General features: G+C 45.7%; 1 protein-coding gene and 1 long non-coding RNA gene across 10 annotated transcripts; one reads left to right on the top strand and one right to left on the bottom strand.

The window, feature by feature from the left end:
* Positions 1 to 16,430: 16,430 nt before the first annotated feature.
* PAK5 (p21 (RAC1) activated kinase 5) lies at positions 16,431 to 246,428 on the bottom strand. Of its 9 annotated transcripts, none has more exons than XM_075925680.1 (11): positions 246,202 to 246,428; positions 181,778 to 181,900; positions 110,873 to 110,954; positions 93,161 to 93,375; positions 53,254 to 54,051; positions 40,959 to 41,450; positions 39,589 to 39,722; positions 32,436 to 32,562; positions 24,240 to 24,365; positions 19,724 to 19,858; positions 16,431 to 19,120 (listed from the first exon to the last, which is right to left on the bottom strand). In XM_075925680.1, exons 3-11 carry the CDS (start codon positions 110,943 to 110,945, stop codon positions 18,965 to 18,967), a joined length of 2,256 nt encoding a protein of 751 aa, XP_075781795.1. In that variant the 5' UTR covers positions 110,946 to 110,954; positions 181,778 to 181,900; positions 246,202 to 246,428; the 3' UTR covers positions 16,431 to 18,964. The 9 variants fall into 9 exon arrangements, with proteins under 9 accessions (XP_075781795.1, XP_075781793.1, XP_075781794.1 ...); XM_075925678.1 differs by lacking the exon at positions 246,202 to 246,428 and adding an exon at positions 226,677 to 226,872; XM_075925679.1 differs by lacking the exon at positions 246,202 to 246,428 and adding an exon at positions 226,496 to 226,651.
* On the top strand, positions 95,658 to 101,291 carry LOC142828079 (uncharacterized). The gene is made up of 3 exons (XR_012903034.1): positions 95,658 to 95,948; positions 100,637 to 100,832; positions 101,108 to 101,291. It is a non-coding gene; the product is annotated as an uncharacterized LOC142828079 (long non-coding RNA).
* Positions 246,429 to 253,574: the final 7,146 nt, after the last annotated feature.

Raw genomic sequence — 253,574 nt, 5'->3', positions numbered from 1 at the left:
ATTCTGTTCATTTTTCTGAAGCACCTGCCTTTAGCCACTGTTGGAAGACAGGCTCCTGGCCTTGATGGACCACAGTTTTGACCCAGTATGACCTAGTATACCTCTCTGGAAGTATAAAGGGGCTTTGGAAGAGTGTTAATTATATTTATAAAATACATCCATATTCAGGAGTTGCCGGTCCTTTTTTTTTTTTTAATGTCAGTTTAGTTATTTATATTCAGGTCTAGCTTCTGCCTCTCGCACATTGACTAGCGCCTTACTCCATTCCCGCTTCACTGAGAGGGATGAGGCTAGTCATGAAGAGGCTGCTCCGTGGAAGGACTGCCGATTCTGGTCCTTTCGTAAGTGATCCCACTTCCCTGTCCTGGGATTCCTATACGGCAGTGGGCACCCACCGGTCGATCGGGATCTACAGATAGATCTTGGAGCCTCTGACAGGTGATCCTGACTGATTTGGCAGGGAGGCTATCAAGTGTCGGCACTTCAGCTGCCCCTCCCCACTGCCCTGCTGCTGTTGCCCAGAGCCTCAGAGCTGCCCCCGGGAGCCTCCTGTTTGTTGTGCAGGGTGGGGGAGACAGAGGCAGGGGGTCACTGAAGTCACTCTGTGAAGATGGGGGACAGGACGGGGGACTGAATGAGGAGGGCGGGGCCTCAGTGAAGGGGCGGGGCAGGGCCTTGAAGAAGGGGGGGCAGGGGTATTTATGTTTGAAGTAGATCCTGGACTGACACATTCAAAAAGTGATTTGCTGCTTAAAAAGGTTGGAGACCTCTGCTCAGCGGCATTTAAATAGCCCAGGACCGGTCTTTCCAGGGCCCTGTATGCTGCATAGGCACTCGCTGATGCCACTGCACAATCCGACTCTTTTCTGCCCACTCTGCAGCCCTGTTAAGGCCTTGCACAGAGCGCTGGAGAACCAGGCTTGTTACATGTACAGAAACAGGCACATCTGAAACCGAAACCAACCCACTGGCCCTCCCTGTAGACAAAACCCTGAGAAGAGAGACAGACCTTAGACTGTACCCTAAAGGGGAAAAATAAAAAACCAGAGGCTACGTCTACACTGGCATGATTTTCCGGAAATGCTTTTAACGGAAAAGTTTTCCGTTAAAAGCATTTTCGGAAAAGCATGTCTAGATTGGCAGGATGCTTTTCCGCAAAAGAATCTAGACGTGGTTTTCTGCAAAAAAGCCCCGGTCGCCATTTTCGCGATCGGGGCTTTTTTGCGGAAAACAGCACTATGCTGTCTACACTGGCCCTTTTGCGCAAAAGTCTTTCGGAAAAAGACTTTTGCCTGAACGGGAGCAGAATAGTATTTCCGGAAAAGCACTGATGATTTTACATGAGATCGTCAGTGCTTTTCTGGAAATTCAAGCAGCCAGTGTAGACAGCTGGCAAGTTTTTCCGCAAAATCACATGATTTTGCGGAAAAACTTGCCAGTCTAGACACAGCCAGACTGTCTAGGATTAGACTTACAGACTTGAGGTACCCCATGGAAAGCTCCCTAGCCCATACGACCCACACAAACCAATCTCTGGATTCAAGCTTGAATGCTCCAGCTAAAGCTAAACTGCAAAAGCATTGTGGGGAAGGCACACTCATACGTAGCCTGGGAACCACATCATTTAAGGCTCCAAAGACGAAATTGGCACCTTGCAAATAAGGAGTCAGTGCTGTTGGGGGTTAATAAGCACCTATTCCTTCATAACACGTGGGTAGCCACAGTTGGATGCTACAGGTGGTGCAGCACGAGATTGTCCTAGTCGCAGTCTGGTGCTGGGAAAGTGAAGAGCGCAAGTTGTCTAGGTCTGACGAAACAGCCATCATCTAGCCTCTGACGGCACCACCACCTACGGCCACTGGTCCCTATGGCGCTGCACAATCTTACAGGTACTGGTATGTTGAGCAGATCAGGGAGAAGAGCAGGGAAATGCAGCGTCCTATGCAAGAGATCATGTGAAGCCGACAAACCACTGTCCAAATGTGTTTTGGGATCTCTTGGAAAGAAAATCTAGATTTACTCAAGACTACCACATACCCCAAATGTTTCATTCCACAGTAGTGTGTTAACCACAGTGAGTACCTGGACTGCAACGCTGTCCTGGCAGCATTACTGACATTAGCTGTACTCACATCTTATTTCTTTTATGTAACTGCAGGAAGAGACATTACAGTTCTTATTGTGCTGGCAACTTTGGTCTTTGGCTTTTCAAATTCAAGAGCAGAAGCTCTGTATTGTGCCACCATTATTTACTTTGTAGAGGCAGGCTCTGACTTAGCATCTGTGGTGTGTTCTCTAAGTCATCAGAATTTTCCTTGGGCCATTCTTGTAGCACACACTATGCACTGAGTCCAGGTCTGCACTAGAACCGGTAGCTTGGCTTAAGGTACGCAACTCCGGCTGAACTTGGCAGTGTCCCCACAGTGGGAGTCAGATGGGAGTAAATGCTCCCGTCAGCTTCCCTTAGTCCTTGCAAAGCCAGGAATACCAGACACTGGCAGACACACCCTCTGAGTTTGATTTAGCGAGTCTCAGCTAGACTCGCTAAATAGAACTCCGGAAGATCAATTGCAGCAGCGGCAATCTTCTTTTTAGTATATACAAGGCGTATGACATCAAAATTTTCCATAGGACATTCTTGTAGCACAGCCATATACACCACTGTCTGAGAGTCGAAAGATGAAGAGCCTAGACTGCCGCTGTGTATAAGCAGAATGGGAAAGACCTTTTTTCTAATCAGCATCCGGCATGACCTGGAAGCCCTCGAGCATTTGCCTCTGCTCTGCCCTTCTTTTACATGAACAGAGCCTTTTCCTGATGCTGAGCTGCACTCCTGCTCGCGGTGCTTTTCATCACATGTTACCTCTTTCTTTTCCTTGGCGCTCTCTCAGCCAGGAATGGGTGTCAAGCTGAAAACATCTGCTCAGTAATTTTGCATCTAAGTTTGAAAAGAAAACACATCGACAAAGTGCAGATGCCAAACGAGCCTTAGAGCTGTCGTTTGTCTTCTGTACAGGCCATTTCAGCAGAGATGGCTTCAGGCACCCAGCGGCTGTGAGGGCAGCTGAGGCCCTAGAACCCCCTGCCAGAGCTATGACAGCGGCAAACTATTCTTTCTGTGCCTTTGCTTTCTAGTCCTAGCCTAACGCTAGACAGCACTTCCCCCCAGATGCAGCAGCTGCAGTGTAAACCTGATTCCAGTCATGCGTCCACACTGCAGCCAGGGCTGAGACACAAATGTACAGGCATAGCACTGCAAGCAAGCGCCTTCCTCCCGGGGGGTATCACTTCAGATTTTGGTGTGTGTGTATGTGTGTGTGTGTGTGTATGTGTGTGTGGGGGGGTGTTATTCTGTGCATGGTATGATGTGTGTGGGGGGGGGAGAGTGAGAGCAGGGGGGAAAGATTGAAGGAGGCATGGGGAGGCAGACGGGCATGGGGGAGGGCAGACATATCGCCTCTTTCCAGGGGCTACCAAGACACTGGAAAACGAGTCTTTGTGGCAGATAACTTAGAAATGAGCTGACAGGAGCACTGTACCTAATTCCTATATAAAAGAAAGAAAATTAAATACATATTAGACCCACTCAACTCTAGCACTAACATATTCTGACATCTTGTGGCAAGTGACTTATGGGACAAGGGTCAGCCTTAACATTTTAATGTATAGTCTTACTTTGTTACTAACTCTGTGGAGAGCGGGAGAGCGAGAGACTTTTTGGGCTCTATCTCAGCTCTGGAAGGGGAGTCGGGGCTAGTGGATTAGAGCAGGGAGCAGATACCTTTCGACTCTATATAACAACATCAGAATGGCCATACTGGTCCAATGGTCCATCTAGCCCAGTATCCTGTCTTCCAACCGTGCTGCCAGGTGCTTCAAAAGGAATAAACAGAAAAGGAATTTATCAAATAATCCATCCTGTCACTCAGTCTCAGCTTCTGATAAACAGAAACTAGGGACATCATCGCTGCCCATTCTGGTTAGTAGCCATTGATGGACCTATCTTCCTTGAGCTTTGGTGTTGTACTTAAAAAACTACATGGGATCTTTTTCAGGGGGATAAGGCAAAACAGCACATCTATCTATCTATCTGTCTGTCTGTCTATCTATCTAAATCAATATTGTATCATATGCATACGATATACTACACTCATATACACACACACAAACACACTCCGTCTTGTTGGTGTTTAGTTGCCAACTTGTTGCTCCACTTAACGTCACTGGCCAGCTGAGTTAGATGGGGGAGGAGAAGAAGGAGCCAGGCTTCTGTCGATCTGGCTCGATGCTCCGATGTCGACAAAACCCAAGGTCCCATGCAAGACACCCCAGATTTATAGGAGCTTCCCTCTCATGCAAATCTCTGCACTTTGTTATTTCGAAATAAGCGTGCAGTGTGCAGTGTAGACAGAGCCTAACTGACATAGCCAGAGTGCAAGTCTACACAGCAAGCCTGTTATTTTGAAATAATTTTGAAATAACGGGCTCCTTACTCTGACTTCTGTAACCCTCATTTCATGAGGCGTAAGGGAAGGCAGAAGAAGAGTGTTCCTCCTCCGACTTCCTGCTGTGTGGACAGCCCCAAAAGCTGAGCTAAGCTACTTGGACTTCAGCTACGCAATTAACATAACTGATGGTGTGTAGCTTATTTCGTCTTTAGACCTGCCATATAGACGTGCCCCCAGTTCTTAATTAGCTCTGTGGCGCCTTCTTCTGGGTGTTATCCCCAATGCTGCCACATTCAGATTTAACAAGGGGGGGGGGGGTTACAGGGCGTCCAACTGTTGCAGTTATTAATCCTCAGAGGTGCTTGCCTGCCATGCCTAATCCTTTCACACCTCATTCATCAAGGACAGAACCACTTTCACGTTCAAAGGGGAGAGAGCTCTATTCTACTTCTAGTTCAAAGACATTTGCTTTACCTTAATTATTCCTAAGGATGATGACATTATAAAAAGTCTTAATACCAAGTTTCTATATTATGAAACGACATAATACAAAGACTTCATACAATGACTAATAGAAAGATTTATGTACATTGGAACTCTGTTATAGTTTGGGCCTTTCCAACATCTCCTGGCAAAGCGTTCCACAGGTTGACTGTGAAAAAGAATCATTTATTTTGTTTGTTTTAAAGCTGCTGCCTATAAATGTAATTGGGTGAGTTTCTTGTGTTTTTTGAGTTCCCGTATTCTATTTTTCCACACCAGTCGTAATTTTCTAGATCTCAAACATATCCTCCCCGCCCCGACTTTAGTCATTTCGTTTCCAAGCTGAAAAGTCCCAGTCTGTTTCATCTCTCCTTCTATGGCAGCTGTTCCTTACCCCTAATAATTTCTGTTGCCCTTTCTGTGCCTTTTCCAAATACAATTTAGCTTTTTTTTGATGGGAATGACCAGATCTGCATACAGTATTCAAGATGGTGGAATATCATGACTTTATATGAGGCAATATGATATTTTCTATCTTATTTTCTATGCCTTTCCAAATGAGTCCAATACTCTGTTACAGGTTGAAACGCTCTTAACTGGGATTCTCTGGTCCAGCATGGCTGTTGCAGGACCAAAGGTTCCTGGTGGAGGACCAGCGGTAAGGATCCCTGTGGGTCCAGCAGGGCAATGAGCTGCCTGCAGTGAGCTGACAGCGGGGGCTGCTCAGCATGTGGCAGTGGGGCTGCCTACCGGGGTTGGGAGACCCAGTGTGTGGCTGTCCAGTGGGGCTAGGCGCCGTGGTAGCTCGGTAGGGCACAGAGCCATGGCGCACGGCTGCTTGGCGGGTCCCGGAGCCCCAGTGCAGTGCGTGCAGCTGCCCAGTGGGTCCCAACACCCCAGCTTGGGACTGCCTGATGGGTGTAGAGCCACAAAAGTGATGACTTACCAGTGGGGTCGGCAGGGCAGCAAGGCCAGCAGGAAGTGGGGAGACAGCTGGAAGGCCAGAAGCCGGGTCAGGGGGGCTGGCAGCAGGTGTCCAAAAATGACCGCCATTGGTCTGGCAAAATCTATCATCCGGGACTGGTCAGGTCCCCAGGGTGCCAGACAAGGGTGGTCCAACCCAGGGTGTTTTAGCTTGCCACTGCACAGTGAGCAGATGTTTGCAGGGAACTAGCCCCAATGATTCCAAGATGGTTTTCTTGCATGGTAACAGCTATTTTAGACCCCCATCATTTTGCATGCATAGTTAGGATTATGTTTTTCCATGTGCATTGCTTTGCCCTTGTGTTACCCAATCACCCAGTTTTGTGAAATCCCTTTGCAACTCTTAGCAATCAGCTTTGGACTTAACTATTCTGAGTAATTTTGTAGCAGCTGCAAATGTTGCCACCTCACTGTTTACCCCTTTTCCAAGAACACTATAGGACATTTAACAGCAGGGGGTCCAAATGCAAATCCCTTGAGTACCCAGTTCATTCCTACTCTTTTTCCTCCAGCTCTTTTAAGTGTAGGACCCAGCAATGATTTCATGATAGCTTAACACTCCTTTCATTACTTGAATGACAAGTCTTTTGTTATTCTTAATTACCCTGCCTCCCTCTGTTTATAAACAAAAGGCCTGTGCAAGCAGCTCAAAAGCTGTTGCAGTTAAGAACTGCCACTAGCCAGGGCATGGGCTGTTCCTTAAACGTAAAATCCAAGGCTATGTCTACACTTGCAGCTTCTTGCGCTAGTATGGCTGTTCTTGCGCAAGAATCCGCAGAGCGTCTACACTGCCCGCCCGCTCTTGCGCAAGGAAATTGACAGTACGGCGTGGTAAGAGCGGGCGTCTTGCGCAAGAGCTGCGCTCTTTTTTAACAGGTGTAAGCCTCTTGCACAGGAGCTCTTGCGCAAGAGGGCACTGTGGACATGCGGCAGGGATTTCTTGCGCAAGAAAGCCCTATGGTTAAAATGGCCATCGGAGCTTTCTTGCACAAGCGAGCGTCCACACTGTCATGGGAAGCTCTTGGGCAAAAGCACAGCGCGCACATGGCAGTGTGGACGTTTTCTTGCGCAAGACTTCGTGCATAAGAACCTGTGAGCAAGATGTTCTTGCACAAGAAGCTGCGAGTGTAGACACAGCCCAAGGGTTTAAACTTTGCGGCGGGGGGGGGGGGGGGGGGGGAGGGACTACTGCCTCCCCTGCCCCATAATGGTCCCTATGCCTTGTACCACAGTGCTCTGGTCGCCTCTCATCTGAGCCTAATGCTGAGAATGGAGGCAAGGAAAGCAAAGGGGGAAAGTGTCAGATTGTGTGTGTGTGTGAGAGCGAGAGAAACAGAGAGAAAACAGGGGTGACAGCTAAAGCCGAAGAAGAAGAGGAGATGCACTAACCCTTTGGGTCCCAAACTGGGGGGGTGGCGTCCCCTCCTGGGGGGCGGGGGGGGCATGAAGAAATTCAAGGGGGGGCATGCAGTGACCCAGCCTCCCCTCCCTCATCAAGTTTTGTTGCCCTGGTCAGTTCCTTTTTTTCTCAGCAAGTTTTGCTGCTATTTTCTGGGGGGGGGCATGAAGGTTTTTCAAAAATCAAAAAGGGGGCGTAATGCCGAAAAGTGTGGGACCCACTGCACTAACCAATGAAAACTGATAGAAATGTAGCCGTGTTAGTCTGGGGTAGTTGAAGCAAAATGCAGGACAATGTAGCACTTTAAAGACTAACAAGATGGTTTATTAGATGATGAGCTTTCGTGGGCCAGACCCACTTCCTCAGATCAAATAGTGGAAGAAAGTAGTCACAACCGTATATATGGTTGTGACTACTTTCTTCCACTATTTGATCTGAGGAAGTGGGTCTGGCCCACGAAAGCTCATCATCTAATAAACCATCTTGTTAGTCTTTAAAGTGCTACATTGTCCTGCATTTTGCTTCAATGAAAACTGTGACTCTGTAGCCCTCTTTTCCGCCGGGGTTATGAGTTGCTGAGGTAAAAGGAGTATGTGTCATATGTCTGTGTCAGGGGGGCTGACAGACTTACTGGGGGCCTGGGCAAGAGGGGGGGGGGGCCTCTGTGCTCCTGGAATGGAATGGCCGTGGGATCCCCCGCCAGCCAGGCCTCAGCACTGCCTACAGCGCGGGTTGGCAACCTATGAGTGGCACGTGAGCCAATTTTCACTGGCACATGAGCCAGGAGCCCTTCATACGTGCGTCTGTGCGGCAGCGCACAAAAAATTCTTTCCCCACCCACCTCCTCTGGAGAGTCGCAGCAGCGACTCGTGTGGCAGGTGGCAGCTCCGACGGGCGCGTGGTGAGGGGACCGCTGGGGTGGGGGGGGCTGGGTCTTGTTGTGGCCATGTGGAGGATGGGAGGAGGCCTGCTTTAGTGACCAGGGATGCCATGTGCTGGGGGGGGGGGGAGGCCTGTTCTGGTGGCTGGGGCTGGGAACGGGACATGCCGCATGGCCGGCAGGGGGTGGGGATGGGGGTCTGCTCCAGCAGCTGAGAAAAGGACCTGCCACATGGCAGTGGGGGAGGAGTTTTCTCTGGCAGCTGGGCACGTGTGTGTGTTAATAAACTGGTGGCACACATCCAAACCAGCACAGGTCACAATATTCGTGCACAAGCCAAAACTCACCCCGCTCCTGGTAGGAAAATCTGAGCAGGAACACGGCTCCTCAGCAGCCCTCACGTTTCACCTGCTCCTGGAAGGTGCGTGTCATGGCTGCTCCCACTGGTGGGGCTGGGGACGGAGACAGCCTGGGGCTGCATTGGCAGGTGGCTGCTCAGGCTCAACTGCCGCTGGGGCTGAGGCCGCATTGTGGGGCGGCTGCTGCCGGCATTTCGGGCCTAGAGCATGTAGCCGGCAGGTTGCTGCCACCGCGTGTTGAAGCCACAGGCGGCTGGGTGCTGCCAGGGAGATGTTGAAGCCACGGCTGGGTGGGTTGGGGACTGTGACAGGACCGGGCGTGGCTGCTCAGGTGGCCACTCTGGCAGCCAGGGCCTGTTGGGGGGACCAGCTGGGGCTGAGGCTGCCTTGTGGAGCAGCTGCCTCTGGTGTTTTGGGCCTAGCACCCGGGGCAGGTGGGAGGGTTGCTGCCGCCGAATTTTGACGCTGTGGCTGGGTGGATTGGGAACCGGGGGGCATTGACACTGAGGGCAGGCAGGTTAGGAAATGCGGGATGGTGATGCCACGGGTGGGTGGGTTGAGGTTGGGCTGAGCCTAGGGCCGCATTGGGGGATGGCTGCTCAGGTGGCCACTCTGGCTGCCTCTGGGGCTGAGGCCGCACTGTGGGGCAGCGGCTGCTGGCATTTCAGGCCTGGCCCATGTGGTGGGGTGGGAGGGGTGCTGCCATGGCAGGTTGAAGCTGTGGTTGGGTGGGCTGCTGCCGGAGGGCGGGGGTTGCTGCCCAGGGTGTCGAAGCCGTGGGCCGGCGGGTTGCTGTTCTGGACACTGGCGCTGTCTCTGCCTGTCAGGCCCCCGGATTCTCCAGAGACAGGGGCTGCTCTGGACAAGAGCAACCACGCTTACAGTGAGCCCTCTGCAAGGCTGGGGCAGCTCCCTACCCGCAGCAGGTGGAGAGCTCCTCCAGCCCCCTCTGATTACCAGTGAAGTGGAACCAGTAAGCATCACCCAGTAAGAGGACTAAGGAAGCTGCCCCATGAAATTGTGGGATAGTTCTGGATGATTCCCAGGCCCTGAGTCAAATGGGGCTGCATCTACATCTTGATTTGAGGTTGGACCCCCTAGCACTGCAGTGTCATGGGACCCTAGCTCTGGGGCCTGGGTTAATGCAAGTGCAGTATAGCTGCATGGGGTGGGGGGGGGGCTCCAATAGTGCCCCAACCCATCCCTATTGGCAGAGGACAGTGGTAGGAGTTCTTTCAGGGGTCACATGACACCCTTTCCTTCTGTTCATGTGTCCATCTTGACCCCAGAATTACTGCCCCAGGGGTTGGATTTCCTGTGGTAGGCGGGTGGGGCCTAAGAGGGCAGGGGCATGGCTACCAGTGTCCAGGGGCGTGGCTAATGCGTCCCTATTTTTGTTTTAGAAAATACAATCACTGTAGGCATAGGCAGTCTGGCCTAGCAGGCACAGCTGGCCAGGGCTCTGCACAGCAGGAATGGCAAATGGCTAACTGGGAGGGAGAGGCATCACAAGAGCCAGAGCCGGTGAAGCAAGTGAGCAGAGATAGCACCATGCTGGAGTCACGAGGCAAGAGGCAGGGGGAGGCTGAGCTCACAGGCCAGCAGACGACATGACGTCTGCAGTCACAACAGGCCATGGTGCAACATCCTGGGGCAACCCCTGGGGTTAAATAGGGTGCTTGGCCAGTCAGTGGGCTACTGGGTATGCCGGACTCCTGGGATGGTACTTTCTGCGGCACTTACTCTCCTTAGGTGTGGCCCTGCATCGCTTCCCACTGGCAGTCGGGGAACATTGGCCAGTTGGGGGCGAGGCCACCAGCCTTACATGGAGACCCCCAACCAACAGTCCAGAGGGGGTTAAAAGTGTGAACATGAAGTAAGAAAAGGGGAGGAGTAACAGACTGGAAATGGTGGGGAGGAAACTTTTGACTACCCACCGCCTAGGAACACAAGCTAGCTGCAAAGTCCTATCCTGGCACCTATCTGCTAGAGGTCCAGCCCTATCAGTAACACCCTGCTCATGGACCTTCTCCACATGGGCTGTGGGTGAATCCAGGGCTGGGGGAGGCAAGCCTCCGGCTCCGCCCCTTCTGCCCCAGGCCCCACCCCTTCCACTCGGAACCCTATGGGAGCCCAGCCCCCACCACTGCAGGAGCAGGCTACCCTCCCCCCCACCCAAGCAGGAGGCACATGGCCCCAGCTTCCCCCCCACATACCTAGTATTGTGGTGGCACACAGGTGGCCCCCCCCCCCCAGCCTTGGAGGGTAAGTGGCACATGGTGGGCAGCCCCACCCCATCCCTGGTACCAGGTGGTACCAGGCCCCAACCTACTCAGCCCCAGAAGGGTAGGCAACATGGACCCAAGCCTCGGTGGGTCTGAAGCACTGAATAGGGGAGGGGAGGAGCTGGGGCCAGCTAGGCAGTCTGGGAAGGTGAAGGCATTGCCTTCCTGGCCTCTGATACCCACTGCCCATGCTTCTCCCCTCCTTCTGTTCTCTGACTCCTCAGCCTTGGCCCTTTTCTTAGCGCACATAGGAATGGCCTTTTCTACAGCAGAGTAACTCTCGGAGAGGCAGAGACAGGAATGCCACACTTTTCTAGGCATTACAAAGGTGTCCTATGGCTCCTACCTGGACGAATTTGCTGTCCAGTGTCTGTTACTCCTGTTGCATGGACCCTTGGACAGCTCTACGTTGCCTCTGTTTATTTTTTAGGCTCCCCAGTCCTATAAATACATGTCCTGGAAGTAATAATGGTGTACCTGAAATGAGTGTCTCGGCAGACGTGTCTCAGGCGTGTTAGGGAGATTTGTAAAATTATTTTTAAATGCTGTCCATGGAAAATCTGAACAAACTCACCTCTGTACTGTGGGCACAGAATTAAAGACTCTTGCCATTTATGAGATCTATGTCTACACTACAGTCAAACACCCAATGCAGCCCCATTTGACAGGGCCTGGGAATCATCCAGAACTATCCCACAATTTCACAGTGGTTCATAGTAGCTGACTCAGCTTGTGGGGCTATAAAATTCCAGTGTAGATTAAGGAAGTAATAGTCCAGTGTCTCTCAAACTTTTTAAGACCGAGGACCACAAAACAATATATTTTTTTTATGAGGCACACCAAGGATTTTTTTTGTTGAGCCAAAAAAAAAAAATGTCGGGGGAAAAAGGGTTGGGGGGAAAGTATCTTAAAAACATCTTTAAGGGCGGCCATTTTGAATTCTGTTGTTCTCCGCGGCACGCGAGACTGGTGGCCGAGCAAAGCCAACATCTAGGAGCTTTGACGTCCCCTTGTCCAGCATACGCCGTGTTTTTGTCCCAAGTACGCCAGACCAGGGAGGGCCCACCTATACATGCTGAGGAATTAAAGGTTATTTTTATTTATTTCCAAAAGTGTAGGGCTGCTCAAGACAATTACACAAGGCCTACATTCATAGTCAGGGCCTAAACGGCAGGGCATGTTGTGTTGAAAGATTTATTCCACAAGACTGTGTCATTGTCAGGGAGAGGCAAGTCCTTGGACTGGATAATCAAACCTCTGAGTCTCTTCTGTGGCAAGCTCATTTGATGCTGGGATATGAAAGGAGAGGACATGCGGTCCATACATCCATTTGGGAACACTTGCCTGTGATCAGCTTGCTCACCAGAATCCTCCCTAGCTGCACAGCCAAGGAAGGGCTAGTCGCAATTCTAGGCTGAGGTGCCTGGGTGTGTTGTGGCCCCATGTGTATGGGTGGGAGCTCTGAGGAAGAGGCAGGGCCATGATAAAGCATATTACAGACTGAGGATCAGTCCCTCGACGAAGTCTCCCTGTGCCACCTCCAATGTTAGACTGTACCTGGAGGAAACAAATCTATCCCTCTGCTAATCAGGGATGTCACTGATTAGCATCCCTATTACCAGGTGACGCTTACCTGTAACTGGTTAACTGGCAGCCCAACCTGGCCGAAACAGTCCTCGGCTTGTGTAGCGGGCCTGGACGGAGCAGCTCCTGAGTGCGGGGCAGCTACTTGCCCAGTGAGGCCCACCATGCATCTGGGGCCACTCCAGCCCAGCTGCCCCACCCCCCCTGCCCACAGGATGCATTTTAAGTGGTTAACCAGTTAACTGATTAAATGGGATTTTACATCTCGCCTGCTAATCCACTCACGTTTGTTTCCTCCTTTGTGACTCAATAGTATCAATTCTACGGACACACCTAGGGGAATAGAATGTGCTCGCTATGCCATATCCTCTCTGCCAGGCCTGCATCCACAGCACCACGCTGGCTCCCGTCATCTCTCTGGAGTAAAGTGACCCCAAAAGTACCATACAGTTCCCAAGGCTGTCTCTGTTTCCATCTGCCAGGCAAGGATACGGCCCTGGTGAGATGGAGGAAGGCTTCCTTCACACTGCCGTGACATACTTCACTCATTTCTGCTTAACTGCAATCAGGGCCGGCCCGACACCTTTTGGCGCCGTGGGCCTGGATGTGTGGTGCCGCCCCCAGGTGGAGGGCACATGCGCAGGCCCACCCGTGGGGCACGGGCCCGCCCCCTCAGGGAGCACAGGCCCGCCCCCAGGGCACACGTTGCATGCGTGTGCCAGCCAAGGCCGCTGGCGCACAGCCCAAGGCCTGTCCCTGGGGTGCACGGCCCATGCGCTGCCCAGCCCGGCCTGGCCAGCACTGCTAGAGCACATGCCGGGCTGTGCAGGGCCCCGCAGCAGTAGGGGCAAGGGCGCTTCTGTCCGGCGCCGGAGGGCCGGCACTGCGGGAGCCGGGCGTGCGGCTCCTGATGGCAGCTGTAAGGGATGCCATGAGTCCCTTACAGCTGCCATCAGGCGCCCCCCATGGGTTGGCGCCCTGCCCAGCTCGCCCAGGCCTCCGTCCGGCCCTGACTGCAATCATAAACATATCCCTTCACCTTGGCTACGTCTACACTGCAGGCTTCTTGCACAAGAACTGTTTTGCGCAAGAGTTCTTGTGCAAAAGATCTTGCGCAAGAGCATGTCCAGACTGCCATGTACTTTTGCATAAGAGATGTGCTTTTGGGCAAGAGCATCCATGGCAGTGTGACGCTCGCTTGCGCAAGAAAGCTCTGATGGCCATTTTAGACTGTTGCCCGTCCACACTGCCTTCTTGCGCAAGAGCTCTTGCTCAAGAGAGCTTATTCCTCATGGGGAGAGGAATAATTCTTGTGCAAGAAGCCCTCTCTTCTGATGCTTTACTGTAAATTTACTTCTGCAAGAACACGCCTGCAGTGTAGACGTTTCTCAAGTTTTTGCACAAGAACAACCGTTCTTGTGCAAAAAGCCTGCAGTGTAGATGTAGCCCTCAGGTTTTAGTCTCATCCCTTCATTTTCGTCCATGGACCACTGAGGAAGTATTCTTTCATAATTTGCAGTCCACTTTATACTGTCTGCGCTTTGGTGTATGTAATAGTTAGCAGCATAAACTTCTGAACTTTTATTGGTTAAGCAGATTCAGTTTGATTTTTTTTTAGTCTTCCAAAAGTGCTTGATCTAATATTTATTCTTTCCTCGCTTGGCAGGTAAGATTTGCATGTATCAGCTGAGTCATGTAGCATAACTATTAATTCTACCTCAGGAAAAAGTTTTATTATTTTTCTTCCCAATTTGCACTGAACATTATTGTGATGTCCCTTATATTCAGACTTCATTCATTTCCTTTCTTGTTTGTTTCCCTTAATTCATTCAAGATCTGTAGGTGCTCAGGCAAAGACTACAGTGACATCAGCCAATGAAGTAACTCCCCAACAATCAGAGGCACAGAGGTCTTTCACACTATCTTTCTTGTAATTTTGGTATGTTACTACTGGAATGTTGCAGCACCTGCTCATTCTTGAACTATCATGTGCACAGCCTAGTAAAGCGAAGCACAAGGAACTGTATTTATCTAGGCAGACAGAGTAGCACTGTAGGTTGATCTTCTGGTGACAGAGCAGTGGTGAATGGGGTAATCTGTAATCCAACAGCCTATCAGACCAGTGGTGAAATTCTGACCCCATTGAAATCAGTGGCAAAACTCCCATGAATTTCAGTCACAGGTAGAATTTCACTTAAGGTTATTAAAGAGGAGTCCAATATGGGAGCTGCTTGGGTTCACAGCACTATGGGAAAAATGTTATTTCAAAATTGCTCCCACACCAGCTGTGCAGGGTCAAAACTCATCCTCTTTCTGGGGTTTGGTTTTATTAACAAGCTAATATGACAGACAACAGATTGCAATGTGAGCCTTCTCCCCAGACTCATGCTTCCTCCCCAGGGACGATTCAGACTCTGAGTTAGATTCCTTTGTCAAAAAGGCTTCTCCAATCACTCTTCTGTCCAGGGTGGAGTTCACAAACTACATCTGCCACAGTGAGTCAGCAGGGATCTATGAAATTTTCCTTGCAGGCTTTCAGATGACCAGATACATAGGAGGCCCACAGGAGAATTCTAGTACAGCCTTTAAAAAAAAGTCAGACTAATAAGTACAGATACTAGGGATCATGAGCTTTTGAGGGCAAAACCCACTTCTTCAGATGAGTTGGAAGCTGAAGAACTGGGTTTTGCCCATGAAAGCTCATGATTCTACGTATATATATTTGTTAATCTCTAAGGGCATGTCTACACTGGGGAGTTATTTCAAAATAACTGATTTTAAAATAAGAAGGCGAGCGTCCATATTGTCGATCCTCTTATTTTGAAATAATGGGCTTGTTCTTCCAAAACAACAGCTCCTGCTTGTGAAGAGGAATAAGCTTATTTTGAAATAGATATTTCGGGAGCTATTATTTCGCAATAACTTGGTAGAGCAGACATCATGGTTTTTAAAGTTACAGACTAACACGGATAGCCTGCTGAGATACTCGGGATGTTAGAGTTTAACTGATTAACTGAGAAGCTGATGCTTATCGGTTAATGTTATCGGTTAAACTCTGCCTTGCTCCTGGGGAGAGCGCTTCACTGTGGCAACGAAGACTCCTCCCTGGGAGCAGGGCCGGCAGACTTTGCCCACCTGCCTCTCCAAGAGTGGGACAGGCAGCCCCATTCCCCGGAAAGGCTTCACTGCAGGCTCTGCAGTATGAAGCTTATTTTTAGCGGTCAAACAGTTACCATATTAAACGCCCTAACCCCTCTAACACACACATATTGCAACTGAGTGGAAATTTCCAAGAAAAACTAATGCTCACATTTAGGCTGTGTCTAGACTACTTGGCTCCATCGACGGAGCCAAGTAGATTAGGGTTGTAGGCAAAGGGAAATGAAGCGGCGATTTAAATAATCAACGCTTCATTTAAATTTAAATGGCTGCCGCGCTGAGCCGACAAACAGCTTATCAGCTGTTTGTCGGCTCAGCATGCTAGTCTGGACGCTCCGCGGTCGACATCAAAGCCCTTTGTCGACTGCCCCGTTATTCCTCGTGGGATGAGGTTTACCGGGGCGGTCAACAAAGGGCTTTGATGTCAACCGTGGAGCTTCCAGACTAGTGCACTGAGCCAACAAACAACTGATCAGCTGTTTGTCGGCTCAGCGTGGCAGCCATTTAAATTTAAATGAAGCGGCGATTATTTAAATCGCTGCTTCATTTCCCTTTGTCCAATAAACAAATCTACATGGCTCCGTCGATGAAGCCATGTAGTCTAGACATACCCTTATTTACCGTGGTATTAAGATCTTTTCTTTCTATTCTGTTTTTTCATCGGAACTCCATAGAGACTGTGCACATTCTCCATTCTAATCCTTCAGCATCCTACTTTCACTAGCTTCCCAGGTTGAAAGAAACTGGACACGTCCATTGATATATACTTTTTTTTATTCGTGTCCCTCCCCTTATACCAATAGCTCTTGGAAATTACTAAAGGATGAAGTCAACAGAACTTTAAAATAGACTCACTCTCTCACACAAAGGAAACACTGCTCAGATTTTTGAACTCAGGAGAACACAGAAGAGGCACACAAAAACACAAGGAAAATGCAAACATTTAGTTTTTATTTGCACGTGTATTTTTTCTCACCAATAGCTGGTGTTCACAAAACCTTTTCAGCTGACAGTATCTTTTAGTAAACTCCATGAATACTGTTTAAAAATAGCTTGAGATTAGAAAATTACACAAAATTCTCCACTTGTCCTGTTAAAGCGTGCTGAATCTCAGATCCACTATTTTATTCAAAAGTTATTAAAAGTTTGATTTTTGTGGCTAATAGAATGCTTTTAATTGTACGTTATTGTCTTTACTGATGTGGTATTTTTCCTGAGTTGTCAAGACCACAGAATATGTGCATTTTCTCTTTTTGTAGACTTATTTTCATAGGCTCTTAGACACAAAGATTCTGTGGGTGAGATTCAGGGAAAACTGCCATTGCAAATGGCAGGGGAATGCGGTAAACGGTAATCTTTACCCTCATAGTATTTAAGAAATGTTGGGAATAAAACTAGAGCTCCCCAGTCAAGGAAGGCTGTTATTGGCTAACAGTTGCTTGGCAACACCAGGGTTGTGGCATGTTCTCTTTAGATACAGTCCAGCAATCTGAGCCCGCCTCATAGGAGATCCTCTTCACTGTAATAAAGAGTGCACATCTAGGTCCCAGGAGTTTCTTTGAGGTGTCAGCTGTCCTCAGTTCCCACCAACTTCAAAGAGAACTATAGAACGCAGGACTGCACAGGACCGGGTATATTTTGCAAAGTTACAGTATGCGAACTTAATGGTAAGGTAAGAAAGTAACAGGTCATAGGATATGCAAATTTAAGTGAATTCACTAAACATTTGACATTCTTGTTTGATTTAGTTTTTGTTTGTTTGTTTGCTCTAACTTCTTTATGGTAGAAAATGAAGGCTCTTTTTTGCCATTGGCAAAATCTCTTTCCGAGAAGAAAACTCAGAAAGTTCAGAACAGCAAGTTCAGAACAGCATCATGCCAGTGCTGTATGTTTTGTTTATATTTTACTGCAATAAATAATGAACAACTTATTCACAACAAAAATCACATACAAAATAAACTAATTGGCAGGTTTTCACAAAACTGGATTATTTGTGTTCATCGTATTGCAAAGTGAGGTCAGCAAGAAAAAATTATTTGGAAAAGACATCGCTTTTGCATTAGGCATAATTATAATGAACTAATAATTAATCAATAAAATGTATTTGTGATGGAAATAATCATGACACACCTAAAATTTTTGAAGGCAAATCTACTTAGGCCTACAATTAACATGCAAGTTCATCCAACAAGCAACACAAAATTTATTGTAGTAGTCAACTGTTCTATCAACATTCAAAAAGGTCTAGACAGCAGCACAACTTTTTCTATATAGAAAACACACCATAACATTAATACAACAGTCTGTTTGAAATCTGGAAAATACCCGCTTGGTAACTAGACCTCTATCGTCAATTTTGACTTCTGACACATGATATAAATACTGGGGATTATTTTGTGACAATGAGGTCAATACAGGCTAAATGAAAAATCTGCCGTATTGCTAGTAAATGATTCTCTCTCGTTAATCATTTCTTAAAGAAATGCATGTGAGCTTAGTGTGCTAAAATGCATGGCTTTGAAAACAATAATATGAAGAAAAACCTCAATTTATAACATTCAACATAAGCACTTATTTCTATTGTGCGACTGCAATTGTCGCATCAGATCTAGGAAGAGTGCAGAAAAGGTCAAATTTTAAAACTACAACCTCAGTGGTACGATGGGAAAAGTATCAGTATTGTCTGCACCCATCTCTGTGTCTGCTATTTAAACTCCTGGAAAATCTGCCAACATTCTAAGTTCCTAAATATTTTTTTCCTTTCTTCAAAAGGGTTAAAAAAGTAGGAAAGATTTTGTTCAAACTCTTGCTAAGTTACTCTTATTACTTCAGCTAGCACGATGGGTACATGACATCCAAGTACTGTAAATTATCAAAAAGTACTGTACAGAAAATTACAAATTCATTTCAAAATACATTACACTGCTAAGATTGAGATAAAAAGTGCTTTTTGCCAGAAAAGGAGTCTTCTCAAATAGAAGTGTCACATAGTTTACTTTTTTCAATAAAATTCTGGTGTTTCAGCCTCATTGTGCTATAATCTATTATTTTTTCCCTCACCACAAGCAAATCTGTAATTAAGTCCTTCTGCTTTCGTGGCTGAAACGTTAAGTGATGACTACCAGTGGAAAATGTGCTCCATGTGACAGTGCTAGTAGCCATCTGACTGTTCGATTTAGTGGCAAAGAACAGGCGCAAATCCTTCACAACCCAGGAGAGTGCCTCACTATTTTGTACACTGTATTATTTCCAGAGAGCTGTTCTGAGACTCTGATGAATTTATGTAGTGTTGTACTTTCCCATGGGTTCCACACAATCTCTGGATGCCTTGGCAAGTCTTTATCCAACGTTTGTTCAAGCCTTCCCCTGAAAAGTCACTGAATTCAGCGGTGCCTGTATTGCCTCATGAGTGGGACAATACAAGATGGCGGGCCTGCCAGTTTCAGAAATGGATGCCTTAATAGTTCTTGTGCTGTTGCTCTCTCAGAGGGCTCCCTCACCAACATCAGATCTAAGAACCCACGGAGCACTGAGGAAACCTGCAACATCACACTGAGGTTATGGAACGCAGATAAAGCAAGATAAACGCTAGCATGGCTTTTCAAACCAGCTTTGCTGGAAAGTCAATTAAAATATATGTTAAGAGCATGCAAAATTGTGATAGGAATTACAGCTAGCATATATAAGAAGACTGAAAGGACACTCATCTTCCGTATATGAGAAAATTAAGAAATATGGTGGCACGAGCGGGCAAAGAGCTGAGGTGGCATTTAAAATGGCTTGGTATAAAATGTTTTAGCACAGCAGGATACGTTTTTCTTATTACCGAGGGCAACATTCTGTCTATCAAGCCCAGCGAAGGAGTAGGACTCCCCTTCATAGGTCACTTGGAACCTGGATACTAGCCCATCCTCCTCCAGGTTCGGTGGCCAATGTCATTAAGCCAGCCCAGGATGGAGCGGGTAGTACTTACAGCTGGCATGGCCCCACAGCTTACTATTACACCCAGCTTATGGACCATCCAGTGCTCTGGGATGTGCCTCAATCCACAATCTAGTCTTTAGAGTTTACACCATCATCAGGTCATGCATTTGGCTCACGTTAAGATCTGAGTGGGTCCATATAAGTGTAAGCATTCTCACCTTATGCATGTCCTTCACTCGTGGAGGTAAGTTATCTCGGATTCTGCGCATTGCTTGGAGTGGTGGCTCATTGAAATAAGGCGGTTCTCCATCTATCATTTCTATTACCATGATGCCCAGTGACCAGATATCCACCTGCAATAGATAGGTCATTACTAAGCTGTGCAACTAGAATATGAACACGTACAGGATGAGCATTTTGAGATGGTCAGTCCTCACGGCCCTATCCCATTGCTTTGCACGCAGCATGTTCTGTTTGTGCCAATGGGGATTTCCGCTTAAAAACTGATGGTCCATTGAGATGATGACTCTCTTTCTACAAATTGTTAATACATTTTGCTATGAGAAAAACAGCGTACGCTGAAAGGGATTTACAATACATTATGGTCCAGATTCTCAGTTGGTGTAAATCAGCAAAGTTTATCGAGGCCAATTAACCAGGATGGGCCCAATTTAATCTAGTATGGATCAGATCCAAGTGAAGGTGTGGTATGTATGGGGGACCCGACTCCTACTGCTCCCTACACCAGACCCCCTAGTAATCCCAGATGCTGCAACCCTCAGGGGACTTTGGGAAAGATGCAGTGGGGGAGAGGGGTGGAGAAGGCAGGGGAGGGAAGAAGTGGGATTTGGGGGAAGGGTACAGAAACACACATACACCATGGGCTGCAGAGACTCTGGGGGCCAGATTGTGAAATTGCTCAGGCTGTAGATTGCCCATGGGCCGTGAGTTTGAGATCCCTGCCTTATGCTCATTTTAAAGTGCTTTGACACTGGTGAAAGGTGTAAGGGGTCTAAGAATATGTCTACACATGGTTGTAAGGGGCCTAAGAATATGTCTATACGTGGTCCTGGAGTGTGATTGCACAGACGTCTTTGCACTAGCTCTCATTGAGCTAATGTGCTAAAAACAGTAGTGTAGCCACCGCAGCACAGGCAGAGGTGAGTGGTGACCTAGACTAGTCATGCTGAGTACACCCCCTCACACACCGAAGCCTGCGGGTATGGACTTGGGGTAGCTAACCTGTGCTGCTGCTCACCACTGCCGGTGGCTACATGACTCTTTAACATGCTAGCTGAATGAGAACTAGCACGGGTATGTCTAGGCGCACTGTGGAATCAGACCCACAGCTCCAAGTACAGCCATACTCTTGCTGTCAATGACCATGGGCCCCAAGGTTATGTGTGTATTGAGCACCACACACACTGGGCCAGAATTGGCTCTTACTTACAGGCTGTCCATGCAGAGTAACAGAAAGGGCAGGGGAATTCTGGTTTTACACTGCTCTGACTTGGAACAGGATTTGTCCCACTCTGCATGATGCGTAGATACAGCCTCTTCCTTACAACTTTAAAACATGACTCATCTCCCTGGGTGTGTGCACATCAGGCATTTGCTCATCTCAGCTGTTATCATAGGTAATATAAAATCAAATACAAATATGCCAAGTCCTACTACCATGTGGAGTAAAAAAGGGAGAGTTAAAAGTCACTTCTTTGGATAGGAAACTGTGAGTCACTGCCATGACTAAGAGAAAGGAGGAATTTTTTATAAACCCGCAGCAATCTTCAGTTGTAAAATACGGTGACTCAGTACTGGGTGACAAATGGGTTATAACATAACATAATATCTGTGAGTCCATAAAGGCAGCTCCTTGCTGTTCTCATCTGAAGGTCCTCAGTAAAAGCTCTGACTAGTCTATTCTCCTTACAGTTTGGCAGTTCTCAAAATAGTTCCCTGAATCGTAGAAATTGGTACAGCTACTTACCCTAATGAGTGAGTTGATCATACTTTGAAATGCATTGCAGCCTCTTTAAAAGTAAAATAACCCATGCTGCTGTGCTTAACTTGACAGAGCAATGCAACACAAAGGGTATGTCTACACTTCCACCCTAGTTCGAACTAGGGTGGCTAATGTAGGCATTCGAACTTGCAAATGAAGCCCGGGATTTAAATATCCCAGGCTTCATTTGCATGTTCCCAGGCGCCGCCATTTTTAAATACCCCGTAGTTCGAACTACCTGCCCGTGGCTACATGCGGCACGGACTAGGTAGTTCGAATTAAAGCTCCTAATTCGAACTACCATTACTCCTCATTGATATTTAAATCCTGGGCTTCATTTGCAAGTTCGAATGCCTACATTAGCCACCTAGTTCGAACTAGGGTGGCAGTGTAGGCATACCCAAACACTTAGGGTGAAGCAGAAATCTTCTAAAATTCTTGAATATTTCTCCATCAGCATCCTAATGGGAAACCACCACACAGGTTATTTTCTTTCATACATTGGAACAGAAATGATAATACGAGTGTATAATGATTTGAGAGGTCTGCACGAGATTCTAACACTCTCCCCCATGCCCAATCTGAAGCCCTCTCAATGCAATGAGGTGTTTTTTCATCAGTTGTTTAGAAATACTGATCGGCTGTAACAACAACAGCTGTCCCAGTGCGCACTTTCACTTTCGAAACAGCTGTTGATCGGAGTAACGCGCTGGCGAGATCATGCTAATGAAGCATGGGATATTTAAATCCCTGCTTCATTGACTATTTCAAGTGCCTGCATTTGGATCCCTAGTTCGAACTAGGGTGCAAGTGTAGACATACCCTAGGAATTTATCACTATCTAAGGGTGTGTCTAAACTACACCCCTCTGCCGACAAAGGGATGTAGATTAGGCACTTCGAAAGTGCAAATGAGGCCAGGATTTAAATATTCTGGGCTTCATTTGCATACTCACATTTGGGTGCTGTGCCGATCACGCGTCCTTTCGAAAGTGAAAGTAAAGTCTAGCCATGGCTCTGCTGACAGCGAGGAGCTTTTTCGGCAGATCAAAAAATGAGGAGTACAGGATCTGCCGAAAAAGCTCCCCACTGTCGGCAGAGCCGCGGCTGGACTTTACTTTCACTTTCGAAAGGGCGCGAGATCGGCACAGCTCCCGAATGTGAGTATGCAAATGAAGCCCGGGATATTTAAATCCCGGGCTCATTTGCACTTTTGAAGTGCTTGATTTGAATCCCTCTACTGACAGAGGGATGCAGTCTGGAGGTAGCCTAAGTGTTAACGCGGCATTTTCTTCAGACATGAGTCTGCAGAAACAGCACTGTGTCAAGTTTCTGCACACTTCAGTTTGCAGTTTTCTGACTTTTGACAGACAGCTGGACAGTTAAGGATCATGACCAGCCAGAAAGCATCTATGAACTCACCTAGATTGTCTACAGGAGGGCTGGGCATTAAATGGACTGTGGGCCAGACGCGTTCACCAGGGTTAACTCCTGGAAGGTTCTGGACACTTGATTTACCTGCATGTTTGCAAGTACAACCCTGTTCGGGCCACAGGTTGCTTATTGCCCACCTCTGGTCTACAGCTCGGTATAATGGGCCCTTATGAAGAATCATCCAGGTTCAACACAAGAGCGTGGAAAAATCAGCCCTTGGCACCCGATGTTTACAGGAGGAAATCGTGTGAGTGGATGCAAGTGCTTGCACTGCATGGGGAATGGGAGTGGGATTTTTCCAAACCTCTCAGCCAGTGATTAATCAGCCCCGCCCAGTCAGAGGCTCTGGGCTCCCTGTGAAGCTGTACTGCCGCCCAGCTTAGTGGGAACACTGCTCTCAGCCCTGGCTTAGCTCATTATCTGAACCTGCACTCATTGTTCAACTTGGAGTCAGGGACCGTCTTTTCTGTGTGAGTTTGTAACATGCAGAGCACAGTGGGGTTGTGGACCATGCCTGGGGCTCACATTGTATCACAATACAGATAACAAGAAAACCAAAACAATGACACAAATGTTACATGTGCACCTGGCTGTTCATATATGCAAATGCTTGATTCCCATGTGCAACAGTGGTAACTTGGTAACGACACATACCTCCTGCAGGCACAGTTAGGCTGGCATTTTTATACACAAAATTGCACATGCCTAAGTGTGAAAATCAGTCCCTGGTGTTGTTATAAAGAGTATTAACATACATTCAGTAATGAGAAAATTATGGCAATTCCTTTTAATTATATAACACCTAAGTTAAAAATACACATAGAAGCTCCATTATATGAATGTTCAATAAGAAAGTTCTATTTAATACTGTCTGATCACATCCCCATGTTTTATGTATAATGCTACTGTATACTGTTACTCTGTATTGTCACTGTATAACGTTATCGCGTTGAGGTATCATCTATTGCTACGTTATTGCACATGCAGTGATTACAGTTTAGTGCATTTTTTTTTTTTAGAGACAAATGTATTTGGGCATAAGCTTTCATGGGCTGTAACCCACGTTGTCAGATGCATCTCTCATGAAAGCTTATAAGTGCCACAGGACTCCTTGTTGTTTTTCCTGAAACAGACTAACATGGCTACCTCTCGGATACCTTCTTCCTGTATTAAACATATTCTAAACTATGCATCGCTACAGAGCGAGCCACAACCTCGCTTTACAATTGTACTTGTTTGTGAGGAAGTGGTTGCGTCAACGAATACTGAAGCAGGGAACAATGCCCTGGCGATGCTCACCTCGGTTCCATACGGCAATCTGGAGATCACTTCTGGTGCCATCCAGTATGGCGTTCCAACGAGAGATTTCCTTTTTGGAACTTCCTTGGAAACTTGGGCACAGAACCCGAAATCTGATAATTTTATCTAACAATAAATAATGAAATCAAAGAACATGATAGGTGAATGGGCACTGATATGGTATTACTGCAAGCCTTCTGTTAATACCAACAGTAGATATAAACTGATTAAAATAAAGAAGGTAGCACCGCCGTTAAGGTTGTCTGACATGTATATTATATTGTATATACAGAACTGCCTAGGTGCAAAGGTGATAATTGCTTTGAAGGGTTGATCAAATATCACTCTAAGGGAAACATACAGTAACATTGGATTGTATTTCCTTAGTGTTGGTCAAATCATCCTTATATATATAGCAGCTACCATCCTGACTTGAAACACAGACATGATGGGACTATCAGAAATGTGTAGAATAGCTCTTGGAATATCTTATTACCAAACTGCTCAAGATAGTTAAGACCAAAGCATTTGGGGCATCTGATATTGACCACTGTCGGCAGATAGGATACTGGGCTGGATGGACCATTGGTCTGACCAAGTATGGCTGAACTTACGTTCTTATGTGTTTTCTCATATTTACTTGCTGAGTTACATACAACTCTGCTTCTCAATGTTGCCAATGTATGAAACTCTCTTGTATTTATATTGATGAAGCAACTAGTGAAGAACATAGAACCTTCCTTACCAACATCACGACAAGGATGTAGCCTTGTTTTACCGTGCTAAAGAAGGGTGGTATGTTGCAGTCGAAATATACCTCTCAGTGAGCATTCAAAATCCAAAGCTGAGGTCACTATAAACCAGCAGTTCTCAAACTATGGGCTGGGCCTCCTCAGGGAGGCATGGGAATGTGCCAAGTGAGATGCCAACTGTGTGCTTGTTTGTTTTTTGAAGAGCTATGGCTGTCAGCCCTGGGTGGGTGGGGCTTGTGCAGAAGGGGTGGGAAGCAGGGAAAAAGGGGACAGCCAGAGCCCTGCCACCCTGGGACTGACAGCAGGAGCCAGGCCACTTAGGAATGATGCCTCCTCCTCTCCCAGTTGCTCACCTGGAGGCAGTGGTGGGGCTCTGGCTGTCTCTGCCAGGTGGAAGCAGCAACACAGAAGTATGGGAGGCCATGGGGTGCTAAGTTTGCTGTGAAAAGTGATATTCATCAATGTCACATTTCACATTGGCATCCTTACTTCTGCGCTGCTGTAGATATAGTGCTGCCCTCCAAGAAGGGTGCCTGGCCAGCAGCTGCTGCTCTCCGCTCTGCCTTCCGAGCCGGGCGCCTGGCCAGCAGCCGCTGCTCTCCGCTCCGCCTTCCGAGCCGGGCGCCTGGCCAGCACAGCATGGGCAAGGCAAGATTACCATTACTGTATGCAGCACAATAGTATTAGCTGATGTTACCCAAGCTGCTAGTAATTCGAAGCAGGAATTTAAGTCTTCCAAATATTTTGAGTATATTCATCTGGAGTGTGAGCCTGATGAACAGCTTAATGTTTTTTCAACCCTTTGAACTGAGAACATTCAGAGGCTTTCATTTTGGCGATCTAAAGTCACGTGATGGCAGTTTACAGAGGTCAGCTACTTTGGTGCCTCTCTGGGTATAATAGTTTGCCCTTTGATTGACAGACAAGGAGGCCTATAATTCAGCTAGCAATGAGTATCATTCTTCAGAAGACGTTCAGAGATAGTGCCTCTCAAATGCAGAATTCCAAAATTATCACATCACTGCATGTAAATCTTCTTCTTAGTTACACCATAAGTTTGAGTCTCACAAGTTAATTGGCATACACTACATCTTTATGGAGTCTGCCTCGGCATGGGGGGTGGGTATTAGACAGGGGAAGGCAATGCCTTCCCAAACTGCCCAGCTGGTCCTGCCCACACTCTGCCCCCTGCCCTCCCCTATTCAGCATGGCTCCCCCAGTGTCCTGGGGCTGTCTGGGCTTCAGACTCATTGAAGCCGGAGCCATGCTGCCTGCCCTCTGGGGCTGGGTAGGTTGGGGCCTGATACCAGCGGGGCTCCAGGATCAGTGGGGCTGCCCACCTACGGGGTGGGGCTGCCTGTCCTCCCTGTGTTCCTGGAGCTGGGGAAGGCTGGGGCCACCCGTGCACCACCTGCTCTCTCTGTGCTCAGTATGTGTGTGGAAAGATTGGGGCTATGTGCCTCCTGGTAGGGGTGTTGGTGGTGACCTGCCTCTGTAGTGGTGGGAGGTTGGCTCCCACGAGGCTCTGAATGGAAGGGGTGGGGTCTTGGGCATTAGTTATCAGCAGCTGAGGTAACTCAAGGCTAGTGCTGCAAAAACGGCAGTAGAAAGACTCCAGGGAGCTGCGCACATTCCCAAAGGCTGTAGAACTTCATGCTGGTGGGAAGCTCATCCAAAAGGAGACAATATAGACGTCAGTGCCGAGGCCACTGATGGAAAGAATTCCTTTCATTTGCTGGCTACAGTGGTATTTGAAGAACAGTCTGCAGATGCTCCAGCATCACAAGAAATATCACCGAAGCACAGGAAAGAAAAGTCGCTTATATGTGCTCTATGCGCCAATATGGCTTTTTGGATCTCTTGGTGTCAAAGAACGAGCATAATTAGGTCACCTGATACAGATGTTTTGATCGTGGCTGTTCACGACTTTCCATAAATGAAACATATAGATAGCAGGTGGGTTGATCCGCCTCGCTTCATACCTGTGCACACAGTTTGTGAAGCCTGTTACATACCTACAGCTGTACACACACTAATGGGATGTGACTCTATCAACTCTATTTGATATTGGGAAAAACTCTGGGTTTAAAGTTTCAAAACAATGGGAGCTTACACTTAAGAGATCTTGCCAAACTGGGACAGAGTGACAGAAAGCTGCAATTTCCCCCGCAGGGAAGTTAGTAGCAACGTTGCATAACAACAACGAGAAAGAAGAGGAGACAAAATAAACCTGAATTGCTTACACCTCAGTCTAGCTGTCAAAGTGGATAAGCCGCTAGCCAAACTCTCACCATGTCAGGGCAGTAAGGAAGAGCAACGTGGCAAAGAAAATGTTGGATCTCTTTGCACATCGGTAAACCAGATCTTGGATCACCATTGCAACATGGATGGAAAAATGTGGATAAACTATTTCCAGTATTCTTCATGGGCCCAATGGCATCTGCACTTCCAGAAAACCTTATTTGTGCCTGCCTCTATAGGTATTACTGCACAATCAAACGCATCTGTAGTCAGAGCAATTTCCCTACACGTAATTGTGTACATATCATGGCACTAAAGACCGTGGTAATCCATGTACTCTTGACAGAGACCACAATGAACAAGATGATGCTAATGATGTTGACTAGAAACATCACCGGCGCTATTACTTTTCAATGATACCTGTGTGTGTTTAATATTAGTTTTTGTTTTAGATTGTTGCTGGTGTCATAAAACAGAAATGAATGAACATATTTCAGTGTGGTCATTTTAACGTGTTGATGGAATCGTTTATTCCCATTTCTAGGATAACAGTGCTACTTGACAACTCTACATCACACCTTCTTTTAAAGTAGACATAATACACTTTCAAATGACGCATGATGTGTGTATGTGTGTTGAGAGGAAACATTAAATCAGGGTGTATGGGATTCACCTACCATGTCACTCTGCAGTTTGTGGATAAGGAATGAACCTGACAGCTATATGAGGCATTAAAGAGGAAGCACAATAAATTGATGCATGGTGTAGACTAACATTTTATTATCAGTGTTGATTTGGTTTTTTTTGGTCTCAACACAGATGCTATTTTTTTCTTGAGGGCAGTTGGTTTTTTTAAAAACCAGACTGTAGAAATAATTGTAGGTATTTTTAAAAGAAAGCCAATAATATCCACATTGCCCGAGCCAAACATATTTTTCGGTTTACAGCGAGGAGAAGAGATGAAATAATGCATGGCTTCGAGGCTCATTTGTAGGAGTGCAACAGTTTTTGCATATCTATTGCTCACCCGAGTACATAAAAAGACAATTTTCTAAAAAAAGATAATTGCACAACAAAGCCTTGAAGAAATCTGCATTGCAGAGAATAAGTACTAGAGTAATGAGCTTAACGAGGCATTGTATGCAGATCCCAAAAGCAGATCAGATGCTATTTCAGCAACTCTACTGTAGACCAGCCTGACTGACTTTCATATGTATGGAATTTTCTTCCCCCGATGTCGGTATGTTTAGTTCCAATGGGAGGAACCTGTACTAGAAAGGGAAGAGCATACCTCTTGGTAGGTGAAGACAATAAAAGGAAGCAAATCAGGAGGAATGGTCTTGTGATTAAAGTGCCATGCTAGGGGTGAAATCCTGGCTCCACTGAAGTCAATGGGAGTTCTGCTTCGCTTCCAATGAGGCCAGGAGTTTACCTTTGGACTCCAAGGACTCAAGTTCAAATCCTTGCTCTGCCCCAGGCTTCCTCTATGAACATGGGCATCTGTAAAATGGGGATGCAATATTACAGTTCCCACATCCCTTGTTTGTCTTGTCTATTTAGACTGGAAGGTCTGTGGGGCAGAGGCTGTCTCTTATAAGAGCATAAGAATGGCCATACTGGATCAAAGGTTTATCTAGCCCAGTATCCTGTCTGCCGATAGTGGTCAATACCAGGTGCCCCAGAGGGAGTGAACAGAAACAGGAAATCATCACTTGATCCCTCTCTTGTCACCCATTTCCTGCTTCTGAAACTTCAGAGACTGCTTCAGAAACTAGGGACACCATTCCTACCCATCCTGGCTAATAGCCATTGATGGATCTAATCTCCATGAATCTATCTAGCTCTTTTTTGAAACTTGTTTAAGTTCTGGCCTTCACCACATCCTCTGGCAAGGAGTTCCACACTGTGGAACAGACTGTGCACTAAGTGAAGAAAAATTTCCTTTTGTTTGTTTTAAACCTGCTGCCTCTTAATTTCATTTGGTGACCCCTAGTTCTTGTATTGTGGGGATAAGTAAATAACTTTTCCTTATTCACTTTTCTCACACTGGTCATGATTTTATAGACCTCTATCACCCCCACCCCTTTAGTCTCCTCTTTTCTAAGCTAAAAAGTCCAAGTCTTTTTCATCTCTCCTCATATGTGACCCATTCCAAACCCCTAATCATTTTTGTTGCCCTTTTCGGAACCTTTAAATTATGTGCATGTCCAGCACCCAGCACAATGCGGATGAGACCCCTAAGCTCTCTGCTGGAATACAAAGTCACATATATTGTTCTGCCTAGAATTTGTAGCTCTGTGCCAGTAGTATGGTAGAATACCAATATTTTTCATTTTATCATGAAGAATCCTTCATATTTTATATGGACTGAATAAGTCCATCTCTGAGGCAAATTTTTAAAAAAAGAAACCCTCTGATATTAGGTAACAGTGACATGGAGGAACCATCTGAAGGGGTTGTGAGGAAGGTTTCCAATCCTAGAGCTACTCCTTCCACCAAATAGAGTATCAGTCAGTCTGCATGGAAAAGAATAGGAAAGGGGTAGCCAGTTAGGAAGGGAAAGGGGCAGGCAGAAACCATTCTGTGAGACCCACTGCCCCCTCCAAATAGACACCAGTACAGCGGAGAAACAGAGCAGCATTAAATCCTTCTCTTGGCTCAGTGATGCCTGCCACTGGCCTTGTCTAGACCAGTGTTTCTCAACCTTTTTTTTCTAAAGTACCCCTTTAAAAAATTATAAGTACCCCCAAGTACCTACAATTTTCAGACACACACATTTTTTTTTCTACCATTGCAATACATTCGTTTAAACAACTTAATCGTAGCCGGGCGAGCGATGAAATTTTTATTTTTTGATGTAAAAAGGACAAAAACAATAAAGTGCTGTAAAACGTAAAATAAAAATTCAGTTTTCCTCCCAATTCCAAGTTGTGTTGATGGACCTTTCTAGACTTCTCTCGAGTACAGCTGCTCCCCGAGTTGCGAACGGTCGAGTTACGACCGTTCGCACTTACGACCAAAGCTCCCATGGAGCGGTTGTAAAGGCGGTCTCTGAATTACGAATGTGACCACGCTTACGAACAGCGCGGTCGCATGTAACTCAATGGGGTCCGAGTTACCAACGGATCGAGTTGTGGCCAAGTGTTTGGTCTGTAACTCATTCATAACTCGGAGAGAGGCTGTACCCCTAAGGGTACTTGTACCACTGGTTGAGAAACACTGGTCTAGACTAGCAAAGTTGCCTGTTATTGACAGCGGAGGTTAGTTACAGGCACAGCTACAAGTGCAGCCACAAACATACAGGTTGGACCTCCCAAAACTGGGACTCCCTCATCCAGCAATATCTGTGGTCTGGCAGGAGTGTTCCTGGACCAGGGAGTCCTGGCTGGGAACCCTTGTGGCAAAAGGGCTGGTGGCTTAGAGCCCGGAGGAGTTGGGGCTGGGACCGGCACCGTAACCCCAGTAGCACAGCAGGGGCTGCAGCAGCCCTAGAAACATGGCCGGGGACATGGCAGTCGCAGCAGGGAGCTTGGGGTTAGAGATGTGGCAGCTGTGGCAGCCCCGATAGTGGGCCGGGGCGGGAGATGCAGCAGCCCCAATAACGGGGCTGGGGCCAGGGCAGTCTGGGTTGCCAGTGCTGCAGCAGCACAGCAGCTAGGCAGGAGGGTGGCTGGGGCTGGCAGTAGGGAGGGAAGGTGGTCTGGGGAGCTGGTAGCAGGGGACCTCCTCTGCGCCAGAAACTTCCCTCTCGTTCAGGAACAGTCAGGTCTCATGGGTGCTGGAACAGAGAGGTCCAATCTGTATTGTTTTGAGCTCCACCGATTTCTGAAATGGTGCTGTACACAGTTTGTGCTTGGCTATACTTTTGTTATAACTGTGTATCAGATTGTCTTATTTGCAAGGTCTTTATTAAATAAAAGAACTACTAACATCTATGATCTGGCTTCCACAGAGTTTGAGTTCCAGCTTTGTCACCCATGTTTACGATGTTTACTCTTCCTGGAACGCACTACACTGCACAGACATTGAGCAGCTTAATCATATATTGCAAGTAAATAAATACATTCACTTACAGGTATTACTAGGACCTACTTTTTGAAGTGGAAGGACATCGATAATTCTGTAGACAACTGCTTTTTAAGAAGGTTTTATAAAAATAAAAGTGACTGTAAAATGAATGATCCACATACTGACACCAACATGCTACTCCAGCCTGTGCATCGGTGTACTCTAGTGGGGGGTTTCACCCACCAGGGAAGTGAATCAGATTCTATCTGCAGTTCCTTTTTATGGCCTTTTCCTCAGGGATGTTTTTATTGTTCGTAAATAATGGTCACAAATAAACAAGTAAACTGAAAATGCCGGTAAGAATCTTTTACAGCAGGGGTGGGCAAAATGCACTTAGCGGGCTGGATCCGGCCCACCTAGGGCTTTGATTAGGCCCATCCGGCTGCTCCACGCCCCGCCCCCTAGCGCGTTGCCTGGGAGCTGGAGCCACGCGAGCCCTTTCAACTGCTTCTATGTAAAGCGCTCGCGCCTTCCCCGCCTCTGTCAGGCAACGCAGTTGAAAGGGCTCGCAGGTCCCTGGCTCCCAGGCAACCGGCAAGCATGGGGCCGGAGCTGCGAGCCTTTTCAATAGCAGGAATTGAAAGGGCTCACAGCTCTCGCCTCCAGCTAATGTGATGCCTGGGAGCTGCAGGGGAGGCGCGAGCCCTTTCAACTTGTGCTATTTAAAGGCCCTGCCCCTTCCGTCCAAGCCCCGCCCCTTCTAAGGTGGACCACGACCACTTCAAACATTTTTTAAGTGGCCCCCGCTCAAAAATTGTTGCCCACCCCTGTCCTCTTCCCTGCCTCAGCCAGCTAGGAGAAAGAGGACTTCCCCGTAGGACTTCCCCTTCTCAAGTTAGGTCTTTCACTGTTTCCTCTTCCCTATGCATTCCACCCCTGAGTAGCCACATGATGGAAAATAATTCTATTAACTCTTTCTAGATGCAGTGCCTTACATCGTCTCAGTCTGGTATTGGCTACCGTTGGAGACAGGATCCTAGGCTAGAAGAACTCTTGTTCTGATATGGTCTCGATTCCAGCTGATGTCTGCAACACTCCATAGGGTTTTTGTTAAATTGGCGACAGGACAGTTTTATCGATCATGCGCATTGTCACAGTTAAAGAGATAGTAGGAGGGAAAATGTTAAATGCTCACCCTTCCGTCGCTGGTCAGAAGTATAGAGTCACTTTTTATATCGCGGTGAATAACCCCTTGAGTGTGCAGGTAGGACAATGCTCTCAGGACAGACAGACAAACTGTAGCTATCTGCTCTTCATTCATTCTAAAAGGCAAGAAGGCAAGGCATGAGCACACATGTAGAAAGAGAGGAAGAATAAACTATGGAAGAAATGGGTCAGGACAATGGGTCAGATGGGAATAGGTTGGCACAGTCCTTGGCTAGTCAATATGCAGTAGTGATAGACAGCAGCCAAGTCTCTCAAAGGAACTGATCAAGCCCATATTTGCCTGACCATCGCCTTCTCTTTCTAAGAGGTCCTTCCTTCCTCAGGGCTGTTAATCACTTGCCAAGGCTGAAGTCACATACTCTGTCCAGCTAGACAGCCATGTATAGAAGCTAGGCTCACTGGAATTACAGAAGGGAAATCACACTCAACACATTCCAGTGAGCCCCAGCCAATGTGACACAGTGGCATGGATTGGACATTTTTTCCTCTGGATCAGCTTCCCCACCTCTAATATCTTTAACTCACAGACATTTACCTTCCTCCATCCCCCTGCATTCCCATTCTGTTCTGAAATGTGATTTGTCCTTTTCATGTGTTCACTTTTTTTTAATTGTATCCTTTGGTATATATGGTTGTGACTATTTTCTTCCACTATTTGATCTGAGGAAGTGGGTCTGGCCCACGAAAGCTCATCACCTATTAAACCATCTTGTTAGTCTTTAAAGTGCTACACAGTCCTGTTTTTTGTTTCAGCTACACCAGACTAACACGGCTACATTTCTATCACTCTTCTAAATGAGGACGTTAGTTTTGGACAAAAGGAGGGGTTATTATGAGGCCTGACAAACAATCTCACACTCTGTCCCTCAAGAGCCATTGGTCACTTTGTGTTGGTCCTCACCTGCACAGGACTTTATGCAGTTAACGATCACTGGATCAAAATCTTTGTTTTCATGTTGTTACATTAACAACGTACCTGACACAAAAAAATCACACCAGCACAGAGATGAAAAGCTAAGGCACCTAACAGTACGTACCCACTGTTCCTTCAGCCACAGGCCTGCATCTTACCAACACTCCTGTATGCTGCAGACCACATACAACAACCTTAACTCTGCCCTCGATGTCCTAGAGCCACTAGGACCTCTGAAAGCTGGAGGAGTTTCAGCATGTCCAGGTGACCGCAAAGGCAGTAGGTGGCACTGCAGCCATAGCTGTCTAAAGAAGCTCCAGTACCTCTCCTGACAGTAGGTGGTATTTCACTCTATAAACATCTCATATACAGTCTGACAGAGTGGGTTATTATAGGTGGGGTTATCCACCACTAGTCCCTACTGACCAGGAACCCCTGCCTGGCAACAATTAAAACACTGAAACAGCGACATAATCCTGAGAAGAGCCTTCATTGTGCCTCTACAGCGTGCTTCTGCTCTGAAATATGGTGGCGCAAAAATGACAGCACCTTCCGTAACAGAGCTGCTCCCTGTCCAAATCCTCTCTCTTGACTTGCATAACAAAAGTAAAATTTGATCTTTTGTTTGTTTGTTTGTTTGCAGCTTTTAGCTCTGCAGGATCAACACAGAGAAGAAAGTCAACCGGGTTGCCTTCTTTCCTGGGAGCTCTCAACTTCTCCTACGTCTGCTACATCTGTGCAAATCCATTTACACCAAGAAGGCTGCACGAGGTGTCACTGCAAGCATGCTGGAGGGCATGAACGGCACAAGTGTAAATGAGGCCACATCTTTACTTATCGCACTGGAGATTGATTTTCTGGTGTTCGATTTAGCGGGTCTAGTGAAGATGGGGTGGGCAATAATTTTTGAATGGGGGCCACTTGAAAATTTTTTGAAGTGATCATGGGCCGCCCTGGAAGAGGTGGAAGGGGCGGAGCCTTTAAATAGCAGGAGTTGAAAGGGCTCGCACCTCCCTTGCAGCTCCCAGGCATCATGTTAGCTGGAGGCGGGAGCTGCGAGCCCTTTCAATTCCTGCTATTTAAAGGGTTTGCAGCTCCCGGCCTCGCTGCTAGTGTGTTGCCTGGGAGCTGGGGACATGCAACCCTTTTCAATTGCTTCTATTTAAAGGGTTTGCACCTGCCAGGTGGCTGCCAGGCAACAGCCCCAGTGAAGGCGCAAGCCTTTTACATAGAAGCAATTGGAAGGGTTTGCTGCTCCGGCCCCATGCTAGCCTGTTGCCTGGGAGCCTGGGATATGCCAGCCCTTTCAACTGCTTCTATTTAAAGGGTTCCCACCTTCCCAGGCAATGCATTGAATGGCTTTTGCCTACCCCTGAGTTAAGACCCACTAAATCGAACGCTGAGGGTGACTCCAGTTGGCACTGGTACTGCTAACAGTTGCGAGGAGTGAGAGAAGCCCATGGGAGAGTTTGCTCCCATCAATCTCTCTCTGTGAAGCTCAGCTTAAGGTAAGCTGATTCCAGCTATGTGTTTTATGTAGCTGGAGTTGCATACCTTAACCCGATCTTCCAAGTACAGTGTAGACCTGGCCTGAAGTCCTAATTTGATCAACAGGCTTTTTGTTAGTGGTGATTATGTGTGAGAAGGACGTAGTTTTACTCTTAGATCACGCACTGAGTTAGCAGGGCTGGGAGTCGCCTTAATTTTAAATAGAGTAAATGTTACCTGCCAATCACTGACAGATAACAAATGGAGAACACTAAGGTGTCACTTTGGTAGTCACTTACCAGAGCAGAACTGCAGGCCTTTAAAAAATGGAGCAAGTATATTTTTTGGAAGCTTGAGTATGAGGAAAAGTTTTGAAAATGAAGTAGGTATGTGGCGTTGAACACACACAATGTACAGTCAATGTAATGTTTTTAGTGAGTCAGTTTCCTGCTCTGACAAAACTGAAGTTCTTCCATTTACAGACAGCCCACGACTTGTCAGGAAGGAGCAATCACTACTGAGATGGAATCATGAAAGAGAATGAGGAAGGGAAACAACACTTAGGGCTCGTCTAGACTATATCCCTATTTCGAAAGCGGGATGTAAATGAGCCCGATCGAAAGTGCAAATGAAGCGCATATTTAAATATCCCACGCTTCATTTGCATATTTGCATCCGATCGCAGTTTCGAAAAAGGTTATTTTGAAAGTGAAACTGCAGTCTAGATGTGGTTCTTTCGAAAAAAGCCCACCCGTTCTCATAAGATCCTGTACTCCTCATTTTTTCAGGAGTGCGGGATCTTTCAGAAAAGGGTTTTTTTTTCCAAAGAACCGCGTCTAAACTGCAGTTTCACTTTCGAAATACCCTTTTTCGAAACTGTGATCAGATGCAAATATGCAAATGAAGCACAGGATATTTAAATCCACGCTTCATTTGCACTTTTGATTGGGCTCATTTAGTCTAGTCGAGCCCTTAGATTTCAGAGCAAATATGTGGATTCACATTCTGTGGGCAATCATTTAGGATTACTTCGTTTGCTCTTCTGTCCATTACAAACAAACATTTAAAAATGATATTTCAGGAAGCATCTCATAAATTATATGAGAGGACATAGTTATCCAGTCATCATTTACAAAAAAATATTCATGGAAAATGAAGCCCGTCACATTGCTGTACCATGGTTATCACAAGGAAATTGAAGAGAGTTAATGAGCTGTAAGCCTTTCTATCGTGTGCTCTATCACCTTAGCCTTCATCCATAGAACTTCCTGTAGCGGTCATTGAGTGAGAGATACAGAAACATTCCATATTTCAGTTGTGACTTACCACTTGACTTGCATTCTAGATGAGCCAGTAAAGGACATTATTCCTGTCTTGCTGGCCAGTTTCCTGTATTACATTAATATAAAAAATGCCCACCAAAGAGACTTTTGCTTCCACTCTACTATGTAAAAGTTACAAAATTTCAGTAACATTGTTGAGGGGAGGTCATAAAAAGTTAGAAAAGTTTCAGGAATGACGTCAGAACTTAAGAATGGCCATACTGGATCAGACCAAAGGTCCATCTAGCCTAGTATCCTGTCTTCTGACAATGGCCAATGCCAGTGAACAGAAAAAAAGGTAATCAAGTGATCCCTCTCCTGTCACCCATTCCCAGCCTCTGACAAACAGAGGCTAGGGACACCATTCCTACCAATTCTGGCTAATAAGTATTGATGGACCTAACCTCCATGAATTTATCTAGTTTTTTTCTGAACCCTACTAAAGTCCTGGTCTTCACTACATACTCTGGCAAGGAGTTCCACAAGTTGACTGTGTGCTGCATGAAGAAAAACTTCCATTTGTTTGTTTAAAACCTGCTACCTATTCATTTCATTTGGTGACCCCTAGTTCTTATGTTATGGGAACAAGTAAATCACTTTTCCCTATTCACTTTCTCCACACTTGTTTAAAGATGTTATTTTTAAACACTTCTGGTTGCAAAAAACTATGAGATCTCTTAAGTAGCAGTTTTCTATAAACATCTGTTTGCTGTTAAATTCCTGTCAAAGATATTTGGCAGAGTGATTCAGGCGTGCGGGTAGAGGGGGGGAAAGGGCGGCAGTGTAATTAACAAATGCTTTACAATGATTTTTTTTGCGTGTCAGTTTATGCAGCACTTAAAAGATAAGTATGAATTTTACTTTAGTAGTGATCCGAGCATGATGCTATGTTGTTAGATAACGTTTGTGACTGAATTACTATTTGTTACTAAACCAGGAGTCTTCTTATTCATGCCTGGTTAAATTTCCTCCATGCAGACGTGCTAGTTGTGTGCTTTTGATTCAAGGAGAAAGGCATTTTACTCATTACATGTAAAACCCTTTTTTCTTGCCTACCTCCTTCCTGAATGTTGGGAAAAAGATGGGTGGTAAACGAAGGGCATGTGTTACACAAAATCTAATCTCTCCAGATGGCAAGATGGAAGACAGACAAAGTCAGGAACTCCCTGTAACCTTTGGTACCCAATGAATTGCATTGATTAGGGATATGTTTTCTTTTTTACTGAAATAAGCATACCTGTACAATCCCTAATGCTGGTGCAGTTACACTGGTCTGAAGGTTCTTACAGCAATATATCTTATTTCCATTTGTGTGTGGGAAAAGCTATACCAGCATATATATACACAGGAGCATCCCGAGGCCGGCTGCAGCAGCTGGCGCCCTAGGCAGGGTGGCACAATCGGCGCCCCTACCTGCACGGTCATCAATGGCTGTGACATCATCACGGGGCGCCCCGGCACCCTGTGACATCATCATCGGGCACCTGGGCCAGTGGCACCCTTTGCAGCTGCCTAGCTCGCCTAGGCTCACGGGCTACCCCTGTTTATACAGTGGGGAATATTGTGGCACCTTAGCTATACTAGCATGATTAACATGGTACAGGTTGGACTCCCCTGGTCTGGTACCCTCAGGACCGGAAGGGTCCCAAACCAAGGAGTTTACCGAACCAGGGAGGTCAAGGCTTCCCTCCCCAGCCAGCTGCCCTGCTCCCAGGTGCCAATCCCAGCCATTGGGCTCTGCTCCTAGCCCCAACTGGGGCTACACTCCCACCTTGCTGCTGCTGGCCTGACCAGGGCTGCGCTCCTGACCCTGGATGGCCGGGGTGCTTTGGTTCAGCAATGTCTGTCACCCTGCTGTACCAGAAAGTCCCAGATTCCAGAGGTTCAACCCATACAACTTTTGTGTTTAGGCAAGGCCCTAAGTTGCTGCAGTGGGCGGTGAAAGAATTCCCAACACGAAGGGACCTATGTTGCCATTGGTTTAGTTTTCTCTTAACAGGCAACTGCCTGCAACCAAGTTTCCTGTATCTTCCTCAGATACGGCGAGTAATAAATACTAGAGAGAGGATTCTGGGCCGGATGGAACACTGCTCTGATCCCATTGCTCTTTCTCCACCATAGCTGAATTAACAGAGTTATAGTCTATATCTGATGGGCCAAAATGTGGCTGCACCAACTGAGGTGCATTGTGGGTCAGAGGGCTCAGGAAACCCCTTTCCTCCCAGGGCTCTCATGAAGAATGGGAGCCCTAAAGCAGCAGCCTGCCATGCAGAGCGAAGGGGAACAGGACATCTGTGTTGATGGAAATGTAGAGCAAGTGTGAGGGAACATGGCTGTGAGGATAGGGGAGGAAGGCCGGGCCAGGAAGGCGCTCATTGTCACCTTTGGCAATAATGGAACAGTGACTGCCAATCGTGTGCACTTGTCCAGCATCTCTGGAGGCATTTTGCTTACTGTGACACCACACAGACATCATGGCTCCTGTCAACACCATTCAGATGTAAGTCTGACACTATCTCCCCTTCCTGACATAGCACTGGCTCTGGGGTGACCGTCTGGCCCCATGTAAGTCCGGGGAAGTGTTATCATGAGCTCCAAGGCAGCTAGAAGTGGCAATTTAGCCCTAAAGTTTTGAATTGGATGGGGGCAAGAAAAAACAGGAGGAAGGGGGACCAGGCTGGATTTCACTCTACCAGAATGTGTACATGGACATTCTCTCCATCACCTTTGTGTTGAGACCTGAGTTAGGATTTCCATATTTCCCTAGTGAGCAACCCCTCAGTCTTACCACCGCACTGTAAGGTATGGGGTTCCCTGCACTGGGTTGAGTGTTTAAGCTACACAGTTTTTGTATGAGACACCCAGGACCCCAAACTCAGATTTTAGCAATAAAAAAGGACTCTCTCTTCATTCTTAAAGAGAAATGATCAGTATAAAGGGTAGAACAATGGACCTGTTGCAAATTGAATAAAGCTGGGTATTTTCAGGCGTTTTAACTGGCTTCACGAATCATCTGACAGAGATTTTTTTTTTGGTTAAGATTAAATGCACAGTAAAGTTCTCAGAATTTTTGCCTTTTGTTATGAGTATTTATTCCATTACAGACTTGCCTGCTTTTAGACAGATGCTGATAATACCAAACCATGTTTAAATCACTCAACAATTTGCATCGAGGCACCAAGAGCTGACGGTGGGACAAAGCAGGCATGGACTGCACTTAGTCCCACTTTTGCTAACATTTCCCCCCTTCTGTAAACTGGCAGTGGCAGTAAACATGGGCAGGACCACAGCCAGATATTTCTTCTTGCCCTAGTAGAAGACAAGGTTTTATCACACCTCTGAAAGAATGGGTGCATTCAACACTAAAACAGTGTACAGATGATGCAAACCAAACATACCTCGTATGAGTCACGATGTCTGTCAAAGCACCACCTTCCAGAAACTCCATAACAACCCACAGTTCATCGCCCACGAGATAACTATTGTACATGTCAACCACGTTTTCATGGTGGTAATCCCTCATTATTACAACCTAAGCAAAAGAGGAAACACTCCTGTAACTCATGCAAACATTCGACACTTAACCATTTTTCTTTTACCTTGGCATTGAAGAAATGTTTTGCGGTAACACCCTGGCTAAACCCACATCCCTAATGACACCCGCCAACTATAGTTACACGTCAAAAACAGTCATTTCTGAAAGACAAAGTGCTATTTTTAAATTACATTGGGTGGGTAACAACTTTCTTTTGGATATAAAACCAGGAATGGTTATTACATTTGTTTTTGTCTGTTGCTTCTCTTTTTAGCACAGCAGAGATTGCATCAAGTTTGTCAAGCAAAGCCTTCTCTCTGGTGCCACTAAATTCAATATGCAGAAAATTAAAAACCCAAGCACTCTAATAATATACAGCTCAATTGTGACCCGGCAAAAGCAGCAGTAGGGGCCATAAGGCATTCGTTCCCTACTACCCACATCTCAGGCAAGAGGGCCAACAGGCTCACTGATGAGGGTGGGAAGAGGGCAAAGAGGACAGTTGCCCCGGATCCCGGTGATTCAAAGGAGTTTGGGGCTCCCAGCTGCTGCTACTGTGGCAATAGGGGCCCCTGGTCCTTGAAATTGACTCCAGAAGACCACTCCAAGTGTTCCATGCGGCTGTGAGGGCTGACTAGCCACAGCCCTGCCCTTTCTGCTTGAGGTCCTGACCCTTCCAGGCTCACAGAGCCAGGCCCCTCCCCATTTTGCCCAGGGACCTGCAGAGGCTGCCGGTTCCCCTGAGGGCCGATCCATTATATCGTTACTTGTGCCGCTGAGCAGACATGGCACAATAAGGCAGAGAATGGGCAAAACTGGGAGTGCCAAGGAACACGTGCTGAGAAAGGAACGGATCTGACCTCCTTTCCCAGAGCAGTAGGGAACTGGGAGACTGTATCTCATAGCATGTCCAAGTTCAGGGCAACATTGCTGGGCTCCCAGCAAAGCTATGACTGAGCCGGAAGGAGAGGCAGAATATCAAAGACAATGACATTTTACATTTGATTACAAAAGTGACAACTATTTTACTTGGCGCTCAGTTTGTGACCTGCTTACAGGAAGGGAACCTCCTCAACATGGAAACTGCAACTCAGGGAGTTACAACAGAACGCACCCTCCCTACTTGAGGTGGACGAAGACTTATCTACTGGGCACCTGGGCGGGAGGGTGGTTTCTGTTTTGCTCCTCTGATCAGTCATCTGCCAAATGGTTCCCTCATCCAACATGGCTTACCTCATTGAAGAGCAGCTCTCTTCTCTGTTGTTTCCTGAGATCCATTTTCTTCACTGCGACTTGCTTTCCGGTGTGCTTCTCAGAGGCAATGCAAACGATCCCGGTGGAGCCTTCTCCTATTTTGATAAAGTTGTCCAAGTATTCCCGAGGGTCGCCGGGGCTGACGACGAGTTGGAGAGCAGCTCTGAACTGTTCATGTGACACCCTGGAAGGCTGCTGATCTGAGGACGAACCCCAGCTAGGTGGGGGATAAGCACTTGATGTGACACTTGGGGAACTTGGGTAAGAAGCCGTGGAAATGTAATGGGAGCTTGGCTGGAGGGCAGGCTGGTGATAATGAGAAGCTTTGTGATAGATGGAAGGATACTGGAAGCTACTACCTGAACAGCTAACTTTGCTTTGACTTTGAGGTAGCTTTGTCGGGCCTCTGGGATAGGTATCAGATCCAGACAGTGGTGGGCTAACTACCATCTGTGCTCGATCATAATCCACCTGCAAAAAATGAAAACAAGGCAAAGTTAAAGTGTTGTATTCAGCCTTGATCAATGGCTGAAAATAACTTCAGGTATTATGACCATTCTAAACCTTATGTTATCAATGAGTCATAGAATACTAGAACTGGAAGACGAAGAATACTAGAACTGGTCTGAGGTAAACAGGATGAAGTTTAATAAGGACAAACGCAAAGTACTCCACGTAGGTACGAACAATCTGTGTCACACATACAGAATGGGAAGCAACTGTCAGGAAGGAGTCCTGCAGAAAGGAATCTAGGGGTCATAGTGGACCGCACGCTAAATATGAGTTGACACTGTTGCAGAAAAAGCAAACATGATTCTGGGATACATTAACAAGAATGTTGTAAGCGAGACAGGAGAAGTCATTTTTCTGCTCTACTCTGCACTGAATAGGCCTCACTTGGAGTATTGTGTCCAGTTCTGGGCACCACATTTCAAGAAAGATGTGGAGAAATTGGAGACAGTCCAGAGAAGAGCAACAAAAATGATTAAAGACCTAGAAAACATGAGCTATGAGGGAAAGCTTAAGGAATTGGGCTTGTTTAGTTTGGAAAGGAGAAGACTGAGAGGGGACGTGATAGCGGTTTTCAGGTATCTAAAAGGGTGTCACAGGAAGGAGGGGGGAAATTGTTCTCCTTGGTCTCTGAAGTTAGGACAAGAAGCAATGGGCTTAAATTGCAGCAAGGGAGGTTTAGGCTGGACATTAGGAAAAACTTTGTAACTGTCAGGGTGATTAAACATTGGAATAAATTGCCCAAGGAGGTTGTGGAATCTCCATCACTGGAGATATTTAAGAGCAGGTTAGACAGACATCTGTCAGGGATGATCTAGATGGTGCTTGGTCCTGCCATGCGGGCAGGGGACTGGACTTGATATCTCTCTATGATTCTATGGAAGGGACCTTGAGGGATCATCAAGTCCAATCTTCTGCACTCACAGCAGGACCAAGCACCGTCTAGATCATTCTTGACAGGTGTTTGACTAACCTGCTCTTAAATAATATTTCCAATGATGGAGATTCCACAACCTTCCTGGGCAATTTTTTCCAGTGCTTAACCACCATGACCGTTAGAAAGTTTTTCCTAATGTTCAACCTAAACATCCATCACTGCAATTTAAGCCCATGATTCCTCTGATATCAGAGCCACACTGCCATTCATACTGCCATGCCAACAACAACATGTCTGTGTAACAAGCGATTAAGAGTTGAAGTAAGGAGACGCACAGGGGAAGCCATTTGCAGTGCACAACTTATTTTTTAAGTCCTGCAAAACCCAGGAGCCATGCTACACACTCTTGACCACTATCTCCTGGTACTTAGACTATTAACTCTTCATGCATATAGAGACACAGGCTGCATCCTAGAATGAAACTAGGACTGGCTGGGAATTGGAATTTTTTTCCCATTCCAACGGTCTGGGTGGAAGATTCTCTTAGCATTGGTTATGTTCTAAAGCCATGTGACATGGTGACGGCCATTCTTGAAGAGAGTTGGGGCTGGCAGCATAGACAGACGTATTCTGATTGGGTAGATCCCCATCACATGCAGATTGGACAATCCCATTTCTTCCACTGACAGCCCATCTTTCACCCCCTCTAGTTAACCTGCTCTTTCCTACTGATGGTGAAGCAGGCACTGCTCTGTATAAATACAGCATTGCTCAGGAAGTCCTAGCAGTGCTGAATAAGACATTTAAGCTCAAATGACAGTAGTGTGTTCATTACTAATGCTTAACTTACAGGAGTCGCAAACCATTATGCTTCAGGGGCTTTCTTACTATTCTCCACACTGGGGTTGTGCTTATTGTTCTTCCCAACAACGTGAGCATATACTGGGCAAATGCTATATTAGATTAAAAAAACATAAGCAGAAACCATGTAAGTTCAAACTAAGATTTTGCCCCGGGGTGAAGGAGAGGATTGATTATGTGAGCCTGTAACATGGGTGTTCGGTCTTCATAGTTTTCAAAGTGGGCTTCCTTCAAGCAAGACATAATGAGCAGCAAGGATTCTCATTTAATGTATCATTTCTTAAATGATTTTCCAGGATGACAAACTACTTAGCTGCAGTTTCACACAGCCCCTAGTTTTCCTTTGAAATCAGGGACAATCTGGGAAGAAATTATCTCAATGGGAGACTTAAAAAAACCCAAAACACCCCAACTGCAAGCATTATTCCTTTGATGGAAAAACAACTAATAACACATGTCCTGTTTCTACTTAAATGTTCCTTTGCTTTAAAGTTTTCCCAAGCTTCTGCTATGTAAATGAACTTTTTACATTCTCAGACAAGATGGTTGCTTATCCATGTCTCTATTCAAGCCCAAAAGGCACAGGCAAAAATGCATCTAAGCAATTTTTGGAACTGAATCTTAGCTTGCAACAGAACAAAAATAGCCCATGACAATGTGTGTAACATCTCTCAGAAGAGTAGGGGGTACTTAGACATAGGCTCATAGTGTAGCACAATTACAAATAATTATACCTATGAATTCATTTAATCAATCAATTCCTCTGGCAGTGCACAGAGGTGGACAGGGCATAAAACTCTACACAGCTCTCAGTTGCTACTATTACTGCTGGCTGTCAGCCAGGAGTCCCCTGATCCATGTTAGTTAAGTGCACATTAATCTGAATTTGGCAGCGTAATCAAGGACCCAACTGAACTGTGAAATTGAATTCTGCAGTGGAACATCATTTGACCATTTTATGCTAAGACTGAAAAAAAAATCTGCCGCAGCATCAATTTATCACTGTAGCCTGCTGCACAGAGAGAAGGCGTTTGCAGCTGAAATCTACTCAGTGGGGGAGGGGGGAAACCCCTCAAATTAAAAAATTATATCAGTGTTTTGCAACATTATGTGTAGAACACTTGCCCATCTTTTCATTTCACACACAACTTTGTATGGGAGGGCTTGCATGCTCTCAAAGGGCTGCTTAAAACTGTCCTTTTTGAATTGTGAAACTGGATCCTTCTTTAAACATGGCTCTTTTGACTCACTGCAGCACATAATAAGTCGCATGCACAAAAACACCAGACAGCATCTTACTTAAAGTAACAATTTCCCAATAGAAAATTTTTATACAAAGTAAGGATACAAATAATTATAGGAATGGATTCATTTGATCGACCGTGTTTACTATACACTGCAAAAGGGCCATTAGGAACTCTGCTATTACCAATCTAGTTAATGCGTAAAATGCCTAGGTACTCCAGTGTTTGGGGCACTTTACACATTTAGATCAATGGTTACACATAAGTGAATTTTATTAAATTTAAACTTAGGGATGGTATTTATGTTCAGAATTTTAAAATGAAAATGATCAAGTTCAGAAAGACTTCTGCAAAGCATGGTGTACTTGCTAATATATTTTAAGCTCTTGAAAGCTAGAATTCGATAACACAGCTTACAATGAAACTCAGTACTATTCATTTCTTGAATACAATGAAATATAACAAAAATACATAGGAAAAAAGCCATTAAATCACCTGACTTTTCATTATTAGCTATGTTGTAATTCTTGGCATCACTGCAAAATCAAATACAGGCAGTCCCCGGGTTACGTACAAGATAGGGACTGTAGGTTTGTTCTTAAGTTGAATCTGTATGTAAGTCGGAACTGGCGTCCAGATTCAGACACTGCTGAAACTGACCGCCAGTTCTGACTTACATAGAGAATCAACTTAAGAACCCCAGGCGTCCCCAAGTCAGCTGCTGCTGAAACTGATCAGCAGCTGATTCCAGGAAGCCCGGGGCAGAGCAACTCTGCCTCGGGCTTCCTGTAGTCAGCGCTGGTCAGTTTCAGCAGAAGCTGACTTGGGGACGCCTGGGGCAGAGCAGCTGGGGTGCTACTGGACCAACCCAGCAGCACCCCATCTGCTCTGCCCCAGACGTCCTGATTCAGCCGCTGCTGAAACTCACCAGCAGCGGCTGAATCAGGACCTGGGGCAGAGCAGCTGGGGTGCTGCCGGGTTGGTCCAGTAGTGCCCACGGGCGCTGCAGGACCAATCGGCAGCGCCCCAGCTGCTCTGCCCCAGAGTCCAAAACAAAAGCCTGGTCTGCAGGGGGGGGGGGCACACTAGCTGCGCCCCCCCCCAGCAGACCAGGGACACGGGGAGCAGAGCCGCAGCGGCAGCGGGGTGCCGCGCCTCTGAGGCTTTGCTCTGGCAAAGCCTCAGAGGCGAGGGACCCCGCCACGGCTGCGGCTTCAGTCTGGGTGCCTGTGGTCTGCTGGGGACGGCCCCCAGCAGACCACAGGCACCCTGACTGAAGCCACAGCCGCGGGGGTCCCGCGCCTCTGAGGCTTTGCCAGAGCAAAGCCTCAGAGGCGCGGGGAACCGCCGCTGCTGCCGCTCCAGTCTGGGTGCCTGCGGTCCCCAGCAGACCACAGGCACCCTGACTGAAGCCGCAGCCGCGGGGGGGTCCCGCGCCTCTGAGGCTTTGCCAGAGCAAAGCCTCAGAAGCGCGGGAACCTGCCCGCTGCTGCCGCTTGGGTCCCGGTGCCTGTGGTCTGCTGGGGACGGTCCCCAGCAGACCACAGGCACCGGCACCCAAGTGGCAGCAGCAGCGGTTCCCGCGCTTCCGAGGCTTTGCTCTGGCAAAGCCTCAGAAGCGCGGGAACCCGCCCGGTGCCCCTGGTCTGCTGGAGACGGTCTCCAGCAGACCAGGGGCACCGGAGCAGCTTACGAACGGGGCTTTCTCGCCCCGACTTCCGGGGCGAGAAAGCTCCGTTCGTAAGTGCGGATCCGACGTAAGTCGGATCCGCGTAAGTCGGGGACTGCCTGTAGATACTATTTAATTAATGCTTTTATTTATATTACTGTATTCAATTAGCCTCCCAAAGGAAACCCCGTAAAAGACTATTTAAAAAAAAAACCGACGCAGGCCTCATTCAAGATCAGGTCAATAGGGTGGATTAGGTTTTGACATGAAATCCATCAAAGCACTGCAGTGTAATGGAATACACTTCTGCTGCCGTGTGGGTTGGTTCACTGACTCATAAAATTACTCAAGTGTGTACCTGCTCATTTTAGCACGGAGGCCCTCAGTTGTTAAGAAGGGGGTATCACAAGATATTTAACGTCATTTTACCTTTCGGGCGGATGGCAGTAATGCATATTTTGTAACACCAGAAATTATAGCTATTTAATATGCTATTAGGAGGAAACACCTGCTTATTCAGATGAAAACTAAGACCTTGATTCTGTAGCATGCTCTGTGTGGGCAGACCTTTCACCCATGTGGGATGCCACTAAATTAGTCATAGAACTAGCCAGCAGGAGAACTATAGAAATGACCCATGCCAGAAATGGCTGTCCTAGTCCCACCGCTGAAGTATTTGGTATCCTATGGGAGGGAACCACAGTGGAAAAACAAACATCTTAAAAGGGAACACTCCCCACTCCTCTCCACCTTTCCATACACACATTTGCCATGAATCCAGTCTAGCCAGGAGATGGAGAAGCCACCGAAGTGTGCAAAGAGGCTGTGGTGCAGAGGCATAGCGAGGGTGAAATGCGCCCAGGGGCAAAGGCAAAATTTGCTCCACCCCACGCTACTGCCATGCGGCGGGGCCCCAAATCTGGCGCACGGCTGAGCCCGACCCTGGGAGTTGGGGGGGGGGAAGCTTGTATCATGTCTTCCCTCACCCCCTCCAATTTGGGCCTGGGTCCCCGCATGTACTAACCCGCTGGCAGAGGTGGAGGAGGGTCAGGCTGGAGGCGGGAAGGAGGCTCAAGCCAACAGCAGAGGGTGGAAGAGGAGCGGGCGAGCCGAGGGAGGACAGGGGGAGCGGAGGGGGACTAAATTGGCGCCTCCCTAATGTGTCACCCAGGGGCAACTGGCCCTCCCACCCTCCCTTGCTACGCCACTATGGTGAGAGGGGATTTCATAACTATAACTAGTTATGTGGTGACCAAGAATTGCTGGGTGTCTTGCCTGACAGAGGCAAAATGGTGGGTCGCATGCCTACTATGGGGCTCGGAGCCCTCCCACATCCCAACCCTCTGCCCCAGTCTGGAGCCCCCTCCCACATGCTGAACCCCTTGGCTCCACTTCCCAATGTGGAGCCCCAGTCTGCACCCCGATCTGCTCATCCTCAGCCCCACCCCAGAGCCCATACCCCCAGCCAGAGCCCTCAAACCCTCCCGCACCCCAACCCTCTGCCCCAGCCCAGTGAAAATGAGCAAGCAAGTGAGGGTGAGGAAGAGTGAGCGCCAGAGGGAAGGGGGATGGAGTGAGCAAAGGCGGGGCCAGGAGAAGGGGTGGGGCCTCAAGGAAGGGCAGGAGGCGGGGCAAAGTTGTTCAGTTCTCTGCAATTTGAAAATTGCACGCACGTATTTCTAAGGAGTACTGGGATGGAGTTTGTGATCACACTGCGTATCAGTACCAGGGACATAAGGCTATACAGGAGAAAGGGCCTCTACAATACGTTGAAATTACTAGAACAAGACTAACATCTAGGACGTCTCCAGTGGAGATAACTGAAATGCTTCCTTTGCCACCGGACAGACTTCCAATATGTGAATGAGAAGATGCCACACAAAAAGCCAGGGTTCCATTCATTAACCATTTTGAAAAGGAAGGGAGAGCATACATTTAAGGAAGGGCTCCACTTTAACTAAATGGCAATTAACCTGCAGGCATAGACTGACCTACAAGAAATGGGGGGAATAATTTAAACCAGTATCTGGGAAAAGGAGCCAGGTGCTATGGGGCGCTCCAATTAGACAAAGACTTCTGACAGAGATGGCAATAATACAAAAGTAACCCTATGCTGGGTAGGGATGGATAGGGCAGGAATTATAACCACCCAGGAGAAGGGCAGGGATGGAATCACACAGCTGGATTCCAGAAAAAATAGCCAAGTGTCTCCATAAAGGAATTAAAAGCCAGGAACAAGAAACCTATAAAGGACTGTGTATCAACAGGAGGTACTTAGACAAGGTGAAGTAGAGTATCTGACAATTGAAGAAGGCTTTCCCCAATAAGCATTTCTGGAACAAAGTGGAACGACAAATATTGACCGGTCACTGTGATACCGGAATATCAGCCATGCAGGAAGGATCTATTAAGTCATGGAGGTATGGGAGTACCTAAAAGATTCTGCTGTACCTAATGAGATACAATTTCCAAAGCGAAAGGGCATTTGTGTCCATACAGATCCTACTGTAAGGCCAAGTCATAGGAATACCACACTTGTTACAAGGGTCATACTGCTGATCACCAGATCAGGAAAATGAGAACAAGTGCATAATGTTGAAGGAGATCAAAGTAGCAACTAAATCTAACAATGGCCAACTTCCACTACTTGCAATATAAAATGACCATATGCCAAGATATGGTTTAAGGAGCAATTTTTTGATACCATATATAATTGCACCTTGAAACAGCTACTTTTAGAGCACACAGAAGCTACTCTCAGTAGAGTTCCTAAATCTGACCCAGGAATCAATTCAAGAAGTAATTATAGCTGATCCATTGTAGTTGAGGCCTGGCCTGACAAGTGATTATCACATAGGGGGAGGCCTTATTTTTTAGATGACAGGATTAGGGAGGTGAATGAATTATTAGGCTGAAAACAGGATGTTTGGCCTGAATAAGATAAGTACATAGGCCAGTAGGCCAAAAAGACCCAATGTCTGAGCCAGCTAAGATAAGAGAAAGGACAACCAGTGAATTGTTTACTATGAACTAGATAGCAAAGGACAAAATAAGTTAGGAATGAAGAGATAAAATAAAGAGGAAGTTGAAATAGGGAGAACGCATGGACATAGCATGTGGTACAGGGCTCCTGCACCAAGAAACCAAGCCAATCCAATATAAGGCAATGTGTAGTAAATATAATGAGAGAGAGTTTTTGTGTTACTTTGGGGCTACAACGTACCCTGCATCCATCCCCCTGCATTTGAGTCTGATCAACTCAGCAGAGTGCTGCTGCCTGCCAAAAAAAGGCACCTAAGTGACAAATTCTGGAATCTAAAGAGGTCTCAAAGGGACTCCCAAAATCCATTAAATACTTGTGGCCACAGTATAATTAAGTTCAACAGCCTCATGAGAGGAGTGATATCATACACTAGCACTATGACTTTAAAAGGGGACTTTTTTAAAAAAGGGAAGAGGCTAGTCCAGAAAAAGACCTTACAAGTGAGTAAATTAAAATCCTCACATTCTGCATGGAGGCTGCTATATCATAGTCTCTAGAAGTATGTTTACTCCCTAAATTGAAAGGAAGCTAGAAGTTATTACAAAACAGCAGAGATTAAATCATCACTTGATGATTATCTGTTCTGCTAATTCCCTCTGAAGCATCTGGGATTGGCTGCTGTTGGAAGACAGGCTATTGGGCTAGATGGACCTTTGGCATGGCCATTCTTATGTTTCAATGGAAAGATTCAAGAGATTTGATCCTTCAAAAATGGAAATCCAGCCCAAGTGAAGTTAAAGGAATAAACTCTGGTAGCAATAATGTAAAATGGAATCTAGAAGGGGATTTGAAGAGCAAACAGGCAAAGGCAAAACAAGCAAAAAGAAATAAATATACCAGAAGCAGGGAACCCTTGAGAGAACGGGTAAGTCTTTGAGGCAGCCAGGGAACAAAGGAAAATATTTAAGGTGGACAGCAATATTGCAAAGAAATATATTTTGGGGAGATCAGCCTTCAACACAGAAGGAGATACCAAACCCACACCCACACTTTTCAGCTAGTAAAGCTGCAGCACTGAGAGAGATTGGTGTCCTATTTACGCTCTTGTGACTCAAGAATAAGGGAACAGGTAGAGAAATTGTAAGGTGATGTATTTAAACCTGGTAAAAGTACAACACACGTTTAATCGTTGGAACTCATTGCCACAAGATATCATAAAGGCCAAGAAATTAGTGTGCTTAAAAATAAGTATTACATGTTTACATAAACATTCAAAGCTATATCAGCTGGGAAACAAAATGTATACAGGACATAAACCCTCCTGGTTCAGGGCAAGTTTGACTCAGTGGGGCAAGTTTGACTCAAATCCAAAGGGCAGAAACCAACCTCTCAGTGAAGGAGGTGAGGAAGAAACTTGTCCTACCTTCCTAGGAAGCTGATGGTATGTTCCACTGTTGGAGACATGACACTTTTTAATTGGACCACCTAACTTATTTGGTGAATTAAAGAGGCAGCATGTATGTGTAAACATTCATGGATCCCATTGTAAAGTTGGAGTTAAACACATATGGCCAAATACATCCCTGGGGTAACACTACTGAATTCACTTCATTTACATGAAGTACATGGTATATCAGATGACACAGCTGCAAATTAATACTAAACTAAATCTACCTTTCAAACTGATTAGCAATAATGATGATCTTTCCTGAACATATTTTTAAGGCCATGCATTTTTTCAAAACTTATTTTCCCCCTTTTCCTTTAAAGTCAGTTTCAGTGGTAAGATAGCTGATTGAAGATGTGAGCGTCATTTAGAAAACTCATTCAAATACACCATTGTCTTGCTAATGCCTCTCTGAAGAGGAAACTCTCTAGCAATCGTCTGTAAACAAAAACCTGGAGTTGCTGATGGGGTTGGAAATTGTAACTGCTGCATAGAATCGTGAATCATCAAGTATCAGTGCACCAAGGTTGTAAGTGTGCTTTCAGTGTTCTAAGGAATGCAGAGCTAGCAATGAATCTTGCAGGGAGACACTGTCCCAAAGAGCCTATAGTATACTCATCCTTTTAAAATAGATGTCTTCCTACAGTCCCATTTAAGGGAACAATCCTGAGGCATCTGAATAGGGACTTAGATGACTCAATTTTGCCCCCCCCCCCCCCAAGCTTGTATATTTTGGCCTTTTTCTCTGTGTAACACAGAGAAAAGAGCTACATGTGATGCCGGCAGGCCAAATGACTCTGGTTATGTCTACACTGGGAATGTTTGGCAAGAAAAGTGCTGTTGACATGCAAAAGTGAAAACCAGTCAAAGTGGTTTTTCTGCCTCCCATTGTCAACAGTTCATGGCCATGCGGCTAGCGCGCCTGTCAACAGATAGAGCAGAGCAATGTGGGCAAGTATCCCTCAGTGGAGTGTTGTGGGAAGGCAGAGCTGACCCCTGCACTTTTTGGGATTCCCTCTGAGCTCTGTGAATTCTCCGTGCTGAGGAATGTCAAAGCAGCACAGCTGTCTATCCAGCCTCCCCCTGTGTTCCCAGCAGGGCAGAACAGGCGCATTGCGATGATTTGCTCTGTGTTCCCCAAATGGAGCAGCTCATTCAGCTGTCAGATACTTCCTGGGCATTTGAAAGGGATGGGGCACATGCCTGCAGGTCAGCAGAGATCATAAAACACTGAGCACAGCCATCAGGGCAGGCATTCTGGGACACTGGACGAAGCCAGTTCTCTCAACAAAAACAACAGAGTCCACAGTGGCTTTTTGTCAACTACCAAGCGAGGGGAAAAGACAAAAGTCTCTCACTGGGCTGGAAGGTTTGTGTCACCAAAATTGTGCTTTTTTGCACCAAAAATGGCATTGTAGTGCAAACGCTCTCACTGTTTAGTTGCCAAAAGGCAGTTTTTGGCAACAAAACATGCCAGTGTAGACAAATGAAGGGATTTCAAGGGTTAACAGTTAAAAGGCAGAGAATTCAACCCTTTTGAAAATCCATTACTGTGCAGTTCTTTCCTCAATGCTGTAGAGGAAAAATTAAAAAAAGAAAATGGCCAAAATATACAAACTGAGGCACCTAAGTCCCGATTCAGACGCCTAATGAAAAGCAGCTTTGTTTTCAAAGTCAAATGGGAAGGTAAAAGTGTTAAAAGTCTCAGAGGAGTAGCCTTGTTAGTCTGTAACGAAAGAACGAGTAGTCCTGTAGCACCTTAGAGACTAACAAAAAATATAGAGAGTATCATGAGCTTTCATAGGCAAAACCAACTTCCTCTGATGACTGGAGAAAGAGATTGGAGAAAAAAGGAGGAATGTTCAAATTTAGAAAACAGAAGAAGAAGGGAGAGGGGGAGAACCCCCCCCCATCAATAGTAGTGCCCATGCTAATGAAGCTAATTGAGTAGGCTATACGTGTCCCATATTTAGCTTTTGATGTCATTTGGGTGAGCCAAGTGTGGGACACTTACAGCCTATTAGTTTCATTAGCAATGGCACTACTATTGACAGGATCCCTCCCCCCCATTCTTCTGTTATAAATTCGGAGGTTCCCCCTTTTTTCTCCAATCATCTGAGGAAGTGGGTGCACAGCTTTTTACAACCAAATTTAGAATAGGGATTTGCATATGCTTATTGGGTAGTTGAGTAGTGGCTCGACTAGTCACTTACCCTTCCACCCTTTGGTACCTCAATCAGAGAGAGGCAGCAGGGGAGGGGAGCAGAAGCTAGTGGTGGGGGGAAGCCAGCTTACAAGCTGATTCCCCTTAGCACCATCTTCGCGGAGGGGGAGAGGACAGAGGAGACAGAGGCATAGTGGGAGGACTGGCACAAGCCAGGAATCAGCTGATTCCTGGTCCTAGATACTGTGCCTCTACTTTTTAAATGTATTAAGAGCCTGGTGGCTCGTAATACATTTTAAAGACAGAGCCGCAGCACGGTTAGCTCCTGGGCTGGGAGCTAACCCCTCCGCGGCTCTGCAGTTTCCCACTTTATCGACTAATCGAGTAGTTGATGGAAATTCCATCGACTACTCGATTAGCTCATTAAATGCAATTTAACATCCCTACTTTGGAAACTTGTTGGCCACGACTGTGAAAGTGTTGGCCTGAACCGATAACACCGACAGGTGTCAACTTTACCTTTGGAATGCCTGCTGCAGTTTCTGACAAGCGAGGGTAGGTGTAGGAACTATATGAATGTCCTTGCTGATTTGCTTTAAAAACACTTGCTCCGTATGGAACAACTGGTTCCTGAAGACCCGAGCCTGATCTGGATCTCTGTCTCATGGTTGGCTGAGGACTTGTCTGATTTACATATGACGACTTTGGTCTTTTGTCATAGTCATCTTTGTCTGGTCCATTTCCCCAGTCGCTGTCACTGTATTCCAGTCTCTCTTTTGAGCATTCACTGGGCACTGAAGTTCTAGACAGAGAGTAGTGAAAGGGCTCTCTGTAGTCTAGAAAGGATCCACTAGGAATCCTCTGATATTCCAACACGAGTCCACTGTATTCAATTGGTTTGCTTTGTGTGTCCATATGTGTATGATAATCTGGAAGGAACCTTGAAATGTCTGACTTCAGGGGTTTAAAATCTGAATAATAGGCATCTCTAGGTTTTGTTTTCATTGTGTGTCCATTTTGTTTTGGAGTGAAGCTACCTTGGCAGTATCTGTCCAACTCGTCCTCGTAAAGGCTCTTGTCTCTGTATTTCTCAGTGACGTAGTCTGTCGTGGTGTCCGACTCACTGGAATACTGAGAATATGTGATATAACCATTTTCTTCCTGGTGGCTTTGTACATGGTTTGAGTTTCCTTGGTGTGGTGTGGGAGGACTTTCCTTCCGTAGGGAATTGGAGCGTGTCACTGAGATATTGTCAAATTCTTCTAGCAGGCCATTGATTGAAGTATCCTTTGGAGGTTTATTTCCTCTAACGATAGTCTGGGAACAGAAAATTGCTTTGATTAAATATAGTCTTCAATTTAATATTTGACTGATAAAACCTCTGAACAAAAGGATCTCAGTGATCTAGGAGGCAATATATTCTGAGGTTTTGTTCTATTCTTCTATGAGGTATCTCATTTGAAGGGAAAATGTATTTTTTCCAATAGCTACTTTACTGCAGAATCATGTGGCGACAGAGGCCCACTTATGGCCTAAGATCACCCAAAGAAATAAATGATTCTGGATGTCTCAATTTTGGGTGCCTAATTTACCACACTTTAAAAAAAAAAAAAGGGTTAAAGTTTCAGAGGCAAGATACTCAGCTCTCAACAAATGGAGACAACCCAAATGAGTAGTCGCTTTTGAAACTGTTGGGATTATCATCTTCACTGTTATTTGCTGCTAGTCTGTATCCAGCAAGGCTAATAGTCTGAAGCTAGTGAAGAGTATGTGGAGAAGCTAAAAGAAAACCATTCCACCATTGGCATTCACTTGCACACTTGACAGTGGAAAAACGTCAGAATGGAAAGCAGAGAGCAATTGATTGGGCACTTTATTCTCTTCCAAAATAACATCTGAGAGCGTAACAGAACCACCCCCGGGTGATTACACTGGAGCTCATAAAACATTAGAGACACCGAGGGAAATACAAATAAAGAGTAAACCCTAAATATTTCTCTCTCATGGGATGGGGACAGTCACAGCTTTCAGCAGCACACCTGGGTACAATAATATCTTTAATTAACCAAGTATCTTTTGATGGGATAATGATGGCCCTGGGACAGCCACAGCGTGGGAGCTGGGTGGCTGAACAAGCCTTTCCTATATCCTATATGCGGCATAGTCCTCCCTCCTCTCTCCCTTTTGTCCCCAGCAACGTTTCTGCCACCCTCAGGCTAGCGTGACCTCCACAGCCCTTTCTAGAATGCATGAGCCTCCTCTCCCCCTAACTGCATCACCTGCTCCCTACTGACTCCAACCCAAGGCCTCAAGACTGGGACTTCAGGGCACCCATGAAATCAGCAACACTTGGTTTCTGCACTCAGCGACGGGACTGTTTTCTGACTCATTACAGTTGTCACAGTCGCGTACAATTATAGCCAGGATATCCATATTGATTAGGCATCAACTCCTATGGCGAGGGCCCGAAAGAACCACCGTGATGTGCGTAAGCTTCCTGTGAGAATGGGATGGATTCACGACGGGCCAGCTGGTGTGAGTCACTGGTTCTCTATGCCACGTCAAATTTGCTTTGTGGATTCATACTAATTGAGGAGATAGGCCTGGATTTTTTAACTCTGTTGAGTCTGTAAACAGAACTTAAGCCAGCCCAGGGAGACATCCTGGAGCCGCAGTTCTGTGTTATCGTTCGGCATCTTTACAATCCCCATCTAGTTTGTGCCACGACCGTGGCTTCAAGGTGCCTTTCAGTGCTTCCCACAGGGGAGGAGCTACTGGATCCCTGACTACATGGATCATCCCTACAGAGAGGTGGCCCGTAGGAGGGCCACGTCACTGCAACTCTGAGATTGCAACAGCTGCTCTGGAGCCTTAGGGTACGTCTAGACTACATGCCTCTGGCGACAGAGGCATGTAGATTAGGCTACCAGACATAGGAAAATGAAGCGGTGATTTAAATAATCGCCGCTTCATTTAAATTTACATGGCTGCCGCGCTGAGCCGATCAGCTGTTTGTCAGCACAGCATGGTAGTCTGGACGCGCGGGGGTCGACATCAAAGGCATTTGTCGACCTCCCAGGTAAACCTCATCCCAGGAGGTTGGAGTGTGTGTGTGTGGGGAGGCTATGTCTGGTAGCCTAATCTACATGCCTCTGGCGACACAGGCATGTAGTCTAGACGTACCCTTAGTGGGAGTGTTTCCTTCCCATGGTCTGATCCCCACTGACTTCTCTGTGCACTGCCTGGCTCCTGAGGGGGGAGAAGGGCAGAGCGGAGAAGGCTTTGGGCGCTTCCCCCGCCCCAGGCTATAATTGGCTTCGGGGCGGGGGGGGGGGGGAGTGGCAGGGTCTCCACGGGCTGGATCCACCTGCTTGGCGGGCCGAATCCGGCCCACGGAGGCCCTTTTGCCCACCCCTGCTGTAGCCAGTCGTTACCTCCAAAGAGCTTATAATCTAAATAGACAGCCAACAAAAGGGTTCTTAGAAACATCTCCCCTATCACCTTGCATCCCAGCTCTTCTCACACACACAATGTCAACCCATCTCTTCTTCCCCAACCCCAGAACCTTTTCTGTTCCCTTGCCTGCTGTGCTACTTGCTGCACCCTTCTTTTCTCTAACCTCTCTCTCAACCTCTTGGGTTTTCACTGAATCCTGAAATCAGCTGCAGTGAATCAGCTTAAGATGAGATGACCACAATCCTGCAGTGTCTAAGGACAAAAGAGCCAATCAGATGATATCCCGGACTGGAAGGTGAACCAGGGTCCAAGCAATAGGTGTGGTGGTTCACCTCCCAGCCACATCATCCTTTCACAACTAACCAGCTGTCCCTTGTTATCAGAACAGCAACCAACGCCTTAGGTCCTCATCTCTTCTCCACTTTGTATATGCCTGTGTGTTAAAAACAGAAGGGAATACTGCTCAGACATCGGGACTGGCAGTAACATTAACCCGCACCTTTTCATTAAAGAAAAGTTGATAAGGAAAATAAGAGACCCTGATATTTGCTTCCAAAAGCTTTAATAGGTTTCGATTAAGTTTGTTTGGCGCACTCAGTTCCATTTTCATTATAAATGCTTTGTTTTAGTTCCTTGTTCTTTCTTGTGCTTGATCAATACACTTTCAGCTTTAGAATGAATGTTCTTGGGTGTTTGCCAAGAAACAGAGTACACTGTAAAAACAGAATCCCAAAGCAAAGTATCACTTTTTTATTGTTGGAAAGTTTATAAACACCTTCCATTTCTTTGGCTCTGGAGATCACTGCAACAGGCACCACACCACAGAGCAGGCCAGTGATAGTGTTTCTCCCAGGGAGACTGTGCTTTGAATACATTCTGCTGCACCCGACCTAGAGCTACATTTTGCCTGATCCATGCACAGGTGTGCATAGGCGCTGTTCCAACCCCTGCTTGAATTAGTAAGAAAACCCCAAGTACAGAACACGCTTTGTTATCCGGCACAGGTTGCTGGTTAATTGAATCTTCTGGATACTCGAGCTTATTGCTCTGCCCCTGTCCCTGTTTGGAGGAAACCACAGCAACCAATACCTGCCCCTGGTGATCCTTCCCTCCAAGCCACAGAGCCATCCTATGGCAAGCAGATGTACAGGGCAACTGCCCAGGAGTCCTCCAGAAAATCTGGCTCCTGGCAGCTCAAGGCAGGTTGAGGGGGAAAGGGGGCACCTGATGATGATGGTAGCTGGAAGCCAGCCAACTGTACAGACAGGAGTCAGGCACGCACGCCTGAAGACGTGGGTGTATAGTGGCTGGGGGCAATGCCAGTTAATCACGTTTTCCAGACATTCAAGTGCTGGCTGACAAAGCTTTTACTGCACCTGTTTCCATCTTCAGTGCCCCCCTACAAAAACTCATCCGGGGTTGCCGTCTGTGTGAGGGGCTCTTGCTGCTCCTTGCAGAGTTGGCGTGGTGACCAGGCAGAGTTGCAGTACATGTGCTTAGGGGATTCACAGAGACTGCTCTGTCCCTACTTCCCCAGGAGTGCATGCTGTCTCACAGGGAGCAGGTGGGGGCATGGCCCCATCTCCCACCCTGCACTGTCCCCCCGCCCCCGAGTGCAATCAGCATAAAGGGCCCCATGCTCCCTGTGTGCAGGGAGTTCAGAGAGGACTCTCTCTGCCTGGGCCTCACAAGCTTGACCAAGTCCTCACTACAGGTTGAAACTCTCTTAACTGGGATTCTCCGGTCCAGCAACATCCATGGTCTGGCACAGATGTTGCAGGACCGGAGAGTCCTGGTGGCGGGCCAGCGGCAAGGATCCCTGTGAGCTGGCAGGGCAGTGGGTGGCCCACAGTGAGCTGACAGTGGGGGCAGGGTTGGGAGACACAGTGCGTGGAACTGGGAGCCAAAGTAGCTTGGAGGGGCAGAGAGCCACGGCATGCCCGGCGGGTCCCAGAGCTCCAGCGCAGCAAGTGCAGCTGCACATCAGGGTCAGCAGGGCAGAGGGGCCAGCAGAAGGTGGGGAGCCATCTGGAAGGCCAACAGCTAGGCCTGGGGGGCTGGTGGCAGGGGTCCAAAATGACCTTCCTTGGTCTGGCAAAATCCCTCATTCGGGACCACTCAGATCCCGAGGGTGCCGGGCGAGGAAGGTCCAACCTGTAGTTTCTCAGGGTGGGGCCAACTGTGCCGTCTTTAACCATGATGAGCAATACCTGATTCCATGGGGCAACATCCAGCCCATTGTACATAGCAATCGGTCAGAGGTAAGGGAGGGAGAAGATAACTTCTGGGCCCTTTCATCTCTAAGGGCCTGATTTTGTTACCCTTGCTCACATCTTACACTGTTAGCAGCCCCACTGACTTGAGGGGCGCAGAAGCAGATACTGCAATTTTCTGTCTCCCCAGATTAGTCTCCTAGCTGCAAAGTTGGGTGATTCTCAGTAGGAGTGTGGATGGCAAAATTTGGACCTAAGATGTATTGCACACAATGGAAAGCACCTTACTAATTAAGCAGTGCCACTAAGATCAATAGGGCGGCAAGAGAATGCTCAATGATGTTCAACCCACAGTCAACCTGTGGAACTCATTGCCAGGGGACACTGTGAAGTATAAAAGTGTAACTGGGTTCAAAAAATAATTAGGTAAGTTCATGGTGGACAGATCTCCAAAGAGCTATTAGCCAAGATTGTCATGGAGGCAACCCCATGCTCTGGGTGTCCCCAAGTCTCTAACTGCGAGATGTTGGGTTTGGATGACAGGGTATGTATTACTTTGTAATTCCTTTTGAAGCACCTGGCATTGGTTGCTGCTGAAAGACAGGATCTAGGGCTAGATGGAGGATTGGTCTGGCCCAGCATGGTCATTCTTATCTTTTTAAGTAAGGACACTGACAGGTGGCATATTCAAAGAGACAAAAAGGAATATTTTTTTACACAATATATAATGTAACAGTGGAACTCATTGCCACAGGATGTTGAGGCTAAGAAGTCGAAGGGAAATTGAACACATATAGGGATAACAAGAATAGCTAGAATTCTAAGACTAGTGCTAACAAAAATGTTTGGAAGGGATATAAAACCTCATGCTTTAAGCCAGTCTAACTACAAAGGGTTAGGATGAGACATTTATAGGGAGTAGATTATTGCACCTTAATCTACTGTGTGTGTGTGTGTGAGATAAATTGTTTTTGAAGAGCTAGTCACTGAGTGAGGATACTAGATTAGATGAACCTTAGGTCTGATCCAATTTCTATGTTCCTATGATTAGATGAGGAATATGGTACTTTTCAATAGGAGGGAGGTGTAAGGGTGGCAAGAGCTGGTCTTATTTATTATGCTGTCAAATCCATGCTCAAAATCCATTCTGTAAAGCTGACTGATGCAATACTGGAATAGCAAGGTAAGCAGCTATGACTGTGCCTATGCTGGGAATATGGAACAATAGCCATTTCTACTGCATTGGGCAACACTGAGAACAGTGGAGACCTTCAGAAAAATGTTTTGGGATGAGAAAAAAGGCTGCAAGAGAAACATGATAGCAATGTGTTGATTAAAAACGGGCTAGAGTGTCAGCAAATTATCTGGGACAACTGTGAATTGTAATATCTGTTGGTGTCTAGTTAAACTCTGTACTGATTACTCTGCTTCAAGTTTTCCAATATATATAGTTTGGATCAGACATTATTTAGAGAAGGAGCTAATTATCAGAATAAGAGCTTAAAGGGCAAATTAAATTGAGTCTTATGTGTTTAGTGCTATGTATCAGTTGGTAGTTTGATCAGCTTTAACATGAAATAAGGTATAACCTGGACACTAATTTTTCTGGCAAAACAAATCAGAACTAGTCACAATATAACTCCTAATATATCATTTACCTCATTGGCAGATGACTCTTAATTCTGAATTTTCTATTGAGCATTCAAAGTAAAGATCTATGTGTGCCCTTGTTTATAATGCTGATAACTTGCAGATGTTACAGCTTAAATGAGGTTCAGAAATCTAGCCATTTTTATATATGTGTATATTTTTAAGTAGAGAGCATATCTAGGGATCTTGTCATGTCTTAAAAGTGTGTACATGTAGTTATGACGTGGTTATAATACATAGACATGTTAAAAAGCGGGTAATTATGTAACCGCTGAAAATGTCATTGGTTATACTGTAACATGCACCTGCAGTGCAGGGCGACAGCCAGCTTTCCAGGAGCCAGTGTGCACCGGAGCCGGCTTTTCAGTTGGCTCCTGGCACACACCGGCTTCCGCCCCACACTGCTCCATCTGTATCAGAGGCAGCAGCGCATAGTGGCAGCTGGCTCCTGCCTGCTGGCCCCGCTCCCAGAGAGCTGGCTGCCACTCCGTGCTGTGGGCTCTGATATAGAGACAACAGCATGGAGTCCCTGGGAATGGGCTGGGCGCCTGCATGTAACCATTCACTATAACCGATAAGCCCAGGTTTATTGGTTAACAATGCAAACAGTTATCCTATTACAAACCTAATTAAAGATGACAGTACCATATAAAAATTATATTAAAAGAATATTAAGGTTGCGAGGTTAAGTGCTTAAAAGTTTGGAAATGTCAGAATTAAGGTTGCTTATGAATGTGTGAGTCTGTGCAATACCCATGTGCACTCTTCTATTATTATACAAGTCCTGAAGTCTTTGCTCATGTTTTCCTCAAGCAAAACTCCTGGGGTAGTAAGGGGCAGTTGTGACCATGTAAGAAGCTTCTTACCTTTACGTAGTGTCTGCCTTTCTTCCTTTCTTTGCTTCAGCTGCCTTTTTGTTGAATCTCTACAAAATCATCAGCAATATGCTTCTATGTTAGTCAGAAAAGGCCAGCTCAGGAAAGCTGGGCTAAATGCAAAGGTATCCTGACCTTGCATTGACCCCTGCTCTGATTTATGCCCACAATTATGTGTTGAGATTGCTATTTTGAAGCAAGTGACATTGAAACAAAAACAAAAGTAGTAAATAGCTGCCTCTTTTGAATTTGTTGCAATTCAATGACATGAAAGGAATCACTTCATTCAACTAGATCCTCTCTTTGGCAGGGGGACTTTACGATCGCTCATATTTATTTATCACATCGTCAGACAGCACATTCTACAATGAAAGGCTTATAACCAAATACAAGATTGAAATCCCTAAGTGCCATGCAACTTCTGTGTCAGGATAGAAGTGCTGACTTAATAATCTCCCTGGGGCTACTCTTCAAAAAGGGGAGGTATCCTCAAAGTAGGCTGGACCGTCCATTCACCCTGCCTTCTCTGAGCCTGCAATGAGCAGGAAACTTCTGTGAGTAAAACTGTCATGATCATGAGAGATAGCCAGCAGCCTGGGGACTAAGGGGTTAACTATACCTACCCCAGGTAGAGTTAGCCAATAGGAATATAGGTAGGAATTTCAAACTGGGACAAAGGAATGTTTGGTTTTACCCTCCTTTGTCTCTGGGCAGTTTCTCTCCAGCTACTGAGGGAGACAGACAGAATGTCTCTCTCCAAGATAAGAATTCACTATTTGAAAGTGGGGTAAAGTTTAGATAAATCCATTAGGTTTTATTGTTTTATGGTTTGGGAAATGGGATCTGATGTCTGTGCATTTAAAAAATGGGTTTTGCTCTCCTTTGTAACTAAGCTCCTGGCCCATGATGGGTTTCTCCTCCATGAGTGTATTACTTTGTTACTTTCCCATCTAGTCATTATGCTTGCAACAGGAATCTTGTGGTGATAATAAAGTTCTTTCTCTTTTCTTTTTATTAACCTGGTATTGGTTAATTTTTGTGTCCTGGTTTGTACTTTAGGAGTGAGATTTCCAAGTGATCGCTCCCCTGATTTTCTTATCATTACTTGGCTGGTGGCAGCGGAGTTTTTACCCCCAAAATCTAGGTTGTTAAGATTTTGGGGGGAAGTTTTCTACCGAAGCCTGGAAAGAGAAGGGTTTGGGGTACTTTTTCAGGCCCCCACTTCTGCATTTATTGTGCCAGAGTAGGGAAGGAGCCTTGACAAAAACTCTCCCCACCGGGTGGAAGGTTTAGGATTTCTTCCCTTTCTTTGCAATCCAAAGGTAACTCAATGCTGTGGCTCCCAAGAAATAATCCCACTGGGCTTTGGCAGTGGAGGGCACACCTGTAGCTATTGGAAGGTAAATAATTCTGTTTGAAGCAGAATTAAAATGCTTTCCTTTGAACAGCTATACTGGGACCCAGACAATGCCAGCATGGATTGTTCACGGGGGGTTTAGATGTTGCCCATTTGATCAGCTCCTACTAGAGCTGTCTGGAAAATGGAAATTCCTTCCCATGAAAAACGTTTGATGGAAAAAAAATTAATCCTGAATCGGGACAAAAAGTGAATGTTTTCCTGGGAAGAGAGCTCAAGAAAAAAAATCAATTTTAGTAGAACCAATATGGAGTTTTGCAGCTTGCTGCCTGTCCCCCAAAAGGCTCTTCCCCCACTGGATTGGGCAATGGGGTGGATCACTTGATGATCTCTTGTTTGGATCATTCCCTCTGGGCCACTGGTCACTGTGGGAAGACAGGACTCTGAGCTAGATGGACCATTAGTCTGGCCCAGTGCAGTCATTCCTATGTCAGTTTCACTTCCTGCTGACAAGCGGCTTCTAGCTGGACTGCCAGATGTTGAGCAACCCTGCTCTTTGCCTCTCCCCAGTCCAGCTGTCTCTCCAATAGCTGGGCTGAGTGGGAGGTGGGGAGGCTGAGTACCCTGCCTCCAGCCTTTCCTCTCTGGCAGCTGGGTTTGGGTGGAAAGAGGGGGAGTTTGGAGCAGTGAAGTTCAGCCTCCCGCAGCCTGAACTAACTTTTGTCAATTTCATTTTCAGTCTGGTGGCAAAAAATGAAATTGATGAGAGCCATCCATCCGGGAGGCCAGATGTCCAGTTGTCAATTTGAGTTTCTCAATGGAAAAATGTAAACATTTCCACCTATGTTGAATTTTTTCCTTGGGGAAATTTTGATTTTGCAAAAAGAGCATTTTCCATTGGAAAAATCATTTGGACAGAGAATTCCCAACCAGTGTTAGCTCCTAATTCTGTGGATTAAACAGATTTGGTGGCATCAAGTCCAGCAAACTCTTCCACTCATCTTCCTACCCATCCAACACCTCCTATTTAGTTAGCATCTCTTGGAAAGGGATCACGTATTTACCTATCACTGAGCAAAAAGTAGAACCTCATAGCTACAAGCCACTTGGGAATGGAGGCTATTCATAACTCTGAAATGTTCTGAACTCTGAACAAAACATTATGATTGTTCTTTTAAAAGTTTGTAACCAAACACTCACTTAATACAAATTTGAAACTTTACTATGCAGAAGAAAAATGCTGATTTTAAGCATCTTAATTTAAAGAAAACAAGAACAGAAACAGTTCCCTTGTCAATTTTTTAAAAACTTTTGCTTTTTTTTTAGTAATTTATGATTAACATAGTACCGTATTTGCTTCCCCCCCCCCGTCTCTGCTTCTGCCTGATTGTATACTTCTGGTTCCAAACGAGGTGTTTGCTTGATTGTTCAGTTCGTAATTCTGAGGTTCATAATTCTGAGTCTCTGCAGCATTGTATACAATGAGGAAGGGCAGTCTTCCAGCTACAGCACAGACATACACATCAGGAAATTTAGGTTCTATTCCTCACTCTGCCACATACTTGTATGTGTACTGTGTCAAGTTACTCACAGTGGTCACCATTAAAATGACAAAATTTGTCAACAGATAGTTATGGCTGAGATACTGCAGGCATTTCCTCTTCTAAATATAGGTGAAAAGCTGTTGCCTCTAGAGAGGACCATTAGCAAACACTGCTTTTTGATGAGCATGCACTTTAATTTCTAGTTACATCAGCTTCATTATGCATCAAATGGGGATAACTCTTACCTACCAAGTAGGAATGTTCCGAACTTAGATTAATTTAAGTGCTTTGAGAAACTTGCCTGGAAGCTGCCATGGAAGTGCAAAGTGTTGTTGTTGATATGCTCAAAAACATGCCACTAAATTAGTACAGGTTGAACCTCTCTAGTCTGGCACCCCTGGGACCTCACCGGTGCTGAACCAGAGAATTTGCCAAACCACAGGAAGTCAATATTGTCTAGCAGCATTACCAACACTTCCACTGCTTCTTGGGCTCTTAAAAGAAATTTAGAGGTTAATCAGAGCTAAATAACAGCACAGAGAATCAGGACCAGTGGCTATAAACAAATTTTATGGGACCACAGGAAACTTGTCCACACCCTGATAAGTGGACATCCAGCTAACTAACATCATACTGGACAACAGATGTTGCTGGATGATAGAGTGTGGGACTAGAGTAATTCAACCTGTGTATAAATATAGTTTCCTAAAAAAGAAAAAGATGTGATCTTCGGACAGTTCAGGAGCAAGTATTATGCCAAGAAAAATTCTCATTATTATGCCTATTGAATTAAAGTTGACAACAGTGAGGAAAATAATATATAAGAATATTTCTGGGAGGTCCAATAGCAGATAATTCCAAAATGAAGCATTAAACCTTCATCTAATATTTGCTCTGTGAAGAGTAACCAACAATAACTAAAATACTGTAGTGAGTCCCACAGGAAGATTAAAAAACATCATTCATAATTATGTATTAGGTCTAAAAATAAACAAGGATCCACCATTTAGGAATTCTACCATAATGAATAAAGAAGAAACAGAATCTTTGCTTCAAAAGTTAAATAAGAAGTTTGTACAGAATGGAACTAATGTCAGAGCACAAGGGGTTGTATGCCTGCATGATGCCCTGTAGGTTTGTTATGAAGCAGGAATTTTTGCACTAAATGGAAATGAGCCACTAATAGGATAAAAACCATGGCCCAAATTTTCAAACTTAAGAGCCTAAAATGAGGTGTCAAAGGCCTGACCCAGAGCCTGTTAAAATTGATAGAAAAAGTCTCATTGGACTTCAAGGGATATTAGATGAAGCACCTAAAACCCTATGAACCTTAATAAGAGCACAATGAGCATTCACAAAATCAACTGATGGAGCTGTAGGAGCTCAGCACTTGTGAAAATCAAGCTGCTTTCATTTCCATGCCTAAATAGGAATTCTGGTGCTAAACCTTAAAGATTCCCAAATTTGATAATGTTGGCTCCGGTTATTGCCACACGAATATTCCCTATTCGCAATACTGTCGTGTTGATATTCGTTAAGCAGAGAATCTCACTAAATGTACATATGATGGCAGAAATTACAAAACATTGAAAATGTAGCTTTTTTAGAGGGGAAAAAATGACTATGCCAAAAGTGGTGATACTACAAATATGTTTTTTGATATAATGCTAAGAGTTTTGCAATTTCTAATTGTGTCACATTGGAAATAAAAAAAACAACAACCCCAAACAAAACTAGGTTTATCTCATTCCTTAAAAAATTACCCACAATATTTCCAGATAAAGAGTACATATTATTCCCGATCTGCATAACTATTTTACACGTACAAAAAAATCTTTTAAGTCCGATTAATCTTGTAAGCTATTTTTAGACCAATGTAGCAAGTAAAGAAATGCTGATACTTCTATAGTTAAAAATGCACTGTTTAAGGTGGATTCAACCAAGGTTTAGGTTACATTTGTTCTTCTCTTTTGCTGAGTTCATGTAACAGAATCTTGAACAATAACTAGTCAAACATGAATAATGAAAACCAAAAGATACAGTGTTGTACTATGTGGCTTAAGTAAATTTCACAAAAGATGGTTGCAGTTTGCGACTGTCCATTTCCAATGTATTAAAGAACATTTATCAATGCAAAACATTGTGCCATTTTAGATAGGTCAATATTACAATAGATTAAGGAGCACTAGTGAAATTTATGCCACTGTAGCTGTCATACAATAAAATCGATGCTACCCAATTGAATAGAATTAAAGTACGCTACATTGAAACAGTAGCTTTCATTTAATTTTCACTGGTTCCTGAATAGTTTTGGTGTTTGTTCCGGCTGCCAGTGACAGTAGCCATATTTCATGGTGTTCCTTTACGGGTCTGTCCTCTAGCGATAAGGTATAATGGATCTGTCCGTAAGAACAGCTGTCTCACCTTGTTTCAAAGAGCAGATGAAAAACAGCTCCTGCTCTCAAATACTGTATTAACCTTGACAATAAAGAAGTGGGTAATTAACAGTTTTGGCCTAATATGACCTTGCATTTTTTGTTTTTAAACTACTATACTTTATATACTCACTAAGTATATATAATCTTTTCTTCTTCTAGATCATTAAAAAAAGTCTGAGGATTTAAATTTTCTGACACACATATAGCAAATAAATGTCCTTATACACTGCCAAACAAAATTCATATTTTGTTCCCAGCTACTAACTTCCCTTGTTTTAACATATCACATTTGAAATAAAAGCATGATCTGTGTATACCTGAAAAATCAATTTTTCCTAGGAAAGGGAAGCGATGGCAAATCTAGAATCACATGCGATTCAAAGTCAGTCAAGTGGAAACAACTAAATAGTTGACAATTTCTTTCCTCATACGGCAACGTATCGAGTCTTTGAAGCTCTGTTCATGATACTAAATTGCATTCATAGGTGTAAGAATTTGATAGGATAGGCACCTTGAGAATAGGAAATAGTTGCTTGTCACATCACAAAAACAATATTGGTGTCTCATTGTTATTAACTGTGTAATTTATATTATCGGTTGGAGTGTGTGTGTGGGGGGGGGGATTTCATAGCGCACAGTTAATTCAATATCTTCTGAGTAGGATGTGTGGGGTCATCACATAAGATAGTAAAGAGCAGGCATATGAATCATAGCAAACCTGGCATGTGAGGACGGTACACTGAAGCCTCCTAGAAGACAGTGATAGAAATGTAACCGTGTTAGTCTGCTGTAGCTGGAACAAAAAACAGGACTATGTAGCACTTTAAAGACTAACAATAAACCATCTTGTTAGTCTTTAAAGTGCTACATAGTCCTGTTTTTTGTTCCTAGAGGACAGACTGTTTTGAGTCAATGCTCTCATTAGACAACTCTGGGCCACCCATTTTTCAACAATATTGTAATTGATCTCAGGGTCCAGTGTTAACCAGTGTAATGTAATCAGCAGCACCACTCGTCCGTGACATATGGACTATCTCACATTCCTTACTCAAGCCTAATGCTGTTTGCACCAAATTCTGCCACCCATCACTCCCGTAAATGTGGAAACTCTCTCCTGCACCTCTGCCTCAGGTCACATTCTCTTCCCACACTGCACTCCCTCTTCTAGGTCAGAATCCTCTCCTGTATTCATATCCCCTCCCAGACTCTGCACCCCCCCCTCACATCTCAATCTCCTGCCCCAGGTCACAACCCCCTCCTGACCTAGGTCACAACCCAAACCCTCCTGCACCTCTGCCACTGGTGACAACCACCTTCTGTACTCTGCATCCCCTCCTGCACCCCAATCTTTGGTGCCAAGTCACCACCTCTTCCTTCACCCAAACTCCCTCCCAGACCCCTTGGCTCCTCCTGCAACCCAGTCCTCTACCCCGAATTCCCTTCTGCACCCAACCTCCATTAAGATCATAGAAAAGTGTGGCCCTCGAGCACTTACCACATTCTTGGAGTGGCCCCCTATTCAAAATTATTGCCCTCCCTGATGTAGCCTCTGAACCAGCAGCCTGAGGGGGTTCAACACACTTCCCCTCCCCTGATCTGTCCAGTAAGACCCAATGTTGCCTCTCAGGAAGCAAAGCAGTGAGACGGGAGAATCCAACAGGACTGTCCGATGTGGCTCCTTGCAGTGGTAAGGGGCAGTGAACTAGTTTCCCCTCTTTTTTCTGATGTACTGATATGGCCTTACTGTACTACCTGAACACTGCAGTGACTTGCCCACAGTTGCGCAGGAAAAGATGGAAAGCCAGGTCTCCTAGCCCTAACCTCTCTTCCATGCACCTCCCAGCTCCCTTCCTCCTTTGCTGGCACACTGCGAGCCCTTCCTCCTCTTTCAATCTACTTGAATCACGGGTCCAGCGCAGGTTTTAACCTCAGAATTCCTCCTACAGAGCCTGAACCATCCCACCTATTAATCAATGGAGACCCCGTCCTCCATGCACTAACTGCACCACAAGGGTCTCTCCCTCTTTGGCAGTGATCTGATGGATGGATTCCTACTCCACAGCTAGTCCTCTGCTTGGTAACCAGGTTATACCTGCTTTAAATTGGCCTCCATGTAATCAAATGTGTGCAAGAAGTGTAATTGTTGGGTGCAGTTTGAAAACCCTGCTAGTCTGGGTATGGGACCCAGGTGAAGGCCAGAAAATAATAGACCTTGGGACCTGTCTAGACCAGTGTTTCTCAACCAGTGGTACAAGTACCCTCAGGGGTACTCAAGAGAAGTCTGGGGGGTACGTCAATACAACTGAAATTTGGAGAAAACTGAGTTTTTGTTTTAAGTTTTACAGTGCTTTAATATTTTTGTACTTTTTACACCCAAAAATTTCATCGCCCACCCAGCTTCCATTAAGTTGTTTAAACAAAGGTGTTGCAATAGTAGAAAAAACATTGTGTGTCTGAAAACGGTAGGTACTGGGGGTACTTATAATTTTTTTTAAAAGAGGTACTTTATTAAAAAAGGTAGAGAAACATTGGTCTACACTATCATACTGGGGTTAGTCCACGCTAGGTCCCCCAAATGCTACAATACTGCCACTAAATAATAATGTTCACAGTACTAGATTCTCAGAACCGACACATTCTCCAGAAAGGAAACAAGTGATACCACTGGAAAAGCTGGTTCCCTAGCCAGCTAGATTACCCACCAATGACCTAGTACATCTGTTCAGTTAATCTAGCAGATTGCAAGCTGCAAGATATTTTGCTGGCGTTGACGGTCAGCAGGCACTGCCCCCTGCTGGTCCTAGTGCTCGCCATTCTTTGTTCCCGGCCAAAGTTGAACCAACACAACCCAGCTGTTTTATTTATATAAAAATACCAGTGAAAACCAGTAGGATGGCTTTATAACAGCGATGGGCAACCTGGGCTAGTGAGCGGGCCACATGAGTGGCCCTTCATCTCAGTGGGCCACAAGCCTATTGTACCCAAGTCGGCCTTCCAAGATAGGGGAGGTTTCCTAACTGTGCTTGCTACTTAGAATTTGCAGGGTGTGCCAATTCAACCGAGGCAGCGCTCTGATTGGACGCAGAGGGAACGCACAGCCCTCACAGTCCACATTGTGTGCAATCAGCATGCACCTCATTTCATGTGCTCTTGCTTTACACATGTGTTACTTCAGTAATGATGGTAAGACAAAAAGATACAACTGTGCAGATTGAAACCAGAAGAATCTGGCCACCTTGCATGTAAGCCACGGTAGACAAAATGTCTTGCGGGCCATGCATACATCAGGGAGCCCACCACTGCTTTATAAGCATCTTCTGTGTCTCACTCCCAAAGGAAATAAGATGCATTGTGTGAAGAAGAGAAACTACATCTTTCTTCACAAAAAACTTTTTTTCTTTTCCTCCTTCATCTCCTCACCCCAATGCACTGCAATTTTACTTGCCCCTCTCATCAGATTTAGCTAATTCCATTCCGGGACAGCAGCTGTTGAGGAATTTCCATGCCAAATGGACACACAGTAATACTAGATAATCAGCTCCTTGGCTGGCAGGTGAGAAGCAACCAAACACAGACAATCATTCCCCGTCCTCCACCCCCCAGACTATGTAGTACTTGTCATCTCAGGAATGGGTACATTACCAGCCCTGACTCACTGTCACTGGTACAAGAAACATCTTTTACTCTGTCCACCCACTATCGTTTGCCACATTATTTAAATGATGACAGATGCTAATAACAATGTAGCACACTGTTTCCTTATTGTATTGTGACAGAAGAGGAAATGGATACCTACATCAATAACTCTTTGTGGAAAACACAATACACTTTTAGCTTCTACTGTATGATAGACCAGAATACATAATATTTCCAATGGTGTTGCAGCAGTATTGGCTCCAGGATATTAGAGAGATGATGGTGGGAGAAGTCATAACTTTTTTTTGGACCAACTTCAGCTGCTGAAAGAGACAAGCTTTTTAAACTGCACAGAATTCTTCCCAGACTTAAAGAGGACCTTGAAAACTTGCCTCCCTCACTCAACTTGTTCCCAGAACAAATACTATCAGTTAAGAAAATCCCTAGCAGGCTGGAATGCTTTGTAATGCTTGGCTATGGGTCAACATAGTTTCATTACCATCATGCTCCAGGTTCTGAACTTGGATCGTCTTTACTAGGGGTTTCACTTGTGCTAGCCATTTGTGCTGGAGATGAAAAGATAGGATATGACAGAAGTTTATAAAACCATGGCTGGCGTAGCAAAAGTAAAATAATAAGGAAGTGTTGTTTACTCCTTTTCGTAACACAAGAACTAGGGGTCATCAAATGAAAGCAATGGGCATCAGGTTTAAAACAAACAGAAGGAACTGTTCACACAATGCACTGTCAAACTATAGAACTTTTTTGCCAAGGGATGTTGTGAAGACCAAAACTATAACGAGGTTCACAAAATAACTAGGTGAGTAATAGCAACTAGATAAGTCAACGCAAATCCTCATCTTGCATCTGTAATCTGGCATACTGACAAGGAGTCCTGTGGCACCTTATAGACTAACAGAGGGTCTTTGCCCATGAAAGCTTATGCTCCAATACATCTGTTAGTCTATAAGGTGCCACAGGACTCCTTGTCGCTTTTGCAGATTCAGACTAACACGGCTACCCCTCTGATACCTGGCACACTGAGATCCCTACTGCCACTAAATTAAGTGACTCCAATGGATGCAGAGTTAGGACCTCGCTGTGTATTTTTTTAAAACATCCTCCTACAAGTGTGTAACCTGGATACAGCCACACTGGATTAAACTGGCATTGGCTACAATGTAAGATAGTTGAGCAACTAAAAAAATGATGGAACAGCCTCCCTTTAATTATGGAAAGTGAATAATGTAGAACTGAAGTTATATAGTCTGAAAAGGTAACTGATATTTGATGCACAGAAATAAATGAACATATAAACATCTAAGACAATATACGTTCTCCATGGCTTACCTTCAGTGCAAACTGTTTAACATTCTTTAAAAATAAAAGTGATGGGAGACTATAAAAAAGATGAACCAAAACTGCACTGTATAATTTGTCAACCTTTTTACAGCAGTTTTCTAAGGCAGTTGCCATAACAACAAGAGCAACATTTCATTATAATCACCTTCACTGATGATTCTTTTGACACTTTAAAACATAGTAACTTTGACAAAATGTTTAGTTTTAAACTTCCAGTCAAGTATCTACAGTTTAATCACTTTTCTTTTCCTCTTTTCTTTCTTTAAAAATACACAAATACAGTCATTAAATGCCACTTGAAATATTCCCAAGTAAATATTAAATGTTAATATTTTTGGTTGAATCCAGGCTATAAACTAACATCTTACCGATCTACCTATCTCATCTATCCAGCCATTCACATACACACTTCTCTCTCAAACACAGAATACATGAGGGTGTGGTGTGATGGTGATCTATTGTTATGAGCAAGTTATGAAAGTATTTCCAAATGAGCAGAGCTGGTCAAATTTCTGAGTTTCTTTTTCATGGGAAATTCGGACAGTTTGAAATTTCTGTTCATCCTGAATCAGAATAAAGAGTCGAAATGGGGAAAAAATCTGCAAAATTTTAAAATCTCTGGGAAAAAATATGTTAAAAGAATATTAAAAAGCTGAAGGAGCAGACACAGCGGTAATAATTACTCAGTGGGCCTGAATCTGAAAGTATTGGTTTGGATATGGTTCTTATCAAAGCATGTAATTTCAAAGAAGGCCAAAGTTCTAAGTTTAAACTTTATCATTTCTATTATTATATCACATAACATAATAGTTGAAACAATAAAGTCAAAATGAAATGTTTTGGCTACATTGGCACAAAAAATTTATGTTCAAGTATTTGACACAATCACTACATTACTGCATAAGTAGTGATTTAATTGAATTAACATGTTTCAGTGGAAAACTGTTCCACTGGAAAGCTTTTTATCAGCTCTACATGAGTAACACCACACCTGTACTGTACCACCCCACATGGCTATGTGCTCTGTAAATGGCACATATCTGTATGCCACTGAAAAAAAAGTTGTTTTTAAGAATAATGTAGACAGTTCCAAAAAGATTTATTGAGGCGTTTCCTCCCTTGTCTGCCCAACCCCCATGCATCTAGGCCCCCATCCTGATCTTCCTCTCAGCCTTACCCCCCCCAGAAGGCCAAGAACCTAAACCCCTATCCCTCCCAATCCTGCCCCCTGCACCTGGACCTCCCTGTTGAGACCCACACCCCACATCTGGACCCCTGCCAAGCTCCCCTCCCCTGCACCAACCTCAGATCCCCCCCATACCTGAACCCCTCAGGGTATGTCTACACTACCACCCTAGTTCGAACTAGGGTGGTAATGTAGGCAACTGGAGTTGCAAATGAAGCCCGGGATTTGAATTTCCCGGGCTTCATTTGCATCTCGCCGGGCGCCGCCATTTTTAAATGTCCGCTAGTGCGGACTCCGTGCCGCGCAGCTACACGTGGCACGGACTAGGTAGTTCGGACTAGGCTTCCTATTCCGAACTACCGTTACTTCTCGTTTCACGGGAAGCCTAGTCCGAGCTACCTAGTCCGTGCCGCGCAGTCCGCACTAGCGGACATTTAAAAATGGCGGCGCCCGGCGAGATGCAAATGAAGCCCGGGAAATTCAAATCCCGGGCTTCATTTGCAACTCCGGTTGCCTACATTACCATCCTAGTTCGAACTAGGGTGGTAGTGTAGACATACCCTCCCATAGTGAACCCTACCCCCTATGCTTCTGAACTACCCTGATGAGTCCCAACAAGCTTCACCTGGACCCCCACCTGGCCAAACCCCCCGGGATTCCCCTGCTGAGGTCACCCCATCCAGAACTTGTCTGCGGAGCTCCAACCACCTTCACTTGGACCCCCCTCCCTCCCCGAGTCCTATTGCTCCTGCACCCGGAACCCCTTGAAAAAGGGCTGATCTGGGTTTGTAAATGGTGCGTAAGCCTTGTGCAGGGCTTTTACAGAGGGGTGCACTTCACCCCCAGTGCACGTTGCTTGCAAGCTGCATACTGTATTTATTTTCCTTCCCATTTCCCCTCTCTGCACCACCTCATTCTGTAGCTGTGATGGTGTGGAACACACTGCCATTAGCAATGTGCTTCTGGGAAACAGATGCTCCACACCAGTGAGCTCATCAGGAGAAATGTTTTACGACTTGGAAATAGAAATGAAAAATGGAGAAGCCTTCCATAAGGAAAGGAAATCATTGTTTTTAACTTTACCCTTTTCTTTGGTGTGTTTCATTGAAGTCCTTGTAGGGCACCAGATCACAGCCCTTACTCATCCAAATCTCGCTTTAACAGGGATGGGATTTTGTCTGAGGAAGGAATTGGGACTAGAGAATCAGCCACCAGAACTGGAGCTGGTGTAAATCGGTTTAGCTCTATTGTCTTTAGGAATTTACTCCAGTTCACACCAAGGCTACGTCTAGACTACAAGCCTCTTTCGAAAGAGCGTCTAGACTGCAACCAGTACTTTCGAAAAAGCAAGCCACTTTTTTGAAAGAGAGCACCCAGGCATTTCATAGCGCCTTTTTTCGAAAGCACACTTTTGAAAAAAGGCATTCTTCCTCATAAAATGAGGTTTTCCGCCATTGAAAAAACTGCCATGTTCTTTCGATTTACTTTCGAAAGACCACGGCAGCAGTCTAGATGCAGAGGAAGTTTTTTTGAAAAAAGACTACTTTTTTCAAAAACACCCTGTAGTCTAGACACACCACAATTAAGAATCTTGGTCCAGGAATTTATTCTTGCTTCATATTGTTAATGCGCTAACAATGGGATTTGCGAGTACTAACATACTTCATTATAGTTATTTTGTAACTAAACTACCACTGCAGGTCGAGGAGAAGGAAATTAATCAAATAATTACAATTTTGGTATTAGTTGTAATCCTTGATTAGTGTCCTAACCCAAGTCACCGGTGCATTGTCATTTATAATCTCTCTCCTATTGCATGTGTTCAGATTCAGAAGTTGCGTACACCTATGCAAGAGAGAAACCATTAAAAGGAGGTGGATCAGAGAGCAAATAAACATGGAGCCTGCTTCTGAATTGCCCATTCTTTTCAGCCAATGACCAATTTCTGGCATGATCCTGCAGCCCTTTGGCACACACATTCCTCCTGGATTTCTGTGGGCTTGATTCAATGAAGATGCACTGACATCAAACTGGAGTAGAATCATAGAATCCTAGAGCTGGAGGAGACCTCAGGGGGTTATCGAGGCCAGCCCCCCGCCCAAAGCAGGACCAATCCCGACTAAATCAACCCAGCCCGGTCTTTGTCCAGCCAGGACTTAAACACCTCTAGGGATGGAGATTCCACCACCTCCCTAGGGAACCCATCTCAGTGCTTCACCACCCTCCTAGTGACATAGTTTTTCCTAATATCCAACCTAGACCTCCCCTGCTGTAACTTGAGACCATTGCTCCTTGTTCTGCCAACTGTCACTACTGGGAACAGCCTCTCTCCATCCTCTTTGGAACCTCCCTTCAGGAAGTTGAAGGCTGCTATCAAATCCCCCCTCACTCTTCTGCAGACTAAATAAGCCCGAATCCCTCAGCTTCTCCTCATAGGTCATGTGCTCCAATCCCCTAATCATTTTGGTCGCCCTCCTCTGGACCCTCTCCAATGTGTCCACATCCTTTCTATAGTGGGGGGCCCAGAACTGGACACAGTACTCCAGATGTGGCCTCACCAAAGCCGAATAAAGGGGAATAATGACATCTCTGGATCTGCTGGCAATGCTCCTCTTAATGCAACCTAATATGCCATTCGCCTTCTTGGCTACAAGGGCACACTGTTGACTCATATCCAGCTTCTCATCCACTGTAATCCCCAGGTCCTTTTCTGCTGAACTGCTACTTAGTCATTTGGTCCCTAGCCTGTAACAATGCTTGGGATTCTTCCATCCTAAGTGCAGGACTCCATACTTGTCCTCGTTGAACCTCATCAGATTTCCTTTGGCCCAGCCCTCTCATGTGTCTAGGTCACTCTGGACCCTATCCCTGCCCTCTAATGTATCTACTTCTCCCTCTAGCTTAAGTGTCATCCGCAAACTTGTGGAGGGTGCAATCCATCCCCTCATCCAGGTCATTAATAGAGATGTTGAACAAAACCAGCTCTAGAACTGATCCTTGGGGCACTCCGCTAGAAACCGATTGCCAACCTGACATTGAGCTATTGATCACTACCCGCTGGGCCTGACAGTCTAGCCAGCTTTCTATCCATCTTACCGTCCATTTATCCAATCCATATTCCCTCAACTTGCTGGCAAGAATATTGTGGGAGACCATATCAAAAGCTTTGCTAAAAACAAGGTATATCACGTGCACCGATTTTCCCATATCCCCAGAGCCAGTTATTACATCATAGAAGCTAATCAGATTGGTCAGGAATGACTTGTCCTTAGTGAATGCATGTTGACTATTCCTGATCACTTTCCCCTCTTCCAAGTGCTTCAAAATGGATTTCTTGAGGAACCCCTCCATGATTTTTCCAGGGACTGAGGTAAGGCTGACTGGTCTGTAGTTTCCTGGATTGTCCTTCTTCCCTTTTTTAAAGATAAGCACTACATTTGCCTTTTCTGAATCATCCGGGATCTCTTCCGATCTCCACAAGTTTTCAAAGATAATGGCCAAAGGCTCTGCAATGACATTTGCCAACTCCCTCCGTACCCTCGGATGCATTAAATCTGGACCCATGGATTTGTGTATGTTTTGCTTTTCTAAATAGTTCTTAACCTGTTCATTCTCCACTAAGGGCTGCCTACCTCCTTCCCATACTGCGTTGTCTAGTGCAGTAGTCTGGGAGCTGACCTTGTCTGTGAAGACTGAGGCAAAGAAAGCAATGAGTACTTCAGCTTTTCCCACATCATCTGTTACTAGGTTACCTCCATCACCCAGTAAGAGCCCCACACCCTCTCTGATCACCCTCTTATTGCTAACATGCCTGTAGAAACCTTTCTTGTTACCCTTCACATCCCTTGCTAGCTGCAATTCAAATTGCACTTTCGCCTTCCTGATAACTCCCCTGTATTCTCGAACAATATATTTATACTCCTCCCTAGTCATCTGAACAAGTTTCCACTTCTTGTAAGCTTCCATTTTGTGTTTAAGCTCACCAAGGATTTCCCCGGTAAGCCAATCTGGTCGTCTACTTTATTTGCTTTTCTTACTGTGCATTAGGATGGTTTCTTCCTGTGCCTTTAATAAGGCTTCTTTAAAATACTGCCAGCTGTCCTGGACGCCTTCCCCCTTCATATTAGCATCCCAGGGAATCCTGCCCATCAGTTCTCTGAGGGTATGTCTACACTACCCCGCTAGTTCGAACTAGCGGGGTAATGTAGGCATACCTCACTTGCAAATGAAGCCCGGGATTTGAATTTCCCGGGCTTCATTTGCATAAGCGGGGAGCCGCCATTTTTAAATCCCCGCTGGTTCGAACCCCGTGTAGCGCGGCTACACGGGGCTCGAACTAGGTAGTTCGGAATAGGAATCCTAGACCGAACTACCTAGTTCGAGCCCCGTGTAGCCGCGCTACACGGGGTTCAAACCAGCGGGGATTTAAAAATGGCGGCTCCCCGCTTATGCAAATGAAGCCCGGGAAATTCAAATCCCGGGCTTCATTTGCAAGTGCGGTATGCCTACATTACCCTCCTAGTTCGAACTAGGAGGGTAGTGTAGACATACCCTGAGGGAGTAGTGCAGTGGTCAATCAGAACATCTATTGCCTTATCTGCCCTGGAAAATTACACCTTAGAACAGAGACATCCTTACCCATAGGCAGAATATGTAGTTGCATAGGGCATCTGAAAACTTGGGGCACCCCTGGGTCTTAATGTCTACCACTTGCCGCTCCCTATCCCTGGTCTGTGGCTCTGCTTCCTCCAAAGGAGATCTAGTTCACTTAAAACTGAAAGAGTCTGCCAGAGCTATTAGGAGAAGGCTGAACCTGTGAAAGTACAATTCAAATAGCAATGACGCCATTGCATGGGCATTTGCTAACCTCAGGTATCTAATGTCGGTTTCTGAATTTACTGCATTAGTCTACAGGACCTTAGTTTAAAATTTGCTTTAAAAACATTTCATTCGTGTGTTGCTGAAGATGATAAAATCTCATCTCTAAAAAATCATCTTCCTCTCCCACCGCTGCTGTTAGGCAGAGGAGCACCAGTTTAATAGTACTGCGCAGGGCCCCATAAATCCTAAGGACACCCCTGCCTTAAAACACGTGTTAGCTGATATAATGCTAAACAACGAGGACTCCCCATATGCGGTAGGGATGTAAGCGACTAGTCAACTATCCAATAAGCAAAAGTCAACTATCCAATAAGCTTTCCCCATCCCCAGCAGGGACTGCACCAGACTGGCCAGAGCAGCCTGTTACGGTTGTGGCTTACCGGTTAAACATTCACATCCCTACTTTTCACTGCTGGAAGTGACTACACAAATTGCAGGGCTACAGAAAACCTGGCCCTTTGAGTAGAGAGGGACAATCCTGTTTAACAATGTGTCAGAAGCTCCTTGTCAATGAGATCTGGTTTAAAATAAGCAAAAACTGTTTTTCAGTTGAAAGTTGGTTTTCTGACTGAAATGAAATTGTTCAGGAAAAGTGTCAGCTTTCCACAGAAAGTTTAGATTTTGGTCACACATTGAACGCCCCAAACCAGCAATAGTTTAGTTAAAAAAATATCACAGAATATCAAGAGAGTTGTAGTTCAGATAAGTCACATTCACATTCTCCTCTACTGACAGGAGTCCCTCAGCCAGACTTCATTTCCCTCAGAACACACTGCCTCCCCTCCTTAAGAGAGGAGATTGCGGGAGATTGTGGGGAGATGTAGACTGGCCAGGAAATCCAACTGTAAGAGGAGAACAAGAGCAATCTGTAAATCCAATGAAGTGCTACAGTAGCATTTAGGAATACAAATATTTTGCCAAAAAATCAATTTTTTCTATGGGGAGAAATACCCAATTCCTAACCAGCTCTATGATTAACTGTGACCTACTGATAACAAATGTTAATTTTAAGTCGTGTTTAACAACCTGTTAGTTAGCATGTGCTTTAACATGATGCATTTCAGCAGTGTACACAAGCACAGAGTTCAGATGGGGAAATTACAGGGTGAATTGCTACAGTCTGAGACGTCAGAGTAGACCAGTGGTGGGCAACCCATGGCCTGCGGGCTGCATGCAACCCAACAGGGGAAACGGATGGCAGGCCGGGAGACATTTTGCTGATGTTAACTGTCCGCAGGCATGGCCCTCTTCAGCTCCCAGTGGCTGTGGTTCACTGTTCTCCTCCAATAGAAGCTGTGGGAAGTGGCGACTAGCGTGTCCGTTTGCCTGCAGGCACTGCCCCCATTGTTTCCATTGGCTAGCAACAGCGAACCTCACAGCCAATGGGAGCTGTGGGGGCGGTGCCTGTGGATGGTCAACATTAGCAAAATGCCTTGTGGTGCTCAATCAGAGTATCCTGCTGGGCTTCAGACATGGGTCACAAGTTGCCCACCACTGAACTAGATGACGACAGCAGGACCTTCTGTTTTAATAATCTGTGACTCAAGAGAATAAGAGGATGTCAGATCGGCACCTAGCAGTTGTGAAGTCCTAAAGCAAAGAAATCATTTAAATAGGACAAAGTAAATATTTTACATTTGCTCATGATGGGTTTTGGGCATATGACAATGTGCTATACAGTATTAGCTTTTCTGGAGAGCACATATTAAACAGGCAGCAGGAGTGCAATCTTTAAAAAGTAAGTTTAATTAGCACCTACACTGTAAGCCGCCTTACTGTTTCATATGACATTTTTCAAAATGAAGTTTAAACCATGCCAAAAACGTGCATATTAATATCTTTAAGCCTGTTAACCTGACTAAGGAATCCTGTTCTCTTCTTAAACTAATAAAAGATTTTAGACGACTGTTTGATTGAATTTTCTGAAACAACTTAAATCACAGCTCTAGCATTTTCCATTTATGCTGCAAAAATAATTACTTTTCGGGGATAGCTGTGGTGATGGGGAATTTCTTCAGGAAGACTCATGCATGTCTTACTGTTTATGTTGTCCTCACCAGGGTCATTTCTGTTTTTAATTAAAATAAAAATTGACACTATGATAACATTCAAGTGTTTAAACTGTTTCTTTTCTTTATAAAACGTACTGTCGGGCTTTTATATCTGCACCAGCTGACATGTAACTTCATAGCCCCAAACCAACATTTTTGGTTTACTCCCCTGCTCCCACACACAGTTCTCATGCATCTGATTAAGTGCTTTTTGCCCACAAAAGCTTATGCCCAAATAAATAAAGTGCCAAAGGACTCCTCATTGCTTTTGCAGATGTAGACTAACATGGCTCCCCTTCGGAGACCAGACACAGTTCCCAAAGATTCTTTTGCTCTTAAAACTATAAAACAGCTCTGAGTGTCACAGTGACATTTTAACTTGCCCAGGCGCCCACTAATGGATCTAAAAGTGACTATGCTATTACAAAGCAATTTCAAAAACCAGCTAGAGAGAGAAGCTGCAGAACTTGATTTCATTTACAAGTATGACACCTGTAAGCAAGGTTTGAACAAAGACCTGACCTGGATGAGCTAGGGATATAAGCGACTAGGCGACTAAGCATAAATCCCATGACTAGTTGCTTCTCCCCCAACTTGCTACCTCTATCAGAGGCAGCAAGGTGGGTAGCGCAGGAGCTGGTGCTGGGAGGAGCCGGCTTAAAAGCCAGTTCCCCCCAGCACTGTCTCTGCAGGGGGCAGGGAAGGCAGAGGAGTAGTGGGGACCGGGTGTGAGCTGGGAATTAGCTGGCAAGCTCTTAATACATTTTAAAGACAGAACCGCAGCAGGATTAGCTCCTGGGGCCGGGACCTAATCCTGCTGTGGCTCCCTCACTTATCGACTAGTTGATGGAAATTCCATCTACTAGTTGATTAAATTAAATGTAACATGCTTAGGTTGGCCCACTGCATTCCACACCCTAATGACATAAAAAGCTAAGCACCGGGTACTGAGAGCCTACTCTATTAGCCTCATTTAGTATGGACACTAACTGACAATATTTTTTTCCCTATTTTTTTCCTTCTCTTTCCCTCCCTAACCCCTCTCTTTCTCTGCTATCCTGGACCCCTTACTCCATTCATCTGAAGAAGTGGGTTGTGCCCAAGAAAGCTCATGATACCGGCTACATTTTTTGTTAGTCTCTAAGGTGCTGCAGGGCCATTTGTTGTTTAAGATTTTGCAGAGCATTAGTCAAATTCAGCAGATGGAATCCTGGCCCTTCTGATGTCCAGGGAAGTTTTGCTCCTCAAATAAATTCCCCCAAACCACAGAACAGGACAGGACAACCCTATTACTGGGTTGTAATAGCAAGTATTAAATTCAGATGTGTGGTCTCTTTATACAACAGGAAAAAATGTGAAAAAAAACCACAGGGGCACAATTGGGTCCATGTTAATTATGTAATATCTAGGGATGTTAAAATGCATTTAAGTAATTGTGTAACTGCTGACATTTCAACGGTTACATGTGGGGGCAGGCAGCAGTGCAGGGGGCAGGCAGCTTAAATGCTTACACATGGGGGCAGTTACATGGTTACATGTGGGAGCAGGCAGTCCCTTGTGCTGCTGTCTCTGATACTGGGGGCTGCGTGTACCCATGCATGTTAACCAATAGTTAACCAATAGCCTAGGCTCATTGGTTAACTGTGTACATGGTTACACTTTCACATCCCTAGTAATAACCGTGTTTACTAATTATACATGAACGTGCTATTCCTAGCTACACACCTACTGCTACTCTGGCTGGTTTCTGTCCAATTCTAGAACATAAAACAAAGAGAGCACAGTGAGTCGTCCCCCTCCCCCCACCCCCCCAGGATCCAACCAGAGGAAAAAGTTCCTCAATTCTAATTCTGGATCTGACTCACAGCCAAACCTACAGGGTCAGATTCAGATCTGGATGGATTTACCTCTAGATTCCAGGATCTGGTTTTGGCCTCTCTTTCATGATGTTCCTATTATGTTAAAAGACAGAACTTTAGAGGGCGGTTCAGTGGCCACACACTTTGAACTGTCCAATCTCACATTGCAAAGCAGACCCATTTTTCTATATCAGTGACAGCCAGACACTTTTATTCTTTTTACATCTGTAAATCCGTAAGATGCCAGACACAGCAAGAAGTTAAACTCAGCAACTTTCTACTTAGACATCACCCTACTAATTTACTACTTCCCCTGACATATGCCCCATGAAGGTGCATGCACGTCGGTCAGAGAGCAAGTAGGATATGCATTAGACACCCAAAAGAGAAGTGTGCAAGAAATGGCAGAAAATATATGAAAGGAGAAAGCAGATAGGAGGATACAGGTTATTCAGTATAATGGGATTCACACTGATGGATACAAAAGATGTATTACTGAGCTGTTGAAAATGCCTCTCACAATTTTAATTTGACTACCAGTGTCTTTTGTTGTTGCCTTCGCTGTCAAAGAGTGGTTGATTTTTATTCATATTACTTGCCTTCTTCCAGGTCTTTCACATGGAGCACTTGAAAACACCTTTCCTGTCAGCCCAGACAGAGAGAGAGGTGAACTGACACTGAAGTCACCTGTGTCAAGTTGGCACATCATTTCTCTTCAATGCTCTCTCTGCATCACTTTGATCTTAGCTGAATCGCAGTCGGGCTGTTTTCTTTTCCAGTTATAGTTTCACTGGCTGCACAAGTTTAAGAAGTGCACTTGTCTATACTAGGGTATGTCTACACTACCCTCCTAGTTCGAACTAGGAGGGTAATGTAGGCATACCGCACTTGCAAATGAAGCCCGGGATTTGAATTTCCTGGGCTTCATTTGCATAAACTGGGTGCCGCCATTTTTAAATCCCTACTCGTTCGAACCCCGTGCCGCGCGGCTACACGCGGCACGAACTAGGTAGTTCGGACTAGGCTTCCTAGTCCGAACTACCGTTACTCCTCGTGGAATGAGGAGTAACGGTAGTTCGGAGTAGGAAGCCTAGTCCGAACTACCTAGTTCGTGCCGCGTGTAGCCGCGCGGCACGGGGTTCGAACGAGCAGGGATTTAAAAATGGCAGCGCCCAGTTTATGCAAATGAAGCCCGGGAAATTCAAATCCCGGGCTTCATTTGCAAGTGCGGTATGCCTACATTACCCCGCTAGTTCGAACTAGCGGGGTAGTGTAGACATACCCCTAGAAAGTTGTGTCAATAACTATACTGTTATATTAAACGGTCACAACCCCATGAGTTAATTCCGTAACAGAGTGCGGATACCAGTATAGTGTCTTGCAGTTTGGGAAGCAAAATAAAGGCTTGTCTCCACCTACCAGGAGATTGATGCCGTGGAGATCAATCTCTCGGGGTTCGATTTCGCAGGTCTAGTAAGGACCTGCTAAAATACCACTGATTATGCTCCCATTGACCCCAGTACTCTTACTCCTCACAACCTGGGGGAGAAGTCAGTGGGAGAGTTTGCAGTGGGGGCTGCTGTGGAAATTTGACTAAGATATGTCCAGTCCAGCTATGCTATTCACGTAGCTGGAGTTGCGAATCTTAGGTCGATTTTCTCCCATTGAGTAGACCTGGCTTAAGTAAAAGGCACATTTATACTGGCGTTACTGTGTTCACACTATGGCTTGGTGTACCAGTAAAGCACTTACTGTACCAGAGAAACATCACACTTTAAAACAACATAGTTACAGATAAATTTACTGCATAACGCTTTAGCGTAGACCAGCGCAAAACAACTTAGAATAGGCACAGAGATTGAATGCATGCATAAACAGATTAAAAAACCTAATGGGCCAGGTTCCATATTCAGATCTTCTCCTTCCTCAGCCTCCCCTCCCCCAAGTGCCAAACAAGATCTTTTGTTCAGGTTATAAAAGGGGTGCAAATCTTGGATGGGAGACAGGTGTCTGTTAATGAAGTGAATAAAAATACTATGGTCAGAGTCACTGGTGGACAGTAATAGGGAGCTGGTTAAAAACACACAAAAAGCACAATCATCTTGTGGAACTTTTTGCCAGGGCTGCCAGCTGGCTTGCCAGGCATTGGGGCAAAGTGAGGGATGGAGGGAGTTGGCTCCAGGCTTCCAGAAGGAAGGAGCAGGGCTGAGGGGCTTGCCTCTCCCAGGCATCCCTTCAGTGCTTCCCAGTCCGTACCTCCGGATCTCTGGCTGCTGCTGAGATGACAGCTAGGAGCTCTTGGCCTTTTTAAATCACCAGACCCTGAGGTAGCTGCTCTTCTCCCCCTTCCCCATGGGTGGCCCGGCTTGTTGCCCTGGATGTTGAAAGCCAAAAGCATAACTGGGTTCAAAAAGCAATTGGAAAAGTTGACGGAGGACAGGTTCAGCTTTGGCTATGAGCCAACATGGTCAGGGACGCAACCTCGTCCCTAAATCTTCAGCTGCCAGAAGCTGGGACTGGATGGCAGAGAATGGATCCCTGAACAACAATCCTGCTCTGTTCATTCCCTCAGAAGCATCTGTCTTGAGCCACCACCAGAGACAGGAAACTGGTATAGCTGGACCCCTGGTCTGACCCTGGTCCTTGGACCCTGTCCTTATAGAATGGGAGTGTTTAAAACCCAAAATTCTAATGTTGGAAAAAAAATCGGGGAAAATAGAGTAAATGACCCTTCCAAATACTTCACGAAAATTATGTGCGTGTGCACATACCCACGCCACAAGCTATTTATAGGTTGAACCTCTCTAGTCCAGCACCTTCAGGACCTGACTGGTACCAAACCCGAGAATTTGCCAGATCACAGGATCAGGCATTGCCAACACTTTCACTGCTTACTGGGCTGTGAGAGGACATTTAGGGATAAATTAGAGCTGAATAACAGCACAGAACACTGAGCCAGAACTGGTGGCTGTAAACAAAACTTTATGGGACCCGGGGAAGCTTATCATAGGGTGTGGCTAAGTGGACATCTGGCTAACTAAAATCAGTCACGGATGTTGCCAGACCAGAGTTCTGGACTAGAAAGGTTCAACCTGAAGTGTTTTTTTAGTGGAACGTGATACTATTTATCATTTGTTAGTCTCTAAGATGCCACAGGACTATTCATTGCTTTTAAATTTACACACAACATGGCTACCCCTTTGAGACTTTTGAAAATATTATGGTAGTCTTACATTTCTCCTGTAACAGTTTTTTTTTTTACTTCATAGAATTTAGAGATTTTTACTAGCAAAATAGATGCCTGACGTAAATTCATCAGACCAGTAAATCTAGTAGTGGGGTTTTGTTTTCTTATTCCTGGGAGACACATTGCTCTTTCTTTTCTGAAGATGGTCATCATAAAAGACAGAAAACATCATCAGTGGCAATGCCACTGCCACAGCTAAATAGTTCTGAACTTCTAAAACGGATTTCCCATTTCAATTTTGGAAAAGGTGGTAAGAAATATAAGGCAGAAATCTAAATAGGTAAGTTAAATTTACAAATCAGGTGATACTATAGACCTGAAGATTCACCTGCATTTGTTTACTTCTTTTATATAAAACCAAAACAGAGCCTTTGTTTTGGCGAGCAATGTATAAGGAAACAAAAAGGCAGAGTTTCAGAGAAATGTTGTCCATGTAACTTGTAGAAAGAGGACACTGAGGACAATAATATAATCTAATTTACCTGAAACTGTTGAAACACTTCTGGCATAATTTAGAGTTGATTTGATTTGCTGGCCTGAACCATTTTTCAGTGGCATTCCATTATCAGCAGTAGATTGGCCCTGACACCCTTAATAAATTAATCTGTCGGTCTGACAAGGTATCACCCAAAGTGCTGCTCCTACTCCTTCCTGCGCCACTTAGGACTGCAAAGGGAGTAGCAAGACAGACAGTGGCGTTAACAGGTATTGCTGCACAAAACACACAACAGAAGTGTGCATCATTGCATATGCTATGATGTTATTATCTATGATTTCCACAGTAGCTTCCAGACAAAATCTAATCCTATTGTGCTAGGTGAGCACTTCTTTAAAACCATTATACTGAAGCTTTTTGGACCATGAACATTTCACTACAGCTTTTACTAGAAAATTTAGACTTTACACCCAGGGAATTAAACATAAATTAGCAAAGAGATAGCAATTATTGTGTGGTCTGTACTAAAAAGCTATTTATTTCAGTAAAATCCATAAGCTTCTGCAATTCTTTTAGCTGTGCAATCCAGATAGTGAATTAAAGTCCATAAGATGTGATCTTTGTGATTAAAAACTCAAAAAACCCCCTCAAACTGAACACTTTTCCTTTGCTTATTTCTCCCTCTTCCAGGACCTTTACCCAGAGATGACTTAAGTCAGACTTATAGTGTTCATCCTATGGAAAGCTTGATTCTACTAGGGTATGTCAACACTTGCACCCCAGTTCGAACTAGGGATGCAAATGCAGGTATTCGAAATAGTCAATGAAGCGGGGATTTAAATATCTCATGCTTCATTAGCATGATCTCGCCAGCATGCTAGTTCTAATCACAGCCGATTCGAACCAGGAAGTACGTGCCGGAACGCATTAGTTCAAACCAAACCCCTTGGTTCGAACTAAAGTTACTCCTCATTTCTTGAGGAATAACGTTAGTTTGAACCAAGGGGTTTGGTTCGACCTAACGCATCCCGGTGTGCGCTTCCTGGTTTGAATCAGCTGTGATTTGAACTAGCACGCTGGCGAGATCATGCTAATGAAGCATGAGATATTTAAATCCCCGCTTCATTGACTATTTCGAATACCTGCATTTGCATCCCTAGTTCGAACTGGGGTGCAAGTATAGACATACCTATAGAGAATTTATTCAATGGCCTCCACGATACACAGGTCCTGCCACAGCTCTTATGGCTAGAACTTGTGTTAGCAGGAGGACAATAAGAAAAATGAACAAACAAGGATGTATCAAATTTCTAGAGCGCACCAAAGCTCAAGCCTAATCAAGAGCGGCAAGGAGTCCTGTGGCACCTTATAGACTAACTGAAGTGTAGGAGCATAAGCTTTCGTGGGCAAAGACCCACTTTGTCAGATGCATGTAGTGCATCTGACAAAGTGGGTCTTTGCCCACGAAAGCTTATGCTCCTACACTTCAGATAGTCTATAAGGTGCCACAGGACTCCTCGCCGCTTTTGCAGATTCAGACTAACACGGCTACCCCTCTGATACTTGAAGCCTAATCAAGTTAGCCTAAAAAGCTAGAATAAATACACACACTTTAAATGGTAGGCTGTTGCTCCCGGACGTCAAAAAGCTTTACAATAACTTTATTCTGTACCTGATCCTGCTAGTCTTTGTATGCAGAGCTCTCATGGACTACAGCAAGTTGGGACTGTGCGGCAATAGGATTAGAAGTGAAATTGTTTGCTACCCTTAACTATAGCAGGCTCTATCAAGTCTTGCCTGTAATTAGCAATAGTAGGAACAAATAAGGAGCCTCACAAAGAAATGTGTACGAATGTTGATACAGAATCAAGTGCTTTTTGTTATAGTTTCAATGCAAAATGGATGCACTAAAAGTGGCAGTCTACTATAAAATCACCCATTACAGAGCCTAAATGCAATACAAGTAGTTTGATATGGAAATTTTTTCATAGCTCTCTGTAAAAAGAGACTTTTTATCCTCACTCATAATCCATACCATAAATAATCACTGACAAATTCCCTCTGCAATGTTCAAGCAGATTTCTCACTAGCAGTGTATGTACGGGTTTTAAGGCACTCCCCCCCCACCCCCAGCCCCGTACATGCATTTCTAAAGATTTCTTGCTGCCACCTAGTGTTTGGCACTGATAAACCTGCAATAAAGAGAAGACTGAGAACTAAATTGTGCAACCTTTACTCAATACATGACTATTTCTCACCCAAATAAGCTCAGTTTAGCCCTTCAGTAATGTTACTTAAAAATCCTAATGAAGAAAAAGCCATATATTTTGGGCTATGCTAGTGACATTTATTGTATTACAGTCAATATTTGCAACCAAAGGCTGTAATCGGTATTATCTTGTTTATGTTATTATATCACAGTAGGGGTCTAATCCATCAACTCCTTACCTATATGAATAGTCCCATTCAAATCAGTGGTACTGTGTGTGTGAGCTGTGTTTATTCACATGAATCTGCATGATCGAATCCTTATTCCTTAAGCCAGAACCCATTTAAGTGTATCTATAGTCTCATGAATAGTCCCATTGGCTTCAGTGGTGCTACTCATGCATAAAGTCTGTGCACTAGTATTTTCAGGATTGAAGCTTTAAAGTCCAAGATCCTCAAGGGACCTCATTTCTCTTCACATGAGAAGAGCCCAGTACAGGCAGTCGTTACACAATTAGAATATCTGACTGAGGGGTTAAAAGGCAAAATGCACGGTTTAAAACAGTGTTTCTTAAACTGTGTTCTGCGGCACACTGGTGCGCTGTGAGGCAGTTGGAGGTGTGCCACAGAGAACAACAGAATTCAAAATGGCTGCCCTTAAAGGGGCAGGCGACTTTTTTTTTTTTGCTCAATAACTTTTCCCCGACCCTTTTTCCCCTCCCGACCTTTTTTTTTTTTTGGCCTAACAAAAAATCCTTGGTGTTTCTCAGTAAAAAAAAATTATTGTTTGGTGTTCCTTGGTCTTAAAAAGTTTAAGAAACACTGGTTTAAAACATTTGCAGCAAGGATGTTGTGAGATATTTAAGATACTATAAAATATCGCCATTTAAAACAAAATCAATCACACTGGACATTCACACACCTATATGTCAATTCACAGGAATAAATTTATGGCCCTGTATATTCACATAATTGGGTCCTAGAGGCATAGTATGAGAAATTATGGTATTAGAGAAGTGCAAAGGAATTGTGATCCGGTCCCTTATTCTTTAGGGTTTGTAACCCTTCTGTATTTATCTTCCACTCTTTAATAACTAATATAATTCGTCAACATCAGCAACACAGATCTGACTGTTATTACCGGGCCCCTGCCAAATAGGGACGCTCATAAGTCTTGGATGAAATACCAGCCCCGTTGAAGCCAACAGGAGTTTTATCATAGATTTCTATAGGGCCAGGTGTTCACTCCTTGCATGGAATTTTACTACAGTCTGCATAGGTTGAATGGGCCAGAAAAGGAAACATTCCTAGGAATTCAACAGCCCTGGGACCACTCTTCCTATTTTGGTATGTTCTTTTTGAGTTACAAATACAGGAGGAACTTAAAAGCCACTTTTCTGATTCAACACTTTGTACCTAAAGTTGTGACAATCCCCACCTAAAACAATGTGGTCAGGTCTACACCACAGCAGAAAGTCGAATTAAGATATATCGACTCCAGCTACATAATTAACACAGCTGAAGTTGCGTATCTTAAATTGCGTTTCTACGTCATCCACAAAGTGGGAGAGTGATGGGGGGAAATGCTCCCGTCTACTTTCCTTACTCCTTGTGAGGAGCAGGAGTACCAGCACCGACGGAGGCGCGCTCTGAGTTCAGTTTAGCGAGTCTATACTAGACCCACTAAATCAAACCCTGGAAGATCGACCCTGGTAACGTTGATCTCCCACAGAGTAGATGGGTCAGGGGGAGGGGGGCATTTTTCTTTTCCTAGGGCCCTCATCGATTTATTGTCTTGGTACGTTTGAGAGCATTTTTTAAAATAGGGTGAGTTTCACTCTTTCTTCTGTATGGTCAATTCAGCCCTGATGATACTGTCAGGGACTCTAACCCAGACGGCTCGGTTCGTTGTCTGACCGCAAAGAGACAGGCAACACCAGCAAAGTCCAATCACAAGCTCTTTATTGAAGAGTGCACACAACAATAGAGAGCGGCCCGTCTCCAAAGAGAACCAGCCCCGATTTTAGTAACAGGTAGGCTTATAAAGACAGTTCCGTCGCGTCATAAGCTCTTCGCCCAAGCCACTTACCCCCCTTTCTAGAAACTTTTAATATCTATGCATATCTTAGCCAACTGTACATTGTGGCCAAAAGCGCTTCATAATGCATCAGTAACTTTCTTATCAATCACAAAAGGCAGGTACCAGGAACAAGGAGACAAAAGAGTCGGGTACAAACAAAGGGCAAAAATAGGGAGGTAAGATTAGCGAAGAGGAACAAAAACAGGGAGTTACTGACCAGTTCCCAGAGCAAACCATTCTACTTACAGTAGGTACAAATATATAATTTATCACTATCTTACTTTATAACCTAAGCCAGCATGGAGGTGCGCCTCTGATTGAACCACATTCCTGGTTCTGGTCAAGAATACCCAGAGGCCTACGTAATTAGCCTTTGTTAACTTTCCTTAGCATAACGTTGACCAGGCCTTGTTTTCCTGGTCCCAACAATACTCAGAGAACCACTCATTTCGATTCTGGTCTCTGTGTGTTATTCCACTGACTTCAGCTGGAATCTCCACACATATGCCACTGAAACCTAGTGGATCATAATGCAGGGCAGGTATCTTAGGCAGTTTCTCCCCCTGCTGTATATAAACTAACATCAGAATTATTTAAAAGGAACTAAAGAGCACCGATATAGATTTAAAGGGCACTTAATATTAAAATGGAATTTGCCAAAGAGTCAATTAAAAACGACAATGTCCTATTAACATTTCCCCCACTACATTCACACTAATTCCATTCTAATTCAAACCAACCTTCTGGATCAACACCCTTGTTTATAAGTGCGCTCATATGGATTACAGTAGATGTAAAAAAAAAAAGAGAAGCCAATCCAATAATGCAAAAATATACTGGTCTTTGAAATGTGAACTTCTCACTCAATTAGTTTTGTTCATGCTCCGGCAGGTTTCCTGTAAGACTGTTAAATTGGAGAATAAGCTCCATTCACTCTTGTGTCAAGTTAATGCCAATGTAAAACATAGCCGTGCACACTAGATGGCGGATTTGTATTATTTTTGCAGAGGCGGAAGATGGAATGAAAGTAGCAATACCAGGCCTTAAATCTGTAGCGAAGCAAGCCTGCTCTTCCCCACTTTCCCCAGCCTCCATAAGTAAAACATTGTCCCTGCAATAGAAGGTTCTATGTGAAAGCTTTATAGCAATGGAAGCTAACATCATGCATTAATAAACATTTCTATTTTATACTAAGTTCAAATTTACAAGGGGACCCACATTGCAGAGGGGACACAGATCCTGACCATGGTTAATTGGAGATATAAGTAACAGGAAGGTTGATGCTCAGTAGAACAGGCTCATGACAGAATTGGTGACAGATAAAATGCTTTTTGGGGTGGGAGGTGGGCTAGGTCAAAATGCAAATGAGATTCCTATCTCCCTGTGTGTGTCTTGCTCCTTTCCCTTCCTAATAATGGCCCCACATTGCAGACCTGGGGCTGTAGCCCACAGAGGCTGTGTCTACACTACATGCCTCTGTCGGCAGAGGCATGTAGATTAGGGTTGTAGGCAAAGGTAAATGAAGCCGCGATTTAAATGATCGCGGCTTCATTTACATTTACATGGCTGCCGTGCTGATCCAACAAACAGCTGATCAGCTGTTTGTCGGCTCGCCGCTAGTCTGGACGTTCCCCCTGTCGACATCAAAGCCCTTTGTCGGCAGCCCCGGTAAACCTCATTCCACGAGGAATAACGGGGCTGCAGACAAAGGGCTTTGATGTCGACAGGGGGAACGTCCAGACTAGCGGCGAGCCGACAAACAGCTGATCAGCTGTTTGTCGGATCAGCACGGCAGCCATGTAAATGTAAATGAAGCCGCGATCATTTAAATCGCGGCTTCATTTACCTTTGCTGAATAAACAAATCTACATGCCTCTGCCGACAGAGGCATGTAGTGTAGACGTACCCAGAGATACCATGAAGGAGAGAGGAGCATCTGGGCCTTTTGGGAGGACGGCAGGTGGGGAGGAAGACAGCACTAGGAGTCATGGATGGGAACGTTTAACCCAGGCATCTCTCCCAGCTGGAAGTTCCATTTCAAAACTGCCAGCCAGGAGCTCCATCTGCCTAGCCACCGTCTCTAAGTGTCTGGGTAGGTAGAATGCAGAGGGACTTTTCAGCTGCAGTGCTCTGCAGACACAGCTACTTTTGTGGAGCTACAAAATCTCAGGGGGAGGGAGGAGAGTGGGTGTAAATGTGGCTAACGACCTAGTAACTTCAGAGCAAGTCCATTATGCACAGAACTCCCAAAGAATTCAACGGGAGTTTATGCTCTGTTCCACTGTCAGATTGGAATACTTAGTCACTATAAGGAAGGACCAAAAAGAGAGACTTATTAAAATAATTCAGATGATTTTCAGCACCCCAATGGCAGAGCTGACAAATCAAATGCATTTTGAAACATTTTAAGCTTAAAGAGGCATCTCCCCCCAAAATCCATAAAAAGGATGAGATTGTAGCAAGACTCATCCAATTTTTCTTCTTTATAGCCTCTTAGTTAATTTGTGTCCCAACCCCCCGCTGTATCATATATATGGTGGTAAGGAGGCGGCTCGTGGAATGCAATTATCCTTATTCTTATCTGCATCTAGCAGGCAAATGCCTTTCTGCTTTTTCCACTGCTCCTGGGCTTCCTTTATACAACACGATACCAGAAACTCTCCTTTGCTCTGCTACAATCCTGATCATGAAGGTAGAGAGCATTACACAGCGGTTGGCAGCCAACCTGATTTTGGCCAGGAGGATTAACCAATACAAATGAAGAGTTTGTGCTCTTGTAATTGATTTTTTCCCCCCATTGATGGAAAGAAACTGACAAAAATGTTAAGTCACAAGAACTTTTCTTTGAGGATAGTAATAGAGTAAGAGTGAGACAGAGTCAGCAGCATGTGGGAATACGAGAGAGAGAAAACACACACAGGCAGGCACTATGTGTAAAATATGCTTCAGAGTCATCTGACCAGGCATTTGTCAGGCCCTTTGAGTGTCTCTGACCATTAACCCACTTTCCCTGAGTTTAGAATGTCTAAGTTCTAAAGAAGTTTCAAACAGCTGCCCTCATTATTTAAAAAATAAATCTATTTTCCTTTCCCAGGTGTGCTGCTTATACCCCCACACTCCCCTTGCCTAAGGCCCAAAATGGACAGTCACTCCGGTGCTAGATTTAAGATTTGACATTCAGTAGGGCTAGAAATGGGAGCGCTATACAACTGGAAAAAAGGAGACTTGCAATTGTTCCCTCTGACATGCAACACTTGCACCTAACCCTGGATATTCCTGTATGAAACACTGGAAGTATGACGACGTTTTTATGGAAAGTCTATTTTAGGTCATTTTTATATTCATTTTTAAAAATACATTTGCTAGAGCATTCTTTCTCCATCTAAGTCTTGAATAATTGATTCGGGGCTACAGCCCTCTTCAAACACTTTGTAGGTTGCAGGTCTCAGACTAAGCTTTTTGGTACGTGAACAATATCTTTCTTTTGGTTAGACATGCATCCTGATTGCACTCTACCTCATGCTACAAGTACGTGTAATAATGATCATACAAATACAGTATACATATCAATCCTGGTTACACTGGAATCAATGGGAGAGCTTCTGTTGGCTTAAAACATCCAGAACTTAGTCTTATCGGTATAGTGGGGATAAAATGAAAGGAAACTGGCTGACTTATAGTGGAACAAATGTTGATTCAGAATCTGAATCGAGTGGACAGCTGCAACTGCACCGATCCACAGCAAAATCTGTGGGACTCCAGGTAGATACAGCAATCCATCAGTACCTTATCAACAGCAGGTACTGGGTCAACAAATATGCCCCTGGTGCACGAAGAAGTACAACCCTCACTCCTTCTGGAGAACATGCTCCAACATTAGTCCCATAAACAGTGGGACATGAATAAGAAACTGAAAGACAATAGGAAACCCAGACCCGGTACACTACCTTCATGGGAGCAAGCTGGATGGGCGTGATACATGAAGGGTCCACCATAGGCTTCGGCCTGTTTGCCGTGTCTGCTAGCAAGCTGTGCCACTGTTGAGGTAGTCCTGTAAATTTTTGTTCTCTGTGATCAAATCCAGTGTGAACCCGGTGCTCAAAATTTGATGGTCCAGAAATTTCAAGCCTTTTCTTTTTTTTCCCAAACATGGTGGAAAAACCTGAGGGGTAGAGGAGGTGTGAGAGAACAGAAACCAGAAAAAGTTTATCTCAACATTGTCTCACTTTTTTCATCTCGCATCATTTAAACGGCAGCATATAAAACTGATATTTTTTACTGATTTCAAGCTTCCAGTCTGCCTCACTTACTCCCATTGAGTAATACTTTACATGGCACATAATCCAAGCAGGATCTATCGAGGTCTGATGTGGCTGCTCTTATTGTACTAGCTGAGTGCCTCACAATCTTTTTGGTATTTATCCTCAAAGTGATTAGCTATGTCCCAAAATTGACTATACCTAATGTGAAACAGAAGCAAATAGACAAACTTACATCTCAAAATTATAGGCCAGATGTTCAGCAGGCTTGAATCTTGGCAGGATGACTGTTTTCTCCGGCGAGCATCTGGCCCTAATACGTTCTCACTTAGGGTACATGCACACAGCGATGTTATTTTGGAATAACTGATGTTATTCTGAAGTAACATAGTGCGTGTCTACACTACAAACCTTTATTTCAAAATAACGTCGAGCCGGGGGACTTCTGACTCATGGTAACCTTCATTTCATGAGGAGAAAGGGAAGTCGAAGGAAGAGTGCTCTTCCTTCGACATCCTGCTGGGTAGACCGCGTCAAAAGCTGAGTTAAGCTATTTCAGCTTCAGCTACACAACTGACGTAGCTGAAGTTGGGTAGCTTAATTCGTCTTTAGCCCTGCGGTGGAGACATATTCTTAGATTACATTCTGCTGAAGATAGGACCTGGAACATGCACGTTCTGCTTGCCCACCATTTCGGTAAAGGAAGACAAGCAGAGAGTCGGCTTCTAATTCCAACACCTTCACCCATGCTAGCAAAATTGCCATTTGTGCAGCGTAACTTGCCTTTTGGAGAGAGATTATTTTCTGTGAGAAGAGACTCACAGAATACTAGACCTGGAAGGGACCTTGAGAAGTCATCATGTCCAGTCCTCTGCCCTCACAGTAGGACCAAGCACCTGCAATCAAGGGCTTGACTGTTCCAGTTAGCCAAAGCCCAGTGCAAAGTGTAGAGTGGACCTGCACAACTCTGGGGGACCCCAGGAAGCATTAGGCTCACTGAGGCCGAGAACCAGCTAACATATCCCTTTGCAGGAGCAGCTAGCAAAAGGGAAGATTCAGAGCAATAGCTCTGTCTCCTCCCTGCCCCATTGGGGCTGCCATGCACTCCCAGAGGAGAAAGGGGGGCTGGTTTCCATGCTCCACAAAGCACAAGAAATGAATTTCTACCTGGGCCTTACATAAGTCATGCAATGGAAGACCCCTTTGTTGAATCTGGCCCCACGTGACCAGCCAGAGAGGTGTAAAGCATTCCCATAGAGATCCAGCAGCATGGGGAAGTTGGCTGTTTTGGTAATCATTGGAGCATTTGCTTTGAAGAACACTTCATTAGGTCATCTTGCCCACTCACTGCAGAGTGACAGGGCTAGCACTGCCAACCCCCAATACCCTTGACAGGGGTTTAACTGGGCCTTCCATATTTCCATGGTTTGTTCTGAAAATGCCTTTTGGGATATTTAATTTTTCTGCTGTTATGATTCAATTAATCCTCAAGAGACTTGACTAATCATTCCCAGAGGACAGATTACCTCAGCCCTTTGTGACTTGGGCCACAGTGAGCAAGGATTGCAGGTGAACAGAGGGGGTGCCAGAAAAGGTTGAAGAGCAGAAGGCCAGATACACAGGGGGAAAATGGATAAACTGTACCCGGTAGAGGGCTGAAGTAATTTACTCCAGACCACAAAGCAAAGGAGGTGCAGAGGTTGAATAGCACACTCTCCAAATCACAATTCCCACCTAGGCCTTAATAGGCAACAGGTTTGAAACAAACAAACAAAAAAAGGAATCATCACACAACACACACACAGTCAACCTATGGAACTCCTTGCCAGAGGATGTTGTGAAGATCAGGACTTTAACAGGGTTAAAAAAAACACCCCACCTAGATACATTCATGGAAGATAGGTCCATCAATGACTATTAGCTGGGATGGGTAAGAATGGTGTCCCTAGCCTCTGTTTGGAAACAGATGACAGGAGAGGGATCATGTGATAATTACCTGCTCTGTTCATTCCCTCTGGGGCACCTGTCCTTGGCCACTGTAGGAGGACAGGACACTGGGCTAGACAGACCTTTGGTCTGGCACAGTAGGGCTGTTCTTACGTTAGGCATCTGTCAGGACTGGGCAGTTCCACACCAACACTGTGTAGAATCTAATGGCTCATTGTTGCCTAAGCACATTCCATGCCCCTGGAGAAAGGCCATTTTTGTAGGCCATTAGCCAGAGTGCCATGGGGGCACTACACCAGGGAAAAGGAGAGGGTCCCAGCAACCAGGGAGCAGAATTGCTTAGGATTCTTGTTTCTGAAAGGGAACCATTCCTACGGGCTCATGTTGGAAAAACTCTCTCCCCTCCACCCCAGTCTGTGGTCTCTGCTGGACTGGGAATCAGCAAGACGTGAAGCATTCGGAGCAAGCCCAATGGCAGCAGTTCGAGCTAACGGGGACGTGGGGCCAGCAGTGCTGAAGACTGGTGGAGGTCAGGAGACATTTGGCTCATGAGAAGCTAGTGTAGCTCTGGGCTGTGGGGGCTGCAGGAGGGGAGGGGCAGGAGAAAGAAGCAATGGTTCTCCTGCTTGGATGTTTGTCTCCAGGTCCTCCTTAAAGAGCACACGAATGAAACTGATCCTTGTTTTCTTTATGCTTTCCCTTTACGTATTTGCAGACAATTGTCCCCCTTAAGCTTATCTTCCCCAGATACAACAGTCCTAGCTCTTTTAACCTTTCCTCATAGGTCTTCCAAACCTTTCATTGGTTGTGTTCTCTCTCTTTCGAGCTGTCCAATTAGTTGGTCTTTTTAGAAATCATGTGCCCTTCCGTCTCTCTCGGCTGCTGCTGCCCTCTTACTCGGTCATTTTTCACATCCTTTTTTGAAGTCTTATCACGGTGCTCTTCCATTCATAGCATTCTGATCTCTCATTTTGTTTCCATCATTACCTAAGCATACACCTGGGGCTGTGTCTAGATTGCACCCCTTTTCCGTAAAAGGGATGCAAATTAGATACAGCGCAATTGCAAGTGAAGTGGGGATTTAAATCTTCCCCGCTTCATTTGCATAAACATGGCTGCCGCTTTTTTCTGGCTCGGGGCTTTGCTCGGGATCAGGAATAAGGGATCTTTTGGAAAAGGCTTTATTTTCCGAAAGATCCCTGTCTAGACTGGCGCTTTTTGCCAGCAAAGCCCCGAGCCGGAAAAAAGCGGCAGCCATATTTATGCAAATGAAGTGGGGAAGATTTAAATCCCTGCTTCATTTTCAATTGCGCTGTGTCTAATTGGCATCCCTTTTACGGAAAAGGGGTGCAGTCTAGACACAGCCCTGCAGTCTCCAAGTTTTCAGCCATTGCTTCATTATTGGTCAGTATCAAATGAAAAACCAAAAAACTAACAACAATAACGAGTCCATGTCAGTGGAATCCTACTGACAGCAGGTACAGGCTACCTGGATCTAGCTATCAGTTCTCTTGTTTTATCTTCATTCTGTAAGCTCTTTGGGACAGGAGCCATCCTCTCATTCTGTATATTTACACTGACCGTCTTAAGACTGGTCACGAACTGCAGCTTCTAGGTTCCACAGTAACACAGACATTTTCATCATGGCCCACAGTTTTGGGCTGAAGTTTCCCATTTTTGGTTTATACCCTGAGATGCTTTTATAAAAGTTTAAACAATCCCTCCCAATTTTGCCATCCTCAAGCAGTCAAAGGAACAAAACACAAACCCGAAATTGTTCCCTCCCCACAAAAACTAATAGCTTACAAATCTCAAAATTAAAAAAATGAACATAAAAATGAGGGTGCATTTTATTTGGCTTCTGAAGCTTTCAAATGCACTTGAATAATGTTTTTCAGCTCTCTCTGAAACCCTCTGGGCTAGAAACTTCTTTTTAAAAATCAAAGGTGTTGACATGATTCCAGGATCTGGAGCTTTAAACAAGACGCCACTTACTACAAGGTTAAAATCATAGGAGTTGGCAATACTCCATTTTGAGTACAAGATAACTTCATAAAAAGATACTGCCATCTAGAACTGTGTGGAAATTGGATTTTCCCTGTATTCATTAAATGTCAAAACTTTTCCATTCTGAAATGGAAGAAAATAAAAATAAAAAAGTTAAACTTTCTGTGAAACAAGAATCTGAAACAAAACCAAAGTGTCCAAATGATCAAAACATTTTGCTGGGATAAAATAGTTCACTCCAACTTTGACTTAATTTTATTTATACATACATTTAAGCAAAACATTGGAATGAAATGTTTTGAAACCCAAGTCTGAATGTTTCATTCTAAAAAGGTCAAAAGGGACCCTTTTCCAATCAGAGCACACAGTTCCCTTTTTTTAAAAATTAAGTCAAAATGGATTGATTTCCATGAAAACATGATTTCAGGGGGACAACATTCTCCCATCAGACAGATGTTTAATTGGAACATTTTGGACAAGATTTAAAAACATGCTTTTTGAGTCACATGATGGCTGAAGTAACCGGGGGTAGAAAGTTGAAATTTGGCATGGAAATAGACCTCAGCCAGGCGCAAAGCCTTTACTTTTTCAAGAGAACATTTTCTTTTGTCAGGGTTATGCCTCTGTGAAAATCACCTACTGAGCATGCACAGATCTTGTCACTAAGTACATGTAAAGAGTAACAGAGATGTAGCCGTGTTAGTCTGGTCTTGCTGAAACAAAAGACAGGACTATGCAGCACTTTAAGGCTACATCTAGACTACATCCCTTTTTCGAAAAAGGGATGTAAATTAGACGTATCACAATTGCTAATGAAGCAGGGATTTAAATCTCCCCCGCTTCATTAGCATAAAAATGGCTGCCGCTTTTTTTCCGCACGGAGCTTTGTCGGAAAAAAGCGCCAGTCTAGACGCTGATCTTGCGGAAAATAAAGCCTTTTCCAAAACATCCCTTATCCCTCGAAAAGGCTTTATTTTCCGCAAGATCAGCGTCTAGACTGGCGCTTTTTTCAGACAAAGTTCCGTGCGGGGAAAAAAAGCGGCAGCCATTTTATGCTAATGAAGCGGAGATTTAAATCCCCGCTTCATTAGCAATTGCGATACGTCTAATTTACATCCCTTTTACGAAAAAGGGATGTAGTCTAGATGTAGCCTAAAAGTAAAGCACATGTAAAGAAGCATTGAACCTTCTGTGTGGTGTGTTAATTCAGCTACAAGGGCAAAATCTGTAAGTACACAGGCAGGAATTCTACCTCTCCTGTGAGGGTTTTTTCCCTAGCTACTGAGGAACATGGCCACATTGCACCTTCATTTCTTCAGCCACAAAATGTTTCTACCAGACTACTGACGTTCACATGGTCAGAGCATTCCAAGCCAAACAATTCCAGATGATGGCATTAATCAGAGCCTTGAGTAGTTCTTGAACTAAAAGAATTAAAAGAAAAGCAATAGATGTTCTGTTATTGGCCAGTAGAGCATCATCATCCTGGCAAGCAGAGCTCCTTTTGTTCTAAAAAAAATCCACCCTTCCCGCACACTTTTTAAACAAACGAAAACAAACCCATCAGTCATCTTTTTCCTGGCTTCTCACAAAGAGCATGCAAAACAGAAAAAATAATACTTGATACAATTCCACACATATACGGGCTTGATTAAGGAAAGCATAATTTTCAGTGGATTTGGGGGTCAGAGGTTCAAAGCTAGCTCCAAGGTTCCATACATCAGGTATGACAACATGTACTTCCATGTGACTGTATTTTCTAGCAGGATTCTCAGGCTATGTCTAGACTGCAGGCTTCTTTTAGAAGAAGCTTTTCTGGAAGAGATCTTCCGGAAAAACTTCTTCCCAAAGAGAGCATCCACACTGCCAAAGTGCATCAGAAAAGAGCTCTGCTTTTTCGAAAGATAGCATCCACACTGATTGTACAGTATCTCACATTTTAGTTCTGATTGCAGTGGACAGCCACCAGGGCACCTTTGCTTTTTCCTGGAGGCCTCTTCTTTTGAAAAAACAAACAAACCCCTCCTCCCCATCCACACATGCCTTTTTCCGAAAGAGCTCTTTAGGAAAAGGTATTCTTCCTTGTAGAAAGAGCAAAAATCTTTCTGCTCTTTTGATTTTTTTCCGAAAGAACACAATTGCAGTGTGGATGTAACTAGTTTTTTCGGAAAAACGGGGCCGTTTTTCTGGAAAAAAAACTGCAGTGTAGACGCACCCTCAGCATCCACGGATGTGAATTTATCAGGTAATGTGAGAGGAGCCATGTGCTCTTTTTTGAAATACCCTCGCCTTCCTTGGCAGTGAATCACATATGATCTTGCAGCCACTCGTGTAGGAACCAATGATTGGAGTATGGTGGATCTTTTAGTGAGCATTATGTTCCTATGTTATATCCTTTTCTCTGGCCTTGACAGAGGCTGTCTTGCCCTATTCAGGTCTGTGGAAAATGCTGCTACACAGGTTATCTTCCTAACCTGTAGCTCTGATCACAGCCTCTCTCTCTTTATATCCTCTCATTGGCGCCCTCTTCTCTTACCAAGCATCATCTACTTGTCTTCACTTTCAAGGCCCTCCATAACCTATCCCCACCCTACTTATTATTTTTCATTCAGTATTGAAAGGCCAGTTGCTACCTCTGAATAGCCAGCCTCACAGCCTCTTTCATGCTGACCCTGACAACGGGGAGAAGCGCCCCGTAAACATCTGCAAAACTCATAAGAGTGGCCATACTGGGTCAGACCAAAGGTCCATCTAGCCCAGTATTCTGTCTTCCGACAGTGGACAATACCAGGTGCCCTAGAGGAAATGAACAGAACAGGGACGCATCAAGTGATCCATTCCCTGTCACCTATTCCCAGCCTCTGAAAAACAGAGGCTAGGGACACCATTCCTATCCATCCTGGCTAATATCGATGAACCTAACCTCCATGATTTTATCTAGTTCTTTTTGGAACCCTGTCAAAATCCTGATCTTCATGACATCCTCCAGCAAGGAGTTCCACAGATTGACTGTGTGCTTCATGAAGGAAAACTTCCATTTGTTTGTTTTAAACTCATTGTCCTCTGTCATATCTTGCCTTGAAACACTCCCTTGCCATGAAATCTACAAAAACTTGATAACAGATGTCAGTGTGCTGAGACCACTGCTGATCATGCTGACCAATAATAGTTATTGTTCACTTTACTCCTTCCATCACTGTTTATACCCAGCTGTTATCTCCTCTTACATTGAGGGCTTGTTTCCACTACATCGCGGAATCGATGCTGCAGTGATTGATCCACTGGCTGTCAACTTATTGGGTCTGCTTAGATGTGATAAATCAGTCTTCGAGTGCTATCCCATTGATGCCGTACTCCACCAGGACAAGAAGGGTAGCCAGCATCTTACCACACAGAAGACACCATGGTGAGTACATCAACTTCAGCAATAGCTGAGGAGATCGATGGTGGGGGCCTAGTTTAGACAAGGCCCAAGACTAACTTAGGGGCAAGGATTGTCTTTGTGGTGTTTGCGCGGAACATACCACAATGGGACTCTGCTCTCTGACTGGGGTTACAGTAATAAAAAATAATTTCATAGGCCCTCAACTTGCTCCACTAAAGTCAAAGGCAGCTTTGCCTTGCCATAAGAGAACAATGGCCCAATCTTTTCTGGCAACATATGCATTCATATCCTTCCAGGGCCCTGTGCGGATGGTTCACTGGAGCCTGCTGCTGTATGGAATTGGGAACTCTGAGATGTGTGTTACTTCCTCCCACCCTATTCATGTAGACCTTCTGTCCACCTGTTGTCGTTTTCTGTAATGTGTAACAAATACATTCTAATCAGCAACACTGTATCTTCTGTCAAACCAGAAGATTCCATCTCTATATAAGCTACTGGTGAGTATGTGTAACTGGACCCCAATCCACATAGTATGGGAGTGTCAGTCCCAACTCAGAAGCTTTAGCAGCTCATACTCCTAGTCCTGGTTTTCACTTCCTGGTGCACTGGCAAAGATGGCAGCCACCATGTACTTCAGAAAGAAAAGGCAAAATTGAAGGCAGGTTTCTGCTAATCTTACTGCTCCATGGGTTAACAGCGGTATTTAGTACAGGTTGAACTTCTGTGGTCCAGGACTCTCCAGTCCGGCAACATCCAGGCTACGTCTACACTGGCCCCTTTTCCGGAAGGGGCATGTAAATTTCACTAGTCGTCGTAGGGAAATCCGCGGGGGATTTAAATATCCCCCGCGGCATTTAAATAAAAATGTCCGCCGCTTTTTTCCGGCTTTTTTAAAAGCCGGAAAAGAGCGTCTAGACTGGCCCCGATCCTCCGGAAAAAGTGCCCTTTTCCGGAGGCTCTTATTCTTACTTTGAAGTAGGAATAAGAGCCTCCGGAAAAGGGCACTTTTTCCGGAGGATCGGGGCCAGTCTAGACGCTCTTTTCCGGCTTTTTTAAAAGCCGGAAAAAAGCGGCGGACATTTTTATTTAAATGCCGCGGGGGATATTTAAATCCCCCGCGGATTTCCCTACGACGACTAGTGAAATTTACATGCCCCTTCCGGAAAAGGGGCCAGTGTAGACGTCGCCCCATAGTTCAGCAGACCACAGGTGTTGTGGGACTAGAGAGCCCCAGTGGTAGAGGTTGCTAGTGGGGCCTGAGGCACCAGAAAGCCCCCTGCAACTGAAGCTGGCAGGGGGGCTGGAGCTAGCGGGGCAGTGGAGCCTGCAGCCAGTGGGGCTGCTGCGAGCTCCAGTGGGGTGAGAGGGCCATTACGAGGACTGCCATGGTCTGGCAGACTCCCTCGTCTGGTCAGGTCCCAAGGGTGCTGGACCAGGGAGGTCCAACCTGTAACAAGTTGAGGGAACAGAAAAATCAGTCACACTGGGATATTTTCATCATAGCTATAACTTCATTTGCACTTTAAACATGTCAGCACACAGTGCATTTATTCATTTTACGTTCCTCTGCGAACACTTTCCAGGAGAAATCCCTGAATTCTCCACCCAGAGAAAGCTTTGTTTTCTGCACAGAGGTTGGATTCTGCTGAGCCCTTGTGTACGAGCAGAGGGGTGTGAGAAGCTGGGGGGCTGAGCAGCATTACACTCCCTTTGCTCAGGGCACACAAGCCTCTGCAAAAAGTAGAATTTACACAAAAAGAAAATTTCTTGTAACTTACTGGATGAGGTTTTCCAATCGACTCAGGTGTCAGGTGATGGCAAGTTATTAGATTAGGCCAGTCTGAGCCACACTAACTATATTGCCATGGTCTTGACAGAATGTTTCTCCCCATTTTGCAAAACCAGAGGAGTCTCTGCGACGCTGATGAACTGAAGCCCAGTCGTGTGTAAATGGCCCAAGAGGATGCATTTTAATCTGAAGTAGTTGGCATACTAAGGAAGGAGAGATCTCAAATGCTATGATTACTGGCATTATTACTTCCATCGTCATAAATAAAAAAGATCAACAATAAAGACAAAGGGGGTCAGAGCTGCCCATTAAGAAACACTGATCAGAATTAAAATGGGTTCCACCAACGACTAAAGGGCTCACATGTGCTCTCAGTTACACTTTTATGTAATTGTAAATATCAAGTCCTAAAAAATTACAATTTAAAAGACACAAGAGATAAACAACATGAGGAAGAGACTATCCCCTTGTGTATTTTGCAAACTTCTGAGAATATGATTCATGCCCAAACCATGGTAATTAACTCAGCTGAAGCCAATGGAGTTACTCTGGCTTTACACGGAAGGGCCAGAACAGAATTTTGTCTTTGATCGTAAACGTGCATTAACCCTACCGGGTATATATGGAGGGAATAATTGTAGACATAAAATAATGTTTGCATGACAAGTATGTATGACTGAAATCCAAGTCTGGTCTGACTACAATAATTTCCAAAAAAGATGCTTTATTCTAGTGAACCAGTAGAATCATCCATGTTAATACAGCTAACCTACCAGAGAGGGGAGCTCAGTATTTATGTAAATGTATTTTGTTCAAATACACATGACTGGACTCTGAAGATTCACTGTAGGGTGGCATTTTCATACTCTCTCTCAGCTCAGGAACACATTTTCCTATTAGCCATTACAAATTAGCTCCTTGTGAATTATGAAGAGTTCAACACATTAAGTTCACCAGTTCTTAGTTTTTTCAATGACTCCCTGCGGGTTACCACCACAATCTGCATTAGTTCCTGTTAGTATTAAAATGGGCTAGTTACTAATGTCTGAACTGAATCTAAGCTTCCATACAAACCTTGGGCTCAACAAGAGCCACACAATTAGGAGACCCCCCCAGGTCGAAACAGTTTAATTTCTACCCAGCATGGATCCCAAGCCCTGATACACTGGAAAGCTGAGGTGAGCTCTCTTATTTTCATTGTTCAAACGGAGGGTGCAATTTCCCAGTTCTCCATGGGAAGGTTAGTGGAAGAAAAATGATTGCAGAGAGGTCTCTCCCATTATTCTGGGAAGGCAGGGGTTGTCTCATCACAGAACAGCTCCTGGGAGACCAAAGGGAGTAGGTCTCCCCACCAGCTGTAACCTTGACAACAGGGCTTGCAGTACATATCCATTGGAGCCAGGCTGTCAGCACTTTGCCATGCAGTGGCTGCACTTTGACGCTCCGCCACCTCCGGTCCCATGAAAGGGAGAGCCCTCACCACAGCCAGAAGCAATCCAGCCTTGGGCTGTTTTTGTTTTGCCCAAAACTTGTCTGGGTGAGAGGGGAAGGGCTGGGAGAGAGAAAGCCCGTTTTCATTCTGTCCACGCTGCCTACCAGTCTTCACCCACCCTACATCCCTAGGCAGTGCTGCCTGTAAACTGAGCCCGGGGGTGGCCACCCAGGAGAGAGTCAAATCCCACCCAGCTGATTCACAGAGCGCTCCCAGCTGGCAGCATGTATTTCGACCGGTGGTGCACATCCACATGTAGTTCAGTGCACATAGCATTTATTCCACACATGGATAGAAAAAATTCAGGGAACATTGTCCCCAAACAGCTCTCAGTAGGGGATTCTGCTCTGGAGTTTGCTGAACTCTCTTTCTAATCTGGAGCGGGGAGGATCCACAAGTCATCTTGGGAAGCCAACCCGAGGGGAATTGATTCCTGGTAACAAGAGTGAAACAGAAGAATCCAGTGCATTGTTAGTAGTGAAGGTGAAGAAACGTGGTTACAAGATGCAATTAATATGCTAGTAGTTTCCCTTTAATAAGCTTTTCATTTTTAATGGCTTTCTGTAACAGAGACCTCAATCCTTCTATTGTACAGCAAACAGTGCCACCGTGTGCCATTAGCCTGCCAATTTCCACTCGTGTTCTGATAAATGGTGCCCTTTTCCCATGCTGGATCATAAAACTACAGCATATGACTTGAGAAATAAATTAGATGAACGTGAGGGTAGACTGTGCAGCTAGTGCTTCAGAGCAGTATGCAGGGCAAGCAGTCAATCCACAGGGGAAGCTAATGTCCACTGATGGATTCATGGCAGCATAAATCACTAGGAAGTACACTGGAAGTGAGGCCAAAGCAACGTCAATACAAGCGGTGATTCTCCTCTCACTCTTGTGCAACCACGTTGACTTAAATGGAGCTGCCACCGATTATGCGGACACAAGCAAAAAGAGCCTGATGTACAGTAAAGCCGTGCAGATTAGTAAATCCTGAATTTAAAGAGAAGAGGAATTTTCAAAGCTCTCGGCATTGGTTTAACTCTGCACCCCGGGGCATTTCCTGTTGACACCACTGGGAGCAGAGTTAGGCCACTGATGAATGTTGCTCAAAAGCAAATCTGAGCTGTGCCTTTGAAGGGACAGCCCTTTTCGGGGGGGGGGGAGGGAGGGAGAAGCAGGCAGGATTCAGTTTAAGGGAAGCCTCTGGGAGCTCCAGAGGGTGCAGTGGCAACACACCAGCTGCTAGTCCCTTGACTGACTACAGTGTATTGCCCTTAGTCCTGTTTTTTGTCCCCACTCTGTGAGCTCGAGTGGAGGCAAACATACGAAGCATGGCCCATCTCCTCTCTGTGCCATTAAGATTAGAGGATAGTACTTGGTCCTGCTGTGAGGGTAAGGGACTGGACTCGATGACTTTTCAAGGTCCCTTCCAGTTCTATGAGATGGTATATCTCCATATATTATATTATTATAGGATACAGATCTTGTGCTCTCCCCTTGCCCCACCCTTATGCGAAGGAAACACCTAGGCTGCGTCTAGATTGGCATGATTTTGCGCAAATACTTTTAACGGAAAAGTTTTTCCGTTAAAAGTATTTGCGCAAGAGAGCTTCTAGACTGGCACGTGCCTTTGCGCAAAAGATTTGCTTTTGTGCAAAAGCATCCATGCCAGTGTAGACGCTCTCTTGCGCAAGAAAGCTCCGATGGCCATTTTAGCCATCGGGCTTTCTTGCGCAAGAAATTAACGTTCCTGTCTACACTGGCCCTCTTGCGCAAGTATTCTTGTGCAGGAGGGCTTATGCCTGAGCGGGAGCGTCAAAGTATTTGCGCAAGAACCACTGATTTTGTACATTACAACGTCAGTGCTCTTGTGCAAATTCTTGTGGCCAGTGTAGACAGGCGGGAAGTTTTGGCGTAAAAGCGGCCGCTTTTGCACAAAATCTTGCCAGTCTAGACGCACCCTTTGTGTGTCCCTATAACGGGTTGGACTCACTTTCCGCACGGCTCTTCTCTCAGGGTGGCTTTGGGGAAGTAACTGGCAGCTCCGATGCCGACACGCCCCCTTGGGTGACATGTTCTCTTCAGTGACCACTCCTGGTCTTGGTCCACACCCCCTTCTGGGCGGGGGGGGGGGGTCACTGTTCTTCCTCCACTCTTCCTCCAGGGCCCTCCCTACTCCCTAGGACCCTCAGTTCTTCTCCCATTCTGCCTGCGTGGTTGCCCCCTGCAAACCTGCCTTGCGGACTTATGGCCTGGGGCTTCCCTGGCTCACTCTCTTCCAGGCTACCGCGCTGCCTCCTTGTGAACCACGGCTGCCTCCTTGCAGCCCGGCCTTTTAGGGCTGCCTCCATGCGAGCCCCACCTTCCATGACTGCCTCCTTGCAGCCCTGGGCCTCAGGCCGGGTAGCCTGGGTTTGTTAGGCTAAAGCCTCTCTCATTACAGGCAGACAGCCAGGTCCCTCTCCTGCTCCCAGGGGCTGCTCTTACAGTTGCTAGCTGGGTTCTCCTTATTTGCCTCAGCTGGGCTTCCCCCTGACTCCAGAGCTCAGCCCCTTAAAGGGCCAGTGCAGGGCAACGCTCTGCCACAGCCCCCCATGCTCCATGTACCGTCACAATCTGGCCCTGGACTCTTAGAGCTCTGTTCATTCGAGTCCATTGATCCCAGCCCCAAATCTGATCACGTCAGCTTTGTCAGGGCAGGAGTGAATTTCACTGTTAAAGCCATTCATTACTGCAGGCTAAATTGAATTACAGGCCACCTACCCAAGGTGCAAATCACCCTTAAAGTTACAGGAACATTGACCCAGACCAATAAGACCCACGACGTCAGGAAGAAACCACTATTCTGTGCCAGCATGAGAACAGCAAGACAGACAAAGAATCAGACAGGAACTGAGCAAGGGCACACAGCTGTAGCAGATCTACGCCCCAGCGCTCGGGGCACAGCGGGGGATGGCCGCTCTGTGCTCCTTACATAAGAACATAAGAACGGCCGTACTGGGTCAGACCAAAGGTCCATTTAGCCCAGTATCCTGTCTACCGACAGTGGCCAGCACCAGGTACCCCAGAGAGGGTGGACCGAAGACAATGATCAAGCGATTTGTCTCCTGCCATCCCCCTCCAGCCTCTGACAAACAGAGGCCAAGGACACCATTTTATCCCCTGGCTAATAGCCTTTTATGGACCTACCCTCCATGAATTTATCCAGCTTCTCTTTAAACTCTATTATAGTCCTAGCCTTCACCGCCTCCTCTGGCAAGGAGTTCCACAGCTTGCTCTCCAGAGAGCATTTAAAGGCCCCAGGGCTTTGGCTGCTATTACTCCCATATTAGTAGCAGCTAATCACCGGGCTCTGGGGCAGCTACTCCCTTTGCCCCCCGCCAGGCCCTCCAATGGGGGAGGGGAGAAGGGGCAATTGCCTTGGGTACCAGCAATTCTAAAAGGCCAGGATTCTGGCTGCTGCTGCTACCGGAGACCTGGGCCCTTTCATCGCTGCGCTCTAAGTACTGGGGTGGGGAGGAAAGGGGGTGCATGGCATGCCACTGCTCCCGCCCCACCTCTTCTGTCTTTTGGGAGCAGGCAGCCACCCTCACCCACCTTGCAAGGGGCCAGGCATGGCTGCCTGCTCTTCTCCTCGCCCTGCCCCCCCCCCGCACTGATGCTCTGATACTTCCTGTTTGATGTAAATGCCAGATGTTACTTTTATTTGGATTGTGGTTGGCTACAGTAACTTGGTGCTACACATACCCAGCTGGTTTTGCTATTGTTAAATCTGGCAAGCCTGCCTATCTAGGCAGCGTTGCAGCAGCACAGCTGGAAAGCTACAGCTGCAGCATGTGTGGTGAAGATGTTCCGTGCCAACGGGGGAGAGCACTGGCAGCATAGCTTCCAAGCCCCCAAAAATACCACCGCGAGAAGCAGGAGCTCTGTGCGTGGGAGCAGCTCTCCCGCTGGCAACACTGTGCACGTTTTTTGCCAGCATAATCGAGGGGTGCTTTCTTGCCACCCGAGCAACATAAATTATGCTGGCATAAGACGACGTAGCTTCAAGTTTCCTAACTTCGTTTCAAAGAAATCCACCGTGTGTCAGCTCTGCAGGGGAGATCAGGGCAGGGAGGAAGACGAGCAGCAGAAGGGTTCTGCATCCCTACAGGATTTGGTGCACACACTTATTTTTTTTTTTATAAACAAAACACTTCATCAGTGCGCATGTGCCACTGGCAGGATTAGCAGCTCTCCAGCTCATGCCTACACACAGCCAGCTCTTCAAAAAGCCATAATCAATCTGCCGTTGCTCCATCTCCCGTGTCTCTCGTAGCGTTCTCAGAGGAGGGAGGGGGGAATTCATGGACTTCAAGCCCAAAAGGGACCATTGTGATCGTCTGATCTGACCTCTTGCAGTGCATGGACCAGAGAATCTCCCCAACATAATTCTTAGCGCAGACCTTTTCAGGGAAAAAACCTCCTATCTCGATATAAAAATTTGTCAGCGAGACCGTACTGTGACCCTGGGTAAATTGTTCCACTGGTTAACTAACCTCGTTCTCAAAAACATATGCCTGCTTTTGTCTAGCGTTAGTGGATCGCGTTACACCTTTGTCTGCTCCACGAGAAGAGCGGCACTTGTAGGGGAAGCTGCAAGAGGACATGACCAGCGAGAAAGGAGCAGCTGCAGAACGGTGGCCTGAGATGAAAGCCAGACTCAACAGGCTGATCGCCAGGGTCCTAACTGTGAATAGAGGAGGAAGAAGTATGCAAGATGAGAGGGCCGAGTGGAGGACTAAAGAAGTGACAGCCACTGACTGATCTTGTCACAGATCTGACTACAAGAGTGACCAGAAACTGAAAATAACTTTGACCCTAGGGATAAATTTAGAAGAAAATGGAAAGGAATTCCTCAGGCTGTAAGAGACTATGTAGATGGACTTAGCTGGTAGGACAGAAAAGCTGAAGAATGATTTTTTCTTTCTGTAGCACCCATGCCTATGCTTAGACTGCATCCCTCTGTTGACAGACAGAGGGATGCAAATCAAGCACTTCGAAAGTGCAAATTAAGCTGGGATTTAAATATCCCATGCTTAATTTGCATAAACACGGCTGCCGCTTTTTTTCGAAACGGAGCTTTTTCGAAAAAAATGGCAGTCTAGACGCGGATCTTTCAAAAATACAACCCTTTTTTGAAAGATTCCTTATCCCTCATAAAATGAGATTTACAAGGTCTTTCAAAACAGGGTTGTGTTTTCGAAAGATCCGTGTTTAGACTGCCGTTTTTATTTGAAAAAGCTCCATTTCAAAAAAAAGCAGCAGCCATTTTTATGCAAATGAAGCACAGGATATTTAAATCCCGGCTTCATTTGCACTTTCGATGTGCCTAATCTACATCTCTCTGTTGACAGAGAGGTGTAGTCTAGACTCACCCCATGTTATCCTTGAGTCGGAAGCTTCGTAAACAATATGCTGCAGCTCAGTCGCTAGATCAGGGCTGAGCGTGATCCGGCCTGCCAAGCCACTTGATCCTGCCCGGAGCCCACCTTGGCGGGGGTGTGTGAGAGACTTTGCATGCTCCTCTGCCCTTGGGCACCGATTGGCTTGGGGCCGAGGTAGATAAGAGGTCTCTTTTCCATCCCACCCCATTAAGGGTGAGGCGTACAAGTTAACCATTCACATCCCTACTCATCACCTCAGGGGGAGAAGAGGTGAGATTCTGCCAAAAAGGTATTACAACCGCTGTGCCACCCTTAGAGATGATAACATTCGGTGTCCCTCCACCCCTGGCCAGTGTGGAATGAGCCCCGTCTGATGGGGTGGTTAGTGCTAACCCTGACACTCGTCTCACACACCATAATCACAGGAATAACTACTTTGCTCAGCCCTTGTGCAAGTGTGCAAGGAACGGATATCCCTTGGGTCCTTGCCCAGCCAAAATATCTGCATGGGAACCAGGCATGTACTCTCTGTAAGCCAGTAAAACACTCTGTTCAAATATTAAGAACGTGGGTCCCAAGTATTCATTTGTTACCTCTAGGAAGTTCATGTTTCTTTGTACACAATGGTTTTAGACTTCATTAATATTGTCAATTGCTACTTGAGTGCATTCTTAATTGTACTACAGGCAGCCATTATGCCTTCACCTTCATGATTTTTACTGCACTGCTATCCATTAAATAGATCATTTCAATTTAGCAACAATCAAAACACCCGCTTACACAAAGTCCTAACAATGAATCAGGCTGAGAATCACAAACAACCACGCAGCAGCAACAATAATCAAAAGCAAATAACGAATTAATTCAGCCAGTCAATACAGCACATTACAGATGTTTGCCATGCTAGGAAGTCCTATGCAAATAGTTCCACAGGTGAGTAAGCGCTCATCCATGGGTATAAAAGGTTTTTCAATCTGTGCCCTGCGTATTTAACTCAAATATTACCCCCACAACTTTTTAAAGTGCCTAACTGATTAAGAGGCTAAGTCCCAGACAGGTAAGTGGCTAACTCTAATTGAAAGTCAAGGACTTGAGTAAAATTTTCAAATGTTGTTGGGAAAAAGCTATAAATAGACAGTCATGAACCACAGGGGGGGAAAAAAAGCACGTGACATGCTTCATAAAAAAAACCCCCTTCTAATCTACTTTGTAGCTGTCCGATAATTTAAAATGTGTCAAACTAGTCAGTTTCTCAAAGATACTATCTCTCTAAGCAATGCAAATATGATACATTTAAACAATTACAAGCCATCTGAGACTTGTCATTGTCGGGGTTTCTTTTAAACCCACACAATACCTTGTTTATGGTTGAAAATGCCTTCATTCGCCACACCACAGCACAGCAGGGTGTTTCTTGATAGCTGGCCCATGAGAAATATCTAATAGAGATGCACAATGGAACAAATGAAAAACCAAGACAACAAATGCTTGGAGAGAAATAATCAAAGCTGGTATGGAATTACCCAAGTGGTTTTTATGTACTCCAGGGAACAATATTCATTCTTCTCACTGAAAGCGACTCTTGTACGAGAACCCATTTCCACATGTTGCTTGACATGTTTTTTCTAATTTAGAAGCCTTGTGATATTTAGTGGATTTTAATGTGCAGTAATTTTGAATTGAGCCTCCATAAGTAGTTTAAACAAATATAGTCACTATAAAAATAATCGACAGCTTCTGTCATTTGTTGGTTGTCAAGGCTCTCTGCATGAAATTTAATGAAATTTAAGTATGTTGTGTTTTTTTTTAAAAAAAAAAAAGCCACGAAGTTCCAATATTTTGAATTGGAGGAAAAATTCAGACCGTATTAGGAAGATGAAGAATTGCCAAGAATAAAAAAGGTGATTTATCAGGAGAAAGAAAATATGACATGGTTGGAATGCCTGAAGGGAATATCAAAGCCCAGAGGTTTCTTACTTCAGAATATTAAAAAATGTCAAATTTCAATAACTGAAGCAGCTCTAGCATAATAGTTGCACAGGTACGAAATCACAAGTCTGTCAAGACAGCAAACAAATTATTTGGAAATAAGTGTTGCCATCTGAGGCTACGTCTAGACTGCAGGTTTCTTCCACGAGAAGCTTTTTGTGGAAGAGATCTTCCACAAAAACTTCTCGTACAAGAGTGCGTCCACACTACAAAAGTGCATTGCAAAAGCAATGCGCTTTTGTGCAAGAGAGCATCCGGACTACATGGACGCTCTTTCGCAAGAAAACTCTGATTTCCAGTAACAGAATGGCCACCAGGGCACCTGTGCTTTTTCTGATAGGCTGTTTTTGCGCAACCCCCGTTTCCTGTCCACACGCAGCTTTTTGTGCAAGAGCTCTTGCGCAAAAAGGAGTTATTCCTCATAGAAAGAGGAATACCTATACCGCAAAAAGCCCTCTGTTCTGTCGATTCACTGTGAATTTACTTGTGCAAAACACGCTTGAGGTATGGATACGCTGCAGGTTTTTGCACAAAAACAGCTGTTTTTGTGCAAAAACCCTGTAGTGTAGACGTAACCTGATAGATCAGCTGTCTTCATCTTCTCTGCACTAAGGGCCAGATCCTTAGCTAGAGGAAGACAGTATTCATCCGCTGAAATGAGTGGATCAACACCAATTTACATCAGCAGATAACATGGCACTATGCATTTAGGATAGCCTTAAAAATTAAACCTTTCATTTTAATCCACCTGAACCCATTGCACTTACTTGCTGATGGATACAGACAAAGACAGCATTATGATAGTGTCATAGGTGAGTAAGCATCTGTTCCGATGAGCAGGCAGGTTGCAAAGAACAGTTCAGTGTATATTTAATTCACGGAGGAGATTAAACAGCTATTCTGCACATTACATAGGTCATATTTGTAAATTTTGCTTATCATGCCATCCTTCATCTAAAAGTGGAGTGTATTTGTTGTGTAAATCCAAAGCAGTTTTGATTTCTGCATAGGCTCTGTACTTGTTTATAGAGCTCCGTCTAGCTGGAGTTTGTGCTTATGTGCGTACCAGTAAAGCCACAAGCAAAGTGAAGGAGTTGGAGCAGCAGTATCAGAGTCTAGCTCTCCCATCACCTACAGAGGGAATCCAGGAGCATGGGATATGTTTGAAGACATATGTGCCACAGTTATACCATGGATCTTTTCATCCATAAAGAGCAGCATGCGGCAAGAGACTGGGACCAATAGAAATGCTGGTTTAGTTCCTGGCTCTGCCACAGACTCCCTAATGTGGACTTGGGCAAGTCATTTGGTCTTTGTGCCTCAACGCCCCCATTTGTAAAATGGGAATGATACTCCCCACTGCTCCACTGTTATTTATCCATTTAGACTGTAAATACTTAGATATTTGTACAACACCTAGAACAACAGGGACTGGATCTCAGCTGCAGCTTTCTGGCACCATCACCATAAGCCAACAACAAGAATGTATGTTATTCATGCCAGGAGAATAATAAGCAGCCTTCTCAAATGTTGAAGTGGGAGGAGGGAGCTATGACCAATGAGAATATCATTACACAATTAACACCACTTCTGTGGCATTCGTATGTGCCTGTTGTGGGTACCAAAATCTTCTGTTGATCATAGCCATAATGTAACACATGCACATTAAGATAAATGCAGTATGTATTACTTACACATAAAGGTAATAGCAGCCTTTCTGGAAAAGAAAGGCATTTCACATTGTATTTCTTTTTCTGCTTTTTAGGATGGTCTGTGTTATGTTGGCTATTGAAGATCTGTTCTCTCATCTCTATCTATTTCTGGAGAACACTTTTCCATTAAGGCAACATTTATAGGTAGCTATTGATAATCAGTGGTCAATAGACATGCTTTCTAAGAAACTACAGCAGTCTGTAATAGATACTGTAGGGTTGCTATAAGCAAAAGTTTGTTTACATTCCAGTCTCTGGCTGCACGTTTAACCAATATTTTAAAAATTAACCCCACACCAAGTATTGTAAGTTAGTTTTAACAGATGTGGAGACAGAAGACATTTAAAAACACGTTTTATCATCTCAATCACAGGCTTTGTTGTGTAGGAAGACACAGTGTACCTATAAAAGTGTACGTGGAAGAAAAATATTTGTAAACTTTACAGTGCAGATGCTTACACTGTATTGTTAGTACTTAGATATTTGTCTCTAGTGCTCTGTAAGAGCATTTGGGAAGTCAACTGTCCTTACTTTCCTTATTATATATTGTCAAGAAATTTAATGGCTCTTATTGAAGTGTTTTTTAGAGCCCATTCTCTCATCCAACTACTCCAGAAAAAACTTCCCCCAATCTTTTGTGAAGAATATTGAATTGTGAAGTACTGTTCACTTAATCCTTCCCATTAGGACTTGCATTCCTCACTGAATCTCAATAAAGGCTTAGTACCTGTAGGGGATTGACCCCCGGAGGGGCTTGAGTCCGCCCCCTCAGTTACCAAAAGTCGTCTGCCACTCCACGCGACTCACTCTGTGCGTGCCCCACGGCGGTTGGGGGAAGGGGGTCCGGGCCCGCCCTCGCTCCGGACCCCAGCCCAGGGCCCTAAGGTCAGGGAAAGACTCCCCACCTAGCAGGGGGGGTCGAGACCCCTAAACTCCCCTGCTCTCAGGGTCCACGTCCCTGCCCTGGGCCACTTCTTCCCCCGGAACCAATCGGTTCACCTGGGTGCTCCCTCGGCCCCCACCCAGGGCCTCCAACACCAGCTTACGCTCTCTGGTCCTTGCGGGGGAAGCGTCTCCTCGGCCTCTCCCCCCCTTGCCTGGCTCCCGGCCGCTTTTGAATGGCCCGCCGGTCGCAGGCAGATGACGTCCGTGCCTTCATCTGCCTGCGGCCCCTCCCTGGGCCGGGCGTCATGTGACGTCACCCCGCCCCCGTCCTCTTCCGGCGCTATCTGCCGGCCCCGGCTCGTCACCCGGCCGGGGTGCCGGCCCCCCCGTTCTCGCCCCGTGCTCGGCGGTCTGTGCCGCTCCGGGGGGTGAGCCCCCCCGCCATGCTTGCGGCGTCCCGGCGGCTCCTCTCGCCCCCGCCCGCCCCGGCTCGTTCCCCGGCCGGTGCGCCGGCTTCCCTGCGCTGAAGCCGCGGGCGGCGGGCTGTGCCGTCCCGGGGGGTGAGTCCTCCCCCCCTTTCCGCGGCGTGCCGGCGGCTTTCGGGAGGGCGGGGCTACCCCGCCACACGCCTTCCCCCTTAAGTCTGGTGCCCCACTCGCCGTCTCTGTTTCCGGATTCTTGGCCACGCGGGACAGCCAGTCTGCATTTCCATTGTTGGTCCCCGGACGGTGTATGACCCGAAATTGGTAGGGCTGCAGGCTGAGATACCACCGCAAAATCCGTGGGTTGGTGTCTTTCATCTGCTGCATCCACTGCAATGGGGCATGGTCCGTCACCACGGTAAATTTGTCACCTACGAGAAAGTACCTTAGTGAGTCAATAGCCCATTTGAGGGCTAAGGCCTCTTTTTCCACTGTCGCGTACCCCCTCTCCCGAGGGAAGAGTTTGCGACTTAGATAGAGGATGGGATGTTCCTCGCCCCCCTCCTCTTGCGTCAACACCGCTCCCAGTCCTACTTCGGACGCGTCCGTCTGAAGGGTGAAGGGCTTATTAAAATCCGGTTGAGCTAGTACTGGGGCGCTTACCAGCCGGCCTTTTAGTTCTCGAAATGTGTCATCACAGGTTGGGATCCACCTTACCCTTTCTGGTTGTCCTTTCCGTGTAAGGTCTGTAAGAGGCGCTGCTAGCGAGGAAAAGTTAGGGATGAACCGCCTGTAATAACCTGCCAGCCCCAAGTACTGCCGCACCTTTCTTTTCGTGGTTGGGACAGGGTGGTCCCGTACTGCTTGAACTTTGTCCACTAAGGGTTTGAGCTTCCCCCTCCCCACAGTGTATCCTAGATATGACACTTCGGCCCTCCCGAATTGACACTTCTTTGGGTTGGCCGTAAGCCCTGCCTTCCTCAGGGCTCCTAACACGTTCGCTATGTGAACTAAATGCTCTTCCCAGGACTCGCTAAATATCACGATATCGTCAATATATGCTGCCGCGTAGTCCTGGTGGTCTCGCAGGACCTGGTTCATGAGTCTTTGGAACGTGGCTGCGGCCCCGTGCAACCCGAATGGCATGTTCCTGAATTGATATAACCCGAAAGGGGTGGCGAACGCCGTCTTTGCCTGAGCCTCGGGTGAGAGCGGGATCTGCCAGTACCCTTTGGTAAGATCGAGGGTTGACAGGTAGGTGGCTCTGCCCAGGCGTCCCAGTAGTTCGTCTATGCGGGGCATGGGGTACGCATCGAACCTCGAAATCGCGTTGACTTTGCGGAAGTCGATGCAGAACCTTGTCGACCCGTCCGCCTTAGGTACTAATACAATGGGGCTTCGCCATTCGCTACGGGATTCTTGTATCACCCCCCATTCTAGCATGGCCTGGAGTTCTTCCTTCACCGTGCCCCATAACTTTCGCGGAAGGGGGCGCATATTATCTCTCACCACTCTGCCGGACTCTGTCTCGATCTCATGCTGCACCAGCGGGGTCTGCCCGGGTCGGCTAGTCAATACTGGCCTGAACTGGTCGAGGAGGTGGTGCAGCTGTTCTTGCTTCGGGCCCGGTAGCTCCTCTCCGATCCTTACTCCCTCGATTTTTACTTCGGGTTCCCCCCACGGACCCAGCTCGATATCTGTGTCTCGGGGTTCGATTAGGAGGACCTCCCGCGGGTGCCACTTCTTCAAAAGATTTACGTGGTAAATTTGAGTGTCTCGCCGGTTACGGTCCACCCGTATTTCATAGTCTACCGGGCCCAGCCTCCTTATTACCCGGAAGGGCCCCTGCCAGTGGGCCAAGAGCTTGGACTCCCCACTGGGTAGCAATAGGAGGACTTGCTCGCCGGGCTCGAACTCCCTCACCTGCGCCTTCTTGTCATAGTAGGCCTTCTGCCCCTCTTGCGCCTTTCCTAAGTTCTCTCGTGCCCGGTCCGCCAGGGTATGGAGGGTCCCCCTCAGTTTTTGCACATACTGGGCTGCCCCCAGGGCGGGAGAAACTGATGTTTCCCATCCCTCCTTTACTAGGTCCAGAATTCCCCGCGGCCGCCGCCCATATAACAACTCGAAAGGGGAATACCCGAGTGATGCCTGTGGTACCTCTCTGATGGCGAACATCAGTGCGGGGAGCAGCTTGTCCCATTCCCGGGGGTCGTCTTGGGCGAACTTCCGGAGCATCCCCTTTAGCGTGCGGTTGAAGCGCTCTACTAGTCCGTCGGTCTGGGGATGGTACACCGACGTCCGGAGCTTCCGAATCTGCAAGGTCTTGCACAGTTCTGTCATAACTTTCGAGGTTAGGTTCGTCCCCTGATCCGTCAGCAGCTCTCTGGGCAGACCGACCCACGAGAACAGCTTGACCAATGCCTCTGCAATAGCGGGGGCCGTAGCTCTTTTCAGGGCCACCGCCTCGGGGCAACGGGTGGCGTAGTCTACGATGACTAGGATGTAACTGTGCCCCCGCCCCGATTTCTCCAATGGCCCCACTAGGTCTAATGCCACCCGTTCGAAGGGGGTCCCCACCACTGGCAGGGGGACAAGGGGCGCCGGTGGGACCCGGGTCCCGGATGATTGTTGGCACTGTGGACAGGAGTTACAAAAGTTCTTAATCTCTTGGTACACCCCGGGCCAAAAATATCTCTGGAGTACCTTCTGCTGGGTTTTTTCCGTGCCCAGGTGTCCGGCCCACGGGTGCTCATGCGCTAGTTCCAGGACCTTCCATCGGTACGGCCTCGGGACCAGCAGCTGCCATCTCTCCTCCCCTGGGAGTTCCCCTGGAGATACTCGATAAAGGCGGTCGTCTCTTACCTCGAACCGGGGCCCGTCCGGTTGCTTGGGCGGGTCTTCTCCTGGGGTTTCCCCCGTGGTGCGCACCTGCTCCCAGGCTGCCCGTAGGGTGGGATCTTCCCGCTGCTGTGTAAGGAAGTCCCCCTCCTCGACGTCGAGTCGGGTCTGCCCCGATGTCTCAGCCGCCGGGGCCACCCCTGGGATCGCTTCTTCCCCCTCCTGCTCTCCTTGGGCTACCAGGGTCCCTTGTCCCGCCTCGGGCTCCTGTCCGGGGTTCCGGTCCCTGTCCCACTGCCCCAGGAGTCGCTTCAGGCCGGGCCAATCCCGTCCCAGCAGGAGCGGGTATGCTAATCTTGGGCCAACGGCGACTATGCAGTTCCTTTCCACCTCCTCGTCCCCTATCCGTACCCGGGTTGTGGGGTAGTAGTGGATGTCCCCATGAACGCATCGGAGGGCTATCGGCGCGCCCCGGGCCCGCACCGGGTGTATCACGTCCTTCCGGATGATGGTCTGCCCGCACCCCGAGTCTAGTATGGCCTCCACCGCGTTCCCATTAACCCATAGCCTCTTGATTACCTGCGCCGTGCTAGCCGCCCTCCTGTCCGTGCCTCCCGTGCGTCTCTGCCCGAAGGTGCAGTCCATCAGGGTGCAATCCCTTTTGTAATGGCCCTCCTGGCTGCACTGGTAGCAGACTACCTTCGGGGCCCCCTCGGGCAGTGGGGTGCCCGGCCCCGTTTCCGTTGCTCGGTCCATCCTGACTTCCCCCCCTGGGCGGCTCCACCATGGTGCCAACCTTCTTGTCGGAAGGGGCCCCAGGGAGCTCCCGGATCCTCCTCCGGTGTGTTGGGCCCCTGCCGGCTTGGCCGTCCCCGTCTCACTCCTCCGAGGTTCTCTCGGGGTCCCTGTCGCTTCCTTCCCTACCGGCCCTTCGGCGGCCAGGTAGTGTTCCATAAGGGTCACCGCCTCGTCCAGTGTCTCTGGGAGGTGCCGCCGGACCCACTGCTGTCCTTCAGCCGGGAGGATGCGGACGTACTGCTCCAGTATCACTAGGTCGGCCACCTGGACCCCTGTCTTCGCCTCAGGCTCAAGCCATCGCATCCCGGCTTCTTTTACCCGCTGGGCCACTGCCCGTGGTCGCTCGCGAGGGTCATACTTGGCCTCGCGGAACCGCCGGCGGTGGGTCTCCGGGGTGACCCCTAGTTGATCTAAAATTGCTTCCTTGACTTTAAAGTAGCATAAGGCGTCGTTGGCGGACATCCCCCGGTAGGCCAGCTGGGCCGGCCCCGACAGATAGGGTGCGAGGAGGGTCGCCCAATGTTCTGGTGGCCATTTCGCAGCGGTGGCCACCCTCTCGAACGTCACCAAAAATGCCTCTGGGTCGTCGTCCGGCCCCAATTTCGTGAGGCGTATAGGTAGTTGGGTGCCGACCCCCTCTCCCCCTCCGGGCCCTCCAGCTGCCCCGGGTACCGTCACCGGTGTCCCTCGCGCCATTTGCTCCTGCCGTTCCTGGAACTGGTTGAGGAGCTGTTGTAGCGCTTGCATTTGTTGCTGCTGCTGCACTTTCTGAGTCTCCGTCCACCATTCCAAGATCTTGTTTGCTTCCATCGTGTCCTGCTAATCGACACCTCGTTAATTTCTCTTACCCCATCCAGACCCCCGTTTCGGGGCCTGTCGTACCCACATTCTCCACCACGTGTAGGGGATTGACCCCCAGAGGGGCTTGAGTCCGCCCCCTCAGTTACCAAAAGTCGTCTGCCACTCCACGCGACTCACTCTGTGCGTGCCCCACGGCGGTTGGGGGAAGGGGGTCCGGGCCCACCCTCGCTCTGGACCCCAGCCCAGGGCCCTAAGGTCAGGGAAAGACTCCCCATCTAGCAGGGGGGGTCGAGACCCCTAAACTCCCCTGCTCTCAGGGTCCACGTCCCTGCCCTGGGCCACTTCTTCCCCCGGAACCAATCGGTTCACCTGGGTGCTCCCTCGGCCCCCACCCAGGGCCTCCAACACCAGCTTACACTCTCTGGTCCTTGCGGGGGAAGCGTCTCCTCGGCCTCTCCCCCGCTTGCCTGGCTCCCGGCCGCTTTTGAATGGCCCGCCGGTCGCAGGCAGATGACGTCCGTGCCTTCATCTGCCTGCGGCCCCTCCCCGGGCCGGGCGTCATGTGACGTCACCCTGACGTCACCCCGCCCCCGTCCTCTTCCGGCGCTATCTGCCGGCCCCGGCTCGTCACGCGGCCGGGGTGCCGGCCCCCCCGTTCTCGCCCCTGCTCGGCGGTCTGTGCCGCTCCGGGGGGTGAGCCCCCCTGCTATGCTTGCGGCGTCCCGGCGGCTCCTCTCGGCCCCGCCCGCCCCGGCTCGTTCCCCGGCCGGTGCGCCGGCTTCCCTGCGCTGAAGCCGCGGGCGGCGGGCTGTGCCGTCCCGGGGGGTGAGTCCTCCCCCCCTTTCCGCGGCGTGCCGGCGGCTTTCGGGAGGGGCGGGGCTACCCCGCCACAGTACCCTTGAATCCAAATGTTTTAGGTGCAAACGAGAGGAGTCACCACATTTTGGATTATTTCATCACTACTCTGAACGGATGGGTCTTATTCATCCCAGATTTAACTGGCTGGTATTGATGTGAGTTTTGAAGACAGTGAGGTTTTTGCAGAAAACCAGATCTTTCGCCCTGTTGCAGTGATAGTTCTTTCTAGGTGGCTTCCGTAGCCATCAAAAAAACTGCACCATCAAGTAACATGGCATGATGCACAGCTAACAAGACCTAGAATGGATGTTAGTAATGGGAAATAACATTTATGTCTCTGACAACTGTCCTACTAAAATCACTAGCCATTGAAAACTCTCACCATCTGATGTTTATTCAGTGACGTATACAAAGCAACTTTTCCAATCCAATGGAGAGGTGTCTACATCCCAGAGTACCTCAATTAAACCTTAAAACAAAGACTATCGATAAAATTCATAGGGAGACCCATTTATTCACCTTGAATGGCATCTCAGAAGAAGCATTCAGTCAGCCAAGTCAGTTACAAGACATCTTGCTGTGCCTAATATTTTTTCTGTCTTTTGGAATGTCATGTTTTACCTCAACAGTACAATTGGATCTTTCTGGAAGGATACAAAAGGGGCATTCTGGGCATGCAAAACAAAACAAACAAAACAAACAAAAAAACCAACACACACAAAACAAACAAACAAACCAAAACACACACACACAAAAAACAGTGGAGTTGTCAAGACAAAGCTTTTAGCTTTGAACAGATGAGATGGCTACCAGGAAAACTGATTTATAAATGCCACAAATAGCTATTGAACAACCAAATCCAGTTAATATAGCTTTGAAACTTTCAGGGAAACTGTCAAAGGGACAGTACATCCCATGGAGACATCTATATGGTTGACTGAGCTACCAGTATTCCCTTCTGGGAATCCTTGACTTGGCTCAATTTCAGTTTTTCAGAGAATGTCTAGAGGGAGGTACTCTCGGGCCTTTTGGTCTGACCATATCTAGGCTTGGAAGGATTTGATTTTTATTGGTGAAATAAACATTTCTCAAATGTACACTAATGAAGGAAAATGATTTTACTGATAGTAAAAAAAATATAATAATTGTCTGACTTCCCTTCCATGATTCTGAACATTTAATTCTATAATTGGAAAATATTCTAAAAATCAAACATGAATGACAAACCCCTCAAGAAAAATCGAATTCTGACAAGCCTAAGAATTTGGACTGCTGTAAAGCAGTCTGTGAAGGCAGGTAAAATCCTCTCCATATCATTTGAGCGTCCTTATTTTGTTTTTTGGTGGGGAGGAAATGGTGCACTTCAGAGACATTGCGTTCTTCATATTTTTAATGGGAACTACTGGCCCTTTTGCCTCAAATCTCCAGCCAAGATGAATAATCTTTGATGGACTTCTGTCTTGAAGGAATTCAGACCCAACTCTGTCAGTATGTGTTCAAAGGAAGGCCCCAAAACACGCTTGCCCATGACAAGAGTGCCAGACTGGGAAAAACTGCGGATGTCTAAGTGATGAGTGCAGTATAAGAACGTGAACAAATAGAATAGTAACGCTGTCAAATGGAAACCCCCGCTCATCCACCCCCCACACACATGAGGGAGGGAAGGATAGTACTAGAAGTCAAAAGCTTCACTTACCTCTTGACTGGCCTCTAGCTCTGGGCTAGTAGCTGCCTCTGTAACAGCCATATATTAAATAGCTGGGCCTCAGGGTTTAGATTGACACGTACCCCTTGATTTAGAGTATTCCATTCAGATACCACCAAAGGAAGAAATTCAGGCTGCAGCAATAGCTGCACAGTGCATCCTGAGAGCCTTTCGTTTGTGCCTGTTTCTTTCCCAGCATGTGATCGGTTTTATGCAAACGCTACAAAATAGCCTCCCTGAAGCACAGATTACACTTGTAAGGGATGTGTCAGCAGCTCTATGACCCTGATTTAAAAACAAACAAAACCCAAAAACCTGAGTGTCATCCATGTATGTAGTTAAATGCATGCTTTCTTTCACCTTTACCACCGTCCCATCGACTCCTCAGGGAAGCATATACGTAGTTTTTTAAAGAAACTTTTCCTTACCAAGTCACCAATACCAAGTTATTGCAGATGTTGCTAAGTAACTGAAGTGGACCCAGACTGAAAAATGTTTAGGACCCAGAACTACAGGGGAGTCACCATATAGTTCAGATCTGAGAAGACAGTAATTCTGGGGTTTCCTCCTCCCCCTGAAACATCAGATCTGGCCTCAACTGCAGATGGGACCCTGGATGGGGTGGTCAGTGCTCAAAGGCAGCATTGAGAGCAATCAAGAGAAGATGCTCATATATTGGGCTGGCTGGTTCTTACTCACATGCTCAGGGGCTAGCTGATCACCCGAGGTGGCATCAAGAAACAATTCCCACCCCTCCCCCATCACCATTATGGATGAGCATTTCACTGTCTTAGATAAGCTAAGTTACTTATAATCATTAACATCATTCTGAGGTGTATTAACAGGAGCATTGTAAGCAAGACGTAAGAAGTCATTCTTCCGCTCTACTCTGCCCTGATTAGGCCTTAACTGGAGTTCTATGGCCAGTTCTGGGAGCTACATTTCAGGAAAGATGTGGGCAAACTGGAAAAGGTCCAGAGAAGAACAACAAAAATGAATAAAGGTCTAGAAAAAAACAACCTATGAGAAAAGACTGAAAGAATTGGGTTTATTTAGTTTGGAACAGAAAGGACTGAGAGGGGACATGGTAACAGCTTTCAAGTACCTCAAAGGGTGTTACAAGGAGGGTGGTGGTTAAGCACTGGAATAAATTGCTCAGGGAGGCTGTAGAATCTCCATCCTTGGAGATTTTCAAGAGCCAGTTAAACACCTGTCAGGGATGGCCTAGATGGTGCTTGGTTCTGCCAGGAGTGCAGGGAATTAGATTTAATGATTTCTTGGGGTTCCTTACAGTTTTGTATCTTTCTCAGGGTCACTGAGATAGTCTGTGACCCAAGAGGGAATTGAATCCTGTACAATCATACCTTGTACAACTTGTGAGGCACTGCTTGTCTTGGAGAGTTAGTGAGAGCAAAGTGAAAAGAAAGGATGTGTGTGGCAGTGGGGTTGGAGAAATGCTTGTAAGAAAGAGAAAGAGCAGCACAGAGGGGAAGTGATGTAGCATGTGAATGACTGAGCCGGGAACAAAAATCCAGATCTCCTTGTTCAAGCAAGCCAGGGTGCTGGCCGCGAGGCTGCTCAGGCAAGTCTGTGCTTCGAGAGGGGTTACTTTAACAATGGAAGGTCGTTTGAAGGGTGTTTTCTGTTGTTTGATTGCAAATGTGGACTTAAAATTATCATAAACTGGAGGTAGACGAAGACATTGATGGTGAAGACGTACACAGGAGGGGTGTGTGTGTAATTCTATACACGTCCGGACGTTCCATCACAAGAGGTCTAGAACAGAATGGGGAAGCGTGCCTATAAGAGAACGGCATTACTCAATGGAAGGCATTTCAAATTGGTGCTGATAAATTCTCCTCAGCACCACTGCACTGTTCTCACTATGCCAGCAGGTCACAGAAGAACTAGTCTCATTATTTTATGTATTTTTACAAACAGTTATTGGGACTCTTTGTCAGAGCTCGCCTGTAAAGCCAGACTACTCACTTAGAACGATCCTCTGTGCAACGCTCACAGAGAAGTGCTGAAGGTGAACTAAAATAGCTCCCCCTTCCACCTAAAAATAGATACATTTAAGGTCAGTATTTCAGGCCTCTTCAAGGCTAGAGGACATGAATTCCCTTAGGAAGCTGGCAACCTGTTTTTTCCTAGTGGTTTGAAGCTTGTTTATGGCTCTGTAGGGTTGTGATGTATTGTACCTTCAGTAGAACTTGGGGTTGTTCAACCCAGGACTACGGCTCTGGGTGTCACTTTGAGGAGGGAAAATAGGGGACATTCTTCTGCTAGGCTGTTTACAAGTAAGAGAGGATTGTCTGAAGCTACCTGTTTGAGATTTGAAACATCTACACGTGAGTGGAAAAAATGAAGAACAAATCTCACCAACCTTAGCACCCATAGGCACAGGAAATGGAAGTGGAACAAGTGACTAATGGTGGGGGGGATGAGGGTAGGGCAGAACTGGGAAATTCCTAATTACACAAAGCCAACAGCTACGCTCCTGTGTGCATGTGCGGTTTTTCTTGGGGGAAGAGTAAGGAGAACAGAGGGGAGAAGGTGGGACATGCTGTTCCCCCCGGAGAAGGCAGCCCTTCGCATGTGGCAAGCAGGAGACGTAGAGACCTATTGGAATCGGTTCTGAGTTCAGAGACAGTGAGAATTCCAAAGCTGCATATAACAGGGCTTGGTTAGTTTCGCTCTGGAACTCGTTCTCCTCCTTCCTCCTCCCCCTGCACCACAGAGTTCCTTCTTATTATTCCATCACTTGAAAAAGCAAGGAAATTTAGCACAGCATCAGCAATTTCAGAGAACAATGTTGCGTAAATCAAACAGTATAATAGTGCTCTGTGCATGCAAATAATACTCGGGTTGATGTGTACTGATAAACAGGAAACATTTGATTCACCAGCAGTACTGTTTTTCATAAAACAAAGCCATTCAAGAGATACAATTCTCTTTTTTTAGGAGAAAAGCCAACAAACAAAAAAAAACCACTCTTGATTGCAGAGGCAGGAAGACAACAGGGATTTGTGATTGCTAAAAAAAAAAAAAAAGTTTTCACTGTATTTCACTATTTTGACGACCCTAAGACTCTGGAGAAAAGGCCTGTATTGTATCTTTTTTATCCAGAACAAAGAGTCCTGAGACACCTTACAGACGGACAAATTTATTTGAGCATAGGCTGAAGCTCACCTTGTCAGATGCATGAAGTGGAATCTTCAGTTTGGCAGGGATTTACAGATACATGCAGAGGTTTTTGCTAAAACAGTCTCTATTACTATGTGAAGACCCGATGCTAACAAGGCCATGGGTGGATGTGACCTATTCCCAACTTTGCATGTAGCCGTATATCCCTGCCAAACTGAAGATTCCACTTTATGCGTCTGACAAAATGGGCTTTGGTCCATGAAAACTCGTGGTCAAATAAATCTGTTAGTCTTTAAAAGGTGCCACAGGACTCCTTGTTTTTGCTACAACAGCCTAACATGCTTCCCCCTCTGAAACTGTTCTGGATGGTGCTGAAGCACAAATGAAAAGTTCTCTTCTCCCTTAAATCTCCTCCTATTTGTTTTTCCTCCCCTTTGGCCACAAAGTCTCCAGTTCTATTGTCTCCCTTTAAAATAATTGCAAGTACCCTGGAATCACAAGAGTGAGTTTATACAATGCCCCTGTAAGTCCCCGTGCAGAGGACAATATGAGCATAGCAGGATCCTGGCAGCACTATCCTATGCTGGATGAGGTTCTAGGCACTTGTTTGGGGAGGGCCATAAACAATGCTCAAGAACTTAGATGTTTGGAGTCATGGAGTCATTGGCTTAAGCCATCCTTTGAGGAATCCGAGTATGCTCTTGTTTTCCCCATAGATCCCTTGAAATTGGGAGCCCGTAAACTTTGGTAGCTCCCAGGGGAAATTTTGTGTGGTTTTATTAGGAAGAAAGGGGATTGCCCTTCAGCAACCACAACTGCTCCTTTCTCAAGCCCAAGCTGTTTTTTCTCTGGCGTTTCAGATACTTGTAGTCAGACAAAGGATCACGCCACATGACACACATGATCAACGTACCATACGTGTTGATCCAGTTACTCTCATGGGCAAAATCCTTGCAATAGGCATAAATTCCCACCCCAGTTCTGATAACTCAGCTTTTATCCAGATTTATATTAAACCCATAGCTAGGAAATAACTAAGTTAAGATGCAGGCAAGGCTGGCCCACAACATTTTGGCACCTGAGGCGGGGAGCTCAAATGACACCCCCATTCCCCTCACTTAGGACAACAGCAAACACAATTTTCTTCTTTCTGGGTCCTAGTGGCACCCCGCCCCCTCCTCCCAATCGGGCACCTGAGGTGGCTGCCTCAATTCACCTCATGGTAAGGGCAGCCCTGGATGTGGGTAAATGGACAAGAGGTAAAACATAACGAGCTTTATCAGTGTCAAAGTTGTTTTCCCCACTTGCTTAAAATCAATCATGCAGTGGAAAAAATACCAGAGTACCTTTGCCGTTTGTCAAGAACACCTTTAAAATGGAGTGAAAATTCTGAATATCAGCAAAGATACAAATGAATCAGTCACTGACATTACCCTTTGTGAGCTACAAACCTATGGACTAAAGTTCCCCCTCATATTTTCCCATCCATGGGACGATTTTTTCCATCCACATATAGAATAAATTTTGTGTAAACGTGCACCACAGGGCCAACAAAATAAAACCACAAAACCTAGGTGTGGGCACTCTGCTAATCAGCTGGGCGGCATTTGAATGTCTCCTGAGCAGCCGCACAAAAGCATAGCTTACAGAGAGCATTGCTTTGAACCCAATCCTATAAATCTTTGCCGAGTGAAAAATCAATGGGATTATTTGTAGGAGTATAGATTACTCATGCAAATAAGGTTTTGCGGGATGTGTGTGTTTGTAGAGCACCTAGTATAGAAGGCTCCTGGTCTGTTGTTAGGGATCCTCGATACTTTAGTAATAAAAAAAATTCCGGCTTTTTTTAAAAAAGCCACGCACCAGTGATCTTTATCTCTCAGTCTCATTTTCTCAGTGCTGGTGGTAAAGATGAAAAAGAATCAGGGTGGTAAAAAGACCCTGACCCAGCGCAGCATTCAAATATGTGCTTAGTTTAAGCACGTGCTTCCCTAGATCAGGGCCATGAAAAATATACACCACGATTTTAAGACAGATGATATACCTACACACACATAGACAGGATGTAAGGGACCAATAGCCAGCAACCTTCTGACCATTAAAGGTGGTGGTTAAGGACAGCTGAGAAGGTTGCAATAAATTGCAGCACTGCTTAAGGGCAGTTATAGTCTTACAACTCAGCTTCAGCTCTGTCTGCATTTTATCAGAAACAAGCAGAGCTCTTGCCATTCATCCAGTTACATTTTGTGTGACCACAGGGCCTGATCTAAAACTGTCTCAAATCCATGAGAGTTTCCCCATTCAGTTTATTGGCTTTTGGGCCAGGCCCATTGAGGGACTTGTCTGCCACAATGGAAGCCAAAGTTCTCATGACATTTAGGATTGCTGTACACGGACAGTGGGGATGGCTTCATGGTTCGCTCCCTGAAGGAGGGGGATAAGCAACTCGTGTGGAGGCTCCATCACCCTATCCATGAACATTCCTGGCACTTTTTCACCTTCACCCCACTCCACAGAAGGAAGGGGAAGTCAAGCTTCCTACAACTACATGACCTTGATAGATTAGACAGCTGTGTCATTACTGCATATTGTGCTGCTTGGCTGTTATTATTCCCATGTTCCTACCCCTGCAGTGCCCTGTGGGGGACATTTTGGCCAGAGGATCTGCACAATCCCAGACCAAGTAGCTTTGCCCTTATTTCCCCACACAGAGGCTAGCTGTCTACCTTGCCATGGACAGATCTACCACTGGTCTTCACCACTCCGCAGCCTCTGTGGCCTGCCCCTCGAGGAGCAGCAGAACCCCAGTTCTGACTGTGCTTTAGAGACCTTGAAGGGCCACACAAGGCAAGACTGGCTCCCAATTGTATAGAGGAATGGAAAGTTAAACAGAGCCCTTCCAGGAAAGATGTTTCACTGATCGTTTAGCATAATCAGCTCTGCATAACTCAGCAGCCGAGTCCATTACAGGCACTTCACAGCCTGCCAACATCCCACTAATTTAGACTACAACCAGCTACAATGGAGCTAGAGACTGCCTTCACTTACCTCCTATAAAACCCCACTGGGCTTTTAAATGTGTCCAGTAACTTGCCTTGATTTTAAAAACACCGGCAGCGTCCAAATGCTCTTTTCAATTATTTCCAGCTTCTTCATGAAAGCAGCAGTGAGCCCTGCACGGCTTTTTCACGCGATTATGCAAAGCATGCTGTATTTATACCACCTACTCTAGTGTCTCCACTTCACTATGTGGAAGGTAATGAGCTGTATTATTACTATAACCACCATTTCTCCTTAGTATGCATCAGGTGACTCACGTAATACAATATCCTTCCCTGTGCTTACTAACTGCACTCTGTGCCTGAAAGGAATGAAATCACAGACCACAGTAAAATCCAGGGCCTCAGTTCTCCCACACTGGACAGAATACAAGTAACTTGGACAGACGTGAATGGATGTTACTCATTCTGCTTGGGCAGAGTCAGGCTCTGAATAATAAGGATCAGCCATATATAATGTAGCTGTCAACTGGACCTACCCTTTGCATAGGGTCATTGAAAAGTCAGTCATGCGATATATTAACTCAGTTGTTAGAGCCAGAACAGCAATTGGACAGTTACAAAGGAAGGGAACAGTGGTTATTTATCACTATTGACCAGATTTGTTTCCTATATGGGAATTGAGGTGAGGGCCCATAACATTATAGATAAGAGCTTTTAGCTGTACGACATGCACAGGCAAATTTTGCTCTTATTTACACACACGCAAAATATTTGCTCTTATTTACACACATGCAGCCCCTAGGAGAGCAGAGTTTGACCTCCTCCATTTTACAACCATCTCTCAGAGATTCCCCTGCCTCTTATCTTCAAACTCTACAACAACTTTGGCTCTAGAGGTGTTGCCAAGTGTGCTGCTAATGCCCATGGCTCTAACTGAAGAGCAGCATTGATGCTGATGTTATTGGCTGTGTCATTCCAGTGACAAAATTGCTTTTAGAATGGCTTGATCTGACTCCCATTGACTTCTGTGGGAGGCAGAGCTGGCCTTAGGACTTCATTACTTTTACCTTGAACCTCTGGGGGGCAGGGAGAGAAAACAAAACCCCCCATTTCTGTGTACATTATAGCAAAGACATAGCCTATGCCATGCATATATGTTTATTTAATCTGGTTGTTTCATACTATAACTGTATGAATTATAGAAAATTTAGCAGAGAAAGCCTGAGAGGGGCTATTTTTTGTAAGACCAGCTAAAGGAAAAAAGAGCTAACAAGATCAGTGAAGTACCTGTTTTGCATCTGGTGTAGATAACCAGAGTTTGCACATGGCATTTTTACATATTTAAAGTGCCAAGTATTATGCAATAAGAATAATATACAATGGGACAACAAGAGATTTCTGAAACCGGGAATATTCATTACTACCTTATTTCTCCATACATTGGATCCATTTGGTAGGGTAGCTGGCTCTGTCTGAACATATGCTACATAGTCAATCACAATTAGAGAAATTCAGAGACTAAGCATTTGTGAAAACTATGACAGGACAGGATTGTTCTCGGATTCCTGATTGCTGCCAGTACATCCAGTCCTGAAAAGGAAAATCAAGTCTTAATTGTAATGTGCTTTACTTGCTCAAAATATTGTAAAACCTAACAGACAGCATTGCAGGCTGTTTGAATTTGTACTAGTGGTTCACAACAAAAGTAAAAAAGAGAGCATTAAGACTGATATTCTGGACTTGGAAGCCTAAAGGTCAAGTGTCTGTAAATACATGTTTGCTTTATTATGAATTTAGTATTAAATAATGATACATTCATACAGATCTGAATTTAGTATTTAACCATTCATGTCAGACAATTAGATAAGAAAACAAACTGCTAGAAAGACAAAGTTAAGTTACATACAAATAATTAGAACTCAGGCATTTGAAATGGTCTACAAAGTGGCTACAGGAAACAAGATATTTTCTCTTCAGCTTGATAATTTCCCACTGGCATTGATTAAGTTTACTGAGGCAAACACTCTGTACACTTGGTAATCACAGCAAGGAAATCAGATCAAAGAACAAAAAAAAAAAAAAAGCCAAACAAATAAAGATCTTTGACACCCAGTTGGAGTCACACTTAAACTCTTCAGTCTGTAAGGGAACCTAGTAGGATGTGTTTTCTTTGTGGTCATTTCACAAGAGAGAGTGTTAAGAAGCCGTGTGGATGTTCCACTTTGCACGTTCTACCATTTTCCTGGTCACATTTTCTCCATTTACTTGAACTGATAGAAGCCATGGGATTCAATCATCTTAGAGCTCCCCTTACTCCAGCCCCAACTCTTCTCTTAGCTTGAAGTCAGTGAAAATCAAATCAAAGCAAAGAAAGGACTGATCGCAAATCCTCCACTTCCTTTACTATTTCCGGTAGCTTTTTCCCTACCTCCCTCGTCTGTCAGAAATCAATCTCTTACCTACTCTCTACTTCTAATCCATTGATCATAGCTCCCTACATCCTCAGATGCCAGATCACCTTTGATCTTACCTGTCCACCCCCAATTATTGTGGCATCTCTTTTCACACGTAACCTCACCGAATGGGCCACTGAGTGCTAAGTTCCTCTCTGATCCTCCATCCTTTGCAGTTCAAAGAAACTCTTCCTGCAACATCTATGATTCTATGGCCTCTGGACTCTACTTCACCTGTCTGCTCACAGCCCCGCTCCCCTCAGACATCCTGTCCTCACACCTCTGGCCACCTTTTCAGTGGGCCCTTCGGCATCGCCTCCTCTGTTTGAGCTCTCTTCTCCCTCTAGGTGATCTCATTTGAGCTGATTTGCTATGCACGTATACAGCGACGTGCATGATGGACCCCTTTCCTGGGTGAGGTAGTAAGGCAGACGGGGACAGCCTGACTAAACAATGTGAGTGGCATGAAGAGGTGGTTAGCAGCGTAGCCTATTCGCTAGAGCTGCAGCTTTAAAGATGGGTGCAGGGTCACTTCTCACCCAGAGCTGCTGGGTGGATTTTACCATCCTATTCTCCCACCCCTCACTTCAGCTCTATGGAGTCCAACTCTTCAGGCTTCATGTGAGCTGAATGAACGCCGCCTTTCATGACTTAAGGACTCTGCTCTTTCATGCAGTAACACGTGCCATTGTGTTCATCAGATAATTTACCCCAATGTTTCCCAGAGTGTGGGGTGGGTCTCCCTGGAAAGCAAGCCTGAAATATTAATCCTGTGGGTAATACAGACAAGCCTCCATTGTTTTCTAGAGCCTCAGCTTTTATTAAGGAAAGTCTCAAGCTGTTACGGTCACAAAGAAAAAATCTTCAAAAGCTGAAGGCAGTATAACTGCTGCAGATATTCCTTCCGAGTCGACGGAGAGCTTGTAACATTCACCCCATTCATTTCATGGGACAACGCCGATGCCAGCAATATTGTAGCTGTCAGGGCTGTTAGTTGCATGCTTTGCTGAGTTATGAAATGAGAAGAAAGGAAGTTTCCTGTTACGAAGAGCTACACAAGCACTTCCCAGAGCAAGCAAGTGTGAATGCCTGGAGGATGACTTGTTGGGGAGCAAAAGAGGCATCTAGGCCGTCGGTGACAGATGGCAGGGTTTCGGCAGAAATGTGATTGATGTCATTTCTCTACATGCTCCACTTTCAAAAAAGTTTCTCTCAAACTGGCTTACCCAAGGGTTTTAAGTAGGTGGTGTCATAACGTTCCTACAACTGAACAGGTTGTAAGTGCTTTTGGTCTCTCCCCTCCCACGTTGGTTTTCCAGGCAAGATTAACAGAACCTTGCACTCCTTTCAAGTTAATGTGATGGTTCTCAGGGTGCTCAGGACAGAGACTCACCTTAGTACTTTTTCTAGCCCCCCACCTGTGAGGCGTCTTGCTTGTACTCAGCTAGCTGTCAGCTCCCTACGAACACCAGCCTGCTGCTCACTCAAGCACTCTCCTCTGGAGGCCTTACTTTGCCTTGCAATTAAACAATAGTTGCACCCCAGTCCCTGTCCCTTTGAAGCATCCCCTTAGGAGTTCCAGCTCCAACTCTGGCTACTCAAACACCTGTCCTGAAAAGGATTAGCATACACCGCAGCTTGTAAAAGTAGCTCAGGGCCAGCGTTTTGCCTAACATCACAGCACTGAGATACATGTACAGTGAATACTATAAGCTTGTTGTTAAAGATCAGAGAGAGTGAGTCATAAGACGGTAAGGAAGGAGACTGGAAACAGGAGCACCCGTGAAACAAACACAGCTCACTTCTAGGAACTGAACTTAACCTTCTGCCTCAGATATTTCTCACCAAAAGCTTTCCTTGGAGTTTTCAAACAAGGGTGGCTGAGATCCATTTATAATTAACAAAGAATCATTTGCTTCTTAGCTGCAGGATCATGGGACATCCTCTTTGCTTTAAACATTATGCTCCCATATTCCATTGCCTTTCTATGCATCTAGGATAGTCACCCAGGACTTGCTACCCTGTTGATTCTATATGTAAATGAGCATCCATTGTTTTGCCTTACAATGCTCAATTTGCAAGCAGACAGACATGTGAACATACATCTCATCTGACAAAAGCCCTGTTTAACACTGCTGCTGCTGACAGATCTTGAACATTTAATCATTTTTTGTATTTCCACGCACACCTCCTTACATTGTAACATTTCACAATATTGATGACCAATGACATATTGGGGGAGGGCTTCATCTGAAGCCACAGATGACACTTAACCACATTTTTTTCCTTTAAAATCTGGAGTCTAACACAGTTTAGTAAGTGTAGCAAATGCTTCTAATTGTAAGCAAGAAAGACACACACAGGTTGGTTTGCTCTCAATCAGAAAGATGTAGCTCATGAGAATACAACTGGAATGGAGTTTACTGACACAAATCAATGATTTACAAACTTGCTGCATTCAACTAATTCAGTGTGCCGTACAGATTAAGGCAACCATACTGGGCTCATTTTTGGCACACATTCCGAACATGGCTCCGGCAAGCCTTGTTATCTCTTGACTTTTCAATCACAGCACAAGCAGATGGTCAGAGAGGAACCAGTGCCATTTATTTTCCTCAAATCAGGAGCTTTCCCCTTCTCAATTCATCATCACATCTCTTCATTTTGTCTGCCTGCCCTCACATCGTTTATGGTACAGCTGTGATTTGAATACATTGCCCTTCAGTGCTGAGTGTCTACCAGCCATTTAGTTCAGTGTATTTATTCCCTCTGTAAATAATTGCTTTTAAATACTTATTCTTTCCCCCTCTCCTACCTCTTGGGTTGCAATCTCAACATAATGGTCGTGCCAGCCACATACTGTGCTCTCCATCTGCTTTCTACCAGTGCTTTTCCTGTTAGCTGTAGGTCTAGCCAACCAGTGCTCTGCTATTGATCTGCAAGGTAAAATTTTCCACACATGGATGGCTACTGTCACTAGGCTAGTGAATCAGAAAAATTGCAAGTGGTATCATTTAGCACCATATCCATGAATCTATTTGGGTTATCAACACGCATCAAGCTGGTTAGGCCTCAGTTGGAGTATTGTGTCCAGTTCTGGGCACCGCATTTCAAGAAAGATGTGGAGAAATTGGAGAGGGTCCAGAGAAGAGCAACGAGAATGATTAAAGGTCTAGAGAACATGACCTATGAAGGAAGGCTGAAAGAATTGGGTTTGTTTAGTTCAGAAAAAAGAAGATTGAGGGGGGACATGACAGCAGTTTTCAGATATCTAAAAGGGTGTCATAAGGAGGAGGGAGAAAACTTGTTCATCTTGGCCTCTGAGGACAGAACAAGAAGCAATTGGGCTTAAACTTCAGAAAGGGAGGTTTAGGTTGGAAATTAGTAAAAAGTTCCTAACTGTCAGGGTGGTCAAACACTGGAATAAATTGCCCAGGGAGGTTGTGGAATCCCCATCTCTGGAGATATTTAAGAGTAGGTTAGATAAATGTCTATCGGGATGGTCTAGACAGTATTTGGTTCTGCCATGAGGGCAGGGGACTGGACTCGATTACCTCTTGAGGTCCCTTCCAGTCCTAGTATTCTATGATTCTATGATAAGCTTTTATTCCCCCAAGCCCAGGGAAAGTGTTTGCTAGACTATGCTCAGGAAAGGTTTCAGCGACTAATACAAATATGGTGTAGATGCTGTGCAATTAGAATGGTGGAAAGAGAGACAGGAATTAATATTTATTGGCAGCCATGCCAACTATGTGCCAGGCATGAATAATCTCTGCTCAAAAGGAGCCCAGGATCTAGAGACAGAGGCCAAGGAACAATAGGCAAGTTATTTACACATCAACTTGATTCACTATGAGCAGCACAGCAGGTGGTAGAGCATCTTCCCGATCACATTTAAAGTCTCGTTAAATCAGGGGCAGGGAAGATGTGGCCCGAGGGTGGATCTGAATGCTTTCTATTTATATCCTGCTGCCTGTGTCACCGAATTTCTAGGCAGTGGCTAAAGCAGCAGGATCCTATTTAAATGGCTCATGGGCACAGCGCTATCATGGCAGGGGCCGGATCCACAACTCCTTTAAATAGCCACAGCAATCCAGGGTAGCTGCCAGGCAACGTGGTAGCAGCGGGGCCAGGAGCCATGAGCTCTTTGCTTTGTTTTTAATTCAAAGCCTCCAGCCCCAGACAACTCTTGGGGGAGGCTGGATCTGGCCAACATATGCTTTTTAGTTGTCAAACCATTGGAATTGCTCCAGGTACAGTGCTTTTCAAATGCTGCATTAAGTAGACACCATGCTGCCAAATTCTCAGCACCACTGTAGAATGGTGGAGATTTAAAGTCAGCTGAGGATCAGGGATGCCCTGTAACAAATTTCCCACCTCAACTTGGTCTGGAGTTGACCAAGTGTAAGAACATAAGAACGGCCATACTGTGTCAAACCAAAAGGTCCCTCTAGCCCAGTATCCCATCTTCTGTCAGCAGTCAAGACCAGGTGCCCAAGAAGGAATAGAAGAGGTAATCATTAAATGATCCACCCCAGTTACCCATTCCCAGCTTCTGGCAAACAGGGTAGGGACACCATCCCTGTCCATATTGGGTCTGTCTTCCATGAATTTAAACAGGGTTCAAAAAAGAACCAGATATAGTTTCAGTCTTAACATCCCCTGGCAAGGAGTTCCACAGGTTGACTATGCATTGTGTGAAGAAGTACTTTCTTTGGTTTTAAACATGCTATCTATTAATTTCATTTCATGACCACTGGCTCTTGTATTACAAAGGAGACCTCTATCATATACTGCTTTGTCATCTGTTTTTTGAGCTGAAAATCTGACTCTTACTAATCAGACCTCATACAGAAGCTGTTCTATATTCCTAATCATTGTTGTTACCCTTTTCTCAACCTTTTCCAATGTCAATAGGTCTTTTGCGAGATGTGGTGACCACATATGCACACAGTAGTCAAGAGACAGGCATAACATGGATTTATATAGAAGGCAATCTAATTTTGCCTTGACTATCCCTTTAATTAATCCCAACATTCTGTTTGTTTTTTTGAGTGCCACTGCACATTCAAGGGCTATTTTCAGCAAACTGGCCATAATGACTTCAAGCTCTCCTGAGTTGTAACAGCAAACCCCACCATTTTACACATATAGTTGTGATTATATTTCCAAAGTGCATTAATTTGCATTTATCATTTGATCTGCCATTTTACTGCCCAGGCACCAGTTTTGAAAGATTAATTTGTAGTCTGTTTTCGACTTAATTAGCTTAGGCAATTGCATCATCCACAAATGTTGCCACTTCACTATTTACCCCAGTGGATGGGAAGCTTTCCTCTACCAGGGGCCATTGATCCCCAGACTTCAGAAAGTCATGGGCCACCCCCACAGCCCTGCAGGTGGAGGGGCAGAAGGCCAGGATTCCCCCTAGGCACTGGGATTAGGGGTGCCAACTTTTCCAACCTGACCGTTTGGTCAGGGAAGTTGGCAACTCTATATTAGGATGGGGCCAAAAATGAGGGGTACAGGGTGAGGGAGGAGGCTCCAGACTGGTGCCGAAGGTTGGGGTGTAGGAAGGGTCGAGATCTGACTGGGAGGTCAGGCTTGGGGAGGGTGGCTTGGGGTGAGACATTTGGGGTGCAGGAAGAGGCTCTTGGCTCAGGCCAAGTCATTTGGCGTGGGGGAGAGGATTCACGGCAGGAGGCTGGGGTGAGGGTGCAAGGTCTGCACCTGAACTCCAACCCAGGAGGGGGGGTGCATGGCACTGACCTCCAGCTGCTCCCACATTTGGAAACTGCCAGCATGTCCCTGCAGCCCCACAGTCCCCAATGCCTACGGCTCCTGACCCATGAGAGCTTTGGGGGCGGCACCTGTAGGCGAGGGCAGTGTGCAGAGCTTACTGGATCACCCCCCATTGGTGCTCGCAGCTTCAGCCCCATGAGGGGTGCCGAGGCTCAGGGCTTCTGGCCCATAGTGCGGAGACTTGCTCCTGAGGACCTTAAACAGGGGGCATGGACCAGAGAATCCCCATCTTGCCTCCCTGCTTTTTCTAGTTCAACATCCATCTTCTATGGAGTCCCATTTTAAGATCAGCCAGGACTAATTTGATGTCCAGATCACTTCACTGCACAATAGCTGCTCTATTTGGCTAACAAGAACACCCTGCGGCAGTGACCAAACTGCTGAAGACAAGTCTAATATCCATGAAGAGTACGCTGCATCTGCGTTAACCCAAGCACTGAGCCAGGAGGGCAGCATACAAGAGCAAGTTTGTTAAGTAGTGGTTCATACTCAGACAGCCTAATGTACACTAGTCCTCCGGAACAAAAAACAGGACTATGTAGCACTTTAAAGACTAACAAGATGGTTTATTAGGTGATGAGCTTTCGTGGGCCAGACCCACTTCCTCAGATCAAATAGTGGAAGAAAATAGTCACAACCATATATACCAAAGGATACAATTAAAAAGAATGAACACATGTGAAAAAGACAAATCAAATTTCAGAACAGAAGCGGGACGGGGGAGGGGGGAAAGGTAAATGTCTGTGAGCTAATGATAGTAGAGGTGATAATTGGGGAAGCTATCTTTGTAATGGGTAAGATAATTAATGTCTTTGTTTAAACCTAAGTGTAAAGTGTCGAATTTAAGCATGAATGACAGTTCAGAGGATTCTGTCAGTTCAGAGCAGACATTTACCTTCCCGCCCCCCCATACCCCTTCTGTTCTGAAATTTGATTTGTCCTTTTCACATGTGTTCATTTTTTTAATTGTATCCTTTGGTATATATGGTTGTGACAATTTTCTTCCACTATTTGATCTGAGGAAGTGGGTCTGGCCCACGAAGGCTCATCACCTAATAAACCATCTTGTTAATCTTTAAAGTGCTACATAGTCCTGTTTTTTGTTCCAGCTACACCAGACTAACACGGCTACATTTCTATCTAGTCCTCCGGAGTGACTTCTGATTCGTTCGCATGAACATACAGTTGTTAGGTTGACCTGGAATCTGGGTAGTTGATCGGCTTTCCCCACTCTCAAGCTCACTGTAACAGGGCAGCAAAGAGAAAGAAAAGACAGGACTATTCAGCACTTTAAAGACTAACAAGATGGTTTATTAAGTGATGAGCTTTCATGGGCCAGACCCATTTCCTCAGATCAAATTGTGGAAGAAAATGGGCATATATGGTCGTGCCAATTTTCTTCCACAATTTGATCTGAGGAAGTGGGTCTGGCCCATGAAAGCTCATCACCTAACAAACCACACTAAAGGTGTTAGTCTTTAAAGTGCTGCATAGTCCTGTCTTTTGTTCCAGCAAGACCAGACTAACAGGGCTACATCTCTATTGCAAATAGAAAGGTGAGAGACAGCCACAGGTAGAGATGAACAAAGTCCTGATCCTGCAAACACCGATGCATGTGCTTAAGGAAGTTAATGAGGGAGTCCCCTGCTTAAAGTTAAGCACCTAAGTGTTTACAGGATCAAGGCATGATGTTCTTATTGGAGGCAAATAGTCACTTGGCTCAAATCCCATTTACCTGGACAATTAGTTATCTTTTCTTCAGGCCCAGTCAAAGAGTTTGCAGGCCCAAGGTGGCACACTGACACCAGCAGGCCTCCCGCCAGTGGATGCTCAATTGATTTGGAAGGGCTGGAAGGAGCCAGCGACTCATCTCTGAGGCCTTCATGCGTCCCTGGAGAGCAAGGCTCCAAAGCCACGTGTAATTAATGTAACAGGCACTAAGCGAGGAGAGAGCAATGCTGAATTTAGTCTGCAGATTTAAAATAAAAAGTTTGCACTTGGGCAGTTCTGAGGAGAGAGACTGCAGAACTGCTGGGTTCTCGAGTCTGTCTGCCTGGGAGGATGACACCATCATGCAGCGAGTCTCCACAGAAGAGCAGGTTTCACAAATGCAAAACGAAGGGCTGCCTTTTACATGAAGCAGCATGAAACAATTCCCAGCAGGGAAAAACTCCTCTGAGGAGTGCCTCTTGCACTTTCAGGCCACCAGCGCACCTCCTGCCCACTCCCCCCAGGGGCACACACACGCCCAGTAGCTCCTTCCCGGGTAGGGTTGCCAGATGGTTTCAACAAAAAAATCGAACCCCCCCACTCTTCCCCAAAAAAAAACCCACCAGGGAAAAATTCTGTTGAGGGGGAAAAAAGGGGGGAGGGAGACCAAAGTTGTTGAGAAAAAATGACACCCAAGTGTCATTAAACAAACAAACAAAATCAATAAAAACAGCATTAAAATAGTATGGCCCCTTCTTGCGCAAGAAAAACCCTTTTGCGCAATGCCGTTCTTCCTGAAAAGTAATAGGTGTAATGGCATTGCGCAAGAGGGTTTTTCTTGTTCAAGAAGGGGCAGTGTAGACGCTCCTTCTTGCACAAGAGCCTCTTCTGAAAAAAATGGTGGCTCATTAGGTATGCAAATGAGGCTCGGCGATATTCCACGTTTAGCCTCATTTGCATGTTACTCGCGCAAAAAGCCGCGAGTGTAGACATAGCCTAAATAAAGTTAACTGACATCAGAATTCATGTGCTCTGAAAATATTTTCTACTGTGAGAAATGCAGCCAGATGTGCATTTCCACAGCGGTCTCATTTTTCTACAAGTGATGTGTTTCTAAAGCAATAACCATTTATAAATTCAGACAATGCAGCCCCTCAAATTACTAGTACAATTTCACCATGATTACCTGAAATATGAAGTGGCAGTTTGCTATGTTCACATGTAAGGTAAATTGAAGACTTACAGATTGTCATTAGATTCAATTCATGGTAAGACAAATATGGGCAAGTTCTTCTATCATAAATCTCTTCAGAGCCCCTTGAATTATACTACCTTTGCTTTCTGTTATTAATCTGTCCCCTCATCTGCATATAAACATTCATCCATATGTCTCTATTCCTTCTATCAGTATCTGAATGATATCACGTGGCTATCTTTGCTGTGAGAGTAGAATATACTTCATCTTTCATGTACAAAGACTATAGCATCGCTATAAAGAGATCATTTGAATTTCAAACATTAGTACTTTTCATGCACTCCAAGAGTAACCACAACCGGTAATTATTTATGTATTAATACAAGGCAAAAAATTCAAAACTTTTTCCATAAATGTTTCCTTACAAAGAGATCAGTTTATGCTTCTGTGTTTGCTTTCTCTGAGTATTTTCCGCAAGTAAGTTTACTCTTAAGCATATCTGACAAAGCAGTGAATATTAAGCAATGTGGAAGAATGTGGAAAATTTATTTGAATTAGCTTTCCAGTGGCAATTCTATTTCAGAGTTTGGTTCACCCAGAGTCCCAAATCCTTACTAGTTCATGACTACAGGAAGCTGGCCACTCTAATTCCAACCCTGCTGCTCACCCCTTTCACCAGATCATTCATAAATATTTAAAGAGACCTAAAAGGGACCCCTCAGCCTCTTGAAATATACTACCTTTGCTTCCCATTATTAATCTGCCCCCCCTCATTTGCATATAAACAGTTATCCAAACTTCTCCATTCCTTCTATTTTTAGCACTACCTGAATGAGATCATGTAGCGGGATGCCAGGTACTATGACAACAACTGACCGTTCTTGTCTCAGTCGGTTTCTGATCCATGACACTATTTTACCTCTCACTATGACTTGCTTCCTTAATAGCTTCTTGTGAAGGACTGTCAACATCTTTCTCATGTTTGAGGGCAACGTTTTAACAAGTGGCCTAATTTTTAGGTGCCTCAGTTTTGGGGTAGTTTTTGTAAGTAAATATGGAACTTGGCCTTTAGTATTCTAGGCACTTACATTTTTTTTTAATTGGGCTTTCTTGATTCTCAGCGTCTCTAAAATTTGACCCCAAATCCCTCGAGCTAGGAACTGAAAATGAAGGTAATTGAAGGTCATTCTTAAAAAGTGTGGCTCAGCTAAATGTTTGCCCTTTCTCCATAATTTGAAGAGGCACTCAAAGAGTTCTCCTAGATTACGAGACAGACTTTTCTTTCATACAAGCCATGCTAGATTGCAAGATCATCCCATGTTTTCTAAACCAGTGTTTCTCAACCTATTTTTATAAAGTACCCCTTTAAAAAAAGTATAAGTACCCCCAGTACCTACAGTTTTCAGACACAAAATTTTTATCTAATGTTGCAACACATTTGTTTAAACAGCTTAATCACAGCAGGGCAGGCGACGAAATTTTTGGTTGTAAAAAGTACACAAATAATAAAACGCTGTAAAACTTAAAACAAAAATTCAGTTTTCTCCAAATTTCAGTTGTGTTGACATACTCCCCAGACTTCTCTCAAGTACCCTAAGGGTACTTGTACCACTGGTTGAGAAACACTGTGCTAAACCATTTACTCTAGTAAATAAAAACTACGTATTAAATACTTTGAGTTACTGAGTCACACTGGCTTTGTCACTAGCCATAGCCCAAAGGCTCCTGTAAACTAGCTTATCACGGACAGCTAGTTCTGATGCTTCAATATACTTGACAATCACCAGCGCTAGTGTGACATGGCAGGATACATCACAACTCAAAAATGTTACTACAATAAACAATTTCAACAGAGCTATAATGAAAACACAGTGGGACGGAGAGGGGAAGCATCTAGGAAATCTGGAAGTATTGCCTGTAAATCCAATGCAACTTACTGCACATAAAATTGAAGTATTTTCCACTCCACTACCTTTGTGTCGTGATCACCAGAGTACAACAGCAGCAGCATTTTGGGGGCAAGTAGGGACTGTGTTGACAGCTCAGACAAGCCTCAGAAGTGTTACTGTAAGTTTAAATGTAGCCTAATGGCAAGCCATAATAGACAAATTTATTATATGCACTGCCACGCAGCTTCCACCACACAATTGTTACAGGTTTTTGGCATCATATACTGGCTAAAGCTGCTTGAAAAAAAATCCACTTTGATATCTGAATTTTTTTTTCAACCGCACAGTTTTAAGAGAAAAAACGTTTTGTCAAAAATAGCTAAAAATTGAACTTTTTGAACATCTCCCCTCTGCTTTGCTTATGGTACTGAATACATGGACTCCCCTCCCTCACGTATTTAGGGATAGCAGCTCAAACTGAGCCACAAGACACTAAGTCAACTCATTTTCTCTTAAAAGCAGTCGGAAAATGGCAGAACTCAATGTACATGTGAAAGGTTCATAGTCTTTTCTATATCTAAGGCATTAGGGCTAGTCACTGTGTAACCCACACACCTGGTGTGGTTACTGAGTACTGCAAGTGGCACCTAGACCACTGCAATAGTTAAGATCAAGAGACCTCTACAGCAGGTGCTGGGAGCCAGCTGGCTTTTAGCTCAGAGGGTAGAGGCTCCTATACAGTATTCAGCTCCCGAGGTGCCAGGTTTAAATCTGCTTTGGTGGTGGTTACAAGTGCACATCTTAAAAGTTTGAGATTCAATACACGTGAGCAAAACTCTATCACATCCTACTTGTGTAAGGGAAACAGAGATAAAAATGGGGAAGAAACAGAGTCCCAGAGACAAGCAAGTCTGCATTAAAAAAAAAAAAAAGGGAGAGAAAAAGAGCTATTCAATAGGCACCGTTCTTCTCCAGACCAGTGATGAGACTAATCAGCTAATACATTAGGACAATTGTGTCAAATTAATGGCATACTTGGAGATCCTGGCTGTCACTGTGCTGCATGCTAGGACTGCTCAACTCCATGCGCGTGGTCAGGAGAGCTCTCAGGTCTTTGTGCTCCAAAAGCAAAGTCCTCCATCACCTGAGCTAACAAAGAATGCAACGCAGCCCAAGGAGACACAGCCCGGTGCAACTTAGACAGCAGCAGTGCCAATACTTGCACTAGTTCTATACCGAAAGAGACACAGCCGCAGTTCTGAACAGCAATGTTTTCCCTCTGCAACTGAAGACTTTTGTTCATACTGTCGCTTGTCTATTCATATAGATTTTATAGGAATTACAGTTATGGCATTACAGGCTATAGTGATTGACAGAGTGTCAAACACTCGAACAGAACATCCAAGTCAACTAAGAAAAGTCAGCCGAACTACATGGCTTACAATAGCATTCCTTTGTTAAAATCCAATAAATATGATTTCCCTAGCATCTAGGGTTGCCAGATAGTTTTAACAAAAATACTGGACACACTTGATATTATATCACAATCTACATTACATCTTATTTAGAAAATACCGGACATTTATATTTTCTCATTTATATTTTCTCAATTTGTTTCCTGAACAGAAAGCTCAAATACTGGACTGTCCGGTTCAAAATCGCACAACTGGCAACCCTACTAGCATCAGACTGTTCTAGTGTTTATTTCCTAGTTCTTTCCTCTTCCAAACCCAGCCTCAGAATAGGGGAGGAGAAAGACCACACGAAGCAGTATTCTAGTCTTTGTTCTAAGTTTGGATAATCATTTAAATCTTAAAAGATTAAACAAAATTCTCCATATAGCCTTTTAGCATGCCATGAACTCTCAGTATGTAAACTTCTTGCTATAACTTACATTAGGAGATTTGCTTCTGTTTTGGTCTGTGCTCTTGTAGTTTACAGTAAAGAAGCGCTCATTTTGAACTAGTTTAATTCCTTTCCAAGTAATCCAGGAGTTGGATTAGATTGTCTAATAAATGAAAGTCTTAATCACCACTAAAGTCTCCCCCTGGAAAAGAGACTGAAATTTTCAGTCACTTTAGAAGGCTCATGCTGTTTAATTTACAATTTAGATCTTAAGACCGGTTGGTCTAGCAAAGGTGATGTAATTGTCCTAGAAATATTCCTCGCCCTTGAACATCTCAGTTAAACAATACTCACCACGTACTTCATTTGAAATTAGCAGTATAATATCTTCAGGTTTTAGCACTTACCATGAATAGGTAAAGTTAAAAAAAACCTAGTTTCAGGACATTATAAACAAGCCTCATGCTGTTTTAAATAATGAAGATGAATTCCTCTTTTTTTCAATCGAGTCCTCTTCCAGTTTTGCGCTGGCTCAGAAACCAACATTAATCTGACACATGAAACTCTTTATTTTCTCTGCTGGGTGTGCTCATGCAGAGTCTGGTAACACCCACTGCACATTCACACAAAACTGCACAGTCCAGCAACTATGAGGGGACAAAATAAGCAACTGTCTTTTCCATTTAGCACTCAGCCGTGAGCCGCAATAGAGGGCTCAAATCTAGTTGTATTCAGCTGGCTTACAGAGGTAGGGCTATAACAATACCGCATGCAAGTCACGTTGAGGCCACCATATAAGAGAGAAGGGGAGGTGGTGAGATAATACATTTTATTGTGCCAACTTGTGTTGGTGAGTGAGCCTGCACCCAATTCATCTTCGGGTTATATCCTCAGAGCCCTGGGAAGAGTTGGCAACAGATGTCACTGGGCAATATGCAAGTGTATGGGGAAAGAGAGGGGAGTCTTGGCTACAGAGACCCTGGAAGGGGTGTGGCTTTGGACAATAGGGGCGTGGCTAGACCTCAGCACCATGCCTCCCTCAGGCAGCTCTCAGTGCCTCCTGGACCATGCTGTATGGGGCTCTGGCAGTAATTTAAATGGTCTGGGGCTCCAGTTGCTGATGCAACAACAGTGGCTCAGAGCCCCGGACCCTATTAAACTGCCAGGGCCAAGGCCACTGTCCCCTTTAACTCCCTAGTCCTGTGTAACAAGGCGAGCATGACTCCCTGATCAACAGACGCTGTTCCAATAGAAGATGTTACCTCACACAGCTGATCTCTCTCGACGACCATATACAGTCTCATGAGTCATAGGAGGCCATGGAGAAATAGTTAGGACATGTTAACTTAGCGCTCCTCCCTTTCCCCAGTTCCCTTTGAAAATGTATAAGAACTGCACAGCTCCAGCATGAGACAGTAACCCTTCATTTACAGTATCATGCTTCAATCAGAACAGAGGAGCAAACCTCAGTGGGCAGAGAAGTGGGTCATTTTCCTACTGAGAGCAGATAATAGAAAATCCTGGTTTTGTCTGGCTGCCTGACAGCGCAAATGTTAGCAATAATATTAACTATATTCAGAGAGAGCGCTTTGCTGGGAACAATGAACTGTTTACAGACTATTTTCCAATATTAAAAATAGGGTAAAACACTGCCGAGTTCCTTAAGTGACGTAGCAGACCATGTGTTTATTCCGGCACTTGTCCAACGTTAGAAGGAGAAAGAGGAGATGAACACTTGATTTCAAAGGCATCCTATAAAAAGAAACTCTGTGGCATTCCACACAGAAGACCTCAGCCACGACAAATGGCAATCAGTACAGATGAGCAGAAAACAGATTTACTTTAAATTAATCTTTTGACTCACCAAAGCTGTATCTGACTTAATGCTAGATCTTAAAAAAAATCCTTTCCACAAGTCTGATCCCACAAACCTCACACAAAACTTGAATATTTACCATAACTCACAAAAACCAACTGAAAGGCTACTAGCAGTTTTGGGTGCCTGTGTTCAACTTTTAATGCCTCTGGCTTGGTTTCCGGATGCACCGAACACTTCTCCTTTTGAAAACTTTGGCCTAACAGTACCATTTTGTTCATCTCAGAAGTTAATGGGAGTTTTGCAATGGATTAGTAAGACCTGGATCAAACCCTAACACCAATTATCTTTAACTTTTGAAAAAACTGGCACATGTTCCTAGCATAGGTTATAAAGGTAATAGAATATTATGTTCTCATTTTTCACTATTTTAATATTTTAATATTATATAACAACGTTCAACTGCATACATTAACTTAACACAATTAAAATTGAACACCCTGGGGGAATGAAAGGAATAAAAAAAAACCTAGCATGATCACTAGTTTTTAAAGAGAGGGAAGCTAGAGGAAACTAGTTAAAGAGGGGCTAATGTTAATAAGCAAGATATTAAAAGTTACCAAAGATGTGGTATGGATGCTATTTAAGAGTCTCAGACCACAGCCATAGTACTGAAGGGGGAAACAGAAGGTGTGATGCTATATGACTGAAATCTTTCTATCAGTGATAGCACTGTTAGACAATTGCAACAAAACCTGTACTAAGTATAACATGGAAGGTGTCAATTGAAAAGTTATGGTTTGTTAAGGAGGAGTATCCTGTTTACATGCATGTAACACTTGTGTATTTGAAGTGTGGAATATCAGCCATATACCCATGTCACCCTTGTACTTGTTCCTGGTGTAGCATCTGCCAAGTAAAACCTACATGGAAGTCAGGCAGCTTGGTGCTGCTGGCCCATTAAAAGACAATTCCCTCTCACAAGGGGCCAGAGATGGGGACACCACATGTGGCTGGCTGAGCCACTTGGCATCACTGCACCTCACCCTCCCAGCGTTGTCCACCCATGTTACTTCTGAACATTCCTCCAAGGGATGGACCCCACTTTTTGGGGGCAAAATCGGGCATTTGAGGATCAGTCAGCAAAAGCAAATGAGATAAACGGACAGTTTTGCTAAAAAACAGTAACTCTGGGATGGGGCTTAAAAAGGGACCTGACCCAACCAAGTGGAATATATGGTCATCTTAGCCATAAAACCCCCACTTGTCCTGCCCAGCAAGACTTCCCGCAGATGCCCCTGCAGGAATCTAGGTATTAGTTGCCCCTGCAAATCAGCATAAAGGCATGTGACCCTGGACTCCATTTTGTACCCGTAATTTTCCACAAACTGTTTTGGGGGCTTTGTTTTGGGACAACTGAGTTTCAAACATCTGGCAGAAGAGCCAAAAGACTCTTGAATTACCTCCAGGTTACTTCTTTCCTGAAGATAATAAGGAACATTCTAATCTGTGGATCGTCCAATCTTTTGGAAATTACCAGAGACTTTCCAAACCAGATTATTCCACCACTGCTACAAACCTGAGATAAGAACTTTGACATGACTATGTATATTACTAGCCACTTTATTATTAGCCATTGTAACCACTTTAGTAACTGAAATCTAAAGGTTTATTCATAAAGGATTGGTGGAAGCATCATTACTGGGTAAAGTCTGAGATCCTTTGAGCACAGCTCAATATATCAGCCACGTAGCCAGAAGAACTCCACGCCTGGTTTTTAGTAGTCTCTCATGGTAAGTTTTAGGGCTGGAATACCTAAAGAGACCGCATTATTGACTTCCTGGTAACAGAGATGAAGTACCACCCCAGACTAAGGTGTCTGAAGGAAGCGTTCTAAAGAATAAAAATGCGATGAATGAAAAAAACAAGAAGTCACTGGGATTAGTTGGGATTAGTCAGTTCAGAGGAATGAAGTGGTTGAGGTGTTAGCAAAAACTCCAAGTCACACCACGGAGAATTCCAGAAGTAGATGATAGCAGCTGTGATTTGGCAGCACTTCTTCCAGTCTGACGGGCCTCCGCTACCTCACACAGTCGCTTTTAACAGGTATGATCTAAACACAGAATAATACACACACAAAACCCCACCTGTTACAGTCCCTCCGCTCACCTTTTGCCTAGAGCTTCACAACCTCCCTTCCTAGGAATCTCTGGTAAATCCTCCTTTTTGCATTTTCCTAAACATAGTAAGATCTGTTAGGGTATGTCTACACTACCCCCCTAGTTTGAACTAGGGGGTTAATGTATGCATACCGAACTTGCTAATGAAGCCCGGGATTTGAATTTCCCGGGCTTCATTAGCATAAAGCCGGCTCCGCCATTTTTAAAAGCCGGCTTGTTCGAACCCCGTGCCGCGCGTTCCACGAGGCGTACAGATAGATCGGAATGGCTACATAGTTCGAACTATCTAGCCCGTGCCGCGTGTAGCCGCGCGGCACGGGGTTCGAACTAGCCGGCTTTTAAAAATGGCGGAGCCGGATTTATGCTAATGAAGCCCGGGAAATTCAAATCCCGGGCTTCATTAGCAAGTTCGGTATGCATACATTACCCCCCTAGTTCGAACTAGGGGGGGTAGTGTAGACATACCCTTACTCATCTCGAACAGTTGCTCCAGGACAACCTTCCCAAGTACCTAGCCCCTTGATTCAAGCACCCACCACAGGTTTGTATCTCTTCTCTTCTGTCAGCCCTCTTCCTCAGGCCTCTGACCACCCTCTATAGCGCCAGGTGCAACCCAGCCCCCTTAAGTAGCCCAGCTAGGAGCACCTGTCTGGCACAGGAGAGCTGGACCAGTTTTAAGCCAGGGGCTAGCCAGCCTGTGATAGTAACATAACAGAATGGAAATCTAACAGAAAGTGCAGTTTTTGCAGCATGAGACTGATTTGGAACTGTTACTAGTACACAAAGGCAGCAAGCAAGGTGCAAAACAAACCAGTGGCCTTTCAGAGGTGGTAGCTTCCTTAACACCACGACAGAGGCATTATAGAAATGAGGTGGGCAACTAGGTGACAGAAAGAGCACTCCTCGATATACAGAGATAAAAAAACCTCAATATTAGAGAAGAGATAGACAGAAAGTGCAGTTTGTGAGTAGATTAGAATTTTGTTCTGATTTTTAAATGTATTTGTATTCAATTTCTTTCCAGATACAGGCAGTCCCCGGGTTACGTACAAGATAGGGACTGTAGGTTTGTTCTTAAGTTGAATCTGTATGTAAGTCGGAACTGGTGTCCAGATTCAGCCGCTGTTGAAACTGACTGCCAGTTCCGACTTACATACAGAATCAACTTAAGAACCCCAAGCGTCCCCAAGTCAGCTGCTGCTGAAACTGATCAGCGGTTGATTCCAGGAAGCCCGGGGAAGAGCAACTCTGCCTCGGGCTTCCTGTAGTCAGCCGCTGGTCAGTTTCAGCAGCGGCTGACTTGGGGACGCCTGGGGCAGAGCAGCTGGGGTTCTGCTGGGTTGGTCCAGTAGCGCCGCTCCTTGACACTACTGGACCAACCCAGCAGCACCCCAGCTGCTCTGCCCCAGGCGTCCTGATTCAGCCGCTGCTGAAACTGACCAGCAGCGGCTGAATCAGGACGCCTGGGGCAGAGCAGCTGGGGTGCTGCCGGGTTGGTCCAGTAGCGCCCAGAGCGGCGCTGCGGGACCAACCGGCAGCGCCCCAGCTGCTCTGCCACAGGCATCCGGAGAAAAGCCTAGTCTGCTGGGGGGGGGGGGGCGTACTAGCTGCGCCCCCCCCCTCCCCCGCCAGCAGACCAGGAAGACGCGGGCGGTGGACTGAGACCCCCCCCCCCCCCCGCCAGCAGACCAGGAAGACGCGGGCGGCGGACCGAGACGCACCGTGGTCCCGCCGCCTGGGTCCTCCGCGGCTTTGCTCCCAGTCTCCCTGGTCTGCTACATACACATTCAACTTAAGAACAAACTGGAGACCAGCAGACCAGGGAGACGGGGCGCAAAGCCTCTGAGGACGCCAGCAGAGGGACAGCCGCGGCGCGTCTGGGCTGCCCCGCTGCCAGCTTCCCCCGAGACTTTGCAAAGCCGCGGAGGGGCTCGGGCAGCGGAGCAGCCCAAGCCGGCTTCCCCCGAGGCTTTGCAAAGCCGCGGAGGGGCTCGGGCAGCGGAGCAGCCCAGGCCGGCTTCCCCCGAGGCTTTGCAAAGCCGCGGAGGGGCTCGGGCAGCGGAGCAGCCCAGGCCGGCTTCCCCCGAGGCTTTGCAAAGCTGCGGAGGGACTCGAGCAGTGGAGCAGCCCAGGCGCGCCTGGGCTGCTCCACTGCCCGAGCCCCTCCGCGGCTTTGCAAAGCCTCGGGAGAAGCCGGCCTGGGCTGCTCCGCTGCCCGAGCCCCTCCGCGGCTTTGCTCCGCGTCTTCCTGGTCTGCAGACCAGGGAGACGCGGAGCAGCTTTTCTCGCCCCGGAGTACACGGGTGGCGGGACCACGAGGTCCCGCAGTCCGTGTCCTCCGGGGCAAGAAAAGCCCCATTCGTAACTGCGGATCTGACATAAGTCGGATCCGCGTAAGTCGGGGACTGCCTGTATTTTTATTTCTTCTCTAGCAGGACAGCTGATGAAGAAAAGGATGATATAAAGCTCAATGAAGTAAATACACTCCAATTGATTTCAGTGAGTTTGTGACGGGGTCTTCAAGCTTGAGGTTAAAACGACAGACATTAATACTCATCTGCACTTTACTCTGTGTTTTGCATTTGAAAATTATAATGGAAAACCCATTGTCATATAACTGTTGCAAAATCCCAGAGGAAAACGTAAACATTTTATCCCTGCACTGGCCAATTAAATTGTTCAAGTTCATGAGATACACAGCAAGCAGGTCTGTTTAATCTCCGGGGCTAGACCTTTGTTTTTTCTGCACATTGTCATTACGATGATGTTGCGATGAAGATTCTCATTCATCATCAGACCAGTTTAATGGTTACTGTAAACAAAGCAGAAAAGCAGCCACTCGAGTTCCTCATGACGAGAATGGTTTTGATTTCATTAGCAAGGGGATGGGGGCAGAATTAGTAAAATGAAAGTGATGTGGTGATTGCTATAGCATTAAACTTGCCTGGGAAGTCTGATTGCAGATGATCCTGCATGGTAGAAGGGATGCAGGAGGTTTCTGCAGTGTGCTAAACATGCTCAGCATAGACACGCTGCTAACCTGCCTCCCTCTGCTCCTGAAGCTTGTGCCTTCATCATCGTTATTTCTGTTAGGGTACGTCTAGACTACATGGCTCCGTCGACGGAGCCATGTAGATTTGGTTTTTTGGCAAAGGCAAATGAAGCCGCGATTTAAATGATGGCAGCTTCATTTAAATTTACATGGCTGCCGCGCTGAGCCGACAAACAGCTGATCAGCTGTTTGTCCGCTCAGCGCGCTAGTTTGGACGCTCCCCTGCCGACATCAAAGCCCTTTGTCGGCAGCCCCGGTAAACCTCATCCCACGAGGAATAATGGGGCTGCCGACAAAGAGCTTTGATGTCGGCAGGGGAGCATCCAGACTAGTGCGCTGAGCGGACAAACAGCTGATCAGCTGTTTGTTGGCTCAGTGCGGCAGCCATGTAAATTTAAATGAAGCCGCGATCATTTAAATCGCGGCTTCATTTGCCTTTGCCTACAACCCTAATCTACATGGCTCCATCGATGGAGCCATGTAGTCTAGACACAGCCTTAGATAGGCACTTCTGTGCTTTAGAACTAAGTGCACACAAAGACGTGTCCCAAATGGGTGAAGCTTGCCCACCATTTGTTTCTGGGCCTTACTCCCAAGAAGTTAGAAGACACTATCTGACTTTCATGAGAATATCTGTCCAAAGAGAGGAACTGAGCTATCCCCCTGCAAGACAGCTCTTTGGGTTGGTTAGTGAGCCCTTTCCCAGGGTATCTCTACACAGCAGCTGGAAAATGTAATTCCTAACCAAGTGAGACATGTATGTGCTAGTTCTGCTAAAGCTAGCATGCTAAGAAGAGTAGCATAGCCACTGCAGTATGGGCAACTTGGCGAGGTGCCCAAGTACAATCCCACCAGATCCACGGGTACATACTTGGGCAGCTAGCTTGATATGCCTCCTATGCTGCCGTGGCCACAAGGATATTTTTAGGCTGTAGCTTGAGCCGCGCTAGCAGGTGTACATCCCCCTGAGTGAGGAATTAAAGCTCTAAGCTGCTGTGTAGACATGCCTCTAACAGAAGGTTGTATACTCACTGACTAACTCCCAGGAACAGACCTTCATATTCTTTGCTGGAGAGCTTTAAGCTGTGCTTGGTTAAATGACGATTAGCCCACGATATGGGCCTTGTTACTCTGCCTTCAGTTCCACGCCCAAACTGAAGAGAGAGTCCAGAGTCCGGGTATATGGAGTCTCCTTCGTGAATAAAAAGTGAGAGGCAGTTGAGGGGAACTTCCTTGCATCTCACGCTTGCCTCCAAGCTCAAGCAAGCATTGGCTGCTGTTGGCCAACCATGTTATTGTTGCCTTTCTGCTTGCTTGAGCCAGCCAATGGCCAGTAGGAGAGTAGCTTTGCTAAGTATTCATGTGTGTATCTTTGCATTGCACAACTTCCATCATCTTTGGCTGAAGCCGGATTTGGCTCGGCGTGTCTCACAGTAACAGCCTTGGAATCTTTTGTCCCCACCTAATTTATGGTGCAAATGTTTATATGCATGCAGTTTTTCCATATTAAAGGGAATAAATTAAAACAGTCTCATTAGGTCAACCAGAAATGGTTGAGATCAAACTGCAATTTAGGAAAGGAAAATACAGCAATGAGTGTAAATTGCTAGAGAGAGGAATATTAAATATTAAAGATGTCCAAAAAAGATGAAAGACAATTTAATGAATCAGTTTTGAGTGTCTGATAGTTCCATCATTATTAAAACACTGCACTCTCATATTGCATTTAAACCAACACCATCTGTTTATTTAGGTCTCAAATTTGACCTGCTTTAATGTTTTAAAATTTGAAATAATTACTGTCAATTGACATTAGCCATGTAGTTGATTTAAAAACAAGCACGATTTACTTTACGCTAGTAATCCAATTCTGCTGTCATTTTTATTTGTTTGCACTGCTGCAATCATGGGTCAGGATCCTGCATGCAAACCCAGAACAAAACACAGTCCCTGCCTTGAAGAGTTTACAGTCTAAGCAGGGGTGAGCAATATTTTGGATGGGGGACGGAGGACACTCCAAGATTTTGGTAAGTGGTCAAGAGCTGCACTTTTCTATGGAGGGGGTGCACGGTCTGGGACAGAGCTTGGGTCCAGAAGAGAGCTCAGATTAGGGAACTGGAGTGTGGGGTCTCAGAGGGAGTTTGGGTGAAGGAAGGGGTTGTGGGCTGGGGTTTGGGGTGCAAGGTCTGGGAGGGGGTATGGGTGCAGGAGAGGATTCTGTCCTGTGGGGAGGGATGTAAGAGGGGAGGCAGTCTCTGTGAGGGAATTGTGACTTGGGGAAGGAAGGGGGAATGCAGGGGATTTGGACAGTGACCTGAGGCTAGGGTGCCAGAGGCAGGCTGTGGCCAGAAGGCACTTATCTAGGCAGCTCCTGACCAGCAGCCCTGCTGGACGCAGAGGCAGGCTCCCTGCCTGCCACAGCCCCAGGCTACTCAAAATGGCTGACTGCTCTCTGTGCAGGTTGCTAGGAGGAGCAGGGAGGCATCGCGCACTGCCCCCACCCCTAGAAAAAAATCTCTCAGCCATTGTCCGGTATCTATGAAGTCTCCCCTCTCCCTGGTGCCCGAGCAGAGAGACACAGGGAAGAGCCAGTCTCTCACAGCTGTGTGAGGCTGCTCTGTGCCCAAGGGTCCCGGAGGGGTGGATTCTGCCCATCCCCTGGATCTTGTCTGAGACAAGCGGGAGATGCAGATTGGTGTCATTGCGAATGTGGAGCTGGGGATCACGAGATGTTAGGTTAGGCAGGGGTGGGCCTGACAGGGCCTTATGAATGGAAAATTACCACTGGAATGAGAATAGTGTCCAAGAATGAAGTGAGGATCCACCTCTTTCTATGGTTGCATAATTATAGGGAATTACAAAAGATCAGCTGCTGCTAAATCAAACTTAACGTATCAATGTACGAAATATGCTGAATGTGAGGGGTTTTTTTTTTACCGTTAACAATATTTATTCTATGTTTTAATGCTTACTTTCAGAATCCTATGTATATTTTCTTCTTAAAAACACTGTTGCCCCTTGGTTCCACTGAAGTGGGTGGCAAAACCCCCATTGACTCTAGAGCAGTGGTCTCCAACCTTTTTAAGCTCAAGATCACTTTTTGAATTTAAGTGATATCCAGGATCTACTTCAAACCCAAATACCCTTGCCCGGTACTTGTCCAGCAGTGCCCAGCTGGAACCCACCTCCTGAAACCCTTCCCCAGTCATGAACCCCCTCCTGCACCCCTTCTCTGATGCCCTGCCTCTGCTCACTCCATCTTCCTCCCCCTTCTCCATCCTCCCTCCCTTTCACCAGGCCGGGGCAGAGGGTTGGGGCACAGGCTCTGGTCTTGGGCTAAGGGATTTAGAGTGTGAACTGAGCCTGGGGCAGGGAGTTGGAGTGCAGGAGAGGGTTCAGGATACAAACTCTGTAAGGGTGTTTGGGTCCAAGGGGCTCAGGGCTAGGACAGGGACTTGGGGTGCAGGAGGGGGTTCATGACTGGGGAAGGGTTTCAGGAGGTGGGTTCCAGCTGGGAACTGCTTACCTTAGGTGGCTCCCGGGTAGTGGTGCAGTGTGGCTAAGGCAGGTTCACCCTTGCCCTGGCCCTGCACCGCTCTCAACAGTAGACAGTAAACTCCATCCTTCCCAAGCCCTGTCCCCCACCCCTCACATCCATTCTGTGGAGACAGAATACAGGGAGGGAGTGGGCACCCTGTCAGCTCCCCCTCCTCTCCCTTCCCTGCTCTGCATAGCAAGCAGGAGGCTCCTGAGGTGGGGGTGAGGGACAGCTCCAAGGCAAAAGGCAGGATATGTGCAGCAGTGGGGGAAGGGGCAGCTGAACTTGATAGCTTCTGGCCAAACCTGTCAGGATCACCTGTCAGAGGCTCCAAGGTCTACCAGTAGATCCTGATCTACCAGTTGGTGACCACTGCTCTAGAGCAACCAAGGTCCGGCCTATGTTTTCCCAAATTAACAAAAAGATTTTTTTTAAAAAGGTGTCCAGCTTACTGAGTGCAACACAGAAAGCCATGCACATGTGTCATGGGAGGGGCTGTCTTGTTTAACGAGGGGATGACATACAGATCTATGGTGCTGGGGGCTGACTAGCTAGATCCTGCAAGCAATTAAATGTGCATAACTCAGAGTGAAGAGGAGTACTGTAGGCTGTAAAATTAGGTTAATCTGGAGACACTGTAAAAATCAGGGATTTAGAAAAACTTTCTTGCTCCTAGTGAGACCGGATGACTCAGACAATTGGTAACAAGTACAAATCATTTCTTCTCTAGGTCATTGTTTGGAATCAAGTCCAAGTTTGTAGAGACCAAAAGTCATTATCTGATGGCTATTTAGTGGCCTAATGGTCTCAGACAATTGTTGGGGGTCTCAATACAAGCCAAGCATTGGATGGTCAGGGGTACTGAACTAGTCTGTCATCCACGGAGGTGGTCCCACTCAAATCCTGTTTAGGGTACATCAGCTTTCTCTGTTGCTGCTACCCATGCGCCTGATCCTGCACCTCTTATCCACCAAAAGCTCAAACTCTGTACAGTAATGATTTTTAAAGGGAAGTTGACCTGGCTTCCTGTTGTTACCTGGATAGAAAACATTTAGATAACCAGGTATTTGGCCCTGCTATTTAGATAGCCAGGAAATAATAGTCCTTTCACTTGCATCAGCGCAAATCAGCCCTCTGCTGACAAGTCTAAAATGAGCATCTCTGTGGCTGTCAATCAAACATCTTTTACAAACTTTACCTGCAGAAAATGCTTGCCAATGCAAGTAGATTTCAAAAGCAAACACAGCTCATCCACTGTCGACACACACTCCCCACGTACAGGCAAACCTAAGTGTATGGTGACAACTTAGGGGAAAAAATGTCGGCCTGAGAAAAGTGATATAAAATACTCCTATTTTCAGTTCTGGCCTCTCCAATCTGTTTTCTTAATAGAGGGGAGTTTTGTGTCCTCAGCGGCCCATACCATAAACCACCTTAAGTAATTCTGCCCATCTGACACTGCATTCAGGAGAACTCTGATACAGTAGAGAGATTGAATCAGAGCTAACTCGCTAGAGAGGCTGTTCGGAGGAACAATTATGATGGATGACTCCTCCAAGGCTTCCTTGTGATGAACAGAGAAATTTAATTTCCTGAATCATCAGTTCTTCCAGCTTCAGAACACTGAAATATCCTTGCTATTCCCACAAGAGAACAAAACAAAGCAAAACATTTAGAATCCTTTAGTGCCTGATTTGTAAAGGAGAATTGACTTGGCTTCTTTTGTTACTTGGACAGAAAATCTGCCATGTAGACAACAATGTATCTGGACCAGGTATGTGACCATCTAAGGAACGATTTTCCTTTTGATTCACATCAATGCAAATCCGCAGTAACTGCCTTGACACCAATGGGATTACGCCAGTGTATCTGAGAAGAGAACCAGGCGCTTGCATTCTACCATTTCTACCCAGTTATGGGGTATGCAGAGCATCTATTCTGTCTACTTAGAGCAGCTGCTGTCTCTTTTAGCTTGCCTCCCACCAAGGCAGCTGCAGAGACTGCTTCCTCCAGCTCCTCTCTCTCAGCTTGTCGCAGAGGAGTAGGGAAGGCAGAAGCTACCCTGCAGAGAAGGAACAGAAGGGCGTGGAGGCAGGCTTCATGCACAGGACTGAGGCTCACACTCACAAAGGGGCTTAGGCACTGTATAGGCCTACGCTGCCTAGATCCATCAACGTCAGTACACTACGCAGGGAGCCATGTAAGCTAGCCAGGTGGAGATGCCCATCCCAGCAGTCACTCCCCTTTCACCCAGTGCTCTTTAGGGGGCAAACCCCAAATGGCCTGAGATTCAAGACCAGTGCCCATTATTACACTTTGCCTAAGGCATCCTAGACACCGTTTGGGCCTCCTTTCCCCTCCCCTATGTTCAGAGACAGAGACTCAGTTTCATTGAGCGATCGCAAGAGCTGAAGTCGGTAATGCCTAGGGGCTGAGCCTTGGAGGTGGCGTGGGAGCGTGCTGCAGGGAAAGAGACTGCATAGCTACTCTTACAAGTGAGGTTCTCCAATGCCTGCTGAAATCAGAGAGTGGGGCTAAGGGATGAAACCTCAGAAGACGACGTTGCAGCAAAGAGACTGTGGGAGCAGCGGCCAACAATGGCAGAGTGAAAATGACACAGCGGCTAATAGTGGCAGCAGGGTGAATGGTGGCAACTGTGAGCCAGCTGTGGCAAGTGGTGCAATAGCTGAGGCATCGTTCAGAGCCGCGAGTTCTTGAGCAAGAACACTGACATTCTAATGTAAGAAATCAGTGCTTCTTGCACAAGAACTATGACGCTCCCGCTCAGGAATAAGCCCTCTTGCACAACTGTTCTTGCGCAAGAGGCCAGTGTAGACAGGCAATATGAATTTCTTGAGCAAGAAAGCCCGATGGTTAAAATGGCCATTAGAGCTTTCTTGCGCAAGAGAGCATCTACACTGGCATGGATGTAGACGCTGCCAGTGTAGACGGTCTCTTGCGCAAATACTCTAACGCAAAAACTCTTGTGTTAAAGAGTATTTGCATCAAATCTTGCCAATGTAGACGTAGCCTAGGTCTTCACTGATGAAGGACAGCAACTGACCGTGGGGTGCAATGGAGGGAGAGGACAGTGGCGTGTTAAAGGGATGTTTATTGGTCAGACTTTCACATCACTGGCTGGAAAACTGAAGCACAGGAGTCTTCCCAATGTACTCTGGGGGAGGCATTTGCTCATGGTCATACCTTTTTGAATGATGGCTGTGGTGTCCTCCTAAACTAATGCAGAGTTCCTTTTTCCCTTTCACGAGATGTTTTCTTTGTTATACACAGGCACAGTGCAAGAGGAGTGGTACTGACTCTCAGAGGCACCCAGGATAGTGTTTAATTATCCCAGATTACTGGGGGAGGGAGAAACTCAAGCTGGTTCTTTTCTGTATTGTTAAGAGGAACCTGGAACTTGTCACTGCTGAATCCAGTTGGCAGAGAGGTTGGTGTACACATGCAAACACACACACACACACACACTCACTCACTCCCCTCTCCCCCATCTGATCAAACATTGAACCACCTGACAGTGTTGTAAACCATTGCAAATCTACGTCATAAACTGAATTTATCTCATAGTAGATTTACCTGGCCTTGTTCGGGTCCTTAACGCAAATACGTTTTGTTTTTCTTCATTTAAATCATTGCTCTGGGGTGGGGCTGGGGATGAGGGGTTCAGTATTCAGCTTCCCCAGAGAGAGAGGACAACCACAGTCCTAAGCACAGTCCTCTATCACCACAGCAGCTTGGTACTAGGTGACAAGCATATGTCTATGGCCACTGCAGCGGGCACAGCTGGAGGGGACTGCACATCCCCTGGCTGGGGGACACACAGACATACAGACTCTGTGAAATATATAGTAGATAGTTGTATATAGTAGAGTATATAGTAGATAGCCCTTTCTCCATCCCTGCTGGCCCAATGAGGTTATAGTTCTCCTGGTGCCCATATCTGGCTCCTTGCGGCCCCCTGTGGTCATTCTACAGTATAACTCCCTCCTTTCAGACCCCTCCAAAAATAATCAAATTCCCATTACCTTGGCACAACCAAACCCTGACCTTGCTTTAAGATACAAGAGGAAGCTGCATAACAAATGTGGTTGTCCTACCTCTTACCCTTTAGGAGGAGTAATTGAACAAATGGACTCACAGACGGATGGGCAGACACATTTCTCAAATATATAGTAAGATTTATGACTTCCTTGCTTGCCCCTGCATCCATCTCTCTCTTGTTTTTTACATCCCAAATCCCGGAGCATCTTCAAATAACGGCCATGTTTTTAAATCAACCTTTAAGAGAAATGTAACCGCCCCTTATGGTCGCTGTGATTGTTCTCTCGTTCCTAGGTCTATATCCCCAAAATAGTGTGCGTGTGGGGGGAGCGGAGAGCGGGGGAGGGTGCATGTGCACGTGCACATGCCTTTTCTGTATTTAAACTCTGAAATATTTCTCACTGTTAACTAACTAGCACAATGGAAAAGCCCAAGAACCTGGAAAGAATCCCTGTGAACCTCTCACATCTGTTATTCTTCAGCACCCATACACAAAATTGCGGCAACAAAGAGGCTTCAGCCACAGCAACTGTAAATATCTGCAATTCTCCTTGCAGATTTCACTCCACGCCCCCACCCATCTGCTCCTTTCTCATCAGAATGAAGACAGCCCTCTCTGCATGTGCTTTGGTATTCTCACTTTTGCAACTAGACTGCACAGCAAAGGGAGGCATTTTTGGCTTCCTAGGCTTTCATGTCAGAAGGGACTACCATGGGCATTTAGTCTGACCTCCTGCACTTTGCAGGCTACAGAACCTCAACCACCCCCTCCTGGAACAGACTCTTAACTGAATCACAGACATCCTCAAATCATCATTTAAAGAGGTCAAGTTACAGAGAATTCACCATTTACACTAGTTTAAACCTGCAAGTGATCCGTGCTCCACGCAGCAGAGGAAGGCAAAAAAACCCCAAACCGTGAGGATCTCTACCAATCTGAGCGAAAATTCCTTCTTGACCCAAAATATGGCCGCTTCACATGATTGTCTGTTTCTCTCCCTACATAGTCCTGTTTTTTGTTTCAGCTAGACCAGACTAACACGGCTACATTTGTATTACAGTTCTGTTTACACTGGCTTTCTGGGTCCACAGTCAGGTGGATATACATTGTCAGGGACTTAACTGCCAGGTTTTTTAAGACTTAGCAATACAAGACTGGATAGAAGTTTCCGGAAGGCCCACAGAAGTGGAAAAGTACTCCTAGTGCAGACAAGGCCGCTACCAAATACAGAATCATTGGCCACTAACCTGAAGTAGAAATTGGCAGGCATAAAATACAGTCTAAACCCAGAGAGAAACAATTGTGCAGCCAATGCAACAGAGAAGGGATTGAGACAAAGGAGGCACTTTCTGCTCTAGTATTTGAAACACAGAAAGCACGAGGCAGATTTCCTCAAATCATAAAGGCATTATAACAGATTTCTCATGAGGAAGCAATGAGGAAAACCAGTGTCTGACTCTGCCATGTCTCTCATTTCTCCCAACGACAGCATTTTGCTCTTTAGCAACACCTGCCACCATATCAGGAAGATAGAGAGGAATGACAAATGGACCAGGAAGGACAGGAGACCTAGATCCAAACACTATGTATCCCTATCCTGGGAGTATCTTACCTATATAGAAACCTGAAGGGTCTGACTCCTTTTACCCTTAGGCATTGCTTGTATTTTATTATTTATATTAGCACAGCACCTAATGGTCATGACCCAGGGCCCCGTTGTGCAAGGTACTGTACAAACAAAACAGAAAAATATGGCCCCGATCCTTAAGGGAGGACAAGCAGTGCTCCCTGTAAGCTGAGCACTTGGGTGGCCACTCAAGAGATTCAAATGCCGCCCAGATGATTAGCAGAGCGCCGACAGCTGTCAGCATGTGTCTCTAGTGGTGGTGCACATCCCTCCGTGCACATCCTTCCGTGAACACAATATTTATTTTGCACATAGATTGCTGACAAGTATAGTTACCATGCCAATGGAGTCTTGTTGACTTGAGCTGAATAGGGCTGAACTGAATTCCCAGCTGTGCTGCAGGATTCTCAAGTAAAACCCTTGGGGAAAAATGCTCCATCGCCTCAGGATGCCATCTGTAAAATGAGACTGCTCCTCTGTCTCACAGAGGTATTTTGGGAAGTAATCTGTTAATGTTTGGGAGGAATTCATACTATGGTGATGGGGCCATATACACAATTGATTACACGCACGTCCTTTCACAATGAGTGGAAATTTGCAGGCTATGCCACCAGCCTGCATTTGAGATCATCAGCCAGCGGATGTCTGCACTGCAGTTAGACACCAGCAGCTAACTTGGGCTCCTGTGGCTCAGGATACCTGGCTGCAGCCTGGTCCAGAGTCCCAGTTCCAACCTGAGCCCAAACATCTCCACTGCAATTAAACAGCCCTGGAACCCAAGTCAGCTAGGATGGGCCAGCCATTGGTGTCTAACTGCAGGGTAGACATGCCTATAGTTCAGTAATGGGCAACCGAGGCCAGTGAGTGGGTTGCCCAAGTGGCCCTCTTTCATCTCAGTGGGCCGCAAGATGGTCGTAACTGCAGCAAGGGAGGTTTTAGGTTGGAGATTAGGAAAAAGTTCCTAACTGTCAGGGTGGTCAAACACTGGAATAAATTGCCCAGGGAGGTTGTGGAATCCCCATCTGTGGAGCTATTTAAGAGTAGGTTAGATAAATGTCTATCTGGGATGGTCTAGACAGTACTGGGTCCTGCCATGAGGGCAGGGGACTGGACTCGATGACTTCTTGAGGTCCCTTCCAGTCCTAGTGTTCTATGATTCTATGATTAAGACGCTCTCCTGGGACAGGGTAGTTTTGCAAACTGTGCTCGTGTGCCTAGAATTTGCAGGGTGTGCCGACTGAACCATCGCAGCACTGTAATTGGATACAGGGGGAGAGCCCGGCTCTCAGGATCAATGCTGCGCGCAATCAGCACCCACCTCAGCTCACATGCGCATCACTTTAGTAACACCAGTAGGCAAAAAAACTACAGCAATGGAAACCAGCAGAATCTGGCAACCCTGCACATGGACACTGATAAAGAAAATGTTTTGTGGGCCACACAGACACCTGCTGGGCTGCATACAGCGTGTGGGCCGCGGGTTGCCCAGGACTGCTCTAGGCACAAGCTCTGAATGTGGTGCTCAGAGTCACTTGCAGGCTTTCTTTGAGCCTTGCTCTCCAGCACAAGTCGCCAACCCGTGTGTTTGGCTGGGTGCACAGAAACTCTCTGTTTCTTTGCAGAGAGGCACAAAACCCAGGGATGGAGACGCCACAACCTAGGCTGAAGGCGGGACACTCCCAGAGGCCTCATGGAGTTTGGAGGCACCATGGAGGGGACAGCCCATGGACCAGGGAGGTGAGATGGAGGCCTGCACCACAGCAGTGGGAATGGTGGCAAGAAGTAGCCCAGGGAGAGACGACAACTAACCGGTGAGTGAGCTGATGCTGAGGAGTATGTACGTTTCGGTAGCAGCTTTTCCCCGCTGACTGAGTGGCTGGAGCTATGGATACTAACAGGGCCCTGGGCTGGGGTCTAGTGGAATTTCCATCGACTACTCAATTAGTTGATAAGTGGGGCACTCGCTATCCCTCTGTGCCTCTGCCTTTGAAATGTACAAGAGCCACCGCGGCTCTTGTACATTTCAAAGGAAGAGGCGCAGCGGGGAACCCACGCTAGGGGGGACTGAAGCAGTCCCTGCTCGTGCGGGGTCCCGACTGCTGCACCTCTCCCCTTGAATGTACAAAAGCTGTCTGTGGCTCATGGGGGTTCCCCACCATGCTTCTTCCTGTGAAATGTACAAGAGCCACAGTGGCCCTTGTACATTTTAAAAGGAGAGGTGTAGAAGTTGGGATAGCACAAGTGGGGACGGCTTCGGTCTCAACTCACGCCATTTCCCTGCTGTGCCTCTGCTTCCCCTGACTCCCGCAGAGACGGTGCTGGGGGGAACCAAGCCGGCTCCCTCCCAGCATCAGCTCCTGCTCCGCCCTCCCTTGCTGCCTCTTTCTGATAGAGGCAGCGGGGAAGGGGGAGGAGGAAAGGAACTAGTCGAGTCAAGTAGTCAACTAGTCGGCTAGACACTTACATCCCTAATTAGGACTGGAAGAAGTGTTCAAAAGAGGGCCGACTAATTCCTCAGTTCATAGGCCATGACCTACACAAGACCTCTCCTTAAAGTGGCTGAAATTATCTATGGTGTCTGACCAGAAGATATTGAGCCAGATTGTGGCTTGGCCAAGGCCCCAGAAAGCAAGAGAGGCTCACGGCTCAGTTGGGGTTGTTTATTTGTTCCTTTTTCTGTTTGCTGTTTTTGTTTTGCTTCCTTGGAATTCTAGAAGGAGGAAGCTCCAGAGGAACTCAGCTGGAGAGCTGAGTTTCTTTCGTTGGCTGGTGATGCTAAATGCTCCAAGAAGAGGCTAAGGCAATCCTGAGTACAGGATTCCATTGCACTCTCGAGGGTGCTGCAAAGAAATTAGGCGTTTTAAAACCACCTCTATGAAGGAATGAAAGATACTTTAGTCTTTGGCCTTACTGCTGAAATCTCCACCAAAGGTTCAAAGTTAAAGTGAATGTTTTTGTGATATACTATGTACTCAACCTCTATATACTATATAATCTACTATACAGAATTTGTCTGTCTGTCCATCTGTCTGTCTGTTCAAGAACTCCTCCTAAACAGTAAGAGTTAGGACCACTAAATTCAGCACACAGCTTCCTCTTATCATAACTTAAAGCAAATGTAACCCACACACCTTGGCTGCATCTAGATTGGCATGATTTTCCGGAAATGCTTTTAATGGAAAAGTTTTCCATTAATAGCATTTTCGGAACAGAGCGTCTAGATTTGCACGGACGCTTTTCCGCAAAAGCACTTTTTGTGGAAAAGCGTCCGTGCCAATCTAGACACGCTTTTCTGCAAAAAAGCCCCGATTGCCATTTTCGCGATCGGGGCTTTTTTGCGGAAAACAAATCTGAGCTGTTTACACTGGCCCTTTTGCGCAAAAGCTTTGCACAAAAGGGACTTTTGCCTGAACAGGAACAGAATAGTATTTCTGCAAGAACACTGACAATTTTACATGAGATCGTCGGTGTTTTTGCGGAAATTCAAGCGGCCAGTGCAGACAGCTGGCAAGTTTTTCCGGAAAAGCGGCTGATTTTCCGGAAAAACTGGCCAGTCTAGACACCGCCCTAATGTGGTTACTGAGTATTGCAGGTGGCACCTAGACCACTGCAACAGTTAAGATCAAGAGACCTCTACAGCATGGGCTAGGAGCCAGCTGGCTTTTAGCTCAGAGGGTGGAGGCTCCTATAGTCGGCTCCCGAGGTCCCAGGCTCAAATCCGCCTTGGTGGTGGTTACACAAGGTCAGGGTTTGGTCATGCCAGGACAATGGGATTGCTTCTCATAAACCAAACAGAAAAAAGAGACAGACTCACCAAAGCATGTACCGTCCTCCAAGTTGACATAACTAAGCAAATGTTGAAAGAGGGCTCAGGGCAAGTGAACAGAGCGCCACCTCTGCCCACCGGCTCCAGCACAGAACTGCTGAAGCAGCTCCATTCTGGGCCAGCTGGGAGAGGTGCATCCCTCTTTTCTCGACGATGGCATCTCTTTGATGGGGACAGAGGAATAGGTGTTGCCTGCCCAGCCATGACCCATGACACGACCCATGACACCCAGTTTGGAGCTTTCCCAGATCTGCTGCTGCCAGGGGACAGGTGTCCTTCCGTGGCCCCCACTGTGGCCCCCACCCAGCTTAACCTGGACCTGCCCCAGCCTGGGAATCTGTGCCTCTCCCTGGCTGAGCCCAGTGGAGCAGCAGTGGACATGGAGAGGTCTTCTCATCTGGCCTCAAGCTGCTGTGCTGAGAGAGGGCTGGGGTACCCCTCTCTCCCCAGGGCAGCCTGCATACCGAAGCCTTCCTCCTCAGGCTCCTCAGGCCCCTCCCAGAGCAATGATTTCAATGAAGCATGGACATTTACATTTTCATTTTCACGTTATTAAAAAAAAAAACAATAAAAATTGAGTTAAGGACCCGAGTAACTCCAGGTAAATTTTCTAGCATATCTACATACACAGACCCAAACTGCTAACCTCATTTTGCATAAGCCAAAGAACAGACAGTTTCAGTGATTACCAGAAGTTGGTGGCCTAGAGGTGAAAGTTTTGACATCCACTTCCTATCTTGGAGCCTATGCACTCCTTCTGGCTTTTATTCTGTTTATCAAAACAAATTTTATTTTAACTGTGGTACTTCTATGTCACAGTATATTATTATTCCTTACCAGCATGTTATTCATATAATTACTAACATCACAAAATTATTTTAACGTTAAGTACAATGCTTAAACACAGTGCTAACCAATGCTTCATGGAGGCTGAACGTTAAGCATGCGCTGTTTGTTTTGTTTCTGCTGAATTGGAGAATAATTCTCTACAATTAAATGTTCATGATCCTTTCGGTAATTAATGCAGTAAAGTCAAAGTCAATTAATAGGGCTGTTGCTAAAAGAACTTAATTTGTTTAACTAAGACACTACTGTCATTGTATTAAGTGAACAAATTATATATTGTCCCTTGAAGGTAATACAACACTAGCCCGAATAACAGTGACAAGTTGATGAAAAATTATTTATTGAAAATAAAGGAAACGAATGTTCCTTACATTAAAATTAATCACAATACAATATCTGCTTCCAACCTGGAAATGTGGTTCCTATGCCACGCCACACATTTTGAAATCAGTTTCACTTTTGCTGATTTGTGTGGCCAGTTTGAATACGACATAAACCCAAGGGTTAGTCAGGCTCCAAAGAAATCATTAAACTTTCAAAAAATAATTGACCATTCCAGTTGTAAGCTTGAGTTGCTTACATCTTTAAGATTTTCTCTGCAACATAAAGGCTAGAAACTTGCGTGTTTTTTTTTTAAAGGAAATGTAAGGTTCTTAGTCACATGACTCCAGCAGCTGGGGCTTTGAGAAAAACATCAAATACTGCAGAATTTGGGATAAATTCACAAGAGGTTTCAGCACTGCAAATTATGCTTAAACAATTAAAACAACCAAACAAATGTGGAAAACAGGGACCTAACTCTCATTCATGCATTGGCTCATTTATACTGCTCCGGCATTAACTAGGTTACATTTACTCCCACATTAGAACACAGGGCGAGAAGGGTTAGACTGGGTCACTGACCCAGTCTCCAGTGCTTGCAGGGAACCCTTGCTTATCACCCTAATCATGAATGTATCCATATTAAAACTAGTTAGGTTGTTTGCCCCCTCTACTCCTATTAGGAGGCTGTTCGAGGACCTCCCTCCTCTGACCTGTAGCACCTTATAGACTAAAGGTATGTCTATACTTGCCCCCAGTTCGAACTAGGGAGGCAAATGAAGCATACCGAATTTGTTAATGAAGTGCGCAATTTAAATGTCCCGCGCTTGATTAGCATATTTGCAGCTGGTCACCATTTTAAAAAGCCGATAGCCCGAATTAACTCGCCGCATGAAGAGGAGTAACAGATAATTCGAGGGAAGGGTTTTGGATCAGACTACCACATCTACACACGTGGCGAAGAGTCCTGTAGCACCTTATAGACTAACTGAAGTGTTGGAGCATAAGCTTTCATGGGCAAAGACCCATTTTGTCAGATGCATGTCTAGTGACGAAGTGGGTCTTTGCCCACGAAAGCTTATGCTCCAACACTTCAGTTAGTCTATAAGGTGCCACAGGACTCCTCGCCGCTTTTGCAGATTCAGACTAACACGGCTACCTCTCTGATACTTGGCATCTACACACGGCAATTTAATTCAGGCTACCAGCTTTTTAAAATGGCGACTGGCCACGAATATGCTAATCAAGCGCGGAATATTTAAATCCCACGCTTCATTAGCAATTTTGGTATGCTTCATTTGCCTCCCTAATTCAAATTAGAGGGCAAGTGTAGACATACCCTAACAGATTTATTGGAGCATAGGCTTTCGTGGGCAAAGACCCACTTCGTCAGATGCACATGGGTCTTTGCCCATGAAAGCTTATGCTCCAATAAATTTGTTAGTCTATAAGATGCCACAGGACTTCTCGCTGTTTATGCAGATTCAGACTAACACGGCTACCCCTCTAATACTCCTCTGATCATTTGAAACCTTTTCTTTTTCTAATTTCTAACCTAAATCTACTCATGGACCATTTCTGCCCATTTGTTCATGTGCTAATATGATCCTTCAGCTTTAAAGACTCCATTACACTACCACAGCTGTGTAAAGGGTCTTTTGGCAAATAAGAATCAGGCTTCAGCTATCCCTCTCCGTCAGATGTGTGCCCTGTCTCACAATGGTAGCATTTCATACTCGCCGTGCACCAGTGTAAAAGGCTGCACCAGATGCAGAGGAGTGGAGGATGAGACTTGTAGTTTATCTCTGATTTCCTGCTCTACTGAGCACAATTCCTCTCCTCTCCCCAGCTCCCACTTTTTATTCCAGGATCATTCCTTTGATCCTTTCCATGTCGCCCACTTGTTAGGGAGCCTTACAGCATCGCACAAGGTTAACGCCCACTTGATTGCCATGTAAAATACATTGGCAGGATTCATAACCATATGACTCATTGCTGCAGCACTCTGATTAAGTTAATCACCAATAAACAGGAGATCACTATAATGCCAGATTTCTCTGTTCCTTTTAGTGTCTTCCCTAGAGCTCACAGTTACTATGCATATTCACTAGAAAACAGGTATTCCGGTCTCAGGTTCTAGTATTGTCAGAATTTTTCCTCAGTGCTGCAATGAGCTGGCTACAAAGACCTTTTTATTTACATCAAGAAATGGTACCTAAGAGTTTATTGAAGAGGTAGGAAAAAAGCTAGCACCAATAGTTGAGATGGAAGAATTAATTTCTCTATGGGAATGTTTTCAATCTTTACAAATTATATTTGCTCTTTAGGAGGCTAGATGTTCTTTTGTCTCTATGCAAAATAATTCTTTGTACTTTAAATCTGCTCAGGGCTTTTGGCAGAACATTGCCAATTTAAAATAACTTATCACATCTGTGCTTTTGCTGCTATCTACTGTACTGTCAATATACAAGGCATATTTACAATTGAATTTCACAGATGTGCAGGTCTCTGTTTTGATGTGCATTTGTCATTGATGCGTTATTTCAACTGCAAGGAGACAAAGAATGAAAAGTTCCCTGGGAAAACTGGCTGCAGAACAATTAATTACATAATTGTATCCACTGCAATTTTACATTCATCTGAGATAGAACAGAAGCTGAAGCACAGAGCCTAACATGGTCTGTGCTCAGCAGTTTTCCTGTTCCTATGTAATTGAATTCATCCTGATACAATCACTGCTTTGGCGCTGGGAAGCAGGGCTGCTGGATGAGCAGCTGTGCCTGTGAGCCTCTCTGCATCCTTTGCTACATGGAGTAGATGTGCAAGCTGCCCTGAATATAACAACGTGGAATCAGGGCAAGAGGAATGGGTTGGAGGAAAGCTCATGGGTCCTTATTTATACAGTTCTAGTGATTCCACCACCCTATGTAAGTGGCACCAAGAGCATTGCAGCTGCAGCCTCACACTCTGCTGCCAGTAATAGAGAGGTAGCCGGATTAGTCTGATCTTGGTAAAACAAAAGGAAAAACTATGTAGCACTTTTAAAGCCTAACAAGATAGTTTATTAGGTGATGAGCTTTTGTGGGCAAGACCCACTTCTTCAGATCATATTCTGAAAGTGAATTGACATGACCATATAGAACAAGGAATACAATGAAGAAAGTGAACACGTTATAAACTAACAAATCAGATTTAGAACAGAAGGTGGGGCAAGGGAGAGGGAAGGAGGAAATAGCTTATTGTAAATCAATGAGTGGCTAATTTGGAGTTACAGTAAAACTCCGATGGTCCGGCATCTGACGGTCCGGCACTCCTGATGGTCCGGCACCATCAGGAACCCGGAAGTGCAGCCGGACCATTGGAGCTGCTCTGCCCCCAGCTTCCCCGATTCAGCCGCTGCTAAAACTGACCAGCGCTGAATCCGGGAAGCAGGGGGCAGAACAGCTGGAGTGCTGCCGGGTAGGTCCAGTAGCACTGCCCCTCAGGGCTGCGGGACCAACCCGGCAGCACCCCAGCTGTCCCGGATTCAGCCACTGCTGAAATTGACCAGCGGCTGACTCCAAGAAGCCAGAGACAGAACTGCTCTGCCCCAGCTTCCTGGAATCAGCCGCTGATCAGTTTCAGCAGCGGCTGACTTGGGTACACCTGGGACAGAGCAGCTGGGGTGCTGCTGGGTTGGTCCCCGCAGCGCCGAGGTTTGGCGCTACCAGACCAACCCAGCAGCGCCCCAGCTGCTCTGCCCCAGGCGTCCCCGATTCAGCCGCTGCTGAAACTGACCAGGGCTGACTCCAGACCAACCCGTCAGCACCCCAGCTGCTCTGCTGCAGGCGTCCCCGATTCAGCCGCTGCTGAAACTGACCAGGGCTGACTCCAGACCAACCCGTCAGCACCCCAGCTGCTCTGCTGCAGGCGTCCCCGATTCAGCCGCTGCTGAAACTGACCAGCAGCGGCTGAATCAGGGACTCTTGGGGCAGAGCCGGACTATCAGAAGGGAGGGCTATGAGCGGGTCTGGGGTAGCATCCCCCCACCCCACCCCAGACCCCTCATAGCCCCCCCTTCTGATAGTCCGGCATATCTGATAATCTGGCACCCCCTGGGTCCTAAAGGTGCCGGATTATCGGAAGTTTACTGTACTAGGAATAAATCAAACTATGAACAGGAGGTAACTAGACAAATCTCCAACACCACATTTTACCGACCTCTCTCCTCTGATCCCACTTCAGAATACCAAAAGAAACGACACTGTCTTCTTAACTCCCTGCCTCTACTCGCGACCAAATTCACACAGAAACGCCTTCTGAACCACGACCAGGATTATTCTATTTGCTTCTCAAAATCCATAAACCTGGACACCCCGAACGTCCCATCATTTCAGGTATTGAAACACTCACTACTGGATTATCCAGCTATGTAGACTCCCTCCTCAAACCTTATGTTACCAACACTCCTAGGGTATGTCTACACTACCCCCCTAGTTCGAACTAGGGGGGTAATGTATGCATACCGAACTTGCTAATGAAGCCCGGGATTTGAATTTCCCGGGCTTCATTAGCATAAAGCCGGCTCCGCCATTTTTAAAAGCCGGCTTGTTCGAACCCCGTGCCGCGCGGCTACACGCGGCACGGGCTAGATAGTTTGAACTATGTAGCCATTCCGATCTATCTGTACACCTCGTTCCACAAGGCGTACAGATAGTTCGGAATAACTACATAGTTCGAACTATCTAGCCCGTACCGCGTGTAGCCGCGCGGCACGGGGTTCGAACAAGCCGGCTTTTAAAAATGGCGGAGCCGGCTTTATGCTAATGAAGCCCGGGAAATTCAAATCCCGGGCTTCATTAGCAAGTTCGGTATGCATACATTACCCCCCTAGTTCGAACTAGGGGGGTAGTGTAGACATACCCCTAGCTATCTCCCAGATACCACTGACTTCCTGAGGAAAATTACAAAACATCAATAACCTCCCTGATAACACCATCCTTGCCACCATGGATGCAGAAGCTCTCTACACCAGCGCTCCCCAACACGGTGCCCGCGGGCACCATGCCGCCTGTGACGGGGGGACTCACCCCCGCACTAACGGAGGCAGGGTCCACAGCCCCGGACCCCGTGCGGAAGATCAGGGGGCGCCGTGAAGCCGGCGCAGCGCAGCAGGGCAGCCAGCCGAAGCGGGGAAAACTAAAATGGCGGGCGCGCATGCGCCCAATAGGCAGGAGGCTAGTGGGGGGGCGGTAGGACCCAGGGAGACGGCAGCGGCCCCAGGAAGGGCAGGGGCGGGAGAAACGCCGAGCGGGGAGTTTAAAAGGAGAGGAAAAGAGACAGGAGGGGAGGAGGCAAGCGGAGAGCAGGGGAGATTCTGCTCTCAGCCTCCTCCGCAGGACGGCTCGCAGGACCAGCAGGGGACCCAGCCCGGAGAAGACCCGGAGAGGAGCCGGCCAACGGGGGCAGCTGAGGTGGCCCGGAGAGGGCGGACGGGGAGCCCTGCGCTAGGAACCGTGCCGGACCAGCCAGCGATCCGGAGCAGCGGTGCGGTGGACACGGCGCTCGGGGGAGTCGCCGAGGGAGGCGGCGAGGACGTGAGGGAGAGACTGTCAGGCGTGGACCGTGGGGATGGCGCAGTAGAAGCCGGGGGCAGGGGCGGATCAGGGTAGTGCCCCTTGAGCTGGGGGGGACCCCAAGGCCTTAGCAGGCCACCTGGTTACACCGCTCACCGGGCCATTTCTGTGCACCCACCGAGTGAACAGACATGAAAGGGACTTGTAGTTAAAACCTGGCCTCTGATTTAATATGCACATTTGTAAGCTCAAGTATTTGCACCTGCACATCAGATCTGCTAGGCCAAAACCTGCAAAGCTCGTAATCACAGGTGTTAACTTCATGGGGACTTGTTCATATGCTTACAGTTAGGCATATACTTTGGTCTTTTACTGGATCAGGGCCTTAGCCGTCTAAGCACTTGATTTCCCTGACTCTGCCTACAAATGTAGACTCATATCAAATGGCTGTCGTTAAGGGCACAATTATTTGCACTCGTAAAACTGTTCCTATAAAAATGCTTTGACACAAAAAATACATTCATAAAGCAAAATAAGTAACTGATAACTAGTTTCATTTTTCGATAGTTAGACCTGGTCTACACTATGAATTTAGGTTGAACTTAGCCGCATTAGGTCAATTTTCTAAACAAGGAGCCCACACTGCTAAGCCCGTTAAAGGGGCTAGGGGCTGTTAAAGTTGGTTTTAGTGCTCCTGATTTTTAAAAGGTGTAACAGTAAATTCAGTCCCGCATGGACCATTTTAGGGTAGCGCAGATGCAGTGCTGTGAAAGTCAACATTCTAGGTCTCCAGGAGGACTCCCACAGTACTCCAATGTGACTGCTCTGGCCAGCTCTACTGCTTTCCAGGTGCACAGGAAATGTCCTGGGAAAGTTTGAATTTCATTTCCTGTTTGGCCAGTGTGGCGAGCAGACCTCAGAGCAGGCAGCACTCTTAGCAGCACATCTGACCATGAACACCCAGGGTCTCAAATGAGCTCCAGCACAGAGCATGGAGGAGATCATGGACCTGACAGCTGTGAGGGGGAGGAATCTGTGCAGGTAGAACGTTTGCTGCTTTATAGAAATGCTAATATCTATACCAAGATCGCACAGAGCATGGTGGAAAAAGGATAGGCCCGGGATGCCCAGCAGTGCCGCATGAAAATAAAGGAGCTCAGGCAGCTGTACCAGAAGACAAAGGAGGCAAACAGACAGTCTGGGTCAGCATTACAAACATGTGGCTTCTGTGAGCAGATGCATGGGATTCTACGGGAGGACTGCCAGGACAAGGAGGAAGAGGCAGGACAAGGAGGAAGAGGAGGATGAGAATGGTTAGCAGGTGAGCAGAGCATCCACTGAGATCACAACTATGCAGCAGGTGGTTCTGGGTACATACTATCAGTGTCCGATAACGCACTCATCTCCTCCCTCCTTCTCCCCAGCTTGAAAGCTACAGCGGTCTCTTCACACACGTTTTTCCCTGGTTATCCACACAGACAACATAACATCATAAGCATGGAACCCATTGTGGAACCTGTTAGCATCAAAGCATTATGACAATCATATTAACCATGGGGAGCCTTATGCTAGGCTGTGTCTAGACTGCATCCCTTTTCCGTAAAAGGGATGCAAATTAGACACATCGCAATTGCAAATGAAGCGGGGATTTAAATTCCACCCGTTTCATTTGCATAAACATGGCTGCCGCTTTTTTCTGGCTCGGGGCTTTGCCGGAAAAAAGTGCCAGCCTAGACGGGGATCTTTCAGAAAATAAAGCCTTTTCCGAAAGATCCCTTATTCCTCTTAAAAAAAGGCTTTATTTTCCGAAAGATCCCCGTCTAGGCTGGTGCTTTTTTCTGGCAAAGCCCCGAGCCAGAAAAAAGCGGCAGCCACGTTTATGCAAATGAAGCAGGGGGGATTTAAATTCCCTCTTCATTTGCAATTGTGATGTGTCTAATTTGCATCCCTTTTACGGAAAGGGGATGCTGTCTAGACAGAGCCCTAGAGTATATCCAGAATATATGCAGGGTCTGCCAGGACGAGGAAGAATCTCAGGAGGTCATGAACACACTCTTTTGCGAAGTACTTGAGTTGAGCGACTGGCAAATGCCACTGGCATTCAATCCTCTGGACACAGTGGAATGCTGGTTCTGTTGCCATCAGACAAACACTAATTGGTGGGAAACACATTGTTATGCGGGATGATCAGCAGTGGCTGAAAAACTTTTACATGCATAGGGCCACTTTCATAGAAGTTTGCAAATTGCTTTGTCTCACCCTGAAGTGCAAGAATGCCAGAATAAGACCTACTCTGAGGGTGGGGAAGCAGGTGACACTAGCCCCATGGAAACTTGCAATATCAGACAGCTACTGGTCAGCTGGGAATCAATTCAGAGTGGGGAAATCTACAGGTGGCAGATTTGTTGCTTTCTCGGGTATTCATGCTGCGTATAATTTTTTTAGAATGGGTTTCTCGTAAATGTGTGAACCTGAATCATTCATAGCTGTTCTATCTGCCACACATCTGTGATAAGCTGCAGTTGTCAAGTGAGAGAGAAATCTCAAGTGCTTCGGTTTTCTCAGGTACTCCAGTAAATGCAGATTAAACCTTTGTGAGGATATTGGATAAAGCCACAACCTGGTGGCTGCTTTATACCTTCTAGGAAGTGGTCAATGTGTCTCAACTGGGCTAGGTATGTTAGTTTCATTTTGAATGATTATTTACACTAAAATGCATGCACTGTTCTATCATCAACATGGTAATGATTTATAGGCCCCTGTCTCAGAGAATAACTTGAAGCATTTTTGTTTTTCTGAGACCGAATCCTCAGTCTGACTATAAAGTGAGATTGGGACGCGTGTGCAAATGCACAAGCCCAAGCTAGGTGAATACAAGTGTATTCATTTGAAAAATGCAGGGCTATATGTGTTCATATACTTACTGAGGCCCACAGCTGAAAATCAGGCCCAGATAGGCCTCAACAGTTTATTCTGAGATTTTATAGGATGTGTTAATGGCCTTATTGCAGAAATTATGCCTGGAAGCTTCCCTAGATTTTCACATGTAAATTAGGACCGAATAAGGCTCTGAACTGGTTAACACACTACAAAGGCAATTTCCCCTCTCTTGATATTCACATCTCTCCATCAACTGCTGTGAATGGGCCACATCCACCTTAACTTGATTAGCCTCATTAACGCTAGTCCTACACTTAACAAGTAACTTCTTTCTTTTGATATTCATGTATATACAGATACATACATACACACAGACTCACACACCCTGGCCTCTGTAATTTCCACTCGAATTCATCTGATGAAATGGCAGTTACCCATGAAAGTTTATGCTCTAATAAAATGTGTTAGTATCTAAGATGTCACAAGTCTCCCTTGTTGTTTTTGCATGTCTATGCATGGCATTTACAGAATCATTTACTATTTAAGACTTAGAATCATAGAATCATAGAATACTAGGACTGGAAGGGACCTCGAGAGGTCATCGAGTCCAGTCCCCTGCCCTCATGGCAGGACCAAATACTGTCTAGACCATCCCTGATAGACATTTATCTAACCTACTCTTAAATATCTCCAGAGATGGGGATTCCACAATCTCCCTGGGCAATTTATTCCAGTGTTTGACCACCCTGTCAGTTAGGAACTTTTTCCTAATGTCCAACCTAAACCTCCCTTGCTGCAGTTTAAGCCCATTGCTTCTTGTTCTATCCGCAGAGGCCAAGATGAACAAGTTTTCTCCGTCCTCATGACACTCTTTTAGATATTTATTTCTCTGTAACAGGGACTGTTCTGACAACGTGCATGATGGGACTCTATTCTGCTCCTAACTGAAGAAAACGGGAGAAATGACATGGACATCAAGAAATATGCGCCTTGAGGTTCCTCAGTCTGCATTATAGTTCATACTGGGCATCCCTTGCCAGTGTGTATTTTATTGCATTTTTGTCAGATCAGTCAGTGATGTGGTGCTAGAAATAGTCTGAGACCCACTATCTGCATTCAGTAAAATCCTTCAGTGATTCAAAGTGACAACGGTGAAACAGTTTAGGGCCCAATCCTTCCTCACATGAGACTTTCCATTGACTTTGATAGAAGTGCTTGACTGAGCACTGCTTATAAGTAAGGGTGACAGCAGATCACAATCTATAAGGACCACTAATTTATACAGAGAACTCCTACTGACTTCATCAGGTATCCAGTATGTGGAATGGTGGCCATATACAACTTGAATTCATGTTTTCTCTACCAACCATTCTGACTGGGCTAAAGAGAGGAAAATTCTCAAACTTGCAGCTGCATCTTACACAATGCTTTTCACCTGAACTAAGCCACTGAAAGATTCACAGAACTTTTGAGAGCAAATATCTGTTTTGATAATACTGGTTAGAAAATGAACAGAAAATTATTATAACGAGCTCATTTCAGGGGTTGGGAATTCTTATATGATCTGCCTTGGATATTTTGCAGCAGCATGGTTTATGGTGAGAGATACGGTCTTGTGGGCAGGTCCTTCTGGCTGCCTGTAAGAAATGAGAACATTTAAAAAAAAAAAAACCTCCCAAATCTATGATCATTCCAGCTATGATGCAACCAAGTCTCCAGCTGGCTCATGAGTTACCTAGAGCCGCCTGCGCTGATTTGAAATGTTATTTAAAAATACATTTCACCGGTAGGGTGTGAGTGAAAAATGTTGTCAGTGTTCAGGTGAAAAATGGCTGTTGGGTTGTGAGATGCTTATTAAGCCCTGTGAAAACTAAAGAGCAGGAAATAATCAAAACCCCAAATACACCAATAAAATCACTTGAACCAACATCGTACTGACCAATTCCCCTTTTATGGACCAAGAGTGAAATCTGCACTACTTAAATGCCACAGTCATATGCACCGGATCAGAAAAGAAATGGGTAAAGCTTGATTTAAATAATAATTTATTTTATTCCCTTAGGGGGATAGTCTCATTTATTCCAACGGCCCAGGGAATGCATTCAGCATCTATATCAAGTACTTAAAAGACACCCCTTAGGGTAGTATCTGAGCACCTTACACTATTTGACAGATTTATTCCCACAACACTCCCAACAGGAAAGTGCTATGTTTTATACAATAAAGAGACTTAACCAAGGTCACAGTGGAAGTCTGTGGCAGAAAAGGGAGTTGAACACCATTCTCCTAAGCCCCAGGCGAGCACCTTAACCACTAAACCTGGGATGGGTAATAATTTTTGAAAGGGGAGCCACTCCAAGAATTTGGAAACTGGTTGTGGGCCGGACTTCACTCTTCCATGATATTAATGGAGGAAATGTGGAGTTTGGGATGTAGGTTGGGTGCAGAAGGGAACTTGGAGTAAGGGAGGGCATTTGGATGAAGGAGGCAGCTGTGACCTGGGGCACTGGACTGGGGTGCAGGGGCTTGGACTGTGACCTAGGGCAGGGAATTGGGATACAGGAAGGGTTGAAGAAATTTAGGTTGTGAGCTAGGGCAGGAGGGGAATTTGATCTGGGGTAGGGGACTGGAGTGCTGGATTTGGGAGGGGATATGGATACAGGAGGGGCAGAGGATTTTGATATGTGGAGTGGGGGGCAGAAGGTTGAGGAAGGGAGGGACTGGGGTGCCAAAGGCAAGCCCTGGCCAGGAGACTTACCAGCCAGCAGCCTTTCCTGAATCAGCCTCCCTGTCTGCAAAGTTCCCTCTAAGCTGCATGGCAGCAGAGCTAGGGTTGCCAGGTGTCCGTTTTTTAACCGGACAGTCCGGTATTTGAGCTTTCTGTCCAGTAAATAAACTGAGAAAATACCAGACACATACATGTCTGGTATTTTCTAATTAAGTTCGTTTTATTATTATGCGTATCAGTATGTAGTTGCATACTGCCTGGCTGGTAGACACGCTCATGCTGCATGAGCATGTCTACCAGCCAGGCAGTATGCAACTACACAGTAGAGGGGGAAGGAGAAAGAGGGGGCGGGGCTGGGGCAGGATGGAAACCCCGGGGCTGGACTCACCCCTGTGCCCTGCTGGGACTGCACGCAGGATGGGCAGCACCCCGGGATCTGCGTGCGCCCAGGCCAGCCCCGCTCCCCACTGGCCAATTCTCTTCTCCCCCCCCCCCCCCCGCCATCCCCGTCCCGTTCTGCTCTCCCCAACCCCCTCCCGACCGGCCCTGCTTCCAGCTGGCCGGTCTTCCCCTCGATTTCCCCCAGCCTGCCCCGCTCCCCCTGTCCCTCCTCCTGGCCAGCCCTGCTTCCCGCTGGCCATTCCCCCTCCCCCACACTCCTGATCTCCCCTGGCCAGCTCCGCTCCCCACCCCCATCTGAGAGCAAGTGTGTCTGGTATTTTTTTGGAAGCCATCTGGTAACCCTAAGCAGAGCTTCACAGGTGATTAATCAGCCCCGCCCAGTCAGTCAGCTCCTGGAGCCGCCGACTGGGCGGGCTGATTAATCCCGTGCAGCTAGGCTGCCACACAGTTTAGAGGGAACACTGCTGCTTACCCTGCCCCTGCAAAGGTTGCAGCCATGTGCTCTGGAGCCGCTTGTACTTCATGGCTGCCTGTTATTGAAACAGGCAGCTCCCACTGGCTGGTTTCTACCCAGAAACCAGCCAATGGGATTGTGCTGGGGGGGAGGGAGTGGCTCCTAAAGCTTCTTCTCCTCCTCTCCTCCAGACTCACAGTTTTTAAAGAAAAACTACCCCGCAGCCATGTTTCTGAGCAGCACGCGGGTGGGGTGAGGCAAGCGGGAAGCCTGCCTGGAGTTCCCCGCGGCGTCCACAGGCTGGATCTGGTAGCTTGGTGGCCCGTGGGCCGTATTTTGCTCAGGCCTGCTCTAAACCATCCTTTCCTTCTGGTACCGCATTAGTGACAAATCCAACAGGGAGGGGCACAAAACACTACGGCAGGCATAGGGATGACCAGCATGAACTCGAAGCATGCAGCTTTCTCTGCTCCCATGGAACTTTCTCCCCTGGTAAGTAAAAGAAGGATTATGTTCTTTAAGCCTTGACCACTTCCTCATCAGTGACATAGTTTCTGAAAACTGTCATGTTTGACCATGTTTGCTTAACTAGGGCAAGGAGATAGGGGCAGCCACTCTGGGCACAGAGCTGGCAGGAGAACAAAAGTGGGGCAGGGCAGGATTGGGCCCAGCAGCATCAGCTTTCCCACAGGATTGGGCCCGCCAGCATTGGCCAGACTCCATGCACTGCATAGCCACTCTCCTGCGTCCTGCACTATGGTGAGTGCCCATGCAGGCAGGGGGGTCTGGAGCTGGTGAGAGCTAGTCTGCCCTGTCAGCAGCCTCCTGTCTCCTGTGTCTGGGCTGGGCATGGGGCTTGCATGGCCGAGCTCAGGCTGTGTGCCCGCGAGTCTGGCAGCCCTGGGGCTGGAGCGGAGTGGGGCTGGGGGTGGTTCCACTTTGCATGCAGGCAGTGTGGGGAGAGTGATCCAGCTGCAAGGGCAAAGCTCCGGGCAGTGAGTGGGGATGTGACGTGGCCGCTGAGAGGCAGGTGCCTAATGGGGATGCGTGGGCAGGCACCGACTCTGGGAGGTGCTGCTGGCTGGCACCAAGCTCCTTCATGGCAGAGGCAAGTGTATGCTGGGGTGCAGCTCAGCATGAAGGTGCAGCTCCCCACCCTGCCTAGGGAGCACCTGGCTCTGCAGAACAGCCTGGCTTGTGAAGCAGAATGGAGAGGGCAGCCAGCCAGTGCCCCGGCTCCCACAGCACCAAGACCCAGGGGCGCGAGTGGAGGGGGCACCTCCCACCAGCTTCCAATCTGCTGGCTCCTGGCAGCAGGGGACGGTGTTCAAGCTGTGGGTGCATCCCTGTGCCCCAGTTTGAAAACCACAGTTCTAATGCCTCTTGGGGGCACAGATAGTGTTTGCGTCAGGTGCTACAATGGCACCGCACCTGATTACTGGATGTACCCTTTCAGTGCTAGCCCCAAAAGTGTTGAGTTCGGTGGTGATCTCTACCATTAAGTTTCCACAACTTGCTCCGTGGAGACATGGGAGGAGCACCGTTAGGATAGCTCTGGCGCCAGAGAAACCTGTGATAGATTGGAGACATAATGTGCGTGAGCCTCAGGGGTTGGAAGTGAAAAAGGAGTAAGCGAACCTTGATTTTGCTGGAAGCCAACCCATGCCCTACCTAGTTGCATGGAAAGCAGTCTTAAAAAGTGCCGGCGGCGGGAACGGAACTGTCTGAATGCACAGAGTCTGCATATCTGAGCACACGGAATCCCTTGCAACGGCATGGGATATGAAAGCAGCCCCAAGCCAAGGAAGAAAAGAGTGCCAGAGAGAGGGCTGTGCTGGAGGTAGGGAACATAACCCTTCTCTGACTCCTTAGGGGGACAATCCCCATCTCCCTGCAGCGAACATCTACAATGACTACTCTTCAGATGAGCTCTGAATAGGGACAGGGCTCTCTCCTGCAAGCTTCTCGGAGCAGCTTTCCTATGAGACTCACTTCCTCCGTATGGATGCTTCAATACGTCATGTACCACCCACCATCAGAGTCCCAAGCAATCCGACATGGAAGCAGAGCCAATGTCTGGGAGCAGGGATCAAGCCAGCACTTGCTCTGCTTGGAGGACACTGTGGCCTTGTCTACACTATGCCTTGGGATGGACACTGCTATGCTCGATCCACCAGCCATCCATTTATCATGTCTAGTAGAGGATGATCAATCGATCTGTGAGCATGCACCTGTCAATGCCAGTACTCTAGCTAGATGAGAAGAGCAGCCCCCACTGACCTTACCACACACAAGATGCCGGGGTAAGTATGTCAACTTGAGTATGCGATTTGCCTAGTTGAAGTAGATAGACAGTGCCAGTAAGTGTAGGCAAGGCCCATTTAGGACTAACCAGAAGTCTCTCCTTCCATCAGCATGAGTGCTATATGTACATGCACCAACGCAGATTAGAATCAGTGGGATTCTTTCCACTAACTTGTCTGGACTTTTGGATCAGACCCTAATAGCACAGCTAAAAGACTTCTTAACATGGCTCAGATTTTGCAGGCTTTGGCTAACTCCGCCAGAACTGGGCTCAATGACAGTTTAACTTGTTAAATTTGAATTCACAGGCCATGAACTCAGAGAGTCTACACTACAGGCTGCCGTCAATCACAAAAGCAGAGTGATCAATGTGGAAGAGAAGGTACGGACAGGGGAAAGATGTGGCATACTCTACCGAAGGAGAGACCTTTTTGTAGGAGTTGGGGCTGCTGAGGTGAAATCTTGGCTCAATTAAGGCAATAGCTAAACTCCCCTCTGACTTGAATGGGCCAGGATTTCATCACTGAGAGATCCAATGAGCTTTATAAAAACAAATACAGAACAAAACACCACAAACAGAAATCAAAGGTTCGGTCTTTTCAAAGACTTTGCTAACCTAAGCATTTTGGGAAGCACAGACTCTACCAAAACTCACTGAGGTCCATGAATAGGCCGCCATAGACTTCAAAGGATCCACGCTGGCTACATCTACACTGCAAGGTTTTTGCGCAAAAACCTGCGGAGAGTCCACACCTCAAATGCACTTTTGTGCAAGTAAATCAGCAGTAAAACAGCAAAACAGAGGGCTTTTGCTGGTGTAGGGTAAACCTCCTTCTACGAGGCATAACTCCCTTTTGCTCTATAGCTATTGCGCAAAAAGGCAGGTCTGGATGCTCCAGAAAAAGCACAGGTGCTCTGATGGCCATTCTGTGAATGGCCATCAGAGCTTTCTTGTGCAAGAGCATCCATGCATTGTGGACGCCCTCTTGTGCAAAAGCACATCACTTTTGCGATGCGCTTCTTGCGCAAGAAGCCTGCAGTGTAGACGTAGCTTCTGTGTAAAACAAGTCTCTTAAATCTGCCTATACATGTACATCTGTAAACCATACACAGGTGCATGTCTGTGAATTAAATCCTCAGCATTACAGCTTTGCTCTGGAGCATGAAGATTTGCACATGAAACTCCTAGCAAATTGAGATAAGAAAATACCCCCTGTAATACTTGCTGTCAACAGGACTATGAAGATTAGAGTGTAACAGCTGAGAGTTTAAAAACCATTCACCCGATTCGGGAACAGCTTTTTTTCTGCTCGCCATTGCCCTTTCCAAATGAAATTGTAAATGCTTCCTTAATTGAATCTGACAAATGAAAAGTAAAGGGATTTAAAATAACAAATGGTCACCAAGCTTTCCCTGCAGCAAGGTCAGAGAGACTTGACTGAACTTTAACTCAGCTGTCAAACTAGAAGAGCCAATTTAAAAAAAAAGTGTTGAAAAATACCTGTGTTAAGTTACTAACCAGGAACTGCTCAGTCCTCTCAAAATTTCTTCATTCTTTTTTCAAACCATTAAGAAAACCAAAGCTTTACATTATTCTCTCACTTGTACAAAGTTCTCTACTGGTATACATTGGGATGGGTTTGACATCAATAGAGCCACACCAGTTTACACTAGTGAGTAACTTGGCCCCATGTTGAACTGATGGAGCCAAAGGCAGGAAAGACAAGAGCTTCTTTTAAGAGAGATGTATATTAAATTAACATTTTACCTTTTACCAGACAGACTTTGGTAATACAGTTCACACACAGAATTTTTCTCCGCCTCAACATTGGCTTGAAATGTACTAGTTAGAACTGTGCAGGATCAAAGGGCAGATTATAAAAAGAGACATAAATATGTGGGTGGCTCCAAAATAAGGAAGTGTGACCTACAGGCAGGACTCTCTCAAATGAAACTGCATTATAGCTTTGCCTGTTTTTATCACTGAAAGAGAAACCGGTTTGGGGATTTGACTCCTCCCTACGCTTCCTGGTGGCGCAAAGAGGCTGGCTTAACTTGGCTATTGGGCATTCTCAGGTAGCAAGGCATGAAACACCAAGTATTTCCACATTCTGGCTATGCCTAGCTCCCAGAATGGCCAGACAGCTGGGGGTAGATTAGAGCAGCCCCAAGCCATTTCTAATTTATATAGGATGCCAAATTAGAGTCCTGCACTTGGGACGGAAGAATCCCAAGAACTGTTACAGGCTGGGGACCGACTGACTAATTAGCAGTTCTGCAGAAAAGGACCTGGGGATTACAGTGGATGAGAAGCTGGATATGAGTCAACAGTGTGCCCTGGTAGCCAAGAAGGTGAATGGCATATTAGGGTGCATCAGGAGGAGCATTGCCAGCAGATCTAGAGAAGAGATTATTCCCCTTTATTCGGCTCTGGTGAGGCCACATCTAGAGTATTGCATCCAATTCTGGGCCCCCACTATAGAAAGGATCTGGACACATTGGACAGGGTCCAGCGGAGGGCAACCAAAATGATTAGGAGGTTGGAGCACGTGACCTATGAGGAGAGACTGAGGGATTTGGGTTTGTTTAGTCTGCAGAAGAGAAGAGTGAGGGGGGATTTGATAGCAGCCTTCAACTTCCTGAAGGGAGGTTCCAAAGAGGATGGAGAGAGGCTGTTCTTAGTGGTGACAGTTGGCAGAACAAGGAGCAATGGTCTCAAGTTACAGTGGGAAAGGTCTAGGTTGAAAATTAGGAAAAACTATTTCCCTAGGAGGGTGGTGAAGCACTGGGATGGGTTCCCTAGGGAGGTGGTGGAATCTCCATCCCTAGAGGTGTTTAAGTCTCGGCTTGACAAAGCCCTGGCTGGGTTGGTTTAGTTGGGGTTGGTCCTGCTTTGGGCAGGGGGCTGGACTCGATGACTCCTGAGGTCTCTTCCAGCTCTGTGATAAGTTTTCAACAAGTTTCCAGATAAGCAGACCCGCTAGCAGCAGGGAGAGGAAAAGGGGCTGACACTGCTACTGCTGCAGCACCCAAAGCCCTGAGCCCTTTCAATCACCACCAGAGCGTGACATGACATGTTCAAGGTGGCTCTAAGGGTTGGGAGGTGCCCCCAGCCCCGCCCCTTCTGCCCAAGGCCCCGCCCCTTCCAGGAGTGTGGAAGCGCCCCCACTCCCACCTTGCCCAGGGGCCCAGCATGGCTGCTGTCTCCCCTGCAGGCCAGAAAGCCAGAAAGGCTGCAGAAAGCCCTGTGTGTAAATCCAATAACAGGATAAACTCCCGAGGGGCCTCATTCCAGACTTCTTTTGCACGAGTAATACATACCAATTCACTTTAAGATCCAATTCCTACAGGCTGAAGTAAATGTAAAGTCACGGCTGATAAAGTTTGTGGATGACACAGATTGGCAGACTGGTAATTAATGGTGGGGCCAGGAAAGTTGTATAGAACAGACAGGTTTGCTCGGTAAGCAAGACCCATTCAAACAGAATGCTCTTGAATGCAAACACAAGGTCATACATAAAAGAACCATTTGGGACTTGAATAAAAGCTCTGTGTAGCTTGAAAGCTTCTCTCTCTCTCCTCAGTGGACGATGCTCCAATAAAAAAATATGATTACACCCACCTTAGTGTCTCTAACAGCTCAAAGCAGTCATCGTGGCGGAATCATCATCCAATGGGGGAGTTTTCAGTAGCGCTCTCAGGAATTGGAACTATCCTGACACAATTCAACATTTTCATCAGTGATCTGAAAATATAAAGTAATTAATTTGTGGGTGACACTAAGATTGTCGAAGCTGTTATCAATGACTCTGGACCACTTGGTAACTTGTATAATGATGTATTTGGCTGTATTAAAACACATCTAGGAACAAGGAATGCAGGTCATATCAACAGAAAGGGGAGAAACTATATCCTAGAAGGCAATAAGTATGAAAAGGTTCTAGAAGTCTGATTCAGGCAGGTTGCGTATATGTCTTTCATAAAGGGCCAGCCCTGTGACAGGATCTGATAAATGTTTACATCTGCCTGAGCTGGTGTTAGCACCTGAAAAAGATGCACCTGCGTGCACAGATCCAGCTGTGTATGCTGCAAATGCATCTGAAAGAATGAACAAAAGAACAAGAGAAAGCTGAAGGAGTCTGGAAAAAAGCATGCTGATGTTATTCACTGAAACTAAAGTCTTAGATGTAAGCCAATTGAGATTTAAAAAAAGAACAGTTCTGACAGTCATATACTCTTAATATCCTTAGCATAAATCAAACTGTCATCATTTATCATTTGCAAAGCAGAATTTGATAGTAGGCACATGAAGCAGGAGTGGAATATAAAGGGCATAATTAGTATCAAAACTGAGTACACAGATTTTATGCACAAACCACTTTATAACCTTAAGGTACAAATCTCTAGTGCTCCTGAAAGAAGAGTGTTTGTGGGGGGGAAAGGAAGACACACACAAAAAAAGAAACTGTTAGTCTGAATCTGCAAGAACAACAAGAAGTCCTGTGGCACCTTATAGACTATTAGATTTATTGTAGCATAAGCTTTCGTGGGCAAAGACCTTTCGTGGGTCTTTGCCTATGAAAACTTATGCTCCAATAAATCTGTTAGTCTATAAGGTGCCACAGGACTTCTCGTTGTTGTTAAGACAGGAAAAATGTAAGTTAGATGCGCGCGCACACACACACACACACACACAGAGGAGGGGATAACGCCATCAGCAACTGGACTCACTCCTGAAAAATTCCTCTTGAAACCTCTCCTACTACAGTAAACTTCCGATAATCTGGCACCTTTAGGACCCAGGGGGGTGCCGGATTATCAGATATGACGGACTATCGGAAGGGGGGATTATGAGGGGTCTAGGGTGGGGTGGAGGGATGCCACCCCAGACCCTTCATAGCCCCCCCTTCCAATAGTCCGGCTCTGCCCCAGGCGTCCCCGATTCGGCCGCTGCTGGTCAGTTTCAGCAGTGGCTGAATCAGGGATGCCTGGGGCAGAGCAGATGGGGTGCTGCCGGGTTGGTCCCGCAGCACCGCCCCTCGGCACTGTGAGACCAACCCGGCAGCACCCCAGATGCTCTTGGGGATGCCTGGGACAGAGCAGTTGGGGTGCTGCCGGGTTGGTCCCGCAGCGCCGAGGAACAGCACTACGGGACCAACCCGGCAGAACCCCAGCTGCTCTGCCCAGTCCCCGATTCAGCTGCTGCTGAAACTGACCAGCGGCTGATTCCAGGAAGCCCGGGACAGAGCAGCACCTCAGCTGCTCTGCCCCCGGCTTCCCCAATTCAGCTGCTGGTCAATTTCAGCAGCGGCTGAATCGGGGAATCCAGGCGCAGAGCAGCTCCAATTGTCCGGCAGCCAGAGCACTTCCAGATTCCTGATGGTGCCGGACCATCAGGAATGCCGGAGCATTGGATGCCGGACCAATGGAGTTTTACTGTAGTATTTCTGAGCACCCCATTTAAGAGGAACAATTTTCTGTCTAGACTCCAGGCTTTTAACATTGATCAGGCAGCCACTACTGAATGGCTAACAGAGTGAATCCACTCACCACCTTTGTAAACTAATGTTTTTTCCAACCACTGCTACAATTCCAAGTGCACAGACCCCTCCCATCTGATCTGATTTACTTGGAGAGCAGCTGGACATACCGGTGCCCACAGACTCACAGTGTGAGCACTTCGATTTTTGAAAGGCTCATGTTGTATATTTAAAAATCACAACTTCCTCTTCCCCCCAAGTGAAGACTTCCATTGGGGGCAAGTGACAGTTGAGTGACAGGCTATTTCCAGGAGCTTCCTTGTGCAAACCAAAAAAGTTGCCTGCCCAATACCAGCTGATTCGGAATGTGCCCTACTGATGGAATAATCCAGTTAAAGAATGCTGTGCACCACCGGTAGCTAGCTGCCTTGCTGATGTTTTATCTCACTTTCAGACGTGGGGATTTTGGCAGTTCTTGCTCTGGCGTTTTGGTGCCTTGGCATGAACAGACCTAAGGCTATTGGAACTTCAGTGGAATCAAGTGGCAAGCAGTCTTACAGGGTGCATTTTAATACATTCCTTGGATTCAGTGAAAGAGCAAGTCTCCCTGGCTCTGGCCCATCCCACAATAACACGAGAAAGGCTTTACTCTTCTAACTGGCATATCCCTCACATCTCCCCGCAGAATCTTTACCTGGAGGAACGTCAGCACGAGCAGAACAGCTCCTCTGAAGCCTGATTCAGGGCCAGACTCGACTCTACTATTAGCAGGGGGCCAACAGACTTGCTGGACCGCTGTGCAAGGTGTGTGTGGGGGGATGGGCTGGCTCTGCACTCCCAAAAGGGGCAAGGCCTAAGGCAGAAGGGGCAGGGCTGGGAGCAACCAGCTCTCAAAGCTGCCCAGGGCACACTGGGCATTGCTTTGTTAGCAATTTAAAGAGTCCAGGGCTCTGGCTGCCACTGGTCCTGCAGTAATGATGGCCAGGAGCCCCAGGCCTCTTTGAATCACTCAGGGCAATTATCCACTTTGCCTCGCCTGACTGTCGGGCTCTGTCTGGAACTTAACTCTTGCATTTGCCAACCAGTCTTGACATTTTAGACTTTTGCTGCTGCATGAGGATGATGGCGAGAGGCTTTCATCGTAGCCACTTCAATTTGGTTTCTCTGTTAACAAGGCGAACTGCGAAAGAGATATTAAAATACACTTACTAAGCAAATATGGTTGTGGCTAACAAAGTGCTGCAAGTACAATGCAATGTTTCCGAACACAGCAGCAACAAGATTGTTTTCTAGTGCTGCTTATTAATTTTTGAAGGGGTTGATTTCAAATGCTAGCAGTGTTCTTTAACAAGCTAGGGTTTAAAGAGATAAAAATAGCTAGAAAGCATTAAAATTAGAACCGTGGGCTGCTCTATTCATGTGTTTACAGAAGTCCTATTAACATTAACGAGTTCTGTACCTACAATGCACAGCTGGCATGTTGTATTCTGGGTTCCTCATCTTCCTCTAAAGAAGACAGGGCACAGCTGAAGATTAGACAGTGCACAGAGGTGGACCAGTGCTCTAAGATAGTACAGAGAGGCCAATATCTAGATGCCTGGTTGGTATGAGTCTTGCTCATAGTCAAATGATTACCAGTTTTGGCGTCAGGAATTAATTTCCCCTTTGCTCACATTAGCTGGAACTTTAGGAATTTTTGGCCTTCTTCTGCAGCATAGGGTGTGTTCAGGGCCGACTTATCCATTAGGCACAGTAGGCACTGTGCCTAGGGCCCATGATACTTTTAGGGGCCCACGAAAATGTTTTAATTTCTTTTAAAATCAGGAGAAAAAAAAATGAACTTTTAGGGTTGAACAAAATGTTTTAATTTTTTTCTCACATCAGAAAAAAAATGAAACTTTTAGGGCTCACGAAAATCTATTAAATTTTGCCTAAAACAGAAAAAAATAAAATGTTGAAGTATTTAAAGTGATATCAAAAATAATTTTTAATACTTTTTTTTTTTTTATGGAGGAAGGGGCCCACGAAGGTAAGAGTGTCTAGGGCCCACGAAAGTCATAATGCGACCCTGGGTATGTTGAATCCGCTGGGGTTAGCTCGGCATTTGTCACCAAAGCATTGGCCTCACTCCTCAGGCACTGGATGGCACCTTGGTTTCTCCTGTTCTCGAAATAACCCTTATTTCTCATACAATGAGGTTTACCAGTTATTTCAAGAAAAGGGTTTTCTCTCGAAATAACCACGTTTTAACAGCGTGTGTTATTTCGAAATAGCACTATTCTGAAATAGCGCCATAACGTGAATATGCAAATGAAGTGCAGGATACTTAAATCCCGGCTTCATTTGCAATTTCGAATGTCTTCATTTGCATCCCTCTCTTGAGAGAGGGTGCAAGTGTAGACATACCCTAGGAGATCTACTGTGGATTGAGGTCATGGCATGGCTCTTCCTCTAGTTACACTGGGTGATGCTGCATCTCAAATCTAAAAGGCTGACCATGGGCGGTTAGGCTCTGAGAAAGAAAGGGGGGATTTAACTCAGAGCTTGGCCTACATTTAAACAGAAGCTATAAAACTTCCAAGCTTTTATTTAAAATTGTGGGCCAAGTTCTGCTTGTTACCCCAAAGTAACTCCAGGCTTTATTGTTCCAAATGTGAAAAATGTTTTAAATAATTTTTTGCACAAAAAATTATTATGCACCATTAAATAACTAACTAACCTTTGAGACTGCCATTATTCTTTGTTTATTCTATGTACTCTGGGCAAAATTCATCCCAGAATACAGCACCCTACAGAGCCCTAGGAACCTTATGATGAGGTCTTAAGTGATGCATAAGATCTTGCATGTCCCTTATCCTGGAGTGAATTTCACCCTTAAAAGCGAGGTGGGCACAAACTAACGCAAAAAGAATTCCCTAGGCAGCTACAGTAGTGCTGAATTCATTCATTCATTTAATTTTTTTTTTTTTTTGGTAACATACAAGGAGAGATTGCAATCACAGGAAAGCAGATGAGACTCATTGCGGAAGAGGGGAAAAGTCACAGCTGCGAATACTAAAGGTCCTCAGATAATTCACAGTTTATAGCAACACTTGAAATGGTTCCGAATGTTCTAGTCAAGCATCTGCTTTGTTTATATTTTTTCCTAGCAATGTGAGATTTCAGAGCCCAGAGTTTCTGCTTCACTCCTCGCTCTCAGCAATGGCTTGCAATTTCTTGCCAGAGGGTGCACTTTGCTAATTATCTATCAGAGAGCTGCAGTGTTGTGTGTGTCTGCAGCACCATGACTATGGCTCCTAGGCACTACAACAATGATAAATACTATTAATACATAGTAAGAAGGGAGGAAGTATTAGAGCTGGGATTTGAACATGCAACATACACTGATGCCTAACTCCCTTAAGACCATTTAAAACTCCCAGTCTACAATTTCCGTTCATTTCTATTGATGTGTCATGTGGTTTGATTGAATCAAGGAGAGATATTCAAGGAAGCTGAAAAAACCTTAATGAGGACTCAGTGGTTCTCCCAGCAAAGGCAGTGGGGAATCTCTCATTGACTGATATAGTGTGAGAGGAGACTCGCAGCATGGTATTTAACTGTGCAGGGGGGTCAGCAAAAGGTCTGTGGTCCAGTTAAGTGCCTCTAAAACTCTCAGGCAAAGCTTAAATGCCACTTGCGTGGTACCTAAGATTTGTGCTGGCCTTCTGCACAAGGGTGAGAGTCACCCACACAGACTTCTAAAGCCGGGAATGAAGACTATATGTTTTAAACTAAAAAACAAAACCACCCAATATCCACTGGAAATCTGTGACAGGAAAAATACTAACAAGTCACTAAACAACACCCAGCATTGGGAAAACATTTAGAGTGTTAACACAGTTGTCAAATTAGAGAACAGAGTATTAAAGTTTCAGATGGTGCATTACATCCCCCAGAAGATGTGTTTAAAACTTTTATGATCATATTAATAAGCTATGAATCAATGCTTTAATAGAGTATGAAATATACCCTCATGGCAAACCAGAAAAGAATGTGGCTCTGTATAGTTTTTATACTCCAGGTGCTTTTTACTAAGGCATTAAAAACTGGAAGTACAACATCTGTGTAAGAGACACATAATGGCTGATATGTTCATGAGACCAACATTCATCATTGTGAGCGCTTTGGTTTCTAGGGGTCCATGAAACCATTTCAAACTGAAGTCTCCCATTAGTCCAATGCATAGACAGAACGTGAGAAGGACAGTACAAGCTTTCCCGCTGCACAACTCATCTACGGCTATCTGTCTCATCTCTGATCCAGAGGGGGAGAGGACAGTAATCCCCATGCCCGTTCGTCCCATGCCCTCCCACCTCACGCAGCCCATTGTAGTACCGACTATTGGTACCCACTGCATTTTTGCTCAGCAACTCTATTCAGCAAGGCCACTTTACAGCCATCAAAGAGTAACAACTTTCAATCAAAAACGGATTAAGAAGAGCTCTTGTGCAAAAGGAGGTTTTTGTGCAAAAAGGCGCCATCTACACAGTGCTTTTTTGTGTAAAAACCTCTTCCAGAAAAAGGATCAGAAGATAATATGCAAATGAGAGTGAGATATGCAAATGAGCGCTCCATTTGCATTTCCTCTTCCAGAAAAAGTTCGTAGTGTAGCTGTAGCCTCAGAGCAGCAATCAGAGGATCTGTTTTCCATTTCCTGTTCCCTGATCCAGGCAGTTCCCTAAGAGCTTCTTCTATTCAAGAGAAGGAAGGTCGATTTGGACCCCGAGCAATGCTCCCTCTACTCTTTTCCATCCATATGTGGATTTTTTCCATCCATGAGCAGAATAATTTTTACGTGCCCCGAAGCATGTGGGAATGTGCACTACCAGTAGGCACAAAACCTAGTTGTGGGCACTATGCTAATCAGCTAGGCAGCATTTGAAACTCTCCTGAGCAGCTTCACAAACTCACAGCTTATAGAGAACACTGATGTCCCTGGACTCCTCCTACATGAAAAACCAACCAATCATCCACAACAATTTTGCCATCAGAGCTTTAGCTTCAATCCTTGGCAATAGTCAGGACGGGCACATCTCACGGGGGAGTGTCTATAATATTCCCATCAGAGGGGCAGCCACGTTAATCAGCATCTGCAAAAACTATGAGGAGTCCTGTGGCACCTTTAGGATTAACCGATTTATTTTGGCATAGGCAACATGTTGGGAGTGCATGTGGGGCCACATGTACTGTGTTGGGGGTGCACTCGCCCAAGGCAGGAGGGGCCAGCGAGCAGCTGGCAGTGGGCTAGCAGCTGGAGGACCAGTGCCAGCAGCAGGAGTCTGCACCCCTCCCTGCCCCCCTGCACTCACCAGCCATGGCGGTGGGAAAAGTGAAGGCCAGGTGATTCTAGCCCATGCAGCGCCGCTCCCCTACCATACCGTTCTGGTGAGTGCAGGGCAGAGTGCGGTGCAGACCTCTGCTATTTCCACCTGCCCTGCCACTTCCCTATGGGTGAAGCAAGGGTAGGGGTGGAGTAAGGGACAAGGCAGGGGTGGGGAGAGGCAGGGCCTGGAGTGGAAGGGGGTGGTCCCGGCCCTTCCCTGGGCAGGGGGAGGGCACATGGCTAGTGAACCCCCTCTTCATGGCAAAGACCCGTGGAAGCTTATGCCCAAATAAAGCTGTTAGTCTTAAAGGTATCATGAGACTCCTTGTTGTTTTTATAATATTCCTACATCTCTTCAGCAGTGCACTTTAGCTTTCATGCTGGGCATGAAACCAAATCCTGGTGCAAGACCGAGCTCCACAACCTACACTGAGAGAAACTGTATCTTTGCTTCACAAATGATTTTAAATGCTGTGGATTCAAGACTCGCAAAACAACGATTTGACTTTCTGTAACAAAACACCTAATTTATTCTTATTAAGAAAGAAAAAGTTTCCGGGGAGTAACAGATCAAAACAGATGTCAAACCGGCTTACACAGTAAAAAAGTTACTTTTAACAGCAGCTCTGGCTCATTATCTGGTTTTCTCCAGAAACTTATAGGTAGCTGAAACGTTCCACCCTTACCAGCTGGCAGTTCATAAAATTATATAAGCTAACACCTTGTTTCAAGTGTTGTAGCTATATCTGGGCCCAGGATATTAAAGAGACAAGGTGGGTAAGGTAAATACTTTTTATTGGCCCAGCTACCGGTGGTAAAGGGAGACAAGCTTTCGAGCTACACGGAGCTCTTCATAGCTTTGAAGTCTGACACTTTGACCAACAGCATATTACCTCACCCACCTTTTCTCTCTAATTACTAATTTTTATAAGATGAGGTTCGTTCTCTACTGGGGATGGTTACACGAGAAGAGGAGGAATGTTTGGGGATTGTTTACACACATCCTGCTATGCTTAAATTGGAGACATCAAAGCCAAAAAACCACAATGCCTTGAATTCCCTTTAAATTCCTCAAATTGTCATTAAATCTTTAATGGTGTCCCGGGCTCCTCTCAGCAGTGATGCTGAGCTGGTGCTCCTCTGCCCAACCCCACTAGGGTCAATGGTCGATAATACTCGATATCGTCCTGTGGTTATTTCCGGGCTCTTTAAGCCAATGCGAAAGCGGCATGGAAACTTGCTGGGCACCCTACACTGGTTTCACATGCAGCCAACATCTCAAGTCACAGCACTTCTCACTCAAAGGAAACCTTCTGGAAAGAGGGTCAAAACAGCAGTTGCATTTAAAGAGTTAATTATCCAAAATGAAAGAGAAATGCTTCTTCACATGTAACCTTTCGTGCCATTGGCCTAAGCAGAATGGAGGCCATTCTCCTGTAGAAACATACAGTCTAACATGCTGCTTCACAACAGGCTGTATCTGTTATAGACATTTGCATTCAAATGCGGAACAACTCCTCCGCCTCATTATATTTAGAATTATGAATCCTTGGTGTGTCTAAATATATTCCAAAGAGATGAGCCTCGGAAAACTGAATCTTTAATCTGGGGCAAGTACTGGAGAATCTGGTGAGATACAGCAGCAACTACCATTAGTACATGCTTCCTCTCCTTCCCTCTCCCACTTCCATTTGATGAAGTAGGAAGGAAGTATACTGGAGCATTACTGATGGAAAACAGGAACATATGCAGATAATCTCTGGCTGACAGGGCCAGGGCATTAGCATCAGGCATGGGCCAAGGGCCAGGAACAAATTACAAGGAATCAGGCAGGGTTGGAAGACAGAAGATGAGAAGTGGGAGACAAACTAGTGGGCAGGATCCAGAGCCATTTACAAAGAGTCATTCCAAGTCAGAATACCAAGAGAGCAGGGTCAGCAGACAGGAACAGGCGAACACCATACCAGTACCCATAGCAGAATGAAGTCCAGTCATACAACCAACTTCCTGGTTCCTCCTCTGGCTTAAATAGAGGCTATAGCTAATCAGGAGCCTGGAAACTCACCCAATCAGAATGCAGAGGCCTCGATGGAGCTTCATGGGCCCCAGTCCCAGCCAATATGTGAGAGCTGCCAGGTGGCTGGCTGGAGCGTGACGACGCCCACGGACCTGGGTTCGAGACCCGCAGGTACTGACATGATATAAGGATTTTTCCATAATGGTATACCATGCTAAAGGCTAAGAGAGACTTCATGTCCTCTGCCATTGTGGTGACTATATCCTGCCTTGAAACATGTATCCAGACCCTAAATCACTATCTGACATGGCTGCTTCTGCACCACCTTAGGAGCCAGCTCTGCTCTGTTTAGGGAGGGATAGCTCAGTGGTTTGAGCATTGGCCTGCTAAACCCAGGGTTGTGAGTTCAATCCTTGTGGAGACCATTTAGGGATTTGGGGCAAATATTTGTCAGGGATGGTACTTGGTCCTGCTGTGAAGTCAGGGGACTGGACTCAATGACCTTTCAAGGTCCCTTCCAGTTCTAGGAGATAGGCAATCTCCATTAATTTAAAAAAAATAATTTAGTCTGCTTAGACCTGGTTGCACATGTCTCCGAGATCATTGATTCTCCCACATCCAGGATGCCCACTCTGAACAAAAGCAGCTGCTCCCAAGATGAAACACAGAATTCATCCCGTTCGTGGAGCCAGACATTATGGAAGAAACTCTTCACTTTGGGAAAGGAAAAGTATTTAAAAACTACCTCTTTAAATATGGCTGCCATTTTTGACCCTCTCCTTGCTGAAAGCTTTCCCTTTGCTGAAGGGTGCTGTGAGTTGAGACATTGGCTGCATGGTAATCTAGTGTAAGATGCTAGGCAAGTTTCCATGTTGCCTCCACTTTGGTTTAAACAACCTCACACAAGGGCGATCACCCAACTTTATCGACCACTGGTGGAGGTGGGCCAGCGGAGCACCAGCCCAGCATCCATACTGAGAGGTACATGGGTGCAAAAATTAAAGACTGAATGAATTTCTGAGAACAGACATATGAATCGGAGCTTGGAAGGAAGGCAAGGCACACTTTTTCGACCTTGACTGGCAAAGAACCATCGCCAAATGTCACCATCCACCACCATTATTCTGGTGCTTTCAGTCACCTCCAGTCCACAGCAGGTGAAAGATGTCCATCTGCATGCACACTCCCTGCTGAGAGAGATTGTCAAATCAGCTTTTGAATAGGGAAATTGACTATCTCCTCTGAAGCATGCCATAGTTTTGCTAATTCTCAAGAAGCCACCTCTGAACCCAGCACACTTTACAAACTACGGGCCAGGGCAAAATCTGACACTTTTGAGCAAAATAATTGAGAGAAAGTAGTAAAGAACCATCTTCAAATACAAGCTCTTTGGGGCAGGAACTGACTTGGTTATCTGTGTGTACAATGCATACCGTAACGGGGTATGACTGTAATACAAGCAAACAAATCTACCTCCAGAGAGCTTAGCTGTAGATCTCCATGGTGCTTGAATCTTTCCCCTTTGCTTATAAACATTAATATGAAGCCACAAGGCAAATGTGTGTCTCAAATGTTAGAACTTTCCAGGGCATACCCAGCTGATGCAAATAACACCACCTCCTACACTTACCCCAAATGATCCTCTGGATGTCAGGCAGCTAGCTGGATGAAGATGAACCTACCCAGAAGATGACAATGTTTGTGGGAAGATGGAAACGCTGCAGAGACTCTGTATCTATTATTGCCTCACCCTCCAGCATAGGAATTGTCACGCCATCCTGAAGATGGACCCAGTTGCTTCTGGATATGCAAAAAACAACATTACAAAAATGCTTTCCTTCTTCTTTGACCAGCCAAGAGACTGCACTCATCTTAGCAAACACAGGTCTGACCATGGCGAGTCAGGTCTTTGTAACTTCCATATTCCCAGTCATCAAAAGTGCTTCAGCATGGACCCAAATGCAGCACCTGTCTCCTCAACTGCAATATTTACCTGTGGTGCTTACGTGAGCACCTCAGAATCTTTACTGCATTTATCCTCGAAAACCTCTGTGAGGTAGGGAAGTGTTATCCCCATTGTACAGACAGGAAACTGAGGCACAGAGAGACTGAATGACTTGCTCAATGTCTCACAGGAAATGTGTGGCAGAGCAGGAACAGATCCAAGGTCTCCTACTGATGAAGCTAGTGCTCTAACCACTGAACCATCCTTCCTGATGAATCACTGAGAGCACAATACCTCACTGCTCCCCTCCCCATAGAATACTGGGTCACATTTATAGTCTTTGTGTTAATCACAGCTACTCAGAAAACTGCAACGCAAAAGAAATTACAAACAACTGAAGTCATGTTTTTGAAAAATTGAGCAGATTCCCTTCCTGACCCCATATTCTGACCAGCTTTGGCATAAATCATCAGAACCTTCCATAGTACTGGCCCAAAATGCCTCAGAGACTATTGTTTTCTTTGTGACAATGGCCCTCCTCGGGAACTATGAAGCTGACAACCTCAAAAATCAAGCTCCTGAAAGTGGGAGACAGAATTCTTTTAGCAACAGTTAGAAGTCATTCCTGAAAGAGTTCAGAAGATCACAGTTCTCATTGCATTTACGATGACATGTCAAAATCACTTCCGGCCAAACAAAGGAGAGGGGAGAGAGAGAGAGAAAAGAAAAGAAAGAACAGAGGAAAGCAGACAAAAGAAAGAGTAAATAAATTGAAAACGAAATAAAATCAAAAAACCCAATACTGCAAGCAATCTACAAGTAATTAGGAAGTAAAATCACACCATCAGGCAATTGAGAATTAGGTAATTTTGGATGAAAAATTAGGTAGTGCAGCAACGTGTACTCTTACAAGAATCAAGATACAGATCATGCAGATTTTCTCTACAGGAAATGTTAAAGATTTGTCTTGAAACGCTCATTTTTCTGAAGTGGCAATTCCTCTTCATTTGCTACTTGGAGCAAATTTGCTACTCAAAAAGCTTAGCGATTTTTAAGTGGATGGAGAGACGTCCATTTATATACGATGTATTTATGAATACATAAAATGTCAACTAAAACAAGATGGAAAAGGTAATCTAATGAATATTCCTTAGTTTAGCTCCTTTATTCTATTTCTTTTCTTTATGTATTTCTTAATATACACCAATATGTACATCCTGCTGAAGAAGAAATACATCAGTATTGTAACCGACGTGTAGTCAATACTGAAGTCATCAATACAATCAACCTCAGTGATCAAATCAAATGATCCCAAATGATCGTCTGGACATCATGCAGCTAGCTGGATGAAGATGAACCTACCCAGAAGACGATGATGATTGTGGGAAGATGGAAATGCTGCAGTGACTTTGTATCTATTATTGCCTCACCTTCCAGCACAGGAGTTGTCACTCCACCCTCAAGGTGGACCTGGTTGCTTCTGGACATGCAAATGATGACATTACAAAAATGCTTTCCTCCTTCTTTGACCAGCTAGAAGACGGCACTCATCTTATCAAATCAAGATTCCTTTGAAGCAAATCTTCTATCGGTCTCACAATACTTCACTCTGGCATAAAAATGAACTTTGTTTTTAAAATAGCACCTCTAACTGTCTATCAATGTCACAAAGAAAACTTCCCCTGCCTCTTAAGCATTCCTGAATCTGAACTGTATGTTGAGGATCCATTTATAAGGGATTAATAAAGAGTAAATAATAATTATGTAGAAAAGTTATAGTCTTTGCAGTCCTTGAATAGTTTTTGATCAAAGAACTATCTACACTACCAATATTAAATGAATCTGTCACCTTATTTTGCTCTTAACTATCAGTTTCCTTTCCTACAAACAAGCCAGCCAAAAAATGAAGAGCTACCCTGAACATGTTTCTATTGATATTTTTGCTATGAATTCCAGTACCTATTGCCAGTACTCATGGCAGGGTATTTGCAGCCTTGGGTGGACAATACAGAGAGTAGCTGGGATTGCAGTAGTCTGTGCACAAGTCTGCTACAAGACAATTTTATTCATAACTCATTTTGTTTCAATGTGCTGGTAAGCAATACAGCCCCAGTATCACTCCTCAATACTATAGACAGTACTATTCATAATGTCCCCCAGTGCCTCTGTGCCAGTTACATTGGGTATTTAGGCTCATTTATTACAGTAATCAATGCCACTATTTTTCTCATGTACTTTATCATCATGCATCTATTCTCCCACTGTCTTATCTTCCCCAGAATGCCGTGTTTTCTGTCATTTCTTTCCTTACCTAGACTCTCACAATGCACCATAATACCACAAGTATGCTTCTGATTAGAGAATTACTGCATTAGAGATTTAGAAAATGACCTGTTGAACAGTACATCTTCTCAGGGAAGGGGAAGTTATTTTCATTGCACGGAATAGTCCCTTTATTGCAATCATTGTTAATCATACTTCAAAAACCTTTGCAGAAGTAAAGGGCAAGAGAGATGAGAAAGATAGTTCTCTTCTCCCCAGGCATAGACTTGGAGACATGCTGGGATCATAGTGGGATTCAGCTGATTAGCTGTTTTGTTTTTCATCAATGTGTCCTATATTGTGGCTAGGTCTATGATGAGGAAGGGTTTGCTGAAAAGAGATAGTCCTGGGGAAAGCAGGGTTTTAATGGCAAAGGAGGGATGGGGAGAGGGAAAGTAAGTTTAAACTAAATAAACCCAGGAAGAATAGATGCTTACCTTAGACCATAGTCCAGAGCTGGGCAAGATGCGGCCCGCCTAACACTTTAATCCAGCCCACGGATTGCATCTGACTGCTTTCTATTTATATCCTGCTGCCCATGTGTAGCCAGACACAAAACCCCATCTTGTTTTTCCACGAGCCCCATCTTGTTTCCCCCCCCCCCCCAGAGAGCAAGAGAAAGGCAGTCAGCCTTTGATGCCCTGGGAACACAGGTTTGCTGCCTGTCCCTGACTCTACCATAAACAGAAACCAGACAGTAAATGGGCTAGCTGACGATCCGGGGCCTCCCGTCGCCCTGATGGCTAGTACCAGTAATTGACACGCCTGCACTGTCCCAGAGAGGAATCTTCGCCCATCACATACCAGAGGTGCCCATTGTCTGCATTTTCCCAGGTGTAAATTATGCTTTGCACCCTTCGTGGGAAACTTGGCATTCAAAGCCATTTTTCCTAATTGGCCACTTGAGCCCAGGAAGAAGCCTACATGACCCAAGGGGTATAAAAGAGGTTCCGCTGCCCACCCCATTTGAGCTCCAATCATCTATACCTGCTGGCAGGTATTGATTGTCTCCCGAGGTCTGTGGGACGCCCAACCTCGCCCTACTTCTTCCCGAGGGATTGAGAGAAAGACGCTGGCCACGCCAAGTCTGGAACGCAGGGGTGAGACTATATACCTGCTATGTGTCTATTTTGCATGCATTTAATAAGAGCTCAGAGAACCAAAGGGTTTCATGGTACCTGTAAGTGACTTATTAGTGTAATTTCTGTCCTGTCCTTTGTAGTGTCTGTGTTATCTGTAACACAGTAGTAGCATTTAACAGCTAAGTTTACCCTGTAACAATAAAATAGTAACTGTTTAAGCTTTAACCTGACTCCTTCAGTTGCTGTAACAGAACCAAGCACAATTTAAAAGAACTTCAGCCGGTCATAAGGGACTCACTGCCCTGACCGTCGGCTGACACCATGGCACTGAATTTCCCGGCAGTGCCTCCGGCAGCAGGATCCTATTTAAATGGCTCATGACTCCCAGTCGTGGCACTAACCTGGGAGAGGCTGGAGCCGCGAACCTTTTAAATAGCTGCAGAACCCCATGTGGCTGCCAGGCAAAGCAGTAGTGGCAGGGCCAGGAGCCACAAACCCTTTGCTGTATTTTTAATCTGGGGATAAAAGGTTCATCACCTTCCTCCATGACCACCTACCAAAATTCATTAAGTGGCCCTGCCTTAGTCCATCCAGTGCTTTTCAGCACACTGGGCTACCCACATTCTCCATGCTTGCTTGGCAGCTGCCATGTAACCTAAGTCCTCCCATTTCAAATTATATTTTTCCATGTTGATAATTGTATGCTTCCAAGTCATCCTAGGCCTACCCCTCTTCCTTTTGAATTTTCTGGCTTCCAACTGAGATCCATAATCGGTAGTCGTATTACGAATGCATTCGTAACACATGCCTTAGAGCCACTGATGTCGTCTCTTACAAATTATTTGTCATAGAGACCTCACTTTAGCCATTTTTCTAACCCTCATTGTTCATTTTTTCCCCTCATAGCTTACTCCTAATATTCTCTGCACGCACTTATGATTAAACGCATCTAACTTCTGAGCATCTGTTTTCTTAAGTTGCCAGGTTTCACTGCCATAGGTTGCTATGGCTACAAAGATGGCTGAGTAGATGCTTAATTTTGTATGTAAGGATATGGCATTAAGTTTCCAAATGTTCCTAAGTTTACTCAAGGCTGAATTTGCTTTGCCAATAGGCTTGCCAGATGGCTTAACAAAAAATACTGAACCCTGCTCCCCCCTATAAAAAAGGACCACGGGAAAATATGCTGTTGAGAAAAAAAAGGGGGAGACCAAAGTTGTTAAGAAAAATAAGGGGGGGGGGCACTGCGCCTTTAAATGGCCCCACGCTCCTCACTCCCCCACCATCGCCAGATGCGGCAGGGGAAAATTGTCCCTGCCAGGCTTCTGTCTGAGGGAAACAGGGAATACATTTCACATGTCCGATATTTTCTTTTTTTTTTTTTTACCGGATGGGGGGCCTGAATAACAGACAGTCTGGGCGAAAACAAGACACCTGGCAACCCTACAATGCTTCTTCTTCTTTCCTCAGTGCATGTACCCTCTTGGTTTACTGTGCTTCCAAGAGATCCGAATCAATCTACCCTCTCGAACTGTTCACCATCAGTTTTGATGTTTAAATCCTTATCTCCACTTACCAAGCTTTTACATATCTCTACATTGAATCACAGCCCTACCTTCCCTATCATTTCTTTTTTATTTTTTGCATGAGCCACAGATGCTTCAAAAAAGTTAGGAAATCAAAAAGTTAAGGATGCCCTTTGGACCTTATGCCCTTTGTCAACAAAAGGCAGGATTTAACGAAGTGGCTGCATTCTAGTTTTTCCTACAGGATCTGTGCCTTAGTTAGGCATGCCTCAGGAGCCTTTTCAAAATATTTATTCAATATGTTCCTGCTCAAGTACAGGATTCCTTGTCTCATTAATGAATACCATCACTTAATGAGGCAGGAGTCTCGGGGTCCTCTGGACTGCTGCTTCATTATTACTGTCCTGCATCATTCACCATCCAATCTGTGCACTGAAGGAGACAAGGGTCTTGCTGAAACAAAAAACAGTAAGTGATCATGTAATTAGAAACACACCCGCAGACACACACAAGGGGGCTGAATTAAGGATGCAAAGGCATCCTTAACTTTGCCATTTCTTGTCCTCAGAGTGCCTCACTTCGCAGCCTTTCAGTCTTTTAACAGTTTTGAAAAGATTTCTGTACGTAATTTTCTTTGTTTGACCAATCTCTCTCACATACACACATCCTCACTTACCATAAATCGCTCCATCTGCTGCATGTTGTCCAATTAAGCCCCGTAGGAATAGTAGGAATACAGAAGGTATTTGTCAAATCCCTGCCTAGCTCACAGCCGCTATTCCTTAAAATGCAGCTCACACACAGAGTCCCACTGCCTTATCACTTTTTAAGTGGCTTCTTTCCTTGCCTATTCACACAACATGTGCTTCCAAAGCTAGCTTTTGTTGGCATAGATTCCATCAAAATGTCTTTTAGAGTACATAGAGCATGTCAGATAATTAACGTCCAAAGACGAGACAAATCATTTCAATCTCCAACTTTTCTCTTTCCTTAACTTTTAGAGCTCTGTGAAATTTCCAGATTTTACTTGCCACAAACTTCTCTTTATTTAGCCTTGAAAAGGCAAAACTGTGGCCATGATTCATCAAGATATTAAGCACACGCCTAAGGCTGAGCCCACAATTAGACCCATTGCCTGAAATGGGACGACCTGTGTGTCTAATGTTAATCAAGGGCTTAAATGTCCTGTTGAATCTGTCTTCTAGTAGCTCCCTAGACTGATATGGCTTCATGCACACACTGACACCTCTTGTTTTTATACTCTATAATACCACGTATATTAAGTTTTTCTTAATATAGCACTTTTTGCCAGTAGATCTTAAAACACTTTACAAAGTGAAGTCAGTTTCATGAACCCCATTTTATGGATGGGGAAACTGAGGCAAACAGCAGGGTAGCAACTTGCCCAAGCTCACCCAGGAGAGCAGTGGCACAGCTAAGAACAGGGCCCAGATCTCCTAAGAGCCATAGCGGGTTGCTATCTAGTAGACCACTACCACGTAGCATTACTTTTTTCTCATGAACATACATTTGTGGGTGTGACTACAGGGCGTTTGAAATTGCTTCTAGACACCTTGTTCTTTAGTGGATGTACACGGGTGTAAATGAGATCAGAATCTGGCCTTTCATTTCTCATTCTACACACAAATGTTGTGTGTGCTCCCAAATGATTTTCGTTTCTTTCTGCTATTTTCTCCATCTCTATGCCTTATAATACTGAGTACTATATTCCTGCTGTGTCCTCAACAGTCTGCTATAGAGAACTGGAATCATTTCCACCAGCCTTGAAGAACTCTGTTCATGCATTATTCAGTTTGCTTTGTTTTGTTTGTATTATTACTTCTATACACTCAGCCACGTCTTTTAGTGTTGTAGCCCCAATAGCAGCACCACATTCTAAAATGTATTCAGCAGAGCATATGGTTATCCCATTGGGGATATATTCTACTCTCAGTGGGACTCGGAAGGGGGACTCATCAACTAGAGAATATCCTAACCTCCCAGGAGAATACCTTAACCAGGGAAGAGGGGGGTCTCAACCTCTCTTGGTGAAGTTGTCATGCTGCATATAAATAAAGAGCCATGGGAACACAGGGACTGAATTAGGGTCTCCCACAACCTAGGAGTATGCAGCCTACAGTCCGAGTGCGATTCACCATGGTTAGTTCCTGGCGGGCCACCAGAAACTTCATTCACCTGCCTGCCCACAGGTTCAGCTGCCTGCTGCGGTCCACTATTCCTGGCCAATGGGAGCTGTGGGACGTGTTGTGGGCCAGGCCACCGCTTTCTGCGGCTTTCATTGGCCAGGAATGGCGAACTACAACCAATGGGAGCTGCGAGTAGCCATGCCTGGAGGTGCACAGGAAAATGAAGCATCTGGCAGCCCGCCACGGGCTAACTCAGGTGAATCACATCTGGCCAGCAAGACAATTATTGCCTATCCCTCACCCAACCACTGGATTCTAAGGGAGTGGGGGGAGGAGCTCACTCTATCACTGGCCCAATGAATATTTGATTATTTTTACACATCTTCAGCAGGAGGGATTGGCTTCAGTATACGCCACAGCCTGGTTTTTAGGGCACTTTCCCAGGAAACGGGAGAGCCGAGCTCAAGTCACCACGGCACATCAGAAAACTGAACTTGGGTCTCCTACCCTGGGGTGGTCCGTGCGTATTGGACGACTCGGCCTTTGCCTAGGGCGCCGCGTTCAACGGGGCGCCCAATGATGACGTCACGCCATTGAGGGCTGTGCAGGCGGGGGCGCCGAGCGCGCATTCCACTTAGGGTGCCAGCTGCCGGCAGCCTGCCTCGGGCCGCCCCTCCTCCTACCTACCAGATGACGGTGCTAACCACGACACTAACGAGGCAACTCAGGCCAGCAGCACATACCACTACTGTTTTTTCTTGAAAAAGGACTGACCTGGCTTTGGCACATAACTCCGGGAGATGGTACATGGTTGGTGCCTAACTCCCTTTGCAGGGTGGGGGCGTAGGCCACATCCCTTTCCTCAGCAATTCCTATTGGCTAACTTAGGCAGCTCTCCATCAGCTTTTGTGAATCTCATTCTTAGGTGTCTCTCTCCATGCATTGTACAGGGAGCCAGAGCTCCTCACACAGAGAGGGCAATTCCATGCGGCAGGAGGGAATCTCAGTCCCTCCTGTGAATCCCACTCACATGCTTCTTCCCCTTCTTTCAAAATTCAGATCCCTGGATCGGTCAGTGTTAAAGATGGCTGTGAATGAAAGACCATGCGAGGAAAAGGAAGAGGATATTCACAGATTCGGATTTAAAACCAGAAGGGATTCCCATGATCATTTAATCTAACCTCCTGCATTACATAAGCCACAAAATTCACCCAGTAATGTCCTGCATCCAATCCATACTTTTTGGTTGAACTAGAATACATGTTAAAAAAGAAGCCACAAAATCATTCTGGATTCAAAGACACCCGCCCCCCACCCCAGATAGATAACCCACCACATCCCTAGATACATTTTTCTAATGGTTAATTATCCTTACTTATAAATGTACACTTTATTTTCAGTTTGAATATGTCTAGCTTCAGCTTAGAGCCAAGTGGATTTGTTCTGCCTCTTTATAATACGTTACAGCCCTGTACCATCAAAAAGCTTCTCTCCTTCTAGACCAGAGGTGGGGAACCTAAGGCCAGGCTTGCCTGGATCCAGGTCCCGAGGCTTAGCATTGGAGAGCCCGCACTGGTGTTGCAGTCCCTTGTCGTCTCCCCGCAAGGCTGGAGCACACAAAATCTACTAGCCTGGGCCCTCATAGGCTCTGGTGTGTGAGGGAAATGTGGAGAGTGTGGGGACTATATCAGTGAGGAACTTTTTTTGTTGTTGTTCTCACTTGTACGTGACCCCTGACTGATTTTTCTGTGGGTCAGTGGCCCCTGACCAAAAAATGGTTCCCCGCCCCTGTTGTAGACCACCAAGTCACCTCCTAACTTTCTCTGAGGTAAATTAAAGAGGCTGAGCTCATTAAGTCTTGCACTTTAATGCAGTTTTCTCAGAGCTCAGATTGTTCTAGTAGCCATTTTCTGAATCCTTTGTAATTTGTCATCCTTTTTGGAATGTGGCTTTCAAGAGAGCAATCTTGGAGTCACTGTGGATAGTTCTCTGAAAACATCCACTCAATGTGCAGAGACAGTCAAAAAAAATCAGGCAGAATGTTGGGAATAATGAGGAAAGGGATAGATAATAGGATAGAAAATATCATATTGCCTCATATAAATCCATGGTATGCTCACCACTTAAATACTGCATGCAAATCTAGTCGACCCATCTCAAAAAAGATATATTGGAACTAGAAAAGGGACAATAAAAGGCAACCTCAGCTTCCAGATGAGGAGAGATTTATAAGACTGGGATGTTTCAGCTTGGGAAAGAGATGACGAAGAGAGGGGGACATGATAGAGATCTATAAAATCATCACTGGTGTGGAGAAAGAAAATAAGAGCTGTTATTTACTCCTCATAATACAAAAACTAGGGATCACCAGATGAAATGTACAGGTAGCTGATTTAAAAGAAACAAAAGGAAGAATTTCTTTCACACAAACCACAACCTGTGGAACTCTCTGACATAGGGTGCTGTAAAGGTCAAGATTGTTATAGGGTTTAAAAAAGAACTAGATAAATTTATGGGATAGGCAGGGCTGCAAAACCATACTTTGAAATGTTCCTAACCTCTGTTTACCAGAAGCTGGGAATGGGCATCAGGGGATGGATCACTTGATGATTCCCTGTTTTGTTCATTTGCTCTGGGGCACCTGGTGTTGGAAGACAGGATACTGGGCTAGATGGACCTTTGGTCTGACCCAGTATGGCCATACTTATGGTCATGCACTACAGTGTTGAGCATAGCATAATGAACCTAAAAAGAAGAGACGATAGCAATGGCTGCAATATGGCTTAAACATTGCATAAAAAATGCAAGAAGCAGTCTGGATCAACACACAGAAGTGACTCTCTTGTGAGCAGTCAGCTTGAGAAAACTATTACTAAGAACGTTTGCTTTGTGTAAACTCATCTTGTATCACTGCAGGTGCTTCTGAGGCATAGTCTATGCTAATACACTAAATTGTCCTAAGTTACATTACTGCAGCTATAGGAATAATTTAACTGGAGTTGACGTAGCTTAGGTCGACTTACTACAGTGTCTACAGTATGCTGTGTTGATGGGAGACACTCTCTTGTCAACTTACCTTACTCTTCTCATTCTGGTGAAATACCTGTGTTGACCAGAGAGCATTCTGCCATTGATTTACTGGGTCTTCACCAGACCTGCTAAATCTAGCCCTGATGCATTGATTACAACAACCTCAATCCCCAGTAAGTGTAGACACAGCCTAATTAGGCAAAGGTATACTTCATTGTGTGGGTAAGTTCTTATAGTAGGAAAAGGAGTGGCCAATACCATTCTGAAAGGGTTTGGTATTTATGTTAGAGAGTCAGAGTCTAGTGTTTACTTTCTCTTTGCCCTCCTTACACATCTCGTCTAAAAACTTCCAGGAAATAAGAAAGAGAAACTCTGATATTTCTGGATGACATGGAGATCAACTTGCTTTGCAAGCAAAGTTGTGCAAATATAGGAATTATAATTTTTATTTTGTTTGGATTTTTAAAAAAGGTTTCAACAAATTCAAAACACTCTATTCCCATTTTAGCCATTTGAAAGTGGTTTTGATTTAAAAAAATAAAATTAAAGAAAACTTGGGAATAAGTCTCAAGTTTTGAACCAAAAAAAATGAAATGTATCTGGCACAAGAGTATCTTTGAAAACCAGCTACAAAAATACCATGTGAACACCTGCTCTCACTTTCAGGTGACATTATAAATAAGAAATGGGCAGCTTCTCCCGTAAATATAAACAAACTTGTTTCTCCTAGCAATTGACTGAATAGGACTGAGTAGATTTGTAGGCTCTAAAGTTTTACATTTTTGTTTTTGAGTGCAGTTATGAAATTTAAAAAAATCTGTACTCGTAAACTGTACTTTCATGATGAAAAGATTGCACTATAATACTTGTAATGAAGTGAATTGAAAAATACTATTTTTTGTGATTTATACAGTATAATATTTGTATCCAAATTTATTTACCCAAATAAAGTGAGCCATGTACACTTTGTATTCTGTGTTGTAATTGAAATTAATATATTTGAAAATGTAAAAAATCCAAAATACTCAATTGGCATTTTATTTTTAACCTTGCAATTAAAACTGTGATTAATCACGATTAATTTTTAATGTGATTAAGTTTGAGTTGATCATGAGTTAACTGATAAATTGACAATCCTAATTCATACTTTTGCTTCTATGCCACATTTTGTAGAGGTTTTTTCTAAATTGTCAGAATTGTTTACCTGTTCCCAAATAGCTCAACACAATGATTCCTGCTTCTTTTGTCATGATTTAAGTAAAATTAACTCAATGGCCCCACCCCATTTCCCAAGCACTGATCATAGTCAAATAACCTCACTCAAGGACTAACAATCAGCTGTACACATCAGTCTAGATGATTCACAATCCTTTTTTAAGTATCAGAGAGGTAACCATGTTAGTCTAATCTGCAAAAGCGATGAGGAGTCCTGTGGGACCTTATAGACTAATAGATTTATAGGTAGGGTTGCCAGGTGTCCGGTATTCACCCAGTCTGGTATTTTCAGCTCCTGTCCGGTAAAAAATTCAGAGAATACTGGAAACCTAAAACGACTGGCATTTTCTGAATTTTTCCCTGGCCAGGAGGCGAAAATGCCAGGCACCTGGCAACCCTACAAACACTCAGCACCCGGCCTCCCTCTGCCCCCATGCTTACCTGGTTCCCCAAGGCTGCCGGTACAAAATGGCTTAGTGTTCAACTGCCGGTACAAAATGGCTTAGTGTTCAACTGCTCCCCTGTTCCTATCCCTGCACTCACTGTTACAGCTTAATAAGTCCTCGGAGTCCTTTTTTTGTTTTGCTCAACAACTTTGGTTTCGCTCCCTTTTTTTTCCTTCAAAAGAATTTTTTCCCATGGGGGGGGGGGGTTGTTTCAACCATCTGGCAACCCTATTTATAGGAGCATAAGCTTTCATGGGCAAAGACCCACTTTGTCAGATGCATGTGACGAAGTGGGTCTTTGCCCACGAAAGCTTATGCATCTATAAATCTGTTAGTCTATAAAGTGCCACAGGGATCCTTTTTTAAATTGTCTGCACTGTATCAGAGCGTATTCTGGTGACTCCAAATTCCTTTGAAAACTAATTTGAATTGTTAACCAGCCCAACAGAGTTATGATTTGAATCATTATCTCCTACTCTGCTTTTCTACTGTGAGGCACTGTCTAACAATCCATTCTTTTACAAAGATCAAAGATCTATTCACTTCCAATATCATGGACTTTGACTTTTTACAGCCTGTCCAATTATCCCTTAAAAGATTTTCAAAGTGCCCAACCCTCCTGTCTTTCCTCTGGCCTAACTTCATTGTCTTCAGGGGAACTGGATCTGAATGGACGTAAGAGATGAAGAATGGTTCTGGAGAATATCTGATCACAAATACAGCCCAAACTGGCAAGTTCTCACTTCGCTAAATCTCATACAGGCTCACTGTAATAAAGGACCCTGCCGTCTCACCACAGTAAGCAGCAAAGATTTACTAGCTGAGGGCCGTAGCGAGGTCTCTTCTTACTAAAATTGTATTCCTTTTACAAAATACGCTGCAGTGCATTTACTGGCATGCTGTGAAGCCCTGCCATAAATAATTAAAACTAAACTACACTTGACAAAGTAACTGAAATGCGAAGCAGTATGCTGGATTCTGTCTTTTACTGCAACGCTTCTTTTTTTTTTTTCCACATGATTTAGGAGAGCACTCCCATAAAGAAAAGCATAACAAATAAAATACTTACACACATGCTTAACATTATGCACATGCTTGACTTCCATTGATGTCAACGGAATTCAAGCTCATGTTTCTTAAAAGGGGGCCTCATTTGCTAGTTCTCAAACTGTGCTAATCTGCACAGAGTCTGTCCCATCGTAAGTGCACGTTAGTGACATTTTGTTCCATGGGCATTTCCCTGGTGGTAGCAGTTACTGCATCTAATTGCTTTATAGTATTATTCAACTTGCTGTTTAGCTAGTTGTGCAAGAGGGACCAGATAGCTTTGCATTATCAGGGAGGGCTCCAAATTCTCTGGAACGTGGTCCCTTCCCCACTGCTCCGAAACAGCCCAAATTGTATGATTTTCTGGCCGTAATGTATGTCTGTCTGAGAGCAGTAGGTGGCAGGGCAGTGGGAATTAAGGCACCTGCCTTGCAGCTTTGATTTACTGGCAAGCTGAGCTAATTCGTTTTTTGTATAGGTTTTTTTTCAGGCTGGTGGATGCTTACCATTTGCCACTGTGATTCGTTTTACCCATGAAAGCTGATGCCCAAATGAATCTGTTAGTCTGTAAGATGTCACTGGACTTGTTTTTTTCTCCTAATGAATTGTTATGGCAACCAGAGCTTTTTGCATGGGTGGTTTTTATTGGTGTTATGTAAATTAAATTAAATATTGCAGGGACACATCCTGCCTGGCTCCTCAGCTCCCCTGGCCACTGTGGGGGTGGGGTAGGACAACAGGCAACTCACCACAGTACGGGCAGACTGTGACCAGCATGCCAGAAAGCTCAGAAGGCAGACGCCTCTGTGAAGAACCCTGCTATGAATACCCAACACTAGTGTTCTACCAGCTGCCTACTGCCTTCTGGGTAGAGTCTAAAGCGTGGCTTTCAAGCTGCAAAGCATTACATGGGCTAGATCCATCCTACCGGGGAACTCACCTCTCCTCTGTGCCAGCCTGCTGCAGAAATGTTCAAGCTGGAGCATCTTGGGGTCGGTCTACACAGCAGCTGGGTATCCTGGGCTGGCCTGTGCCAGCTACTCGGCCTGCAGGGCTCACGCTGTGGGGTTGTTTCATTGCAGTGTAGATGTCTGGGCCCAGGTTGGAGCCCAAGTTCTAGGACCCTGTAAGGTGGGAGGGTCTTTTATGGCTGCTTAAAACCAAAATATTGCAGAACCTCAATTTTACGAGCTTTAACCTTACAAACGGCCTGGGGGGCCAGAATCTGGGGGGGGGGGGGGGACATGCTCCTGCCATTTTTAAAAGCAGGAGGGCCATGCCCATCCACTCTTTAACCTGGCATAGTTTGGCAATGAGGGAGCTGCACTGCTCCCCCAAACTGCATAGCCAACACCTCCTCGGTTGGGGGCTGAGGTGGGTCTTAGCCAATACTTCCCACAAGGCCCTGATCCTGCTCCCCTCGCCATCCTGACCTGGCCAGAAGTCAGAGCTGGGCCATGATAAATGCCTCTGGAGCGAATTATAAGAACAATTTTCTCCCTGGGAATAGAGGAGGATTGCAAAATAAAACTGATGTTGATGAAGATCAAGTTGACATTTCTTCACATCCCAATGCCAAAATTGGTTTGGAATGGTTTGAAGTACAGCCCGGTGTGGATTTAAAATTTGTATCTGTATCTGCATGCATAGCCACAAAAATGAGCCGTGGATATCTGCATCTGCAGATATAAAGAGAATATCTGCAGATTTGCAGGGCTTTAGTTTAAAGGGCAAGAAAACAATTCAGTGCTCCATACTGCAGCTTACGTACCAGTTTTATGGCATTTCAAGGTGCACAATTTTATGAATGTTTGATTTTTAGAACCTCTTCAATCCTCAATTAGTTCATAAAATACAGGTTCTTCTGTAATAAATGGAAAGCCAGCTACTCATTGTTGCTAGCTCTTTAAATTTTAAACACAAGTCTTCCCATATTTGGGTGTTTTACCTAAAATCTCAGCTGCCAGAGTCAACTGATCACATGAGAATCTTTACCTTTTTTTAAAGGGTTCTTGACCTCAAAGTTGCAGAGAAAAGCATGACAAGTGACCCAAGTGCACCATAACGGCTCAACTGCTGGAAGGCACAGAAAAACGTCTGAGGTTTAGGTTTTTTTTTGTTGTTTTTGTTTTTTAATCTTATGAATTTTAAGTCAGTCTCTTGATACTTTGGGAGTTTTGAATGTTTGGGGTTGGTAAGACTAGCTACTGGAATTAATTTTATCCCTCAAATGCTTAAATGTTGTGGGTGAAATCCTGGCTCAATTAAATTCATTAGCAAAACTTCCATTGACTTCACAGCAACCAGTATTTTACCTGGTAGCTTTTTTTCTCGCAAGTCGTACAACAATATACTGGGAAGCAAGACCAGGATCTCTGCTGTAGCATATTGAGTAACTGCTGCGTCCTACATTACCGCGAACAAAATGCCAATCCATCATTGCTTCACCATCCCTAAAGCAAACTTTTTATGCTTTCCCTACCATACATACTGCTGGGTTTTAATCCAAGAATTCTGATCTCAATTTCATTATCTACTAAATATTTGAGAGAGTTTGTCCATCTGCTCATCTGTACGTCTTTTTGTTCAAGAACGCCTCCCAAACAGTAAGAGCCAGGGCCATCAAATTCGGTATGCAGCTTCCTCTTATCATAACTTAAAGCAAGGCCAGGGTTTGGTTGTGTCAGGACAATGGGATGGGCCTGCAATGGGATTGCTTCTCACAAAACCATACAGAAAACAATCTCCAGGCAGGTGAAAGGGACTGGCTGGGGGTGCATCCCTGCTCCCATCCAGGACTGCTCAAGCCCTGACTCTCCCGTCCCCTGACTCCTTTTAGGGAAGGGGGGCTGAGGTCCCCCCCCCCCGATTTGTAAGGGAACATTTCTGGCTGTTCCCCTTTGTCAGGGAGTGAGGGGAAGTGCATAGTTTGCTGCATCCCTCGTTCTGGCTGAGGAGTGCAGGGTAGATGAACCTGGACCTAACCCAGCTGGGGGGACATGCACCCCTCCCCCGGCTGTACCTTCTGGAGTTGCATCAGACATGGAGAGGTGCTTCTTACCAGGCCCTAAGCCTGTGCCATGAGAGTGGGTTTGGGTAGCCCTCTCTCCTCAGTGAAGCCTGCATACTGAACCCTTCATCCCCAGCCCCACCTCAGAGCAATGATTTAAAAGAAGCATTGACATTTTCATTTCATTTTCCAAAAAAACAAAAATTGAGTTAAGGACCTGAACAATGCTGGGTAAATCCTCTAGTAAAGATGATAAAAGAAAACAAACATCACCCACTCCATTGGGAAGAGTGTATGGTCACAGTCTGCTAATGGGTGTAGAAACATCTTATATTCTTATAATATATTTCAAGTGTGACTCCCGCCCAAGAATTTACATTAAAAAGTAATAATGAGGAAATTAACATATATTACTAGAGAAATTGGGAAAAATAATTGCAAATAGGCGCATTGCTGAGTGGCAGGGAAGAGAACAGGGAAGATGTTGCAGAAGAAAAACATTTCAATGCTAGTCTTGGTTTAAAGTTCTGTTCCTCCAGAATATGAAATTAACCTATTGTACTTCATCACAGATGAGTACAAAAGCTACTGAAATGATCATATGTAATAAGGATCGATGGAAAGAGGAAACTCTTAAAGGCATATTTTGAGTTGATCAGATTAACTGATGAGTTGACTGAATAACGAGTAAAGAAGGGAATTGCATCAATGACACAATGCATTATCCAAAATTTGTTTTGAATGACAAATTGACAGTATAACATGTACAAGAAAGCTCCAGTTGGCAATTATTACCACTAAATAACAAATTCATATGTGCAAACTAGAATTGTCAAGTGATTAAAAAAATTAATCATGATTAATCACGCAATTAATAGCGCAGTTAAACAATAACAGAATCTCACTTATTTAAATATTTGTGGATGTTTTCCACATTTTCAATATATTGATTTTGATGAGAACACTGAATACAAATGTGCACAGTGCTCTCTTTATATTTATTTTTATTACAAATACTTGCACTGTGAAAAATCAGAAACTGTATCTTTCAATTCACCTAATACAAATCCAATAGTGCAATCTCTTTATTTTGAAAATTGAACTTACAAATATAGAATTATGTACACAAAATTACTGCTTTAAAAAAAATAGAACAATGTAAAACTTTAGAGCCTATAAATCCACTTAGACCTACTTCTTGGTCAGCCAATTGCTCAGCCAAACAAGTTTGCTTACAATTTTCAGGAGCTAATCCTGCCTGCTTCTTGTTTAGGATGTCACCTGAAAGTGAGAACAGGGCATTTGCACAGCACTGTTGTAAGCGTCGCAGCAAGATTTTTATATGGCAAAGACGCTAAAGATTCACGTGCTCCTTCATGCTTCAACCGCAGTTCCAGAGGACATGCATCCATGCTGATGACAAGTTCTGCTTGATAATGATCCAAAGCAGAGAGGACTGATGAATGTTCATTCTCATCATTTAAGTTAGATGTCACCAAGAGACATTGCTTTCCTCTTTTGGTGATCCTGGTTCTGTAATTTCTGCATCGGAGTGTTCCTCTTTTAAGATTTCTGAAAGTATGCTCCTCATCTCACCCCTCTCAAATTTCGGACAGCACTTCAGATTCTTGAGTGTTGCTGCTATTTTTAGAAATCTCACATTGGTACCTTCTTTGCAGTCTGTCAAATCTGCAGTGAAAGTGTTCTTAAAATGAACATCTGCTGGGTCATCATCTGAGGCTGCTATCATATGAAATATGTGGCAGAATGCAAGTAAAACTGAACTGGAGACGTACAATTCTCACACAGAGTTCAGGCACAAATTTAATTAACACATTTTTTTTTAAACAAGTGTCATCAGCATGGAAGCATGTTCTCTGGAATGGTGGCTGAAGCATGAAAGGGCACATGAATGTTTAACATATCTGGCATGTAAATACCTTGCAATGCCAGCTACAAAAGTGCTATGTGAACACCTGTTCTCACTTTCAGGTGACACTGTAAATGAGAAGCAGGCAGCATTATCTCCCTTAAATACAAACAAACTTGTTTGCATTAGCAGTAGGCTGAACAATAAGTCAGCCTGAGTAGATTTATAGGCTCTAAAGCAGGGGTTCCCAACCTGGGGTATGCATACCCCCAGGGGATACGAGAAGCTTGTCAAGGGGGCACGGGGAATATTTGGTAAATAACTAGATTATCCTAACTGAAATATTTCAAAAGTAGTAGTGTTAGTGAAAAAAAGTTGTGGATTCTAGAGTCTAGAATTTATTTCCTTTCATATTGAATAGGGGATATGGAAAGGCTTACTAAAAGTCAAGGGGGTATGGGGACTGAAAAAGGTTGGGAACCCCTGCTCTAAAGTTTCATATTGTTTTGGTTTTTTGAGTGCAGTTATAGAACAAAAAACAAAAACAAAAAACCCTACATTTGTAAATTGCACTTTCAAGATAAAGAGTTTTCACTACAGTACTTGTATGAGGTGAACTGAAAGATACCAATCGTTTTATCATTTTTACAGTGCAAATATTTGTAATACAAATATTAAGTGAGCATTGTACAATTTGTATTGTACTGTAACAGAAAACATACAAAATATTTAATACATTTCCATTGACATTCTATTGCTTAACAGTGTGATTAACTGATTAATTTTTAAAAACGCAATTAATTTTGAAGCTTCAGGGGGTAGCTGAGTTAGTCTGTACAGGATAAACGTAAAAAACAGCAAATAGTCTGGTAGCACTTTATAGACTAACAAAACATGTAGATGGTATCATGAGTTTTCGTGGGCACAGACCTGAAGAAGTGGGCTGTGCCCATGAAAGCTCATGATACCAATTAATTTTGTGTTAACCGTGTGAGTTAAGCTCGATGAATTGACAACCCTAGTGCAAACTACTTTCAGTTTAATTTCAAGCTAAATCAGAGTAGCTGTCTATTTTCCTTTCTTATATAAAATGGAAAGCTAAAGCAAAGGTATAATAGCAAGATACAAGTACACCAGTAAAAACAGGATGTCAGATATAATAAAGCAAACAGAAGTATACAGTGGTATACAGAAATACTAGTGGCAAAATCCAGAAGTCCTTACATAGTCAAACCTCAAGTTTGGGTGTGGTCCAAAAATGTATACAGGCAGTCCCCAGCTTACATGGATCCGACTTACATCAGATCCCTACTTACAAACGGGGTGAGGCAACCCCGCACTAGCTGCTTCCCCCCAGCAGACCAGGGAGACGCAAAGCTAGCACCCCTCCCAGCAGACCAGGGAGACGTGGAGCGGCTTTTCTCAGCAGACACCTCAGCTTGAGAATAAAGGACTGAGGGAAGTGAGGTGTGGGAGAATAAAACTGAGCTCTGGAGAAATGTTTGGCTAGAGTTTCCCCTACAATATGTACCAGTTCCGACTTACATACAAATTCAACTTAAGAACAAACCTACAGTCCCTATCTTGTACGTAACCCAGGGACTGCCTGTACTGTAAAATACTATGCAACAAATTCCTCCAGAAGCTGTGAAGCAGATATAATGCTCCTTCAAACATTAAAGTGTTATTCATGTGCTCCCACATTACAGCTACATGCATTCCTACCTAGTGTCATTGCACAATCTAGTCCTACAGGGCTAAGGGACAGATCCCTGAAGTCAATGGAAAAACCTCTATGGACTTTAAAGAACATTACATAGGGCTATAAATCCTAACGTTCTCATTCAGGCAAAATGCTTATTAATTATGCTGGGAAATCTAGCTGTGTTGTGGCTAAGGGCAGCAGGATTTGTCCCTAGGATGGGATGAATTTGTATGGGAGCTGTATATCTTGTAGGGTCAGGAAGAGTACATATGTAAACAAATTGGCCAGGTCCTTTGATCCACTGAACTTTCCCCATTACATTTTCCCTTGACGGTACCAATTAGGGAAGGCCCATGTAGCAATTTCTGTCAGTTTCCAGGGGAAGTCAAGGATAGCAGGTCCATCTTCTGCGATGTGCGCCACAAGGATTTCTCCACATCCTCCTTCTTCTCAACTAGTGACATGCAGTGTTGCAAATGCAGTCATTGGCTGGAAATTGGAACACTGATATACTGTATCCTTTTAAAGTGTGTATGATAAAATACATGTATCTGGAAAAATATACTAGATTTTTAAAAGCATGAACAAAGACTAGCTCACTTACACAGCTGTTTTTTATGGGGGTGGGGAAGCAACAGCCACCGTAGACCCCGGACAAGGTGTGGGGAAGGCTGGCTCTGCACTCCCAGAAGGGGCGAGGCCTCAGGCAGAAGGGGCAAGGCCTAGGGAAGCCAGCCCAGAGTATTATTCTCCTCCCCCTCCCCGCCACGTGTCTTTAGCGCATCCCGGATTGTGACCTCACCCAGCTCACAGAACTGCCCAAGGCGCACAGGGTGGCGAAGCGCTCCGGTGATGATTTACAGGGCCCAGGGCTCCAGCGGCTGCCGCTAACGCAGTCGGGCAGGTCTGTTTTTAGGACAATTTCAGCACATTCGTTTCGGCAATGTTGGCCAAACTAATAATTTCAAATTGTGATTTTTTTTTAGGGAAGGTCTAAAAGAGCTCATTCTGGCAGCTAATAATGAGGCAGCCAAGTTGGGGGGTGGAGGGGAGAAGTTTCAGGACCAGATTGTATTTACATGGACACCCCTAATCTATCTAGGTGTCCAGGAGACTGATTTGTCCAATTATCAGTTTTGGCTGGCGTTGGGTTACAAATCACGTGAATGCCGAGGTAATGAAACACTGCTATTTTTATTGTATGAGTAGAGGGCAGCAGACCTCATGCACCTCTTGCTTATAAAAAATGTGCTTCCCAAATTATAAATGGAAAAAGTAGAGGAGCTTAGTTTGCCAGGCAGCATTGGCTTTGCTGATCGGACAAACAATGTGAAAAGGCTGCAAGCCACCAAGTCTCTGGACTCCATCGACATACTGCAGAAAAGCTTATAAGCTCAGATGGGGGGGGGTTCCCCCTAATTTAATGTTTTGGTAGCAAATACAGTAAAAGAAAATAACTTGGGTCACAAAAAGTTTCTTTTCGTTTTGTAGTCAATCTAGCTCTGGGCATTAGTAGTAACGATGCAGCTCTTTCCCAATCAGAGCTGAAGCTCCTAATCAGTAACTATTAAGATATTCCTCAAGTGGTTTTAAAATAACTACATTCCTTGTGACCACGGGTTCCAATTTTAGCAGAGTGAACTCAGTCCTTCATACTGCCAAGTTAGAAAAATGCAGGTAAGACTCCTGCAATGCTATATAGAATCATTTTACATTATTTTGGCTCTAAGGCCAAGTATGCAGTAGAAACCTATGCTGGGACAGCAATATTGACTAGAGGGATGTTTTTTATGTGTTTATACTAACCACAGTTTTACTTGGGTTTTTTTAAGTGCTTTTTCCCCCTTCTTTTTTCATTTGGGGAACTGCTAGAAGGTATAATGGCAAAAGCACATTTTCAATGGGATAAGCGGTGTTTGCACTAGGGGGGTTTGCCAGTACAGCTATACCAGTCAAGCTTTTCTAGTGGAGACTACCGTTGCATCAGAGCAAGTTCCTTTAGTGCATTGACTAATCTGAAATGCACACTCGCTCCTTTCTAATGTGCCCCTGGGATCACTCTACAAGTTGGCCTCCCTGGTCTGGCACCTTCTGGAGTTGACAAATCCAGAACGAGAGAGTTTGCCAGACCAGGGGAGGTCAATTCTGGCCCCCTGCTGCCGACTCTAGGCTCTCCCGGGGGGCGACCAGCCTCCTGGCAGTGCTCCTGGCCACAGCAATGCTCCCAGTCTGGGCCCCAGGTACTGACCCTGGTTGTGATCCTGGCCCCAGCTCGACATTGGCTGTCAGCCCAAGCAATGCTCTCAGTTCTAGCTGCTGGCCCCAGCAATTCTCCTGTCCCAGCTATCTTGTCCCCAGCCACATTCCTGGCCCTGCCCTCAGCCCCAACTGTAGTCCTGGCTCCAGCCACTGGCCCTGTTCTGTTCCTGGCCATTGGCCACTCTGCTGCTGGACTCCCCGCTGGTCTCCACTCCTGGCCAGCAGGGCTCTTTGGTCCAGCAACATCCATAGTCCTGCCAGTTCACAGAGGTCCTCCCTGTCCTGAATAGGCCCAGACCTACACACTGAATTGAGCAGAGGCTATTCTAATTTCATACTCAAACCTAGCACCTTTAGCGGACAGTCTTTCGAGGATTTCAAAAGGTTCCCAGAGCGCTGCTTTCCATCATAGCTGAATCCATGCTGCCTGTCCTTAATGAACGTGAGTGTTTTTCCATCACATCCCTTAAGAGTTTCCAAGATTTCCCGCATAGCCAATGTTAATTTCACTGGTCAGTAGTTTCCTCAGATATTTTACCTAGCTATGAGACTAAAGTACCAATCTTTGCAGAGGTGAAGAGAATTTATATTTACCGCCTCTCAAGAATTCACTCATGCACTGGTTTATGCAGAGTGTGCTGGACAAAGTCGGTGTTAATATGCATTAAAAAAAAACCTAGACATGTTATCCTACTAACAGGTCAAACAAAGGGTTCTGAGTCCAATCCAAAATCCATGGGAATCAATGGGAATTTCTCCATTGACTTCCATGGGATTTGGATCAGCTCCTTAGAGAATAGTTGGAAAAAGAGGATTCATTTTAGAAGCTAATTAACATTTTGGGCTCAGTATCAGATAAACCATGTTTTCACCTGCTCCTTACTTTACTGTCAATTACAGAGGTGTCCATTTACCTAAAACAAATGAGGCACAAACAGGAGGAAATGCATGTTAATCACCAAAGAGGTGCTCAGCATGCAACTGTGAGTGCAAAACATGTGTCATTGTGGGGACAAATTTTCTTCACTTGAATGTTCTGAAAATCTGGTTTAGAGGCACAACCGAACATGCAAAATGCCCTATTTCCCATGGCACCAGTCACTCACTTCACTCTCGTGAAAGTGTTCCTATTTATTTGGACAGGAAAAATATATCTTTCTACAGACAGCCCTGCTTCCTTCTTATTGCTCACCCCATAAAAAGCCCAACCTAATGGGCCTGCACAGGTGAATCAACATGGGGACGAAGGGAGATAAACTCCTTTCTATTCTATGGCTGGAGCATCATCTGTTTCTCCTGAAACTCTTCTGCACTTAGGGGGTTATGCCTCTGCAATCCCATTGCACAATCCCCTTCCCCAATCCCAATTTCACTCCCTTCCCTAATCTTAATTTCACTGGTCGATAGTTTCCTTGGAAATTTTGCTTAGCCATGAAACTAAAGTACCAGCTATGGAGCAGCCTGATTGTGCAGAGGTGAAGAGAAATTTCATATAGGTGACACTCCATACAAGTCTTTGTAATCTCTTCTCACATGCTTTCTTTCACATACAGTGCCACTCCCCCATCAGCACAGTCTTCTCTGTCATTCCTGTATATTCTGTGTCCTGGTATTTTACCATGCGATCAGTTCTAAAGACCCTTAGTAAGCAGTGTGGCAGGAGAGTCAAAAGAAAGGGGCAGAAACACCAAAGTACATAGGACTTGCACAGAGAACTGACTAAGGTGCTGAAAGCCACGGACTGCCACTGCATTCAAATGAAATTGAGAGGGCTCTCAGCACCTAATACAACTGGGATGCTGATAGCACTTTTTACCCCAAGGGCCTTAAAGAACTGGCTATCACAAATCATTATTTTATAGATGTGGAAATGCCAGCACAGGGAGGTTAAATAAGATGTCCACAAATCACAAAGGAAAGAAGTGGCGGAGTCAGGGATAGAACTACGTATCGGGGCACTGCTAACTCTATGCCCAGATCTACACTAAAAAGGGAAGGTAGAATCAAGACACAGAACTCCAGCTATATTAATTATGTAGGTGCAGTGGACGTACCTTGTTTTGAGTTTTTCCACCATCCCCAGAGTGGGAGGCTGATGGGAGTGAACACTCCCATTGGCTTCTCTTACTCCTCACAGAAGCAGGAGTATCATCCTTCCATAGAGGCTCCCTCTTAGTTTGATTTAGTGAGATTTAACTAGACCCCCTAAATCAAACTCCGGAAAATCAATCACAGCAGCATTGATCTTTCGTTTAGGGAAGACATGGCCTCAACAATGGACACTTACCAATGGCCCAAACAGCTTAGCAAGGAAGTGTAATCACACCCTCTATTGCTTTCAATAAGATGTATCAGAATTTTTTTTAACAATGTTGGGGATGCACTCTTCAACCCAACAGCAGCAAAAAATTCCCATGAGGGAATCCAAGAAATGGAGAGGGTTTTATTTTAGTGTTTGTATTAACAAAGCAAGTGGGAGCATAAATGCCTCAAAGAGAAAGTCCCAGCGAACCAAGCCCTAAAGGTCACACTAGAGGTCAGGATGTTTCGCTGCCCAGTCATACACTGGCAGCGGTCATGTACCACCTGTGATTTACCTGGCTGCACCAGACCAATAATTCTGTGGAGCTCTGGAATATAGTCATACATATAGTATAGCCATGGACATTTGAGACTATGGACCTTCACTATCTAGGTGTTTTGTTGTTATTAAGGAAGGGACTGTATCTCTTCTAACTGGTTCTTTTTTCCTTCAGACATACTATGTTACATGTTAGAGTAAACGACAATGTTATCTCATACACATTTTTTAAATGCACTGATAAATATATTTGAACAGAGAAAAGGGTGGAAAATATGGAAGCCTGTTTTGGATGGGCATGTGCAGGCCCATCTACACGACAATGGAAAGTCAACTTAAGCTATGCAACTCCAGCTACATGAATAATGTAGATGGAGTCAATGTACCTGTGGGCTCTACGTCATGGGAATTCTACGGGAAAAACTCTCTTGTTGGCTTCCTTTACTCTTCTAATCCAGGGTAGAGAAACAGGATCACCGGGAGAGTGATCTGCAGTCCATTTAGCAGGTCTTAACTTGGCCCACTAAATTGACTGGCAGTGGATCAGTCTCTGATTGTTGATCTGGACCATAATGTAGATGTAGCGTTAGTCCAGATATTTGGGATTACAGACTCAGGCAGAATCATTTTGAGCTGCAATATCAATGTGAGTTCAGTACCTCCCAAGATTGGGCCTTAAAATATTAATAGACTGGCTCAAGTGAAAGCACTATATGCAGTCTATAGTGAATTTGCAATGGTGTGGGATGCCATATATTTTATATCGCTGCAAGTTTGGGATGTATGATTTACTCATGTGTAACATAGAACATGGCAATAAAATCTTTACAGAGCCCAAATAAGTGGCAATAAAACATTTACAGAACCCATCACAAGCATATCTTTTTTATGGCTTTTTCATCCTCTCTCCTGCCTAACTCTGATTCCTCCCTTCCCCCTATGAAGTACGAGTTACTATGGAAACAATAAGCTCTTTAATATGGGTGGAGTTTAGTGACATCCAAAACTGCAACATCGTCAAATTATGTGATTACTGGGCATTTATCCTGTGGTTTGTGAAATACAGGTATTTACATGGTAGCTTTCTTTGATCACAACTGTCTATGTGTACAGATTTACAATTCCCTATTTACTTGTGATATATTCTTTTGCCTTACAACTACCGCTAGCAGAAAACAGTACATCTCAAAAAAATGTTTCTGGCATCTGAGATCTTTCTTTTAAACTATTTTCAGAATTGGCATCTCTGACACAATGAGGCCCTGATCTCAGTTTAGGTCCAAAAGCAATATAAATAATAGTCAGTATGGAATGGCTGCAGCAAAGAGGATTCAGGTTAGATTTAGGAAAGAGTCCCTAACCCTAAGAAAAGCTAAGCACTAGAACAGATTACCAATAGAGACTATGGAATCCCCATCATTTGAGGTTTTACAGAACTGGCTGGACAAACACCTCTCAAGCAGTGTCTAAGTATACTCAATCCTGCTTCATTATAGAGGGATGAACTAGATGGCTGCTGAAGTCCCTTCCACGTTTCCATGTTCCCACATCTACATTTTAATTAAAACCTTACAGTATCTATATTATTATGTATGGGAAGAGTTTGCCAGCTATGTTATCAAAAGCGCTGGATTAAGAAAACCAATTTAAAGATCACAGTAGGTTTCTAACAAAACACTATCTGCCCTGATGCATTAGCTGTTCCTTGTATCCCTGCACAGAGCTACTGATTCTGGAAAACCATTTTTTCACAATACACGATTATCTAAAAGGGACACAAGAATTGACAAGTGTAATGTATACATTTCATCATAAGATTTTCATGTTTTTTCTCCCCTCTTTTGGTTTCCTATCACCTAGCTTGTTATCACCCGCATGGTAAGGTACATAATGGCAACATGCTGTTCCCATGTCACAATGGTCAAGCAGTGTACTTGAAATATAAGTCTATGGGTCAAATCTTGTGGTCTTTGCTGAAGTCAAATTCCAATTGATTTCAGTGGGAGGTTTTATGATGTATGAACCCAATAAGGCAGTGAGGCGAAACTTAAGCAAGCGAGTGGGTCGAATATGTGGCTTTCCTTCATGTCATTGGGCTGCAAGATTGTCAGCACCAAGACGGTCTCCTGGGATAAGGTCATTTTGCTAACTGCACTCGTGTACCTAGAATTCGCATGGTGTGCAGATTGAACCGTAGCAGTGCCTTGATTGGATACAGAGAGACTGCACGGCTCTCAAAGTTGCATGCAATCAGCATACACCTCCCTCATGTACCCTTGCTTCACATGAGTGTCCCTTTAGCTATATGGACAGAAAAAAAAAAAAACCTGTGTGGACGAAAACCAGCAGAGCCTGGCAACACTGCACGTGGGCAGCTGTAAAGAAATGTCTTGTAGGCCACACAGTGAGCCGTAGGTTGTCTGCTGCTAAAGTAAGCCCTGCACATTTTAGCCCTAAAACCCATGACTGTAGTCTTGGCCTCTGGGTTAAGCCAGAGAATGCACAAGATATTTGAAACTGGATCAAATGAAGTTACCTAGCAATGCAGATAATCTCCTGTGAACCCTGGATAGTCCATTCTAAAATAGAGGGCACCCTTTCTCTTAGGAAACTGGAGGTTTTGAAATGCACTGGCTTGTTTTCTCTGGGTAAGTGTCCACTTCTCTTTTATATTCAACTCTCCTATGCTACCGGAGCTTGGAGCACAAAGGGTGAGTTCATTAAAAAACTGCTTCCTACTTGCTGAGCTAAGGGAGCTAGTGTTTTAACTTCTTAGTTGAAAATGGCTGTGTTTTTAGAGCTGGGACAACAGAAGTCCATCAGCTGCAATATGTAGACCATTTCAGACCCTCACAGAGCTTTGTTGTTTTCTCCAAAAGTCTTTATTTTGTATATAAAATACCTTGTCCTTCCGGTTCAGAAGATAGCCTTTGCCCTAAAAACTAATGCTGGCTGAATTGGGAGACAGACCACAGCAGTGAGAAAATTTCTTTCATGTATTTCTATGGCCTACTAGCTCAGAATTCTTATTACAGTCACTTCAGCTTTAAACATTTTCATTAATAGAGATTGTTGAATATTTTGATCTAAATGTTCTTTCTTCAAATATAGCCTTTTTTTCCTAAAACATTTTTTGTGTAAAGCCATCAAAACATTTCATTTTTTTCCAAACATAAATAGTGCCATTTTACTTTTTAAATAAAAAAATAATATTGCAATGGCATTGGAAAAGTTTCATTTACAAGAAGAATGAGACTGAACAATAATTGGCAGGGGCAAAAAAACTAAAGCTTCGACTACACAAAAAATAAGTCCCTTTTGACATGTTAAATCTTCAACATTTTGAAACTTCCCCAAAACTGTCCCTCCTCCCCGCCCTCACCCGACCTCCTGAATCAACTCTAATCAATGGCTCTCACTGAAATCAGGGACAGACATACAGAACAGTGGCAAGGACCATATAAATTCCTAGGCAGCTGAGATAAATAGCCTTCCAATTATTTCAACAGGTACTATTGCAGAGATATTTTGTGGATGTCGATAAAGCACCATTAGTTACAACTGTTGGATACTGGAAGTGAGGTTTGTGTCCCCTGCGTATTTCTATACAAGTTCCTGTCTTAACAGTATATATTTATTTACACCAGGCACACTAAGTTTTCTCATTAAACCAAAAATACATAGAAAACATATGCCACCATACTTCAGTGCGCGTTCTTCTGTGGTATGAATTTTTTTTAAATCAAAACACACCATTACTTTATGGATTTTAATAAGTACATGCCCAACATGTGCCAAATAGTTTGGATTCTCTATTGTAAAAGCTTCAAGGGAATGATAATAGACCCCACTAGTTAACTTGAGTTTCAATTGTGTGTGATAGAAAGGGAGAGAAAGCAAAGGGGAGAAAGGGAACCAGAGCCTTGTACATGGAACCAAGCTTCTCTCAAAGTGAATACTGCCTGTAAAGTATCTACGTCAATTTCTTTTCACAGGAAAAACATCAGTGATGTGAATTGGGGTTCCTCTGAATAAAGGCGCACTGGATCAAGGATAAATCACATACATGTCATTTAAAACGGGTGCAAAAAAGAACACATGACAATGGCAGTGTGAGTCCTAAAGAAGGATGGATAATGCATTTTTTCCTGAAGTCCTAAAATAAGAATTGCAAAATAATATGCTTTGTAAGAAACATACTCAGTAAATTATCTCAATGATAATTTTCATTAGGGTTAAAATTGGGATCCTGCTGTTTCAGCTAAACATAAATACTTTATATAAGCCTGGATCTTCACAGTGGCATCAGGGGTCAATGCTACTGAAACTAAAACTAATCAAAAACACACCTGGGAAGCACACCGCAAATCTGAAGGACACAACACAGCCCATTTTAGGACTAACAATGCAGAAGTTAAGAACCATTGAAGGACCACAAAGATAGCATAACCTTATTCTTCTGCATAGAAGAAGGATAGTTAGGGAACTAGGCGATCCAGATTCAATTTCCTGCTCTACCAAACACTTCCTGTGAGAGCTTGGACAAGTCACTTAGCATCTATGTTCCTCATCTGTGAAATGGGAATAATACCTCATGGGAGGGAGGGATGAAGAAATAAATACAATAAAATTGGGGGATTCTCAGAAGCTCTGGCAGTGCAGGTCAGAGCAGAATCTGAGACAGAGGAGAGCCACAACTGAAGCAATGCGCAGATCATGGAATTAGGGGAAAGGCTCTGCAAAATACACCCTCCTTCTGTAGGGCCCCTTTGTGACAGGTTTCAAGGTCGCATCAGGAGGATATGGATCTTTCCTCCAGAGGTGGTGGATATACAAGTGTATATATGTGGATATCCATCCATGTCTCCCTCTCTCGCAACATGGTCAATTAGTGGGAACACAGAAGACATATATGGGGTGGGGCACAAGGCAGCTGTGTGCAGGGATAGGACCTCTATGGGCATGACCAAGATGCATGTGGACCCCAGGGCTCTGAATCCCCTATCTATTCTGCAGAGGGGAAACACTAGGGCTTTGTCTACACGGCAGGGTTTTTGCACAAGAAGCCTTTTGCAGAAGAGTTCTTTTGCAAAAACTTCTTGCGTAAAAGCACGTCTAGGCCTCAAAGCACATCACAAAAGCGATGTGCTTTTGCGCAAGAGAGCGTCCACACTGCATGGATGCTCTTGCACAAGAAAGCTCTGATTGTAATGGCCACCAGGGCACCTATGCTTTTTCTGATAGGGGTTTCTTGCGCAAAAACCCCTCCGGAGCATCCACACGTGCCTTTTTGTGCAAGAGCTGTAGCACAAAAAGGAGTTATTCCTCATGGGGGAGAGGAATAACTCTATTGGCAAAAGCCCTCTGTTCTGTCAATTTTCTTGAGCTAAAACAGGCTTGAGATGTGGACACTCTGCTGGTTTTTTCACAAAATGGCCATTTTTGTGCAAAAGCTTTGTAGTGTAGACATAGCCTAGTAGTAGAGCCAACTACTTGAGTTGTTGAGTAGTTCCTGAGTTTTCCAGCCTCAAAGGCGGGGATTTCCCATGCCAAGGAATGGAACATCTGTCACCAATACCAAAATGCATTGAGCTGTTAACCTCACCCACAGTTAGTTCCATCAAGAATATTCAGAAAGTTAAGGATGGCACAGTGATGTTTCCCTTGTTCTGGGTAGTTGCCAACAAAAGTTTCATTCTACAGTAATGGCTCTGCAAAAAACTGAAGTTTGACCCAGTGGCTCCCTAGCTGGGAGATGGGAACGATCTAGTTTTAGCATGCTAGCTTTGAGCCCTGCTAGCATGAGTCTGTCTTGCTAGGCTGGAAGGCTTGCTCCCAGCTGCAGTGTAGACATACACACAGTGGTTCTGCAAGTGCCTACTAATGGGCTATGGATGTGTGTCTGATCACACAGTGCAAGTTCTCTTCCCTTTTCCCAGCTGATAAATCATGTTAAAAAGAAACTAAAATTAAGGGTGGGATTTTCACAAGTGCTCAGTGTCGGCCTGATTCGTTCAAGTTAACAGGAGTTTTATCATGGACATCAATGGGAGAAAAGGTTTCAGAAGAGTAGCCACATTAGTCTGTTTCAGCAAAAATAATTTGTCCCCTTACACTTTAAATACTAAAACTGTGTTAGGGCATAAGCTTTCGTACGATGCAACTCACTTCCTCAGATGCTGAAAGAAAAGAAAAGAAAAGAAAAGAAAAGAAAAGAAAAGAAAAGAAAAGAAAAGAAAAGAAAAGAAAAGAAAAGAAAAGAAAAGAAAAGAAAAAGGGATACAGAGATGTGAGTGTGACATCAGTAGGCCAACTTTGAGCACTTTGGGAAATGCCAACCCAAAGGCTTTCTGCGTATTAATTTTCCGTGTAAGCGCAGGGATGTTATATGACCATGATTGTGAAAAAGGGCAGTCTATATATTTGTGAATGGAAGAGGAAGCAGCCCATGAAAAAAAATCTCACTATTCATATGTGGTCCACACTATGAAAAAGTTTGTGAACCTTTAAATTACAATTCACATCACTGAGTGGCATACTTGCTTTTGCTCTTCATGCTCAAATATAACAAAGGGAAAAAGAAGATAGATAAAATACACGAAGAGAATTTCTAAACCCCTGTTAGTCTGGCAGCACGGCCAGACAAAAGCTATCTGCAAATATGCTGACCAGATTTTCAGAAGTGGCTCAGGATTCAGGGTGCCTCGCTTTTCCAGATGACATCTTAAAAGGGCCTCAGGGTCAGATAATTCTGAACTAACTTCCCCTGAAAATCAAACTGGGCTCCCAAAAGCTGAGGAACTTCCAAATCAAGAGTCACTTGAGAAAACGTTGTCCATGATTCAAACCAAACAAACAATTTGCACCAAGCTATTACTTTAAACTCCTTCCTCAAATATTCATCATATGGTTGACAACCTCTCTCAACATATTTTAAACCATTCTATTTCTACACATTTCAACATTTTCTACCATTCTAACATTTTCAGTTCAGAACTTTCCCTCAACACCAGTTTCCTCCTCCCTACGCTTCAAGTGCAGGCTCACAAACCAAACCACAAATGCAAACCAAACCCTCCCTCTGCTTTTAAATATCATGGTTATGAATGCTTGACTGCATTTCGTTGCCCAGTGCTCTCTTTGTCTAGCAACATTGTCAAATATCTCTTACTTCTCTAATGCCATCACAAGGTCAATAGCCTTGTAGAAACGGTTTCGGGTTTCTTCCCGCCCACATAGGATAAATTATTTAAAAGAACTTCAGATATTTTTAAAACACTCTATCTAAAACTCTACTCATCCCACTGAGCGACATGTGAAACGAAGAAATGCAGCACAAGTGGCATACGTTAAAAAGTAATCTCCTTTCATAAGAGCTATTAAACAAAAATAAATCATGTGAGAAGGCTTGATTTGATTTTAAAGTCAGTGTTATCAAAGAGGCTTGGCATTATCTTCTATTGATTTTATTGGCAGTTTGCCCAGTTTTCCTGTCTCTGCACTGTGTCTCTCTCAAAGTATTAATCTTAGATTGGGCTGTTACAGCGTATTCAATTCTTCCAATTAACATGCATTTCTTTAAAACACGTTTTGACAAAGCTTTCTGTGGCGATTGCTTATGATGATTAGTTTTACACCCTTTTTAAGCAACCAGCCCTTTTAATATCCCAGAATTCATACTCCCTCTTTTTATTGACACGTCTAGATGTCACTTCATAGAATATTTTATATTCTGTGATGTTAATGTAATTTGTCAATGCAAACATTGCTGATGTGTTTTCAGCTACATAAACCAGCTTTCAAAGAACAATTTTATGTGTGTGTTCACTAGTTAAATGAATGTCTTACTTATTCCATTGTTTTAGAGGGTTAGCTCAGGTTATTTAAAACAAAATATCTCCCCCCCTCCCCCGCCAAAGTACACCCCAAAGGTTGCTTTGAATACATAAGTGCTCAAGTAAGTTTCCCTATCAGAGGGGACTGACAGGTGATTCTTGCACTGTCGCTGGAAGGGAGTGCATGCCAATTCTCACTAGCACCTAAAAATGACAAGGTCATGGAGCTTTTTACAGCCAGGAAAGAAAAACCCGGTGTAGTTTAAATTTCGTTTTCGAGTCCAGGCGAATGCTAAAGCCCCACCCTTACTATTGATACTGCAGGGACTTACGTGCTGCCCCAGAGGTCCAATGTCCATATGAGATGGGTACCTGCATGGGTTTTGCAGCACCCAGTTGAAGTATACATGTAAATATCACACACACCCCACCTACCCCATTACACACACAGACACATACACACACACACCCTCCACATTCACCTACCCCTACACACCCACACCTACCCCATTACACACACACACATACCCTCCACATTCACCTACCCCTACATACCCCCACCTACCCCATTACACACACACACCCTCCACATTCACCTACCCCTACATACCCCCACCTACCCCATTACACACACACACCCTCCACATTCACCTACCCCTACATACCTCCACCTACCCCATTACACACACAGACACACACACCCTCCACATTCACCTACCCCTACATACCTCCACCTACCCCATTACACACACACACACACCCTCCACATTCACCTACCCCTACATACCCCCACCTACCCCATTACACACACACCCCCTCCACATTCACCTACCCCTACATACCTCCACCTACCCCATTACACACACAGACACATACACACACACACCCTCCACATTCACCTACCCCTACATACCCCCACCTACCCCATTACACACACACACCCTCCACATTCACCTACCCCTACATACCTCCACCTACCCCATTACACACACAGACACACACACCCTCCACATTCACCTACCCCTACACACCCACACCTACCCCATTACACACACACACACCCTCCACATTCACCTACCCCTACATACCTCCACCTACCCCATTACACACACACACACACACACCCTCCACATTCACCTACCCCTACATATCCCCACCTACCCCATTACACACACACACACACACACCCTCCACATTCACCTACCCCTACATACCCCCACTTACCCCATTACACACACACACACACACACCCTCCACATTCACCTACCCCTACATACCCCCACTTACCCCATTACACACACACACCCTCCACATTCACCTACCCCTACATATCCCCACCTACCCCATTACACACACACACACACACCCTCCACATTCACCTACCCCATCACACACACACACAGGCACATCACCTCCCCCTACACACCGCCATCTACCCCATCACACACGCTGCCTTACCGGGCTGGTGCGCAGGACATTCACACAGGGGCGCTGCCCTACCGCTGGGATGAACCCGCCGCGCGCCCCTCGAGCGGCCGGGCAGGGAGCAGCGAGCTGGCGCGAGCTCCCGGCTCCGAGCGCCCCGCGCATCCCGCTGCTGCCCCTTCCCGGCGGGGACCGGCCGCGCCCCCCGGCCTACCTAGCGCCCGGCGCTGCGGCGAGCCCCGGCCGCGTCCCGCGCCATGCCCGGCTCCCTGGGCTCGCGCCGGCTCCGGGCTGCGGCTACATCCGGGCTGCACCGGCGGAGCGCGAGCCCCAGCTCGCCTGGCGCTGCTGGAAGCGGAGCCGCCCCGCTCGCCGCCGGGAGCGTGCAGGGCTGGGGCGAGCCTGCTCCATCGGCGACCCCGCCCCCTCGCCCTGGCATCCTCCGCACAGACCCCCCCCCGACCGGGCGGGGAGCCCTGGCCCCGGCCCTAAAGCCCCCCTCCCGGCCCCGGACCCCTCCCCAGCCCTACAGCCCCCCTGCACCGGAACCCCCTCACCCAGCCCTACAGCCCCCCTGCACCGGAACCCCCTCGTCCAGCCCTACAGCCCCCTGCACCGGAACCCTCTCACCCAGCCCTACAGCTCCCCCCTGCACCAAAACCCCCTCGCCCAGCCCTACAGCCCCCCTGCACCGGAAACCCCTCGCCCACCTCTATAGCCTCCCTGGCCCTGGACCCCCTCACCCACGCCTACAGGCCCCCTGCACCGGAACCCGCTCACTGACCCCTACAGGCCCCCGGCACCAGACTTCCAATCCACCCCTACAGCCACAGCCCCCCTGCACTGGACCCCAACTCAGCCCTCCAAGCCACAGTCCCCCTGCACCAAACTTCCAACCCATCCCTACAGCCATAGCCCCCTGCACCGGACCCCCTGGTGTGCCCCTCCAGCCCCCCTGCACCGGACCCCCTCACCCACTCCTACAGCCACAGCCCCCCAGAATCAGACCCCCTCACCAACCCCTACTGCCACAGCACCAGACCCCGGCCTGAGCCCCTCACCCACCCCTAGAGCCACAGCCCACAGCCCCTCTGCACCAGGGCCCCTCCCGCTCAGAGCCACAGCCCCTCTGCACCAGACCCATTCACCCTCCCCTAGAGCCACAGGTCCCTCTGTACTGGACCCTCGCCATAGCCCCTTTGCCCCACATTTAGAGCCACAACCCCCTTGCCCTATCCCTAGATCTAGAAATCCCCTCACCTCCCCCCTAAGAGCCACAGCCTCCCTCACCCTGACTCCTAGAGCCACAAACCCCTCACCCCACAACGAGAGACAGAAATCTCCTCCCCCCGCCCCTAGGTCCACAACTCCCCTCACCCTGTACCTGGAGCCACAGAATCCTCACCCCCCACCTACAGCCACAAGCCCCTCACCCCACACCTACAGCCAGCCAAACTATGGCTGGTTAAATACAGTGTGGGTTGAAACTGCTCCTGCTACAACAAAAATTCTGCAGGCCGAAGGGTTCTGGGGCCAGGGTGCCACTAAAGCCCAGAACTGGTACCCAGATACTGCCACTACTTCAGGCTCCTGTTCCCCCCCCCCCATTCAACAGAGTAAACAGGGAAATGAGCCACTACAGCTGCACCTTAGAAATCTGGGGACTCCTTTGTGCCAGTCAATGCAAAAACTCAGTGTTGGCACCCGGAGCCTCCCAAATTTTGGCTGCAATCCCTGACACTGCACCATCAAAATACTATTGTTTATATTGCAATTGGGCCTAGGAGCCTCAGTCATGGAGGTCATTGGGCTAAGCACCGTACAAACTAAACAGAGAATTGGTCTTGGCCCCCAAAGAGTTTAGTCTAAAAACATAAGAACAGCCATATTGGGTCAGAACAAAGGTCCTTCTAGTCAGTATCCTGTCTTCCAACAGTGGCCAATGCCAGATGACCCAGAGGGAATGAACAGAACAGGCAATCATCCAGTGATCCATCGCCTGTCACTCATTCCCAGCTTCTGGCAATCAGAGGTAAAGGGCACCATCCCTGCCCCTCCTGATTAATAGCCATTGATGGACCCTTCCTCCATAAATGTATTTAGTTCTTTGAACCACATGATAGTCTTGAACTTTACAACATCCTCTGGCAAGGAGTTCCACAGGTCATAACATGATCCCTCTCCTGTCATCAATTTCCAGACAAACAGAGGCTAGAGACACCATTCCTACCCATCCTGGCTAATAGCCATTGATGGACCTAATCTCCATGAATCTATCTAGCTCTTTTTGGAACCTTGTTAAAGTCCTAGTCTTCATAACATCATAATGGATCGCAGGAGAAAGATCACATGATGATGATGATGATGATTATAGACCTCTATCATATCCTACCTTTGACTTCAGGTCATCCTAGCTGAAAAGCCCCAATGAAAGACAAAAGACAACAGGTGAATACAACAGAGGAGCACAAGCCAACCATGAGAAAATAGACATCCTGGTACAAGAACATCTGAAAAATTCTAATTCAGGGTCAGTATCCTGTTGGATCTGGTGAATTTTTGGCTTAATGCTCCCAGTTTTAAAAGCAAAATTAGGATAAGAGTTTACACTAGAGCTGTGGGTGGAGGGGTAGCACGCAGGTTTGTTCTGCAAGCCAAATTTTAAAAAATAATATATGGAACGTGTCTGCTGAGGTGCCTGATAGCCATTGTTATACTGTTACATAATCTCCTCCCCTTTGGATGGATTCATACAGGGCTCAACACTTCAATCTTTGCCATTTTGCGTTCTCAAGCAGGTAACATTACTAGCATGTCATTTACAATTTTCCTCCGGAGGCTTAACTGAGGGAATAGCTGGAAGGGTTGGACAACACTGATTATTTAGAAAGGCACTTGTTTAGATCTGAGTGGTGACATCCCTCCAGAAGCACACACCACTTAGCCACCTAACTGTACAGCAATCCAAACGAAGTTGCAGCTATTAGAGCTGCAGAGGAAATACCATGGTAATGTAATTTACATGGCAATCACACCTTCATGTGTGTTAAAATGGATACATAACTATAACCATGGCATACAGGTACATACAGATGAGGCATGAGCAATGGGATTAATTGTTTACTGCTGGGTTTCTTGGCCTTGGAAACTCTCAGAGATACTGGACTAGACGGATCACAGGTCTCATCCAGTCTAGCAATTTCTTTAGGAGCCAGTGTAGCATGGAGCGGCCCATATGGTTTGTTAGCTGATAGCCTTTCTGCAACAGATAACCAGCTTAGCAGTGGGATGGCTGATGATGAAAATTGCCTACAGAGACCTCCCATCTTGCACCCTGTGCTCTTGGCTTGAAATAGGGAACCTGGCCCAGTAACGAGACACCATTTTCTGTTGCGCGTTGCCATTTTGTCTTCATTTCCACTGACCCCTTAGTTACTGTCGCTAAGCCACGTTTGGCTGAAAGCTGGGCCACATCTGATCAGCTCTGAACCACAATTGCCATCCATTAGAGCTAATCCCGGCTCTCAGCATGTCCTGCAGACTGCATGTACTTTAAACATTTCAGAGGGTCCTTTTTTCCCCTCTGCTCCTTTTTAAAGACCCAGCAAAGACGTGGGCTATGACTGTGCTAAGCTGTTCACCGGTGATCTGAAACAATACGAAAATACATTCCGTTACCTAAGGGGCTCACATCCGTGTTATTTTCCCTTGCTTTTTCCTTTAAATTATGTTCTCTCCACTGATGTGTACCTTAACAGGCCCCCTGTTTTCAAGAGAAAAGGCTTGGGCTCTCCAGAGAATGAATGAGGTTTATTTAGAACAGTGGTCACCAACCGGTAGATCGGGATCTACTGGTAAAACTTGGAGCCTCTGACAGCTGATCCTGATTGATTTGGCCAGGAGTCTATCAAGTGCTGGCATTTCAGCTGACCCTCCCCTTCCTATACTGTTCCTGCCCTGTGCTTTGAAGTTGCCCCCAGGAGCCTGCTGCTTGCTGGGCAGGGCAGGGCAGGGGAGGGAGAGGAAGTTGGAACTGATGTCAGTATATCCCATCTCCATGGGGGAGGGGTGATGAGACAGGGCCTGGGATGGAGGGTCTTGCTGCCTGCTTTCAGGAGAGACACAGGGCCAGGGTGGGGTGAACCTGCATTAGTCCAGCTGCGCCACCACCTGGGAGCTGTCTGAGGTCCATGGTGCTCAGCTGGAGCCCACATCCCCAACCCTCTGCCCTAGCCTGGTGAAAGTGAGTGAGGATGGAGAGGGCTTGGAGAAGGGATGGGATAGGGGCAGAGCCTCAGAGAAGGAGTGGGGAAGGAGAGGGGGCAAGGATGTCTGAGTTTGAGGTAGAGCTTGTATTGAACTTAAATTCAAAAACTTATCGGCTGCGTCTAGACTGGCATGATTTTCCGGAAATGTTTTTAATGGAAAAGTTTTCCGTTAAAAGCATTTGCGGAAAAGAGCGTCTGGATTGGCACGGACGCTTTGCCGCAAAAGCACTTTTTGCAGAAAAGCGTCCATGCCAATCTAGTCACGCTTTTCCGCAAAAAAGCCCCGATTGCCATTTTTGCGGTCGGGGCTTTTTTTGCGGAAAACAAATCTGAGCTGTCTACACTGGCCCTTTTGCGCAAAAGTTTTGCGCAAAAGGACTTTTGCCTGAACGGGAGCAGCATAGTATTTCTGCAAGAACACTGACAATCTTACATGAGATCGTCTGTACTTTTGTGGAAATTCAAGCAGCCAGTGTAGAAAGCTGGCAAGTTTTTCCGGAAAAGCGGCTGATTTTCCGGAAAAACTGGTCAGTCTAGACACAGCCGTCTTGTGGTTTATAAGGTTGGAGACCACTGATTTAGAAAAATCAGATTGCAAAGTAGCTCCCTATTCTGCTCAGGCCACAAAAAAACAACAACAACAAAAACTCTACAATCACAATGACTACAATTAAGGCTACGTCTAGACTGCAGCGCTTTTCTGGGATACCAGAAGTATCCCGGAAAAACACTGCTGCATCCAAAAATTTTTGGAAAAGCGGATGCATTCTTTCGCCATCCCTGTAAACCTCGTTTTATGAGGAAGAAGGGATGGCTCAAAAGAGGAGGTTTTTCTGAAATTTGGCGCTATGTAGACATGCCAAATGTTGGAAAAGCCTCTTCCAAAAGAAAAGCGGAAAAAGATACACAAATTGCGGTCCGCAATTTATGTATCTTTTTCTTACTTTTCTTTGTAGTGTAGACGTAGCCTATGGCGGGAAAAGGCTCCATCCTTGCCCATAAGGCCATGTCCAAAGGGAAAACCCAAGGGATGCGTCTAGACTGGCCAGTTTTTCTGGAAAATCAGCCACTTTTCCGGAAAATCTTGCCAGCTGTCTACACTGGCCGCTTGAATTTCCACAAAAGCATGGACGATCTCATGTAAGATTGTTAGTGTTCTTGCGGAAATACTATGCTGCTCCCGTTCGGGCAAAAGTCCTTTTGCGCAAAACATTTGCGCAAAAGGGCCAGTGTAAATAGCTCAGATTTGTTTTCCGCAAAAAAGCCCCGATCGCGAAAATGGCAATCAGGGCTTTTTTGCAGAAAAGCGCGTCTAGATTGGCACGGACGCTTTTCCGCAAAAAGTGCTTTTGCAGAAAAGCATCCGTGCCAATCTATACGCTCTGTTCTGAAAATGCTTTTAACAGAAAACTTTTCCGTTAAAAGCATTTCTGGAAAATCATGCCAGTCTAGACGTAGCCAAGGTGCAATGTGATCACAATCACAAACACCAGGGCCAAGTTTTTCAAAACTCAGGAACTGATGTTAGGTGCCATTTCATTCACCCAGGGGCTAGGGCACTCAGGCCTGGTGTACACTTGGACCTTAGTCTGAAATTAGCCCCCCTCAGGTCAAATTTGTAAGCAATGTGTTCGCACTACCAAGCCCATTATTCTAGAATAAGGGGCCACGGAATTCAAACTCTGTAGTCCTGCTTTTCATGAGGAATAACACTATTCCCAAACTTGCAAATCTGAAATAATATTAGTGTGGATGCTCTGATGCCACTGGTTCAAACAATGGCCTCCAGGATGCTTCCTGCAGCTCCCCAGAGCACTTCCTGGAGCTCTGAGTCTGAGGTAGTGCATCCATGTTAACGGACCCTACTTCAGATTAAATTAGACTGTTCCCCATAGGGCACGTCTAGACGATGTTTTTCTTTCGAAAGAAGATATGCAAATTTGGCCTGAATTTTCATATCTTCTTCCAATTGCTTTTTGGAAAGAGGTTTTTTGGAAAAAGCAAGCAGTCTAGATGCGGTTCTTTCGGGGGGGAAAAACCCCTTTTTCAAAAGAACCCTTCTTCCTCAAAAAATGAGGTTTACAGCGTTCTTTCAAAAAAAAATTTTCCCCCAAAAGAACTGCAGTTAGAACGCTTGCTTTTTCGAAAAAAACCTCTTTTGAAAAAGTGATCGGAAGAAAATATGCACATTTGCACCGAATTTGCATATATTCTTTTGAAAGAAAAACGTAGGCTAGATGTCCCCTATAGTGAGAATACGAAACTCCGAATTTGTAAAATTATGTGTCCTGAACTCGAATTTAGTAAATTCGGACTAATCTACTAGTGTAGACATGGCATCAGGGAATGTGGGAGACCCCAAGTTGAATCCCTGTTTTGAAACAAGGCCTTGATTCCAGGTTTTCCTCTCCTGGTTTGTTCCTTAACCACCAGCTGAAGGGATATTTTGCTGTTGGGTTCTCTCATTTTCTCCTCTGGAAGCTGTTCCACTTGTGATTAAAATACTTGGATAGTCACTGAGCCTGAGAAAGAGAGTGAATGACTCTATAGCCTGTCAATGAAAGCTTTTTTTTTTTTAAGTGCTATAATTGACATGCATTCACCAAACATTTATGTCCATAAGAAGCTGCAATTTTCAATGAAAAGAAATTGCTTGGGACAAAAAAAAATTGCCCATCACTCTCCTAAGTCCCTATTTAGGCACCTCTATACGTGACTTGATTTCCCGGCAGGCTGAGCTCTCTGACTGTAATGGGATACTGCTGGATGCTCAGGGCTTTATTGAAATATTTTGGCATGCACAGCTGAAGTTACCTCCCTCAGTCTGTATTCAGGCATGTGGGCTGTAATCATGTCTCCACTAACGCCTTTGGAAGTTTTGCCATTGACTTCACTAGGCCACGATTTCAACCCTGATATTTAATAATCTTGAGTAACCAGCAGCTCAGTTTGAATTCAATGGCAAGTGCTGGGTGTTCAGTCCTTTGGAAAATCAGACCAGGTACTTGTGTGCTTAAATAGGAGCCTAATGTGCAATTTTTGAACACTTAGAATGCACATGTGTTTTGAGTGTGACCTAGCACATTAATATAGCAGGCAAGAAGCCCGGCAGTATAAAAGTATAAAAGTCTCCTTGTCTCTGACTGGAAAAGCAAAGCATTTAAGAACAGGTTGAGCAAACACGTCTCAAGGATGGTCTAGGTTTATTTCATCCTCAGTGAATGGGGCTGGACTCATTGACCAGCGTGTCCAATTCAATGCCGATTAACCTTTCTCTTGGCTACAGAGCTTTGTCTGAGCAAGGGAATGCACTTTGTCTGACCTCTGGTATTACTCTAACCATTATTGAATAAGGCAGAACCAGGGAGCTTGACAGACTTGCTGGGCCCTGGGGAAAGGTGACGATAGCCAGTTCCGTTATCCCAGAAGGGGCGTGGCCTCAGGCAGAAGGGGCGGGGCTGGGTCAGACAGACTTCAGCACCTCCCCCAGCCCTCAACACTACCCAGAGCTTGTTGTGCAGGACTCTGGCGGTGATTTATAGGGTATGGGGCTCTGGCCACCGCCACTTCTATAGTAGCCGCAGCCAGGAGCTCCCTCCTTTCTTCCCTCCTCCTCCTGTCAGCAAGCCTGGGCTGAACATAAGTGCACAAGGAGGGTAAAGGTTGTCAGGAGACCCCCACAATCTGCTCCTCGACATGTACATTAGCCAGACTCCTGCAGGGCTGCGTCTAGACTGGCATGATTTTCCACAAATACTTTTAACGGAAAAGTTTTCTGTTAAAAGCATTTGCGGAAAAGAGCATCTAGATTGGCACGGACGCTTTTCCACAAAAGCACTTTTTGCGGAAAAGCGTCCGTGCCAATCTAGACGCGCTTTTGCGCAAAAAAGCCCCGATCGCCATTTTCAAATCTGAGCTGTCTACACTGGCCCTCTTGCGCAAAAGCATTGCACAAAGGGGACTTTTGCCTGAATGGGAGCAGCATAGTATTTCTGCAAGAAGCACTGATTTCAGATAGTAGGAAGTCAGTGTTCTTGTGGAAATTCAAGCAGCCAGTGTAGACAGCTGGCAAGTTTTTCCGCAAAAGCAGCTGCTTTTGCGGAAAAACTTGCCAGTCTAGACACAGACCTGGTGCTTGTGCTAATCCAAAAGCCAGGTGCAGTCTCAGGTGTTGCACTCCAGAGAGGGGCTGGTCAGCCATGCATCAAAGAGGAAAACTTCAAGAGGGGGGCAAGGAATGAGATAGGTCCAGAGCCATGTTTACCCATAGACAGAATACACAGCTGCGTAGGGCATCCAAAGATTTGGGGCACCACTGGGTCTTAATGTCCACCTATCTCACTCTTCCTATCCCTGCTCCATTTCCTCCAGAGAGGAGCCAGTTCATTTAAAAGTGAAGTAGCCTGCCAGAGCTATTGGCAGAGCCTGTGAAAGAGCCATTCAAGTGGTAATGAAGCCACGTAACAGGCATTTGCCAACCCCTGTCGATGTCTGATTTCACTGTGTTAGTCTACAGGCCCCGCGTTTAAAATTGGTTTTAAAAACTATTTTGTGAGCGTGTTGCTGAAGGTTATAAAATCACATCTCTAAAAATTCATCATCATACCCCTGCCCGCGCTGCCATTGGACACAGAGGCACCAATTTAATAGTACTGGGCAGGGCCCCAGAAAGTCAAAGGATAGGTCATGACCCCAGAGCAAGCAACAAGCCCATCTGAGCTTCTCTGTCAGTCTGACGCGCGGCCTTCATACTGCTTCTCCTCAAGGCCTGCAGATCTGCACTGTCCCTTCATGTAGGGCTGTGGCCCAAATCTCACCACGTAGCTTGAGGGGTGTGGCAGTTGCTTTCCCAACACATGTTTCCCCAGCCTCTTGGGAAGCTCTGTGCTTTGCCTCTCTCCTCACAGGTGAGTGCCGCCCACACTAGGCCCAGAGCTGGGCATCTCTGCATCCTGCCCGAGGTATTTCTAAGGGATGCAGCATTGGCCTACCTCGGCCCCCAATGAAGTTAATGAAACTTTTGCAATTGACATTGAAGAGGTAAAAAGGAGGCCCATCCTCCCAGCTCTGCACACCCACAAAATGGCCATTGAATGGAGTTAAATTTGCTGAAAATGTTGGCTTGTTTGTGCATACAATTAAGGCTGACATTGCTCCCTCCTTCCTAGCGGTCACAGCCATCAAAGCATGCTCCGGGGAGCACAGAGCAGCCCTGTTTCTTGTTGAGTTTGGCCAACATGGTGCGGCTGACTGTCCATCCTCTGGCTTGGCTGCTTGTGCACATGTGACGTGGTCTTCGGGCAGATAGGCGTTACCTTTCCAACCCTGAGGCTGTGCAGACCCATCGTGTGCCTCTTGGTTTCAGCTTCTGATGCTTGCCTCTTTGAGCAACACTGAGGGGAGCATTGCAGAGATGTTTATGTTATGCTTCGGCTTTACATTAATGCAGCACAGAGATTATGGGTGCAACGGAGCGGATTGCAATCCCAGGAGAAGATTGATTATTTAGTTCAATCGTCAGTGCACTCTATCTTGTCTGCGAAGGGGACCTATAGCAAACAGGGCAACATGCAAACACACGCAGTTTCCCGTTACTTCCACTTCTTTGACACTGCCAACATTTGTCCTTTCCCCAAGGTCCACATTCTGCTCACCATCCTGCTTTGTTACCATAACGGTTTCCTGGCCTCACAGTATTTCCTTGCCCAATGTGCTGCTACCAAGGTCATCTTCTCTCACATCTCCTCACCCCCTTCTCCTATCCCCACGATTAGCTTATTGCTTCTTTCCACATTATATTAAACCCCCCACCCTCACCTACTAGTCCCTTATGTAGCTTTACTCCAGCCCTGTCCTCATTTCTTCCTACTCTCCCTTTCAACATCTTCACTTACCCCAGTCCATTAGCCATACGGTTCTTTGTCCCGTTGTCCTGGATTTTCTCTACTATGTTGCCTGCCATGCCTGGGATCGTCTCCCTGGTTTTGCCTGCCAGTCGCCCACTCTCGGGCTTCAAATTCTCTCATCTCCCCAAGCAATCTCTCCTCACAGGAGACCCCAGGCCCTCACTCACCAGAACTGGCCTAAGTTGGACTTAGATTGCAAGTGCTTTGGGGCCCGGAATATGTGGTCCACATAATCACTGGGGCTCCTGTGTCTAACCACCTGGGAACCAAGTGTAATGGTTTTGTGTATCAAAGGCACCATGCATAGATGCATTATAAATAAAGGAATAGGCCACATAACACAAGGGCTGTGTCTACACTGGACCCCTTTTCCGGAAAAGGGATGCAGATGAGACAAGTCGGAATTGCAAATGAAGCGGGGATTTAAATTTTCCCCGCTTCATTTGTATAAATATGGCTGCCGCTTTTTTCTGGCTCGGGGCTTTGCCAGGAAAAAGCGCCAGTCTAGACAGGGATCTTTCGGAAAATAAAGCCTTTTCCGAAAAGGGTCCCTTATTCCTCTTAAAATCAGGGGTCAGGGGCATCATTCCTTACCCCCTGGCTAATAGCCTTTAATGGACTTAACCTCCATTAATTTATCTAGCTCTTTTAAAACCCTGTTACAGTCCTAGCATTCCCAGCCTCCTCTGGCAAGGAGTTCCACAGGTTGACTACACACTGTGTAAAGAAGAACTTTCTTTTATTAGTTTTAAACCTGCTACCCATTAATTTCATTTGGTGTCCTCCAGTTCTTATATTATGAGAACAAGTAAACAACTTTTCTTTATTCACCCTCTCCACACCACTCATGATTTTATATACCTCTATCATATCCCCCCTCAGTCTCCTCTTTTCTAAACTGAAAAGTCCCAGTCTCTTTAGCCTCTCCTCATATGGGACCCTTTCCAAACCCCTAATCATTTTAGTTGCCCTTTTCTGAACCTTTTCTAATGCCAAAATATTTTTGAGGAGAGGATATCACATCTGTACGCAGTATTCAAGATGTGGGCATACCATAGTTTCATACAGGGGCAGTAAGATATTCTTCGTCTTATTTTCTACCCCTTTTTAAATAATTCATAGCATCCTGTTTGCTTTTTTGACTGCCACTGCACACTACATGTTTTCAGAGAACTATCCATGATAACTCCAAGATCTCTTTCCTGATTAGTTGTAGCTAAATTAGCCCCCACCATATTATATGTACAGTTGGGGTTATTTTTTCCAGTGTGTATTACTTTACACATATCCACATTACATTTCATTTGCCATTTGGTTGCCCAATCACTCAGTTTGGTGAGATCTTTTTGAAGTTCTTCAGAGTCTGCTTTCATCTTGACTATCTTGAACTGTTTAGTATCGTCTGCAAACTTTGATACCTCACTGCCCACCCCTTTCTCCAGATCACTTATGAATAAGTTGAATAGGATTGGTCCCAGGAATGACCTTTGAGGAACACCACTAGTTACCCCTCTCCACTCTGAAAATGTACCATTTATTCCTACCCTTTGTTTTCTGTCTTTTAACCAGTTCTCAATTCATGAAAGGCTCTTCCCTCTTATCCCATGACAACCTAATTTACACAAGAGCCTTTGGTGAGGGACCTCGTCAAAGGCTTTCTGAAAATCTAAGTATACTATGGATCCTCCTTGTCTGCATGTTTGTTAACCCCTTCAAAGAACTCTAAGGGTATGTCTACACTACCCCGCTAGTTCGAACTAGCGGGCTAATGTAAGCATACCGCACTTGCAAATGAAGCCCGGGATTTGAATTTCCCGGGCTTCATTTGCATAAGTGGGGAGCCGCCATTTTTAAAACCCCGCTGGTTCAAACCCCGTGCAGTGCGGCTACACGGGGCACGAACTAGGTAGTTTGAACTAGGCTTCCTAGTTCGAACTACCGTTACTCCTCATTTCACGAGGAGTAACGGTGATTCGAACTAGGAAGCCTAGTTCGAACTACCTAGTTCATGCCCTGTGTAGCCACGCTGCACGGGGTTCGAACCAGTGGGGTTTTAAAAATGGCGGCTCCCCGCTTATGCAAATGAAGCCCGGGAAATTCAAATCCCGGGCTTCATTTGCAAGTGCGGTATGCCTACATTACCCTCCTAGTTTGAACTAGCGGGGTAGTGTAGACATACCCTAATAGATTAGTAAGACATGATTTCTCTTTACAGAAACCATGTTGACTTTTGCCCAACAAATTACATTCTTCTATGTGTCTGACAATTTTATTCTTTACTATTATTTCAACTAATTTGCCAGTACTGACGTTAGACTTACCAGTCTGTAATTGCCATGGTCACCTCTAGAGCCCTTTTTAAATATTGGTGTTATGTTAGCTATCTTCTAGTCCTTGGGTACAGAAGCTGATTTGAAAGATAGGTTACAAACCACAGTTAATTGTTCTGAAATTTCACATTTTAGTTCTTTCAGAACCCTTGGGTGAATGCCATCCGGTCCCGACGATTTGTTACTGTTAAGTTTTTCTATTTGTTCCAAAACCTCCTCTAATGACACTTCAGTCTGGGACAGTTCCTCAGATTCATCACCCACAAAGGACAGTGCAGGTTTGGGAATCTCCTTAACATCCTCAGCCATGAAGACTGAATCAAAGAAATCATGTAGTCTCTCCACAATAGCGTTATCGTTCTTGATTGCTCCTTTTGTATCTCTATCGTCCTGGAGTCCCACTGGTTTTTTAACAGGCTTTCTGCTTCTAACGTACTTAAAAAAAAAATTTGCTATTACTTTTTGAGTTTTTGGCTAGCTGTTCCTCAAAATCTTCTATGGCTTTTCTTATTACATTTTTACACTTAATTTGGCAGTATTTATGTTCCTTTCTATTTACCTCACTAGGATTGGACTTCCACTTTTTAAAAGATGCCTTTTTATCTCTCACTGCTTCTTTTACATGGTTGCTAAGCCACAGTGGCTCTTTTTTAGGGTCTCTTACTATGTTTTTTAATTTGGGGTAAACATTTAAGTTGGGCCTCTGTTATGGTGCATATAATTCTATGTTTAGAAACTATGGCCTGTTTGCTTCCAGACCCTGGACCCCTCTTGACCTTTCTGCTCTATCATTACGCCCCAATGGGCTGTTTGGCCCAACTCATTCCTCACAGAGAGCAACTGCAGACACCTTAATTCCATAGCCCCCAAAACTCCACCCTTTTCCCAAGGAGTGACTGCAGACTGCTTGCCCTCAATCCTCTTTTGTTCTCAGCTTGCTCGTTTTCTACAAGCTCAGCCTGTCTCTCCCCAATTGAGCTTCATCATTAATTTGTGCATGTCCATTAAGCCTCAATCTCCTCGCAGGGACATCTTGCCAAGGTTAATTGATCTAATTTAACCTGTTCTGCCTGGTGTTGGGTGGACACGCTAACTCATGTCCCTTCTGGATTTACAGCAAAGACGGAAGCAGAAGGAATTGACTTTAGATATTTCTTCCTTCCCTCATATGCAAGTAATCACTTCTTCCATATCGACCAGAGCCAACGTCTTTTGACTCGGATGGAAAGATTCCTATTGACTTCAATAGGCTTTAAATCAAGCCCTGCATCGGGAAAGATACAAAGCTAAAATCCCATGAATATCCACTTTCTTGCCAACTCTTGCGATCCTCATAGCAAATCTCACACTATTTGGAGATCTTCAAGCATCAGCCCTGGAATTCAAATGATTAGCAGAGAATCTCAGCTTTCATTTACAAAAAATAAGTTTCTAACCCTTATGGTTGTGGGGGGAAATTTGAAAGTGAGACCCAAGTGTATCCCACAGGTTCAGAAGACAAAGAAAAATACAAGACTTATTAATTTTTAAATCTCATGATTTTTTAGCCTGTTTCATGATGTTGCAAGACCTCTCTCATGATTTTTGAATTCCTGGTGTTGGCAATGCAACCTCTGTTCCGTTATCATCATCGCTTAGCAATGATCTAGGACCCTAACTGTGATCCATGCATGTCTGAGTATGAGCCATGACAACTAGCTGATCCTATTTCATTAGTGGATGGTTGCTACTAATGGATATAGAGCGTTGACAGAGTGTCCTATCCTTACAAGATTACAAGGACATTGAGCCCAGATTTAGTGTGATAAGCAGGCAAAATTCCTATTGATTTCAGTGTTACCTGGGTCCACTTATACAAGCATTGAATTTGGCTCTGTGTCAGCAGTATTTTGACCTTTATTGAGCTGTCTGGTGAAACTGACAGACGGATATGGCCCACTTCATCTAATATACTTGCAAAGAACAGAATCAGCAGGGCTGGAACACTTTTCATAGTGGGGGTTCTGTCAATCATTGTACCTAGCTGTAAATCTGGTATATTACAGAAACCGTTTCAAGACACCCCCAGCACTCTGAGTTCCAGTACCTGTGAACAGAATTACATTTTTGAGGAGAGAATCCTTCTCCTACTGCAGTCTTTGGGAGTGTTGCAAGTGACTTCAATGAGTGATAGGGTACAGAGGCTGACCTCTTACAATCGCTTGTGTTACAAGCAGAACTCTCAGCACGTAACACAGCCATGGAGAAGATGCACTTTGAAAATGCAGGACAAATGTTAGCTGACCCATCATGTTATGTCACTTTTATCCATGCCTCTAATCCCAGCCGCCACTTGATAGTGCAGGAACAGCACTTCAATGCGCTCGCTTTGCCTCTTGCCCCATCAGTCCACACTGCAGTTAGAAACATACAATAATGTAGTGGGGATAGGGCTAGCTCAGTGGTTTGAGCATTGGCCTATTAAACCCAGGATTGCAAGTTCAATCCTTGAGGGGGCCATTTAGGGATCTGGGGAAAATCTGTCAGGGATGGTACTTGGCTCATCAGGAGACTGGACTTGATGACACCTCAAGGTCCCTTCCAGCTCTATGAGATGAGTATATCTTCATATCATGTTGCTTCCAAAAAACAGGTTCATTTTTTTTCTGAGTGATTTCCAGGGCTTAGACTAATCTTGCAGAGCCCTTGACTTAGCAGCTGGCAAAGTTTATGACGTGTTTACAATACGTTACATAATTTGGCTATGAGATAGTGCACAATGTAGCTCTTCATTGGTGCACAGTGGGAGAAGAACAAGTGAAAGAAGCAAAGGGAAAGGAAAAGCCAAGAAAAACAGATGGCAGCAAGCTCTCCAAGGGGCAAGAATGAATAAACAGCCATGCAAAATCATTTTTTCCGAGGAAAAAAATAGCAATATTAAATAAATATAACTTTTATGAAATGTAAACTATAATTCATACATATCGTTTTTATATTAAACATATGGCACACTGTCAAGACCGATGGTCTCTACAGTATATGGGGAGGTGTACAATGGGCTGTTCATCAGAGAAATAAACAGCTTGTGACGGGCCGGCCCCTGACCGGGGCAGGGGGAGCGGAGCCCCCGCCGGCCGTCACTCTCCCGGGGGCGGGGCGAGCGGAGTCCCCGCCGGCAGGGATCCGCCGGCCAGCCCCAGCCCCAGCCCCCCCAGCAACCCCGCAACTCCAGCTGCCGGGGGCGGCAGGCGGGGGCGCTTCCCCCGCGCCTGCGCCGGCAGCTGATGGGCGGCTCGTCCCCCACCGGCTCGCTCGGGGAAGGCGGGGCCGGGGCGCACGGCCACTCGCCAGGGCCGACGGCCGGGACGTACCTGGAAGGGGCGGGGCCCCGGGCGGCAGCCGGCGCGGCGGGCCAGTTTAAAAGTGCTCGCCGCCGGAGAAGCGGGGCGCAGGCTCCTCGCGGCGGCGGAGGAGCAGCCCCGCCGCAGGACGGAGCATGAGCACCACACAGCCCGGCTACCGGCCCGGCGCTGGTCCCGGGGCCTCCGGGACAGCCACTGCCCCTGGCGTGCGCTCAGCCCCTCGCCGGACAGCGGGCGGACCCCGCCGCGCCGAGCCAGGAGGGGCCGGGACGGCCAGGAGCGCGCTGGGGCCGGAGAACTCATCCCCGAGACTCCGCCGGAACGTCAGACGCCGCAGACCGCCGAGGCAAGGTAGGCGCCAGGGCGACGGGGATCGGCCGGCAGACCCAACGGGAGGGAGGAAGGAGCCCGGGGCAGGGTGCTTCTGGTGGCCGTGGGTGGACGAGCCGAAGGGGGGAGAATCCTCACCCGCCCCCCCGTCCACCGTGCCGGGGCGCTAGTGGCCCCGGCGCTTAGGGCCCTGGGCTGGGACCTGGAGAGAGGGCGGGACCGGGTCCCCCTCCCTCCACACGGGGAGCGTCCAGCACCCGACAACCACCCTACACGACAGGGACCAAACTAGAACCCCGGACTGGGGGGAGGACTTAAGCCGGGGGCTTCGGCCCCACCCCGCTCGGCAGGTACTCACTGCCCGGGGTTCGCTGACCCCCCCTTCCAGCCGGGAGGGGGTGATCGCACCCCAGGGGCCCGGACCCCACATCGGGGGTCCAGGGACAACGCAGGACAAAAGGAGGACCAAAGGGGTCCGCAGACCCCCCCTCTTGGACCGGGAGGGGGTGATCGCACCCCAAAACCCTCACACAGCTCTAGACTTACCTATAATCTACGCTTCGCTCTTCATGGAAATCCATTCTACATACACACAATAGGCCAGATCCTCAGCTGGTATAAATCGGAGCACTTCCTTCAGTTACAATGCAGCGGGGCTTATTTACATTAATTGACAACCCTGAAATCCTTACACAAATTCAATTCGATTTGATTTCGCTGTGAGTTTCATTGGACCCCAGGAAGCAACTTTGACTTAAATGCACACATCCATGCATGCTTCCTAAGGGATGCATTGATGTGTTCAACTACTCACAGGGTCTAACTAGGAGAAGAGTAATAGATATGAAAAATGTCAATTTTTAAAAAAAGGAAATTGTTTCCTTTTTGGCAAGAGACTGTTAGGGAAGGAGTGATCATCCTAGCTAAAGCAAGCAGAGTGTAGGTGCGGAAAAGCTTTTCTGGGCAGAACTATCCATCTTCTCTGTTCTGCATCAACAAAATCCCTGCTATAATTATTCTATGCTTCCCCCATGCATCATCTGCCACTTGTACTATAGACAATGATGTCCACAGTGGTGCAGATCCTGTCCTTTCATCCTAACTCAAGAGGCTAGTCCGGCCTGAAAGACAGTAAGTTCCAGCGTGATTTTGCTCAGCATGGGCTAGATGGTGGAGGGGAAGCAACCTGCACAAGATAATCTATGCCCCTGGGGCTACCTCGGTGGATGGCAGTGTTGGGGATCTGAGAGACTGCAACTCTGCAGAGCCGCTGGCCAAACCTCCTCGCTGTAAGGACATCGGTTGGGCCAAACCGCCTGCGTGAGCACTGTCACAGGAGAGCCTGCTACAGCCTGGAGGCAGTATGTGAGGAAGCTGCCATTTCAGAGGTTTGAGGTGCTGTCATGCATGCGGCATTTTGGAAAACCTGGCCTTCTATTTGGGTACCTCGGTACAGATTTAGGAGCCTATTAATCTTAGCCTAGGCGATAAGGTGCCTGAGAAATCTAACCGCCTGTCTCAGAGGATTTCAAGAAAAGAAATGGCCGGGGACTAGCACAGAAGTCTTTTGGGTGCAGAAGCAAGTGGGGTGCACCAAGGATGCAGGATCAAACCTTGAGTTTATATCGGTGGTGAGGGTGAGCACTCTGTTTTCATGCTCAGATGCGCTCAGAGCTCCAGACACTCCTACCTGAGCTCTTAAATACAAATTGGACCTCCCTGGTCTAGCACCCTTGCAACCTGACTGGTCCGGAATGGGAGAATTTGCTGTACCAAGGGAGGTCCCTTGCTACCAACCTCAAGCCTGCTTCCCAATCATTGCTGCTGGCTCCTTGCTGCCCCAGCTGACATGCTGCCTCTGGTGCCCACATGAATAACCCAGCTGGCTTGCTTGCCCAGCTGCTGCCGGCTCCCTGCCCATGGGCTGCCTAGGACTCTGGCCCAGCTCCTGCACTGCTGCAGTCTGCTGGGAGCTACTACAGGGCTCCAGCCTTAATCCTGCACTTCTGGGGAGCTCTGGCCCCAGCACCTGTCCGGGCTGCTGGCCTTGCTGTCCCCAGCCCCAGCCAGCCCTCCTGCCGTTAGGTTCCTGGGCTCTCCAGTCCTGGAGCATCCATGGTTTTTGGTCTCATTTGGGACTGGTCAGGTGCCAAGGGTGCTAGACCAGGGAGGTCCAATTTGTATTTAAGAGCTCGGGTAGGAGTGTGCAACCCGTACAACCCTTTGATGGACATGAAAGATCAACTTGTTGTCACCACTTGTAAAGAACAGTGGCTGCAACTTCCTTGCTTTACATCCCGAAGTCCGGCCATTTCTGGGGCTGCTTTCCAGTGTCAAACAGGATCAGGGAGAGAAGAATGAGGTCCCGTGATTTTCAAAGAGGAAAAGAAAGGAAATGTTACAAAAAGCATCTCCTGACATAGGGAATCTGTTCAAATTTAGTAAAAAATCCCGCATGCCACGGAGAGGGGAAATTACCTCTTTTCCTAAAAACACAAGGCCAAATCCTGAATCCTTCATAGATTTTTAAGACCATTAAATCAACCAGTCTGGCCTCTAATAGAACATGGTAAGTCAGCTGGAGTTTTGCTGGGACTCAGCATTTGGCAGACTAGTATTTTTGTTTCATTTTTTCCCTTGCTGCCCTTTAATAGTTACACTCCCCCCCCCTTACATGTTAATAGTTAATTGTTTTTGCCCCTAGCATGTCCTTTGTCTCAGCATTTTATTAGATCATCCCATTGTTGGCCATTTTTCTCCAGTCACTTCATCCCAGAGAGAGCATGATGCATTAGAGCACTGGAGCTGACTGTGCCTTGCAGGTTGCAATCCAGCTGCTTCAAAGCATTTCCTCATCACTACTAATGCCTTTCATCTGGGCTGGGGAGCAGGGCTTGCACCTGGGAACTGATTATCTGTATTCCCTGCTGCTTCCTGGTAGAGCTTCCCCGGATACTCCCTGGCCAGTCTCAGGAATCGGTCTGTGCCCTCCACATCAGTCAAAATAATACACCCACAGCAAAGTCCATTTATACCCTGAAGTGCCTCTAGTTTCAAAGGGTTTTACCAGGTGATATGCAAACTGCAGACGGAATCGTCCCCTTCCCTCCTCCTTCGCTGCCAGGGAATTCCAGCCACCTCTGAGGTAAAAGGCAGCTCTGGTTTAACAACAGAGCTAACGCGGCAATCCAGACGAGAAGTGAGTAATCCATACCTCATTACAATCGCAGGGGAGTCTTGTCATTCTTGCTGTTGCCCAGATTACAGTTTGCCCAGGATTAATATTGCAAGAGAGTGCCCCATGACCACAAATGGTCAGGATTTACACTTAGCCTCTCATCCTGTAAGAAGACATCATGGCTCTCCTACAATCCTAGGCCAGGGTGTAAATTCACACTCAGAGGGAAGAATGCCACCAGCCTCCCAACCCCCCTCCCCGGCCGAAGTTCCCCCCAGGCCTCAGAACCATGCACCGACCCAGCTCAATCTTGCTTATGTTGGAAGAGCTGGGGGGATCCCAACACAAAGTGATAGGACACCTGTAAAAATGTCACCGTGACTTACCATCCCAGCACATCCCTGTGATCGCTCTAACATCCTGTGACACAGAAAGCGCCTGCCCCCACATTAATGCTGAGGATTTCAGAGAGGGCTAGACTTCCCAGCAGCCCTGAATCTTCACTGCTTTTGACCGTCACTTAACTTTCCAACATCTCTAGCCTTCTTTGTACAGAGCAAAAGGTTTTGATTGTGTACCACCGCTCCCGGTCTCCTTCTCTTTCCCTGTGGTTTACCTGAAACCGGAAGGAAAGTATATTTGATGTCATTTGGTCTTATTGATGAATGGGGATTATTAAAGAAATATGCTACTTCCATCTTAGAGGCTGATATGGTTTCCGTTTCTGTAGTCTCTAAGCACCCTCAATTTTCATGGATTTATCTTCCCTATTCTGCTGTGAGTTAGGGAACTGCTACTATTCCCATATTACAGATGAGAAACTGCGGCACTGACAGACTAAGTGACATGCTCTAGATCACACACAGGAAGTCTGTGGCAGAGCAGAACATTAATACCAGGTCTCCTAAGTCTCAGGCTCTAACTAGTGGACCATCTTTGGAGTTATCCAGGCCCACCAAATGGGGAAGGGGAGGGGGAGGGGCAAGGAGGGCAGTTGCCCTGGGGCCATTCAAAGAGGCCTGGGGCTCCTGGATGCCATTGCTGCTACTGTGGCAATTGAAGCTGGAGCCATGGGCCCCTTTAAATTGCTGCCTGAGTGCTGCTCCACATGGCTCTGAGGCTGGGGCAGGGGCCATGCTGTGGTCTGGGCAGGGCTATGGACCGACTGCCCATAGCCCCGCCTCTTCTTCCCTTGGCCCCGCCTCTTCTGGGCACGTGGAGCTGCCTCTGTACCTTGGCCCAGGGCCTGTGGTGGCTGTCAGCCTGCTGGAGTTATCAACTTAATGCAGTAAATAATAATACGTATCAGCAACACCAATACAGTAAAGTACATAGTGCACCACCCCATAGCAAGACAGCTCTGTTCATATGTGGGTGGGCTGCAGTCTAACCATGCTGTATGGGAAACTGGTGTGTCACCTTTAAGCTGACATGGATGTAAGTTTAGTGGGGCCTTTGAAATACTGTGAGTTACATGAAATAAAACTGGAACAATTAGATTGCAGCTGTATATAAAGAGGCTGCTACATAAATAATAATAAATAATAATAATATTAATGAAAAATAAGGAATTGATAAGGCAGTTATCCTACCAGAGAGAGAGAGAGAGAGAGAGAGAGCAGCTTACATCCCAAGCAGCTGAATTTGAGTCAACATGATCTCCCCCATGTGATATAAAAGGCTCCTGCCTTGGAGTGTAATTTGGGTTGTTCACATCTCCTGTTCACAGTGATTGTAGAGAATAATTGACAGACGGGGAGAAAAATCTCCCAGATAGATCTGATCTCACAGATGCTGGGAGGAGTCCCAGAGACTTGGCAGCCAGACAGACATGGGGATGCAAAGAGATTTAAATGCCATCGCTGCTGAACTGAACCTCTACCTGGAGGTTCATTAGACAAAGGCCTGAAGTGAGACCATTCCTGTTGCCAAAATGGCATGCATCTCGGGCTGCGTCTACACTCACATCTGATCAGCAAAACTTTTGTGGCTCAAGGGTGTTTTACCATCACCCCCAGTTCCCGATATGAATCACAAATTTGTGCTGCGAGTGCAAGTTGGAACACTGGTTAGGTGGAAGAGCACTCTCCTCCTGACAAAGCGAAACCCACTCATTGGCCACTAGTTGAGGGTGGAAGTGTTTGGAGAGCAAAGTGTTCCTACACGCCGACTTTGAGCGGCAGGGCGGTTTCAACACCTCCTCGTCACTGAACGCTGCACAGTGTAGATGTACCTTAACTCTGTGGGTGGGATTAGGGTTCTGCTCTCTGGTAGGAAACCTACTTTCTGGCAACTTGAATAGTGACATTCAGCTGGTTTCATAATGGTTACTTCTATTATTTAACCCGCGGAAAGGGAGGTAGCTGATTTAACAGCTCCAGGAGGCTGTGCTATAAAAAAGGGAACTCTATAAAAGTGTAGGGCTAGCAAGAAGTTTTGAAAAAAAGTCAAATAAAACTGTATATGACTCTTGCAAAAGCTGGGAAGGACAAGATGTAAAGTGCACATATAATGCTGCTTAATCATAATTATAGCATTTTACTTTCACTTTGTACTGCGGTAATGGACTATGCAAGGTGCAGAGGAACAGAGAATCAGCCTCACATCATGCAAGACTTTTCTTCTTTGGCTCTTCAACTCTACCATAAGGATTTTTCTCACCTAAGCAAGGATGGCTGCAGCTGTAGAGCCAGTTGTGGTTTTTACTGAACTCACAGGTTTGTAATACACCTGCACATCTATCAATATATACACCATCACGTGCCAGCAATGCCCCTCTGCTATATGCATTGGCCAAACTGGACAGTCCCTATGCAAAAGAATAAATGGACACAAATCAGATATTAGGAATGGCAATATACAAAACCCTGTAGGAGAACACTTCAATTTCCCTGACAGTAGCAGATTTAACGGTAGCCATCCTGCAGCAAAAAAACTTCAAGACCAGACTTCAAAGAGAAACTGCTGAGCTACAGTTCATCTGAAAATTTAACACCATCAGTTTAGGATTAAAGAAAGACTGTGAATGGCTAGCCAAGTACAAAAGCTGTTTCTCCTCGCTTGGTGTTCACACCTCTACATCAGCTGCTAGAAGTGGGCCTCACCCTCCTTGACTGAATTAACCTCATTATCACTACTTTATTCTGGCCTGCATATTTTTACTTGCCTCTGAAAATTTCCACTACATGCATCTGACAAAGTGGGTCTTTGCCCTCGAAAGCCTGTGCTCCAACACATCTGTTACTCTATAAGGTGCCACAGGACTCCTTGTCGTCATACACTTTGGCACTCATTCTCATTTACACAAAGGTCACTTTCCAACACAGTCATGTTAAAGAGGTGGTAAAGTTATGGTCATTATTTAATATCCTCTTTAAGACCTTTTGCATGGCCCAAAAGGTATAAAACAGCCTTGGATTTGTCTAGTCTGCAATCTGAGGTGTGACTATATCTTGCCTAGAAATACCTATACTAGTTGTAGTCTAGCTTGCATGACTAAAAAATAGCAGTGATGCTGCAGTGGCATGAGTTTTGGCATAGGCTGTCAATACAGGCAGTCCCCGAGTTACGCGGATCCGACTTATGTCGGATCCGCAGTTACGAACGGGGATTTTCTTGCCCCGGAGGACAGGAGCGGTGGGATGCCTGGTCCCGCCGCCCGCCTCCTCTGGGTCGAGAAAAGCTGCTCCCCGTCTCCCTGGTCTGCTGGGCGAGCCAGCAGACCAGGGAGACGGGGAGCAAAGCCCGGGGCCTGTGGTAGAGCAGGTGGGGCGCTGCCGGTTGGTCCCGCAGCACCGCTCCTTGGTGCTACTGGACCAACCCAGCAGCAACCCAGCTGCTCTGCCCCAGGAGTCCTGATTCAGCCGCTGCTGATCAGTTTCAGCAGTGGCTGAATCAGGACGCCTGGGGCAGAGCAGCTGGGGTGCTGCTGGGCTGGTCCAGTAGCGCCGAGGAGCGGCCGCGCTACTGGACCAACCCAGCAGCACCCGAGCTGCTCTGCCCCAGGCGTCCCCAACTTAGCCGCTGCTGAAACTGACCAGCGGCTGACTGCAGGAAGCCCGAGGCAGAGTTGCTCTGCCCCGGGCTTCCTGGAATCAGCTGCTGATCAGTTTCAGCAGCAGCTGATTTGGGGACGCCTGGGGTTCTTAAGCTGAATCTGTATGTAAGTCAGAACTGGTGTCCAGATTCAGCCGCTGTTGAAACTGATCAGTTTCAGCAGCGGCTGAATCTGGATGCCAGTTCCGACTTACATACAGATTCAACTTAAGAACAAACCTACAGTCCCTATCTTGTACATAACCCGGGGACTGCCTGTACAAATAGATACCCAAAGGCATAGGACTGGCTTGTCTAACCCATGCTGAAACCCATGCTGAGACATCAGTGCAGCTATTTTTCGCCATGCTAGCTAGATTAAAGCTAGCATGGGTATGGCTACACTGCAATCACACCTTCAGCTGTAGTGTAGACATATCCGAAGTGTGAATTCATGTCAAGTCCTTTGGAGGTGAGGGGAATTTTCTGGGCTATTCTCTGCAAACAAACAAATGAACATGGTCTCTGGAGCAAAGCAAAAGGTGTTAAAAACAAACCTAACCTTGGTCTAAGCAACGCATAAATACTGTCACCAAGAAAGCGTTTGGGTCAGCAAAGTGCCTGGGGACAACCTGGTGACCTCAAGAAGTGACAGAAGTAGACGGCTGGAGGAGACATGTTCAAACAGATGATTTATAAGTCATAAACTTATCTCTGGGGCTGTCAATTAACCTGCTCATCTCAAGCAGCATTAAATCTCAGTGTAAAAAATGTGGTAACTATAACTAAGAAGATAATGGGATTTTAACTATCGCAGAGCAGCAATGAGCAATCTGCCTTCAGGCCCTCAGAATCTAAATATGATCTGCTGTTCTTGGGCATATCTTCTCTGTGCATTCATTGTGGTAGACCTATGGAGATCACTAATTCACAAGAGAACTAGCGCTGAACATGCTGCAGGCAGGGGTTTTACTTGGTTATTGCACACATACAATTTGGCCCTGGCATCTCATTCATGCCTTGCAGCCCTTCTGCTGGTGTGGCTCTGATCTCTCGCAAGCACAGATGGACAAACGCACAGTCAGCCTCTAAAACTCCTTGCCAGAGGTTGTGATGAAGGCTAGGACTTTAACAGGGGTTAAAAAAGAGCTAGATAGATTCATGGAGGTTAGATCCATCAATGGCTATTAGCCAGGATGGGTAAGAATGGAGTTCCTAGCCTCTGTTTGTCTGGAAATGGGTGACACGGGAGGGATCAAGTGAGGATTACCTGTTGTGTTCCCTCCCTCTGGGGCATCTGGTATTGGCCACTGTCGGCAGACAGGATACTGGGCTAGATGGACCATTGGTCTGACCCAGGATGGGCCGTTCTTATGTTCTATGTTCTTCTGTTGTGTGGTGGTTTTCTAATGGAGGCTGATATGATTTAGGAATGTGACTCAAGCATTGACCCCATTTCAGAGATGGTATGAACCAGTCCACTTCCTGATCTGAGAAGATGGCTAAATGATGAATAAACACAACCGGGAGTCCTGTGGCACTTTAAAGACTATGGGTACGTCTACCCTGCAACACTATTTAGGGTTATTTCCAGTATCCCAAAATAGCGTTTTCTGTGTCTTGACAGTGCACTCGTTATTTCAAAATGTAATCGAAATAATGGGCACCCTATTCCAACGTCCCAGTAAACCTCATTCCACGAGGAGTAACGGTAGTTCGAACTAGGAAGCCTAGTTCGAACTACCTAGTTCGTGCCCCGTGTAGCCGCGCTGCACGGGGTTCGAACAAGCGGGGTTTTAAAAATGGCGGCGCCCCGCTTATGCAAATGAAGCCCGGGAAATTCAAATCCCGGGTTTCATTTGCAAGTGCGGTATGCCTACATTACCCTCCTAGCTCGAACTAGGAGGGTAGTGTAGACATACCCATAGGGCTCGTCTACACTGGCCCCTTTTCCGAAAGGGGCATGTAAATTTCACCTATCGTAGTAGGGAAATCCGCGGGGGATTTAAATATCCCCCGCGGCATTTAAATAAAAATGTCCGCCGCTTTTTTCCGGCTTTTAAAAAAGCCGGAAAAGAGCGTCTACACTGGCCCCGATCCTCCGGAAAAAGCGCCCTTTTCCGGAGGCTCTTATTCCTACTTCGAAGTAAGAGCCTCTGGAAAAGGGCGCTTTTTCCGGAGGATCGGGGCCAGTGTAGACGCTCTTTTCCGGCTTTTTTAAAAGCCGGAAAAAAGCGGCGGACATTTTTATTTAAATGCCGCGGGGGATATTTAAATCCCCCGCGGATTTCCCTACTACGATAGGTGAAATTTACATGCCCCTTCCGGAAAAGGGGCCAGTGTAGACGTAGCCATAGAGTGTCAGTCATTTTTCAACAGCAAAAAGGATTAGCCCAGATTAACATGTCATATTAGTAACATTAAAATCAAATGACATCATTATAGTATTTTAGTGCCCCACAGAGTAGGTGTCTATGACCATGGCCCTCTTGTGGTCAGATGTCTATGGATGTTTCTATCCTAATGTATCCAAAAGCTGGTATCGGTTCAACGCTCTTGAGGCTATCTGCTTTAAACTTCCCACCTAAACACACCTTTCCCAGTTCCCCAAAACATGACTGTTGGGCCATTTGTTTGTGCCAAAATTCACAGACCTCAAAGCCTTATGGTAACTGCTTAAGCCAATATCTTACAGGATATAGTAAGGCTTACATTGCTTTATTCCCTTAACTTAGGCCTGTGCTTTACCTTGCTAATACCTATAAGCTACAGAAGGTTGGAACATTAAAAAATGATACATTTCTGTGAACTTAAGCAGACATGCAAACAATACTCTCTTTCCATGCACTGACAGACTGTTTCCCATATTGCTGGCATAGCAAAAAAATTGCTTGGACAATACTCATGAAGAAACATGGGCTGTGTCTACACTGGGCCACTTATTCCGGAAAATCAGCCGCTTTTCCGGAATAAGCTGCGAGCTGTCTACACTGGCCCTTGAATTTCCGGAAAAGCAACGATGTTCTACTGTACAAAATCAGCCGCTATTCCGGAAAAACTATTCTGCTCCCACTCGGGCATAAGTCCTTATTCCGGAACACTGTTCCGGAAAAGGGGCAGTGTAGACAGCCCAGTAGTCTTTTCCGGAAAAAAGCCCTGATCGCAAAAATGGCGATCGGGGCTCTTTTCCGGAAAAGCATGTCTACATTGGCCACAGACGCTTTTCCGGAAAAAGGGCTTTTCCGGAAAAGCAGCCTGCCAATGTAGACGCTCCTTGTCCGGAAAAACTGAAAACTGAATAGTATTCCGTTTTAAGCATTTCCGGAAATTCATGCCAGTGTAGACACAGCCATGGTGTTTAAAGAGACTTGGGGAAGGATGATCCACATAAAGAAAGAATTGTTTCAACAGCAAAGTTTGTCAGCATCGTGTTCAATTTACCTGATGAAGAGAGCTGTGGTAAGAATCGGGTGATATTGTTCTCTTGATGAACTAGCACCAGAAGCACTGTCCCCCACAAGTAGGGATGTAAAAAATGTGTAAAAATATTAACAATGTAACCAACAACAATTCTATCAATTATATGATTAACTGCAGGGCTGACAATTTCTGGCCCCATGGGACTGTTTGCATGGCTGTCTGTGACTATTAGCCCCACAAGGCTCCGGTCTGGCTGCCAGCTAATAGCTCTGTGGGGCTGCCAGCTCCCAGACCCGTAGGCCTG

Source organism: Pelodiscus sinensis, chromosome 3, assembly GCF_049634645.1.
Source record: "Pelodiscus sinensis isolate JC-2024 chromosome 3, ASM4963464v1, whole genome shotgun sequence".
NCBI classification, from domain to species: Eukaryota; Metazoa; Chordata; order Testudines; family Trionychidae; genus Pelodiscus; species Pelodiscus sinensis.
Note: the sequence above shows the minus strand (reverse complement) of the source record. Positions and strands in the feature narration are given on the sequence as shown.

What these genes read in the sequence shown, in the direction of transcription:
- PAK5 (XM_025177947.2), bottom strand. Translation starts at nt 121,565, where the DNA reads ATGGCTGTTACAGAGGCAGCTACTAGCCCAGAGCTAGAGGCCAGTCAA. An exon ending in AGCTAGAGGCCAGTCAAGAG is followed by an intron (nt 110,955 to 121,514) that starts GTAAGTGAAGCT and finishes CATCTCTATTAG; the next exon opens with ATATTTCTCATGGGCCAGCT. An exon ending in TCCAGCTTGCTCCCATGAAG is followed by an intron (nt 54,052 to 93,160) that starts GTAGTGTACCGG and finishes TTCTGTTCCCAG; the next exon opens with ACTATCGTTAGAGGAAATAA.